Source organism: Heptranchias perlo, chromosome X, assembly GCF_035084215.1.
Source record: "Heptranchias perlo isolate sHepPer1 chromosome X, sHepPer1.hap1, whole genome shotgun sequence".
Taxonomy (NCBI): Eukaryota; Metazoa; Chordata; class Chondrichthyes; order Hexanchiformes; family Hexanchidae; genus Heptranchias; species Heptranchias perlo.
In genome coordinates, this window is record NC_090370.1 from 21,245,836 (window position 1) to 21,506,201 (window position 260,366).

The 260,366-nt window shown below is 44.2% G+C and overlaps 9 protein-coding genes, 4 long non-coding RNA genes, 2 other non-coding genes and 3 pseudogenes across 16 annotated transcripts; 10 read left to right on the forward strand and 8 right to left on the reverse strand.

Annotated features, from left to right (window-relative positions):
- Window positions 1-12,733: 12,733 nt before the first annotated feature.
- trnar-ucg (transfer RNA arginine (anticodon UCG)) lies at window positions 12,734-12,823 on the forward strand. Its single transcript is given in 2 exon segments — window positions 12,734-12,770; window positions 12,788-12,823. It is a non-coding gene; the product is annotated as a tRNA-Arg (tRNA).
- A 15,480-nt stretch (window positions 12,824-28,303) lies between these two features.
- LOC137307024 (uncharacterized) lies at window positions 28,304-34,465 on the forward strand. The gene is made up of 3 exons (XR_010958994.1): window positions 28,304-28,584; window positions 30,272-30,362; window positions 34,314-34,465. It is a non-coding gene; the product is annotated as an uncharacterized lncRNA (long non-coding RNA).
- A 771-nt stretch (window positions 34,466-35,236) lies between these two features.
- Window positions 35,237-35,611, forward strand: LOC137306915 (histone H2B 1/2-like). The gene has a single exon (XM_067976297.1). The coding sequence runs from the start codon at window positions 35,237-35,239 to the stop codon at window positions 35,609-35,611; it is 375 nt and encodes a 124-aa protein (XP_067832398.1).
- An 849-nt stretch (window positions 35,612-36,460) lies between these two features.
- Window positions 36,461-36,888, forward strand: LOC137307025 (histone H2A.J-like; annotated as a pseudogene).
- A 2,702-nt stretch (window positions 36,889-39,590) lies between these two features.
- LOC137307026 (histone H4) lies at window positions 39,591-39,958 on the reverse strand. Its single transcript, XM_067976371.1, has one exon. The coding sequence runs from the start codon at window positions 39,956-39,958 to the stop codon at window positions 39,647-39,649; it is 312 nt and encodes a 103-aa protein (XP_067832472.1). The 3' UTR covers window positions 39,591-39,646.
- Window positions 39,959-40,490: 532 nt separating this feature from the next.
- LOC137306906 (histone H1-like) lies at window positions 40,491-41,504 on the reverse strand. The gene is made up of 4 exons (XM_067976292.1): window positions 41,357-41,504; window positions 41,115-41,245; window positions 40,867-40,979; window positions 40,491-40,566 (listed from the first exon to the last, which is right to left on the reverse strand). The coding sequence occupies exons 1-4, from the start codon at window positions 41,502-41,504 to the stop codon at window positions 40,491-40,493; spliced, it is 468 nt and encodes a 155-aa protein (XP_067832393.1).
- Window positions 41,505-49,713: 8,209 nt separating this feature from the next.
- On the reverse strand, window positions 49,714-50,120 carry LOC137306861 (histone H2A.J-like). The gene has a single exon (XM_067976257.1). The coding sequence runs from the start codon at window positions 50,118-50,120 to the stop codon at window positions 49,731-49,733; it is 390 nt and encodes a 129-aa protein (XP_067832358.1). The 3' UTR covers window positions 49,714-49,730.
- Window positions 50,121-51,326: 1,206 nt separating this feature from the next.
- LOC137307255 (histone H2B 1/2-like) lies at window positions 51,327-51,701 on the reverse strand. The gene has a single exon (XM_067976686.1). The coding sequence runs from the start codon at window positions 51,699-51,701 to the stop codon at window positions 51,327-51,329; it is 375 nt and encodes a 124-aa protein (XP_067832787.1).
- A 707-nt stretch (window positions 51,702-52,408) lies between these two features.
- On the reverse strand, window positions 52,409-63,789 carry LOC137307030 (uncharacterized). Its single transcript, XR_010958997.1, has 4 exons — window positions 63,340-63,789; window positions 62,878-62,963; window positions 56,120-56,210; window positions 52,409-52,669 (listed from the first exon to the last, which is right to left on the reverse strand). It is a non-coding gene; the product is annotated as an uncharacterized lncRNA (long non-coding RNA).
- A 2,495-nt stretch (window positions 63,790-66,284) lies between these two features.
- LOC137306907 (histone H2AX-like) lies at window positions 66,285-221,775 on the reverse strand (annotated as a pseudogene).
- On the forward strand, window positions 67,250-67,321 carry trnar-ucu (transfer RNA arginine (anticodon UCU)). The gene has a single exon. It is a non-coding gene; the product is annotated as a tRNA-Arg (tRNA).
- LOC137307038 (uncharacterized) lies at window positions 79,364-200,142 on the forward strand. The gene is made up of 4 exons (XR_010959001.1): window positions 79,364-79,860; window positions 80,236-80,321; window positions 199,618-199,680; window positions 200,057-200,142. It is a non-coding gene; the product is annotated as an uncharacterized lncRNA (long non-coding RNA).
- Window positions 204,763-213,774, reverse strand: LOC137306862 (uncharacterized). 2 transcript variants are annotated; one of them, XR_010958950.1, is made up of 3 exons: window positions 213,275-213,774; window positions 212,812-212,898; window positions 204,763-204,824 (listed from the first exon to the last, which is right to left on the reverse strand). It is a non-coding gene; the product is annotated as an uncharacterized lncRNA (long non-coding RNA). The 2 variants fall into 2 exon arrangements; XR_010958949.1 differs by lacking the exon at window positions 204,763-204,824 and having other exon boundaries at window positions 209,314-212,898.
- Window positions 205,053-205,600, forward strand: LOC137307067 (histone H2B 1/2-like). The gene has a single exon (XM_067976408.1). It carries the CDS (start codon window positions 205,196-205,198, stop codon window positions 205,568-205,570), a length of 375 nt encoding a protein of 124 aa, XP_067832509.1. The 5' UTR covers window positions 205,053-205,195; the 3' UTR covers window positions 205,571-205,600.
- Window positions 206,699-207,103, forward strand: LOC137307033 (histone H2A.J-like). The gene has a single exon (XM_067976380.1). It carries the CDS (start codon window positions 206,714-206,716, stop codon window positions 207,101-207,103), a length of 390 nt encoding a protein of 129 aa, XP_067832481.1. The 5' UTR covers window positions 206,699-206,713.
- Window positions 217,768-218,135, forward strand: LOC137307034 (histone H4). The gene has a single exon (XM_067976381.1). It carries the CDS (start codon window positions 217,768-217,770, stop codon window positions 218,077-218,079), a length of 312 nt encoding a protein of 103 aa, XP_067832482.1. The 3' UTR covers window positions 218,080-218,135.
- Window positions 221,776-222,675: 900 nt separating the features above from the next.
- On the reverse strand, window positions 222,676-223,107 carry LOC137307260 (histone H2B 1/2-like). The gene has a single exon (XM_067976694.1). The coding sequence runs from the start codon at window positions 223,048-223,050 to the stop codon at window positions 222,676-222,678; it is 375 nt and encodes a 124-aa protein (XP_067832795.1). The 5' UTR covers window positions 223,051-223,107.
- Window positions 223,108-234,026: 10,919 nt separating this feature from the next.
- Window positions 234,027-235,892, forward strand: LOC137306908 (protein FAM200A-like; annotated as a pseudogene).
- Window positions 235,893-260,366: the final 24,474 nt, after the last annotated feature.

The window sequence follows — 260,366 nt, forward strand, 5'->3', positions numbered from 1 at the left end:
CATCTATACTGCTTACAATGCCACCACTCTTTGTGTCATCGGCAAACGTAGATATGAGACTTTCCATGCCTTCATTTAAGTCGTTAATAAATATTGTGAATTGTTGAAGACCGAAGACAGATCCCTGCGGGACTCCACTAGTCATATCCTGCCAATGTGAGTACCTCCCCATTATCCCTACTCTCTGTCGCCTTTCGCTCAGCCAACTGCCTAACCAAGTCCGTATTTTTCCCTCGATTCCATGGGCTTCTATCCAACCTACCAGTCTCTTATGTGGTACTTAATCAAATGCCTTCTGGAAGTCCATATAAATAACATCCATTGACACTCCCCATCTGGTACTGGGGATTTGTCACTCTTTCGTGCTATTATTATTTTCTTCATTTCTGTTATTTTACTTATATTAATTTTATTGATTCCCTGTCCCCGATTCAATATTAGTTTTCTTGGGATTTCCAGGATGCTATCCTCTTTTTCGACTGTAAATACTGACGCAAAGTAATTAATCAACACGTCCGCATTTTCCCATTGTCAATGATCTTATCCTCACTTTCAGTTTTGAAGGGGCCAACACTGCTCCTGACCACCGTCTTTTTCCGACTATAACGATAAAAGTTCTTCGTATTGGTTTTGATATCCCTTGCAAGTTTCTTTTCATACTCTCTTTTTGTAGCTCTTACTATCTGTTTTGTGACCATTTGTTGATCCATGTATCTTTCCCATTCGCCAGGATCTGTGCCATTTTTTGCTTTTTTGTGTGCCCTTTCCTTATGTCTTATACTGTCCCTTACCTCTTCAGTTGTCCATGGCTGGTTTGTTTTGGCAAGTAGAGTTGTTGCCCCTCAGGGGTATAAACTGATTCTGTATCACGTTAAATGCTGCTTCAAACATTTCCAACTGATCATCAGTCGTTTTACACATTAATAGATTTGCCCAGTTTACTGTGGACAGTCTCTGTCTCATCACATTGAAGTCGGCCTTACCCAAGTCCAGAATCTTCGCAGCTGATTCACTTTTTTTCCCTTTCAAATATTACAGTGAACTCGATCATGTTATGGTCGCTTTTGGATAGATGTTCACGCACAGTCAAGCTTTTAACTAAATCTGGTTCATTTCTCATTGCAAAATCGAGAATGGGTTGCCCCCTTGTTGCCTCTTGGACATGCTGCTTTCGAAAACTATCCCGGACGCACTCATTAAATTCACTAGCTTTCTGGTGCAGTAATTTTTCATCGGCCGCGTGGCCTAATGGATAATGCCTCTCACTTCGCTATTATTCGAGTTGTTATCAGGACATTGCAGGTTCGAGTCCTGCCGCGGTTGTTTTACTCGCTGGGTGAAAATTTGTCCGACGTGCACCGCAACTGTTTTGCACCCGACCGTTTCGAACAGTCTGATGGAACCGAAATCCCTAAATTACTTTCCTTTCAGAAATTGACTCCACATTTTCAACATTGTCGATCTGGGGACACGGGCAGGACATCGTGTAAAAGTGACATTATTTCTACTGTTTGGATTCAGAAATGGTCGGCGAATCCATTGTGCTCTGTCCGGACAGGTTCGAATCCCATCCGTGTCGTTATTGTATTGAACTTTTGTTCCGGCCCCACGTAAGTTTTGGACAATGAAAATGGGCTTGAAAGCTATTAATACCAATCCGACACCGGTGTTTTAAATCTGTATCGCTGGATTGTTCATATTTTGTTGAAATGGAGATGGAAAACTTGTCTTACCAAGTCAGGCTTTCCAAAATGTAAATGCTCTGAAGCAAAATTGCCGTTTGTGTGAGAATAGATACACCAGGTAGACTAAAGCTAATACACATTTCCTAATGTAAAACACACACACATTAAACTATTGTGCAGTATTTGTAGGAGGTCACCCACAGGAGCAGGTCAGGGCCTGGTGTATCACAGACATTACTCACCAACATTTTGTGGGAAGAGATGAGAAATGTAATAGGACAAGACCAGATAGTCTGGAGAAAGTAAGAGTGTGGGAGTACAGCAGGATAAATAGAGCCAGATATAAGATGTGCTGACAGGGGATAAGGAAGAGAAGATCATGACTGATACCCATTGTTCGCCATTCAGAGAACGATGAACAAAAGATAGATGTTTTTGCGCAGACATGTTGAGGGAGAAGGCGCAACAAAGTGGCTTGGCAAATGTATCAATACTATAACATTAGGAAACAACTCAAAACATGTGGGCGCCGTGGCTCAGTGGTTAAAACACCTGTCTTGTAAACATGACCATTCTATGGGGTCAAATCCCAACAATGTCATTCCCTAATGTCAAATTCCAGCGGTGCCTCCGGCAAAGTGCTCCTTATTAACATCTGGGTACTTGTGCCAAACCTTAGGCGGAATCCTCCGATAGATGAGTCGAACAACAGCCGACCTCAACGATCACTGGGTAGTTCCTAGCCCACGGGCAGAACAGATGAACCAGCGATGGCGATATAGTAATATACAGGTAGAAGAGAGTGGCTGTGGGAGTGCTCAACTTTGACTCTGGACCCAATGAGGGAAGGGGGACGAAATAAAGCTATGTTCGGAAATTAGAGGGCTGGGGGCGTCAGAGGAGACGGGGGAAGTCTGTGTCGGGGGGAGGATGGACCGAGAGTCTGTGTTGGAGGGGAACGTCTGTGTCTGAGGTGAGTAGTTTACTGAGGGAAAAGGATCAATATCCTTAGAAATGGAGAGAGGGGTCACAAAGAGACAGTGTGAGTAAGAAGGATTTACATCAGAGGAGATCCAGTTGGGAGGTGGATGAGCAACAGTAACACAGGGCTCTTGCGGAGAATGGTTTCGTGGGGCACTTTGGTTTCTGTGGCCGGCCGTATTGCAATAGAAGGTGTGTGTTGAGTTGTTAACAGATTTCAAAATATATGAAGGAATTGTTCCCAGCTCCATCTGAAATTCTGCTGATACGCAAAAGTCGAAATTTACGCTCATTTTCCTGTACATTAATCTTTCTATCTCTCCCTGTCTCAGTCTCTTGACTCTTTGTATTTTCCCCTGATGGACTTTTCAGGCTTCCTGGAGCGGCCAAGGCTGATCGAACCTGCAAAACCAACAGAGAAGGGTAAAGAAAAAAAGACTGAGACGGTGGGAAAAGCAAAAGTACATCCCAGATGATGAATTCGCAGCTAATGTCTCCACATTTATCTCTCTTCTCCTTCACAGTGAAAAATTAGCAATTTTATTCGACTCATGTTTCAGTGTATAACTGCGGATGCCGAGACAGATGACAATGTAGCTTTAGAGCAGTAAATTCTGCAAAGTTTTACCTGATAGTACAAGTCGTTCATTCAAAACGAATGTGGTAAAGAGAGCCTAATATTGGTGACTTGAAATAGTTCGTGCTCAACTTGACACTGCTGAACATCGGAATAGAAAACGAGATTGGATGAACGGAAGTGGCCTGAAAGGCTGGCTGGTCGGCTGTGGGTGGTTGCGAATTGTATACTGGTTGCACGGCCCTGTTCGTGGCGGCTGGTATGTGGAGGGGTACAATCCTCTCTGCGGGCGGTTTTGCTGAACATTTATGCGACGGTTCCCGGGTTCAAATCCCAATAGAGCTCTGTTCTGGCGCCACTTTTGGTGAAAATTCACTCATTTGCTTCTCACATCGTTTCAGCGATGCAGAAGGCAGGATTGATTTAATTCCAGAGCATGGTGCAGCTCGCGAGTGCAGAATAACGAGTTTTCGTCAACGCAACACACGTGGAGAAAAGAAAATGTTCAGATTGAAGCTGAATATGAATTTATCCCTATTCACGCGATGTCATGAATACCGAATGAAAATGCTCCTGCATTGGGCGGTAATCGAACCCCAGCTTCCTGTGAGGCAGGCGAAAATTCGACCAATGAAACACCAATGGCCGAATGGCAGTTTGTTGCATGTGTTCACTTGGAAACAGACTGGAAGAACAGAGAGTCTCACAGGCCGCAAATGAGGCTGTTTGTTGCGAACATGGTGACTACGCGGCTCCAGTAGCGCAATTGGTTAGCGCGTGGGACTGGTATAAACAGTATTGAGTTCGAGCACTGCTGAGGTTGTGAGTGCGAGCTTCACCTGGAGCAATTTTACTTTTTGCTTCTGAACATTTCCACCCGAGTTCAAGATTCAGCTGGTGTGTTCCATTTAGCATCTCCTTCTTCGTGTTCTCCTGTTGGCACTGAGGGTTCTCTGGCCGGATTACAATCGCAGGTGTGAGTTTATTTGTGAATGGGCGATTGGCGACAGAATGAAACGGCAAAGGAGGCGGCACGAGATCTTTAAATTTAATGAACCGAACACAATTATTCCTTTCGTGAAACAGACATTCTTCTGTTTGAAGTGTCGTTTCGGAAAATTCGGAAGGTTAATGTGTTGCCGGTGTCACTGAGTAACGGGTGGAATTATTCCGCTTTCAGTTGTTGATCCTGTGACAGGTCGGGAGACCTTTTCCTGCTCCTGTGTGGGACAAGTTCTGCCTTTCCAGCGGAATAATAACTGTGGGAGAGTCGATCCCTGCGATGTTTTGTCAACATGTTGACCATTGTTGAGCATTCTCAGAAAAGGGCTTTGTTCTTCTCTGATCACTATTTTTACCAGAAACATTTGGAGAGTAGAATATCAGTTGGAAAGACCACTGATTGCCCGTTTACACCACCCGTCCCTTGTCTGTACAGAGATTGCTTTGTGTCGAAACTGCTTCAAAGTGAGTCTCTTCCACAGTTACCTGGAAATGTTTGGATTGGTGCAGTTATCTGCAGCTTGTTAATTGGATGGTTTACACTGAGTTTAGTTGGGCTGATCTGATTTCTTAAATTCGGAACATAGGAATATAGGAACAGGAGTAGGGCCTGCTCCGCCATTTGATAAGATCATGGCTGACCTGTGATCTAACTCCATATACCTGCCTTTGGCCCATATGCCTTCATACCTTTGGTTGCCAAAAAGCTCTCTCTTTCAGATTTAAATTTATCAATTGAGCGAGCATCAATTGACTTTTGCAGAAGAGAGTTCCAAACTTCTACCACCCTTTGTGTGTAGAAATGACGTCTAATCTCATTCCTCAAAGGTCTGGCTCTAATTTTTAGACTGTGCCCCCTACTCCTAAAATCCCCAATCAGCGGAAATAGTTTCTCTCTATCCACCCTATCTGTTCCCCTTATTATCTTTTAAACTTCGATCAGATCACGCCTGAACGTTCTAAACTCGAGAGAATACAACCCCAATTTGTGTAATCTCTCCTCGTGACTTAATCCTTGAAGTCCGGGCATCATTCCAGTAAACCTACGCTGCACTCCCTCCAAGGCCAATATGTCCTTCCGAAGGTGCGCTGCCCAGAACTGCTCACAATACTCCAGGTGCGGTCCAACCACGGTTTTGTATAGCTGCAGCATAACTCCTGTCCCCTTGTACTCTAGTCCTCTAGATATAAAGGCCAGCATTCCATTAGCCTTCTTGATTATTTTCTGTACCTGTTCATGAAACTTCAATGATCTATGTACCTGAACCCCTATACCCCTTTGGACATCCACTGTTTCTAACGTTTTACCATTTAGAAAGTACCCTGTTCTTTTCTAATTTTGATCCAAAGTGGATGACCTCACATTTGCCAAAATTGAATTCTATTTGCCCCAGCTTTGTCCATTCATCTAATCTATCAATATCCCTTTGTAATGTTATGTTTTCATCTAAACTGCTTACAATGCCACCAATCTTTGTGTCATCGGCAAACTGAGATATGAGACTTTCCATGGCTTCATCTAAGTCATTAATAAATATTGTGAATAATGGAAGCCCCAAGACAGATCCCTGCGGGACTCCACAAGTCACATCCTGCCAATGTGAGTACCTCCCCATTATCCCTACTCTCTGTCGCCTTTCGCTCAGCCAACTTCCGAACCAAGTCCGTATTTTTCCCTCGATTCCATGGGCTTCTATCTAAGCTAACAGTCTCTTATGTGGGACTTTATCAAATGCCTTCTGGAAGTCCATATAAATATCATCCATTGACATTCCCCTGTCCACTACTTAAGTCACCTCTTCAAAAAATGCAATCAGCTTTGTCAGACACGACCGACATTTCACAAATCCATGCTGGCTCTCTGATTAACTGAAAATTCTCGAGGTGTTCAGTCACTCTATCCTTAAGTATAGAATCCAACATTATTCCCTGGTTTCCCTCTCTCTCCTTTCTTAAAAAGCGCAGTGACATGTGCAATTTTCCAATCGAGAGGGATAGTTCCTGAATCTCGAGAACTTTGAAAGATTATAGTTCGGGCATCTGCAATGTGCTCACCTCCTTCCTTTAAAACCCTGGGATGGAAACCATCTGGTCCTGGGGATTTGTCACTCTTTAGTGTTGTTATTTTCTTCATTACTGTTATTTTACTTATCTTAATTTCATTGAGTCCCTGTCCCCGATTCAATATTAGTTTTCTTGCGATTTCCAGGAAGCTATCCTCTTTTTCTCCTGCAAATACTGACGCAAAGTAATTATTCAACACGTCCACATTTTTCCATTGTCAATTATCATATCCCCACTTTCAGTTTTTAAGGGGCCAACACTGCTCCTGACCATCCTCTTTTACCTAATATAACTATAAAAGTTTTTCGTATTGGTTTTGTTATCCATTGCGAGTTTCTTTTCATACTCTCTTTTTGTAGCTCTTACTATCTGTTCTGTGACCGTTTGTTGATCTTTGTATCTTTCCCATTCGCCAGGATCTGTGCCATTTTTTGCCTTTTTGTATGCCCTTTCATAATGTCTTATACTGTCCCTTACCTCTTCAGTTGTCCATGGCTGGTTTGTTTTGGCAAGTAGAGTTGATGCACCTCAGGGGTATAAACTGATTCTGTATCACGTTCAATGTTTCTTTAAACATTTCCCACTGATGATCAGTTGTTTTACCCATTAACAGATTTGCTCAGTTTACTGTGGACAGTCTCTGTCTCATCACATTGAAGTCGGCCTGACCCAAGTCTAGAATCTTAGCAGCTGATTCACTTTTTTCCCTTTCAAATATTACCTTGAACTCGTTCATGTTATGAACGCTTTTGGATAGATGTTCACGCACAGTCAAGCTGTTAACTAAATCTGGTTCATTCCTCATTCGAAAATCTAGAATGGCTTGCCCCCTTGTTGCCTGTAGGACATACTGCTGCAGAAAACTATCCCGGACACACTCAATAAATTCACTACCTTTCTGACAATTGCTGGTGTGATTTTCCCAATCTATGTGATGGTTAAAATCCACCATGGAAACCACTATGCCTTTGTTAAACGCTTGTCTAATCTCTGCATTTATATAATCTAGCACTTCAGAGCTGCTGCCAGGGGTCCTATACACAACTCCCACTATAGTCTTGGATCCTTGCCTATTTCTCAATTAAACCCATAAGGTCTCTTTTGCCTGTCTACCCCTCGTTATACCCTCCTTGATCATTGAAGTGATTTCATCTCTAATCACTATGGCTTACTCCACCACCTCCTCCATTTTCCCTATCTCTCATGTAGACCTTATAACCTGGTATATTTAGTTCCCAATCCTGACCATCCTGCAGCCATGTCTCAGTAATCGCTATCTTTTCATGCCCTCCAATTTGAATTTGTGCCTGTAGTTCATTTAATTAATTCCTCATACTCCGTGGGCCCACACCCTCGCCTGACCTTCAGCTTTGATGCTTGGTTAATCGCTTTAAACCTTCTAGTTTTCACCTTATCTGTCGTATCTAAAGTACGTTTTCTTTCTGCTGCTCCACGCTTTTCCCTTCCACTTGTTCTTGAACAAGTATTTGTACTATTTTTAATGTAAATTTCCCCTGGGTCCTCCCGTCTCTTACTTCTGTCAACTTTACTCTCTTCTGACTCCCCGCTCAGGTTCCCATCCTCCTGCCACTCCAGTTTAAACCCTCGCCAACAGCAGTAGCAACTCCCGCTGCGAGGCTATTCGTCCCGGATCTGTTGAGGTGCAACCCGTCCGGCTTGTACAGTTCCCACCTTCCCCAGAATCGGTCCCAATTCCTCAGGAATCTAAATCCCTCTCTCCGGCACCAACCCTCCAAACACGCATTCACCTGATCTATTCTCCTATTCCTATACTCACTAACACGTGGCACTGGGGGTAATCCTGAGATTACTACCCTTGAGGTCCTGCTTTTTAACTCATTTCCTAACTCCTTATATTCTGCTTGCAGGACCTCATCCCTCTTTTTCACTATGTCGTTGGTACCGATATGGAGCACGACCTCTGGCTGTTCACCCTCCCCCTTCAGAATGTCCTGCAGCCGCTCAGTGACATCCATGACCCTGGCACCAGAGAGGTAACAGACCATCCTGGAATCACGTTTGCGGCCGCAGAAACGCCTGTCTGCTCCCCGAACTATAGAATCCCCGATCACTATTGGTCTCGTGACCTTTCTCCTCCCCCCACTTTACAGCTGAGCCTCCCATGATGCTTTGGACTTGGCTCTGTCTGCACTCCCCAGAGGAACCCTTTCCCTCACCATTACCCAGAACTGAATACTGGTTGGAGATTGAGATGCCCTCAGGGGAATTCTGCACTAACCCGGAGCTCGAGCTCCACCAGCTGACGACACTTCCTGCACATGTGCTTGTCCAGGACACGGGAAGAGTCCTGGAGTTCCCACATGGCACAGGTCGTGCATTCGACAGGTTTGAGCTGCCCTGCCATGCCTTAATTTATTAGATTAACGTCAACAAAGGAAAAACCTTAAATACGGCTTTTTTTGGTTATATTACTCGAGTTAAGTAGTTTAAGCTTTAATTTTAATGAGCTTCCAGTAGTTTTACATTTCAAGCTTTTAATTCAACTTTACCCAATTTCCAAACTCAGAGAAAAAAATCGAAGACTCACCGGCCAATCACCAGTGACGTCACTCCTTGTTTTTTTTCACCGATTGCCTCTGTGCCGCTCGGAGTGCGGGTCGGCCTTCGAGCCTGGGCCTTGAGCAGTCTCCGAGTCCTGCGCTCTCTCCCAGGTCCGCTCCCGCCTGCAGCTCCGCTCTTTTTCATCCCACCCACTCCTTGCAGACACTTCCAGCATCATCGACGTGGGCGGTGGAATGCAGAGACATTCAGCGCTACAAATCAATCCGTGCTGCCTCTTAACGAAACTCGTGAACAATGTGAACCATTTCAGCCTCTCAGATGGCGATGTTTCCAATTTCATCTTGTGCAGCCAGAACCCCTGGTGATTTTACAGTCACTGAAGTTCGCTTCATTTTCCCCAAAGTTTGGTCTGAGAGAGAACAACGAAAAATAAAGGAAAAGTGAGCGTTTCCTCATTGGTGGCGAAGCAAAATCGCTGCTTTCATTCCTTCCACCGCTGGTCTTCCTGCGGACGATGAACCTTCTGCACTCCGCTATTTTTATCTAAACAACCTGGGATTGGAAACCATTTGAATGTGAAAGTGTGAGCAACAAACTGGATCAAGCGGATAGGTGGGGCTGGATATTGCAAAACAAACAGCGAAGCCACGAGGAGCAGGTCAGCTGTAACATCAGAACACAAGAAATAGGAGCAGGAGTCGGCCTCACGGCCCCTCGAGCCTGCTCCGCCATTCAATAAGATCATGGCTGATCTTCGACCTCGACTCTATTTTCCCGCCCGATCCCCATATTCTTTACACGACATTTCAAACAGAAGAATGTCTGTTTCACGAAAAGAAGAATTGTGTGTTCGGTTCTTCAGATTTAAAGATCTCGTGCCGCCTCTTTTGCCATTTCATGCTGTCGCAAATCGCCTCTCTCTCCGGCCGATTGACAACTAAACTCACACCTGCTATTTCAATATGGCCGGCCAGAGGACCCAAAGTGCCCACATGAGAACAGTAAGAAGGAGAAGCTCAATGGAACAGACCAGCTGTACCTTGAACTCCGGTGGAAATGTTCAGAAGCAAAAGATCGAACTCAACACTTCGGCATTCCTCGAGCCTGATAATATTATATAATACCACGTGCTGACCGATTGCGTTGCTAAGGCCGCGTGGTATTAATACTCTCATTAAACACCCTCATTTTCGGCCTGGAAGGTTGTATGTTCTTTCAGACAGGTTTCCAAGTGGATACATGCAGCCAATTGCCGTTCGGCTATTGGTGTTTTCGTGGTCGAATTCTTGCCTGCCACACGGGAAGCGGGCATTCGATTACCACCCAATGCAGCAGCATTTTCTGCATTCATGACATCGCGTGAATTGGGATAAATTCATATTTAGCTTCAATCTGCAAAACATCTTCAGACTTTTTCTTTTCTCCAGGTGTGTTGCGTTCACTTCACCTCGGCTTCTATACGCAAAGGGTGGGAGACGTTTGAAACGCACTTCTGCAGATGGTAGTTGATGGCAGCTCACTTGTGAATGTTAAATCTGAGATTGATAGATTTCTGTGAACCAAGGGTAATAAGGGATATTGGGCTAAGCCGGGTATATGGAGTTAGGTCACAGGTCCATATCTAAATGCCACTGCCACTTGCTGCCTCCTGATATGCGCCACCTTCACCTGCAAGAAAGCGGGACGTGTGTCTGGGTGATGGGCCTGTCATTGTTGAATAGCTGCCAGCGTGTGTCACCTATGAGTTGTGGGTGGGCGGCTTGCAACAGTGGTAATGTGTAAGAGTGAGAGGAAGCCTCTGGTTACAAGAGTTGAGTACTGATGGAAAGAGTTTGTTGGTATTTGGGGGATGGGGGGTGTATTGCATGGTGCAGTTGGTCGGAGATGAAACTTGAGAATTGCCCTCACTCAGCTTGACCACTCATGTCAAAGCATTGAACTTCTTCCTGCACTGCATCCATGTTCATGATGTTGTGCGCCTGGCATTGAATTCGTCCCCCGCTGCCTCCAACTGCCTTTTGGATATCTGTCTGGAGGGCCTCTTGCCCTCACCCACCCCTGCGGATACATCATGCTCCTCCTTCTGTTCAACTCCTGCACCACCGACTCTGAGCATCAGCAGAGAACCTTGGTGCATGCACCCTCCAGGACTGGTACCAACTCAGATCGGCAGATTGGTGAGGTCTGGCGTGCAGATCGGAGGATGTGGGATTTGGTGGTGTATAACTTTTATTCAATGTTTGAACATAACTCATCAGTGTGCAAACATAGGGATGTACCTGCATCTATGTTTTACGTGTACAACGTCTAATCTCTGTTCAGACTCCGTTTAGACAGTGGACTGTTATTTTAAGCAAATAACAGGTCCCAGCTGCCTTCAAGCGATTTCGAAGAAACATCCTCCCTTTAAGAGATTGAGCTCCCCCGGGCGGTGGAAAGTGTGAATTGCAAAGATCCCACGTGCAAGGCCCGGAATGGACCACTGAATGCAGGTGAGTCATCGGGCCAGCCGGATCTTGCGTCCTGCGTGCCCAAGGGTCATTGGGCGCGGAGTAACAGCGCATCACGCGACCTGCGCCCAAAAACGGCACTGATCCAATTCCCCCCCCCCCCCCCCCAACGTTTCCTGTGTGTGCCAGTCGACAGGATTCGGATATGGTACCTGACACATGGGGCCACAGGAAGAACGAGTCCACTTAGATTGCCCTCTTCACAACTCGGACGTCCCAATGCGCTTTACAGAAAACAAACCACTCGTTGAAGTGTAGTCACTGCTGACATGTAGGAAACGAGGCAGCCAATTTGCACACAGCAAGATCCCAAACACAGCGATGTGACAATGACCAGATAATGTGTTATAGTGATGTTGCTGGAGGGATAAATATTGAACAGGGTAGCAGGGAGAACTAATTACCCTATCAGTTCGAGTTTGGACCTTTGTAATGTTTTTCTTTCCTTATTTTTATCTTCATCAGATTCCAACTGATCAGAAAACTGACAACTGAACTCTCAATGAATTTTCGATAAATCTGTCACTCAAAATAAACAATGTTAGAAATAAAGAAATAAACCGGATTGAGACGGTTCACTTCAATTCAGTGAAACGTCTAATTCCGGTTAAACCGGCGCGGCGGAGTCACAGCAGCTCATCGCTGATCTGCACCTCAACTCTATTTAGCGAAACAGAAACTGGAAAATTCATGTTTCGAGACGAGTTCACTAATTTCCTGAAAAATGAATATCACTAAACCAGCAAAATATTCCCTGCCCTGATTAAAGACACAGTCGAACATATCGCAAGAAACCCGCGAATTTATTATTACACGGATAGAATACCGTGCTCAATATTAACATTAACACTGAGCGCTTTACCCCGTGGTGCGGGACCCCGTCCGCGTTTCTATTTACCAAAAAAAAAGAAAACCAGAAAATAATAATCTCACCCGGCGGAATTGGGGATTGTTCGTATTTTACAGGAAAGGATGAGGCCACTGGGCCCCTCAGGCTTGGATAGTAAATTCTGTTCACATTCTCCGCTCGGTGTTGTTCTCCGTGCACATTTTCAGTTTCCCGATTTGACTTTGTTTTATTTCCCGTCTCTTCATTTTGCAGACTGAGTGCGAAAGCGATTGCTTTCAAGGCAAAACGTTTTGATCAAAGATTTGAACATTGTTTATTCTGATTGACGGTTTCTCGGAGACCCGGCGGGAGTTCAGTTGTCAGTTTCCGGATCAGTCGGAAACAGTGGAGCCAACTTGCTGCAAGAGAGAAAACAATAAATGAACAACGTCAACAAAGCGAAAGGAAGAGAAAGAGACAAGCAGTGTATGAACCATCTCTGCCCAGCGTTTAGGATCATTTGGTGAATCCATTCGTCATCGGCCGCGTGGCCTAATGGATAAGGCGTCTGACTTCGGTATTAACTCGAGTTGTTATCAGAAGATTGCAGGTTCGAGTCCTGCCGCGGTCGTTTTACTCGCTGGGTGAAAATTTGTCCGACGTGCGCCCGAAATGTTTTGCACCCGACCGTTTCGAACAGTCGGATGGAACAGAAATCCCTAAATTACTTTGCTTTCAGGAATTGACTCCACATTTTCAAAATTGTAGATCTGGGTGCACGGGCAGGACATAGTGTCAAAGTGACTTTATTTCTACTGTTTGGATTCAGAAATGTTCGGCGAATCCATTGTGCTCTGTCGGTATGGGTCCGAATCCCATCCGTGTCGTTATTGTATTGAACTTTTGTTATGGCCCTCCATAAGTTTTGTGCAATCAAAATGGGCTTGAAAGCTATTAATACCAATCCGACACCGGTGTTTTAAGTCTGTATCCCTGGATTGTTTATATTTTGTTGAAATGGAGAGGGACAACTTGTCTTATAAACCATGATGTGGAGATGCCGGTGATGGACTGGGGTGGACAAATGTAAGGAATCTTACAACACCAGGTTATAGTCCAACAGTTCTATTTGAAAATAAAACTGTTGGACTATAACCTGGTGTTGTAAGATTCCTTACACTTGTCTTATCAAGTAAGACTTTCTAAAATTTAAATGCTCTGAAGTTGCATTGCCGTTTGTGTGAGAATAGATGCACCAAGTAGACTAGCGCTAATACACATTTCCAAATACAAAACACACACACATTAAACTATTGTGCAGTATTTGTCGGAGGTCACCCACAGGAGTGTCTCACAGGCATTACTCACCAACATTTTGTGGGAAGAGATGAGAAATGCAATAGGATAAGACCAGATAGTCTGGAGAGTGTGTGGGAATACAACAGGATGAATAGAGCGAGATATAAGATGTACTGACAGGGGATAAGGAAGAGAAGGTCATGACTGATACCCATGGTTTCCCTTGCAGAGACCGACGAACAAAAGATAGATGTTATTGCGCAGACGTATTGAGGGAGAAGGCGCAACAAAGTGGCTTGGCAAATGTATCAATACCATAACGTTCGGAAATAATTAAATTTATGTGGGTGCCGTGGCTTCGTGGTTAAAACACCTGTCTAATCAACCGAAGTATTTCTGAGTTCAAATCACAGCTGGTGCATTTCGCTCATGTTAAATCCCAGCGGTTCCTTTCGCAAAGTCCTCCTCACCAACATCTCGGGACTTGTGCCAAAAATTGGTCAGAGTTGTCCGACAGACAAGTCAAGTAACAGCCTGACACAGCCATGTTCATCGAATCAGAGCTTTCAGCCAAAGTCCCCGACTCTTCCATCACCATCCCTGGGGAGCTCCTGTCCCTCCGGCTGCACAGACCAACCAGCGATGGCAGCACAGTCATAAATATCTCGAAGCGAGTGTCCCTGGGAGTCCTCAACATTAACTCAGGACCACATCATGGCGTCAGGTCAAACATGGGGAAGGGAGAGAAAGACAGCCAATGGGAGGCGGGGGGAGAGAGAGAGAGAGAGAGACAGACAATCTGTGTGTGTGTGAGAGGGGAGGGTCTGGGAGGCTCGGGTTGTGGGGGGGGGAGAGTGTGTGTTGGAGGTAATGAGCGGGTGGGAGAGCATGGACCGCCTGTGTCTGAGGTAACCGGCGTAACTATGGATGGGTGTGCGCAGATGGCTGACAGACTGGGCGAGAGTATTGAATGGGGGAATCAGACCTCGCCTCCTCAGGCCGCCCACCTCGCTGGGGAGGGTGAGGCTGACCAGCCTTCTGATGGGGTCTTCATGTGCAGGAACCTCAATCTGCAAACGGAACAATATTAATGAGACCCTTCTAGATTAACAGAGTTGTTTTTCAAAGAATTCCAGATGGTCAGCTTGTTAAAACATCACTCGTCGAACCACGAGACCCCTTTACCAAGGTTGTTTTTCAAGGTTGGCCAGTTTGTGTGACCGCGCTCGTCACGATCCCGGCCCACGCGCTGTCTTTGGGTTATTGTTCGGCTCCTTTGGGTCTTTGCGCCTCTTTGGTCACGTGGCTGCCTTGCCTCACACTGGGGGTGGGTGAGACGGGTCAGTCACCAATCAAAGTTCAAGAAAAAACGTCAATATTTCCCTCCTGCCAATATTCTCCCCTGGGTCCCCACTCAGAGAGCCTGGGGACAGCTCCCTCAGACGGCTGGGCTAATGCACCGTCCAGCGCTGATCCCCAGAGATTCGGAAAATCCCAGGCTCGAGCTCGGGCCTGCTGCTGAGGTTCGACTTCTTGCCTTTGACCTCGGCTGGACAGGGGCTCAGTGCCCTCGGGCTTGGTAGGGGGCGGGGGTTTGCGGGGACAACATGTGAGGAGGAGAGTGTGCCAGGCAGCTCTTTAAACTGAGGAGTGGGTGACGAGGAAATTGACTAGAATGGTGCCAGGGATGAGGGACTCCAGTTCCGGGGAAAGACTGAAGAAGCTCGGGTTGTTCCCCCGAGAGCAGTGAAGGTTAATTACATGGAATCACTTTGAGAGTACAGAACAGGGACAGGCCATTCGGCCCATCAAGGCCATGCCGGTGTTTAAGCTCCACACGAGCCTCCTCCCTCCCAACTTCATCTCACCCTATTCTTCTATTCCTTTCCCCCTCATGTCTTTATCTGCTGTTCGCCCCAACCACTCCTTGTGGGAGTGAGTTCCACATTCTCACCACTCTCTGGGTGAAGAAGTTTCTCCTGAATTCCCTTCATGTCTTAAATGTCTTCATATCTTCTTCGATCTCTCCTTCCAATGTCCTGCCCACCTTGCTGGTCTCTGTGATCAATAGAAACATCGAAAATAGGAGCAAGAGTAGGCCATTCGGCCCTTCGGGCCTGCTCCACCATTCAAAATTATCATGGCTGATCGTCCAACTCAGTACCCTGTTCCCGCTTTATCCCCATATCCCTTGATCCCTTTAGCATTGAGAAATATATCTATCTCCTTCTTGAATACATCTAATGGCTTGGCCTCAACTGCCTTCTGTGCGAGAGAAATCCACAGGTTCACCACCCACTGAGTGGAGAAATTTCTCCTCGTCTCTGTTCTAAATGGCATACCCCGTATCCGAAGACTGTGACCCTTGGTTCTGGACTCCCCAGCCATCGGGAATATCCACCCTGCATCCAGTCTGTCTGGTCCTGTTAGAATTTTATATGTTTCGATGAGATCACCTCTCATTCTTCTAAACTCTATTGAATATAGGCCGAATCGACCCAATCTCTCCTCACACGTCAGTCCTGCCATCCCATGAATCTGTCTGGTAAACCTTCGTTGCACTCCCTCCGTGGCAAGGACATCCTTCCTCAGATAAGGAGAACAAAACTGCACACAATATTCCAGATGTGGTCTCACCAAGGCACTGTATAACTGCAGTAAGACATCCCAATCTTCTCACATTCCCCTTTCCCATCCTTTCCTTTATTGTCGATGTACTCAGCGTACGCCTTTTTCTTTAGTTTTAATTTTATTCATTATTCGCGGGTGACTCACCTCCTGACTCCACAAAGCCTTTCCACCATCTACAAGGCACAAGTCAGGAGTGTGATGGAATACTCTCCACTTGCCTGGATGAGTGCAGCTCCAACAACACTCAAGAAGCTCGACACGGTGAAGGTTCCCATCTCTCTCTCTCTCTCCTCCCCTGAAGGTGCTGACTCTGACTAGGTTCAGTTCTACACTCACTGGTTCCCCTCCCTCTACTCCCCTGAAGGTGCTGACTCTGACTGGGTTCAGTTCTACACTCACTGGTTCCCCTATCTCTCCTCCCCTGACGGTGCTGACTCTGAGTGGATTCAGTTCTACACTCACTGGTTCCCCTATCTCTCCTCCCCTGACGGTGCTGACTCTGACTGGGTTTAGTTCTGCACTCATTGTTTCACTTCCCACTCTCACCTCTCCCCCTCCCCCACCACGAATGACCAGGCTCTGACTGGGTTCAGTTCTGCACTCATTGGTTCCTCTCCCTCTCTCACCCCTCTCCCCCCAAGCACGATGGTCAAGGCTCTGACTGGGTTCAGTTCCACACTCAGTGGTTCCCCTCCCTCTCCTCTCCTGAAGATGCTGACACTGGCTGGGTGTTTATGCTCTCCCCCTCATTTCGACATTCCGTCCCTCCCGATTGCTGCCGGTAAGCTGTCCATCTGTGGTATCTCCCACTTTTGGCGACGAACTCTCTCTGACCAGTCACCATTTCTCCTTCATTTAAAGACGGTCCCTAATCTGTCACTATTTCTCCTTCATTGACAGACACTCCCTGACCCGTCACCATTTCTCCTTCATTGAAAGACTCTCCCTGACCTGTCACCATTTCTCCTTCATTTAAAGGCTCTCCCTGACCAGTCACCATTTCTCCTTCATTTACAGTCACGACCTGACCCGTCAACATTTCTCCTTCATTTACAGACACACCCTAACCAGTTCTCTCCTCTCTCCGCATCTCCCACCAGATGTCCGTTCACTTGTGAACAAGGACCTTGCCATCCACAACCTTATTGCGGGTGGCTGCATCTGGAAACATAGGAACAGGAGTGAACCATTCCGCCACAGCTTGGTATCATAACCCTTAATACCCTGGCCAAACAAAAATCTATCAATCTCAATTTTCAAATTTTCAATTGACCCCCAGCCTCAACAGCATTTTGGAGTGAGGAGAGTTCCAGATTTCCACTACCCTTTGTGTGAAGAATTCCTTCTGACATCACCCCTCAACGGCCCAGCTCTAATTTTATGGTGATTCCCCCTTGTTCGAGACTCTCCCAACAGAGGAAACGGTTTCTCTGTATCGACCCTATCAAGTCCTTTAATCATCTGAAACACCTCAATTCGATCACCCCTTAATCTTGTATATTCAAGTAAAGACAAGCCTAGTCTATGCATCGATCCTCATAAATTATATAAGTGATCACTGTAAGTACAGGATAGAAATTCAGAACAGACAGTTTCAGTTTGTGTGGAACATTATTTTCTCCATAGTCCCAAGAAGATGCAAATCCCCCGTCCCACACTCTCCCTCTTTATCCCTATTAAGCTGTGAATCCCCCGTCCCACACTCTAACTCCTTGTTCCCATTCAGCTGGAAGTCCCCCGTCTCGCACTCTCCGTCCTTGTCCCCATTCAGCTGTAAATCCCCGTACCACAACAATCTACCTCCTTGTTCCTATTAATCTGTAAATCCCCAGTCCCACACTCTCCCTCCTCGTTCCGATTAAGCTGTAAATCCCGAGTCCCACACTCTCCCTCCTCGTTCCGATTAAGCTGTAAATCCCCAGTCCCACACTCTCCCTCCTCGTTCCGATTAAGCTGTAAATCCCCCGTCCCACACTCTCCCTCCTTGTTCCTATTAAGCTGTAAATCCCCCGTCCCACACTCTCCTTCCTTGTTCCCATTCAGCTGTAATTCCCCGTCTCGCACTCTCCCTCATTGTCCCCATTAAGCTGTTAATCCCCGTACCACACACTCTCCCTCCTTGTGCCTATTAAGCTGAAAATCCCCCGTCCCACACTCTCCCTCCTTGTTCCAATGAGGCAGTAAATCCCCCGTCCCACACACTCTCCTTCCTTGTTCCCATTCAGCTGTAATTCCCCGTCTCGCACTCTCCCTCATTGTCCCCATTCAGCTGTAAATCCCCGTACCACACACTCTCCCTCCTTGTGCCGATTGAGCTGAAAATCCCCCGTCCCACACTCTCCCTCCTCGTTCCGATTAAGCTGCAAATCCCCCGTCCCACACTCTCCCTCCTCGTTCCGATTAAGCTGCAAATCCCCCGTCCCACACACTCTCCCTCCTCGTTCCTATTCAGCTGTAAATCCCCCGTCCCACACACTCTCCCTCCTTGTTCCTATTAATCTGTAAATCCCCCCCACACACACTCTATCTCCTTGACACGTCCTCACTGTTTGAAATCCAAATTCATTGCAGGCTCTAATTTTCTCCCTTTCTCTCCTGAAGGTGCAGCGTGATAGTGGGGTTCGGCCCCAGTCACTGTCTGCCCTCCAGTACCCGGCCAAGTGGTAATTCTGCAGTTGAGAGCCGAAACAGCGACCTGCCGGTATTTCGACCATCGGTTGCCGCCGTCTCTGGCTGATTCTCTCCGGCAAATCTGAGGCCAACGGTGGCAGATCAACAATAACCTGCATTCACACTGAGCGGAGTCTCAGCAACACCGAGTGCTGCTCAGGCCCTGAATCAGAGCCGGGGGACCCGGCGGACTGGCGGGCGGGGGCCCCGGACATGGATTAAACCGATCACCCAGCGCCTCCCACGTCCAACCCGCCGCTTCCCGATTTCTTCTCCCGTTTCCACCGAGTCCGACTCGAGACAAGAGACAGGGCAGAGGCGCTCCCAGTATGCGGGGCGGGCCTGGGGAGCTTGCGCCGTCTGAGCGGAAATGCAGCGCCTTGGAGAGATAGAGGGGTTTCTGGGGCGCGGGGAATGTGGGGCCGGTGGCCGCCATTCGTCGCCGGGCGTCGTTCAGTGTTTTATTGCCGGCGTCGCGCACAGAACCGTTTCTCGAAATGCAGACTGAGGAGTTCAGAGCCGGTTTGCTGAACAGACACTGACCGTACAATGTAGAACAGTGTTTTTCAAACTATTTTTCTCGTGACCCAGTGAAAGAAAAACACTTCCCCCAGGGACCCAAAACAATAATATCTTCTGACTGCAGTTTTCATCAAATCCCAATAGAGGACAATCCATGCTCGCTCTTCACTTCACTTCACTTCAAGTAATAACTAAAATTAGACATCGACGTCACTTGAAAAACATTTTAAATACAGTATTAATAAAGTAAAAAAAGATCAGGTTGAGTTTCACTTTCTTAATGTGAAGGGTTGGACTGTCGCTTGTTCATGATCTCGTTCCAATCTGGATCACACGATGAAAGCTCCACACGCATATCAGGAGCGCTGTTGAGTCGGTTTCTTTCTCTTGTTTTTAACCTTGTCAAAGTCGAAAATCCAAGTTCGCACATATAGGTTGTTGTGAAGGGCAGCAAAAACAGAACACTAATCTGACTTAACAGAGGATATTCTTTGAAAATACTGATCCAAAAAGATGACAAACTGAATCACTTGTGGCGTGTTTTCAGTGTGCAATCACAGGTGAGTCGCACCAGCTCGTTTTCTTGCTCAGGCATCAAGTTTCGCTTCATTAATGATTCAGGGTTTTCGAAAACAAAATGACCTTTCACCCAACACTTTGCCTTCAAATTTTCAAACCTCTCTGCAGGGAAGTAGCGACTAAAATGATCAGACAGAGCAGCGAGATGGAACTGTATGACACATTTCATTTCATTCCCTTTTTCTTCATTGATGCTGTTCTCCTCAGTGTGTTGTAACAATGTTGGGAACATGGAATAGCTCGCGCGATTACTTTTCACTCCGGCTTGCCACAGTTCTAATGATTTTTGAAAGATTGTATCTGCTCACAATGTCGAAACAAATCATTGCCTCTTCCTTGTAATTTCAAATTCAGAACGTTTAAAATTGAGAACCTGTCAGCCAGGTATGACAACTTCATTAACCAACTGTCATCGGAAAACAAATTTGTCATGTTAGACTGTTTCTCTACCAGAAAAATGTGAATCTCTTCCTGAGTTCTTACACCCTTGTAAGCACCCTGCCCCGTGACAGCCATCGTACTTCAATGTGAAACAGTAAATGAGTGAGCACAGCTCTCTTTTCTCAGGATAACGCTTCAAAAAAGCTTTTACTTCAGTGAGCTTCCTTGAATGAAATTAACAATTTTCACTACTTCCTTCATTCCTGCCAAAAGATCAGGGGGAATACCCTTGGACGTCAAATCTTCGTGGTGAATGAAACAGTGATTCCAAACATCATGATCAGCTGCCTCAGATATTCTTCTCATGACTCCACTATTTCTACCCGTCATATTTGCTGCTCCATCACTTGGAATTCCTTTGCAATTAGCCCAGTCCAATTTGTATTTTCCATCTATACAGTCATGTTTTTTTTTATTCGTTCACGGGATGTGGGCGTCGCTGGCGAGGCCAGCATTTATTGCCCATCCCTAATTGCCCTCGAGAAGGTGGTGGTGAGCCGCCATCTTGAACCGCTGCAGTCCGTGTGGTGACGGTTCTCCCACAGTGCTGTTAGGAAGGGAGTTCCAGGATTTTGACCCAGCGACAATGAAGGAACGGCGATATATTTCCAAGTCGGGATGGTGTGTGACTTGGAAGGGAACGTGCAGGTGGTCTTGTTCCCATGTGCCTGCTGCCCTTGTCCTTCCAGGTGGTAGAGGTCGCGGGTTTGGGAGGTGCTGTCGAAGAAGCCTTGGCGAGTTGCTGCAGTGCATCCTGTGGATGGTACACACTGCAGCCACAGTGCGCCGGTGGTGAAGGGAGTGAATGTTTATGGTGGTGGATGGGGTGCCAATCAAGCGGGCTGCTTTATCTTGGATGGTGTCGAGCTTCATGAGTGTTGTTGGAGCTGCACTCATCCAAGCAAGTGGAGAGTATTCCATCACACTCCTGACTTGTGCCTTCTAGATGGTGGAAAGGCTTTGGGGAGTCAGGAGATGAGTCACTCGCCGCAGAATACCCAGCTTCTGAACTGCTCTCGTCGCCACATTATTTATATGGCTGGTCCAGTTAAGTTTCTGGTCAATGGTGACCCCCAGGATGTTGATGGTGGGGGATTCGGCGATGGTAATGCCGTTGAATGTCAAGAGGAGGTGGTTAGACTCTCTCTTGTTGGAGATGATCATTGCCTGGCACTTATCTGGCGCGAATGTTACTAGCCACTTATGAGCCCAAGCCTGGATGTTGTCCAGGTCTTGCTGCATGCGGGCTCGGACTGCTTCATTATCTGAGGGGTTGCGAATGGAACTGAACACTGTGCAGTCATCAGCGAACATCCCCATTTCTGACCTTATGATGGAGGGAAGGTCATTGATGAAGCAGCTGAAGATGGTTGGGCCTAGGACACTACCCTGAGGAACTCCTGCAGCAATGTCCTGCGGCTGAGAAGATTGGCCTCCAACAACCACTACCATCTTCCTTTGTGCTAGGTATGACTCCAGCCACTGGAGAGTTTTCCCCCTGATTCCCATTGTCTTCAATTTTACTCGGGCTCCTTGGTGCCACACTCGGTCAAATGCTGCCTTGATGTCAAGGGCAGTCACTCTCACCTCACCTCTGGAATTCAGCTCTTTTGTCCATGTTTGGACCAAGGCTTTAATGACGTCTGGAGCCGAGTGGTCCTGGCGGAACCCAAACTGAGCATCGGTGAACAGGTTATTGGTGAGTCAGTGCCGCTTGATAGCACTGTCGATGACACCTTCCATCACTTTGCTGATGATTGAGAGTAGACTGATGGGGCGGTAATTGGCCCCATTAGATTTGTCCTGCTTTTTGTGGACAGGACATACCTGGGCAATTTTCCACATTGTCAGTTAGATGCCAGTGTTGTAACTGTACTCGAACAGCTTGGCTCGAGGCGCAGCTAGTTCTGGAGCACAAGCCTTCAGCACGACAGCTGGGATGTTGTCGGGGCCCATAGCCTTTGCTGTATCCAGTGCACTCAGCCGTTTCTTGATATCACATGGAGTGAATCGAATTGGCCGAAGACTGGCTTCCGTGATGGTGGGGATATCGGGAGGAGGCTGAGATGGATCATCCACTCGGCACTTCTGCCTGAAGATAGTTGCAAACGCTTCAGCCTTGTCTTTTGCACTCACGTGCAGTGCTTCGAATATTTGTGCTCCTGTTGCATTTGTTGGTAAAGTTAGAGAACACAGCCAACCTTCTATAAAGTCATCTTGCCCGACATATCTCACAGAGAAGAACAGTGTTGCACAATTTGAAATATCAGCACTCTCGTCAAGTTGGATCGCAAAATCCCCGGCTGACTGTAACCGAGTAATAATCTTGGCTTCTGAATCCTCAGCAATAGAACATATTCGCCGAGACATTGTGCTGTCACTGAGAGGAACGCTTCTCAATTTTTCAGCAGGCTTCTCGTCGAAGATTTCCGCACCGTATCCAGAGATGCTGAAATTCTTCCAGCATCTCTGAATAAGTTTTTCGGCAACTGTAAGGGCCATTTTCTCTTTTGCCACACTGTATGCGACCAAATATGACACCAGTTGCGCCTTATCATTCAGAGCAGTTGACCGATTAAGAACTGGTGCTGATAAATTTAATCCCCGTTGCTTCCTTTAAAAATATTCAAGCGGGTGATCAAAGAGTTCCCCATGTTTTGTTTCAAAATGTCTTTTTAATTTTGACGGTTTTAAACTCTCGTTTACAAGCACCTCGCTACAAATAACACACTGGGGCTTTGGATCATGGTTTGAGTTTGCACAATTGATGAAACCACATTTCAAAAAAGCCTCACTATACTGCCTCGTCTACGATTTGGTTTTCTTCTCAGTGGACGGATCAGGCCTGGTCCACATGACAGAAGTTTGTCCGTCATTTCTCGAACTTCCTGTTGCAGACGACGTACTCACACATGTTGGTTTTATTGTCGGATGGAGATGGGTTTGAGAACTGTGTTTTTGAACTTCTTTGTTTTATTATAAAATGATCAAATTTTGGGAATTAAGGTTTGGTGATTAAGCCGCCCCTGACTCATTTCCCCGTGATACTGGGCCCAGACCAGCACCACTCACCGTGGCTTTGGCGGCGAGGAAGGGCGCGTCCTGGTTGATGCTCGGAAACACGAAACCTAACAGAATGACTATTCCACTGGAACAAGGTCATCGCTCCACAGAATGAAATGACTGTCTGTCATCTGCCCAACGGAAATTACCTGATAAAAACGTGAATGTAATCTTCAGTCCAACATTCAACCAATCAACGTCACGCAATCACAAGTTCTGATTACAAAACTGCCTGTGACATTTCATCTCTTTATGAAATAATTGTTTGCCCTTTTCTTATTTAATGTCCAGTTGTGGTACATTTGATTTTCTCGACCGTACCCATTTAATGGCAGTGAGCTGATATTGCCAATCGGGCTCAGCATTCTCTGGCAAGCAGTTACCTGCCCTATAAGCTCCGCTGATAACCTGATATCTGACGAATTTCCTTTCCATGTTCCATTACATTTATGCTTTTATTTTTAGGGTTCAAACGAGGGGGCACAAAGTTAAACACAAAGCAATTTGGCAACATGCAGGTCTCCCAATCAACGCAAGAGCACGCAGAAGGAATCCCAATGGACAAAACCCCTTCTCATTCACTGCCACTGGAAAAAAATCCGAACGGACCAACCCCTTTCCTATTCACTCCCATTGCAGAGAATCCCAAAGAGAAAAAACCCTTCACAGTCCAAGCATTAAAGAGAGTGCGGTGCCCAGAACTGAACACAGTTCTCGAAATGAGGTCTAACCAGAGCTCTGTATAACTGTGACATAACTTCCACTCCTTTTTATTCCAGTTCCCTTGAGATAAAGATCAAAATTTAATCTCCATTTCACCTTATATTTTTTGTGAATTCTGTACTTGGACCCCTAAATCTCTATCCTCCCCCACAGTCCCTTGCTTTTTGCCATTTAGAAAATACTCTGATCTATCTTTTTAAGTTTCAAAGTGGATGACCTCACACTTTCCCACGTTGAACTCCATCTGCCACTGTCTTGCCCACTCACTTAATCTATCAATGTCCCTTTGCAACTTTCTGCTCCCATCTATAATGCTTACTGTGCCACCTAACTTAGTTTCGTCAGCACACTGGGATATAAGGTTCTCTGCATAAGAACAGAACAAATAGGAGCAGGAGTAGGCCCTACGACCCGTTGAGCCTGTTCCGCCATTCAATCAGACCATGGCTGATCTTCGACCTCAACTCCACTTTCCCGCCCGATCACCATATACCTTGATTCCCCTAAAATCCAAAACTCGATCGATCTCAGACTTCAATATACTCAACGGCTGAGCGTCCAAAGTCCTCTGGGTGAGAGAATTCCGAAGATTCACAACCCTTTGAGTGAAGATTTTTTTCCTCATATTGGTCCTAAATGGCCGACCCCTTATCTTGAGACTATGACCTCTAGTTCTTGACTCTCCAGCCAGGGGAATCAGCCTCTCAGCAACTACACTGTCAAGCCGTCGAAGAATTTTATACATTGCAATGTGATCACCTCTCTTTCTTCTAAACTCCAGCGAATGTAGTCCAATTTTACACAATATCTCCGCACAGTAAAATTGCAGCAAGTCCTCCTTACTCTTATATTCCAACACCCTTGCAATGAAGACGAATATTTTATTTGCCTTCCTCACTCTCATTAGACCCTTGGTAACTCACTATTTCCAGTATGTTTTTCCTCTATTCCTTCTGTTGGGAAAATAAATCAATGTTGAAAACATTTCACTCCAATTATACCAGTTTCTGTTTGGGGAACAAAATGCAGCTGAACTGCAAACTTAGAGTTTCTGAAGAAAGCGGATTAATGTGAACGTTGAATTGCGATGGCCGGGAATCGAACCCGGATCAACTGCTGGAAGGCAAATATACTCACCACCATACCACCATCGCCGAAAAAAGTTATCAATAAAATGGTTCCCAACCATCAGATCCTGAACATCCACTGCAGGCTGTTGGATTTTTTTCTTCAGTTGAACTGGTTTCTGACGGATCCTTTCTCGCTCTGTCGCAGTTCCCGTTTCCGTCCAGTAGATGACGCCAAGCCCCAATCAATGGAAATTACACAACAGCCAGTAATTGTTCACCTGATATCGGACTGAAGAGATCGTCGATCCCTGCAATACTTGACCAGTGGAAATACACATTGCCGCAACTCACATCAGCCATTGTGTAACATTAAGTAATTTCCTTAAATCATTCTGGAGACCTGAGTACGAACTGGGCACAAATGGCAACTTAATATTCAAGTCGAAAAGATCTTTAGAAAGGATCGAGAAGTAGGGAAAGGAGGAGGAACAGCAATATTGCGAATGGAAAATATTACAGTAGTTGAAAGATAGAATATCAGTGAGCGTGAGGGGGCAATGTAAACACTCCGAGAGAGACCGATCAAAAGTGGCCCCATTGTAATCCTCCAGAAGGTATAAGAAGGGCGAGTTGGGGAGGATTTCTTCATTCTTTGTGAAAGTGTTTGTGAGATTGTGGAAATGTCTGAATGAGGAAAATCCGGTGGAAAAACTCGGGCCAAGGCCAAGTCTCGCTCATCCTGGGCAGGACTGCAGTTCCATGTGGGCTGTGTTCACAGGTCCTGTGAAAGGGGAACAATGCTGAATGTGAAGGTGCCGGAGCTCCGGTCTATCTGGCTGCTGTGCTCGAGCACCTGACGGCTGAAATCCTCGAGCTGGTTGGTGATGCGGCCCGCGACAACAAGATGACGCGCATCATCCCCAGACACCTGCAACTGGCCGTCCGCAACGACGAGGAGCTCAACAAGCTGCTGTGAGATGTGACCATCGCTCAGGATGGGGTGCTGCCGAATATCCAGGCCTGTTTCTGTGTCGTAATTTCGATGTAACTCGATGTAAAGGCTCTTTTCAGAGCCACCCACTGTATCTGTGAAAGGGCTGGTTACTGTCTGAAGGGAGACGCTGATATCATGCGACCAGTGCTGCTTTGAGCTGCTTTTTTCTCGTTGTGGACGAGATGAGGTATTAATGGGACTGGAGTCGGGGCACCGACCACATTCCGAGACTTTAAACGGTAACTTATGGACCCCAGTCCACACATCACCAGATTTGTTGTACTTATTTAAACTACTTGCCATGCTGGGCTCGTAAAGCATCACCAGAACTGCTCGACTAAACTTTCCACATCAGTGGGATTCAGCGCTTCGCTCCGTTTCTGTTCTATTTTGTTGGATTATTCAAATAACTCATCAAACTCACTGGGGAATCACTGAAATGCAACTCTGTACAGAAACAAATGACAGTGAACGGCCTGGTCCCCAGGAGATCAGAAATATTATTCGCCTTTCGCCTTGTTGACCAGTAAACCGTGTTTCGAGTCCACCTACCCGCGTTGGTTCCACATGGGAATCAAATAGAGAGGGCGGGAGGGGAGGAGACAGAGTGACGGACAGAGCAGAGAGCGGCCTCTGATCTTCCAGCTCCACCTCCAGCTTTCTCCACCCGCCAATTTCAAACCGTTTATTGATAATTGAACCGAAACACAGCGGTCCGCACAAACGCTGACAGATTCGGGCTTCATATTCAAGGATTCCCAGGAACCCGGAGCTTTTAAATAAGCCCCGTTACAATTAACAGACAGTAATATTCCTGACTAAATACAGTCCCTTCGATAACAAGTCAAACCGTCTCCTTCCATTTAAGTCCCACACCCGATTCTATCTCCCCACATATCCCCTCCCAGACGGGTTCAGCGTTTTACAAACACCTTATTCCAGCTGATTTGGAGAATCTCATATGTTGGGGTTTGAGTTGTGACGCGGAGTTTCTCCGCCAGTGTTACCGTCTCACAGAGACTCTCGCCCTGAATCTGTGAAAAGAAAATGACCATGAACTGGACTGGAGCCGAACACATCCCCAGTTACAGTGAGGCTCGGACACCCCATTCTCTCTGTTTTATATCAGACAGTATCCCACCTTCATGTCCAGCACTTGAGAGAGACACACACTTTCAGTCTTACGCTTCCGATCAGTGTGTTCATATCACCCTCAATAACTGTATCCAACCTTCAAATACAGCACCAGAGAGTGAGAGAGAAAGGGAGACAGATACGGTGAGAGAGCGAGCGGAGAGGCACAGTGCCACAGTATCAGTTCCAGACCGACCTGTAAAGTTGCGTTTTATCCAGAAAATCCCGTTGGAGAGACAGAAGATGCATTCTTATCTCTCATGGATATACCAGAGACGGACACACTGTTAATCCCACACTCAAGGACAGTACAGAGAGTGACAAAAACAATGTGGGCCGAATTTAACCCTCTCTTGCCTGTTGTACTATATTCGGTTTTGCAGATCAGGTCCGTTCGTTATTAATCTCAGTGGCCGAGAGTTTCACTCTGATTATATTAATCTGGGACTGTTGCTGTCTGATATTAAGCCTACACAGTCCCAGCAAATACACCGACTCCCGCTTTCCTCCCATGTTCCTCCAGGATTGGTTTGAGAAATCCTCCCTCCAGTTTCGGGTTCACGCGTTACTTTATCAGTAAAGGGACCAAGAATAAACAGATCCCATTGGCTCATTTCACAGCCGTCCACGTTATCTCTGATTGCCCCTTTACCATAAAAAGATACCGAGAGAAACAGCAGGGATGGAAACATCCAGTTGAATAGTGAGAGATTGTAAAGTCAGTCTGGATTCCAGCGATCGGCACTGGTGGAATCCCATCTGTTTCCCATTCTGGTGCCTGTTCCTGCACTGCCTGTGGACCCCATTCCCTCTGACCTTTCCCCCACTTCCTTTGCTCAGACTCTGAAAAATTCCAACTGGGGAAAGTTTCCATCGATTTTGGTATTGCGAATTAAACCAGATATCTGCGCATGCGCGATTCAGCCCCGCCCCCAGCGCTGCTTACTGGTGAGCAGAAGAGCGCATGCGCGCTCCCCTCCCCCCGCTCGGCCTGTGGGCGCCATTCCCTCAGTGAGCGGAAGAAGATGGTTAAAAACAGCCGGGAATGGAGAGATCACGGCCCCCGGGGGAAGGGAGCAAAGAGCAGCCTCGTTACAGCAGCTCATCGCTTCGGGACCGTGTCCGCAGATGGGCTCAGAGATCGGCATTGAGTCCGGGGGCTGTTTGCAAGAGGCGGAGTGGATCAGGAACTGGTCCCGGAACATGGAGTGAGCGGGGGAAGGAAGAGGTCATTCTCGGGCTGTGTGTGTCCAGGGTGTGTCCAGGGTGAGGGAGACAGAATGGGAAGAGCAGGTTGTTTGAAATCATTGCTGCTTTCTCTCCCCAAACCAGTGGTGAAATGTTCCTGGTTTAGTTCCAGTCTCACCCTGTTTATTGTTATTGGACAGTGAACAGTGGAAACAGAGCCGGACAGTAAGGATATGGGGAGTGATACAAAGAGCATCTATTGCAGGCACCAGGTGACAAGTGTGAACACGTTTTAAACAGCGGCTGTTGTGTTTCGGTTGAACGGTTAGTTCCATGGTGGAGGGTATTAGAAACCTGACCTGTACAAAGGTCCCCGCCCCATCGGGTAGTGCCATTCATGGATCAGTGCAGGGGTTGTGTTGTGTCTGGATGTCACCAAATTGTTGTCAAACAGCCCAACACACCTGGTGTGCAGAAGCTGAGAGCTGCAGTACTGCAGTGGAGTCAGACACTGACACTGTTTGTATGTTTGTATCGCTGGTTTTCATTTGTGGTTATTACAATGATTATTAATTGTAAACAATTTTACAACACCAAGTTATAGTCCAACAAATTTATTTTAAATTCCACAAGCTTTCGGAGGCTTCCTCCTTCGTCAGGTGAACGGTGTGGAAATGAAATTTTCGAATCCTTCGCATTTTAAAATCACAGAACAATGCCTGGTGATTACTGCCTGTTGCCAAGGCAATCACAGTGAGCAGACAGAAAGGTGTCACCTAAAAAGGCCACCGACTATACAAACCCCCCAAAAAAAAGAGAGAGAGAGAGAAGGAACACAGTCAATGACCCGTTATATTAAAAACAGATAACATTTGTTCGCTGGTCGGGTTACGTGTAGTGTGACATGAACCCAAGACCCCGGTTGAGGCCGTCCTCATGGGTGCGGAACTTGGCTATCAATTTCTGCTCAACGATTTTGCATTGTCGTGTGTCTCGAAGGCCGCCTCGGCCAACGTTGTCTACCTCATACGTTGCAGGAAAGGATGCCCCAGAGCATGGTACATTGGCGAGACCATGCAGACACTGCGACAACGGATGAACGGACACCGCGCAACAATCGCCAAACAGGAGGGTTCTCTCCCTGTCGGGGAACACTTCAGCAGTCATGGACATTCAGCCACCGACCTTCGGGTAAACATACTCCAAGGTGGCCTTCGAGACACACGACAACGCAAAATCGTTGAGCAGAAATTGACAGCCAAGTTCCGCACCCATGAGGACGGCCTCAACCGGGGTCTTGGGTTCATGTCACACTACACGTAACCCCACCAGCGAACAAATGTTATCTGTTTTTAATTTCACGGGTCATTGACTGTGTTCCTTCTCTCTCTCTCTCTTTTTTTGGGGGGGTTTGTATATTCGGTGGCCTTTTTAGGTGACACCTTTCTGTCTGCTCACTGTGATTGCCTTGGCAACGGGCAGTAATCACCAGGCATTGTTCTGTGATTTTAAAATGCGAAGGTTTCGAAAATTTCATTTCCACACCGTTCACCTGACGAAGGAGGAAGCCTCCGAAAGCTTGTGGAATTTAAAATAAATTTGTTGGACTATAACTTGGTGTTGTAAAATTGTTTACAATTGTCAACCCCAGTCCATCACCGGCATCTCCACATAATGATTATTAACGGAGAGATTCAATTGATCACTTTTGTATTTTCCACTTCACCTGTTCTTGAGTTACAAGAGATACTTTTTCTTCCTACAGTCAAATCCTTGAAGGACCCAGAATCAGTGTGATGTTTACTCAACCCGAGGCACAAGGAGCAGTCAGTGCAGCCAGCTCCTTCTCACACACAGTAAGTACATTATCACTCACAGAGCTCAGAGACACAGACAGGTCATCAGTCCCACAATCTCAGACAGCAGAAATAGTCAGTCGCACACTGACCCCAATCCAACACTCAAACAGAGCAGGAGAGACAGACGTAATTTCCATTTCACAACGACTCAGTCCTGCTGACCGGGAGATAAATAATTCCCAGTCCAAAATCACACCCAGTATCAGATTGAAAGGCACTGTGTCAATCTCACATTAGTTCAGCCTTAGCTACAAATTAAACACCAGATAGAACTGACACATGGTACTGATTGATAGGTACAGAATGAATCAGAATAGTGTGCTCCAAGATTCAAATTAAATACCAGCCCACAACTCTCACACATTATGAGTTTAAAGATGCAGTCTTCATGCCACTATTGTGCACTGAGATACAAATGAGATACCAGTTCAGATGTTACCCATTTTTGACTCACATATATGTCCAAAAACTTCAGAGTGTCAGAATGAAATGTACAGTTTCAATTCATTCACTGCAGACTGAGGTACACATTAGATACCAGTCCAAAATTCTCATACAGTGTAAGACTGAAAGAGAGAGTATCAACCCCATTATTGCAGACTGAGCAACACATCACATACCAGTCCAAAAATCTCAGTGTCAGGTTGAAATATACAGTATCAATTCCAGAAGTGCAGATTGAGTTCCACATTATATACCAGTCCAAAATTCGCATAAAGTATCGTACTGGAAGATACAGTATCAATCCCATTAGTGCAGACTGAGGTACACATCAGTTACCTGTCCAAAAATCACATTGTGTCAAATGAAAGGCACAGTGTCAATTCCTTTATTGCAGACAGAGGTTCATAATAGATAACTGTCCAAAAATCTGGTACAGTATTATAGTGAAAGATATAGTGTCGATGTGATTAGTACAGAATGACCTACACGTTACATACCAGTATAAAAATCTCACACAGTATTAGACTGGAAGATACAGTATCAATCCCATTAGTGCGGACTGAGGTACACATTAGATACCAGTCCAAAAGCCACATTCAGTGTCAAATTGAAAGATACAGTATCAATTCCATTAGTGTAGACTAAACTACACCTTACAAACCAGTCTAAATATATTACACAGTAAGAGACTGAAAGGTACAGTATGAATTCCATTAGTGCAGACTGAGCTACACATTATATATCATCCAAAAAACTCATACATTATCATACTGAAACATACAGTATGAATCCTTTTAGTGTAGACTAAGCTAAACATAACAAAGCAGTCCAAAAATCCCTCGCTGTGTCTGACTGAAAGTTCGAGTGTCAATTCCATTGGTACAGACAGAACCACACATCACATATCAGTCCAAAAATCACATACAGTATCAGACTGAAACATACAGTATCAATTCCATTAGTACAGACTGAGCGACACTGAACACACCAATCCAAAAATCTCATTCAGTGTCAGACTGAAATGTACAGTATCAATTCCATTAGTACAGACTGAGCGACACCGAACACACCAATCAAAAAATCTCATACAGTGTCAGACTGAAATGTACAGTATCAATTCCATTCGTACAGACTGAGCGACACCGAACACACCAATCAAAAAATCTCATTCAGTGTCAGACTGAAAGATACAATATCAATTCCATTAGCCCAGACTGAGCGACACAATAAATACCAGTCCAATAATTTCACAGTAAAAGGTTGAAGTGAACATTATCTTCACAGAGATTAAGATACAATCATGCAACAAAACTCACACATGTTGTTTGATTAAAACATAATCCAAAAGCGTATCCATATTTACACATTAATGCCGGACAAAAGATTTGCATACATTAGTGAATTAAAGACACAGTTTCAAGCACCATACTGCAACCTGAAATAAGAATACAGAACGAATCCAGACTTGCACTTTGCCCAGAGACTGAGTTACAGAATGAATCCCACACTGAGATAGAATACCAGAGATTGACAGATACCGAATGAATCCCACACTCACACACATTCCCAGAGATTGACAGAAACAGAATGAATCCCACACTCACAGATAGCACCAGAGATTGACAGATACAGAATGAATCCCACACTCACACACATTCCCTGAGATTGACAGATACAGAATGAATCCCACACTCACACACATTCCCTGAGATTGACAGTTACAGAATGAATCCCACACTCACACACATTCCCTGAGATTGACAGATACAGAATGAATCCCACACTCACAGATAGCACCAGAGATTGACAGAAACAGAATGAATCCCACACTCAAAGATAGCACCAGAGATTGACAGATACACAATGAATCCCACACTCACACACAGTATCAGAGACTGACAGATACAGAATGAATCCCACACTCACAGACTGTACTGGAGACTGACTGATACAGAATTAATATCACACTCACATACAGTATCAGAGACTGACAGACAGAGAATTAATCTCACACTCTCATACAATCTGACATCTACTGGCCATAAGTGAGAACTGTAACAGAGTGGAACAAATTCACATTATCTGTCGTTGTTACAGATTCAGGACAATGTGCAATGTGAGGAAATAGTTTCTCTCTGTAACTTCTACTCTCGTATTTTTTCATATTTTTTCAGTGAAAAATTGGACAATTGATTCATAATAAAGTTTTTGTTTTGCTCATTCGAAAGTTGCCCCATTGTATTTCACTCTGCATTGCGCAACATTTCTGTCTGATTTCTCAGGACACGATTTATATTAATCCAAATAAACCAAACTGAAACACAAATAAAAACTGAGCGCAAATCTGGAAGTTTGAATGGCGACCGTCAAAAGTGAAAGGGACAAAATATAGAAAAAATTAAAACCGAAAATGCTGGAAAGACTCAGCAGGTCCGGCAGCATCTGTGGAGAAGGGAAGCTCGGGTTAACGGTTCAGGACTATGACCCTTCTCTCGATCAGAAAGGTTAATCAGACATAATTTAAATACGGAACGGGAATCAGCAGACGGAAAACCTTCAGAAAATCAATTAATTTCACTGAATCCGAGCAATTGAGTCCCGTATCCACCATTCAGATCAGGGCAAGTAATAATACAAAGGAACACAGTTAAATTCAACGTTATGGGGGAAATAAATGAATTTTAGAAGTATTTTTACATTAATTAGACCCGTTTGTGTTTTGGAAACACGATCACTCTGAACATCGTCAAATTCAGTTCCAGTCTTGGTGTTTCTGAATTCAGCGTGCTGGGATTCAAATCTGTTGGAATTAACTGCTTGGAAGGCAGCTATACTCACCATAATAGTGCCTTATTTCACCAGGAGGGAGAAGTCGAGTGTTTCTGTGGAGTTTCGGACTGAATTGCTCCCTTTGGGTTTCTGGCACTTTAATCATAGACAATAAATAGTTCCCAAACATCAGCCCCTGAACAGACACAAGAAGCTGGTGGAATTTCTCATTCATAGATATTAAATAAGAGGATGGCAAAAGCGAATAGGAAGAGGTTCGGAAGAAGTCACCAAAACAATTAGGGAAGCAAACAGGAACCACGAAATCAAATTATCAAGGAATATAAAAATAAATAGTAAATTATTCCACTGATACAAAAATAACAAAAGGAAAATCAGAATATCTTGAGTGCCACGAAGGGATGCACAAGATAAACTCACAGATAACGTAAGCGAAATGGCAGAAATATTGAATTGTGACATTGTCTCAGTATTTACCCGGGAGATTAACAGGGTGAATATATTAGAGGAAGAGGTCAATAAAGATATCAAGGCATTTAAGTTAGAAAGGGTGGTTAAACTCCTGGTCCAGATAGATTGCATCTGTGCATATTAAATGAAGCAAGGGTAGAGATAGCAGAGGCACTGTTACATATATAGGAAAAAATCATCACAAAAAGGAACAGTGCCAGAGGACTGGATGACAGCTAATGTGATTCTTATATTTTAAATCAGGTGAAAGAACAAGTCCAGGGAACGATAGACCAGTTAACGAAAGGTCGGTGGTAGGAATGATCATGGAATCTTTTACTCAATGATGCAACAGAAAAACATCTCGAAACCGAAAATATAATAAAACAGTTTGACAGAAGGTTTGACAGTTTAAATTACAGTTCAACATAACTTATTTGCTTTTCAATTCTCTTCCTCTAGAAATAAACCCCAGTGCTTTGTTCGCTTTTTATGGCCTTATCAACTTGTGTTGCTACTTTTAATGATTTGTCAATCTGTACCCCTAAATCCCTTGCTTTTACCCCATTTAGACTCTTATTTTCCAAGCAGTATATGGCCTCCTTATTCCCCCTAGCCAAATGCACCACCTCACACCTTTCTATATGGAAATTCAATGGCCATTTACACCGCCTTTCGGCAAGCTTATTAATTCTTCTTGTATAGGCTATACCCCCTAAATTAATTACAAGGATTTAACACAGCATTACAACGAATGTTTGATCTAACAAAATATACTTGCAACTCGTCTCCATTCCCAGTTTTTCTAAATCCCACTCGTGCAATATAATGTGAAGAATTCGTTTCTGTTCTGTCCCTCTCTCATCTGCAAACTTCACTGTCCCGGGGTTTGGGGACATCTACTGGCCGGAAGCAGAACTGCAACAGTTCGGAACAAATTGCTGAAACCGGACAATGTGCAGTGTGAGCGTGTTTGTGATTGGTGGCAGTTATTAAATCAGATTGGATATCTGACGAAACCAATCAGAGAGTTACAGTTAATAATTATTGTGACCTCACTCCTAATGACCCAATCACAATCATTGCCTTCACCCATCCCTCATTACCATAGGGCTGTGGGGACTGCCTATTTAATCCGAGCTCGGAGGGAATTTGTGTCATTTCTCAGTCTGAAATTGAGTTTGAAAATGCCTGAGGACAAGAAAGCAGCTCCCAAGAAGGGCGCCAAGAAAACCTTGAGTAAAGCACCAGCCAAAGGCGGCAGGAAGCGTAGAAAGTCGAGGAAAGAGAGTTACTCCATCTACATCTACAAAGTGATGAAGCAGGTTCACCCCGACACCGGCATCTCCTCCAAGGCCATGAGCATCATGAACTCCTTTGTGACCGATATTTTCGAGCGCATCGCAGGTGAGGCTTCCCGCCTGGCCCATTACAACAAGCGGGCGACTATCAGTTCCCGGGAGATCCAGACCGCCGTGCGCCTGCTGCTGCCCGGGGAACTGGCCAAGCACGCCGTGTCAGAAGGGACAAAGGCGGTGACCAAATACACCAGCTCCAAGTAAAACTCCACAATGAACTGAAAAAAAAACAACGGCTCTTTTAAGAGCCACCCACAACCTCTCTGAAAGAGCTGCATTTCCTGTATATTTAATTAGGATCATTTTATTGCAGCAATATTATTATTCCAATCGAAAAGTGACTCGAACTACCCCGTTCAAATCCCTGGCCCCTAAAATGAACACGAGTTTATGATCCGCTCCTTCCCATTTGTTTTGATCTTAAAGCATCACTATTCTGGCCTCTCATCCCCTTTATGGCCCCCTCAGCAATTCCGTTCTATGAATGCAGTTTCTGAAATATTTATGGACTGACGTGAAAATCCCCAGATTAACAGTAACCCCACCCCTTGCAGTAACAGCGGAATCGGGGCAGAATGAGAGCTCTGTCCTGGTCCCTCTTTTCACAGAAGCACTCCCGGCTCTGAGAAGGTACCAATCTGTAACGTTTCACTTTTCTAAAGACTAAAGTCAAATGTGTCCTTTCACGGAATGCTGTGAATGGGGCTTTAGTCCCGTCCGGTGCAGTTTGAAAGCGATGGTCGAATGAGCCATAATTTAAAGCAGATTTTAAAACAGAGCGAGCGATTAGTGACGGGGAGCGCTGAATAAGACAAGATAAAAAGAACGGGTTTAAAATCTTGTGCTCAGGGCGACATTGATCGAAATCCGATCCTTCACTGCACTGAAATTGGCGGGCTTTTTGAAATTCATAAAATTCCTGGTCTGACCGTTGAGGCCGGTAAATCCCGCCCTCTTCTAATTTCCAGCTACCTGGTTGGTTAATGAAATAGGCAAATGAGGTGTAATAAGGTACAACCAATCAGATGATCTTTCAGTCTTTGAGAAGGGTCAATGCAGAAGTCATTCCTCATTCTTTGTGAGATTGTGAACATGTCTGGAAGAGGAAAAACCGGCGGTAAAACTCGGGCCAAGGCCAAGTCTCGATCATCCGGGCCGGACTGCAGTTCCCCGTGGGCCGTGTTCACAGGCTCCTGCGAAAGGGGAACTGCGCTGAACGTGCGGGAGCCGGAGCCCCGGTCTTTCTTGCCGCTGTGCTCGAGTATCTGACGGCTGAAATCCTCGAGCTGGCCGGCAACGCGGCCCGGGACAACAAGAAAACCCGCATCATCCCCAGACACCTGCAACTGGCCATCCGCAACGACGAGGAGCTCAACAAGCTCCTGGGACGGGTGACCATCGCTCAGGGCGGGGTGCTGCCTCATATCCAGGCCGTGCTTCTGCCGAAGAAAGCCAGCAATGTGAGCACCAAGAGCAAGTAAAGCGGCCAAGATTTAATCTGATATCCCAAAGGCTCTTTTCAGAGCCACCCACTGTATCTTTGAAATGGCTGGTTCCTGACTGAAGAGAGTCAGGAATCAATTTAATAAGGACTTGATTCCGATTCTCGAACAAACAATAACTTATTAATTACAAATGATCCAGATCGGTCTGTTGAAGTACTCGCTTCCGGACAGCAGATGTCGCCAACCTCCAATAGATTGATATTTGCAGTTTGTGTGGTGAATGAGACAAAATATCAAAATTGTCATTAAACTGGGCGGGTGGGACACAGAAATACCAGGGACATTTGATCATCGGCATCAAGAGGCATTCTGTTGTGTTCCACACAATATTATTTACAGTCTCATCCTCCGACAACACTTGCTCGGTCTGTGTTATTTTACCCAGATTTGTGCAACAGAAGCTGACTGATGTGTTGAATATTGTGTCAGCGATTGCTGAATCAAGAATGTGAGTGAAATTTGCCCGTCTTATTGGATGTGATTGAGGGATTGATTCTGTCCCTGTATCAGTTACGAGTGTTAGTGAATGTAACACTAATGTTTTACACTGCTTCTGATTCTAGCGCTGATAGAGAACAAGACACACTGCCTTTCGATCTATTAGTGCGAGTTGCATTGAAACAGCCTCTGCCACTATATCTGCAGGGGGAGAATAGACTGAAACGTTATATGATCCGAGTCTGATTCCTTACATCCAGCATGGGTTTCAGGTCCCGTCCGATTGCACCTGTCCTTCAGTGCTGGACTCAAATGTCCAGTAAAGTGTTGGAGTGAGGCTTGAACTTTGAAACCCCTGACTCCGACATTCGAGTGTTTCCAACCGAGCCAAGCTGACACGACATTGGAAATGAGAACTTGTATCTCTCGTGCTTTCCACGAGTCCCTCTCTGTACATATGTCCCAGTAAGTTTGACACTGGGGGTGTATGTACCTCATGTGAAAGAGTGGGGTCGGAATCAGAACTTTCTGCAGCTGTTTGCCAGAACTTTCTCTGTCCGAATGAGGCACTGGTGGTGATGAGAGTCAGTCTGATGGAATTCACCTCCCTCCAGTCCTGCGTGTGTGTGGAAATGAAACTGTCTCCGTTTCAAATTCCTCATGTTGGTCAGTCTGGAATTGGCACTCCTCTCTGGTGCTGAATCTTCGTCCAAAATGAACAGCAGCTGTTTCTGCCATAAAACGTAGATCGGCTCTGTTCCCATCTCTCCGCTGTTATGATGGGCCAACAGATTGTCAGGCCTTGCGTCTGACATCCGCTCACTCCCCTTTATGGATTTCCCATTTAATCAAATTTCTGTGAACTGCACGGCCCTGCGATTTCAACCCCAGAGATCACAGCTCTTTCCTTTGCTGATTTGGTGGCTCTGAAAAGAGCCTTTGTTGCACTTGGTGCTGAAGGCGGGTCGGGTTTAAGCGCGCTCCCCGCGGATGCGGCGGGCCAGCTGGATGTCTTTGGGCATGATGGTGACTCGCTTGGCGTGGATAGCGCACAGGTTGGTGTCCTCAAACAGCCCCACCAGGTAAGCCTCGCTGGCCTCCTGCAGGGCCATGACGGCCGAGCTCTGGAAGCGCAGGTCTGTCTTGAAGTCCTGAGCGATCTCTCGCACCAGGCGCTGGAAGGGCAGTTTGCGGATGAGCAGCTCGGTGGATTTCTGGTAGCGGCGGATCTCCCTCAGAGCCACAGTGCCGGGTCTGTAGCGATGAGGCTTCTTCACTCCGCCTGTGGCTGGAGCGCTCTTCCGGGCCGCTTTGGTCGCCAACTGTTTGCGAGGAGCTTTCCCGCCGGTCGATTTACGCGCTGTCTGTTTGGTCCTGGCCATTTTCTGAACAGATCTCAACACAACCTGAGACACAGAAACTGTTAATAGCGAGCCGGCTCTGGGGCTGCATTTTAAAGTGTCTGTGAGGAACCGCCCCGGGACTGTGATTGGCTGTATTCCGAACCCCAGTCAGGGAGGGACCGCCCCTGGCCTGTGATTGGCAGGTTTGAACCGAGCTCTGACAGTCAGAACGAAACGGCGGGAGGTCTTGGGCCCCAATTGGCTGAGCTGAAATTAATCATCAATTTCAAAAAGCCCGCCAATTTCAGAGCATCAAATAACAGTTTGAAGAAAATCTCATTTCCCTCCAGCAATTTAAGAATCTCTCTCTTTATAAACTCCATTATTTCCTACTCGTCAGCACAAATCTCAGGCTGATTCACATTCCGGTTCATTCTCTGACCTGTCTGTAAACGGGCGGGAATAAAGTCCCGGTCATTGCTTTCCGTGGGAAGCGGGACAAAGTCCAGCTTCGATTTCAAAAATCCCGCCAGTTCCGGCCCGGTGAACGGCTCCTCAAACAGAAACTTCACATCGAACTGATATTTGAATGAGGGCAAGAAATAAACACCGAGCAGAGAGAACAGAGCGGGAGAGAGAGTGAGGAGGGATTTTACTCTGAGTGAAGAATGTAATGTCTGTGGAAAGACTCTGCATCCCCGCCTGTTCATTTATACCGTGAAACCGGGAATTCCGCTCCTTCTCTCGGAATGGCCGAGAACCCCGGCCATTTTTCTGATCTCCCTGTAACGAGTGCTGGAGAAATCTCCCCATATTAATAGAATATCGGAAACTACTTCCCCACCCCGAGATCGTCCCACTCCCCCTTCCCAGGTCACTGCTCTCTCTGTGAGGCGGTGGGTGGCTCTTAGAAGAGCCTTTGTTTTGTGTTTGGTTGGAAAGGGTCGAGTCGTTCAGCCGCCGAATCCATAGAGGGTGCGGCCCTGCCGTTTCAGAGCGTACACCACATCCATGGCCGTGACCGTCTTGCGCTTGGCGTGTTCAGTGTAAGTGACCGCGTCCCTGATCACATTCTCCAAGAAAACCTTCAGTACCCCACGGGTTTCCTCGTAGATCAGACCCGAGATCCGCTTGACACCGCCACGGCGAGCCAGGCGGCGGATGGCTGGTTTGGTGATCCCCTGGATGTTATCACGAAGAACTTTTCGGTGCCGCTTGGCGCCACCTTTGCCCAGTCCTTTGCCTCCTTTACCTCTGCCAGACATGATAATTCTTCACTGAAATGAACAGCTAAATCGTGCTGGTTCCCTTTTTTATGCAGACTGCCCCGACCTGACTGAAACATGCACAGAGTGAAAGTGGGAGGGGAGGAGACAGAGTGAGAAATTAAACAGAGAGGGGAGGAGACAGAGTGAGATATTAAACAGGGAGGGGAGGAGAGAATCAGAGTGATGGACAGGGCGGAGAGCGGTCTCTGATCTTCCAGCTCCAACTCCAGCTTTGTCCACCCGCCAATTTCAAACCGTTCATCGATAATAGAACCGAATCACAGCGGTCCGCACAAACCCTTACAGACTCGGGCTTCATATTCAAGGATTTACAGAAACCCGGAGCTTTTAAATAAGTCCCGTTACAATTATCAGTCAGTAATATTTCTGCCTAAATACAGTCCCTTCTATAACTGGTCAACCCGCCGGCTTCCATTTCAGTCCAAGACCCGATTCTATCTCCCACACATTCCCTCCCAGACGGATTCAGCAGTTTACAAACACATTATTCCAGCTGATTTGGAGAATCTCATGTGTTGGGGTTTGAATTGTGATAGCGGCGGATCTCCGCCAGTTTTCCCCTGTCACGGACCCTGGCCCTGAATCTGTGAGAAAAAGAATGAACTGGGACTGGAGGTGAACACGCCCCCAGTTACAGTGAGGCCCGGCCCGGGTATCCCATTCTCTCTATTTTATATCAGACAGTGGGAGTGGGGCGGGGGGAGGGAATGTCAGCGAGTCACCAGGACCCTGGGTTTATTGTAAATGATTTCTATCTGAAATCTGAGCCCGGCCCCGGGACAGGAATCATCTGATTCCGGGATCAGCTCTTTTCTGAGAGACGTGGGTGGCTCTGAGAAGAGCCGTTGGGTTCAGATGGTCACAAGTTGCACTTGATTTTTTACTTCTTTTTGCCTGCTGCTTTCTTCGGTTTGGGCTTGGCGCTCGGTTTTTGTACCTTCTTCGCCTTCGCCTTTACTGGCTTGGGGGTCTTGGGCTTCTTCACAGCCGCTTTCTTCTTAATTGGTGATTTCGCCGCCTTCTTTGTGGTCGATTTCTTGACAGCTGTTTTCTTGACCGCTGGTTTCTTGGCCGTTAATTTCCTGGCCGCTGGTTTCTTGGCCGTTAATTTCCTGGCCGCTGGTTTCTTTGCCGCTGGTTTCTTTCCGGGAGATTTCTTGCTTCCTTGTTTCTTCACCTTCTTTCCCACTTTTTCCTGGGCTTCCTTCTTAGCAACTCTGAAGGAGCCCGAGGCGCCCGTGCCCTTGATCTGCACCAGGGAGCCTTTTTCCACATTTCTCTTGATACTTAATTTGATCTGGGTCCGGTGCTTCTCCACATCCAGGCCTTTGGTAGCCAGAATCTTCTTTATCGCGGCCAGGGATATCCCCTTGCGATCCTTGCAATCCGCCACAATCTTGAGGATCTGTTCGCCCAATTTGGGACCGGCTGTCTTGGGTCGGTGAACCGCCTTCTTCTTCTTCGGAGCATTGGTTTGAGCGGCGTGGGGAGGTGCCGTTTCGGCGGCTGCAGTATCTGTCATGTCCGGGACTCTGTGGAAAATCTCTCTGACAGTCAGAGCTGGGTCAGAAATGAAACGAGAGGCGGCGGCACAGAGCAACTTAAAGGCACAGAGCGGACGGGGCGGAGACAACCTGCTGTCAGCTCTCGGCACCTCCAGCCTCTCTGTGTTTCTCTCTCCTCTTAAACTACCCGATTCTAATTATAATCGGGCACTCCAGAGTCCCAGACTAGCCCCTTCCCATCTCCAACACCGGAATGTTTGCTGTCGAAAAACTTTCACCGGAATTAAAAGCACCAGTTTCGATTTAAACCCGTTTCATTGCTGCACTGATCGCGCTCTCTCACCCGATCGCTGACATGATTTCTGTTTTTCGGCTGAAATCTTGAATTGGACAAAAACCGTACCTTTAATTTTCACTTCGGGTCTCGGCAGGGGAGGAGGGCGATCCTTTGACAGGGATTTTTAAAAAAATACTCAAAAGGGACTGGGACATCTGGCGATGAGACCGGCCACACAAACACAGTGGCATTAATCTAACCCGCCCGCCCATTTCACACACTCTCTCTGACACAATGTTCACATCTGTACATTCACAGGACAAACTGTTCTCCAGATTGACAATTCCCGGGACAAGCTTTCCTCCCCACTCGGCCTGTGCTGCGGATTCTCGGGGGTTGGTTGTCGTTTCCCAGCTCAGGAACTGTTAAACACTCTGAGGCCGGCGCTCCTCACAGTCTCTGGTCTCCAGATTCAGGGACAGGAGCCAATCACAGCTCTGGCTGTGATAATCCATATCTGCTTTTACATTATTGTATTGTTCGCACACAGAAATATGTTTGGTTAAGTTGAAAATTCAAATTATCCGCTCTGGGCTCCTCCAGTCTCTCTGTGTTTCCTTCTCCTGCTAAACTGACTGACAGGCAATAGTAACTGGCGTCCGATCCATCCCATTCTCCACACACAGAGACGGCTGGTTACTGAATAAATTCAACACTCACAGACAGTCCGGAGTCAGACTGTTACAGGCTGTTTCTCGCCACCTTTACTTTTCGGCGGATAAATGCACCGTCAGACCGGCTCATATACAGTAGAAGGGAGAGTAATCGTCTCACCAACAGCACAGAGACACAGAATCAGTCTTTCACATTTCATCAGTGGGTCTATATTACGCTCAGTAACAGTGTCCCGCATTCATGTGCAGAAATTAAGCGAGAGAGAGAGAGAGAGACGGACCGGCTGATAAACGCACAGAGACACAGTCAGACAGACGCAGAATCAGTCTCACACATCCCATCAATGTGTCCGTTTCACGCTCAGTAAACATTATCGCAGCTTCATGTACAGCGCTCGAGAGAGAGAGATACAGACAGGCACAGTATCAGTCTCACACTTCCCATCAATGTGTCTGTATCATGCTCAATAACAGTATCGCACCTCCAGATAAAGTACAAGAGAGACAGAGAAACTGAGCTGTAATGAGCGGTTTTCACCCAGTACCAAATCGGGAATCATTCCATTCCAATTACTATTCCAAGGTTGAATGACAGAAGATGCAGTCTCATCTGTAACTGATCTTATTCCAGAGACAGACACGTTATTAATCCCACTCTCAGGGACAGTGTCACACGTTTAATCCTCTCTTGCAGATTGTACTCTCTGCAATCTTGCAGCAGAGGGCGGTTCAGTATTACTCTCAGTGACCGAGAGTTTCACTCCGATTGAAATAAACTGGGACTGTGGCCGTCAGATATTCATCCTGCACAGTCCCAGCAAATACACCGAGTCCCACTTTCCTCCCATGTTTCTCCAGGATTGGTTTGAGAAATCCTCCCTCCAGTTTCGGGTTCACGCGTTGCTTTATCAGTAGAGGAACCAAGAATGAACAGAACCCATTGTCTCATTCCACAGCCGCCCAAGTTATCTCTGTTAGACCCTTTACCATCAAAAGATACCGAGAGAAACAGCAGGGATGGAAACATCTCGTTTAACAGTTGGAGATTGTAAAGTCAGTCTGGATTCCAGCGTTCGGCACCGGTGGAATCCCATCTGTTTCCCATTCTGGTGCCTGTTCCTGCACTGCCTGTGGACCCCATTCCCTCTGACCTTTCCCCCACTTCCTTTGCTCAGACTCTGAAAAATTCCAATTGGGAAAAATTTCCACCTATTTTTGTATTGGGAATTAAACCAGATATCTGCGCATGCGTGATTCAGCCCCGCCCTCAGCGCTGGTGAGCAGAAGAGCGCATGCGCGCTCCCCTCCCCCAGCTCGGCCTGTGGGCGCCATTCCCTCAGTGAGCGGAAGAAGATGGTTAAAAACAGCCGGGAATGGAGAGATCACGGCCCCCGGGGGAAGGGAGCAAAGAGCAGCCTCGTTACAGCAGCTCATCGCTCCGGGACCGTGTCCGCAGATGGGCTCAGAGATCGGCATTGAGTCCGGGGGAAGGTCAGGGGGAGTCCGGGGGCTGTTTGTAAGAGGCGGAGTGGATCAGGAACTGGTCCCGGAACATGGAGTGAGCGGGGGAAGGGAGAGGTCATTCTCGGGCTGTGTGTGTCCAGGGTGTGTCCAGGGTGAGGGAGACTGAATGGGAAGAACCTGCTATTAAAAATCATTGCTGCTTTCTCTCCCCAAACCAGGAGTGAATTGTTCCTGGTTTAGTTTCAGTCTCACCCTGTTTATTGTGATTGGACAGTGAACAGTGGAAACAGAGCCGGACAGTAAGGATGTGGGGAGTGAAACAAAAAGCATCTATTGCAGGCACCAGGTGAGAAGTGTGAAGGACACGATTTAAAAAGAGGCTGTTTGGTTTCGGTTGAACGGTTAGTCCCATTGGAGAGGGGATTAGAAACCTGACCGGTGCAAAGGTCCCTGCCACATCGGGTAGTCCCATTCATGGATCAGTGCAGGGGTTGGGTTGTGTCTGGATATCACTAAATTGTTTTAAAATCGCCCAACACACCTGGTATACAGAAGCTGAGAGCTGCAGTACTGCAGTGGAGTCAGACACTGACACTCTTTGTATCACTGGTTTTCATTTGTGGATATTCAAAATGATCATTAACAGATATATTAAATTGATCACTTTTGTATTTTCTACCTCACCTGTTCCTGAGCAACAAGATATAATTTTCTTTCGACAGGCAAATCCTTGAAGGACCCAGAATAAATGTGATGTTTCCTCCACCTGAGTCAGAAGGAACAGTGCAGCCAGCTCCTTCTCACAAACAGTAGGTATATTATCATTCACAGAGCACAGAGACACAGACAGGTCATCAGGTCCACAGTCTCAGACTGCAGAAGTGGTCAGGCCCACTTAAATACTGGGAAAAATTATTTATACATTTAGGTATGAAAGATACAGTTTTGAACGCCATATTCTGAACTGAGATACAAATTAGATACAGATAAAGAATGAATCTCATACTCAGATCCAGTGCCAGAGACTGACATATGGAATGATTCTCACACTCACACAATGTACCAGTGATTGATAGATACAGAACAAATCCCACACTCAGATGCAGTAGCACAGACTGACAGATACAGAATTTATATCACTCATAGACAGTATCAGAGATTGATGGAAACGGAATGAATGTCTCAATCACATACAGCATCAGAGACTGACAGATATGGAATGAATCCCAAATTCACACACAGTGCCAGAGACTGACAGGAACAGAGAGAATCACAAGTACCACAGTCAGACAGATACAGAATGAATCTCACTTGCATACAGTACCAGGGACTGACCGAAATAGAATGAATCCCACACTCACACACAGTACCACAGGTTGACAGATACAGAATGAATCTCACAGTCACATTATTGCAGACTGAGTTACACATAACAAGCCAGTCCAAAAATCTTACAGTGTCATATCGAAAGATAATGTTTGAATTCGATTAGTGCAGACTGAGCAAAACGTTACATAGCAGTCGAACAATTTCATACCATATCAGACTCAAAGATACAACATCAATTCCATTAGCATGCACTGAGCTATATGTTACACATCAGTCCAAAAATCTCATACAGTATCAGACTGAGATACTGAATTAATTCCATTATTATAGACTGAGTTACACATTATATTCCAGTCCAATAATTTCACCGTGAACAGATTGAAAGGTACATTGTCATTCACAATAAAGTTCAGAGATTAAGAAGTAACACTACTCCAAAACTCTCACACATTGTTTGATTGAAGAAAATCCATAAGTGTCTCAATATTTACAAATTAAACACTCGACAAAAAAGCATGTACTTTAAAGTATTAAAGATATAGTTTCAAATACAATAATGTAAACTGAAATAAGAATACAGAGTGAATCCAGACTTGCACATTGCCTCAGAGACTGAATTGCAGAAATAATGCCACACTGAGATAAAGCAGCAGAGAATGGCTGATACAGAATGAATTCCACACTCACAGCCAGAACCAGAGAATGACAGATACAGAATGAATCCCATACTCACAGACAGTACCAGAGAATGTCAGTTACAGAATTAGTCCCACACTCATATATCGTATCAGAGACTGACAGATACAGAATAAAACCCACACTCATATACAGTATCAGAGAGTGACAAATACAGAATAAACCCCACACTCGCACACAGCACCGGAGACAGACAGATTCAGAATAAAGCCCACACTGGCTTACAGTACCAGAGAGTGAAAGATACAGAATAAACCCCACAAACATGTACAGTACGAGAGACTGACAGGCACAGAATGAATCCCACACTCACACACAGTACCAGAGACAGACAGATACAGAATAAACCCCACATTCATATACAGTACCAGAGACAGGGAGATACAGAATAAACCCCACACGCACACACAGTACCAGAGACAGATAGATACAGAATAAATCCCACATTCGCATAGAGTACCCGAGACTGACAGATACAGAATAAACCCCACACACATTTATAGTATCAGAGACTGACAGGCACAGAATAAACCTCACACTCGCATGCAGCACCAGAGACTGTCAGATACAGAATAAACCCCACATTCATAGACAGCACCAGAGACTGACAGATACAGAATAAATCCCACACTCATGTAAAGTACCAGAGACAGACAAATACAGAATAAACCCCACGCTCATATACTGTACAAGAGACAGGAGATACAGAATAAATCACACACAGCACCAGAGACAGACAGATACAGAATAAACCCCACACTCATATACAGTACCAGAGACAGGGAGATACAGAATAAATCCCACAATCACACACAGTACCAGAGACAGACAGATACAGTATAAACCCCACACTTATCTTCAGTACCAGAGACTGACAGGCACAGAATTAATCCCACACTCACACACAGTACCAGAGACTGACAGATACAGAATGAATCCCACACTCACACACAGTACCAGAGACTGACAGATACAGAATGAATCCCACACTCACACACAGTACTAGAGACTGAGAGAGACAGAATAAACCCCACACTCATATGCAGTACCCGAGACAGACAGATACAGAGTAAACCCCACACTCACACACAGTACCAGATGCAGACAGATGCAGAGTACACCCCACAATCATGTTAAGTGCCAGAGACAGACAGATACAGAATAAACCCCAAACTCATGTACAGTATCAGAGACAGACAGATACATTATAAAACCCACACTCACACACAGTAAATGAGACAGACAGATAAAGAATAAATCCCACACTCATGTACAGTACCAGATAACAACAAATACAGAATAAACCCCAAACTCATGTACAGTATCGGAGACAGACAGATACAGAATAAACCCCAAACTCATGTACAGTATCGGAGACAGACAGATACAGAATAAACCCCACTCTCATCTTCAGTACCAGAAACTGGCCTCCAATGGACGTAAGCGAGAACTGTATACGAGTGGAACAAATTCACTTTGTCTGTCGTGGTTGCAGAAACAGGACAATGTGCAATGTGAGGAAAGTTTCTGTCTGTAACTTCTACTCTCGTATTTTTGCACATTTTGATCGTGAAAAATGAGGACAATTTATTCATTAAAGTTTTGTTTTACTCATTCAATAGTTGTGAATTTTCCCCATTATATTTCACTGTACATTGCGCAGTATTTCTATCTGATTTCTCAGGTCGATTTACTTTGCTCCTCTACCCCGTTTAGACTCCTATTTTCCAAGCAGTATGTGGCCAACTTGTTCCCCTGGCAAAATGCACCAGCTCACACTTTCTATATTGAAATTCAATGGTCATTAACACGGCCGTTCTGCAAACTTACTTTGTTGCATTCTTCCTCAGGATTGACTATAACCGCCTAAATCAATTATAAGAATGTAACACAGCATTACAACTAATGTTTGGTCTAACAAAATGTACTTGCAGCTCGACTCCATTCCCAGTTTTTCTAAATCCCACTCGTGCAATATAATGTGAAGAATTAGTTTCTGTTCTGTCCCTCTCTCAACTGCAAACTTCACTGTCCCGGGGTTTGGGGACATCTACTGGCCGGAAGCAGAACTGCAACAGTTCGGAACAAATTGCTGAAACCGGACAATGTGCAGTGTGGGCGTGTTTGTGATTGGTGGCAGGTACTAAATCTGATTGGATATCTCAAGAAATCAATCAGAGATGTCTTTCGGGATGTCTTACTGCTGTGAGACAGGGTCTTGGTGAGACCACATCTGGAGTATTGTGTGCAGTTTTGGTCTCCTTATCTGAGGAAGGATGTCCTTGCCATGGAGGGAGTGCAACGAAGGTTTACCAGACTGATTCCTGGGATGGCAGAACTGACGTATGAGGAGAGATTGGGTCGACTCGGCCAGTATTCACTCGAGTTGAAAGAATGAGAGGTGATCTCTTCAAAACATATCAAATTCTAACAGGACTAGACAGACCAAATGCAGGGAGGATGTTCCCGATGGCTGGGGAGTCCAGAACCAGGGGTCAGAGTCTCAGGATACGGAGTATGCAATTTGGAACCGAGATGAGGAGAAAATTCTTCACTCAGAGTGTGGTGAACCTGTGGAATTCTCTACCACAGAAGGCAGTGGAGGCCAAGTCATTAGATGTGTTCAAGAATGAGATAGATATATTTCATACTGCTAAAGGGATCAAGGGAGCCAGACCTTTCAGGAGCGAGATTAGAAAACATTTCTCCACACAAAGGGTGGTAAAAGTTTGGAACTCTCTTCCGCAAACGGCAATTGATACTAGCTCAATTGCTAAATTTAAATCTGAGATGGATAGCTTTTTGGCAACCAAAGGTATTAAGGGATATGGGCCAAAGGCGAGTACATGGAGTTAGAACACAGATCAGCCATGATCTTATCAAATGGCAGAGCAGGCAGGAGGGGCTGAATGGCCTACTCCTGTTCCTATGTTTTTATATGGGGAAAAAGCGGGAACAGGGTACTGAGTTCGACGATCAGCCATGATCATTTTGAATGGCAGAGCAGACCCGAAGGCCGGAATGGCCGACTCTTACTCATATTTTCGATGTCAGGTGGCATCACTCCCATCCGTCCAATCACAATCATTGCCTTCACCCATCCCTCATTAGCATAGGGCTGTGGGGCTTCCTATTTCATCCGAGCTCGGAGCGGATTTGGGTCATTTCTGGGTCAGAAATTGAGTTTGAACATGCCTGAGGACAAGAAAACAGCTCCCAAGAAAGGCACCAAGAAATCCTTCAGTAAAGCACCAGCCAACGGCGGCAAGAAGTCGTAACTGACACAGGAACAGAATAATTCCCTCGCTCACATCCAATAACAGACAAATGTGATTCACTGATTCAGTAATCGCTGACACAATAATCAACACATCAGTCAGCTTCTGCTATACAAATCTGGGTAAAATAATAGAGCGTGCAAGTGTTGTCGGAGGATAAGACTGTAAATAATATTGGGTGGAACACAACAGAATGCCTCTTGACGCCGATGATCAAACGTCCCTGGTATTTCTGTATCCCACCCGCCCAGTTTAATGACAATTTTGATATTTTGTCTCATTCACCACACAAACTGCAAATATCAATCTATTGGAGGTTGGCGACATCTGCTGTCCGGAAGCGAGTACTTCAACAGACCGATCTGGATCATTTGTTATCAACAAGTTATTGTTAGTTCTAGGATCGGAATCAAGTCCTTATTAAATTGATTCCTGACTCTCTTCAGTCAGTAACCAGCCCTTTCAAAGATACAGTGGGTGGCTCTTAAAAGAGCCTTTGGGTTATCAGATTAAATCTTGGCCGCTTTACTTGCTCTTGGTGCTCACATTGCTGGTTTTCTTCGGCAGCAGCACGGCCTGGATATTAGGCAGCACCCCGCCCTGAGCGATGGTCACCCGTCCCAGGAGCTTGTTGAGCTCCTCGTCGTTGCGGATGGCGAGTTGCAGGTGTCTGGGGATGATGCGGGTCTTCTTGTTGTCCCGGGCCGCGTTGCCGGCCAACTCGAGGATTTCAGCCGTCAGATACTCGAGCACAGCAGCCAGATAGACCGGGGCTCCGGCACCCACACGTTCAGCGTAGTTCCCCTTTCGCAGGTGCCTGTGAACACGGCCCACAGGGAACTGCAGTCCGGCCCGGGATGAGCGAGACTTGGCCTTGGCCCGAGCTTTACCGCCGGTTTTTCCTCTTCCAGACATTTCCACAATGTCACAAACACTTTCACAAAGAATGAAGAAATCCTCCCGAACTCGCCCTTTTTGTACCTTCTGGAGGAATACAGTGGGGGCACTTGTGATTGGTCCAACTGTTCGCAATCTCATTGGGCTGTTCGTTGAACCAATCAGAGAGCTGCTTTATTCACCAATCAATAGCCGGCAATGAGAAAAGGGCGGAAAATACCGAACTGAACAGTTGATGAAATTTGAAAAGCCCGCCAATATATTTCCAACACAAGAAGCGGATTTAGTAAATAATGTCGCGTAAAGACAAAGATTTAAAAATCTCTCTCCTTTTACTGTTATTCCACATTTCCCGTCACAACTTCTAGAATCTTTTACAATCCGGTTAAAATCCGCCTTCATTCACCGTTCGCTTTCAATCGGGCGGGAATAAAGCCCCATTTTGTAACGGGACAGATTCCAGCTCAATCTTTGTAAAAGTAACAAACCACAGATTGTGGATTGATCCCTGTTCACAGGAGCTGCAGCGCGATCGAAACCGGAGCCGAGACTCCTGGTGCAAGAAGTCGAACAGTGACAGAGTCTTTCGACTGTTCTGTCCTCGGTGTGAACACCCTTTCGGGATTGCTGCTTCACAAAGGATTGCGGTTCTGAAAGTGATATTCCCGAATAATGAGCAAACAAAGGTGACAAGGAGAAAGAAATGACTGAAGTGTAATCCACCGCCTTAAAACGGCTCTGATGGGGCAGATGCGGGGGAAGGGGCGGAATATGAGCGGGAATGAGAGGATCAAGGACACGTTTTTAGTTATTGGGACTGATTAAAAAAGCGATCCACTGATTATACCGGGCAGTGATTGAGAGAATCTTACAGATTTCAAGAGAAATTTCAAAAGCACAAGAACATAGGAACAGGGAGTCGGCCATTCAGCCCCTCTTTCCTGCTCCGCCATTTGATAAGATCATGGCTGATCTGTGATCTAACTCCATACAGCTGCCATTGGCCCATATCCCTTCATACCTTTCGTTGCCAAAAAGCTATCTATCTGATTTAAATTTAGCATTTGAGCTGGTATCAATTGCCGTTAGAGAGAACGTTAGTGTCAAATTATCTACAGTAAAATGATTCCATACAGAGGTGTCGGTACAGCGTCTTCAGAGAGACTGTGGGTGGCTCTTAAAAGAGCCTTTGTGTTTAAAAATTTTTCAGTTCATTGTGGAGTTTTACTTGGAGCTGGTGTATTTGGTCACTGCCTTTGTCCCTTCTGACACGGCGTGCTTGGCCAGTTCCCCGGGCAGCAGCAGGCGCACGGCGGTCTGGATCTCCCGGGAGCTGATGGTCGCCCGCTTGTTGTAATGGGCCAGGCGGGAAGCCTCACCTGCGATGCGCTCGAAAATATCGCTCACAAAGGAGTTCATGATGCCCATGGCCTTGGAGGAGATGCCGGTGTCGGGGTGAACCTGCCTCATCACTTTGTAGATGTAGATGGAGTAACTCTCCTTCCTCGACTTTCTCCGCTTCTTGCCGCCCTTGCCCGGTGCTTTATTCAAGGTTTTCTTGGCGCCCTTCTTGGGAGCTGCTTTCTTGTCCTCAGGCATTTTCAAACTCAATTTCAGACCCAGAAATGACCCAAATCCGCTCCGAGCTCGGATTAAATCGGCAGCCCCACAGCCCGATGGTAATGAGGGATGGGTGAAGGTAATGATTGTGATTGGGTCATTGGGAGTGATGCAACGTCGTCTATTATTTTCATTCTCTGATTGGATATCTGAAGAAACCAATCAGATTTAGTACCTGCCACCAATCACAAACACGCTCACACTGCACATTGTCCGGTTTCAGCAATTTGTTCCGAACTGTTGCAGTTCTGCTTCCGGCCAGTAGATGTCCCCAAACCCCGGGACAGTGAAGTTTGCAGATGAGAGAGGGACAGAACAGAAACTAATTCTTCACATTATATTGCACGAGTGGGATTTAGAAAAACTGGGAATGGAGAACATTTTGTCAGACAAATCATTAGTTGTAATGCTGTATTAAATGCTTGTAATTAATTTCGGGGTTATAGCCGATACTGAGGAAGAATGCAACAAAATACATGAAGACTTTTATAAGCTTGCTGAAAGGCGGTCGAAATGGCCATTGAATTTCCATATAAAAAGGTGTGAGGTGGTGCATTTTGCTCGGAGAAATAAGGAGGCCACATACTGCTTGGAAATTAAGAGTCTAAATGGGGTGGAAGAACAAAGGGATTTCGGGGTACAGATTGATAAATGATTAAAAGTAGCAGCACAGGATGATAAGGCCATAAAAAAGCAAACACAGAGGTTTATTTCCAGAGGAATAGAATTGTAAAGCAGGTAAGTTCTGTCGAACTGTAATTTAAACTGTCAAACCTTTGGCCAAACTGTTAAGCTTTCCTTTTCTGAAATCTGTGCTGAGTATTCTTTGTTATATTTTCGGTTTCTCGATGTTTTTCTGTTGCTTCATTGGGTAAAGGATTCCATGATCAATCCTACCACCGACCTTTAGTTAACTGGTCTTATGTTCCCTGGACTTGTTCTACATCCTGTTTTAAAATATAAGAATCACATTAGCTGTCATCCAGTCCTCTGGCACTATTCCTTTTTTGATGATTTTTTCCGATGCATGTAACAATGCCTCTGCTATCTCTTCCCTTGCTTCATTTAATATGCACAGATGCAATCTATCTGGACCAGGAGTTTAACCACACTTTCGAACATAAATGCCTTGATATCTTTATTGACCTCTTCCTCTAATACATTCACCCTGTTAATCTCCCGGGTAAATACTGAGGCAAAGTAACAATTCAACATTTCTGCCATTTCGCTGACGTTACCTGTGAGTTTATCTTGTGCATCACTTAGTGGCACTCAAACAATTCTGATTTTCCTTTTGTTATTTTTGTGTCAGTGGAATAATTTACTATTTCTTTTTATATTCCTTGATAATTTGATTTCCTGGCTCCTGTTTGCTTCCCGAATTGTTTTGTGACTTCTTCCGAGCCTCTTCCTATTCGTTTTTGCCATCCTCTATGAATGAGAAATTCCACCAGCTTGTTGTGTCTGTTCAGGGGCTGATGTTTGGGAACTATTTATTGTCTATGATTAAAGTGCCAGAAACCCAAAGGGAGCAATTCAGTCCGAAACTCCACAGAAACACTCCACTTCTCCCTCCTGGTGAAATAAGGCGCTAGAATGGTGAGTACAGCTGCCTTCCAAGCAGTTAATTCCAACAGGTTTGAATCCCAGCACGCTGAATTCAGAAACACCAAGACTGGAACCGAATTTGATGATGTTCAGAGGGACAGTGTTTCCAAAACACAAACGGGTTTAATTTATATTAAAAATACTTTTAAAATTCATTTATTTCCCGCATAATGTTGAATTTAACTCTGTTCCTTTGTATTATTATTTGCCCTGATCTGTACGGTGGATACGAGACACAATTGCTCGGATTCAGTGAAATTAATTGATTTTCGGAAGTTTTTCCTCTGATGATTCCTTTTCCTTATTTAAATTATATCGGATTAACCTTTCTGATCCATTGAAGGGTCATCGTCCTGAACCGTTAACCCGAGCCTCCCTTCTCCACAGGTGCTGCCGGACCTGCTGAGTCTTTCCAGCATTTTCGGTTTTAATTTTTTCTGTATTTTGTCCCTTTCACTTTTGACGGTCGCCGTTGAACCTTCCAGATTTGCGCTCAGTTTTTATTTGTGCTTCAGTTCGGTTTATTTGAATTAATATAAATCGTGTCCTGAGAAATCAGACAGAAATATTGTGCAATGGAGAGTGAAATATAATGGGGCAACTTTCGAATGAGCAAAACAAAAACTTTATTATGAATCAATTGTCTAATTTTTCACTGAAAAACATGAAAAAATCTGAGAGTAGAAGTTACAGAGAGAAACTATTTCCTCACATTGCACATTGTCCTGAATCTGAAACAACGACAGATGATGTGAATTTATTCCACTTTGTTACAGTTCTCACTTATGGCCAGTAGGTGTCAGATTGTATGTGAGTGTGAGATTAATTCTCAGTCTGTCAGTTTCTGGTACTGTATGTGAGTGTGGGATTAATTCTGTATCCGTCAGTCGCCAGTTCAGTCTGTGAGTGTGGGATTCATTCTGTATCTGTCAATCTGTGGGAATGTGTGTGAGTGTGGGATTCATTCTGTATCTGTCAATCTGTGGTATTTTATCTCAGTGTAGGATTCATTCTGTACCTCAGTCTCTGGGCAAAGTACAAGTCTGGATTCGTTCTGTATTCTTATTTCAGGCTGCAGTATGGTGCTTGAAACTGTATCTTTAATTCACTAATTTATGCAAATCTTTTGTGTAGCATTAATTTGTAAATATGGATACACTTTTGGATTTTGTTTCAATCAAACAACGTGTGGGAGTTTTTTTGTCGGATTATATCTTAATCTCTGTGAAGATAATGTACACTTCAGTCTTTTACTGTGAAATTATTGGACTGGTATTTATGGTGTAGCTCAGTCAGTACTAATGGAATTGACACTCTTTCTTTCAGTCTGATACGGTATGAGATATTTGGACTCGTGTGTAAGGTGCAGCTCACTCTGTACTCATGGAATTGACACTCTTTCTTTCAGTCTGACACTGTATGAGATTTTTGGACTGGTGTGTAATGTGTGGTTCAGTCTGCACGAATGGAATTGACATTCCAACTTTCAGTCAGACACTGCAAGAGATTTTTGGTCTCGTTTGTAATGTGTAGCTTAGCCTACATTAATAGGATTCATGCTGTATGTTTCAGTTTGATAAAGTATCAGATTTTTGGACGGTATATAATGTGTAGCTCAGTCTGCACTAATGGAATTTATACTGTACCTTTCAATCTGATACAAACCAGCCTAAATATATTACACAGTAAGGTGTAGTTCAGTCTGCACTAATGGAATTGATACTGTATCTTTCAATTTGTTACTGAATGTGACTTTTGGACTGGTATCTAATGTATACCTCAGTCTGCACTAATGGGATTGATACTGTATCTTACAGTCTGATACTGTGTGAGATTTCTATACTGGTAAGTAACATGTAGGTCAGTCTGTACTAATCACATCGATACCATATCTTTCAGTCTGATATTGTACCCGATTTTTGGACAGGTATCTGATGTGAACGTCTGTATGCAGTAAAGGAATTGATACTGTACTTTCAGTTTGACACAATGTGATTTTTGAACAGGTAACTAATGTGTACCTCAGTCTGCACGAATGGGAATGATACTGTATCTTCCAGTACAATAATTCATGTGAATATTGGTCTTGTATATAATGTGTAGCTCAATCTGCACTTATGGAAGTTATACTGTATCATTCAACTTGGCACTCTGATTTTTGGACTGGTATGTGATGTGTTGCTCAGTCTGCACAATTGGGGTTGATACTGTGTCTTTCAGTCTTATACTGTATGAGAATTTTGGACTGGTATCTAATGTGTACCTCAGTCTGCAGTGAATGAATTGAAACTGTACATTTCATTCTGACACTATGAGGTTTTTGGACATATATGTGAGTCAAATATGGGTAACATCTGAACTGGTATCTAATTTGTATCTCAGTGTACAATAGTGGCATGAATACTGCATCTTTAAACTCATAATGTGTGTGAGTTGTGGGCTGGTATTTAATTTGAATCTTGGGGTGCATGATTGTGATTCATTCTGTACCTATCAATCAGTCCAATGTGTCAATTCTATCTGGTATTTAATTTGTAGCTAAGGCTGAACTAATGTGAGATTGACAGAGTGCCTTTCAATCTGATACTGGGTGTGATTTTAGACTGGAAATTATTTATCTGCCGGTCAGCTGTAATGAATCGTTGTGAAATGGAAATTACATCTGTCTCTCCTGCTCTGTTTCACTGTTGGATTGGGATCAGTGTGGGACTGACTATTTCTGCTTTCTGAGACTGTGGGACTGATGACCTGTCTGTGTCTCTGTGCTCTGTGAGTGATAATGTACTTACTGTGTGAGAGAAGGAGCTGGCTGCACTGACTGCTCCTTGTGCCTCGGGTGGAGTAAACATCACACTGATTCTGGGTCCTTCAAGGATTTGACTGTCGGAAGAAAAAGATTCTCTTGTAATTCAAGAACAGGTGAAATAGAAAATACAAAAGTGATCAATTGAATCTCTCCGTTAATAATCATTGTAATAACCACAAATGAAAACCAGCGATACAAACAGTGTCAGTGTCTGACTCCACTGCAGTACTGCAGCTCTCAGCTTCTGCACACCAGGTGTGTTGGGCAGTTTTACAACCCAACCCCTGCACTGATCCATGAATGGGACTACCCGATGGGGCGGGGACCTTTGATCATATCAGATTTCTGTTTCCCACTCCCTTGGGACAAACCATTGAACTGAAACAAAACAGACGCTGTTTAAAATGTGTCCTTCAACCTTCTCACCTGATGTCTGCCATAGATGCTCTTTGTTTCACTCCCCATATCCTTACTGTCCGGCTCTGTTTACTTTTCAGAAACAAACACTACAGGTTAATGGGCAGGTTTAAAAAATCAGATTTAGTACCTGCCACCAATCATAAACACGCTCACACTGCACATTGTCCGGTTTCAGCAATTTGTTCCGACCAGTTCTGCTTCCGGCAAACACCGGGACATTGAAGTTTGAAGATGAGAGAGGGACAGAGCAGAAACTAATTCTTAACATTATATTGCACGATTGGGATTTAGAAAAATTGGGAATGGAGGCGAGCTGCAAGTACATTTTGTTAGACCAAACATTAGTTGTAACGCAGTGTTAAATTCTTGTAATTGATTTAGGAGGTATTGTCAACACTGAGGAAGACAGCGGCAAAATAAACTTGCAGAACGGCTGTGTAAATGGCCAGTGAATTTCAATATCGAAAGGTTTGCGGTGCTGCATTTCGCTGGAGGGAATAAGGAGGCCACATACTGCTTGAAAAATTACAGTCTAAATGGGATAGAGGAACAATGTAAATCGTGTCCTGAGAAATCAGAGAGAAATACTGCGCAATGTACAGTGAAATATAATGTGGCAAATTCACAACTATTGAACGAGTGGAACAAAAACTTTATTATGAATAAATTGTCTTCATTTTTCACTGTCAAAAAGTGCAAAAATTCGAGAGTAAAAGTTACAGACAGAAACTTTCCTCACATTGCACATTGTCCTGTTTCTCTCACCACGACAGATAATGTGAATTTGATCCGCTCTTTTACAGTTCTCGCTTACGTCCATTAGAGGTCAGTCTCTGGTACTGGATGTGAGAGTGGGGTTTATTGTGTATCTGTCTGTCTCTGGTACTGTGCGTGAGTTTGGGATTCTTTCTGTATCTGTCAGTCTCTGGTGCTGAGTGTGAGCATGGGGTATATTCTGCATCTGTCACTCTCAGGTACTATATATAAGTGATGGATTTGTTCTGTATCTGTCAGTCTCAATTGCTTTATGTGAGTTTGGGAATAATTCTGGTACTGTCTGTGTGTGGGGGGGATACATTCTGTATCTGCCATTCTCTGCTACTTTATCTCAGTGAGGGATTCATTCTGTAATTCAGTCTCTGAGACAATGTGCAAGTCTGGATTCATTTTGGGTTCTTATTTCAGTTTACAGTATCGTATTTGAAACTGTATCTTTACCACTTCAAAGTAGATACAGTTCTTCGTCGAGTATTTGATTTGTTAATATAGATACACTTTTCGATTTTCTTTAATCAAGCACCATGTGTGAGTTTTGGCTCAGTGTTACATCTTAATCTCTGAACTCTATTGTGAATGATAATGTACCTTTCAATCTGTTCACGTTGAAATTACTGGACTGGTATATAATGTGTCGTTCAAACTGCAATAATGGGATTAATTCTGCATCTGAGTCTAACACTGTATGAGATATTTGGACTGGTGAGTAACATATAGCTCAGTCTGTGCTAATGGAATCGATATTGTATCTTTGAGTCTGATATTGTATGAGATTGTTGGACTGCTCTATAATGTGTGGCTCAGTCTGCACGAATAGAATCGATACGGTATCTTTCAGTCTAAAAGTGTATGAGATTGTTGGACTGTTATATAATGTTAAGCTAATAGAATTTAAACGATATCTTCCAGTCTGATCATCTATTTGATTTTTGGACTCGTATGCAATGTGTAGCTCAGTCTGTACCAATGGTATTGATGATGTTTATTTCAGTATAACACGAGTATTTACCAATATATCGAATATGTAGCTCAGTCTGCACCAATGGAATTGATACTGTATCTTTCAATCTGACCCTATGAGATTTTTGGACTGGTATGTAATGTGTAGCTCAGTCCGCAGTAATGCGAGTGTGAGATTCATTCTGTATCTGTCAGACTCTGGTACTTTGCGTGAGTGTGAGATTCATTCTACAACTGTCAGACTCTGGAACTGTGTGTGAGTGTGGGATTCATTCTGTATCTGTCAGTCTCTGATGCTGTGTGTGAGTGTGGGATTCATTCTGTATCTGTCTGTCTCTGGTGCTGTGTGTGAGTGTGAGATTCATTCTACAACTGTCAGACTCTGGTACTGTGCATGAGTGAGATTCATTCTGTTCCTGGTACGGTATGTGAGTGTAGGATTCATTCTATATCTGTCAGTCTCTGGTACTGGCTGTGAGCATGGGGTATATTCTGCATCTCTCAGTCTCAGGGGTACTATATATCAGTGATGGATTCATTCTGTATCTGTCAGTCTCTGATACTGTGTGTGAGTGTGGGATTCATTCTGTGTCTGTCAGTCTCTGGTACTTTATCTCAGTGTGGGATTCATTCTTTAATTCAGTATCTTCCAGTCTGAACATTTGAGGTTTTTGAACGAGTATGTAATGTGTAGCTCAGTCTGTATCAATGGTATTGATACTGTTTATTTCAGTATAATACTCTGAGTATTTACCAATATATCTAATATGTAGCTCAGTCTGCACTAGTGGATTTGATACTGTATCTTTCAATCTGACACAATGAGATTTTTGCTCTGGTACGTAATTTGTAACTCAGCCTGCACTAATGTAGGTGACTATGAGATTCACTTTGTATCTCTCAGTCTCTTGGTACTGCGTGTGAGTGTGGGATTCATGCTGCATCTGTCACTCCCTGGTACTCAATTTAACTGTGGGATTCATTCAGTATATACATTCTCGAGTACTGTGTGTGGGTGTTGAATTACATCCATATATGCAGTTTCTCATAATGTATGTTAGTATGGGATTCATTCAGTATCTGTCATTCTCAGGTACTGTGTGTGAGTGTGGGATTCATTCAGTATCTGTCAGTCTCTGGTGCTGTGTGTGAGCGTGGGATTCATTCTGTATCTGTCTGTCTCTGGTGCTGTGTGTGAGCGTGGGATTCATTCTGTATCTGTCAGTCTCTGGTACTGTTTGTGAGTGTGGGATTCATTCTGTATCTGTCTGTCTCTGGTGATGTGAGTGAGTGTGGGATTCATTCTGTATCTGTCAGTCTCTGGTACTGTTTGTGAGTGTGGGATTCATTCTGTATTTGTCTGTCTCTGGTGCTGTGTGTGAGTGTGGGATTCATTCTGTATTTGTCTGTCTCTGGTGCTGTGTGTGAGTGTGGGATTCATTCTGTATCTGTCAGTCTCTGATACTGTGTGTGAGTGTGGGATTCATTCTGTGTCTGTCAGTCTCTGGTACTTTATCTCAGTGTGGGATTCATTCTTTAATTCAGTATCTTCCAGTCTGAACATTTGAGGTTTTTGAACGAGTATGTAATGTGTAGCTCAGTCTGTATCAATGGTATTGATACTGTTTATTTCAGTATAATACTCTGAGTATTTACCAATATATCTAATATGTAGCTCAGTCTGCACTAGTGGATTTGATACTGTATCTTTCAATCTGACACAATGAGATTTTTGCTCTGGTACGTAATTTGTAACTCAGCCTGCACTAATGTAGGTGACTATGAGATTCACTTTGTATCTCTCAGTCTCTTGGTACTGCGTGTGAGTGTGGGATTCATGCTGCATCTGTCACTCCCTGGTACTCAATTTAACTGTGGGATTCATTCAGTATATACATTCTCTAGTACTGTGTGTGGGTGTTGAATTACATCCATATATGCAGTTTCTCATAATGTATGTTAGTATGGGATTCATTCAGTATCTGTCATTCTCAGGTACTGTGTGTGAGTGTGGGATTCATTCAGTATCTGTCAGTCTCTGGTGCTGTGTGTGAGCGTGGGATTCATTCTGTATCTGTCTGTCTCTGGTGCTGTGTGTGAGCGTGGGATTCATTCTGTATCTGTCAGTCTCTGGTACTGTTTGTGAGTGTGGGATTCATTCTGTATCTGTCTGTCTCTGGTGATGTGAGTGAGTGTGGGATTCATTCTGTATCTGTCAGTCTCTGGTACTGTTTGTGAGTGTGGGATTCATTCTGTATTTGTCTGTCTCTGGTGCTGTGTGTGAGTGTGGGATTCATTCTGTATTTGTCTGTCTCTGGTGCTGTGTGTGAGTGTGGGATTCATTCTGTATCTGTCAGTCTCTGGTACAGTGTGTGAGTGTGGGATTCATACTTTACCTCTCAGTCCCTAGTGCTTTATGAGATTGTGGGATGAACTCAGTACCTGTCAGTCCTTGGTGCTGTATGCCTGTGTGGGATTCATTCTGTATCTATCATGTCTGGTACCATATTTGAGTGTGGTACTTACTCTGTGTCTGTCTGTCTCTCGTACTGTATGTGAGTGTGGGATTCATTCTGTGTCTGTGTGTCTCTGTACTGTATCTGTGTGAGAGATTCATTCTGCATCTGTACATAGTTATTCTCTCAGATTACATTATCATGTTCAATATTGTAGGATTAGTACCTTAATGCTTAAATAGTTTTTCTCATTATTTAATTGGTAAATATGGACACACTTTAGAATTTGATGCTGGAGCTTTTAATCTGATAATTTGTGTGCTTTTTGAACTACTATTAAACCTGTATCTCTGTGAGTAATATTGTGAATGATAATGTATCTTTCAAAATGATATGGTGACATTTTGGAATTGGTCTATAATGTGTAGATCTGTCTGCACGAAAGGAATTGATACTGCATCTCTAAATTTTATTTGAGAATATTTTTGGACTCATGTGTAATGTGTATCTCAGTCTGTGCTAATAGAATTGATACTGTATCTTTAAATCTCATACTATGAGTATATTATAAACTGGTATCTAATTTGTTTCTCAGGTTACACTGTCACAGCATTTCTCAATCTGATACTGTACATGAGTTTTGACTTGCAATTTGTATCTCTTGATACGCTATTCAAATGGATACTGCATTAATTAAACTCACGTGTTTGTGAGAGTTCTGGGCTGGTATTCAATTTGGTCGGTTGTTATATAAAGTTAAATTTCACGGGATCCAAGGTGAGGTAGCCAATTGGATAAAAAAATTGGCTTGGCGACAGAAGACAGAGGGTGGTTGTGGAGGGTTGTTTTTCAAACTGGAGGCCTGTGACCAGCGGTGTGCCTCAGGGATCGGTGCTGCGTCCGCTGTTATTTGTTATGTATATTAATGATTTGGATGAGAATTTAGGAGGCATGGTTAGTAAGTTTGCAGATGACACCAAGATTGGTGGACAACGGGATCTTGATAAATTGGGCCAGTGGGCCGATGAAAGGCAGATAGAGTTTAATTTAGATAAATGTGAGGTGATGCATTTTGGTAGATCGAATTGGGCCAGGACCTACTCCGTTAACGGTAGGGCGTTGGGGAGAGTTATAGAACAAAGAGATCTAGGAGTACAGGTTCATAGCTCCTTGAAAGTGGAGTCACAGGTGGATGGGGTGGTGAAGAAGGCATTCAGCATGCTTGGTTTCATTGGTCAGAACATTGAATACAGGAGTTGGGATGTCTTGTTGAAGTTGTACAAGACATTAGTAAGGCCACACTTGGAATACTGTGTACAGTTCTGGTCACCCTATTATAGAAAGGATATTATTAAACTAGAAAGAGTGCAGAAAAGATTTACTGGGATGCTACCGGGACTTGATGGTTTGACTTATCGGGAGAGGTTGGATAGACTGAGACTTTTTTCCCTGGAGAGTCGGAGTTCTAGGGGTGATCTTATAGAAGTCCATAAAATAATGAGGGGCATAGATAAGGTAGATCGTCAAAATCTTTTGCCAAAGGTAGGGGAGTCCATAACGAGGGGACATAGATTTAAGGTGAGAGGGGAGAGATACAAAAGGGTCCAGAGGGGCAATTTTTTCACTCAAAGGGTGGTGATTGTCTGGAACGAGCTGCCAGAGGCAGTAGTAGAGGCGGGTACAATTTTGTCTTTTAAAAAGCATTTGGACAGTTACATGGGTAAGATGGGTATAGAGGGATATGGGCCAAGTGCAGGCAATTGGGTCTAGCTTAGTGGTATAAACTGGGCGACATGGACATGTTGGGCCGAAGGGCCTGTTTCCATGTTGTAACTTCTATGATAATCTCGGGGTATCTGGTATTTAATCCATGGCTAATGTTGCCCTTTATGAAATTGACAACCTGAAAGCGTGACTTTGTACTGGGATTTTTGTATCTTCCTGTCAGCGGGACTGAGTTCGGGGGAAATGGAAACAGCGTCTGCCTCACCTGCTCTGTTTGACTGTTGGATTGAAAATGTGTCTCTGGAACCTGGGATCAGTGTGGGACTGACCGCTTCTGCTGTCTGAGACTGTGGACCTGATTACTGTCTGTGTCTCTGTGCTCTGTGAGTGACAATATACCTACTGTGTGTGAGAAGGAGCTGGCTGCACTGTTCCTTTGCCTCGGGTGGAGGAAACTTCACATTCATTCTGGATCCTTCAAATATTTGCCTGTAGAAAGAAACGTATCTCTTGTAACTCAAGAACAAGTAAGGTAGAAAATGCAAAAGTGATCAGTTTAATATCTCTGTTAATAATTATTTTTAATGTTCACAAATGATTTCCAGTGATACAAAGAGTGTCAGTGTCTAACTCCACTGCAGTACTGCAGCTCTCAGCTTCTGTACACCAGGTGTGTTGGGCGGTTTTAAAATAATTTAGTAACATCCAGACACAACCCAACCCCTGCACTGATGCATGAATGGGATTACCCGATGGGGCAGGGACCTTTGTGCAGGTCAGGTTTCTAATCCCCTCTCCCATGGGACTAACCGTTCAACTGAAAGCAAACAGCCGCTGTTCAAAATGTGTCCTTCACACTTCTCACCTGTTGCCTGCAATTGATGCTCTTTGTTTCACTCCCCACATCTGTTTCCACTCTTCACTGTCCAATAACAATAAACAGAGTGAGACTGGAACTAAACCAGCACCATTCACTCCTGGTTTGGGGAGAGAAAGCAGCAATGATTTTAATAGCAGGTTCTTCCCATTCTCTCTCCCACACCCTGTGCACACACAGCCCGAGAATGCCCTCTCCCTTCCCCCTCTCACTCCATGTTCCGGGACCAGTTCCTGATCCACTCCGCCTCTTACAAACAGCCCCCGGACTCAATGCCGATCTCTGAGCCCATCTGCGGACACGGTCCCGAAGCGATGAGCTGCTGTAACGAGGCTGCTCTTTGCTCCCTTCCCCCGGGGGCCGTGATCTCTCCATTCCCGGCTGTTTTAAACCATCTTCTTCCGCTCACTGAGGGAATGGCGCCCACAGGCCGAGCTGGGGGAGGGGAGCGCGCATGCGCTCTTCTGCTCACCAGCAAGCAGCGCTGGGGGCGGGGCTGAATCACGCATGCGCAGATATCTGGTTTAATTCCCAACACAAAAATCGATGGAAACTTTCCTCAATTGGAATTTTTCAGAGTCTGAGCAAAGGAAGTGGGGGAAAGGTCAGAGGGAATGGGGTCCACAGGCAGTGCAGGGACAGGCACCAGAATGGGAAACAGATGGGATTCCACCAGTGCCGAACGCTGGAATCCAGACTGACTTTACAATCTCCAACTGTTAAACGAGATGTTTCCATCCCTGCTGTTTCTCTCGGTATATTTTGATGGTAAAGGGGCTTTCACAGATAAAGTGGGACGTTTTGAAATGAGCCAATGGGTTCTGTTCATTCTTGGCCCCTTTACTAATTAAGTAACGTGTGACTCCGAAACTGAAGGCAGGATTTCTCAAACCAATCCTGGAGAAACATGGGAGAAAAATGGGAGTCGGTGTTTTTGCTGGGACCGTGTGGGATTAACATCAGACGGCAACAGTCCCAGATTAATGTAATCAGAGTGAAACTCACGGACACTGAGAGTAATAGCGAACGGAACTGGTCTGCAAAACCGAATATAGTACAACAGGCAAGAGAGGGTTAAATTCGGCCCACATTGTTTTTGTCACTCTCTGCACTGTCCCTGAGTGTGGGATTAATAGTGTGTCCGTCTCTGGTATATCAGTGAGAGATAAGAATGCATCTTCTGTCTCTCCAACGGGATTTTCTGGATAAAGCGCAACCTCACAGGTCAGCCTGGAACTGATACTGTGGCACTGTGCCTCTCCGCTCGCTCTGTCACCGTATCTGTCTTCCTTTCTCTCTCACTCTCTGATGCTCGATATGAAGGTTGGATACAGATATTGAGCGTGATATGAACACACTGATAGGAAGTGTAAGACTGACAGGCTCTGTCTCTCTCTCCAGTGCTGGACATGATCCCCATATGGAACCAACGCGGGTTGGTGGACTCGAAACACGGTTTACCAGTCAACAAGGCGAAAGGCGAGTAATATTTCTGATCTCCTGGGCACCAGGCCGTTTACTGTTATTTGTTTCTGTTAGGAGTTACATTTCAGTGATTCCCCAGTGAGTTTGATGCGTTATGTAAATAATCCAACAAAATAGAACAGAAACGGAGTGAAGCGCTGAATCCCGCAGATGTAGAAAGGTTAGTCGAGCAGTTCTGGTGATGCTTTACGAGACCAGCATGGGGTCCAGAAGTTACCGTTTAAAGTACCGGACTGTGGTCGGTGCCCCGAATCCAGTCCCATTAATACCTCATCTCGTCCACACCGAGACAAAAGCAGCTCAAAGCAGCACTGGTAGCATGATATCAGCGTCTCCCTTCAGACAGTAACCAGTCCTTTCACAGATACAGTGGGTGGCTCTGAAAAGAGCCTTTACATCGAGTTACATCGAAATTACGTCACAGAAACAGGCCATTCGGCCCAATTGGTCTGATGCCGGCGTTTCTGCTGCTCACGCGCCTCCTCCTTCCTTACTTCATCTTACCCTATCGGCATATCCTTCTATTCCTTTCTCTCTCATGTGCTGATCTATCTTCCCCTTAAATGCATCTATGCTATTGGCCTCAGCTATCCTAAGAAACCCTATCATTAATGAAAATCAGTCTTGTCTTTTCTACTGAAACGAGACCCAGTCTGCTCAGCCTTTCCTGATAAGAATATCCTCTCATTTCTGGTATCATCCTTGTGAATCTTTTTTTGCATCTTCTCCAATGCCCCTATGTCTGTAATATGGTGACCAGAAATGTTCGCATTATTCCAAATGTGGTCTCACCAAGATCCCATACTAGTTGAACATAACTTCTTAGCTTTTCAATTCTATCCCTCCAGAAATTAATCCCAGTGTTTGATTTGCCTTTTTATCACCAGCGTCGCTACTTTCAGTAATTTGTTCATCTGCACCACGAGATCCCTTTGCTCCTCTATCCCGTTTAGACTCTTATTATCCAAACAGTATGTGATCTCCTTATTCTTCATTCTGCAAGTTTATTAATGTCCTCTTGAATTTTGACACATTCTTCCTTTGTATTAAATACACCCCCCAATTTGATGTCATCAGCAAATTTTGAAATTGTACATCCGATTCCGGAATCCAAATCATTATTGTAAATTGTAAAAAACAGTGGTCCCAGCACCGATCCCTGTGGAACTCCACTTCCCAACTTTTGCCAGTCTGAGTACCGACCCTGGACCTCTTTTCTCGGTTTTCTGTTTTGTCGCCAGCTTCCGATCCATTCTAAAACCTGTCCACTGACTCCACGTGCTCTGAACTCAGCCATGAGTCTACAATGTGGTACATTATCGAAGGCCTTCGGAAAATCCAAATCTATCACATCTACTACATGAACCTTGTCTTTCTGTTCCTTCCTCAAATGATTTAATAAGTTTGTTCGTGTCCTTGCCCTGTTATTAGATTAAATCTTGGCCGCTTCACTTGTTCTTGATGCTCCCAGCGCTTTTCTTCGGGAGCAGCACGGCCTGGATATTAGGCAGCACCCCGCCCTGAGCGATGGTCACCCCTCCCAGCAGTTTGTTGAGCTCCTCGTCGTTGCGGACGGCGAGTTGCAGGTGTCTGGGAATGATGCGGGTCTTCTTGTTGTCGCGGGCCGCATTACCGACCAGTTCGAGGATTTCAGCCGTCAGATACTTGAGCACAGCAGCCTGACAGACCGGAGCTCCGGAACCCACACATTCAGCAGAGTTCCCCTTTCTCAGGACCTGTGAACACGGCCCACAGGTAACTGCAGTCCGGTCCGGGATGAGCGAGACTTGGCCTTGGCCCGAGTTTTACCACCGGATTTTCCTCTTCCAGACATTTCCACAATCTCACAAACACTGTCACAAAGAATGAAGAAATCCTCCAGAGCTCGCCCTTCTACCTTCTGGAGGATTGCAGTGAGGGCCACTTTTGATGGGTCTCTCTCAAAGTGTTTACACTGCCCCCCCACCCTCACTGATATTCTATCTTTCAACTGCTGTAATATTGTCCTTTAGCAATTTTGCTACTCCTCCTCCTTTCCCTGCTTCTCTGTCCTTTCTAAAGATCTTATAGACTTGAATATTAAGCTGACATTTGTGCCCAGTTGGTAGTCAGGTCTCAGTAATGATTTCATGAAATTATTTAACTTTACTCGATGGCTGATATGTGTTGCGGCAAAGTGTATTTCCACTGGTCAAGTATTGCAGGGATCGAGGATCTCTTCAGTCCGATATCAGGTGAACAATTACTGGCTGTTGTGTAATTTCCATTGATTGGGGCTTGGCGTCATCGACTGGGCGGAAACGGGAACTGCAACAGAGCGAGAAAGGATCCGTCAGAAACCAGTTTAAAGTGAGAACAAAATGTGTGTTCAGGATCTAATGGGTAAAAACTATTTTATTGATGATTATTTCCAGCGATGGTGGTATAGTGGTGAGTATAGCTGCCTTCTAAGCAGTTGACCCGGGTTTGATCCCCGGCCATCGCAATTCAATGTTTACATTCATCTGCTTTCTTCAGAAACTCTAAGTTTGCAGCCGAATTTGTTGCAGTTCAGCTCTGTCAGCCCGAAGATTGGGAAAACTTTAAAAACCAGCATAGAATGACTAAAAGAATAATAAAGAGAGACACAATAAATTATGAGAGTAAACTAGCAAGAAATATAAAAACTGACAGTAAAAGCTTCCACAAGTATATAAAAAGGAAGAGGGCAGCTAAAGGAAACATTGTTCAAACAGCGGCCAAAGGCGGAGGAGCAGAGGGAAGGGCTGTGGAGCAGGAGGAGATTACAGAGATAGGGAGGGTAAGGACGACGATAAGCCATGATCTTATTGAATACGGGAGCAGCTCGAGGGGCTTCATGGCCTCTTCCTGCTCCTATTACTTGTGTTCTTATACAAGAAAGAAAAATTAAACTGCAGGCTCAGGAGACAGGAAGCCATTGCAGGTCAATGAGGACTTGGGTGATTGGTGAGGGACTTAGTGCGGGATAGGATACGGACAGCAGAGTTTTGGATGAGCTGAAGTTTGTGGAGAGGCCGGAGAGGAGAACAAAGGCCAGAGACGTTTCAAACCCATGGCTGAGGGTTTTAGTTGCAGATGGGCTCGGCAGGTGGGACGTTACGGATGTAGAAGTAGGCGGTCTTTGGTATGGAGCGGGTATGGGGTCAGAAGCTTCGCAGTTATCAACAGTCAGGATCAGCCTCAGACGAAAGCCAGGCATGGGGTTGGAATCAGTGGCAATGATGTGGAAGTTGTGGGACCAAAGACTCTCCAATTGTAACCAGAGGAAATTGTGGCTCATCTGAAAAACGATGTCGGTCTGATAAAACAAAGACCTGGAAGGATCAAGGGAGGCGGTGGTTTTGTCAGCGTACATCTGAAAGCTGGTCCGTGTCTGCGATGATGTGCCCCATTGTCCAGTGTGCATTACTCCTAAGTGCTTCACATTGTTCAGATGTGACCCAGTATCCAGTGTGCATTATTAAATGTTACACGATGTGATGCAGTGTCCGGTGTGCATTAAGATTCGATGTTTCACATTGACCATAGTTGGCCCAGTGTTTAATGTGCATTATTACTAAATGCTTCATATTGACATTGCAGTGTCCAATGTGTATCATTATTAATAAATGTATCTCATTGACCAGATGTGGTCCAGGGTCCAGTGTGCATTATTATTAAATGTTACACGTTGACGAGATGTGGCAGTGTCCAATCTGCATTATTAATGAATGTTTCACATTGACCAGATGTGGGCTAGTGTACATTGTACATTGTTGTTAAATGATTGACAGTGACCAGATGTGACCGAGCGGCCAGTGTGCATTATTATTACATGTTTCTCATTGACCAGATGTGGTTGAGAGTCCCGTGTGCACTGTTATTAAATGTTTCAAATTGGCCAGATGTGACCCAATTTCCAGTGTACATTAGAATTACATGTTTCACATTGACCCGTTGTACCCCAGTGTCTAGTGTGCATTATTATTAAGTGTATTACAATGGCGATATATGCCCCAGTCTCCAGAGTGCATCAGATTGTCCATATGTAGCCCAGAGTCAAGTGCAGATTATTAATAAACGTTTCTCATTGACCAGATATGGCCCATTGTCCACTGTGCATTATTATTAAATGTTTCACATTGACAAGATGTGACCCAGTGTCCAGTGTACAATATTACTAAATGTTACAGGTCAACCAGATGTAACCCAGTGCCCAGTGTGCATTATTATTAAATGTTATAGGTTTTCCATATCAGACCCAGTGTTCAATGTGCATTATTATTAAATGTTTCCGTTGACCAGATATGCCCCAGTGACCAGTGTCCATTATTACTAAATGTTTCACTGAGGCCAGTTATGCGCAAGTCTCCAATGTGAATTATTAGTAAATGTTTCAGATGGACCAAATGTGGCCCAATGTCAATTGTTCATTATTATTAAATGTTTCTCATTGACCAGATGAGGTCCAGTGTGCATTAATATTGCATGTTACAGGTTGGCCGGATGTGAAACAGTGCCCAATCTTCGGGCTTACCAGTAATCTTTGCCATGTTGTATGCTTTTTCTTTTAACCTGATACCATCCTTGACTTCCTTCGTTAGCCATGGTTGGTTCACCCTTTTTGTGGGGTCTTTCCTCCTCACAGGGATACATTTTTGGTGCGAGTCATAAAATATATTTTGAAATGTTTGCCACTACTGATCCATCATCATACCATCTAATCTGTTTACCAATCCACTTTAGCCAATTCCGCCCTCATTCCTTTATAATTGCCCTTATTTAACTTTTATACAGTAGTTTCAATCCCAAGATTCTCGTTGTCAAACTGGATGTGAAATTCTATCATGTTATGATCACAGCTTCCCAAGGGATCCTTCACTTTGAGATCATTAATTAATCCTGTTTCGTTCCCCATTACCAAATCCAAGATGGCCTGTTCCCTGGTTGGTTCCCCGACGTATTGGTCGAAGAAATATTCCCTAATACACTCTATGAACTCCTCTTCAAGGTTATTTTTGCCAATTTGATTTGTCCAATCTATATGAAAGTTAAAATCGCCCATGATTATTGCATTACCTTTTTTTAAAAAAAGGTATGAAACATTTCATTTCATTTCCTTTTTCTTCTTTGATGCTGTTCTCCTCAATGTGTTGTAACAGTGTTGGGAACATGGAATAGCTCGGGTGATTAATTTTCAGTCGGGCTTGCCACAGTTCTAATGACTTTTTGAATGCTTGTATCTGTTCACAAGGTCGAAACAAATCATTGCCTCTTCCTTGTAACTTCAAATTTAGTTCGTTTAAAATTGAGAACATGTCAGCCAGGTATGACAACTTCATTAACCAGCTGCCATCGTAAAACAAATTTGTCATATTAGACTGTTTCTCTACCAGGAAAAAATGTGAATCTCTTCCTGAGGTCGTACACAGATCTAAGCACTCTGCCCCGTGACAGCCATCATACTTCAATGTGAAACAGTAAATGAGTAAGCTCAGCTCCTGATTTCTGAGCATAACACTTCAAAAAGCCTGCAGTTCAGTGTGCTTAATTTTTAAAAAATTACAATTTTCACTACTTCCTTCAGTATTGCCATAAGATCAGGGAGAATACACTTGGACGGCAAAGCTTCGTGGTGAATGAAACAGTGATTCCAAACATCATGATCAGCTGCCTCAGATATTCTTCTCATGACTCCACTATTTCTACCTGTCATATTTGCTGCTCCATCACTTGGAATTCCTTTGAAATTAGCCCAGTCCAATTTGTATTTTCCATCTACACAGTCATGCAGTGATTCGAATATTGTGCTCCTGTATTTGTTGGTAAAGTTAGACAATACAGCCAACCTTCCGACCTATCTCACATAAACTCACAGTGTTGCACAATTTGAAATATCAGCACGATCGTGAAGTTGGATAGTAAAATCCCCGGCTGACTGTAACCGAGTAATAAGCTTGGATTCTAAATGCTCAGCAATAGAACATATTCGCCGAGACATATAACTGCGAGAAATGCTTCTCAATTTTTCAGTCGGCTTCTCGTCGAAGATTGTACGCACAATATCCAGAGATGCTGGAAAAATAAGTTTTTCGGCAACTGTAAGGGCCATTTTCTCTTTTGCCACACGGTTTGCGACCAAATATGACACCAGTTGTGCCTTATCATTCAGAGCAGTTGACCGATTAAGAACTGGTGCTGATAACTTTAATCCCCGTTGCTTCCTTTGAAAATATTCAAGCGGGTGATCAACGAGATCCCCATGTTTTGTTTCTAAATGTCTATTTGATTTTGACGGTTTTAAACTCTCGTTTACAAGCACCTCGCTACAAATAACACACTGGGGCTTTGGATCATGGTTTGCATTTGCACAATTGATGAAACCACATTTCAAAAAAGCCTCACTATACTGCCTCGTCTCCGATTTGGTTTTCTTCTTAGTGGACGGTTCAGGCCTGGTCCACATGACAGAAGTTTGTCCCTCATTACTCGAACTTCCTGTTGCAGACGACGTGCTCACACATGTTGGTTTTATTGTCGGATGTGGATGGGCTTGAGAACTGTGTTTTCGAACTTCTTTGTTTTATTACAAAATTATCAATTTTGGGAATTAAGGTTTGGTCATTAAGCCGCCCCTGACTCCTTTCCCCGTGATACTGGGCCCAGACCAGCACCACTCACCGTGGCTTTGGCGGCGAGGAAGAGCGTGTCCTGGGTGATGCTGAGAAACACTAAACGGAACAGAATGACCATTCCACTGGAACAAGTCATCGCTCCACAGAATGAAATGACTGCCTGTCATCCGCCCAACGGGAATTACCGAATAAAAATGTGAATGTAAACTTCAGTCCAACATTCAACCAATCAATGTCACGCAATCACGACTTCTGACCACAAAACTGCCCGTGACATTTTATCTCTTTATGAAATAAATATTTGCCATTTTCTTATTTAATGTCCAGTTATGGTTCATTTGATTTTCTTGGGTTTGTATTGTGACCGTACCCATCTAATGGCAGTGAGCTGATATTGCCAATCCGGCTCGGCATTCTCTGGCGAGCAGTTACCTGCCCTATAAGAACATAAGAACAGAAGAAATAGGAGCAGAAGTAGGCCAATCGGACCCTCGAGCCTGCTCCGCCATTCAATAAGATCATGGCTGATCTGATCCGAACCTCAAATCTAAATTCATGTCCAATTTCCTGCCCACTCCCCGTAACCCCTAATTCCCTTTACTTCAAGGAAACTGTCTATTTCTGTTTTAAATTTATTTAATGATGTAGCTTCCACAGCTTCCTGGGGCAGCAAATTCCACAGACCTACTATCCTCTGAGTGAAGAAGTTTCTCCTCATCTCAGTTTTGAAAGAGCAGCCCCTTATTCTAAGATTATGCCCCCTAGTTCTCGTATCACCCATCCTTACTCGTTACACATAAGCTCCGCTAATAACCTGATATCTGACGAATTTCCTCTCCATGTTCCATTACATTTATGCTTTTCTTTTTAGGGTTCAAACGAGGGGGCACAAAGTTAAACACAAAGCAATTTGGCAACATGCAGGTCTCCGTATCAATGCAAGAGCACGCAGAAGGAATCCCAATGGACCAAACCCCTTCTCATTCACTGCCACTGGAAAAAAATCCAAACAGACCAAACCCTTTCCTATTCCCTCCCATCACAGAGAATCACAAAGAGAAAAACCCCTTCTCATTCCAAGCCATTATCGAGAGTGCGGTGCCCAGAACTGAACACAGTTCTCGAAATGAGGTCTAACCAGAGCTCTGTATAACTGTGACATAACTTCCACTCCTTTTTATTCCAGTTCCCTTGAGATAAAGATCAAAATTTAATCTCCATTTCACCTTATATTTTTAGTGAATTCTGTACTTGGACCCCTAAATCTCTCTCCTCCCCCACAGTTCCTATCTTCTTGCCATTTAGAAAATACTCGGATCTATCTTTTTAAGGTCCCAAGTGGATGACCTCACACTTTCCCACGTTGAAATCCATCTGCCACTGTTTTGCCCACTCACTTATTCTATCAATGTCCCTTTGCAACTTTCTGCTCCCATCTATAATGCTTACTGTGCCACCTAACTTAGTTTCGTCAGCACACTGGGATAGAAGGTTCTCTACATAAGAATAGAACAGATAGAAGCAGGAGTCGGCCCGACGGCCCCTCGAGCCTGTTCCGCCATTCAATCAGACCATGGCTGATCTTCGACCTCAACTCCACTTTCCCGCCATCCCCATATCCCTTGATTCCCCTAAAATCCAAAACTCGATCGATCTCAGACTTGAATATACTCAACGACTGAGCGTCCAAAGTCCTGTGGGTGAGAGATGTCCGAAGATTCACAACCCTTTGAGTGAAGAATTTTTTCCTCATGTCGGTCCTAAATGGCCGACCCCTTATCTTGAGAATATGACCTCTAGTTCTTGACATTCCAGCCAGGGGAATCAGCCTCTCAGCATCTACACTGTCAAGCCGGCTAAGAATTTTATACATTGCAATGTGATCACCTCTCTTTCTTCTAAACTCCAGCGAATGTCGGCCAATTTTACACACGATCTCCTCACAGTAAAATTGCAGCAAGTCCTCCTTATTCTTATATTCCAACACCCTTGCAATAAAGACTAACATTTCATTTGCCTTCCTCACTCTCATTAGACCCTTGGCAACTCACGATTTCCAGTATGTTTTTCCTCCATTCATTCTATAGGGAAAATAAATCATCGTTGAAAACATTTCTCTCTAATTATACCCGTTTGTGATTGGGGAACAAAATCCAGCTGAACGGCAACAAATTTGGAGGTTCTGAAGAAAGTAGATTAATTGCAATCGCCGGGGATCGAACCCGGGGCAGCTATACTCACCACTATACCACCATCGCTAAAAATAGCCATCAACAAAATAGTTCCCAACCATCAGATCCTGAACAGGCACTGCAGGCTGTTGCATTTTGTACTTCATTTCAACTGGTTTCTGACGGATCCTTTCTCGCTCTGTTGCAGTTCCCGTTTCCGCCCAGTCGATGACGCCAAGCCCCAATCAATGGAAATTACACAACAGCCAGTAATTGTTCACCTGATATCGGACTGAAGAGATAGTCGATCCCTGCAATACTTGACCAGTGGAAATACACATTGCCGCAATTCACATCAGCCATCAAGTAAAGTTAAATAATTTCATTAAATTATTACGGAGACCTGACTGCCAACTGGGCACAAATGGCAGCTTAATATTCAAGTTTATAAGATCTTTAGAAAGGACAGAGAAGTAGGGAAAGGAGGAGGAGTAGCAATATTGCTAAAGGACAATATTACAGCAGTTGAAAGATAGAGTACCAGGGAGGGTGAGGGGGCAGTGTAAACACTCTGAGAGAGACCCATCAAAAGTGGCCCCACTGTATTCCTCCAGAAGGTATAAGAAGGCGAGTTAGGGAAGATTTCTTCATTCTTTGTGAAAGTGTTTGTGAGATTGTGGAAATGCCTGGAAGAGGAAAATCCGGCGGTAAAGATCGGGCCAAGACCAAGTTTCGCTCATCCTGGGCAGGACTGCAGTTCCATGTGCGCCGTGTTCACAGGTCCTGCGAAAGGGGAACTATGCTGAACTCTGAAGTCCTGTCACATCCAGTCGTGAATGGTGGTGGATAATTAAACACATAACGGGAGGTGGAGGCTCTGTAAACATCCCCATCCTCAACGATGGCGGAGTCCAGCACGTGAGTGCAAAAGACAAGGCTGAAGCGTTTGCAACCATCTTCAGCCAGAAGTGCTGAATGGATGATCCATCTCGGCCTCCTCCCGATATCCCCACCATCAGAAAAGCGAGTCTTCAGCTAATTCGATTCACTCCACGTGATATCAAGAAACGGCTGAGTGCACTGAATACAGCAAAGGCTATGGGCCACGACAACAACCCGGCTGTAGTGCTGATGAATTGTGCTCCAGAACTAGTTGCGCCTCCAGCCAAGCTGTTCCAGTCCAGCGACAACACTGGCATCTACCCGACAATGTGGAAAATTGCCCAGGTATGTCCTGTTCACAAAAAGCAGGACAAATCCAATCCGGCCAATTACCGCCCCATCAGTCTACTCTCAATCATCAGCAAAGTGATGGAAGGTGTCTTCGACAGTGCTATCAAGTGGCACTTACTCACCAATAACCTGCTCACCGATGCTCAGTTTGGGTTCCGCCAGGATCACTCGGCTCCAGACCTCATTACAGCCTTGGTCCAAACATGGACAAAAGAGCTGAATTCCAGAGGTGAGGTGAGAGTGACTGCCCTTGACATCAAGGCAGCATTTGACCGAGTGCGGCAGCAAGGAGTCCTCGTAAAATTGATGTCAATGGGAATCAGGGGGAAAACTCTCCAGTGGCTGGAGTCATACCTAGCAAAAAGGAAGATCGAAGTGGTTGTTGGTGGCCAATCATCTCAGCCCCAGGACATTGCTGCAGGAATTCCTCAAGGCAGTGTCCGAGGCCCAACCATCTTCAGCTGCTCCATCAATTACCTTCCCTCCATCATACGGTCAGAAATGGGGATGTTCGCTGATGACTGCACAGTGTTCAGTTCCATTCGCAGTCTGAGCACGCATGCAGCAAGACCTGAACAACATCCAGGCTTGGGCTCATAAGTGGCAAGTAAAATTCGCGCCAGACAAATGCCAGGCAATGACCATCTCCAAAAAGAGAGAGTCTAACCACCTCCCCTTGACATTCAACGGCATTACCATCGCCACCATCAGCATCCTGGGGGTCACCATTGACCAGAAACTTAACTGGACCAGCCATATAAATACTGTGGCTACAAGAGCAGGTCAGAGGCTGGGTATTCTGCGGCGAGTGACTCACCTCTTGACTCCCCAAAGCCTTTCCACCATCTGCAAGGCACAAGTCAGGAGTGTGATGGAATAATCTCCACTTGCCTGGATGAGTGCAGCTCCAACAACACTCAAGAAGCTCGACAACATCCAGGACAAAGCAGCCCGCTTGATTGGCACCCCATCCACCACCCTAAACCTTCACTCCCTTCACCACCGGCACACTGTGGCTGCAGTGTGTACCATCCACAGGATGCACTGCAGCAACTCGCCAAGGCTTCTTCGACATCACCTCCCAAACCCGCGACCTCTACCACCTAGAAGGACAAGAGCAGCAGGTACATGGGAACAACACCACCTGCACGTTCTGCTCCAAGTCAAACACCATCTCGACTTGTAAATATATCGCCGTTCCTTCATCGTCGCTGGGTTAAAATCCTGGAACTCCCTTCCTAACAGCACTGTGGGAGAACCTTCACCACACAGACTGCAGCGGTTCAAGAAGGCGGCTCACCACCACCTTCTCAAGGGCAATTAGGGATGGGGATGAAATGCCGGCCTCACCAGCGACGCCCACATCCCATGAACACATAAAACAAAGATTTAATCTAATAACAGGACCAAACTTATTAAATCATTTGAAGAAGGAACAGATAGACTAGGTTCATGTTGTAGATGTGATATATTTGGATTTTCCGAAGGCCTTCGATAATGTACCGCATTGTAGACTCATGGCTAAGTTCAGAGCACGTGGACAGGTTTTAGAATGGATCGGAAGCTGGCTACAAAACAGAAAACCGAGAATAGAGGTCCAGGGTCGGTACTCAGACTGGCAAAAGTTGGGAAGTGGAGTTCCACAGGAATCGGTGCTGGGAACACTGTTCTTCACAATTTACAATAATGATTTGGATTCCGGAATCGGATGTACAATTTCAAAATTTGCCGATGACATCAAATTGGGGGATGTCTTTAATACAAAGGAAGAATGTGTCAAAATTCAAGAGGACATTAATAAACTTGCAGAATGAAGAATAAGGAGATCACATACTGTTTGGATAATAAGAGTCTAAACGGGATAGAGGAGCAAAGAGATCTCATGGTGCAGATGAACAAATTACTGAAAGTAGCGACGCTGGTGATAAAAAGGCAAATCAAACACTAGGATTCATTTCTAGAGGGATAGTATTGAAAAGCTAAGAAGTTATGTTAAACGAGTATGGAATCTTGGTTCGACCACATTTGGAATAGTGCGAACAGTTCTGGTCTCCATATTATAGACATAGGGGCATTGGAGAAGATGCAAATAAGATTCACAAGGATGATACCAGAAATGAAAGGATATTCTTATCAGGAAAGGCTGAGCAGACTGGGTCTCGTTTCAGTAGAAAAGTGAAGGCTGAGGGTTGACCTGATAAAATTTTTAAAGATAATGATAGGGTTTCTCAGGATAGCTGAGGCCAATAGTATTGATGCATTTAAGGGGAAGATAGATCAGCACATGAGAGAGAAAGGAATAGAAGGATATGCCGATAGGGTTAGATGAAGTCAGGAAGGAGGAGGCGCGTGAGCAGCAGAAACGCCGGCATCAGAGCAATTGGGCCGAATGGCCTGTTTCTGTGCCGTAGTTTCGATGTAACTCGATGTAAAGGCTCTTTTCAGAGCCACCCACTGTATCTGTGAAAGGACTGGTTACTGTCTGAAGGGAGACGCTGATATCATGCTACCAGTGTTGCTTTGAGCTGCTTTTTTCTCGTTTTGGACGAGATGAGGTATTAATGGGACTGGAGTCGGTGCACCGACCACATTCCGGTACTTTAAACGGTAACTTATGGACCCCAGTCCACACATCACCAGATTTCTTGTATTTATTTCAACTACTTGCCATGCTGGGCTCGTAAAGCATCACCAGAACTGCTCGACTAACCTTTCAACATCTGTGGGATTCAGCGCTTCGCTCCGTTTCTGTTCTATTTTGTTGGATTATTTACATAACGCATCAAACTCACTGGGGAATCACTGAAATGTAACTCTGTACAGAAACAAATAACAGTGAACGGCCTGGTCCCCAGGAGAACAGAAATATGATTCGCCTTTCGCCTTATTGACAAATACACCGTGTTTCGAGTCCACCTCCCCGCGTTGGTTCCACATGGGGATCAAATAGAGAGGGCGGGAGGGGAGGAGACAGAGTGATGGACAGGGCGGAGAGCGGCCTCTGATCTTCCAGCTCCACCTCCAGCTTTCTCCACCGGCAATTTCGAACCGTTTATTGATAATAGAACCGAAAGACAGCGGTCCGCACAAACCCTTGCAGACTCGGGCTTCATATTCAAGGATTCCCAGGAACCCGGAGCTTTTAAATAAGCCCCGTTACAATTAACAGTCAGTAATATTCCTGCCGAAATACAGTCCCTTCTATAACGAGTCAACCCGCCTGCTTCCATTTCAGTCCCACTCCCGATTCTATCTCCCCACACATCCCCTCCCAGACGGGTTCAGCATTTCACAAACACCTTATTCCAGCTGATTTGGAGAATCTCATGTGTTGGGGTTGAGTTGTGACGCGGAGTTTCTCCGCCAGTGTTACCGTCTCACAGAGACTCTCGCCCTGAATCTGTGAAAAGAAAATGACCATGAACTGGGAGTGGAGCCGAACCCATCCCCAGTTACAGTGAGGCCCGGACACCCCATTCTCTCTGTTTATATTAGACAGTATCCCACCTTCATGTCCAGCACCAGAGAGAGAGACACACACACATACACACTTTCAATCTTACACTTCATTGTGTTCATATCAACCCCAACAGCTGCATCCAACCTTCATATGCAGCATCAGAGCGGGAGAGAAAGAGAGACTGATACGATCACAGAGCGAGCGGAGAGGCACAGCGCCACAGTATCAGTTCCAGTCTGACCTGTAAAGTTGCGTTTTATGCAGAAAATCCCGTTGGAGAGACAGAAGATGCATTCTTATCTCTCACTGATATACCAAAGACGGACACACTATTAATCCAACAGTCAGCGACAGTGCAGAGAGTGAGAAAATCAATGTGGGCCGAATTTAACACTGTCTTGCCTGTTGTACCATATTCGGTTTTGCAAATCAGATCCGTTCGCGATGACTCTCAGTGACCGAGAGTCTCACTCTGATTATATTAACCTGGGACTGTTGCTGTCAGGTATTAATCCTGCACAGTACCAGCAAATACACCGACTCCAACGTTTCTCCTATGTTTCTCCAGGATTGGTTTGAGAAATCCTGCCTTCAGTTTCGGAGTCACACGTTACTTAATCGGTAAAGGGGCCAAGAATGAACAGAACCCATTGGCTCATTTCAAAACGTCCCACTTTATCTCTGAAAGTCTATTTACCATCAAAAGATACCGAGAGAAACAGCAGGGATGGAAACATCTCGTTTAACAGTTGGAGATTGTAAAGTCAGTCTGGATTCCAGCGTTCGGCACTGGTGGAATCCCATCTGTTTCCCATTCTGGTGCCTGTTCCTGCACTGCCTGTGGACCCCATTCCCTCTGACCTTTCCCCCACTTCCTTTGCTCAGACTCTGAAAAATTCCAATTGGGGAAAGTTTCCATCGATTTTTGTATTGGGAATTAAACCAGATATCTGCGCATGCGTGACTCAGCCCCGCCCCCAGCGCTGTTTGCTGGTGAGCAGAAGAGCGCATGCGCGCTCCCCTCCCCAGCTCGGCCTGTGGGCGCCATTCCCTCAGTGAGCGGAAGAAGATGGTTTAAAACAGCCGGGAATGGAGAGATCACGGCCCCCGGGGGAAGGGAGCAAAGAGCAGCCTCGTTACAGCAGCTCATCGCTTCGGGACCGTGTCCGCAGATGGGCTCAGAGATCGGCATTGAGTCCGGGGGAAGGTCAGGGGGAGTCCGGGGGCTGTTTGTAAGAGGCGGAGTGGATCAGGATCTCGTCCCGGAACATGGAGTGAGCGGGGGAAGGGAGAGGTCATTCTCGGGCTGTGTGTGTGCAGGGTGTGTCCAGGGTGAGGGAGAGAGAATGGGAAGAACCTGCTATTAAAATCATTGCTGCTTTCTCTCCCCAAACCAGGAGTGAATTGTTCCTGGTTTATTTCCAGTTTCACCCTGTTTATTGTGATTGGACAGTGAACAGTGGAAACAGAGCCGGACAGTCAGGACGTGGGGAGTGAAACAAAGAGCATCTGTTGCAGGCACCAGGTGAGAAGTGTGAAGGACACATTTTAAACAGCAGCTCTTTGCTTTCAGTTGAACGGTTCATCCCATGGGAGAGGGGATTAGAAACCTGACCGGTACAAAGGCCCCTCCCCATCGGGTAGTCCCATTCATGGATCAGTGCAGGGGTTGGGTTGTGTCTGGATATCACTAAATTGTTTTAAAATCGCCCAACACACCTGGTATACAGAAGCTGAGTGCTGCAGTACTGCAGTGGAGTCAGACACTGACACTCTTTGTATCACTGGTTTTCATTTGTGGATATTCAAAATAATTATTAACAGAGATATTAAACTGATCACTTTTGTATTTTCTCCCTCACCTGTTCTTGAGTTACAAGAGATACGTTTCTTTCCACAGGCAAACCATTGAAGGATCCAGAATGAATGTGAAGTTTCCTCCACCCAAGGCAAAGGAACAGTGCAGCCAGCTCCTTCTCACACACAGTAGGTATATTATCATTCACAGAGCACAGAGACACAGACAGGCCATCAGGTCCACAGTCTCAGACAGCAGAAGTGGTCAGTCCCACACTGATCCCAGGTTCCAGAGACACATTTTCAATCCAACAGTCAAACAGAGCAGGTGAGGCAGACGCAGTTTCCATTTCCCCCGAACTCAGTCCCGCTGACAGGAAGATACAAAAATCCCAGTCCAAAGTCACGCTTTCAGTTTGTCCATTTCACAAAAGGGCAACATTAGCCATGAATTAAATACCAGATACCCCGAGATTCAAATTGAATACTCGCCCAGAACTCTCACACACACTTGAGTTTAATTCATGCAGTATCCATTCGAATAGCTTATGAAGAGATACAAATTGCAAGTCCAAAACTCATGTACAGTATCAGTTTGAGAAATGCTGTGACAGTGTAACCTGAGAAACAAATTAGATACCAGTTTATAATACACTCATAGTATGAGATTTAAAGATACAGCATCAATTCTATTTGCACAGACTGAGATACACATGACACATGAGTCGAAAAATCTTATAAAATAAATTTAAAGATGCAGTATCAATTAATTTAGTACAGACTCATCCACACATTATATACCAATTCAAAAATATCAGTTTTAAAGATACATTATCATTCACAATAATACTCACAGAGATACAGATTTAATAGGAGTCCAAAAAGCACACAAATTATCTGATTAAAACCTCCAGCATCAAATCCTAAAGTGTATCCATATTTACCAACGACAAAATGAGAAAAAAATATTTCAACATGAAGGTATTAAAGTTACAGTATTGAACACCATAACGTAATCTGAGCGAATAATTATATACAGATACAGAATGAATCTCACACACAGATACAGTACAGAGACACACAGACACAGAATGAATCCCACACTCAAACACCATACCAGAGACTGACAGAAGCAGAAGGAATCCCAAACTCACATCCAGCATGAGAGGTTGCCAGACATAGAGTGAATCCCACACACAAGTATGGTACCAGAGATGACAGATAGAGAATGAATCCCACACAGGCATACAGCACCAAGGACTGACTGATACCGAGTTCATCCCACACTCTCATAAAGCACGAGAGACTGAGAGGTAAAGTAAGAATCGCATGCTCACACATAGTACCAGCGACTGACAGATACAGAATGAATCCCGCACTCACACAGAGTACCAGAGACTGACAGATACAGAATGAATCCCAAGCTCAAACACAGTAGCTCAGATTGACAGCTTCAGAATTAATCCAACACTCACACACAGGACCAGTGACTGACAGACACAGAATGAATCCCACATTCACACACAGTACCAGAGATTGACAGATGCAGAATGAATCCCACATTCACACACAATACCAGAGACAGAGAGATAGAGAATGAATCCCACACTCAAACATCGTACCAGAGACTGCCAGATACAGAATGAATCCCACACTCACACACAGTAGCAGAGACTGACCGACACACAATTAATCCCACATTCACAAACAGGACCAGTGACTGACAGACACAGAATGAATCCCAGAATAACACACAGTGACAGAGACTGACTGATACAGAATGAATCCCACACTCACACACAGTACCAGAGATTGACAGATGCAGAATGAATCCCACATTCACATACAGTACCAGAGACAGAGAGATAGAGAATGAATCCCACACTCAAACATCGTACCAGAGACTGCCAGATACAGAATGAATCCCACACTCACACACAGTAGCAGAGACTGACCGATACACAATTAATCCCACATTCACAAACAGTACCAGTGACTGACAGATACAGAATGAATCCCAGAATAACACACAGCGACAGAGACTGACTGATACAGAATGAATCCCGCACTCACACACAGTACCAGAGTCTGTCAGATGCAGAATGAATCCCACACTCACGTACAGTACCAGAGACTGATAGAAACAGAATGAATCCCACACTCACACACAGCACCAGAGACTGACAGATACAGAATGAATCCCAAACTCACACAAAGAACCAGAGACTGACAGGCACAAAATGAATCACACACTCACACACAGTACAAGAGACTGACAGATGCAAAATGAATCCCACATTCACACACAGTACCAGAGACTGACAGATACAGAATGAATCCCACACTCACACATCGTACCAGAGACTGACAGGTGCAGAATGAATCCCACACTCCAAAACTGCAGCTGAGATTGAAAGCAACAGAATGAATCCCACACTCACACGCAGTACCAGAGACTGACCGATACACAATGAATCCCACATTCACAAACAGCACCAGTGACTGATAGATACAGAATGAATGACACACTCAAACACAGTACCAGAGACTGACAGATGCAGAATGAATCCCACACTCACACATGGGACCAGAGTCTGACAGATACAGAATGAATCCGAAACGCAAACACAGTATCAGAGAGTGACAGGTACAGAATGAATCCCACACTCACACACAGTACCAGAGACTGACAGGTGCAGAATGAATCCCACATTCACACATAGTACCAGAGACAGAGAGATACAGAATGAATCCCACACTCACATTCAGTACCAGACGCTGACAGATACAGAATGAATCCCACACTGACCAACCACACCAGAGACTGACAGATACAGAATGAATCCCACACTCACACACAGTAACAGCGACTGACAGATAGAGAATGAATCCCACACTGACCGACCACACCAGAGACTGACAGATACAGAATGAATCCCACACTGACCGACCACACCAGAGACTGACAGATACAGAATGAATCCCACACTCACACACAGCACCAGAGACTGGCACATACAGAATGAATCCCACACTCACACACAGTACCAGAGAATGACAGATAAAGAATGAATCCCACACGAACACACAGTACCAGAGACTGACAGATACAGAATGAATCCCACACTCATACACCTTACCAGAGACTGACAGATACAGAATGAATCCCACACTCACACACAGTACCAGAGACTGACAGATACAGAATGTATCCCACATTCACAAACAGTACCAGAGACTGACAGATACAGAATGAATCCCACACTCACACACAGTACCAGAGACTGACAGACACAGAATGTATCCCACAATCACAAACAGTACCAGAGTCTGACAGATACAGAATGAATCCCACACTCACACATAGTACCTGAGACTGACAGATACAAAATGAATCCTGCACTCACACACAGTACCAGTGACTGACAGTTGCAGAATGAATCCCACAGACTCACACACAGTCCCAGGAACTGACAGATACAGAATGAATCCCACACTCACACACACTACCAGAGACAGAGAGATACAGAATGAATCCCATACTCACATACTGTACCAGAGACAGAGAGATACAGAATGAATCCCACATTCCCACACAGTACCAGAGACAGAGAGATACAGAATGAATCCCACACTCACACATGGAACAGAGACTGACCGACACAGAATGAATCCCACACTCACATACAGTACCGAAGACTGACAGATGCAGAATGAATCCCACACTCACACACAGGATCAGAGAGTGACAGACACAGAATGAATCCCACACTCACACACAGTGTCAGAGACTGACAGATACAGAATGAATCCCACACTCACACACAGTACCACAGACTGACAGATACAGAATGAATCCCACACTCACACACAGTACCAGCGAGTGACAGATACAGAATGAATCCCACACTCACACACAGTATCAGAGACTGACAGATGCAGAATGAATCCCACACTCACACACAGGATCAGAGAGTGACAGATACAGAATGAATCCCACACTCACACACAGGACCAGAGACTGACCGATACAGAATGAATCCCACACTCACACACAGTCCGAGAGACTGCCAGATACAGAATGAATCCCACATTCACACACAGCACCAGAGAGTGACAGATACAGAATGAATCCCACACTCACACACAGCACCAAAGACTGACAGATGCAGAATGAATCCCACACTCACACACAGTACCAGAGATTGACAGATACAGAATGAATCCCACACTAACACACAGTACCAGAGATTGACAGATACAGAATGAATCCCACACTCACACACAGTGCCAGTGACTGACATATACAGAATGAATCCCACTCACACACAGCACCAAAGACTGACAGATACAGAATGAATCCCACACATTCACACACAGCACCAAAGACTGACAGATACAGAATGAATCCCACACACTCACACACAGCACCAAAGACTGACAGATACAGAATGAATCCCACACTCACACACAGCACCAAAGACTGACAGATACAGAATGAATCCCACTCACACACAGTACCAAAGACTGACAGATACAGAATGAATCCCACACTCACACACAGTACCAGAGACTGACAGATACAGAATGAATCCCACACTCACACACAGTACCAGAGACTGACAGACACAGAATGAATCCCACACACTCACACACAGCACCAAAGACTGACAGATACAGAATGAATCCCACTCACACACAGCACCAAAGACTGACAGATACAGAATGAATCCCACACACTCACACACAGCACCAAAGACTGACAGATACAGAATGAATCCCACACTCACACACAGCACCAAAGACTGACAGATACAGAATGAATCCCACACTCACACACAGTACCAGAGACTGACAGATACAGAATGAATCCCACTCACACACAGCACCAAAGACTGACAGAAACAGAATGAATCCCACACACTCACACACAGCACCAAAGACTGACAGATACAGAATGAATCCCACACTCACACACAGCACCAAAGACTGACAGATACAGAATGAATCACACACAGCACCAAAGACTGACAGATACAGAATGAATCCCACACACTCACACACAGCACCAAAGACTGACAGATACAGAATGAATCCCACACTCACACACAGCACCAAAGCTGACAGATACAGAATGAATCCCACACTCACACATCGTACCACTGACTGACAGACACAGAATGAATCCCACACTCACACACAGTATGAGAGACTTACAGATACAGAATGAATCCCACACTCACACACAGGACCAGAGATTGACAGATACAGAATGAATCCCACACTCACACACAGTACCAGAGATTGACAGATGCAGAATGAATCCCACACTAACACAAAGTACCAGAGACTGACAGACAAAGAATGAATCCCACACTCACACATTGTACCAGAGACTGACAGATACAGAATGAATCCGACACTCACACACAGTACCAGAGACTGACAGATACAGAATGAATCCCACACTGACAGACAGTACCAGAGACTGACAGATACAAAATGAATCCCACACTCACACACAGCACCTGAGAATGACAGATACAGAATGAATCCCACACGAACACACAGTACCAGAGACTGACAGATACAGAATGAATCCCACACGAACACACAGTACCAGAGACTGACAGATACAGAATGAATCCCACACTCATACACCTTACCAGAGACTGACAGATACAGAATGAATCCCACACTCACACACAGTACCAGAGACTGACAGATACAGAATGTATCCCACATTCACAAACCGTACCAGAGACTGACAGACACAGAATGAATCCCACACTCACACTGTGCCAGAGACTGACAGATACAGAATGAATCCAACACTCACACACAGTCCCAGAGACTGACAGCTGCAGAATGAATCCCACACTCACACACAGTACCAGACACTGACAGAAACAGAATGAATCCCATACTCACACACAGTACCAGGAACTGACAGATGCAGAATGAATCCCACACTGACCAACCACACCAGAGACTGACATACAGAATGAATCCCACTCTCACACACAGTACCAGAGGCTGACAGATGCAGAATGAATCCCACACTCACACATCGTACCAGAGACTGAGAGATACAGAATGAATCCCACACTAACACATCGTACCAGAGACTGACAGATACAGAATGAATCCCACACTCATACACCTGACCAGAGACTGACAGATACAGAATGAATCCCACTCTCACACACAGTACCAGAGACTGACAGATACAGAATGAATCCCACACTCACATACATTTTCAGAGACTGACAGATACAGAATGAAGTGCACACTCACACAGAGTATCAGAGACTGACAGATACAGAATGAATCCCACACTCAAACACATTATCTGAGACTGACAGATACAGAAGGAATCCCACACTAACACACAGTACCAGAGACTGACAGATACGGAATGAATCCCACACTCACATACAGTACCAGAGACTGACAGATACAGAATGAATCCCACACTCACACACTGTATCAGAGACTGACAGATGCAGAATGAATCCCACACTCACACACAGTATCAGAGACTGACAGATGCAGAATGAATCCCACACTCACACACAGTACCAGAGACTGACAGATACAGAATGAATCCCACACTCACACACAGAACCAGAGACTGACAGATGCAGAATGAATCCCACACTCAAACACATTATCTGAGACTGACAGATACAGAATGAATCCCACACTCGAACACATTATCAGAGACTGACAGATACAGAAGGAATCCCACACTAACACACAGTACCAGAGACTGACAGATACAGAATGAATCCCACACTCACATACAGTACCAGAGACTGACAGATACAGAATGAATCCCACACTCACACACTGTATCAGAGACTGACAGATGCAGAATGAATCCCACACTCACACACAGTATCAGAGACTGACAGATGCAGAATGAATCCCACACTCACACACAGTACCAGAGACTGACAGATACAGAATGAATCCCACACTCACACACAGTATCAGAGACTGACAGATGCAGAATGAATCCCACACTCACACACAGTATCAGAGACTGACAGATGCAGAATGAATCCCACACTCACACACAGTACCAGAGACTGACAGATCCAGAATTAATCTCACACTCACGTACAGTATCAGATACTGACAGATACAGAATGAATCCCACACTCACACACAGTACCAGAGACTGACAGATACAGAATGAATCCCACACTCACATACAGTATCAGAGACTGACAGATACAGAATGAATCCCACACTCACACACAGTATCAGAGACTGACAGATACAGTAAGAATCCCACACTCACACACAGTATCAGAGACTGACAGATAAAGAAAGAATCCCACACTCACGCACCAGAGACGAACAGATACTGAATGAATCCCACACTCACACACAGAACCAGAGACTGACAGATGCAGAATGAATCCCACACTCAAACACATTACCTGAGACTGACAGATACAGAATGAATCCCACTCTCACATGCAGTACCAGAGACTGACAGATACAGAATGAATCCCACACTCACATACAGTACCAGAGACTGACAGATACAGAATGAATCCCACACTCACACACTGTATCAGAGACTGACAGATGCAGAATGAATCCCACACTCACACACAGTACCAGAGACTGACAGATGCAGAATGAATCCCACACTCACATACAGTACCAGAGACTGACAGATGCAGAATGAATCCCACACTCACACACTGTATCAGAGACTGACAGATGCAGAATTAATCCCACACTCACACACAGTACCAGAGACTGACAGATACAGAATGAATCCCACACTCACACACAGTATCAGAGACTGACAGATACAGAATGAATTGCACGCTCACACACAGTATCAGAGACTGACAGAAACAGAATGAATCCCACAGTCACACAAAGTACCAGAGACTGACAGATACAGAATGAATCCCACACGCACATACAGTACCAGAGACTGACAGATACAGAAATAATCCCACACTCACACACTGTATCAGAGACTGACAGATCCAGAATTAATCTCACACTCACATACAGTACCAGAGACTGACAGATACAGAATAAATCCCACACTCACACACAGTACCAGAGACTGACAGATACAGAATGAAAACCACACTCACACACAGTACCAGAGACTGACAGATACAGAATGAATACCACACTCACGCACAGTACCAGAGACTGACAGATCTTGAATGAATCCCAAACTCTCACACTGTGCCAGAGACTGACAGACACAGAATGAATTGCACACTCACGCACAGGATCAGAGACTGACAGGTACAGAATGAATCACGCACTCACCTGCAGTATCAGAGATTGACACATACAGAATGAATCCCACATTCACACACAGTACCAGAGACTGACAGATGCAGAATGAATCCCACACTCACACACAGTACCAGAGACTGACAGATACAGAATGAATCCCACACTCACACACAGTATCAGAGACTGACAGATACAGAATGAATTGCACGCTCACACACAGTATCAGAGACTGACAGAAACAGAATGAATCCCACAGTCACACAAAGTACCAGAGACTGACAGATACAGAATGAATCCCACACGCACATACAGTACCAGAGACTGACAGATACAGAAATAATCCCACACTCACACACTGTATCAGAGACTGACAGATGCAGAATGAATCCCACTCTCACACACAGTACCAGAGACTGACAGATACAGAATGAATCCCACACTCACACACAGTGACAGAGACTGTCAGATGCAGAATGAATCCCACAGCCAACAGAGTATCAGAGACTGACAGACACAGAATGAATCCCACACTCACACACAGTACCAGAGACTGACAGATCCAGAATTAATCTCACACTCACATACAGTACCAGAGACTGACAGATACAGAATAAATCCCACACTCACACACAGTACCAGAGACTGACAGATACAGAATGAATACCACACTCACACACAGCATCAGAGACTGACAGATGCAGAATGAATCCCACACTCACACACAGTACCAGAGACTGACAGATCCAGAATTAATCTCACACTCACATACAGTATCAGATACTGACAGATACAGAATGAATACCACACTCACACACAGTACCAGAGACTGACAGATACAGAATGAATACCACACTCACGCACAGTACCAGAGACTGACAGAACTTGAATGAATCCCAAACTCTCACACTGTGCCAGAGACTGACAGACACAGAATGAATTGCACACTCACGCACAGGATCAGAGACTGACAGGTACAGAATGAATCACACACTCACCTGCAGTATCAGAGATTGACACAGACAGAATGAATCCCACATTCACACACAGTACCAGAGATTGACAGATACAGAATGAGTCCCACACTCACATACAGTATCTGAGATTGACAGATACAGAATGAGTCCCACACTCACAGACAGTATCAGAGACTGACAGATACAGAATGAATCCCACACTCACACACAGTACCAGAGACTGACAGATACAGAATGAATCCCACACTCACATACAGTATCAGAGACTGACAGATACAGAATGAATCCCACACTCACACATAGTATCAGAGACTGACAGATACAGTAAGAATCCCACACTCACACACAGTATCAGAGACTGACAGATACTGAATGAATCCCACACTCACACACAGTACCAGAGACTGACAGATACAGAATGAATCCCACACTCACACACAGTACCAGAGACTGACAGATACAGAATGAATCCCACACTCACACACAGTAACAGAGACTGTCAGATGCAGAATGAATCCCACACTCACACACAGTATCAGAGACTGACAGATACAGTAAGAATCCCACACTCACACACAGTACCAGAGACTGACAGATACAGAATGAATCCCACACTCACTTACAGTACCAGAGACTGACAGATACAGAATGAATCCCACACTCACATACATTTTCAGAGACTGACAGATACAGAATGAATTGCACACTCATACACTGTATCAGAGACTGACAGATGCAGAATGAATCCCTCACTCACACACAGTACCAGAGACTGACAGATACAGAATGAGTCCCACACTCACATACAGTATCAGAGACTGACAGATACAGAATAAATCCCACACTCACACACAGTACCAGAGACTGACAGATACAGAATGAATCCCACACTCACATACAGTATCAGAGACTGACAGATACAGAATGAATCCCACACTCACACACAGTATCAGAGACTGACAGATACAGTAAGAATCCCACACTCACACACAGTATCAGAGACTGACAGAAAAAGAAAGAATCCCACACTCACGCACAATACCAGAGACTAACAGATACTGAATGAATCCCACACTCACACACAGTACCAGAGACTGACAGATATAGAATGAATCCCACACTCACATGCAGTATCAGAGACTGACAGATGCAGAATGAATCCCACACTCACACACATTATCAGAGACTGACAGATACAGATTGAATCCCACACTCACACACAGTATCAGAGACTGACAGACACAGAATGAATCCCACACTCACATACAGTTACAGAGACTGACAGATACAGAATGAATCCCACACTCACAGACAGTATCAGATACTGACAGATACAGAATGAATCCCACACTCACACACAGTACCAGAGACTGACAGATACAGAATGAATCCCACACTCACACACAGTACCAGAGACTGACAGATACAGAATGAATCCCACACTCACATACAGTACCAGAGACTGACAGATACAGAATGAATCCCACACTCACATACATTTTCAGAGACTGACAGATACAGAATGAATTGCACACTCACACAGAGTATCAGAGACTGACAGATGCAGAATGAATCCCACAATCACATACAGTAGCAGAGACTGACAGATACAGAATGAATCCCACACTCACAAACAGTATCAGACACTGACAGATACAGAATTAACCCCACACTCACACACAGTACCAGAGACTGTCAGATACAGAATGAATCCCACACTCCCACAGAGTATCAGAGACTGACAGACACAGAATGAATCCCACACTCACATACAGTATCAGAGACTGACAGATACAGAATGAATCCCACACTCACATACAGTACCAGAGGCTGACAGATACAGAATGAATCCCACACTCACACACAGTATCAGAGACTGTCAGATGCAGAATGAATCCCACACTCACACACTGTACCTGAGACTGACAGATACAGAATGAATCCCTCACTCACATACATTGTCAGAGACTGACAGATACAGAATGAATCCCACACTCATACACAGAACCAGAGACTGACAGATGCAGAATGAATCCCACACTCAAACACATTATCTGAGACTGACAGATACAGAATGAATCCCACACTCACACACTGTATCAGAGACTGACAGATGCAGAATGAATCCCTCACTCACACACAGTACCAGAGACTGACAGATACAGAATAAATCCCACACTCACACACAGTACCAGAGACTGACAGATACAGAATGAATACCACACTCACACACAGCATCAGAGACTGACAGATGCAGAATGAATCCCACACTCACACACAGTACCAGAGACTGACAGATACAGAATTAATCTCACACTCACATACAGTATCAGATACTGACAGATACAGAATGAATACCACACTCACACACAGTACCAGAGACTGACAGATACAGAATGAATACCACACTCACGCACAGCACCAGAGACTGACAGATCTTGAATGAATCCCAAACTCACACACTGTGCCAGAGACTGACAGACACAGAATGAATTGCACACTCACGCACAGGATCAGAGACTGACAGGTACAGAATGAATCCCACACTCACCTGCAGTATCAGAGATTGACACATACAGAATGAATCCCACATTCACACACAGTACCAGAGACTGACAGATACAGAATGAATCGCACACTCACACACAGTATCTGAGATTGACAGATACAGAATGAGTCCCACACTCACATACAGTATCTGAGATTGACAGATACAGAATGAGTCCCACACTCACATACAGTATCAGAGACTGACAGATACAGAATGAATCCCACACTCACACACAGTACCAGAGACTGACAGATACAGAATGAATCCCACACTCACATACAGTATCAGAGACTGACAGATACAGAATGAATCCCACACTCACACACAGTATCAGAGACTGACAGATACAGTAAGAATCCCACACTCACACACAGTATCAGAGATTGACAGATAAAGAAAGAATCCCACACTCACGCACCAGAGACTAACAGATACTGAATGAATCCCACACTCACACACAGAACCAGAGACTGACAGATGCAGAATGAATCCCACACTCAAACACATTATCTGAGACTGACAGATACAGAATGAATCCCACTCTCACATGCAGTATCAGAGACTGACAGATACAGATGGAATCCCACACTCACACACAGTATCAGAGACTGACAGATACTGAATGAATCCCACACTAACACACAGTACCAGAGACTGACAGATACAGAATGAACCCCACAATCACATACAGTACCAGAGACTGACAGATACAGAATGAATCCCACACTCACACACTGTATCAGAGACTGACAGATGCAGAATGAATCCCACACTCACACACAGTACCAGAGACTGACAGATACAGAATGAATCCCACACTCACACACAGTATCAGAGACTGACAGATACAGAATGAATTGCACGCTCACACACAGTATCAGAGACTGACAGAAACAGAATGAATCCCACAGTCACACAAAGTACCAGAGACTGACAGATACAGAATGAATCCCACACGCACATACAGTACCAGAGACTGACAGATACAGAAATAATCCCACACTCACACACTGTATCAGAGACTGACAGATGCAGAATGAATCCCACACTCACACACAGTACCAGAGTCTGACAGATACAGAATGAATCCCACACTCACACACAGTGACAGAGACTGTCAGATGCAGAATGAATCCCACAGCCAACAGAGTATCAGAGACTGACAGATGCAGAATGAATCCCACAATCACATACAGTAGCAGAGACTGACAGATACAGAATGAATCCCACACTCACAAACAGTATCAGACACTGACAGATACAGAATTAACCCCACACTCACACACAGTACCAGAGACTGTCAGATACAGAATGAATCCCACACTCCCACAGAGTATCAGAGACTGACAGACACAGAATGAATCCCACACTCACATACAGTATCAGAGACTGACAGGTACAGAATGAATCCCACACTCACATACAGTACCAGAGGCTGACAGATACAGAATGAATCCCACACTCACACACAGTATCAGAGACTGTCAGATGCAGAATGAATCCCACACTCACACACTGTACCTGAGACTGACAGATACAGAATGAATCCCTCACTCACATACATTGTCAGAGACTGACAGATACAGAATGAATCCCACACTCATACACAGAACCAGAGACTGACAGATGCAGAATGAATCCCACACTCAAACACATTATCTGAGACTGACAGATACAGAATGAATCCCACACTCACACACTGTATCAGAGACTGACAGATGCAGAATGAATCCCTCACTCACACACAGTACCAGAGACTGACAGATACAGAATGAATACCACACTCACACACAGCATCAGAGACTGACAGATGCAGAATGAATCCCACACTCACACACAGTACCAGAGACTGACAGATCCAGAATTAATCTCACACTCACATACAGTATCAGATACTGACAGATACAGAATGAATACCACACTCACACACAGTACCAGAGACTGACAGATACAGAATGAATACCACACTCACGCACAGCACCAGAGACTGACAGATCTTGAATGAATCCCAAACTCACACACTGTGCCAGAGACTGACAGACACAGAATGAATTGCACACTCACGCACAGGATCAGAGACTGACAGGGACAGAATGAATCCCACACTCACCTGCAGTATCAGAGATTGACAAATACAGAATGAATCCCACATTCACACACAGTACCAGAGACTGACAGATACAGAATGAATCGCACACTCACACACAGTATCTGAGATTGACAGATACAGAATGAGTCCCACACTCACATACAGTATCTGAGATTGACAGATACAGAATGAGTCCCACACTCACATACAGTATCAGAGACTGACAGATACAGAATGAATCCCACACTCACACACAGTACCAGAGACTGACAGATACAGAATGAATCCCACACTCACATACAGTATCAGAGACTGACAGATACAGAATGAATCCCACACTCACACACAGTATCAGAGACTGACAGATACAGTAAGAATCCCACACTCACACACAGTATCAGAGATTGACAGATAAAGAAAGAATCCCACACTCACGCACCAGAGACTAACAGATACTGAATGAATCCCACACTCACACACAGAACCAGAGACTGACAGATGCAGAATGAATCCCACACTCAAACACATTATCAGAGACTGACAGATACAGAATGAATCCCACTCTCACATGCAGTATCAGAGACTGACAGATACAGAATGAATCCCACACTCAAACACATTATCAGAGACTGACAGATACAGAAGGAATCCCACACTCACACACAGTATCAGAGACTGACAGATACTGAATGAATCCCACACTAACACACAGTACCAGAGACTGACAGATACAGAATGAACCCCACAATCACATACAGTACCAGAGACTGACAGATACAGAATGAATCCCACACTCACACACTGTATCAGAGACTGACAGATGCAGAATGAATCCCACACTCACACACAGTATCAGAGACTGACAGATAAAGAAAGAATCCCACACTCACGCACCAGAGACTAACAGATACTGAATGAATCCCACACTCACACACAGAACCAGAGACTGACAGATGCAGAATGAATCCCACACTCAAACACATTATCTGAGACTGACAGATACAGAATGAATCCCACTCTCACATGCAGTATCAGAGACTGACAGATACAGATGGAATCCCACACTCACACACAGTATCAGAGACTGACAGATACTGAATGAATCCCACACTAACACACAGTACCAGAGACTGACAGATACAGAATGAACCCCACAATCACATACAGTACCAGAGACTGACAGATACAGAATGAATCCCACACTCACACACTGTATCAGAGACTGACAGATGCAGAATGAATCCCACACTCACACACAGTACCAGAGACTGACAGATACAGAATGAATCCCACACTCACACACAGTATCAGAGACTGACAGATACAGAATGAATTGCACGCTCACACACAGTATCAGAGACTGACAGAAACAGAATGAATCCCACAGTCACACAAAGTACCAGAGACTGACAGATACAGAATGAATCCCACACGCACATACAGTACCAGAGACTGACAGATACAGAAATAATCCCACACTCACACACTGTATCAGAGACTGACAGATGCAGAATGAATCCCACACTCACACACAGTACCAGAGTCTGACAGATACAGAATGAATCCCACACTCACACACAGTGACAGAGACTGTCAGATGCAGAATGAATCCCACAGCCAACAGAGTATCAGAGACTGACAGATGCAGAATGAATCCCACAATCACATACAGTAGCAGAGACTGACAGATACAGAATGAATCCCACACTCACAAACAGTATCAGACACTGACAGATACAGAATTAACCCCACACTCACACACAGTACCAGAGACTGTCAGATACAGAATGAATCCCACACTCCCACAGAGTATCAGAGACTGACAGACACAGAATGAATCCCACACTCACATACAGTATCAGAGACTGACAGGTACAGAATGAATCCCACACTCACATACAGTACCAGAGGCTGACAGATACAGAATGAATCCCACACTCACACACAGTATCAGAGACTGTCAGATGCAGAATGAATCCCACACTCACACACTGTACCTGAGACTGACAGATACAGAATGAATCCCTCACTCACATACATTGTCAGAGACTGACAGATACAGAATGAATCCCACACTCATACACAGAACCAGAGACTGACAGATGCAGAATGAATCCCACACTCAAACACATTATCTGAGACTGACAGATACAGAATGAATCCCACACTCACACACTGTATCAGAGACTGACAGATGCAGAATGAATCCCTCACTCACACACAGTACCAGAGACTGACAGATACAGAATGAATACCACACTCACACACAGCATCAGAGACTGACAGATGCAGAATGAATCCCACACTCACACACAGTACCAGAGACTGACAGATCCAGAATTAATCTCACACTCACATACAGTATCAGATACTGACAGATACAGAATGAATACCACACTCACACACAGTACCAGAGACTGACAGATACAGAATGAATACCACACTCACGCACAGCACCAGAGACTGACAGATCTTGAATGAATCCCAAACTCACACACTGTGCCAGAGACTGACAGACACAGAATGAATTGCACACTCACGCACAGGATCAGAGACTGACAGGGACAGAATGAATCCCACACTCACCTGCAGTATCAGAGATTGACAAATACAGAATGAATCCCACATTCACACACAGTACCAGAGACTGACAGATACAGAATGAATCGCACACTCACACACAGTATCTGAGATTGACAGATACAGAATGAGTCCCACACTCACATACAGTATCTGAGATTGACAGATACAGAATGAGTCCCACACTCACATACAGTATCAGAGACTGACAGATACAGAATGAATCCCACACTCACACACAGTACCAGAGACTGACAGATACAGAATGAATCCCACACTCACATACAGTATCAGAGACTGACAGATACAGAATGAATCCCACACTCACACACAGTATCAGAGACTGACAGATACAGTAAGAATCCCACACTCACACACAGTATCAGAGATTGACAGATAAAGAAAGAATCCCACACTCACGCACCAGAGACTAACAGATACTGAATGAATCCCACACTCACACACAGAACCAGAGACTGACAGATGCAGAATGAATCCCACACTCAAACACATTATCAGAGACTGACAGATACAGAATGAATCCCACTCTCACATGCAGTATCAGAGACTGACAGATACAGAATGAATCCCACACTCAAACACATTATCAGAGACTGACAGATACAGAAGGAATCCCACACTCACACACAGTATCAGAGACTGACAGATACTGAATGAATCCCACACTAACACACAGTACCAGAGACTGACAGATACAGAATGAACCCCACAATCACATACAGTACCAGAGACTGACAGATACAGAATGAATCCCACACTCACACACTGTATCAGAGACTGACAGATGCAGAATGAATCCCACACTCACACACAGTACCAGAGACTGACAGATACAGAATGAATCCCACACTCACACACAGTACCAGACACTGACAGATACAGAATGAATCCCACACGCACATACAGTACCAGAGACTGACAGATACAGAAATAATCCCACACTCACACACTGTATCAGAGACTGACAGATGCAGAATGAATCCCACACTCACACACAGTACCAGAGACTGACAGATACAGAATGAATCCCACACTCACACACAGTGACAGAGACTGTCAGATGCAGAATGAATCCCACAGCCAACAGAGTATCAGAGACTGACAGACACAGAATGAATCCCACACTCACACACAGTACCAGAGACTGACAGATCCAGAATTAATCTCACACTCACATACAGTACCAGAGACTGACAGATACAGAATAAATCCCACACTCACACACAGTACCAGAGACTGACAGATACAGAATGAATACCACACTCACACACAGCATCAGAGACTGACAGATGCAGAATGAATCCCACACTCACACACAGTACCAGAGACTGACAGATCCAGAATTAATCTCACACTCACATACAGTATCAGATACTGACAGATACAGAATGAATACCACACTCACACACAGTACCAGAGACTGACAGATACAGAATGAATACCACACTCACGCACAGTACCAGAGACTGACAGATCTTGAATGAATCCCAAACACTCACACTGTGCCAGAGACTGACAGACACAGAATGAATTGCACACTCACGCACAGGATCAGAGACTGACAGGTACAGAATGAATCACACACTCACCTGCAGTATCAGAGATTGACACATACAGAATGAATCCCACATTCACACACAGTACCAGAGACTGACAGATACAGAATGAATCGCACACTCACATACAGTATCTGAGATTGACAGATACAGAATGAGTCCCACACTCACATACAGTATCTGAGATTGACAGATACAGAATGAGTCCCACACTCACATGCAGTATCAGAGACTGACAGATACTGAATGAATCCCACACTCACACACAGTACCAGAGACTGACAGACACAGAATGAATCCCACACTCACATGCAGTTACAGAGACTGACAGATACAGAATGAATCCCACACTCATACACAGTATCAGATACTGACAGATACAGAATGAATCCCGCACTCACATACAGTACCAGAGACTGACAGATACAGTAAGAATCCCACACTCACACACAGTATCAGAGATTGACAGATAAAGAAAGAATCCCACACTCACGCACCAGAGACTAACAGATACTGAATGAATCCCACACTCACACACAGAACCAGAGACTGACAGATGCAGAATGAATCCCACACTCAAACACATTATCTGAGACTGACAGATACAGAATGAATCCCACTCTCACATGCAGTATCAGAGACTGACAGATACAGATGGAATCCCACACTCACACACAGTATCAGAGACTGACAGATACTGAATGAATCCCACACTAACACACAGTACCAGAGACTGACAGATACAGAATGAACCCCACAATCACATACAGTACCAGAGACTGACAGATACAGAATGAATCCCACACTCACACACTGTATCAGAGACTGACAGATGCAGAATGAATCCCACACTCACACACAGTACCAGAGACTGACAGATACAGAATGAATCCCACACTCACACACAGTATCAGAGACTGACAGATACAGAATGAATTGCACGCTCACACACAGTATCAGAGACTGACAGAAACAGAATGAATCCCACAGTCACACAAAGTACCAGAGACTGACAGATACAGAATGAATCCCACACGCACATACAGTACCAGAGACTGACAGATACAGAAATAATCCCACACTCACACACTGTATCAGAGACTGACAGATGCAGAATGAATCCCACACTCACACACAGTACCAGAGTCTGACAGATACAGAATGAATCCCACACTCACACACAGTGACAGAGACTGTCAGATGCAGAATGAATCCCACAGCCAACAGAGTATCAGAGACTGACAGATGCAGAATGAATCCCACAATCACATACAGTAGCAGAGACTGACAGATACAGAATGAATCCCACACTCACAAACAGTATCAGACACTGACAGATACAGAATTAACCCCACACTCACACACAGTACCAGAGACTGTCAGATACAGAATGAATCCCACACTCCCACAGAGTATCAGAGACTGACAGACACAGAATGAATCCCACACTCACATACAGTATCAGAGACTGACAGGTACAGAATGAATCCCACACTCACATACAGTACCAGAGGCTGACAGATACAGAATGAATCCCACACTCACACACAGTATCAGAGACTGTCAGATGCAGAATGAATCCCACACTCACACACTGTACCTGAGACTGACAGATACAGAATGAATCCCTCACTCACATACATTGTCAGAGACTGACAGATACAGAATGAATCCCACACTCATACACAGAACCAGAGACTGACAGATGCAGAATGAATCCCACACTCAAACACATTATCTGAGACTGACAGATACAGAATGAATCCCACACTCACACACTGTATCAGAGACTGACAGATACAGAATGAATCCCACACTCATACACAGAACCAGAGACTGACAGATGCAGAATGAATCCCACACTCACACACAGTATCAGAGATTGACAGATAAAGAAAGAATCCCACACTCACGCACCAGAGACTAACAGATACTGAATGAATCCCACACTCACACACAGAACCAGAGACTGACAGATGCAGAATGAATCCCACACTCAAACACATTATCAGAGACTGACAGATACAGAATGAATCCCACTCTCACATGCAGTATCAGAGACTGACAGATACAGAATGAATCCCACACTCAAACACATTATCAGAGACTGACAGATACAGAAGGAATCCCACACTCACACACAGTATCAGAGACTGACAGATACTGAATGAATCCCACACTAACACACAGTACCAGAGACTGACAGATACAGAATGAACCCCACAATCACATACAGTACCAGAGACTGACAGATACAGAATGAATCCCACACTCACACACTGTATCAGAGACTGACAGATGCAGAATGAATCCCACACTCACACACAGTACCAGAGACTGACAGATACAGAATGAATCCCACACTCACACACAGTACCAGAGACTGACAGATACAGAATGAATCCCACACGCACATACAGTACCAGAGACTGACAGATACAGAAATAATCCCACACTCACACACTGTATCAGAGACTGACAGATGCAGAATGAATCCCACACTCACACACAGTACCAGAGACTGACAGATACAGAATGAATCCCACACTCACACACAGTGACAGAGACTGTCAGATGCAGAATGAATCCCACAGCCAACAGAGTATCAGAGACTGACAGACACAGAATGAATCCCACACTCACACACAGTACCAGAGACTGACAGATCCAGAATTAATCTCACACTCACATACAGTACCAGAGACTGACAGATACAGAATAAATCCCACACTCACACACAGCACCAGAGACTGACAGATACAGAATGAATACCACACTCACACACAGCATCAGAGACTGACAGATGCAGAATGAATCCCACACTCACACACAGTACCAGAGACTGACAGATCCAGAATTAATCTCACACTCACATACAGTATCAGATACTGACAGATACAGAATGAATACCACACTCACACACAGTACCAGAGACTGACAGATACAGAATGAATACCACACTCACGCACAGTACCAGAGACTGACAGATCTTGAATGAATCCCAAACACTCACACTGTGCCAGAGACTGACAGATACAGAATGAATCCCTCACTCACATACATTGTCAGAGACTGACAGATACAGAATGAATCCCACACTCATACACAGAACCAGAGACTGACAGATGCAGAATGAATCCCACACTCAAACACATTATCTGAGACTGACAGATACAGAATGAATCCCACACTCACACACTGTATCAGAGACTGACAGATGCAGAATGAATCCCTCACTCACACACAGTACCAGAGACTGACAGATACAGAATGAATACCACACTCACGCACAGTACCAGAGACTGACAGATCTTGAATGAATCCCAAACACTCACACTGTGCCAGAGACTGACAGACACAGAATGAATTGCACACTCACGCACAGGATCAGAGACTGACAGATACAGAATGAATCCCACACTCACCTGCAGTATCAGAGATTGACACATACAGAATGAATCCCACATTCACACACAGTACCAGAGACTGACAGATACAGAATGAATCGCACACTCACATACAGTATCTGAGATTGACAGATACAGAATGAGTCCCAGAATCACATACAGTATCTGAGATTGACAGATACAGAATGAGTCCCACACTCACATGCAGTATCAGAGACTGACAGATACTGAATGAATCCCACACTCACACACAGTACCAGAGACTGACAGACACAGAATGAATCCCACACTCACATGCAGTTACAGAGACTGACAGATACAGAATGAATCCCACACTCATACACAGTATCAGATACTGACAGATACAGAATGAATCCCGCACTCACATACAGTACCAGAGACTGACAGATACAGTAAGAATCCCACACTCACACACAGTATCAGAGATTGACAGATAAAGAAAGAATCCCACACTCACGCACCAGAGACTAACAGATACTGAATGAATCCCACACTCACACACAGAACCAGAGACTGACAGATGCAGAATGAATCCCACACTCAAACACATTATCTGAGACTGACAGATACAGAATGAATCCCACTCTCACATGCAGTATCAGAGACTGACAGATACAGAATGAATCCCACACTAACACACAGTACCAGAGACTGACAGATACAGAATGAACCCCACAATCACATACAGTACCAGAGACTGACAGATACAGAATGAATCCCACACTCACACACTGTATCAGAGACTGACAGATGCAGAATGAATCCCACACTCACACACAGTACCAGAGACTGACAGATACAGAATGAATCCCACACTCACACACAGTATCAGAGACTGACAGATACAGAATGAATTGCACGCTCACACACAGTATCAGAGACTGACAGAAACAGAATGAATCCCACAGTCACACAAAGTACCAGAGACTGACAGATACAGAATGAATCCCACACGCACATACAGTACCAGAGACTGACAGATACAGAAATAATCCCACACTCTCACACTGTATCAGAGACTGACAGATGCAGAATGAATCCCACACTCACACACAGTACCAGAGTCTGACAGATACAGAATGAATCCCACACTCACACACAGTGACAGAGACTGTCAGATGCAGAATGAATCCCACAGCCAACAGAGTATCAGAGACTGACAGATGCAGAATGAATCCCACAATCACATAAAGTAGCAGAGACTGACAGATACAGAATGAATCCCACACTCACAAACAGTATCAGACACTGACAGATACAGAATTAACCCCACACTCACACACAGTACCAGAGACTGTCAGATACAGAATGAATCCCACACTCCCACAGAGTATCAGAGACTGACAGACACAGAATGAATCCCACACTCACATACAGTATCAGAGACTGACAGGTACAGAATGAATCCCACACTCACATACAGTACCAGAGGCTGACAGATACAGAATGAATCCCACACTCACACACAGTATCAGAGACTGTCAGATGCAGAATGAATCCCACACTCACACACTGTACCTGAGACTGACAGATACAGAATGAATCCCTCACTCACATACATTGTCAGAGACTGACAGATACAGAATGAATCCCACACTCATACACAGAACCAGAGACTGACAGATGCAGAATGAATCCCACACTCAAACACATTATCTGAGACTGACAGATACAGAATGAATCCCACACTCACACACTGTATCAGAGACTGACAGATGCAGAATGAATCCCTCACTCACACACAGTACCAGAGACTGACAGATACAGAATGAATACCACACTCACACACAGCATCAGAGACTGACAGATGCAGAATGAATCCCACACTCACACACAGTACCAGAGACTGACAGATCCAGAATTAATCTCACACTCACATACAGTATCAGATACTGACAGATACAGAATGAATACCACACTCACACACAGTACCAGAGACTGACAGATACAGAATGAATACCACACTCACGCACAGCACCAGAGACTGACAGATCTTGAATGAATCCCAAACTCACACACTGTGCCAGAGACTGACAGACACAGAATGAATTGCACACTCACGCACAGGATCAGAGACTGACAGGTACAGAATGAATCCCACACTCACCTGCAGTATCAGAGATTGACACATACAGAATGAATCCCACATTCACACACAGTACCAGAGACTGACAGATACAGAATGAATCGCACACTCACACACAGTATCTGAGATTGACAGATACAGAATGAGTCCCACACTCACATACAGTATCTGAGATTGACAGATACAGAATGAGTCCCACACTCACATACAGTATCAGAGACTGACAGATACAGAATGAATCCCACACTCACACACAGTACCAGAGACTGACAGATACAGAATGAATCCCACACTCACATACAGTATCAGAGACTGACAGATACAGAATGAATCCCACACTCACACACAGTATCAGAGACTGACAGATACAGTAAGAATCCCACACTCACACACAGTATCAGAGATTGACAGATAAAGAAAGAATCCCACACTCACGCACCAGAGACTAACAGATACTGAATGAATCCCACACTCACACACAGAACCAGAGACTGACAGATGCAGAATGAATCCCACACTCAAACACATTATCTGAGACTGACAGATACAGAATGAATCCCACTCTCACATGCAGTATCAGAGACTGACAGATACAGAATGAATCCCACTCTCACATGCAGTATCAGAGACTGACAGATACAGAATGAATCCCACACTCAAACACATTATCAGAGACTGACAGATACAGAAGGAATCCCACACTCACACACAGTATCAGAGACTGACAGATACTGAATGAATCCCACACTAACACACAGTACCAGAGACTGACAGATACAGAATGAACCCCACACTCACACACAGTACCAGAGACTGACAGATACAGAATGAATCCCACACGCACATACAGTACCAGAGACTGACAGATACAGAAATAATCCCACACTCACACACTGTATCAGAGACTGACAGATGCAGAATGAATCCCACACTCACACACAGTACCAGAGACTGACAGATACAGAATGAATCCCACACTCACACACAGTGACAGAGACTGTCAGATGCAGAATGAATCCCACAGCCAACAGAGTATCAGAGACTGACAGACACAGAATGAATCCCACACTCACACACAGTACCAGAGACTGACAGATCCAGAATTAATCTCACACTCACATGCAGTACCAGAGACTGACAGATACAGAATAAATCCCACACTCACACACAGTACCAGAGACTGACAGATACAGAATGAATACCACACTCACACACAGCATCAGAGACTGACAGATGCAGAATGAATCCCACACTCACACACAGTACCAGAGACTGACAGATCCAGAATTAATCTCACACTCACATACAGTATCAGATACTGACAGATACAGAATGAATACCACACTCACACACAGTACCAGAGACTGACAGATACAGAATGAATACCACACTCACGCACAGTACCAGAGACTGACAGATCTTGAATGAATCCCAAACACTCACACTGTGCCAGAGACTGACAGACACAGAATGAATTGCACACTCACGCACAGGATCAGAGACTGACAGGTACAGAATGAATCACACACTCACCTGCAGTATCAGAGATTGACACATACAGAATGAATCCCACATTCACACACAGTACCAGAGACTGACAGATACAGAATGAATCGCACACTCACATACAGTATCTGAGATTGACAGATACAGAATGAGTCCCACACTCACATACAGTATCTGAGATTGACAGATACAGAATGAGTCCCACACTCACATGCAGTATCAGAGACTGACAGATACTGAATGAATCCCACACTCACACACAGTACCAGAGACTGACAGACACAGAATGAATCCCACACTCACATGCAGTTACAGAGACTGACAGATACAGAATGAATCCCACACTCATACACAGTATCAGATACTGACAGATACAGAATGAATCCCGCACTCACACACAGTACCAGAGACTGACAGATACAGAATGAATCCCACACTCACACACAGTCCCAGAGACTGACAGATACAGAATGAATCCCACACTCACATACAGTACCAGAGACTGACAGATACAGAATGAATCCCACACTCACACACAGTCCCAGAGACTGACAGATACAGAATGAATCCCACACTCACATACAGTACCAGAGACTGACAGATACAGAATGAATCCCACACTCACATACAGTAGCAGAGACTGACAGATACAGAATGAATCCCACACTCACAAACAGTATCAGACACTGACAGATACAGAATTAACCCCACACTCACACACAGTACCAAAGACTGTCAGATAAAGAATGAATCCCACACTCCCACAGAGTATCAGAGACTGACAGACACAGAATGAATCCCACACTCACATACAGTATCAGAGACTGACAGATACAGAATGAATCCCACACTCACATACAGTACCAGAGACTGACAGATACAGAATGAATCCCACACTCACACACAGTGACAGAGACTGTCAGATGCAGAATGAATCCCACAGCCAACAGAGTATCAGAGACTGACAGACACAGAATGAATCCCACACTCACACACAGTACCAGAGACTGACAGATCCAGAATTAATCTCACACTCACATACAGTACCAGAGACTGACAGATACAGAATAAATCCCACACTCACACACAGTACCAGAGACTGACAGATACAGAATGAATACCACACTCACACACAGCATCAGAGACTGACAGATGCAGAATGAATACCACACTCACACACAGTATCAGATACTGACAGATACAGAAATAATCCCACACTCACACACTGTATCAGAGACTGACAGATGCAGAATGAATCCCACACTCACACACAGTACCAGAGACTGACAGATACAGAATGAATCCCACACTCACACACAGTGACAGAGACTGTCAGATGCAGAATGAATCCCACAGCCAACAGAGTATCAGAGACTGACAGACACAGAATGAATCCCACACTCACACACAGTACCAGAGACTGACAGATCCAGAATTAATCTCACACTCACATACAGTACCAGAGACTGACAGATACAGAATAAATCCCACACTCACACACAGTACCAGAGACTGACAGATACAGAATGAATACCACACTCACACACAGCATCAGAGACTGACAGATGCAGAATGAATCCCACACTCACACACAGTACCAGAGACTGACAGATCCAGAATTAATCTCACACTCACATACAGTATCAGATACTGACAGATACAGAATGAATACCACACTCACACACAGTACCAGAGACTGACAGATACAGAATGAATACCACACTCACGCACAGTACCAGAGACTGACAGATCTTGAATGAATCCCAAACACTCACACTGTGCCAGAGACTGACAGACACAGAATGAATTGCACACTCACGCACAGGATCAGAGACTGACAGGTACAGAATGAATCACACACTCACCTGCAGTATCAGAGATTGACACATGCAGAATGAATCCCACATTCACACACAGTACCAGAGACTGACAGATACAGAATGAATCGCACACTCACATACAGTATCTGAGATTGACAGATACAGAATGAGTCCCACACTCACATACAGTATCTGAGATTGACAGATACAGAATGAGTCCCACACTCACATGCAGTATCAGAGACTGACAGATACTGAATGAATCCCACACTCACACACAGTACCAGAGACTGACAGACACAGAATGAATCCCACACTCACATGCAGTTACAGAGACTGACAGATACAGAATGAATCCCACACTCATACACAGTATCAGATACTGACAGATACAGAATGAATCCCGCACTCACACACAGTACCAGAGACTGAAAGATACAGAATGAATCCCACACTCACACACAGTACCAGAGACTGACAGATACAGAATGAATCCCACACTCACATACAGTACCAGAGACTGACAGATACAGAATGAATCCCACACTCACACACAGTACCAGAGACTGACAGATGCAGAATGAATCCCACACTCACACACAGTACCAGAGACTGTCAGATACAGAATGAATCCCACACTCCCACAGAGTATCAGAGACTGACAGATACAGAATGAATCCCACACTCACAGACAGTACCAGAGGCTGACAGATACAGAATGAATCCCACACTCACACACAGTATCAGAGACTGTCAGATGCAGAATGAATCCCACACTCACACACTGTACCTGAGACTGACAGATACAGAATGAATCCCTCACTCACATACATTGTCAGAGACTGACAGATGCAGAATGAATCCCACACTCGTACACAGAACCAGAGACTGACAGATGCAGAATGAATCCCACACTCAAACACATTATCTGAGACTGACAGATACAGAATGAATCCCACACTCACACACTGTATCAGAGACTGACAGATGCAGAATGAATCCCTCACTCACACACAGTACCAGATACTGACAGATACAGAATGAATCCCACACTCACACACAGTATCAGAGACTGACAGATACAGAATGAATTGCACTCTCACACACAGTATCAGAGACTGACAGAAACAGAATGAATCCCACAGTCACACACAGTACCAGAGACTGACAGATACAGAATGAATCCCAAACTCACATACAGTACCAGAGACTGACAGATACAGAAATAATCCCACACTCACAAACTGTATCAGAGACTGACAGATACAGAATGAATCCCACACTCACACACAGTATCAGAGACTGACAGATACAGTAAGAATCCCACACTCACACACATTATCTGAGACTGACAGATACAGAATGAATCCCACACTCACACACTGTATCAGAGACTGACAGATACAGAATGAGTCCCACACTCACATGCAGTATCAGAGACTGACAGATACAGAATAAATCCCACACTCACACACAGTACCAGAGACTGACAGATACAGAATGAATCCCACACTCACATACAGTATCAGAGACTGACAGATACAGAATGAATCCCACACTCACACACAGTATCAGAGACTGACAGATACAGTAAGAATCCCACACTCACACACAGTATCAGAGACTGACAGAAAATGAAAGAATCCCACACTCACGCACAATACCAGAGACTAACAGATACAGAATAAATCCCACACTCACACACAGTACCAGAGACTGACAGATACAGAATGAATCCCACACTCACATACAGTATCAGAGACTGACAGATACAGAATGAATCCCACACTCACACACAGTATCAGAGACTGACAGATACAGTAAGAATCCCACACTCACACACAGTATCAGAGACTGACAGAAAAAGAAAGAATCCCACACTCACGCACAATACCAGAGACTAACAGATACTGAATGAATCCCACACTCACACACAGTACCAGAGACTGACAGATAGAGAATGAATCCCACACTCACATGCAGTATCAGAGACTGACAGATGCAGAATGAATCCCACACTCACACACATTATCAGAGACTGACAGATACAGATTGAATCCCGCACTCACACACAGTATCAGAGACTGACAGACACAGAATGAATCCCACACTCACATACAGTTACAGAGGCTGACAGGTACAGAATGAATCCCACACTCACACACAGTATCAGACACTGACAGATACAGAATGAATCCCACACTCACACACAGTACCAGAGACTGACAGATACAGAATGAATCCCACACTCACACACAGTACCAGAGACTGACAGATACAGAATGAATCCCACACTCACAAACAGTACCAGAGACTGACAGATACAGAATGAATCCCACACTCACATACATTTTCAGAGACTGACAGATACAGAATGAATTGCACACTCACACAGAGTATCAGAGACTGACAGATGCAGAATGAATCCCACAATCACATACAGTAGCAGAGACTGACAGATACAGAATGAATCCCACACTCACAAACAGTATCAGACACTGACAGATACAGAATTAACCCCACACTCACACACAGTTCCAGAGACTGTCAGATACAGAATGAATCCCACACTCCCACAGAGTATCAGAGACTGACAGACACAGAATGAATCCCACACTCACATACAGTATCAGAGTCTGACAGATACAGAATGAATCCCACACTCACATACAGTACCAGAGGCTGACAGATACAGAATGAATCCCACACTCACACACAGTATCAGAGACTGTCAGATGCAGAATGAATCCCACACTCACACACTGTACCTGAGACTGACAGATACAGAATGAATCCCTCACTCACATACATTGTCAGAGACTGACAGATACAGAATGAATCCCACACTCATACACAGAACCAGAGACTGACAGATGCAGAATGAATCCCACACTCAAACACATTATCTGAGACTGACAGATACAGAATGAATCCCACACTCACACACTGTATCAGAGACTGACAGATGCAGAATGAATCCCTCACTCACACACAGTACCAGAGACTGACAGATACAGAATGAATCCCACACTCACACACAGTATCAGAGACTGACAGATACAGAATGAATTGCACTCTCACACACAGTATCAGAGACTGACAGAAACAGAATGAATCCCACAGTCACACACAGTACCAGAGACTGACAGATACAGAATGAATCCCACACTCACATACAGTACCAGAGACTGACAGAAACAGAAATAATCCCACACTCACACACTGCATCAGAGACTGACAGATGCAGAATGAATCCCACACTCACACACAGTACCAGAGACTGACAGATACAGAATGAATCCCACACTCACACACAGTAACAGAGACTGTCAGATGCAGAATGAATCCCACACTCACACACAGTATCAGAGACTGACAGATAAAGAAAGAATCCCACACTCACGTACAATACCAGAGACTAACAGATACTGAATGAATCCCACACTCACACACAGTACCAGAGACTGACAGATATAGAATGAATCCCACACTCACATGCAGTATCAGAGACTGACAGATGCAGAATGAATCCCACACTCACACACATTATCAGAGACTGACAGATACAGATTGAATCCCACACTCACACACAGTTACAGAGACTGACAGATGCAGAATGAATCCCACACTCACACACATTATCAGAGACTGACAGACACAGAATGAATCCCACAGTCACTCACAGTATCAGAGACTGACAGATGCAGAATGAATCCCACACTCACATACAGTTACAGAGACTGACAGATGCAGAATGAATCCCACACTCACACACAGTATCAGATACTGACAGATACAGAATGAATCCCACACTCACACACAGTACCAGAGACTGACAGATACAGAATGAATCCCACACTCACACACAGTACCAGAGACTGACAGATACAGAATGAATCCCACACTCACATACAGTACCAGAGACTGACAGATACAGAATGAATCCCACACTCACATACATTTTCAGAGACTGACAGATACAGAATGAATTGCACACTCACACACTGTATCAGAGACTGACAGATGCAGAATGAATCCCTCACTCACACACAGTCCCAGAGACTGACAGATACAGAATGAATCCCACACTCACATACAGTATCAGAGACTGACAGATACAGAATGAATCCCACACTCACACACAGTATCAGAGACTGACAGATACAGTAAGAATCCCACACTCACACACAGTACCAGAGACTGACAGATATAGAATGAATCCCACACTCACACGCAGTATCAGAGACTGACAGATGCAGAATGAATCCCACACTCACACACATTATCAGAGACTGACAGATACAGATTGAATCCCACACTCAGACACAGTATCAGAGACTGACAGACACAGAATGAATCCCACACTCACATACAGTTACAGAGACTGACAGATACAGAATGAATCCCACACTCACACACAGTATCAGACACTGACAGATACAGAATGAATCCCACACTCACACACAGTACCAGAGACTGACAGATACAGAATGAATCCCACACTCACACACAGTACCAGAGACTGACAGATACAGAATGAATCCCACACTCACATACAGTACCAGAGACTGACAGATACAGAATGAATCCCACACTCACATACATTTTCAGAGACTGACAGATACAGAATGAATTGCACACTCACACAGAGTATCAGAGACTGACAGATGCAGAATGAATCCCACAATCACATACAGTTGCAGAGACTGACAGATACAGAATGAATCCCACACTCACAAACAGTATCAGACACTGACGATACAGAATTAACCCCACACTCACACACAGTACCAGAGACTGTCAGATACAGAATGAATCCCACACTCCCACAGAGTATCAGAGACTGACAGACACAGAATGAATCCCACACTCACATACAGTATCAGAGACTGACAGATACAGAATGAATCCCACACTCACATACAGTACCAGAGGCTGACAGATACAGAATGAATCCCACACTCACACACAGTATCAGAGACTGTCAGATGCAGAATGAATCCCACACTCACACACTGTACCTGGGACTGACAGATACAGAATGAATCCCTCACTCACATACATTGTCAGAGACTGACAGATACAGAATGAATCCCACACTCAAACACATTATCTGAGACTGACAGATACAGAATGAATCCCACACTCACACACTGTATCAGAGACTGACAGATGCAGAATGAATCCCTCACTCACACACAGTACCAGAGACTGACAGATACAGAATGAATCCCACACTCACACACAGTATCAGAGACTGACAGATACAGAATGAATTGCACTCTCACACACAGTATCAGAGACTGACAGAAACAGAATGAATCCCACAGTCACACACAGTACCAGAGACTGACAGATACAGAATGAATCCCACACTCACATACAGTACCAGAGACTGACAGATACAGAAATAATCCCACACTCACACACTGTATCAGAGACTGACAGGTACAGAATGAATCCCACACTCACACACAGTAACAGAGACTGTCAGATGCAGAATGAATCCCACACTCACACACAGTATCAGAGACTGACAGATACAGTAAGAATCCCACACTCACACACAGTATCAGAGACTGACAGATAAAGAAAGAATCCCACACTCACGCACAATACCAGAGACTAACAGATACTGAATGAATCCCACACTCACACACAGTACCAGAGACTGACAGAAAGAGAATGAATCCCACACTCACATGCAGTATCAGAGACTGACAGATGCAGAATGAATCCCACACTCACACACAGTATCAGATACTGACAGATACAGAATGAATCCCACACTCACACACAGTATCAGATACTGACAGATACAGAATGAATCCCACACTCACACACAGTACCAGAGACTGACAGATACAGATTGAATCCCACACTCACACACAGTATCAGATACTGACAGATACAGAATGAATCCCACACTCACACACAGTACCAGAGACTGACAGATACAGAATGAATCCCACACTCACACACAGTACCAGAGACTGACAGATACAGAATGAATCCCACACTCACACACAGTATCAGAGACTGACAGATACAGAATGAATCCCACATTCACACACAGTACCAGAGAATGACAGATACAGAATGAATCCCACACTCACATACAGTAGCAGAGACTGACAGATACAGAATGAATCCCACACTCACAAACAGTATCAGACACTGACAGATACAGAATGAACCCCACACTCACACACAGTACCAGAGACTGTCAGATACAGAATGAATCCCTCACTCACATACATTGTCAGAGACTGACAGATACAGAATGAATCCCACACTCATACACCGAACCAGAGACTGACAGATGCAGAATGAATCCGACACTCAAACACTTTATCTGAGACTGACAGATACAGAATTAATCCCACACTCACACACTGTATCAGAGACTGACAGATGCAGAATGAATCCCTCACTCACACACAGTACCAGAGACTGACAGATACAGAATGAATCCCACACTCACACACAGTATCAGAGACTGACAGATACAGAATGAATTGCACTCTCACACACAGTATCAGAGACTGACAGAAACAGAATGAATCCCACAGTCACACACAGTACCAGAGACTGACAGATACAGAATGAATCCCACACTCACAAACAGTACCAGAAACTGACAGATACAGAAGTAATCCCACACTCACACACTGTATCAGAGACTGACAGATGCAGAATGAATCCCACACTCACACACAGTACCAGAGACTGACAGATACAGAATGAATCCCACACTCACGCACAATACCAGAGACTAACAGATACTGAATGAATCCCACAATCACACACAGTACCAGAGACTGACAGAAAGAGAATGAATCCCACACTCACACACATTATCAGAGACTGACAGATACAGATTGAATCCCACACTCACACACAGTATCAGATACTGACAGATACAGAATGAATCCCACACTCACATACAGTACCAGAGACTGACAGATACAGAATGAATCCCACACTCACATACAGTAGCAGAGACTGACAGATACAGAATGAATCCCACACTCACAAACAGTATCAGACACTGACAGATACAGAATGAACCCCACACTCACACACAGTACCAGAGACTGTCAGATACAGAATGAATCCCACACTCCCACAGAGTATCAGAGACTGACAGACACAGAATGAATCCCACACTCACATACAGTATCAGAGACTGACAGATACAGAATGAATCCCACACTCACATACAGTACCAGAGGATGACAGATGCAGAATGAATCCCACACTCACACACAGTATCAGAGACTGTCAGATGCAGAATGAATCCCACAGTCACACACAGTACCAGAGACTGACAGATACAGAATGAATCCCACACTCACAAACAGTACCAGAAACTGACAGATACAGAAATAATCCCACACTCACACACTGTATCAGAGACTGACAGATGCAGAATGAATCCCTCACTCACACACAGTACCAGAGACTGACAGAAACAGAATGAATCCCACAGTCACACACAGTACCAGAGACTGACAGATACAGAATGAATCCCACACTCACAAACAGTACCAGAAACTGACAGATACAGAAATAATCCCACACTCACACACTGTATCAGAGACTGAGAGATGCAGAATGAATCCCACACTCACACACAGTACCAGAGACTGACAGATACAGAATGAATCCCACACTCACACACAGTAACAGAGACTGTCAGATGCAGAATGAATCCCACACTCACACACTGTACCTGAGACTGACAGATGCAGAATGAATCCCACACTCACATACATGGTCAGAGACTGACAGATACAGAATGAATCCCACACTCACACACAGTACCAGAGACTGACAGATATTGAATGAATACCACACTCACATACAGTTTCAGAGACTGACAGATACAGAATGAATCCCACACTCACACACAGTACCAGAGACTGACAGATATTGAATGAATCCCACACTCACATGCAGTATCAGAGACTGACAGATGCAGAATGAATCCCAAACTCACACACAGTACCAGAGACTGACAGATACAGAATGAATCCCACACTCACATACAGTACCAGAGACTGACAGAATCAAAATGAATCCCACACTCACATACAGTACCAGAGACTGACAGATACATAATGAATCCCACACTCACATACAGAACCAGAGACTGACAGATACAGAAATAATCCCACACTCACACACTGTATCAGAGACTGACAGATGCAGAATGAATCCCACACTCACACACAGTACCAGAGACTGACAGATACAGAATGAATCCCACACTCACACACAGTAACAGAGACTGTCAGATGCAGAATGAATCCCACAGTCACACACATTGTCAGAGACTGACAGATACAGAATGAATCCCACACTCACATACATTGTCAGAGACTGACAGATACAGAATGAATCCCACACTCACACACAGTATCAGAGACTGTCAGATACAGAATGAATCCCACACTCCCACAGAGTATCAGAGACTGACAGATACAGAATGAATCCCACACTCACAAACAGTATCAGAGACTGACAGATACAGAATGAATCCCACACTCACATACAGTACCAGAGTCTGACAGATACAGAATGAATCCCACACTCACATACAGTATCAGATACTGACAGATACAGAATGAATACCACACTCACACACAGTACCAGAGACTGACAGATACAGAATGAATCCCTCACTCACATACATTGTCAGAGACTGACAGATACAGAATGAATCCCACACTCACACACAGAACCAGAGACTGACAGATGCAGAATGAATCCCACACTCAAACACATTATCTGAGACTGACAGATACAGAATGAATCCCACTCTCACATGCAGCATCAGAGACTGACAGATACAGAATGAATCCCAAACTCACACACATTATCAGAGACTGACAGATACAGAAGGAATCCCACACTCACACACAGTATCAGAGACTGACAGATACAGAATGAATCCCACACTCACACACTGTATCAGAGACTGACAGATGCAGAATGAATCCCACACTCACACACAGTATCAGAGACTGACAGACGCAGAATGAATCCCACACTCACATGCAGTATCTGAGATTGACAGATACAGAATGAATCCCACACTCACGTACAATATCAGAGACTGACAGATACAGAATGAATCCCACACTCACGTACAATATCAGAGACTGACAGATACAGAATGAATCCCACACTCACACACAGTACCAGAGACTGACAGATGCAGAATGAATCCCACACTCACATACAGTATCTGAGACTGACAGATGCAGAATGAATCCCACACTCACACACAGTATCAGAGACTGACAGATACAGAATGAATCCCACACTCACACACAGTATCTGAGACTGACAGATGCAGAATGAATCCCACACTCACACACAGTATCAGAGACTGACAGATACAGAATGAATCCCACACTCACACACAGTACCAGAGACTGACAGATACAGAATGAATCCCACACTCACACACAGTATCGGAGACTGACAGATACAGAATGAATCCCACACTCACACACAATACCAGAGACTGACATATACAGAATGAATCCCACACTCACACACAGTATCAGAGACTGACAGATGCAGAATGAATCCCACACTCACACACAGTACCAGAGACTGACAGATACAGAATGAATCCCACACTCACACTCAGTATCAGAGACTGACAGATACAGAATTAATCCCACACTCACACACAGGACCAGAGACTGACAGACACAGATGGAATCCCACACTCACATACATTATCAGAGACTGACAGATACAGAATGAATCCCACACTCACACACAGTAGCAGAGACTGACAGATACAGAATGAATCCCACACTCACACATAGTATCAGAGACTGACAGATACAGAATGAATCCCACACTCACACACAGTACCAGAGACTGTCAGATACAGAATGAATCCCACACTCCCACAGAGTATCAGAGACTGACAGACACAGAATGAATCCCACACTCACATACAGTATCAGAGACTGACAGATACAGAATGAATCCCACACTCACACATAGTATCAGAGACTGTCAGATGCAGAATGAATCCCACACTCACACACTGTACCTGAGACTGACAGATACAGAATGAATCCCTCACTCACATACATTGTCAGAGACTGACAGATGCAGAATGAATCCCATACTCGTACACAGAACCAGAGACTGACAGATACAGAATGAATCCCACACTCACACACTGTATCAGAGACTGACAGATGCAGAATGAATCCCTCACTCACACACAGTACCAGAGACTGACAGATACAGAATGAATCCCACACTCACACACAGTATCAGAGACTGACAGATACAGAATGAATTGCACTCTCACACACAGTATCAGAGACTGACAGAAACAGAATGAATCCCACAGTCACACACAGTACCAGAGACTGACAGATACAGAATGAATCCGACACTCACAAACAGTACCAGAAACTGACAGATACAGAAATAATCCCACACTCACACACTGTATCAGAGACTGACAGATGCAGAATGAATCCCACACTCACACACAGTACCAGAGACTGACAGATACAGAACGAATCCCACACTCACGCACAATACCAGAGACTAACAGATCCTGAATGAATCCCACACTCACACACAGTACCAGAGACTGACAGAAAGAGAATGAATCCCACACTCACATGCAGTATCAGAGACTGACAGATGCAGAATGAATCCCACACTCACACACATTATCAGAGACTGACAGATACAGATTCAATCCCAAACTCACACACAGTATCAGATACTGACAGATACAGAATGAATCCCACACTCACATACAGTACCAGAGACTGACAGATACAGAATGAATCCCACACTCACATACAGTAGCAGAGACTGACAGATACAGAATGAATCCCACTCTCACAAACAGTATCAGACACTGACAGATACAGAATGAACCCCACACTCACACACAGTACCAGAGACTGTCAGATACAGAATGAATCCCACACTCCCACAGAGTATCAGAGACTGACAGACACAGAATGAATCCCACACTCACATACAGTATCAGAGACTGACAGATACAGAATGAATCCCACACTCACATACAGTACCAGAGGATGACAGATGCAGAATGAATCCCACACTCACACACAGTATCAGAGACTGTCAGATGCAGAATGAATCCCACACTCACACACTGTACCTGAGACTGACAGATACAGAATGAATCCCTCACTCCCATATATTGTCAGAGACTGACAGATACAGAATGAATCCCACACTCATACACAGAACCAGAGACTGACAGATGCAGAATGAATCCGACACTCACACACTGTACCAGAGACTGACAGATACAGAATTAATCCCACACTCACACACTGTATCAGAGACTGACAGATGCAGAATGAATCCCTCACTCACACACAGTACCAGAGACTGACAGATACAGAATGAATCCCACACTCACACACAGTATCAGAGACTGACAGATACAGAATGAATTGCACTCTCACACACAGTATCAGAGACTGACAGAAACAGAATGAATCCCACAGTCACACACAGTACCAGAGACTGACAGACACAGAATGAATCCCACACTCACAAACAGTACCAGAAACTGACAGATACAGAAATAATCCCACACTCACACACTGTATCAGAGACTGACAGATGCAGAATGAATCCCACACTCACACACAGTACCAGAGACTGACAGATACAGAATGAATCCCACACTCACACACTGTAACAGAGACTGTCAGATGCAGAATGAATCCCACACTCACACACTGTACCTGAGACTGACAGATGCAGAATGAATCCCACACTTACATACATTGTCAGAGACTGACAGATACAGAATGAATCCCACACTCACACACAGTACCAGAGACTGACAGATATTGAATGAATCCCACACTCACATACAGTTTCAGAGACTGACAGATACAGAATGAATCCCACACTCACACACAGTACCAGAGACTGACAGATATTGAATGAATCCCACACTCACATGCAGTATCAGAGACTGACAGATGCAGAATGAATCCCAAACTCACACACAGTACCAGAGACTGACAGATACAGAATGAATCCCACACTCACACACAGTACCAGAGACTGACAGATACAGAATGAATCCCACACTCACATACAGAACCAGAGACTGACAGATACAGAAATAATCCCGCACTCACACACTGTATCAGAGACTGACAGATGCAGAATGAATCCCACACTCACAAACAGTATCAGAGACTGACAGATACAGAATGAATCCCACACTCACATACAGTACCAGAGTCTGACAGATGCAGAATGAATCCCACACTCACATACAGTATCAGATACTGACAGATACAGAATGAATACCACACTCACACACAGTACCAGAGACTGACAGATACAGAATGAATCCCTCACTCACACACAGCACCAGAGAGTGACAGATACAGAATGAATCCCACACTCACACACAGTACCAGAGACTGACAGATACAGAATGAATCCCACACTCACACACAGTACCAGAGACTGACAGATACAGAATGAATCCCACACTCACGTACAATATCAGAGACTGACAGATACAGAATGAATCCCACACTCACGTACAATATCAGAGACTGACAGATACAGAATGAATCCCACACTCACACACAGTACCAGAGACTGACAGATGCAGAATGAATCCCACACTCACATACAGTATCTGAGACTGACAGATGCAGAATGAATCCCACACTCACACACAGTATCAGAGACTGACAGATACAGAATGAATCCCACACTCACACACAGTATCTGAGACTGACAGATGCAGAATGAATCCCACACTCACACACAGTATCAGAGACTGACAGATACAGAATGAATCCCACACTCACACACAGAACCAGAGACTGACAGATGCAGAATGAATCCCACACTCACACACAGTATCTGAGACTGACAGATACAGCATGAATCCCACTCTCACATGCAGCATCAGAGACTGACAGATACAGAATGAATCCCAAACTCACACACATTATCAGAGACTGACAGATACAGAAGGAATCCCACACTCACACACAGTATCAGAGACTGACAGATACAGAATGAATCCCACACTGACACACAGTACCAGAGACTGACAGATACAGAATGAATCCCACACTCACATACAGTACCAGAGACTGACAGACACAGAATGAATCCCACACTCACACACTGTATCAGAGACTGACAGATGCAGAATGAATCCCACACTCACACACAGTATCAGAGACTGACAGATACAGAATGAATCCCACACTCACATACAGTACCAGAGACTGACAGATACAGAATGAATCCCACACTCACACACAGTACCAGAGACTGACAGATACAGAATGAATCCCACACTCACGTACAATATCAGAGACTGACAGATACAGAATGAATCCCACACTCACGTACAATATCAGAGACTGACAGATACAGAATGAATCCCACACTCACACACAGTACCAGAGACTGACAGATGCAGAATGAATCCCACACTCACATACAGTATCTGAGACTGACAGATGCAGAATGAATCCCACACTCACACACAGTATCAGAGACTGACAGATACAGAATGAATCCCACACTCACACACAGTATCTGAGACTGACAGATGCAGAATGAATCCCACACTCACACACAGTATCAGAGACTGACAGATACAGAATGAATCCCACACTCACACACAGTACCAGAGACTGACAGATACAGAATGAATCCCACACTCACACACAGTATCGGAGACTGACAGATACAGAATGAATCCCACACTCACACACAATACCAGAGACTGACATGTACAGAATGAATCCCACACTCACACACAGTATCAGAGACTGACAGATGCAGAATGAATCCCACACTCACACACAGTGCCAGAGACTGACAGATACAGAATGAATCCCACACTCACATACATCATCAGAGACTGACAGATGCAGGATGAATCCCACACTCACACACAGTATCAGAGACTGACAGATACAGAATGAATCCCACACTCACACACAGTAACAGAGACTGTCAGATGCAGAATGAATCCCACACTCACACACTGTACCTGAGACTGACAGATGCAGAATGAATCCCACACTCACATACATTGTCAGAGACTGACAGATACAGAATGAATCCCACACTCACACACAGTATCAGAGACTGTCAGATACAGAATGAATCCCACACTCCCACAGAGTATCAGAGACTGACAGATACAGAATGAATCCCACACTCACACACAGTACCAGAGACTGACAGATAAAGAATGAATCCCACACTCACACAGTATCAGAGACTGACAGATACAGAATGAATCCCACACTCACACACAGTATCAGAGACTGACAGATACAGAATGAATCCCACACTCACACACAGTACCAGAGACTGACAGATAAAGAATGAATCCCACACTCACACAGTATCAGAGACTGACAGATACAGAATGAATCCCTCACTCACAAACAGTATCAGAGACTGACAGATACAGAATGAATCCCACACTCACATACAGTACCAGAGTCTGACAGATACAGAATGAATCCCACACTCACATACAGTATCAGATACTGACAGATACAGAATGAATACCACACTCACACACAGTACCAGAGACTGACAGATACAGAATGAATCCCTCACTCACATACATTGTCAGAGACTGACAGATACAGAATGAATCCCACACTCACACACAGAACCAGAGACTGACAGATGCAGAATGAATCCCACACTCAAACACATTATCTGAGACTGACAGATACAGCATGAATCCCACTCTCACATGCAGCATCAGAGACTGACAGATACAGAATGAATCCCAAACTCACACACATTATCAGAGACTGACAGATACAGAAGGAATCCCACACTCACACACAGTATCAGAGACTGACAGATACAGAATGAATCCCACACTGACACACAGTACCAGAGACTGACAGATACAGAATGAATCCCACACTCACATACAGTACCAGAGACTGACAGACACAGAATGAATCCCACACTCACACACTGTATCAGAGACTGACAGATGCAGAATGAATCCCACACTCACACACAGTATCAGAGACTGACAGATACAGAATGAATCCCACACTCACATACAGTACCAGAGACTGACAGATACAGAATGAATCCCACACTCACACACAGTACCAGAGACTGACAGATACAGAATGAATCCCACACTCACGTACAATATCAGAGACTGACAGATACAGAATGAATCCCACACTCACGTACAATATCAGAGACTGACAGATACAGAATGAATCCCACACTCACACACAGTACCAGAGACTGACAGATGCAGAATGAATCCCACACTCACATACAGTATCTGAGACTGACAGATGCAGAATGAATCCCACACTCACACACAGTATCAGAGACTGACAGATACAGAATGAATCCCACACTCACACACAGTATCTGAGACTGACAGATGCAGAATGAATCCCACACTCACACACAGTATCAGAGACTGACAGATACAGAATGAATCCCACACTCACACACAGTACCAGAGACTGACAGATACAGAATGAATCCCACACTCACACACAGTATCGGAGACTGACAGATACAGAATGAATCCCACACTCACACACAATACCAGAGACTGACATGTACAGAATGAATCCCACACTCACACACAGTATCAGAAACTGACAGATGCAGAATGAATCCCACACTCACACACAGTGCCAGAGACTGACAGATACAGAATGAATCCCACACTCACATACATCATCAGAGACTGACAGATACAGGATGAATCCCACACTCACACACAGTATCAGAGACTGACAGATACAGAATGAATCCCACACTCACACACAGTATCAGAGACTGACAGATACAGAATGAATCCCACACTCACACACAGTAGCAGAGACTGACAGATACAGAATGAATCCCACACTCACACACAGTACCAGAGACTGTCAGATACAGAATGAATCCCACACTCCCACAGAGTATCAGAGACTGACAGACACAGAATGAATCACACACTCACACACAGCACCAGAGACTGACAGATAGAGAATGAATCCCACACTCACACACAGTACCAGAGACTGACAGATACAGATTGAATCCCACACTCACATACAGTATCAGAGACTGACAGATACAGAATGAATCCCACACTCACATACAGTACCAGAGGCTGACAGATACAGAATGAATCCCACACTCACACACAGTATCAGAGACTGTCAGATGCAGAATGAATCCCACACTCACACACTGTACCTGAGACTGACAGATACAGAATGAATCCCTCACTCACATACATTGTCAGAGACTGACAGATGCAGAATGAATCCCATACTCGTACACAGAACCAGAGACTGATAGATGCAGAATGAATCCCACACTCAAACACATTATCTGAGACTGACAGATACAGAATGAATCCCACACTCACACACTGTATCAGAGACTGACAGATGCAGAATGAATCCCTCACTCACACACAGTACCAGAGACTGACAGATACAGAATGAATCCCACACTCACACACAGTATCAGAGACTGACAGATACAGAATGAATTGCACTCTCACACACAGTATCAGAGACTGACAGAAACAGAATGAATCCCACAGTCACACACAGTACCAGAGACTGACAGATACAGAATGAATCCCACACTCACATACAGTACCAGAGACTGACAGATACAGAAATAATCCCACACTCACAAACTGTATCAGAGACTGACAGATACAGAATGAATCCCACACTCACACACAGTATCAGAGACTGACAGATACAGTAAGAATCCCACACTCACACACAGTATCAGAGACTGACAGATACAGAATGAATCCCACACTCACACACTGTATCAGAGACTGACAGATGCAGAATGAATCCCTCACTCACACACAGTACCAGAGACTGACAGATACAGAATGAGTCCCACACTCACATACAGTATCAGAGACTGACAGATACAGAATAAATCCCACACTCACACACAGTACCAGAGACTGACAGATACAGAATGAATCCCACACTCACATACAGTATCAGAGACTGACAGATACAGAATGAATCCCACACTCACACACAGTATCAGAGACTGACAGATACAGTAAGAATCCCACACTCACACACAGTATCAGAGACTGACAGAAAAAGAAAGAATCCCACACTCACGCACAATACCAGAGACTAACAGATACTGAATGAATCCCACACTCACACACAGTACCAGAGACTGACAGATATAGAATGAATCCCACACTCACATGCAGTAACAGAGACTGACAGATGCAGAATGAATCCCACACTCACACACATTATCAGAGACTGACAGATACAGATTGAATCCCACACTCACACACAGTACCAGAGACTGACAGATACAGAATGAATCCCACACTCACACACAGTATCAGAGACTGACAGACACAGAATGAATCCCACACTCACATCCAGTTACAGAGACTGACAGATACAGAATGAATCCCACACTCACACACAGTATCAGACACTGACAGATGCAGAATGAATCCCACACTCACACACAGTACCAGAGACTGACAGATACAGAATGAATCCCACACTCACACACAGTACCAGAGACTGACAGATACAGAATGAATCCCACACTCACAAACAGTACCAGAGACTGACAGATGCAGAATGAATCCCACAATCACATACAGTAGCAGAGACTGACAGATACAGAATGAATCCCACACTCACAAACAGTATCAGACACTGACAGATACAGAATTAACCCCACACTCACACACAGTACCAGAGACTGTCAGATACAGAATGAATCCCACACTCCCACAGAGTATCAGAGACTGACAGACACAGAATGAATCCCACACTCACATACAGTATCAGAGACTGACAGATACAGAATGAATCCCACACTCACATACAGTACCAGAGGCTGACAGATACAGAACGAATCCCACACTCACACACAGTATCAGAGACTGTCAGATGCAGAATGAATCCCACACTCACACACTGTACCTGAGACTGACAGATACAGAATGAATCCCTCACTCACATACATTGTCAGAGACTGACAGATACAGAATGAATCCCACACTCATACACAGAACCAGAGACTGACAGATGCAGAATGAATCCCACACTCAAACACATTATCTGAGACTGACAGATACAGAATGAATCCCACACTCACACACTGTATCAGAGACTGACAGATGCAGAATGAATCCCTCACTCACACACAGTACCAGAGACTGACAGATACAGAATGAATCCCACACTCACACACAGTATCAGAGACTGACAGATACAGAATGAATTGCACTCTCACACACAGTATCAGAGACTGACAGAAACAGAATGAATCCCACAGTCACACACAGTACCAGAGACTGACAGATACAGAATGAATCCCACACTCACATACAGTACCAGAGACTGACAGATACAGAAATAATCCCACACTCACACACTGTATCAGAGACTGACAGATGCAGAATGAATCCCACACTCACACACAGTACCAGAGACTGACAGATACAGAATGAATCCCACACTCACACACAGTAACAGAGACTGTCAGATGCAGAATGAATCCCACACTCACACACAGTATCAGAGACTGACAGATACAGTAAGAATCCCACACTCACACACAGTATCAGAGACTGACAGATAAAGAAAGAATCCCACACTCACGCACAATACCAGAGACTAACAGATACAGAATGAATCCCACACTCACACACAGTACCAGAGACTGACAGATATAGAATGAATCCCACACTCACATGCAGTATCAGAGACTGACAGATGCAGAATGAATCCCACACTCACACACATTATCAGAGACTGACAGATACAGAATAAATCCCACACTCACACACAGTATCAGAGACTGACAGATACAGTAAGAATCCCACACTCACACACAGTATCAGACACTGACAGATACAGAATGAATCCCACACTCACACACAGTACCAGAGACTGACAGATACAGAATGAATCCCACACTCACACACAGTACCAGAGACTGACAGATACAGAATGAATCCCACACTCACATACAGTACCAGAGACTGACAGATACAGAATGAATCCCACACTCACATACATTTTCAGAGACTGACAGATACAGAATGAATTGCACACTCACACAGAGTATCAGAGACTGACAGATACAGAATGAATCCCACACTCACACACAGTACCAGAGACTGACAGATACAGAATGAATCCCACACTCACATACAGTACCAGAGACTGACAGATACAGAATGAATCCCACTCTCACATGCAGCATCAGAGACTGACAGATACAGAATGAATCCCAAACTCACACACATTATCAGAGACTGACAGATACAGAAGGAATCCCACACTCACACACAGTATCAGAGACTGACAGATACAGAATGAATCCCACACTAACACACAGTACCAGAGACTGACAGATACAGAATGAATCCCACACTCACATACAGTACCAGAGACTGACAGACACAGAATGAATCCCACACTCACACACTGTATCAGAGACTGACAGATGCAGAATGAATCCCACACTCACACACAGTATCAGAGACTGACAGATACAGAATGAATCCCACACTCACATACAGTACCAGAGACTGACAGATACAGAATGAATCCCACACTCACACACAGTACCAGAGACTGACAGATACAGAATGAATCCCACACTCACGTACAATATCAGAGACTGACAGATACAGAATGAATCCCACACTCACGTACAATATCAGAGACTGACAGATACAGAATGAATCCCACACTCACACACAGTACCAGAGACTGACAGATGCAGAATGAATCCCACACTCACACACAGTATCTGAGACTGACAGATGCAGAATGAATCCCACACTCACACACAGTATCTGAGACTGACAGATGCAGAATGAATCCCACACTCACACACAGTATCTGAGACTGACAGATGCAGAATGAATCCCACACTCACACACAGTACCAGAGACTGACAGATACAGAATGAATCCCACACTCACACACAGTATCGGAGACTGACAGATACAGAATGAATCCCACACTCACACACAATACCAGAGACTGACATATACAGAATGAATCCCACACTCACACACAGTATCAGAGACTGACAGATGCAGAATGAATCCCACACTCACACACAGTACCAGAGACTGACAGATACAGAATGAATCCCACACTCACATACATCATCAGAGACTGACAGATACAGGATGAATCCCACACTCACACACAGTATCAGAGACTGACAGATGCAGAATGAATCCCACACTCACACACAGTATCAGAGACTGACAGATACAGAATGAATCCCACACTCACACACAGTAGCAGAGACTGACAGATACAGAATGAATCCCACACTCACACATAGTATCAGAGACTGACAGATACAGAATGAATCCCACACTCACACACAATACCAGAGACTGTCAGATACAGAATGAATCCCACACTCCCACAGAGTATCAGAGACTGACAGACACAGAATGAATCCCACACTCACACACATTATCAGAGACTGACAGACACAGAATGAATCCCACACTCACATACAGTATCAGAGACTGACAGATACAGAATGAATCCCACACTCACATACAGTACCAGAGGCTGACAGATACAGAATGAATCCCACACTCACACACAGTATCAGAGACTGTCAGATGCAGAATGAATCCCACACTCACACACTGTACCTGAGACTGACAGATACAGAATGAATCCCTCACTCACATACATTGTCAGAGACTGACAGATGCAGAATGAATCCCATACTCGTACACAGAACCAGAGACTGACAGATGCAGAATGAATCCCACACTCAAACACATTATCTGAGACTGACAGATACAGAATGAATCCCACACTCACACACTGTATCAGAGACTGACAGATGCAGAATGAATCCCTCACTCACACACAGTACCAGAGACTGACAGATACAGAATGAATCCCACACTCACACACAGTATCAGAGACTGACAGATACAGAATGAATTGCACTCTCACACACAGTATCAGAGACTGACAGAAACAGAATGAATCCCACAGTCACACACAGTACCAGAGACTGACAGATACAGAATGAATTGCACTCTCACACACAGTATCAGAGACTGACAGAAACAGAATGAATCCCACAGTCACACACAGTACCAGAGACTGACAGATGCAGAATGAATCCCTCACTCACACACAGTACCAGAGACTGACAGATACAGAATGAGTCCCACACTCACATACAGTATCAGAGACTGACAGATACAGAATAAATCCCACACTCACACACAGTACCAGAGACTGACAGATACAGAATGAATCCCACACTCACATACAGTATCAGAGACTGACAGATACAGAATGAATCCCACACTCACACACAGTATCAGAGACTGACAGATACAGTAAGAATCCCACACTCACACACAGTATCAGAGACTGACAGATACTGAATGAATCCCACACTCACACACAGTACCAGAGACTGACAGATATAGAATGAATCCCACACTCACATGCAGTAACAGAGACTGACAGATGCAGAATGAATCCCACACTCACACACATTATCAGAGACTGACAGATACAGATTGAATCCCACACTCACACACAGTGTCAGAGACTGACAGACACAGAATGAATCCCTCACTCACATACAGTTACAGAGACTGACAGATACAGAATGAATCCCACACTCACACACAGTATCAGACACTGACAGATACAGAATGAATCCCACACTCACACACAGTACCAGAGACTGACAGATACAGAATGAATCCCACACTCACAAACAGTACCAGAGACTGACAGATGCAGAATGAATCCCACACTCACATACAGTACCAGAGGCTGACAGATACAGAATGAATCCCACACTCACACACAGTATCAGAGACTGTCAGATGCAGAATGAATCCCACACTCACACACTGTACCTGAGACTGACAGATACAGAATGAATCCCTCACTCACATACATTGTCAGAGACTGACAGATACAGAATGAATCCCACACTCATACACAGAACCAGAGACTGACAGATGCAGAATGAATCCCACACTCAAACACATTATCTGAGACTGACAGATACAGAATGAATCCCACACTCACACACTGTATCAGAGACTGACAGATGCAGAATGAATCCCTCACTCACACACAGTACCAGAGACTGACAGATACAGAATGAATCCCACACTCACACAGAGTATCAGAGACTGACAGATACAGAATGAATTGCACTCTCACACACAGTATCAGAGACTGACAGAAACAGAATGAATCCCACAGTCACACACAGTACCAGAGACAGACAGATACAGAATGAATCCCACACTCACATACAGTACCAGAGACTGACAGATACAGAAATAATCCCACACTCACACACTGTATCAGAGACTGACAGATGCAGAATGAATCCCACACTCACACACAGTACCAGAGACTGACAGATACAGAATGAATCCCACACTCACACACAGTAACAGAGACTGTCAGATGCAGAATGAATCCCACACTCACACACAGTATCAGAGACTGACAGATACAGTAAGAATCCCACACTCACACACAGTATCAGAGACTGACAGATACTGAATGAATCCCACACTCACACACAGTACCAGAGACTGACAGATATAGAATGAATCCCACACTCACATGCAGTATCAGAGACTGACAGATGCAGAATGAATCCCACACTCACACACATTATCAGAGACTGACAGATACAGATTGAATCCCACACTCACATACAGTATCAGAGACTGACAGATACAGAATAAATCCCACACTCACACACAGTACCAGAGACTGACAGATACAGAATGAATCCCACACTCACATACAGTATCAGAGACTGACAGATACAGAATGAATCCCACACTCACACACAGTATCAGAGACTGACAGATACAGTAAGAATCCCACACTCACACAGAGTATCAGAGACTGACAGACACAGAATGAATCCCACACTCACATACAGTATCAGAGACTGACAGATACAGAATGAATCCCACACTCACATACAGTACCAGAGGCTGACAGATACAGAATGAATCCCACACTCACACACAGTATCAGAGACTGTCAGATGCAGAATGAATCCCACACTCACACACTGTACCTGAGACTGACAGATACAGAATGAATCCCTCACTCACATACATTGTCAGAGACTGACAGATGCAGAATGAATCCCTCACTCACACACAGTACCAGAGACTGACAGATACAGAATGAATCCCACACTCACACACAGTATCAGAGACTGACAGATACAGAATGAATTGCACTCTCACACACAGTATCAGAGACTGACAGAAACAGAATGAATCCCACAGTCACACACAGTACCAGAGACTGACAGATACAGAATGAATCCCACACTCACATACAGTACCAGAGACTGACAGATACAGAAATAATCCCACACTCACACACTGTATCAGAGACTGACAGATGCAGAATGAATCCCTCACTCACACACAGTACCAGAGACTGACAGATACAGAATGAGTCCCACACTCACATACAGTATCAGAGACTGACAGATACAGAATAAATCCCACACTCACACACAGTACCAGAGACTGACAGATACAGAATGAATCCCACACTCACATACAGTATCAGAGACTGACAGATACAGAATGAATCCCACACTCACACACAGTATCAGAGACTGACAGATACAGTAAGAATCCCACACTCACACACAGTATCAGAGACTGACAGATACTGAATGAATCCCACACTCACACACAGTACCAGAGACTGACAGATATAGAATGAATCCCACACTCACATGCAGTAACAGAGACTGACAGATGCAGAATGAATCCCACACTCACACACATTATCAGAGACTGACAGATACAGATTGAATCCCACACTCACACACAGTGTCAGAGACTGACAGACACAGAATGAATCCCACACTCACATACAGTTACAGAGACTGACAGATACAGAATGAATCCCACACTCACACACAGTATCAGAGACTGACAGATACAGAATGAATCCCACACTCACACACAGTACCAGAGACTGACAGATACAGAATGAATCCCACACTCACAAACAGTACCAGAGACTGACAGATGCAGAATGAATCCCACAATCACATACAGTAGCAGAGACTGACAGATACAGAATGAATCCCACACTCACAAACAGTATCAGACACTGACAGATACAGAATTAACCCCACACTCACACACAGTACCAGAGACTGTCAGATACAGAATGAATCCCACACTCCCACAGAGTATCAGAGACTGACAGACACAGAATGAATCCCACACTCACATACAGTATCAGAGACTGACAGATACAGAATGAATCCCACACTCACATACAGTACCAGAGGCTGACAGATACAGAATGAATCCCACACTCACACACAGTATCAGAGACTGTCAGATGCAGAATGAATCCCACACTCACACACTGTACCTGAGACTGACAGATACAGAATGAATCCCTCACTCACATACATTGTCAGAGACTGACAGATACAGAATGAATCCCACACTCATACACAGAACCAGAGACTGACAGATGCAGAATGAATCCCACACTCAAACACATTATCTGAGACTGACAGATACAGAATGAATCCCACACTCACACACTGTATCAGAGACTGACAGATGCAGAATGAATCCCTCACTCACACACAGTACCAGAGACTGACAGATACAGAATGAATCCCACACTCACACAGAGTATCAGAGACTGACAGATACAGAATGAATTGCACTCTCACACACAGTATCAGAGACTGACAGAAACAGAATGAATCCCACAGTCACACACAGTACCAGAGACAGACAGATACAGAATGAATCCCACACTCACATACAGTACCAGAGACTGACAGATACAGAAATAATCCCACACTCACACACTGTATCAGAGACTGACAGATGCAGAATGAATCCCACACTCACACACAGTACCAGAGACTGACAGATACAGAATGAATCCCACACTCACACACAGTAACAGAGACTGTCAGATGCAGAATGAATCCCACACTCACACACAGTATCAGAGACTGACAGATACAGTAAGAATCCCACACTCACACACAGTATCAGAGACTGACAGATACTGAATGAATCCCACACTCACACACAGTACCAGAGACTGACAGATATAGAATGAATCCCACACTCACATGCAGTATCAGAGACTGACAGATGCAGAATGAATCCCACACTCACACACATTATCAGAGACTGACAGATACAGATTGAATCCCACACTCACATACAGTATCAGAGACTGACAGATACAGAATAAATCCCACACTCACACACAGTACCAGAGACTGACAGATACAGAATGAATCCCACACTCACATACAGTATCAGAGACTGACAGATACAGAATGAATCCCACACTCACACACAGTATCAGAGACTGACAGATACAGTAAGAATCCCACACTCACACACAGTATCAGAGACTGACAGACACAGAATGAATCCCACACTCACATACAGTTACAGAGACTGACAGATACAGAATGAATCCCACACTCACACACTGTATCAGAGACTGACAGATACAGAATGAATCCCACACTCACACACAGTACCAGAGACTGACAGATACAGAATGAATCCCACACTCACACACAGTACCAGAGACTGACAGATACAGAATGAATCCCACACTCACATACAGTACCAGAGACTGACAGATACAGAATGAATCCCACACTCACATACATTTTCAGAGACTGACAGATACAGAATGAATTGCACACTCACACAGAGTATCAGAGACTGACAGATGCAGAATGAATCCCACAATCACATACAGTAGCAGAGACTGACAGATACAGAATGAATCCCACACTCACAAACAGTATCAGACACTGACAGATACAGAATTAACCCCACACTCACACACAGTACCAGAGACTGTCAGATACAGAATGAATCCCACACTCCCACAGAGTATCAGAGACTGACAGACACAGAATGAATCCCACACTCACATACAGTATCAGAGACTGACAGATACAGAATGAATCCCACACTCACATACAGTACCAGAGGCTGACAGATACAGAATGAATCCCACACTCACACACAGTATCAGAGACTGTCAGATGCAGAATGAATCCCACACTCACACACTGTACCTGAGACTGACAGATACAGAATGAATCCCTCACTCACATACATTGTCAGAGACTGACAGATACAGAATGAATCCCAAACTCATACACAGAACCAGAGACTGACAGATGCAGAATGAATCCCACACTCAAACACATTATCTGAGACTGACAGATACAGAATGAATCCCACACTCACATACATTGTCAGAGACTGACAGATACAGAATGAATCCCACACTCATACACAGAACCAGAGACTGACAGATGCAGAATGAATCCCACACTCAAACACATTATCTGAGACTGACAGATACAGAATGAATCCCACACTCACACACTGTATCAGAGACTGACAGATGCAGAATCAATCCCTCACTCACACACAGTACCAGAGACTGACAGATACAGAATAAATCCCACACTCACACACAGTACCAGAGACTGACAGATACAGAATGAATACCACACTCACACACAGCATCAGAGACTGACAGATGCAGAATGAATCCCACACTCACACACAGTACCGGAGACTGACAGATCCAGAATTAATCTCACACTCACATACAGTATCAGATACTGACAGATACAGAATGAATACCACACTCACACACAGTACCAGAGACTGACAGATCTTGAATGAATCCCAAACTCACACACTGTGCCAGAGACTGACAGATACAGAATGAATCCCACACTCACGCACAGGATCAGAGACTGACAGGTACAGAATGAATCCCACACTCACCTGCAGTATCAGAGATTGACACATACAGAATGAATCCCACATTCACACACAGTACCAGAGACTGACAGATAAAGAATGAATCGCACACTCACACACAGTATCTGAGATTGACAGATACAGAATGAGTCCCACACTCACATACAGTATCTGAGATTGACAGATACAGAATGAGTCCCACACTCACATACAGTATCAGAGACTGACAGATACAAAATGAATCCCACACTCACACACAGTACCAGAGACTGACAGATACAGAATGAATCCCACACTCACATACAGTATCAGAGACTGACAGATACAGAATGAATCCCACACTCACACACAGTATCAGAGACTGACAGATACAGTAAGAATCCCACACTCACACACAGTATCAGAGACTGACAGATAAAGAAAGAATCCCACACTCACGCACCAGAGACTAACAGATACTGAATGAATCCCACACTCACACACAGAACCAGAGACTGACAGATGCAGAATGAATCCCACACTCAAACACATTATCTGAGACTGACAGATACAGAATGAATCCCACTCTCACATGCAGTATCAGAGACTGACAGATACAGAATGAATCCCACACTCAAACACATTATCAGAGACTGACAGATACAGAAGGAATCCCACACTCACACACAGTATCAGAGACTGACAGATACAGAATGAATCCCACACTAACACACAGTACCAGAGACTGACAGATACAGAATGAATCCCACACTCACATACAGTACCAGAGACTGACAGATACAGAATGAATCCCACACTCACACACTGTATCAGAGACTGACAGATGCAGAATGAATCCCACACTCACACACAGTACCAGGGACTGACAGATACAGAATGAATCCCACACTCACACACAGTATCAGAGACTGTCAGATGCAGAATGAATCCCACAGCCAACAGAGTATCAGAGACTGACAGACACAGAATGAATCCCACACTCACACACAGTACCAGAGACTGACAGATCCAGAATTAATCTCACACTCACATACAGTATCAGATACTGACAGATACAGAATGAATACCACACTCACACACAGTACCAGAGACTGACAGATACAGAATGAATACCACACTCACGCACAGTACCAGAGACTGACAGATCTTGAATGAATCCCAAACTCTCACACTGTGCCAGAGACTGACAGACACAGAATGAATCGCACATACAGTATCTGAGATTGACAGATACAGAATGAGTCCCACACTCACATACAGTATCAGAGACTGACAGATACTGAATGAATCCCACACTCACACACAGTACCAGAGACTGACAGACACAGAATGAATCCCACACTCACACACAGTACCAGAGACTGACAGATACAGAATGAATCCCACACTCACACACAGTACCAGAGACTGACAGATACAGAATGAATCCCACACTCACATACAGTACCAGAGACTGACAGATACAGAATGAATCCCACACTCACATACATTTTCAGAGACTGACAGATACAGAATGAATTGCACACTCACACAGAGTATCAGAGACTGACAGATGCAGAATGAATCCCACACACATACAGTAGCAGAGACTGACAGATACAGAATGAATCCCACACTCACAAACAGTATCAGACACTGACAGATACAGAATTAACCCCACACTCACACACAGTACCAGAGACTGTCAGATACAGAATGAATCCCACACTCCCACAGAGTATCAGAGACTGACAGACACAGAATGAATCCCACACTCACATACAGTATCAGAGACTGACAGATACAGAATGAATCCCACACTCACATACAGTACCAGAGGCTGACAGATACAGAATGAATCCCACACTCACATACAGTATCAGATACTGACAGATACAGAATGAATACCACACTCACACACAGTACCAGAGACTGACAGATCTTGAATGAATCCCAAACTCACACACTGTGCCAGAGACTGACAGACACAGAATGAATTGCACACTCATGCACAGGATCAGAGACTGACAGGTACAGAATGAATCCCACACTCACCTGCAGTATCAGAGATTGACACATACAGAATGAATCCCACATTCACACACAGTACCAGAGACTGACAGATAAAGAATGAATCGCACACTCACACACAGTATCTGAGATTGACAGATACAGAATGAGTCCCACACTCACATACAGTATCTGAGATTGACAGATACAGAATGAGTCCCACACTCACACACAGTATCAGAGACTGACAGAAACAGAATGAATCCCACAGTCACACAAAGTACCAGAGACTGACAGATACAGAATGAATCCCACACTCACACAGAGTACCAGAGACTGACAGATACAGAAATAATCCCACACTCACACACTGTATCAGAGACTGACAGATACAGAATGAATACCACACTCACACACAGTACCAGAGACTGACAGATACAGAATGAATCCCACACTCACATACAGTACCAGAGACTGACAGATACAGAAATAATCCCACACTCACAAACTGTATCAGAGACTGACAGATACAGAATGAATCCCACACTCACACACAGTAACAGAGACTGTCAGATGCAGAGTGAATCCCACACTCACACACATTATCAGAGACTGACAGATACAGTAAGAATCCCACACTCACACACATTATCTGAGACCAACAGATACAGAATGAATCCCACACTCACACACAGTATCAGATACTGACAGATACAGAATGAATCCCACACTCACACACAGTACCAGAGATTGACACATACAGAATGAATCCCACATTCACACACAGTACCAGAGACTGACAGATACAGAATGAATCGCACACTCACACACAGTATCTGAGATTGACAGATACAGAATGAGTCCCACACTCACATACAGTATCTGAGATTGACAGATACAGAATGAGTCCCACACTCACATACAGTATCAGAGACTGACAGATACAGAATGAATCCCACACTCACACACAGTACCAGAGACTGACAGATACAGAATGAATCCCACACTCACATACAGTATCAGAGACTGACAGATACAGAATGAATCCCACACTCACACACAGTATCAGAGACTGACAGATACATTAAGAATCCCACACTCACACAAAGTATCAGAGACTGACAGATAAAGAAAGAATCCCACACTCACGCACCAGAGACTAACAGATACTGAATGAATCCCACACTCACACACAGTACCAGAGACTGACAGATACAGAATGAATCCCACACTCACACACAGTATCAGAGACTGACAGATACAGAATGAATCGCACACTCACACACAGTATCTGAGATTGACAGATACAGAATGAGTCCCACACTCACATACAGTATCTGAGATTGACAGATACAGAATGAGTCCCACACTCACACACAGTATCAGAGACTGACAGAAACAGAATGAATCCCACAGTCACACAAAGTACCAGAGACTGACAGATACAGAATGAATCCCACACTCACACACAGTACCAGAGACTGACAGATACAGAAATAATCCCACACTCACACACTGTATCAGAGACTGACAGATACAGAATGAATACCACACTCACACACAGTACCAGAGACTGACAGATACAGAATGAATCCCACACTCACATACAGTACCAGAGACTGACAGATACAGAAATAATCCCACACTCACAAACTGTATCAGAGACTGACAGATACAGAATGAATCCCACACTCACACACAGTAACAGAGACTGTCAGATGCAGAGTGAATCCCACACTCACATACAGTATCTGAGACTGACAGATACAGAATGAATCCCACACTCACACACAGTATCAGATACTGACAGATACAGAATGAATCCCACACTCACACACAGTACCAGAGATTGACACATACAGAATGAATCCCACATTCACACACAGTACCAGAGACTGACAGATACAGAATGAATCGCACACTCACACACAGTATCTGAGATTGACAGATACAGAATGAGTCCCACACTCACATACAGTATCTGAGATTGACAGATACAGAATGAGTCCCACACTCACATACAGTATCAGAGACTGACAGATACAGAATGAATCCCACACTCACACACAGTACCAGAGACTGACAGATACAGAATGAATCCCACACTCACATACAGTATCAGAGACTGACAGATCCAGAATGAATCCCACACTCACACACAGTATCAGAGACTGACAGATACATTAAGAATCCCACACTCACACAAAGTATCAGAGACTGACAGATAAAGAAAGAATCCCACACTCACGCACCAGAGACTAACAGATACTGAATGAATCCCACACTCACACACAGAACGAGAGACTGACAGATGCAGAATGAATCCCACTCTCACATGCAGTATCAGAGACTGACAGATACAGAAGGAATCCCACACTCACACACAGTATCAGAGACTGACAGATACAGAATGAATCCCACACTCACACACTGTATCAGAGACTGACAGATGCAGAATGAATCCCACACTCACACACAGTACCAGAGACTGACAGATACAGAATGAATCCCACACTCACACACAGTATCAGAGACTGACAGATACAGAATGAATTGCACGCTCACACACAGTATCAGAGACTGACAGAAACAGAATGAATCCCACAGTCACACAAAGTACCAGAGACTGACAGATACAGAATGAATCCCACACTCACACACAGTACCAGAGACTGACAGATACAGAAATAATCCCACACTCACACACTGTATCAGAGACTGACAGATACAGAATGAATACCACACTCACACACAGTACCAGAGACTAACAGATACAGAATGAATACCACACTCACGCACAGTACCAGAGACTGACAGATCTTGAATGAATCCCAAACTCTCACACTGTGCCAGAGACTGACAGACACAGAATGAATTGCACACTCACGCACAGGATCAGAGACTGACAGGTACAGAATGAATCACACACTCACCTGCAGTATCAGAGATTGACACATACAGAATGAATCCCACATTCACACACAGTACCAGAGACTGACAGATACAGAATGAATCGCACACTCACATACAGTATCTGAGATTGACAGATACAGAATGAGTCCCACACTCACATACAGTATCTGAGATTGACAGATACAGAATGAGTCCCACACTCACTTACAGTATCAGAGACTGACAGATACTGAATGAATCCCACACTCACACACAGTACCAGAGACTGACAGACACAGAATGAATCCCACACTCACATGCAGTTACAGAGACTGACAGATACAGAATGAATCCCACACTCACACACAGTATCAGATACTGACAGATACAGAATGAATCCCACACTCACACACAGTACCAGAGACTGACAGATACAGAATGAATCCCACACTCACACACAGTACCAGAGACTGACAGATACAGAATGAATCCCACACTCACATACAGTACCAGAGACTGACAGATACAGAATGAATCCCACACTCACACAGAGTATCAGAGACTGACAGATGCAGAATGAATCCCACACTCACATACAGTAGCAGAGACTGACAGATACAGAATGAATCCCACACTCACAAACAGTATCAGACACTGACAGATACAGAATTAACCCCACACTCACACACAGTACCAGAGACTGTCAGATACAGAATGAATCCCACAATCCCACAGAGTATCAGAGACTGACAGATACAGAATGAATCCCACACTCACATACAGTACCAGAGACTGTCAGATGCAGAATGAATCCCACACTCACACACTGTACCTGAGACTGACAGATACAGAATGAATCCCTCACTCACATACATTGTCAGAGATTGACAGATGCAGAATGAATCCCATACTCGTACACAGAACCAGAGACTGACAGATGCAGAATGAATCCCACACTCAAACACATTATCTGAGACTGACAGATGCAGAATGAATCCCACACTCACACACTGTATCAGAGACTGACAGATGCAGAATGAATCCCTCACTCACACACAGTACCAGAGACTGACAGATACAGAATGAATCCCACACTCACACACAGTATCAGAGACTGACAGATACAGAATGAATTGCACTCTCACACACAGTATCAGAGACTGACAGAAACAGAATGAATCCCACAGTCACACACAGTACCAGAGACTGACAGATACAGAATGAATCCCACACTCACATACAGTACCAGAGACTGACAGATACAGAAATAATCCCACACTCACAAACTGTATCAGAGACTGACAGATACAGAATGAATCCCACACTCACACACAGTAACAGAGACTGTCAGATGCAGAATGAATCCCACACTCACACACAGTATCAGAGACTGACAGATACAGTAAGAATCCCACACTCACACACATTATCTGAGACTGACAGATACAGAATGAATCCCACACTCACACACTGTATCAGAGACTGACAGATACAGAATGAATCCCACACTCACACACTGCATCAGAGACTGACAGATGCAGAATGAATCCCTCACTCACACACAGTACCAGAGACTGACAGATACAGAATGAGTCCCACACTCACATACAGTATCAGAGACTGACAGATACAGAATAAATCCCACACTCACACACAGTACCAGAGACTGACAGATACAGAATGAATCCCACACTCACATACAGTACCAGAGACTGTCAGATGCAGAATGAATCTCACACTCACACACAGTATCAGAGACTGACAGATACAGTAAGAATCCCACACTCACACACATTATCTGAGACTGACAGATACAGAATGAATCCCACACTCCCACAGAGTATCAGAGACTGACAGATACAGAATGAATCCCACACTCACAAACAGTATCAGAGACTGACAGATACAGAATGAATACCACACTCACGCACAGTACCAGAGACTGACAGATCTTGAATGAATCCCAAACTCTCACACTGTGCCAGAGACTGACAGACACAGAATGAATCGCACATACAGTATCTGAGATTGACAGATACAGAATGAGTCCCACACTCACATACATTATCTGAGATTGACAGATACAGAATGAGTCCCACACTCACATACAGTATCAGAGACTGACAGATACTGAATGAATCCCACACTCACACACAGTACCAGAGACTGACAGACACAGAATGAATCCCACACTCACATGCAGTTACAGAGACTGACAGATACAGAATGAATCCCACACTCACACACATTATCAGATACTGACAGATACAGAATGAATCCCACACTCACACACAGTACCAGAGACTGACAGATACAGAATGAATCCCACACTCACACACAGTACCAGAGACTGACAGATACAGAATGAATCCCACACTCACATACAGTACCAGAGACTGACAGATACAGAATGAATCCCACACTCACATACATTTTCAGAGACTGACAGATACAGAATGAATTGCACACTCACACAGAGTATCAGAGACTGACAGATGCAGAATGAATCCCACACTCACATACAGTAGCAGAGACTGACAGATACAGAATGAATCCCACACTCACAAACAGTATCAGACACTGACAGATACAGAATTAACCCCACACTCACACACAGTACCAGAGACTGTCAGATACAGAATGAATCCCACACTCCCACAGAGTATCAGAGACTGACAGACACAGAATGAATCCCACACTCACATACAGTATCAGAGACTGACAGATACAGAATGAATCCCACACTCACATACAGTACCAGAGGCTGACAGATACAGAATGAATCCCACACTCACACACAGTATCAGAGACTGTCAGATGCAGAATGAATCCCACACTCACACACTGTACCTGAGACTGACAGATACAGAATGAATCCCTCACTCACATACATTGTCAGAGACTGACAGATGCAGAATGAATCCCACACTCGTACACAGAACCAGAGACTGACAGATGCAGAATGAATCCCACACTCAAATACATTATCTGAGACTGACAGATACAGAATGAATCCCACACTCACACACTGTATCAGAGACTGACAGATGCAGAATGAATCCCTCACTCACACACAGTACCAGAGACTGACAGATACAGAATGAATCCCACACTCACACACAGTATCAGAGACTGACAGATACAGAATGAATTGCACTCTCACACACAGTATCAGAGACTGACAGAAACAGAATGAATCCCACAGTCACACACAGTACCAGAGACTGACAGATACAGAATGAATCCCACACTCACATACAGTACCAGAGACTGACAGATACAGAAATAATCCCACACTCACAAACTGTATCAGAGACTGACAGATACAGAATGAATCCCACACTCACACACAGTAACAGAGACTGTCAGATGCAGAGTGAATCCCACACTCACACACAGTATCAGATACTGACAGATACAGAATGAATCCCACACTCACACACAGTACCAGAGATTGACACATACAGAATGAATCCCACATTCACACACAGTACCAGAGACTGACAGATACAGAATGAATCGCACACTCACACACAGTATCTGAGATTGACAGATACAGAATGAGTCCCACACTCACATACAGTATCTGAGATTGACAGATACAGAATGAGTCCCACACTCACATACAGTATCAGAGACTGACAGATACAGAATGAGTCCCACACTCACATACAGTATCTGAGATTGACAGATACAGAATGAGTCCCACACTCACATACAGTATCAGAGACTGTCAGATGCAGAATGAATCCCACACTCACACACAGTACCAGAGACTGACAGATACAGAATGAATCCCACACTCACATACAGTATCAGAGACTGACAGATACAGAATGAATCCCACACTCACACACAGTATCAGAGACTGACAGATACAGTAAGAATCCCACACTCACACAAAGTATCAGAGACTGACAGATAAAGAAAGAATCCCACACTCACGCACCAGAGACTAACAGATACTGAATGAATCCCACACTCACACACAGAACCAGAGACTGACAGATGCAGAATGAATCCCACACTCAAACACATTATCTGAGACTGACAGATACAGAATGAATCCCACTCTCACATGCAGTATCAGAGACTGACAGATACAGAAGGAATCCCACACTCACACACAGTATCAGAGACTGACAGATACAGAATGAATCCCACACTAACACACAGTACCAGAGACTGACAGATACAGAATGAATCCCACACTCACATACAGTACCAGAGACTGACAGATACAGAATGAATCCCACACTCACACACTGTATCAGAGACTGACAGATGCAGAATGAATCCCACACTCACACACAGTACCAGAGACTGACAGATACAGAATGAATCCCACACTCACACACAGTATCAGAGACTGACAGATACAGAATGAATTGCACGCTCACACACAGTATCAGAGACTGACAGAAACAGAATGAATCCCACAGTCACACAAAGTACCAGAGACTGACAGATACAGAATGAATCCCACACGCACATACAGTACCAGAGACTGACAGATACAGAAATAATCCCACACTCACACACTGTATCAGAGACTGACAGATGCAGAATGAATCCCACACTCACACACAGTACCAGAGACTAACAGATACAGAATGAATCCCACACTCACACACAGTGACAGAGACTGTCAGATGCAGAATGAATCCCACAGCCAACAGAGTATCAGAGACTGACAGACACAGAATGAATCCCACACTCACACACAGTACCAGAGACTGACAGATCCAGAATTAATCTCACACTCACATACAGTATCAGATACTGACAGATACAGAATGAATACCACACTCACACACAGTACCAGAGACTGACAGATACAGAATGAATACCACACTCACGCACAGTACCAGAGACTGACAGATCTTGAATGAATCCCAAACTCTCACACTGTGCCAGAGACTGACAGACACAGAATGAATTGCACACTCACGCACAGGATCAGAGACTGACAGGTACAGAATGAATCACACACTCACCTGCAGTATCAGAGATTGACACATACAGAATGAATCCCACATTCACACACAGTACCAGAGACTGACAGATACAGAATGAATCGCACACTCACATACAGTATCTGAGATTGACAGATACAGAATGAGTCCCACACTCACATACAGTATCTGAGATTGACAGATACAGAATGAGTCCCACACTCACATACAGTATCAGAGACTGACAGATACTGAATGAATCCCACACTCACACACAGTGCCAGAGACTGACAGACACAGAATGAATCCCACACTCACATGCAGTTACAGAGACTGACAGATACAGAATGAATCCCACACTCACACACAGTATCAGATACTGACAGATACAGAATGAATCCCACACTCACACACAGTACCAGAGACTGACAGATACAGAATGAATCCCACACTCACATACAGTACCAGAGACTGACAGATACAGAATGAATCCCACACTCACATACATTTTCAGAGACTGACAGATACAGAATGAATTGCACACTCACACAGAGTATCAGAGACTGTCAGATGCAGAATGAATCCCACACTCACACATTGTACCTGAGACTGACAGATACAGAATGAATCCCTCACTCACATACATTGTCAGAGACTGACAGATGCAGAATGAATCCCACACTCGGACACAGAACCAGAGACTGACAGATGCAGAATGAATCCCACACTCACACACTGTATCAGAGACTGACAGATGCAGAATGAATCCCTGACTCACACACAGTACCAGAGACTGACAGATACAGAATGAATCCCACACTCACACACAGTATCAGAGACTGACAGATACAGAATGAATTGCACTCTCACACACAGTATCAGAGACTGACAGAAACAGAATGAATCCCACACTCACATACAGTACCAGAGACTGACAGATACAGAAATAATCCCACACTCACAAACTGTATCAGAGACTGACAGATACAGAATGAATCCCACACTCACACACAGTAACAGAGACTGTCAGATGCAGAATGAATCCCACACTCACACACAGTAACAGAGACTGACAGATACAGAATGAATCCCACACTCACACACTGTATCAGAGACTGACAGATACAGAATGAATCCCACACTCACACACTGCATCAGAGACTGACAGATACAGAATAAATCCCACACTCACACACAGTACCAGAGACTGACAGATACAGAATGAATCCCACACTCACATACAGTGTCAGAGACTGACAGATACAGAATGAATCCCACACTCACACACAGTATCAGAGACTGACAGAAAAAGAAAGAATCCCACACTCACGCACAATACCAGAGACTAACAGATACTGAATGAATCCCACACTCACACACAGTACCAGAGACTGACAGATAGAGAATGAATCCCACACTCACATGCAGTATCAGAGACTGACAGATGCAGAATGAATCCCACACTCACACACATTATCAGAGACTGACAGATACAGATTGAATCCCACACTCACACACAGTATCAGAGACTGACAGACACAGAATGAATCCCACACTCACATACAGTTGCAGAGACTGACAGATACAGAATGAATCCCACACTCACACACTGTATCAGAGACTGACAGATACAGAATGAATCCCACACTCACACACTGCATCAGAGACTGACAGATACAGAATAAATCCCACACTCACACACAGTACCAGAGACTGACAGATACAGAATGAATCCCACACTCACATACAGTATCAGAGACTGACAGATACAGAATGAATCCCACACTCACACACAGTATCAGAGACTGACAGATACAGTAAGAATCCCACACTCACACACAGTATCAGAGACTGACAGAAAAAGAAAGAATCCCACACTCACGCACAATACCAGAGACTAACAGATACTGAATGAATCCCACACTCACACACAGTACCAGAGACTGACAGATAGAGAATGAATCCCACACTCACATGCAGTATCAGAGACTGACAGATGCAGAATGAATCCCACACTCACACACAGTATCAGAGACTGACAGACACAGAATGAATCCCACACTCACATACAGTTGCAGAGACTGACAGATACAGAATGAATCCCACACTCACACACAGTATCAGACACTGACAGATACAGAATGAATCCCACACTCACACACAGTACCAGAGACTGACAGATACAGAATGAATCCCACACTCACACACAGTACCAGAGACTGACAGATACAGAATGAATCCCACACTCACGAACAGTACCAGAGACTGACAGATACAGAATGAATCCCACACTCACATCCATTTTCAGAGACTGACAGAAACAGAATGAATTGCACACTCACACAGAGTATCAGAGACTGACAGATGCAGAATGAATCCCACAATCACATACAGTAGCAGAGACTGACAGATACAGAATGAATCCCACACTCACAAACAGTATCAGACACTGACAGATACAGAATTAACCCCACACTCACACACAGTTCCAGAGACTGTCAGATACAGAATGAATCCCACACTCCCACAGAGTATCAGAGACTGACAGACACAGAATGAATCCCACACTCACATACAGTATCAGAGACTGACAGATACAGAATGAATCCCACACTCACATACAGTACCAGAGGCTGACAGATACAGAATGAATCCCACACTCACACACAGTATCAGAGACTGTCAGATGCAGAATGAATCCCACACTCACACACTGTACCTGAGACTGACAGATACAGAATGAATCCCTCACTCACATACATTGTCAGAGACTGACAGATACAGAATGAATCCCACACTCATACACAGAACCAGAGACTGACAGATGCAGAATGAATCCCACACTCAAACACATTATCTGAGACTGACAGATACAGAATGAATCCCACACTCACACACTGTATCAGAGACTGACAGATGCAGAATGAATCCCTCACTCACACACAGTACCAGAGACTGACAGATACAGAATGAATCCCACACTCACACACAGTATCAGAGACTGACAGATACAGAAATAATCCCACACTCACACACTGTATCAGAGACTGACAGATGCAGAATGAATCCCACAGTCACACAAAGTACCAGAGACTGACAGATACAGAATGAATCCCACACGCACATACAGTACCAGAGACTGACAGATACAGAAATAATCCCACACTCACACACTGTATCAGAGACTGACAGATGCAGAATGAATCCCACACTCACACACAGTACCAGAGACTAACAGATACAGAATGAATCCCACACTCACACACAGTGACAGAGACTGTCAGATGCAGAATGAATCCCACAGCCAACAGAGTATCAGAGACTGACAGACACAGAATGAATCCCACACTCACACACAGTACCAGAGACTGACAGATCCAGAATTAATCTCACACTCACATACAGTATCAGATACTGACAGATACAGAATGAATACCACACTCACACACAGTACCAGAGACTGACAGATACAGAATGAATACCACACTCACGCACAGTACCAGAGACTGACAGATCTTGAATGAATCCCAAACTCTCACACTGTGCCAGAGACTGACAGACACAGAATGAATTGCACACTCACGCACAGGATCAGAGACTGACAGGTACAGAATGAATCACACACTCACCTGCAGTATCAGAGATTGACACATACAGAATGAATCCCACATTCACACACAGTACCAGAGACTGACAGATACAGAATGAATCGCACACTCACATACAGTATCTGAGATTGACAGATACAGAATGAGTCCCACACTCACATACAGTATCTGAGATTGACAGATACAGAATGAGTCCCACACTCACATACAGTATCAGAGACTGACAGATACTGAATGAATCCCACACTCACACACAGTACCAGAGACTGACAGACACAGAATGAATCCCACACTCACATGCAGTTACAGAGACTGACAGATACAGAATGAATCCCACACTCACACACAGTATCAGATACTGACAGATACAGAATGAATCCCACACTCACACACAGTACCAGAGACTGACAGATACAGAATGAATCCCACACTCACATACAGTACCAGAGACTGACAGATACAGAATGAATCCCACACTCACATACATTTTCAGAGACTGACAGATACAGAATGAATTGCACACTCACACAGAGTATCAGAGACTGTCAGATGCAGAATGAATCCCACACTCACACACTGTACCTGAGACTGACAGATACAGAATGAATCCCTCACTCACATACATTGTCAGAGACTGACAGATGCAGAATGAATCCCACACTCGGACACAGAACCAGAGACTGACAGATGCAGAATGAATCCCACACTCACACACAGTACCAGAGACTGACAGATACAGAATGAATCCCACACTCACATACAGTACCAGAGACTGACAGATACAGAAATAATCCCACACTCACAAACTGTATCAGAGACTGACAGATACAGAATGAATCCCACACTCACACACAGTAACAGAGACTGTCAGATGCAGAATGAATCCCACACTCACACACAGTATCAGAGACTGACAGATACAGTAAGAATCCCACACTCACACACAGTACCAGAGACTGTCAGATGCAGAATGAATCCCACACTCACACACAGTACCAGAGACTGTCAGATACAGAATGAATCCCACACTCACACACTGCATCAGAGACTGACAGATGCAGAATGAATCCCTCACTCACACACAGTACCAGAGACTGACAGATACAGAATGAGTCCCACACTCACATACAGTATCAGAGACTGACAGATACAGAATAAATCCCACACTCACACACAGTACCAGAGACTGACAGATACAGAATGAATCCCACACTCACATACAGTATCAGAGACTGACAGATACAGAATGAATCCCACACTCACACACAGTATCAGAGACTGACAGATACAGTAAGAATCCCACACTCACACACAGTATCAGAGACTGACAGAAAAAGAAAGAATCCCACACTCACGCACAATACCAGAGACTAACAGATACTGAATGAATCCCACACTCACACACAGTACCAGAGACTGACAGATAGAGAATGAATCCCACACTCACATACAGTATCAGAGACTGACAGATACAGATTGAATCCCACACTCACACACAGTATCAGAGACTGACAGACACAGAATGAATCCCACACTCACATACAGTTGCAGAGACTGACAGATACAGAATGAATCCCACACTCACACACAGTATCAGACACTGACAGATACAGAATGAATCCCACACTCACACACAGCACCAGAGACTGACAGATACAGAATGAATCCCACACTCACACACAGTACCGGAGACTGACAGATACAGAATGAATCCCACACTCACGAACAGTACCAGAGACTGACAGATACAGAATGAATCCCACACTCACATCCATTTTCAGAGACTGACAGAAACAGAATGAATTGCACACTCACACAGAGTATCAGAGACTGACAGATGCAGAATGAATCCCACAATCACATACAGTAGCAGAGACTGACAGATACAGAATGAATCCCACACTCACATACAGTACCAGAGGCTGACAGATACAGAATGAATCCCACACTCACACACAGTATCAGAGACTGTCAGATGCAGAATGAATCCCACACTCACACACTGTACCTGAGACTGACAGATACAGAATGAATCCCTCACTCACATACATTGTCAGAGACTGACAGATACAGAATGAATCCCACACTCACACACAGTACCAGAGACTGACAGATACAGAATGAATCCCACACTCACACACAGTAACAGAGACTGTCAGATGCAGAATGAATCCCACACTCACACACAGTATCAGAGACTGACAGACACAGAATGAATCCCACACTCACATACAGTATCAGAGACTGACAGATACAGAATGAATCCCACACTCACATACAGTACCAGAGGCTGACAGATACAGAATGAATCCCACACTCACACACAGTATCAGAGACTGTCAGATGCAGAATGAATCCCACACTCACACACTGTACCTGAGACTGACAGATACAGAATGAATCCCTCACTCACATACATTGTCAGAGACTGACAGATACAGAATGAATCCCACACTCATACACAGAACCAGAGACTGACAGATGCAGAATGAATCCCACACTCAAACACATTATCTGAGACTGACAGATACAGAATGAATCCCACACTCACACACTGTATCAGAGACTGACAGATGCAGAATGAATCCCTCACTCACACACAGTACCAGAGACTGACAGATACAGAATGAATCCCACACGCACATACAGTACCAGAGACTGACAGATACAGAAATAATCCCACACTCACACACTGTATCAGAGACTGACAGATGCAGAATGAATCCCACACTCACACACAGTACCAGAGACTAACAGATACAGAATGAATCCCACACTCACACACAGTGACAGAGACTGTCAGATGCAGAATGAATCCCACAGCCAACAGAGTATCAGAGACTGACAGACACAGAATGAATCCCACACTCACACACAGTACCAGAGACTGACAGATCCAGAATTAATCTCACACTCACATACATTATCAGATACTGACAGATACAGAATGAATACCACACTCACACACAGTACCAGAGACTGACAGATACAGAATGAATACCACACTCACGCACAGTACCAGAGACTGACAGATCTTGAATGAATCCCAAACTCTCACACTGTGCCAGAGACTGACAGACACAGAATGAATTGCACACTCACGCACAGGATCAGAGACTGACAGGTACAGAATGAATCACACACTCACCTGCAGTATCAGAGATTGACACATACAGAATGAATCCCACATTCACACACAGTACCAGAGACTGACAGATACAGAATGAATCGCACACTCACATACAGTATCTGAGATTGACAGATACAGAATGAGTCCCACACTCACATACAGTATCTGAGATTGACAGATACAGAATGAGTCCCACACTCACATACAGTATCAGAGACTGACAGATACTGAATGAATCCCACACTCACACACAGTACCAGAGACTGACAGACACAGAATGAATCCCACACTCACATGCAGTTACAGAGACTGACAGATACAGAATGAATCCCACACTCACACACAGTATCAGATACTGACAGATACAGAATGAATCCCACACTCACACACAGTACCAGAGACTGACAGATACAGAATGAATCCCACACTCACATACAGTACCAGAGACTGACAGATACAGAATGAATCCCACACTCACATACATTTTCAGAGACTGACAGATACAGAATGAATTGCACACTCACACAGAGTATCAGAGACTGTCAGATGCAGAATGAATCCCACTCTCACACACTGTACCTGAGACTGACAGATACAGAATGAATCCCTCACTCACATACATTGTCAGAGACTGACAGATGCAGAATGAATCCCACACTCGGACACAGAACCAGAGACTGACAGATGCAGAATGAATCCCACACTCACACACTGTATCAGAGACTGACAGATGCAGAATGAATCCCTCACTCACACACAGTACCAGAGACTGACAGATACAGAATGAATCCCACACTCACACACAGTATCAGAGACTGACAGATACAGAATGAATTGCACTCTCACACACAGTATCAGAGACTGACAGAAACAGAATGAATCCCACAGTCACACACAGTACCAGAGACTGACAGATACAGAATGAATCCCACACTCACATACAGTACCAGAGACTGACAGATACAGAAATAATCCCACACTCACAAACTGTATCAGAGACTGACAGATACAGAATGAATCCCACACTCACACACAGTAACAGAGACTGTCAGATGCAGAATGAATCCCACACTCACACACAGTATCAGAGACTGACAGATACAGTAAGAATCCCACACTCACACACAGTACCAGAGACTGTCAGATGCAGAATGAATCCCACACTCACACACTGTATCAGAGACTGACAGATACAGAATGAATCCCACACTCACACACTGCATCAGAGACTGACAGATGCAGAATGAATCCCTCACTCACACACAGTACCAGAGACTGACAGATACAGAATGAGTCCCACACTCACATACAGTATCAGAGACTGACAGATACAGAATAAATCCCACACTCACACACAGTACCAGAGACTGACAGATACAGAATGAATCCCACACTCACATACAGTATCAGAGACTGACAGATACAGAATGAATCCCAAACTCACACACAGTATCAGAGACTGACAGATACAGTAAGAATCCCACACTCACACACAGTATCAGAGACTGACAGAAAAAGAAAGAATCCCACACTCACGCACAATACCAGAGACTAACAGATACTGAATGAATCCCACACTCACACACAGTACCAGAGACTGACAGATAGAGAATGAATCCCACACTCACATACAGTATCAGAGACTGACAGACACAGAATGAATCCCACACTCACATACAGTTGCAGAGACTGACAGATACAGAATGAATCCCACACTCACACACAGTATCAGACACTGACAGATACAGAATGAATCCCACACTCACACACAGTACCAGAGACTGACAGATACAGAATGAATCCCACACTCACACACAGTACCGGAGACTGACAGATACAGAATGAATCCCACACTCACGAACAGTACCAGAGACTGACAGATACAGAATGAATCCCACACTCACATCCATTTTCAGAGACTGACAGAAACAGAATGAATTGCACACTCACACAGAGTATCAGAGACTGACAGATGCAGAATGAATCCCACAATCACATACAGTAGCAGAGACTGACAGATACAGAATGAATCCCACACTCACAAACAGTATCAGACACTGACAGATACAGAATTAACCCCACACTCACACACAGTTCCAGAGACTGTCAGATACAGAATGAATCCCACACTCCCACAGAGTATCAGAGACTGACAGACACAGAATGAATCCCACACTCACATACAGTATCAGAGACTGACAGATACAGAATGAATCCCACACTCACATACAGTACCAGAGGCTGACAGATACAGAATGAATCCCACACTCACACACAGTATCAGAGACTGTCAGATGCAGAATGAATCCCACACTCACACACTGTACCTGAGACTGACAGATACAGAATGAATCCCTCACTCACATACATTGTCAGAGACTGACAGATACAGAATGAATCCCACACTCACACACAGTACCAGAGACTGACAGATACAGAATGAATCCCACACTCACACACAGTAACAGAGACTGTCAGATGCAGAATGAATCCCACACTCACACACAGTATCAGAGACTGACAGATACAGTAAGAATCCCACACTCACACACAGTATCAGAGACTGACAGATAAAGAAAGAATCCCACACTCACGCACAATACCAGAGACTAACAGATACTGAATGAATCCCACACTCACACACAGTACCAGAGACTGACAGACACAGAATGAATCCCACACTCACATGCAGTTACAGAGACTGACAGATACAGAATGAATCCCACACTCACACACAGTATCAGATACTGACAGATACAGAATGAATCCCACACTCACACACAGTATCAGAGACTGACAGATACAGAATGAATCCCACACTCACATACAGTACCAGAGACTGACAGATACAGAATGAATCCCACACTCACATACATTTTCAGAGACTGACAGATACAGAATGAATTGCACACTCACACAGAGTATCAGAGACTGTCAGATGCAGAATGAATCCCACTCTCACACACTGTACCTGAGACTGACAGATACAGAATGAATCCCTCACTCACATACATTGTCAGAGACTGACAGATGCAGAATGAATCCCACACTCGGACACAGAACCAGAGACTGACAGATGCAGAATGAATCCCACACTCACACACTGTATCAGAGACTGACAGATGCAGAATGAATCCCTCACTCACACACAGTACCAGAGACTGACAGATACAGAATGAATCCCACACTCACACACAGTATCAGAGACTGACAGATACAGAATGAATTGCACTCTCACACACAGTATCAGAGACTGACAGAAACAGAATGAATCCCACAGTCACACACAGTACCAGAGACTGACAGATACAGAATGAATCCCACACTCACATACAGTACCAGAGACTGACAGATACAGAAATAATCCCACACTCACAAACTGTATCAGAGACTGACAGATACAGAATGAATCCCACACTCACACACAGTAACAGAGACTGTCAGATGCAGAATGAATCCCACACTCACACACAGTATCAGAGACTGACAGATACAGTAAGAATCCCACACTCACACACAGTACCAGAGACTGTCAGATGCAGAATGAATCCCACACTCACACACTGTATCAGAGACTGACAGATACAGAATGAATCCCACACTCACACACTGCATCAGAGACTGACAGATGCAGAATGAATCCCTCACTCACACACAGTACCAGAGACTGACAGATACAGAATGAGTCCCACACTCACATACAGTATCAGAGACTGACAGATACAGAATAAATCCCACACTCACACACAGTACCAGAGACTGACAGATACAGAATGAATCCCACACTCACATACAGTATCAGAGACTGACAGATACAGAATGAATCCCAAACTCACACACAGTATCAGAGACTGACAGATACAGTAAGAATCCCACACTCACACACAGTATCAGAGACTGACAGAAAAAGAAAGAATCCCACACTCACGCACAATACCAGAGACTAACAGATACTGAATGAATCCCACACTCACACACAGTACCAGAGACTGACAGATAGAGAATGAATCCCACACTCACATACAGTATCAGAGACTGACAGATACAGATTGAATCCCACACTCACACACAGTATCAGAGACTGACAGACACAGAATGAATCCCACACTCACATACAGTTGCAGAGACTGACAGATACAGAATGAATCCCACACTCACACACAGTATCAGACACTGACAGATACAGAATGAATCCCACACTCACACACAGTACCAGAGACTGACAGATACAGAATGAATCCCACACTCACACACAGTAACAGAGACTGTCAGATGCAGAATGAATCCCACACTCACACACAGTATCAGAGACTGACAGATACAGTAAGAATCCCACACTCACACACAGTACCAGAGACTGTCAGATGCAGAATGAATCCCACACTCACACACTGTATCAGAGACTGACAGATACAGAATGAATCCCACACTCACACACTGCATCAGAGACTGACAGATGCAGAATGAATCCCTCACTCACACACAGTACCAGAGACTGACAGATACAGAATGAGTCCCACACTCACATACAGTATCAGAGACTGACAGATACAGAATAAATCCCACACTCACACACAGTACCAGAGACTGACAGATACAGAATGAATCCCACACTCACATACAGTATCAGAGACTGACAGATACAGAATGAATCCCAAACTCACACACAGTATCAGAGACTGACAGATACAGTAAGAATCCCACACTCACACACAGTATCAGAGACTGACAGAAAAAGAAAGAATCCCACACTCACGCACAATACCAGAGACTAACAGATACTGAATGAATCCCACACTCACACACAGTACCAGAGACTGACAGATATAGAATGAATCCCACACTCACATGCAGTATCAGAGACTGACAGATGCAGAATGAATCCCACACTCACACACATTATCAGAGACTGACAGATACAGATTGAATCCCACACTCACACACAGTATCAGAGACTGACAGACACAGAATGAATCCCACACTCACATACAGTTACAGAGACTGACAGATACAGAATGAATCCCACACTCACACACAGTATCAGATACTGACAGATACAGAATGAATCCCACACTCACACACAGTACCAGAGACTGACAGATACAGAATGAATCCCACACTCACACACAGTACCAGAGACTGACAGATACAGAATGAATCCCACACTCACACACAGTATCAGAGACTGACAGATACAGTAAGAATCCCACACTCACACACAGTATCAGAGACTGACAGATAAAGAAAGAATCCCACACTCACGCACAATACCAGAGACTAACAGATACTGAATGAATCCCACACTCACACACAGTACCAGAGACTGACAGATGCAGAATGAATCCCACACTCACACACATTATCAGAGACTGACAGATACAGATTGAATCCCACACTCACACACAGTATCAGAGACTGACAGACACAGAATGAATCCCACACTCACATACAGTTACAGAGACTGACAGATACAGAATGAATCCCACACTCACACACAGTATCAGATACTGACAGATACAGAATGAATCCCACACTCACACACAGTACCAGAGACTGACAGATACAGAATGAATCCCACACTCACACACAGTACCAGAGACTGACAGATACAGAATGAATCCCACACTCACATACAGTACCAGAGACTGACAGATACAGCATGAATCCCACACTCACACACAGTACCAGAGACTGACAGATACAGAATGAGTCCCACACTCACATACAGTATCAGAGACTGACAGATACAGAATAAATCCCACACTCACACACAGTACCAGAGACTGACAGATACAGAATGAATCCCACACTCACATACAGTATCAGAGACTGACAGATACAGAATGAATCCCACACTCACACACAGTATCAGAGACTGACAGATACAGTAAGAATCCCACACTCACACACAGTATCAGAGACTGACAGAAAAAGAAAGAATCCCACACTCACGCACAATACCAGAGACTAACAGATACTGAATGAATCCCACACTCACACACAGTACCAGAGACTCACAGATATAGAATGAATCCCACACTCACATGCAGTATCAGAGACTGACAGATGCAGAATGAATCCCACACTCACACACATTATGAGAGACTGACAGATACAGAATGAATTGCACACTCACACAGAGTATCAGAGACTGACAGATGCAGAATGAATCCCACAATCACACACTGTATCAGAGACTGACAGATACAGAATGAATCCCACACTCACAAACAGTATCAGACACTGACAGATACAGAATTAACCCCACACTCACACACAGTACCGGAGACTGTCAGATACAGAATGAATCCCACACTCCCACAGAGTATCAGAGACTGACAGATACAGAATGAATCCCACACTCACATACAGTACCAGAGGCTGACAGATGCAGAATAAATCCCACACTCACACACAGTAACAGAGACTTTCAGATGCAGATTGAATCCCACACTCACACACAGTATCAGAGACTGACAGACACAGAATGAATCCCACACTCACATACAGTTGCAGAGACTGACAGATGCAGAAATAATCCCACACTCACACACTGTATCAGAGACTGACAGATGCAGAATGAATCCCAAACTCACACACAGTACCAGAGACTGACAGATACAGAATGAATCCCACACTCACATGCAGTACCAGAGACTGACAGATACAAAATGAATCCCACACTCACATACAGTACCAGAGACTGACAGATACAGAAATAATCCCACACTCACACACTGTATCAGAGACTGACAGATGCAGAATGAATCCCACACTCACACACAGTACCAGAGACTGACAGATGCAGAATGAATCCCACACTCACACACAGTAACAGAGACTGTCAGATGCAGAATGAATCCCACACTCACACACTGTACCTGAGACTGACAGATGCAGAATGAATCCCACACTCACATACATTGTCAGAGACTGACAGATACAGAATGAATCCCACACTCACACACAGTACCAGAGACTGACAGATATTGAATGAATCCCACACTCACATACAGTTTCAGAGACTTACAGATACAGAATGAATCCCACACTCACACACAGTACCAGAGACTGACAGATACAGAAATAATCCCACACTCACACACTGTATCAGAGACTGACAGATGCAGAATGAATCCCACACTCACACACAGTACCAGAGACTGACAGATACAGAATGAATCCCACACTCACACACAGTAACAGAGACTGTCAGATGCAGAATGAATCCCACACTCACACACAGTATCAGAGACTGACAGATACAGTAAGAATCCCACACTCACACACAGTATCAGAGACTGACAGATAAAGAAAGAATCCCACACTCACGCACAATACCAGAGACTAACAGATACTGAATGAATCCCACACTCACACACAGTATCAGAGACTGACAGATGCAGAATGAATCCCACACTCACACACATTATCAGAGACTGACAGATACAGATTGAATCCCACACTCACACACAGTATCAGAGACTGACAGACACAGAATGAATCCCACACTCACATACAGTTACAGAGACTGACAGATACAGAATGAATCCCACACTCACACACAGTATCAGATACTGACAGATACAGAATGAATCCCACACTCACACACAGTACCAGAGACTGACAGATACAGAATGAATCCCACACTCACACACAGTACCAGAGACTGACAGATACAGAATGAATCCCACACTCACATACATTTTCAGAGACTGACAGATACAGAATGAATTGCACACTCACACAGAGTATCAGAGACTGACAGATGCAGAATGAATCCCACACTCACATACAGTAGCAGAGACTGACAGATACAGAATGAACCCCACACTCACACACAGTACCAGAGACTGTCAGATACAGAATGAATCCCACACTCCCACAGAGTATCAGAGACTGACAGACACAGAATGAATCCCACACTCACATACAGTATCAGAGACTGACAGATACAGAATGAATCCCACACTCACATACAGTACCAGAGGATGACAGATGCAGAATGAATCCCACACTCACACACAGTATCAGAGACTGTCAGATTCAGAATGAATCCCACACTCACACACTGTACCTGAGACTGACAGATACAGAATGAATCCCTCACTCACATACATGTCAGAGACTGACAGATACAGAATGAATCCCACACTCATACACAGAACCAGAGACTGACAGATGCAGAATGAATCCGACACTCAAACACTTTATCTGAGACTGACAGATACAGAATGAATCCCTCACTCACACACAGTACCAGAGACTGACAGATACAGAATGAATCCCACACTCACACACTGTATCAGAGACTGACAGATGCAGAATGAATCCCACAGTCACACACAGTACCAGAGACTGTCAGATGCAGAATGAATCCCACACTCACACACTGTACCTGAGACTGACAGATGCAGAATAAATCCCACACTCACACACAGTACCAGAGACTGTCAGATATTGAATGAATCCCACACTCACATACAGTTTCAGAGACTGACAGATACAGAATGAATCCCACACTCACACACAGTACCAGAGACTGACAGATATTGAATGAATCCCACACTCACATACAGTTTCAGAGACTGACAGATACAGAATGAATCCCACACTCACACACAGTACCAGAGACTGACAGATATTGAATGAATCCCACACTCACACACTGTATCAGAGACTGACAGATGCAGAATGAATCCCAAACTCACACACAGTACCAGAGACTGACAGATACAGAATGAATCCCACACTCACATGCAGTACCAGAGACTGACAGATACAAAATGAATCCCACACTCACATACAGTACCAGAGACTGACAGATACAGAAATAATCCCACACTCACACACTGTATCCGAGACTGACAGATGCAGAATGAATCCCACACTCACACACAGTACCAGAGACTGACAGATGCAGAATGAATCCCACACTCACACACAGTAACAGAGACTGTCAGATGCAGAATGAATCCCACACTCACACACTGTACCTGAGACTGACAGATGCAGAATGAATCCCACACTCACATACATTGTCAGAGACTGACAGATACAGAATGAATCACACACTCACACACAGTACCAGAGACTGACAGATATTGAATGAATCCCACACTCACATACAGTTTCAGAGACTTACAGATACAGAATGAATCCCACACTCACACACAGTACCAGAGACTGACAGATACAGAAATAATCCCACACTCACACACTGTATCAGAGACTGACAGATGCAGAATGAATCCCACACTCACACACAGTACCAGAGACTGACAGATACAGAATGAATCCCACACTCACACACAGTAACAGAGACTGTCAGATGCAGAATGAATCCCACACTCACACACAGTATCAGAGACTGACAGATACAGTAAGAATCCCACACTCACACACAGTATCAGAGACTGACAGATACAGAATGAATCCCACACTCACGCACAATACCAGAGACTAACAGATACTGAATGAATCCCACACTCACACACAGTACCAGAGACTGACAGAAAGAGAATGAATCCCACACTCACACACAGTATCAGAGACTGACAGATGCAGAATGAATCCCACACTCACACACATTATCAGAGACTGACAGATACAGATTGAATCCCACACTCACACACAGTATCAGAGACTGACAGACACAGAATGAATCCCACACTCACATACAGTATCAGAGACTGACAGATACAGAATGAATCCCACACTCACACACAGTATCAGATACTGACAGATACAGAATGAATTGCACACTCACACAGAGTATCAGAGACTGACAGATGCAGAATGAATCCCACACTCACATACAGTAGCAGAGACTGACAGATACAGAATGAATCCCACACTCACAAACAGTATCAGACACTGACAGATACAGAATGAACCCCACACTCACACACAGTACCAGAGACTGTCAGATACAGAATGAATCCCACACTCCCACAGAGTATCAGAGACTAACAGACACAGAATGAATCCCACACTCACATACAGTATCAGAGACTGACAGATACAGAATGAATCCCACACTCACATACAGTACCAGAGGATGACAGATGCAGAATGAATCCCACACTCATACACAGTACCAGAGACTGACAGATGCAGAATGAATCCCTCACTCACATACATGTCAGAGACTGACAGATACAGAATGAATCCCACACTCATACACAGAACCAGAGACTGACAGATGCAGAATGAATCCGACACTCAAACACTTTATCTGAGACTGACAGATACAGAATGAATCCCTCACTCACACACAGTACCAGAGACTGACAGATACAGAATGAATCCCACACTCACACACTGTATCAGAGACTGACAGATGCAGAATGAATCCCACAGTCACACACAGTACCAGAGACTGTCAGATGCAGAATGAATCCCACACTCACACACTGTACCTGAGACTGACAGATGCAGAATAAATCCCACACTCACACACAGTACCAGAGACTGTCAGATATTGAATGAATCCCACACTCACATACAGTTTCAGAGACTGACAGATACAGAATGAATCCCACACTCACACACAGTACCAGAGACTGACAGATATTGAATGAATCCCACACTCACATGCAGTATCAGAGACTGGCAGATGCAGAATGAATCCCAAACTCACACACAGTACCAGAGACTGACAGATACAGAATGAATCCCACACTCACATACAGTACCAGAGACTGACAGATACAAAATGAATCCCACACTCACATACAGTACCAGAGACTGACAGATACAGAAATAATCCCACACTCACACACTGTATCAGAGACTGACAGATGCAGAATGAATCCCACACTCACACACAGTACCAGAGACTGACAGATACAGAATGAATCCCACACTCACACACAGTAACAGAGACTGTCAGATGCAGAATGAATCCCACACTCACACACTGTACCTGAGACTGACAGATGCAGAATGAATCCCACACTCACATACATTGTCAGAGACTGACAGATACAGAATGAATCCCACACTCACACACAGTATCAGAGACTGTCAGATACAGAATGAATCCCACACTCCCACAGAGTATCAGAGACTGACAGATACAGAATGAATCCCACACTCACAAACAGTATCAGAGACTGACAGATACAGAATGAATCCCACACTCACATACAGTACCAGAGTCTGACAGATACAGAATGAATCCCACACTCACACACAGTATCAGAGACTGTCAGATGCAGAATGAATCCCACACTCACACACTGTACCTGAGACTGACAGATACAGAATGAATCCCTCACTCACATACATTGTCAGAGACTGACAGATACAGAATGAATCCCACACTCACACACAGAACCAGAGACTGACAGATGCAGAATGAATCCCACACTCAAACACATTATCTGAGACTGACAGATACAGAATGAATCCCACTCTCACATGCAGCATCAGAGACTGACAGATACAGAATGAATCCCAAACTCACACACATTATCAGAGACTGACAGATACAGAAGGAATCCCACACTCACACACAGTATCAGAGACTGACAGATACAGAATGAATCCCACACTAACACACAGGACCAGAGACTGACAGATACAGAATGAATCCCACACTCACATACAGTACCAGAGACTGACAGACACAGAATGAATCCCACACTCACACACTGTATCAGAGACTGACAGATGCAGAATGAATCCCACACTCACACACAGTATCAGAGACTGACAGATACAGAATGAATCCCACACTCACATACAGTACCAGAGACTGACAGATACAGAATGAATCCCACACTCACACACAGTACCAGAGACTGACAGATACAGAAGGAATCCCAAACTCACACACAGTATCAGAGACTGACAGATACAGATTGAATCCCACACTCACACACAGAATCAGAGACTGACAGATACAGAATGAATCCCACACACACACAGTACCAGAGACTGACAGACGCAGAATGAATCCCACACTCACATGCAGTATCTGAGATTGACAGATACAGAATGAATCCCACACTCACGTACAATATCAGAGACTGACAGATACAGAATGAATCCCACACTCACGTACAATATCAGAGACTGACAGATACAGAATGAATCCCACACTCACACACAGTACCAGAGACTGACAGATGCAGAACGAATCCCACACTCACATACAGTATCTGAGACTGACAGATACAGAATGAATCCCACACTCACACACAGTATCTGAGACTGACAGATGCAGAATGAATCCCACACTCACACACAGTATCAGAGACTGACAGATACAGAATGAATCCCACACTCACACACAGTACCAGAGACTGACATATACAGAATGAATCCCACACTCACACACAGTATCAGAGACTGACAGATGCAGAATGAATCCCACACTCACACACAGTACCAGAGACTGACAGATACAGGATGAATCCCACACTCACACACAGTATCAGAGACTGACAGATACAGAATTAATCCCACACTCACACACAGGACCAGAGACTGACAGACACAGATGGAATCCCACACTCACATACATTATCAGAGACTGACAGATACAGAATGAATCCCACACTCACACACAGTAGCAGAGACTGACAGATACAGAATGAATCCCACACTCACACATAGTATCAGAGACTGACAGATACAGAATGAATCCCACACTCACACACAGTACCAGAGACTGACAGATGCAGAATGAATCCCAGACTCACACACAGTATCAGAGACTGACAGATACAGAATGAATTCCAAACTCACACACAATACCAGAGACTGACAGATACAGAATGAATCCCACACTCACACACAATACCAGAGACTGACAGATGCAGAATGAATCCCACACTCACACACAGAACCAGAGACTGACAGATACAGAATGAATCCCACACTCACATACAGAATCAGAGACTGACAGATACAGAATTAATGCCACACTCACACACAGGACCAGAGACTGACAGACACAGATGGAATCCCACACTCACATACATTATCAGAGACTGACAGATACAGAATGAATCCCACACTCACACACAGTAGCAGAGACTGACAGATACAGAATGAATCCCACACTCACACATAGTATCAGAGACTGACAGATACAGAATGAATCCCACACTCACACACAGTACCAGAGACTGACAGATGCAGAATGAATCCCAGACTCACACACAGTATCAGAGACTGACAGATACAGAATGAATTCCAAACTCACACACAATACCAGAGACTGACAGACACAGAATGAATCCCACACTCACACACAATACCAGAGACTGACAGATGCAGAATGAATCCCACACTCACACACAGAACCAGAGACTGACAGATACAGAATGAATCCCACACTCACATACAGAATCAGAGACTGACAGATACAGAATTAATCCCACACTCACACACAGAACCAGAGACTGACAGATACAGAATGAATCCCACACTCACATACAGAATCAGAGACTGACAGATACAGAATTAATCCCACACTCACACACAGTATCAGAGACTGACAGATACAGAATGAATCCCACACTCACACACAGGACCAGAGACTGACAGACACAGATGGAATCCCACACTCACACACATTATCAGAGACTGACAGATACAGAATGAATCCCACACTCACACACAGTAGCAGAGACTGACAGATACAGAATGAATCCCACACTCACACATAGTATCAGAGACTGACAGATACAGAATGAATCCCACACTCACACACAGTACCAGAGACTGACAGATGCAGAATGAATCCCACACTCACATACAGTTTCAGAGACTGACAGATACAGAATGAATCCCACACTCACACACAGTACCAGAGACTGACAGATACAGAATGAATCCCAAACTCACACACAGTACCAGAGACTGACAGATACAGAATGAATCCCACACTCACACACAGTACCAGAGACTGACAGATACAAAATGAATCCCACACTCACATACAGTACCAGAGACTGACAGATACAGAAATAATCCCACACTCACACACTGTATCAGAGACTGACAGATGCAGAATGAATCCCACACTCACACACAGTACCAGAGACTGACAGATACAGAATGAATCCCACACTCACACACAGTAACAGAGACTGTCAGATGCAGAATGAATCCCACACTCACACACTGTACCTGAGACTGACAGATGCAGAATGAATCCCACACTCACATGCATTGTCAGAGACTGACAGATACAGAATGAATCCCACACTCACACACAGTATCAGAGACTGTCAGATACAGAATGAATCCCACACTCCCACAGAGTATCAGAGACTGACAGATACAGAATGAATCCCACACTCACAAACAGTATCAGAGACTGACAGATACAGAATGAATCCCACACTCACATACAGTACCAGAGTCTGACAGATACAGAATGAATCCCACACTCACACACAGTATCAGAGACTGTCAGATGCAGAATGAATCCCACACTCACACACTGTACCTGAGACTGACAGATACAGAATGAATCCCTCACTCACATACATTGTCAGAGACTGACAGATACAGAATGAATCCCACACTCACACACAGAACCAGAGACTGACAGATGCAGAATGAATCCCACACTCAAACACATTATCTGAGACTGACAGATACAGAATGAATCCCACTCTCACATGCAGCATCAGAGACTGACAGATACAGAATGAATCCCAAACTCACACACATTATCAGAGACTGACAGATACAGAAGGAATCCCACACTCACACACAGTATCAGAGACTGACAGATACAGAATGAATCCCACACTAACACACAGGACCAGAGACTGACAGATACAGAATGAATCCCACACTCACATACAGTACCAGAGACTGACAGACACAGAATGAATCCCACACTCACACACTGTATCAGAGACTGACAGATGCAGAATGAATCCCACACTCACACACAGTATCAGAGACTGACAGATACAGAATGAATCCCACACTCACATACAGTACCAGAGACTGACAGATACAGAATGAATCCCACACTCACACACAGTACCAGAGATTGACAGATACAGAAGGAATCCCAAACTCACACACAGTATCAGAGACTGACAGATACAGATTGAATCCCACACTCACACACAGAATCAGAGACTGACAGATACAGAATGAATCCCACACACACACAGCACCAGAGACTGACAGACGCAGAATGAATCCCACACTCACATGCAGTACCAGAGACTGACAGATACAGAATGAATCCCACACTCACGTACAATATCAGAGACTGACAGATACAGAATGAATCCCACACTCACACACAGTACCAGAGACTGACAGATGCAGAATGAATCCCACACTCACATACAGTATCTGAGACTGACAGATGCAGAATGAATCCCACACTCACACACAGTATCAGAGACTGACAGATACAGAATGAATCCCACACTCACACACAGTATCTGAGACTGACAGATGCAGAATGAATCCCACACTCACACACAGTCTCAGAGACTGACAGATACAGAATGAATCCCACACTCACACACAGTACCAGAGACTGACAGATACAGAATGAATCCCACACTCACACACAGTATCGGAGACTGACAGATACAGAATGAATCCCACACTCACACACAATACCAGAGACTGACATATACAGAATGAATCCCACACTCACACACAGTATCAGAGACTGACAGATGCAGAATGAATCCCACACTCACACACAGTACCAGAGACTGACAGATACAGAATGAATCCCACACTCACATACATCATCAGAGACTGACAGATACAGGATGAATCCCACACTCACACACAGTATCAGAGACTGACAGATACAGAATTAATCCCACACTCACACACAGGACCAGAGACTGACAGACACAGATGGAATCCCACACTCACATACATTATCAGCGACTGACAGATACAGAATGAATCCCACACTCACACACAGTAGCAGAGACTGACAGATACAGAATGAATCCCACACTCACACATCGTATCAGAGACTGACAGATACAGAATGAATCCCACACTCACACACAGTACCAGAGACTGACAGATGCAGAATGAATCCCAGACTCACACACAGTATCAGAGACTGACAGATACAGAATGAATTCCAAACTCACACACAATACCAGAGACTGACAGATACAGAATGAATCCCACACTCACACACAATACCAGAGACTGACAGATGCAGAATGAATCCCACACTCACACACAGAACCAGAGACTGACAGATACAGAATGAATCCCACACTCACATACAGAATCAGAGACTGACAGATACAGAATGAATCCCACACTCACACACAGTATCAGAGACTGACAGATACAGAATTAATCCCACACTCACACACAGTCCCGGAGACTGACAGATGCAGAATGAATCCCACACTCACACACAATACCAGAGACTGACAGATACAGAATGAATCCCACACTCACATGCAGGATCAGAGACTGACAGACACAGAATGAGTCCCACACTCACACACAGTACCGGAGACTGACAGATACAGAATGAATCCCACACTCACAGACAGTACCAGAGACTGACAGACACAGAATGAATCCCACACTCACAGACAATGTCAGAGACTGACAGAAACAGAATGAATCCCACACTCACATACATTATCAGAAACTGACAGATACATAATGAATCCCACACTCACACACAGTATCAGAGACTGACAGATGCAGAATGAATCCCACACTCACATACATTATCAGAAACTGACAGATACAGAATGAATCCCACACACACACAGTACCAGAGACTGACAGACGCAGAATGAACCCCACACTCACATCCAGTATCTGAGATTGACAGATGCAGAATGAATCCCACACTCACGTACAATATCAGAGACTGACAGACACAGAATGAATTGCACACTCACACACAGTATCAGAGATTGACACATACAGAATGAATCCCACATGCACACAGTATCAGAGACTGACAGATGCAGAATGAATCCCAAACTTTCACACTGCGCCAGAGACTGACAGATGCAGAATGAATTGCACACTCACACACAGTATCAGAGATTGACACAAAAAAATGAATCCCACATGCACACAGTACCAGAGACTGACAGATACAGAATGAATCCCACACTCACACACAGTATCAGAGATTGACACAAAAAAATGAATCCCACATGCACACAGTATCAGAGACTGACAGATACAGAATGAATCCCACACTCACACACAGTGTCAGAGACTGACAGATACAGAATGAATCCCACACTCACACACAGTGTCAGAGACTGACAGATACAGAATGAATCCCACACTCACATACCGTATCAGAGACTGACAGATACAGAATGAATCCCACACTCACATGCAGTATCAGAGACTGACAGATACAGAATGAATCCCACACTCACATACCGTATCAGAGACTGACAGATACAGAATGAATCCCACACTCACACACATGATCAGAGACTGACAGATACAGAATGAATCCCACACTCACACACATGATCAGAGACTGACAGATACAGAATGAATCCCACACTCACATACCGTATCAGAGACTGACAGATACAGAATGAATCCCACACTCACATGCAGTATCAGAGACTGACAGATACAGAATGAATCCCACACTCACATACCGTATCAGAGACTGACAGATACAGAATGAATCCCACACTCACACACAGTATCAGAGACTGACAGATACAGAATGAATCCCACACTCACATACAGTTGCAGAGACTGACAGATACAGAATGAATCCCACACTCACACACTGTCCCTGATACTGACAGATACAGAATGAATCCCTCACTCACATACATTGTCAGAGACTGACAGATACAGAATGAATCCCACACTCACACACTGGACCTGAGACTGACAGATGCAGAATGAATCCCACACTCACATACATTGTCAGATACTGACAGATACAGAATGAATCCCACACTCACACACAGTACCAGAGACTGACAGATATTGAATGAATCCCACACTCACATACAGTTTCAGAGACTTACAGATACAGAATGAATCCCACACTCACACACAGTACCAGAGACTGACAGATATTGAATGAATCCCACACTCACGTCCAGTACCAGAGACTGATAGATACAGAATGAATCCCACACTCACACACAGTATCAGAGACTGACAGATACAGAAAGAATCCCACACTCACACACAGTGCCAGAGACTTAAAGATGCAGAAAGAACCCCACACTCACACACAGTACCAGAGACTGTCAGATACAGAATGAATCCCACACTCCCTCAGAGTATCAGAGACTGACAGATACAGAATGAATCCCACACTCACATACAGTATCAGAGACTGACAGATACAGAATGAATCCCACACTCACACACAGTACCAGAGACTGACAGATGCAGAATGAATCCCACACTCACACAAAGTACTGGAGACTGACAGATACAGAATGAATCCCACACTCACACACATTATCAGAGACTGACAGATACAGATTGAATCCCACACTCACACACAGTATCAGAGACTGACAGATGCAGAATGAATCCCACACTCACATTCAGTTGCAGAGACTGACAGATGCAGAATGAATCCCACACTCACATACAGGAGCAGAGGCTGACAGATGCAGAATGAATCCCACACTCACATACAGGAGCAGAGACTGACAGATACAGAATGAATCCCACTCTGACATGCAGTATCAGAGACTGACAGATACAGAATGAATACCAAACTCACACACAGTATCAGAGACTGACAGATACAGAATGAATCCCACACTAACACACAGTACCAGAGACTGACAGATACATAATGAATCCCACACTCACATACGGTACCAGAGACTGACAGATACAGAATGAATCCCACACTCACACACTGTATCAGAGACTGACAGATGCAGAATGAATCCCACACTCACAGACAGTAACAGAGACTGACAGATACAGAATGAATCCCACACTCACACACAGTATCAGAGACTGACAGATACAGAATGAATTGCACGCTCACACACAGTATCAGAGACTGACAGAAACAGAATGAATCCCACAGACACGCACAGTACCAGAGACTGTTAGATACAGAATGAATCCCACACTCTCATACAGTACCAGAGACTGACAGATACAGAAAGAATCCCACACTCACACACTGTATCAGAGACTGACAGATGCAGAATGAATCCCACACTCACACACAGTACCAGAGACTGACAGATACAGAATGAATCCCACACTCACACGCAGTATCAGAGACTGTCAGATGCAGAATGAATCCCACACTCACACACTGTACCTGAGACTGACAGATACAGAATGAATCCCAAACTCACACACAGTACCAGAGACTGACAGATGCAGAATGAATCCCACACTCACACACAGTATCAGAGACTGACAGGTACAGAATGAATCCCACACTCACACACAGTATCAGAGACTGACAGATACAGAATGAATCCCACACTCACACACAGTACCAGAGACTGACAGATATTGAATGAATCCCACACTCACATACAGTATCAGAGACTGACAGATGCAGAATGAATCCCAAACTCACACACAGTTCCAGAGACTGACAGATGCAGAATGAATGCCACACTCACACACTGTATCAGAGACTGACAGATGCAGAATGAATCCCACACTCACACACAGTACCAGAGACTGACAGATACATAATGAATCCCACACTCACACACAGTACCAGAGACTGACAGATACGGAATGAATCCCACACTCACATGCAGTACCAGAGACTGACAGATGCAGAATGAATCCCACACTCACATACGTTTTCAGAGACTGACAGATACAGAATGAATTGCACACTCACACACAGTGCCAGAGACTGAAAGATACAGAAAGAACCCCGCACTCACACACAGTACCAGAGACTGACAGATACAGAATGAATCCCACACTCACATACATTTTCAGAGACTGACAGATACAGAATGAATCCCACACTCACATACATTTTCAGAGACTGACAGATACAGAATGAATCCCACACTCACACACAGTACCAGAGACTGACAGATGCAGAATGAATCCCACACTCACATACAGTGCCAGAGACTGAAAGATACAGAAAGAACCCCACACTCACACACAGTACCAGAGACTGTCAGACACAGAATGAATCCCACACTCACACACAGTATCAGAGACTGACAGATGGTGAATGAATCCCACACTCACACACAGTATCAGAGACTGACAGATACAGAATGAATCCCACACTCACACACAGTATCAGAGACTGACAGACACAGAAAGAATCCCACACTCACACACAGTGCCAGAGACTGAAAGATACAGAAAGAACCCCACACACTCACACACAGCACCAAAGACTGACAGATACAGAATGAATCCCACACTCACATACAGTATCAGAGACTGACAGATACAGAATGAATCCCACACTCACACACAGTACCAGAGACTGACAGATACAGAATGAATCCCACACTCACATACAGTATCAGAGACTGACAGATGCAGAATGAATCCCACACTCACACCAAGTACTAGAGACTGACAGATACAGAATGAATCCCACACTCACACACATTATCAGAGACTGACAGATACAGATTGAATCCCACACTCACACACAGTATCAGAGACTGACAGATACAGAATGAATCCCACACTCACATTCAGTTGCAGAGACTGACAGATGCAGAAAGAATCCCACACTCACATCCTGTACCTGAGACTGACAGATACAGAATAAATCCCTCACTCACATACATTGTCAGAGACTGACAGATACAGAATGAATCCCACACTCACATACATTATCAGAGACTGACAGATACAGAATGAATCCCACACTCACACACAGTACCAGAGAGTGACAGATACAGAATGAATCCCACACTCACACAATGTATCAGAGACTGACAGATGCAGAATGAATCCCACACTCACACACAGTACCAGAGACTGACAGACACAGAATGAATCCCACACTCGCACACAGTTTCAGAGACTGACAGATACAGAATGAATTGCAAGCTCACACACAGTATCAGAGACTGACAGGAACAGAATGAATCCCACACTCACACACAGTACCAGAGACTGACAGATACAGAATGAATCCCACACTCACATACAGTACCAGAGACTGACAGATACAGAATGAATCCCACACTCACATGCATTTTCAGAGACTGACAGATACAGAATGAATCCCACACTCACATACATTTTCAGAGACTGACAGATACAGAATGAATCCCACACTCACATGCAGTATCAGAGACTGACAGATGCAGAATAAATCCCACACTCACACAAAGTGCTGGAGACTGACAGATACAGAATGAATCCCACACTCACATACAGTTGCAGAGACTGACAGATACAGAATGAATCCCACACTCACATACAGTACCAGAGGCTGACAGATGCAGAATGAATCCCACACTCACACACTGTACCTGATACTGACAGATACAGAATGAATCCCACACTCACATACATTGTCAGAGACTGACAGATACAGAATGAATCCCACACTCACACACAGTACCAGAGACTGACAGATATTGAATGAATCGCACACTCACATACAGTTTCAGAGACTTACAGATACAGAATGAATCCCACACTCACACACAGTACCAGAGACTGACAGATATTGAATGAATCCCACACTCACATACAGTACCAGAGACTGATAGATACAGAATGAATCCCACACTCACACACAGTATCAGAGACTGACAGATACAGAATGAATCCCACACTCAAACACAGTGCCAGAGACTGAAAGATACAGAATGAATCCCACTCTGACATGCAGTATCAGAGACTGACAGATACAGAATGAATCCCACACTAACACACAGTACCAGAGACTGACAGATACATAATGAATCCCACACTCACATACGGTACCAGAGACTGACAGATACAGAATGAATCCCACACTCACACACTGTATCAGAGACTGACAGATGCAGAATGAATCCCACACTCACAGACAGTAACAGAGACTGACAGATACAGAATGAATCCCACACTCACACACAGTATCAGAGACTGACAGATACAGAATGAATTGCACGCTCACACACAGTATCAGAGACTGACAGAAACAGAATGAATCCCACAGACACGCACAGTACCAGAGACTGACAGATACAGAATGAATCCCACACTCACATACAGTACCAGAGACTGACAGATACAGAAAGAATCCCACACTCACACACTGTATCAGAGACTGACAGATGCAGAATGAATCCCACACTCACACACAGTACCAGAGACTGACAGATACAGAATGAATCCCACACTCACACGCAGTATCAGAGACTGTCAGATGCAGAATGAATCCCACACTCACACACTGTACCTGAGACTGACAGATACAGAATGAATCCCAAACTCACACACAGTACCAGAGACTGACAGATGCAGAATGAATCCCACACTCACACGCAGTATCAGAGACTGACAGGTACAGAATGAATCCCACACTCACACACAGTATCAGAGACTGACAGATATTGAATGAATCCCACACTCACATACAGTATCAGAGACTGACAGATGCAGAATGAATCCCAAACTCACACACAGTTCCAGAGACTGACAGATACAGGATGAATCCCACACTCAAACACATTATCAGAGACTGACAGATACAGAATGAATCCCACACTCACATACAGTACCAGAGACTGACAGATGCAGAATGAATGCCACACTCACACACTGTATCAGAGACTGACAGATGCAGAATGAATCCCACACTCACACACAGTACCAGAGACTGACAGATACATAATGAATCCCACACTCACACACAGTACCAGAGACTGACAGATACAGAATGAATCCCACACTCACATGCAGGACCAGAGACTGACAGATACAGAATGAATCCCACACTCACATACGTTTTCAGAGACTGACAGATACAGAATGAATTGCACACTCACACACAGTGCCAGAGACTGAAAGATACAGAAAGAACCCCACACTCACACACAGTACCAGAGACTGACAGATACAGAATGAATCCCACACTCACATACATTTTCAGAGACTGACAGATACAGAATGAATCCCACACTCACATACATTTTCAGAGACTGACAGATACAGAATGAATCCCACACTCACACACAGTACCAGAGACTGACAGATGCAGAATGAATCCCACACTCACATACAGTGCCAGAGACTGAAAGAGACAGAAAGAACCCCACACTCACACACAGTACCAGAGACTGTCAGACACAGAATGAATCCCACACTCACACACAGTATCAGAGACTGACAGATGGAGAATGAATCCCACACTCACACACAGTATCAGAGACTGACAGATACAGAATGAATCCCACACTCACACACAGTATCAGAGACTGACAGATACAGAAAGAATCCCACACTCACACACAGTGCCAGAGACTGAAAGATACAGAAAGAACCCCACAAACTCACACACAGCACCAAAGACTGACAGATACAGAATGAATCCCACACTCACATACAGTATCAGAGACTGACAGATACAGAATGAATCCCACACTCACACACAGTACCAGAGACTGACAGATACAGAATGAATCCCACACTCACATACAGTATCAGAGACTGACAGATGCAGAATGAATCCCACACTCACATACAGTTACAGAGACTGACAGATACAGAATGAATCCCACACTCACATACATTTTCAGAGACTGACAGATACAGAATGAATCCCACACTCCCACAGAGTATCAGAGACTGACAGACACAGAATGAATCCCACACTCACATACAGTATCAGAGACTGACAGATACAGAATGAATCCCACACTCACATACAGTACCAGAGGCTGACAGATACAGAATGAATCCCACACTCACACACAGTATCAGAGACTGTCAGATGCAGAATGAATCCCACACTCACACACTGTACCTGAGACTGACAGATACAGAATGAATCCCTCACTCACATACATTGTCAGAGACTGACAGATACAGAATGAATCCCACACTCATACACAGAACCAGAGACTGACAGATGCAGAATGAATCCCACACTCAAACACATTATCTGAGACTGACAGATACAGAAATAATCCCACACTCACACACTGTATCAGAGACTGACAGATGCAGAATGAATCCCACACTCACACACAGTACCAGAGACTGACAGATACAGAATGAATCCCACACTCACACACAGTGACAGAGATTGTCAGATGCAGAATGAATCCCACAGCCAACAGAGTATCAGAGACTGACAGACACAGAATGAATCCCACACTCACACACAGTACCAGAGACTGACAGATCCAGAATTAATCTCACACTCACATACAGTACCAGAGACTGACAGATACAGAATAAATCCCACACTCACACACAGTACCAGAGACTGACAGATACAGAATGAATACCACACTCACACACAGCATCAGAGACTGACAGATGCAGAATGAATCCCACACTCACACACAGTACCAGAGACTGACAGATCCAGAATTAATCTCACACTCACATACAGTATCAGATACTGACAGATACAGAATGAATACCACACTCACACACAGTACCAGAGACTGACAGATACAGAATGAATACCACACTCACGCACAGTACCAGAGACTGACAGATCTTGAATGAATCCCAAACTCTCACACTGTGCCAGAGACTGACAGACACAGAATGAATTGCACACTCACGCACAGGATCAGGGACTGACAGGTACAGAATGAATCACACACTCACCTGCAGTATCAGAGATTGACACATACAGAATGAATCCCACATTCACACACAGCACCAGAGACTGACAGATACAGAATGAATCGCACACTCACATACAGTATCTGAGATTGACAGATACAGAATGAGTCCCACACTCACATACAGTATCTGAGATTGACAGATACAGAATGAGTCCCACACTCACATACAGTATCAGAGACTGACAGATACAGAATGAATCCCACACTCACACACAGTACCAGAGACTGACAGATACAGAATGAATCCCACACTCACATACAGTATCAGAGACTGACAGATACAGAATGAATCCCACACTCACACACAGTATCAGAGACTGACAGATACAGTAAGAATCCCACACTCACACACAGTATCAGAGACTGACAGATACTGAATGAATCCCACACTCACACACAGTACCAGAGAATGACAGACACAGAATGAATCCCACACTCACATACAGTTACAGAGACTGACAGATACAGAATGAATCCCACACTCACACACAGTATCAGATACTGACAGATACAGAATGAATCCAACACTCACACACAGTACCAGAGACTGACAGATACAGAATGAATCCCACACTCACACACAGTACCAGAGACTGACAGATACAGAATGAATCCCACACTCACATACAGTACCAGAGACTGACAGATACAGAATGAATCCCACACTCACATACATTTTCAGAGACTGACAGATACAGAATGAATTGCACACTCACACAGAGTATCAGAGACTGACAGATGCAGAATGAATCCCACACTCACATACAGTAGCAGAGACTGACAGATACAGAATGAATCCCACACTCACAAACAGTATCAGACACTGACAGATACAGAATTAACCCCACACTCACACACAGTACCAGAGACTGTCAGATACAGAATGAATCCCACACTCCCACAGAGTATCAGAGACTGACAGACACAGAATGAATCCCACACTCACATACAGTATCAGAGACTGACAGATACAGAATGAATCCCACACTCACATACAGTACCAGAGGCTGACAGATACAGAATGAATCCCACACTCACACACAGTATCAGAGACTTTCAGATGCAGAATGAATCCCACACTCAGACACTGTACCTGAGACTGACAGATACAGAATGAATCCCTCACTCACATACATTGTCAGAGACTGACAGATGCAGAATGAATCCCACACTCGTACACAGAACCAGAGACTGACAGATGCAGAATGAATCCCACACTCACACACTGTATCAGAGACTGACAGATGCAGAATGAATCCCTCACTCACACACAGTACCAGAGACTGACAGATACAGAATGAATCCCACACTCACACACAGTATCAGAGACTGACAGATACAGAATGAATTGCACTCTCACACACAGTATCAGAGACTGACAGAAACAGAATGAATCCCACAGTCACACACAGTACCAGAGACTGACAGATACAGAATGAATCCCACACTCACATACAGTACCAGAGACTGACAGATACAGAAATAATCCCACACTCACAAACTGTATCAGAGACTGACAGATACAGAATGAATCCCACACTCACACACAGTAACAGAGACTGTCAGATGCAGAATGAATCCCACACTCACACACAGTATCAGAGACTGACAGATACAGTAAGAATCCCACACTCACACACAGTATCAGAGACTGACAGATAAAGAAAGAATCCCACACTCAAACACATTATCTGAGACTGACAGATACAGAATGAACCCCACACTCACACACTGTATCAGAGACTGACAGATACAGAATGAATCCCACACTCACACACTGTATCAGAGACTGACAGATGCAGAATGAATCCCTCACTCACACACAGTACCAGAGACTGACAGATACAGAATGAGTCCCACACTCACATACAGTATCAGGGACTGACAGATACAGAATAAATCCCACACTCACACACAGTACCAGAGACTGACAGATACAGAATGAATCCCACACTCACATACAGTATCAGAGACTGACAGATACAGAATGAATCCCACACTCACACACAGTATCAGAGACTGACAGATGCAGAATGAATCCCACACTCACACACATTATCAGAGACTGACAGATGCAGATTGAATCCCACACTCACACACAGTATCAGAGACTGACAGACACAGAATGAATCCCACACTCACATACAGTTACAGAGACTGACAGATACAGAATGAATCCCACACTCACACACAGTACCAGAGACTGACAGATACAGAATGAATCCCACACTCACAAACAGTACCAGAGACTGACAGATGCAGAATGAATCCCACCATCACATACAGTAGCAGAGACTGACAGATACAGAATGAATCCCACACTCACAAACAGTATCAGACACTGACAGATACAGAATTAACCCCACACTCACACACAGTACCAGAGACTGTCAGATACAGAATGAATCCCACACTCCCACAGAGTATCAGAGACTGACAGACACAGAATGAATCCCACACTCACATACAGTATCAGAGACTGACAGATACAGAATGAATCCCACACTCACATACAGTACCAGAGGCTGACAGATACAGAATGAATCCCACACTCACACACAGTATCAGAGACTGTCAGATGCAGAATGAATCCCACACTCACACACTGTACCTGAGACTGACAGATACAGAATGAATCCCTCACTCACATACATTGTCAGAGACTGACAGATACAGAATGAATCCCACACTCATACACAGAACCAGAGACTGACAGATGCAGAATGAATCCCACACTCAAACACATTATCTGAGACTGACAGATACAGAAATAATCCCACACTCACACACTGTATCAGAGACTGACAGATGCAGAATGAATCCCACACTCACACACAGTACCAGAGACTGACAGATACAGAATGAATCCCACACTCACACACAGTACCAGAGACTGACAGATACAGAATAAATCCCACACTCACACACAGTACCAGAGACTGACAGATACAGAATGAATACCACACTCACACACAGCATCAGAGACTGACAGATGCAGAATGAATCCCACACTCACACACAGTACCAGAGACTGACAGATCCAGAATTAATCTCACACTCACATACAGTATCAGATACTGACAGATACAGAATGAATACCACACTCACACACAGTACCAGAGACTGACAGATACAGAATGAATACCACACTCACGCACAGTACCAGAGACTGACAGATCTTGAATGAATCCCAAACTCTCACACTGTGCCAGAGACTGACAGACACAGAATGAATTGCACACTCACGCACAGGATCAGAGACTGACAGGTACAGAATGAATCACACACTCACCTGCAGTATCAGAGATTGACACAAACAGAATGAATCCCACATTCACACACAGTACCAGAGACTGACAGATACAGAATGAATCGCACACTCACATACAGTATCTGAGATTGACAGATACAGAATGAGTCCCACACTCACATACAGTATCTGAGATTGACAGATACAGAATGAGTCCCACACTCACATACAGTATCAGAGACTGACAGATACAGAATGAATCCCACACTCACACACAGTACCAGAGACTGACAGATACAGAATGAATCCCACACTCACATACAGTATCAGAGACTGACAGATACAGAATGAATCCCACACTCACACACAGTATCAGAGACTGACAGATACAGTAAGAATCCCACACTCACACACAGTATCAGAGACTGACAGATACTGAATGAATCCCACACTCACACACAGTACCAGAGACTGACAGACACAGAATGAATCCCACACTCACATACAGTTACAGAGACTGACAGATACAGAATGAATCCCACACTCACACACAGTATCAGATACTGACAGATACAGAATGAATCCAACACTCACACACAGTACCAGAGACTGACAGATACAGAATGAATCCCACACTCACACACAGTACCAGAGACTGACAGATACAGAATGAATCCCACACTCACATACAGTACCAGAGACTGACAGATACAGAATGAATCCCACACTCACATACATTTTCAGAGACTGACAGATACAGAATGAATTGCACACTCACACAGAGTATCAGAGACTGACAGATGCAGAATGAATCCCACACTCACATACAGTAGCAGAGACTGACAGATACAGAATGAATCCCACACTCACAAACAGTATCAGACACTGACAGATACAGAATTAACCCCACACTCACACACAGTACCAGAGACTGTCAGATACAGAATGAATCCCACACTCCCACAGAGTATCAGAGACTGACAGACACAGAATGAATCCCACACTCACATCCAGTATCAGAGACTGACAGATACAGAATGAATCCCACACTCACATACAGTACCAGAGGCTGACAGATACAGAATGAATCCCACACTCACACACAGTATCAGAGACTGTCAGATGCAGAATGAATCCCACACTCACACACTGCACCTGAGAATGACAGATACAGAATGAATCCCTCACTCACATACATTGTCAGAGACTGACAGATGCAGAATGAATCCCACACTCGTACACAGAACCAGAGACTGACAGATGCAGAATGAATCCCACACTCAAACACATTATCTGAGACTGACAGATACAGAATGAATCCCACACTCACACACTGTATCAGAGACTGACAGATGCAGAATGAATCCCTCACTCACACACAGTACCAGAGACTGACAGATACAGAATGAATCCCACACTCACACACAGTATCAGAGACTGACAGATACAGAATGAATTGCACTCTCACACACAGCATCAGAGACTGACAGAAACAGAATGAATCCCACACTCACAAACTGTATCAGAGACTGACAGATACAGAATGAATCCCACACTCACACACAGTAACAGAGACTGTCAGATGCAGAATGAATCCCACACTCACACACAGTATCAGAGACTGACAGATACAGTAAGAATCCCACACTCACACACAGTATCAGAGACTGACAGATAAAGAAAGAATCCCACACTCAAACACATTATCTGAGACTGACAGATACAGAATGAACCCCACACTCACACACTGTATCAGAGACTGACAGATACAGAATGAATCCCACACTCACACACTGTATCAGAGACTGACAGATGCAGAATGAATCCCTCACTCACACACAGTACCAGAGACTGACAGATACAGAATGAGTCCCACACTCACATCCAGTATCAGAGACTGACAGATACAGAATAAATCCCACACTCACACACAGTACCAGAGACTGACAGATACAGAATGAATCCCACACTCACATACAGTATCAGAGACTGACAGATACAGAATGAATCCCACACTCACACACAGTATCAGAGACTGACAGATACAGTAAGAATCCCACACTCACACACAGTATCAGAGACTGACAGAAAAAGAAAGAATCCCACACTCACGCACAATACCAGAGACTAACAGATACTGAATGAATCCCACACTCACACACAGTACCAGAGACTGACAGATATAGAATGAATCCCACACTCACATGCAGTATCAGAGACTGACAGATGCAGAATGAATCACACACTCACATACAGTTACAGAGACTGACAGATACAGAATGAATCCCACACTCACACACAGTACCAGAGACTGACAGACACAGAATGAATCCCACACTCACACACAGTATCAGAGACTGACAGACACAGAATGAATCCCACACTCACATACAGTTACAGAGACTGACAGATACAGAATGAATCCCACACTCACACACAGTACCAGAGACTGACAGATACAGAATGAATCCCACACTCACAAACAGTACCAGAGACTGACAGATGCAGAATGAATCCCACCATCACATACAGTAGCAGAGACTGACAGATACAGAATGAATCCCACACTCACAAACAGTATCAGACACTGACAGATACAGAATGAATCCCACACTCACACACAGTACCAGAGACTGACAGACACAGAATGAATCCCACACTCACATACAGTTACAGAGACTGACAGATACAGAATGAATCCCACACTCACACACAGTACCAGAGACTGACAGATACAGAATGAATCCCACACTCACACACAGTACCAGAGACTGTCAGATACAGAATGAATCCCACACTCCCACAGAGTATCAGAGACTGACAGACACAGAATGAATCCCACACTCACATACAGTATCAGAGACTGACAGGTACAGAATGAATCCCACACTCACATACAGTACCAGAGGCTGACAGATACAGAATGAATCCCACACTCACACACAGTATCAGAGACTGTCAGATGCAGAATGAATCCCACACTCACACACTGGACCTGAGACTGACAGATACAGAATGAATCCCTCACTCACATACATTGTCAGAGACTGACAGATACAGAATGAATCCCACACTCATGCACAGAACCAGAGACTGACAGATGCAGAATGAATCCCACACTCAAACACATTATCTGAGACTGACAGATACAGAATGAATCCCACACTCACACACTGTATCAGAGACTGACAGATGCAGAATGAATCCCTCACTCACACACAGTACCAGAGACTGACAGATACAGAATGAATCCCACACTCACACACAGTATCAGAGACTGACAGATACAGAATGAATTGCACTCTCACACACAGTATCAGAGACTGACAGAAACAGAATGAATCCCACAGTCACACACAGTACCAGAGACTGACAGATACAGAATGAATCCCACACTCACATACAGTACCAGAGACTGACAGATACAGAAATAATCCCACACTCACACACTGTATCAGAGACTGACAGATGCAGAATGAATCCCACACTCACACACAGTAACAGAGACTGACAGATACAGAATGAATCCCACACTCACACACAGTAACAGAGACTGTCAGATGCAGAATGAATCCCACACTCACACACAGTATCAGAGACTGACAGATACAGTAAGAATCCCACACTCACACACAGTATCAGAGACTGACAGATAAAGAAAGAATCCCACACTCACGCACAATACCAGAGACGAACAGATACTGAATGAATCCCACACTCACACACAGTACCAGAGACTGACAGATATAGAATGAATCCCACACTCACATGCAGTATCAGAGACTGACAGATGCAGAATGAATCCCACACTCACACACATTATCAGAGACTGACAGATACAGATTGAATCCCACACTCACACACAGTATCAGAGACTGACAGACACAGAATGAATCCCACACTCACATACAGTTGCAGAGACTGTCAGATACTGAATGAATCCCACACTCACACACAGTACCAGAGACTGACAGATACAGAATGAATCCCACACTCACACACAGTACCAGAGACTGACAGATACAGAATGAATCTCACACTCACACACAGTACCAGAGACTGACAGATACAGAATGAATCCCACACTCACATACATTTTCAGAGACTGACAGATACAGAATGAATTGCACACTCACACACAGTATCAGAGACTGACAGATGCAGAATGAATCCCTCACTCACACACAGCACCAGAGACTGACAGATACAGAATGAGTCCCACACTCACATACAGTATCAGAGACTGACAGATACAGAATAAATCCCACACTCACACACAGTACCAGAGACTGACAGATCCAGAATGAATCCCATACTCACATACAGTATCAGAGACTGACAGATACAGAATGAATCCCACACTCACACTCAGTATCAGAGACTGACAGATACAGTAAGAATCCCACACTCACACACAGTATCAGAGACTGACAGAAAAATAAAGAATCCCACACTCACGCACAATACCAGAGACTAACAGATACTGAATGAATCCCACACTCACACACAGTACCAGAGACTGACAGATATAGAATGAATCCCACACTCACATGCAGTATCAGAGACTGACAGATGCAGAATGAATCCCACACTCACACACATTATCAGAGACTGACAGATACAGATTGAATCCCACACTCACACACAGTATCAGAGACTGACAGACACAGAATGAATCCCACACTCACATACAGTTACAGAGACTGACAGATACAGAATGAATCCCACACTCACACACAGTATCAGACACTGACAGATACAGAATGAATCCCACACTCACACACAGTACCAGAGACTGACAGATACAGAATGAATCCCACACTCACACACAGTACCAGAGACTGACAGATACAGAATGAATCCCACACTCACATACAGTACCAGAGACTGACAGATACAGAATGAATCCCACACTCACATACATTTTCAGAGACTGACAGATACAGAATGAATTGCACACTCACACAGAGTATCAGAGACTGACAGATGCAGAATGAATCCCACAATCACATACAGTAGCAGAGACTGACAGATACAGAATTAACCCCACACTCACACACAGTACCAGAGACTGTCAGATACAGAATGAATCCCACACTCCCACAGAGTATCAGAGACTGACAGACACAGAATGAATCCCACACTCACATACAGTATCAGAGACTGACAGATACAGAATGAATCCCACACTCACACACAGTATCAGAGACTGTCAGATGCAGAATGAATCCCACACTCACACACTGTACCTGAGACTGACAGATACAGAATGAATCCCACACTCACATACATTGTCAGAGACTGACAGATACAGAATGAATCCCACACTCATACGCAGAACCAGAGACTGACAGATGCAGAATGAATCCCACACTCAAACACATTATCTGAGACTGACAGATACAGAATGAATCCCACACTCACACACTGTATCAGAGACTGACAGATGCAGAATGAATCCCTCACTCACACACAGTACCAGAGACTGACAGATACAGAATTAATCCCACACTCACACACAGTACCAGAGACTGACAGATACAGAATGAATACCACACTCACACACAGCATCAGAGACTGACAGATGCAGAATGAATCCCACACTCACACACAGTACCAGAGACTGACAGATCCAGAATTAATCTCACACTCACGTACAGTATCAGATACTGACAGATACAGAATGAATACCACACTCACACACAGTACCAGAGACTGACAGATACAGAATGAATACCACACTCACGCACAGCACCAGAGACTGACAGATCTTGAATGATTCCCAAACTCACACACTGTGCCAGAGACTGACAGACACAGAATGAATTGCACACTCACGCACAGGATCAGAGACTGACAGGTACAGAATGAATCCCACACTCACCTGCAGTATCAGAGATTGACACATACAGAATGAATCCCACATTCACACACAGTACCAGAGACTGACAGATACAGAATGAATCGCACACTCACACACAGTATCTGAGATTGACAGATACAGAATGAGTCCCACACTCACATACAGTATCTGAGATTGACAGATACAGAATGAGTCCCACACTCACATACAGTATCAGAGACTGACAGATACAGAATGAATCCCACACTCACACACAGTATCAGAGACTGACAGATTCAGAATGAATCCCACACTCACATACAGTATCAGAGACTGACAGATTCAGAATGAATCCCACACTCACACACAGTACCAGAGACTGACAGATACAGAATGAATCCCACACTCACATACAGTATCAGAGACTGACAGATTCAGAATGAATCCCACACTCACACACAGTATCAGAGACTGACAGATACAGTAAGAATCCCACACTCACACACAGTATCAGAGACTGACAGATAAAGAAAGAATCCCACACTCACGCACCAGAGACTAACAGATACTGAATGAATCCCACACTCACACACAGAACCAGAGACTGACAGATGCAGAATGAATCCCACACTCAAACACATTATCTGAGACTGACAGATACAGAATGAATCCCACTCTCACATGCAGTATCAGAGACTGACAGATACAGAATGAATCCCACACTCAAACACATTATCAGAGACTGACAGATACAGAAGGAATCCCACACTCACACACAGTATCAGAGACTGACAGATACAGAATGAATCCCACACTAACACACAGTACCAGAGACTGACAGATACAGAATGAATCCCACACTCACATACAGTACCAGAGACTGACAGATACAGAATGAATCCCACACTCACACACTGTATCAGAGACTGACAGATGCAGAATGAATCCCACACTCACACACAGTACCAGAGACTGACAGATACAGAATGAATCCCACACTCACACACAGTATCAGAGACTGACAGATACAGAATGAATTGCACGCTCACACACAGTATCAGAGACTGACAGAAACAGAATGAATCCCACAGTCACACACAGTACCAGAGACTGACAGATACAGAATGAATCCCACACGCACATACAGTACCAGAGACTGACAGATACAGAAATAATCCCACACTCACACACTGTATCAGAGACTGACAGATGCAGAATGAATCCCACACTCACACACAGTACCAGAGACTGACAGATACAGAATGAATCCCACACTCACACACAGTGACAGAGACTGTCAGATGCAGAATGAATCCCACAGCCAACAGAGTATCAGAGACTGACAGACACAGAATGAATCCCACACTCACACACAGTACCAGAGACTGACAGATCCAGAATTAATCTCACACTCACATACAGTACCAGAGACTGACAGATACAGAATAAATCCCACACTCACACACAGTACCAGAGACTGACAGATACAGAATGAATACCACACTCACACACAGCATCAGAGACTGACAGATGCAGAATGAATCCCACACTCACACACAGTACCAGAGACTGACAGATCCAGAATTAATCTCACACTCACATACAGTATCAGATACTGACAGATACAGAATGAATACCACACTCACACACAGTACCAGAGACTGACAGATACAGAATGAATACCACACTCACACACAGTAACAGAGACTGACAGATACAGAATGAATCGCACACTCACATACAGTATCTGAGATTGACAGATACAGAATGAATCCCACACTCACATACAGTATCAGAGACTGACAGATACAGAATGAATCCCACACTCACACACAGTATCAGAGACTGACAGATACAGTAAGAATCCCACACTCACACACAGTATCAGAGACTGACAGATACTGAATGAATCCCACACTCACACACAGTACCAGAGACTGACAGACACAGAATGAATCCCACACTCACATACAGTTACAGAGACTGACAGATACAGAATGAATCCCACACTCACACACAGTATCAGATACCGACAGATACAGAATGAATCCCACACTCACACACAGTACCAGAGACTGACAGATACAGAATGAATCCCACACTCACACACAGTACCAGAGACTGACAGATACAGAATGAATCCCACACTCACATACAGTACCAGAGACTGACAGATACAGAATGAATCCCACACTCACATACATTTTCAGAGACTGACAGATACAGAATGAATTGCACACTCACACAGAGTATCAGAGACTGACAGATGCAGAATGAATCCCACACTCACATACAGTAGCAGAGACTGACAGATACAGAATGAATCCCACACTCACAAACAGTATCAGACACTGACAGATACAGAATTAACCCCACACTCACAAACAGTACCAGAGACTGTCAGATACAGAATGAATCCCACACTCCCACAGAGTATCAGAGACTGACAGACACAGAATGAATCCCACACTCACATACAGTATCAGAGACTGACAGATACAGAATGAATCCTACACTCACATACAGTACCAGAGGCTGACAGATACAGAATAAATCCCACACTCACACACAGTATCAGAGACTGTCAGATGCAGAATGAATCCCACACTCACACACAGTACCAGAGACTGACAGATCCAGAATTAATCTCACACTCACATACAGTACCAGAGACTGACAGATACAGAATAAATCCCACACTCACACACAGTACCAGAGACTGACAGATACAGAATGAATCTCACACTCACACACAGTACCAGAGACTGACAGATACAGAATGAATCCCACACTCACATACATTTTCAGAGACTGACAGATACAGAATGAATTGCACACTCATACACTGTATCAGAGACTGACAGATGCAGAATGAATCCCTCACTCACACACAGCACCAGAGACTGACAGATACAGAATGAGTCCCACACTCACATACAGTATCAGAGACTGACAGATACAGAATAAATCCCACACTCACACACAGTACCAGAGACTGACAGATCCAGAATGAATCCCATACTCACATACAGTATCAGAGACTGACAGATACAGAATGAATCCCACACTCACACTCAGTATCAGAGACTGACAGATACAGTAAGAATCCCACACTCACACACAGTATCAGAGACTGACAGAAAAATAAAGAATCCCACACTCACGCACAATACCAGAGACTAACAGATACTGAATGAATCCCACACTCACACACAGTACCAGAGACTGACAGATATCGAATGAATCCCACACTCACATGCAGTATCAGAGACTGACAGATGCAGAATGAATCCCACACTCACACACATTATCAGAGACTGACAGATACAGATTGAATCCCACACTCACACACAGTATCAGAGACTGACAGACACAGAATGAATCCCACACTCACATACAGTTACAGAGACTGACAGATACAGAATGAATCCCACACTCACACACAGTATCAGACACTGACAGATACAGAATGAATCCCACACTCACACACAGTACCAGAGACTGACAGATACAGAATGAATCCCACACTCACATACAGTACCAGAGACTGACAGATACAGAATGAATCCCACACTCACATACATTTTCAGAGACTGACAGATACAGAATGAATTGCACACTCACACAGAGTATCAGAGACTGACAGATGCAGAATGAATCCCACAATCACATACAGTAGCAGAGACTGACAGATACAGAATTAACCCCACACTCACACACAGTACCAGAGACTGTCAGATACAGAATGAATCCCACACTCCCACAGAATATCAGAGACTGACAGACACAGAATGAATCCCACACTCACATACAGTATCAGAGACTGACAGATACAGAATGAATCCCACACTCACACACAGTATCAGAGACTGTCAGATGCAGAATGAATCCCACACTCACACACTGTACCTGAGACTGACAGATACAGAATGAATCCCACACTCACATACATTGTCAGAGACTGACAGATACAGAATGAATCCCACACTCATACGCAGAACCAGAGACTGACAGATGCAGAATGAATCCCACACTCAAACACATTATCTGAGACTGACAGATACAGAATGAATCCCACACTCACACACTGTATCAGAGACTGACAGATGCAGAATGAATCCCTCACTCACACACAGTACCAGAGACTGACAGATACAGAATTAATCCCACACTCACACACAGTACCAGAGACTGACAGATACAGAATGAATACCACACTCACACACAGCATCAGAGACTGACAGATGCAGAATGAATCCCACACTCACACACAGTACCAGAGACTGACAGATCCAGAATTAATCTCACACTCACATACAGTATCAGATACTGACAGATACAGAATGAATACCACACTCACACACAGTACCAGAGACTGACAGATACAGAATGAATACCACACTCACGCACAGCACCAGAGACTGACAGATCTTGAATGATTCCCAAACTCACACACTGTGCCAGAGACTGACAGACACAGAATGAATTGCACACTCACACACAGTATCAGAGACTGACAGATAAAGAAAGAATCCCACACTCACGCACCAGACACTAACAGATACTGAATGAATCCCACACTCACACACAGAACCAGAGACTGACAGATGCAGAATGAATCCCACACTCAAACACATTATCTGAGACTGACAGATACAGAATGAATCCCACTCTCACATGCAGTATCAGAGACTGACAGATACAGAATGAATCCCACACTCAAACACATTATCAGAGACTGACAGATACAGAAGGAATCCCACACTCACACACAGTATCAGAGACTGACAGATACAGAATGAATCCCACACTAACACACAGTACCAGAGACTGACAGATACAGAATGAATCCCACACTCACATACAGTACCAGAGACTGACAGATACAGAATGAATCCCACACTCACACACTGTATCAGAGACTGACAGATGCAGAATGAATCCCACACTCACACACAGTACCAGAGACTGACAGATACAGAATGAATCCCACACTCACACACAGTATCAGAGACTGACAGATACAGAATGAATTGCACGCTCACACACAGTATCAGAGACTGACAGAAACAGAATGAATCCCACAGTCACACACAGTACCAGAGACTGACAGATACAGAATGAATCCCACACTCACACACAGTGACAGAGACTGTCAGATGCAGAATGAATCCCACAGCCAACAGAGTATCAGAGACTGACAGACACAGAAAGAATCCCACACTCACACACAGTACCAGAGACTGACAGATCCAGAATTAATCTCACACTCACATACAGTACCAGAGACTGACAGATACAGAATAAATCCCACACTCACACACAGTACCAGAGACTGACAGATACAGAATGAATACCACACTCACACACAGCATCAGAGACTGACAGATGCAGAATGAATCCCACACTCACACACAGTACCAGAGACTGACAGATCCAGAATTAATCTCACACTCACATACAGTATCAGATACTGACAGATACAGAATGAATACCACACTCACACACAGTACCAGAGACTGACAGATACAGAATGAATACCACACTCACCTGCAGTATCAGAGATTGACACATACAGAATGAATCCCACATTCACACACAGTACCAGAGACTGACAGATACAGAATGAATCGCACACTCACATACAGTATCTGAGATTGACAGATACAGAATGAGTCCCACACTCACATACAGTATCTGAGATTGACAGATACAGAATGAGTCCCACACTCACATACAGTATCAGAGACTGACAGATACAGAATGAATCCCACACTCACATACAGTATCAGAGACTGACAGATACAGAATGAATCCCACACTCACACACAGTATCAGAGACTGACAGATACAGTAAGAATCCCACACTCACACACAGTATCAGAGACTGACAGATACTGAATGAATCCCACACTCACACACAGTACCAGAGACTGACAGACACAGATTGAATCCCACACTCACACACAGTACCAGAGACTGACAGACACAGAATGAATCCCACACTCACATACAGTTACAGAGACTGACAGATACAGAATGAATCCCACACTCACACACAGTATCAGATACTGACAGATACAGAATGAATCCCACACTCACACACAGTACCTGAGACTGACAGATACAGAATGAATCCCACACTCACACACAGTACCAGAGACTGACAGATACAGAATGAATCCCACACTCACATACAGTACCAGAGACTGACAGATACAGAATGAATCCCACACTCACATACATTTTCAGAGACTGACAGATACAGAATGAATTGCACACTCACACAGAGTATCAGAGACTGACAGATGCAGAATGAATCCCACACTCACATACAGTAGCAGAGACTGACAGATACAGAATGAATCCCACACTCACAAACAGTATCAGACACTGACAGATACAGAATTAACCCCACACTCACAAACAGTACCAGAGACTGTCAGATACAGAATGAATCCCACACTCCCACAGAGTATCAGAGACTGACAGACACAGAATGAATCCCACACTCACATACAGTATCAGAGACTGACAGATACAGAATGAATCCCACACTCACATACAGTACCAGAGGCTGACAGATACAGAATAAATCCCACACTCACACACAGTATCAGAGACTGTCAGATGCAGAATGAATCCCACACTCACACACTGTACCTGAGACTGACAGATACAGAATGAATCCCTCACTCACATACATTGTCAGAGACTGACAGATGCAGAATGAATCCCACACTCGTACACAGAACCAGAGACTGACAGATGCAGAATGAATCCCACACTCAAACACATTATCTGAGACTGACAGATACAGAATGAATCCCACACTCACACACTGTATCAGAGACTGACAGATGCAGAATGAATCCCTCACTCACACACAGTACCAGAGACTGACAGATACAGAATGAATCCCACACTCACACACAGTATCAGAGACTGACAGATACAGAATGAATTGCACTCTCACACACAGTATCAGAGACTGACAGAAACAGAATGAATCCCACAGTCACACACAGTACCAGAGACTGACAGATACAGAATGAATCCCACACTCACATACAGTACCAGAGACTGACAGATACAGAAATAATCCCACACTCACAAACTGTATCAGAGACTGACAGATACAGAATGAATCCCACACTCACACACAGTAACAGAGACTGTCAGATGCAGAATGAATCCCACACTCACACACAGTATCAGAGACTGACAGATGCAGTAAGAATCCCACACTCACACACAGCATCAGAGACTGACAGATAAAGAAAGAATCCCACACTCAAACACATTATCTGAGACTGACAGATACAGAATGAATCCCACACTCACACACTGTATCAGAGACTGACAGATACAGAATGAATCCCACACTCACACACTGTATCAGAGACTGACAGATGCAGAATGAATCCCTCACTCACACACAGTACCAGAGACTGACAGATACAGAATGAGTCCCACACTCACATACAGTATCAGAGACTGACAGATACAGAATAAATCCCACACTCACACACAGTACCAGAGACTGACAGATTCAGAATGAATCCCACACTCACAGACAGTATCAGAGACTGACAGATACAGAATGAATCCCACACTCACACACAGTACCAGAGACTGACAGATCCAGAATTAATCTCACACTCACATACAGTATCAGATACTGACAGATACAGAATGAATACCACACTCACACACAGTACCAGAGACTGACAGATACAGAATGAATACCACACTCACCTGCAGTATCAGAGATTGACACATACAGAATGAATCCCACATTCACACACAGTACCAGAGACTGACAGATACAGAATGAATCGCACACTCACATACAGTATCTGAGATTGACAGATACAGAATGAGTCCCACACTCACATACAGTATCTGAGATTGACAGATACAGAATGAGTCCCACACTCACATACAGTATCAGAGACTGACAGATACAGAATGAATCCCACACTCACATACAGTATCAGAGACTGACAGATACAGAATGAATCCCACACTCACACACAGTATCAGAGACTGACAGATACAGTAAGAATCCCACACTCACACACAGTATCAGAGACTGACAGATACTGAATGAATCCCACACTCACACACAGTACCAGAGACTGACAGACACAGATTGAATCCCACACTCACACACAGTACCAGAGACTGACAGACACAGAATGAATCCCACACTCACATACAGTTACAGAGACTGACAGATACAGAATGAATCCCACACTCACACACAGTATCAGATACTGACAGATACAGAATGAATCCCACACTCACACACAGTACCTGAGACTGACAGATACAGAATGAATCCCACACTCACACACAGTACCAGAGACTGACAGATACAGAATGAATCCCACACTCACATACAGTACCAGAGACTGACAGATACAGAATGAATCCCACACTCACATACATTTTCAGAGACTGACAGATACAGAATGAATTGCACACTCACACAGAGTATCAGAGACTGACAGATGCAGAATGAATCCCACACTCACATACAGTAGCAGAGACTGACAGATACAGAATGAATCCCACACTCACAAACAGTATCAGACACTGACAGATACAGAATTAACCCCACACTCACAAACAGTACCAGAGACTGTCAGATACAGAATGAATCCCACACTCCCACAGAGTATCAGAGACTGACAGACACAGAATGAATCCCACACTCACATACAGTATCAGAGACTGACAGATACAGAATGAATCCCACACTCACATACAGTACCAGAGGCTGACAGATACAGAATAAATCCCACACTCACACACAGTATCAGAGACTGTCAGATGCAGAATGAATCCCACACTCACACACTGTACCTGAGACTGACAGATACAGAATGAATCCCTCACTCACATACATTGTCAGAGACTGACAGATGCAGAATGAATCCCACACTCGTACACAGAACCAGAGACTGACAGATGCAGAATGAATCCCACACTCAAACACATTATCTGAGACTGACAGATACAGAATGAATCCCACACTCACACACTGTATCAGAGACTGACAGATGCAGAATGAATCCCTCACTCACACACAGTACCAGAGACTGACAGATACAGAATGAATCCCACACTCACACACAGTATCAGAGACTGACAGATACAGAATGAATTGCACTCTCACACACAGTATCAGAGACTGACAGAAACAGAATGAATCCCACAGTCACACACAGTACCAGAGACTGACAGATACAGAATGAATCCCACACTCACATACAGTACCAGAGACTGACAGATACAGAAATAATCCCACACTCACAAACTGTATCAGAGACTGACAGATACAGAATGAATCCCACACTCACACACAGTAACAGAGACTGTCAGATGCAGAATGAATCCCACACTCACACACAGTATCAGAGACTGACAGATGCAGTAAGAATCCCACACTCACACACAGCATCAGAGACTGACAGATAAAGAAAGAATCCCACACTCAAACACATTATCTGAGACTGACAGATACAGAATGAATCCCACACTCACACACTGTATCAGAGACTGACAGATACAGAATGAATCCCACACTCACACACTGTATCAGAGACTGACAGATGCAGAATGAATCCCTCACTCACACACAGTACCAGAGACTGACAGATACAGAATGAGTCCCACACTCACATACAGTATCAGAGACTGACAGATACAGAATAAATCCCACACTCACACACAGTACCAGAGACTGACAGATTCAGAATGAATCCCACACTCACAGACAGTATCAGAGACTGACAGATACAGAATGAATCCCACACTCACACACAGTATCAGAGACTGACAGAAAAAGAAAGAATCCCACACTCACGCACAATACCAGAGATTAACAGATACTGAATGAATCCCACACTCACACACAGTACCAGAGACTGACAGATAGAGAATGAATCCCACACTCACATGCAGTATCAGAGACTGACAGATGCAGAATGAATCCCACACTCACACACATTATCAGAGACTGACAGATACAGAATGAATCCCACACTCACATACAGTACCAGAGGCTGACAGATACAGAATGAATCCCACAGTCACATCCTGTACCTGAGACTGACAGATACAGAATAAATCCCTCACTCACATACATTGTCAGAGACTGACAGATACAGAATGAATCCCACACTCACATACATTATCAGAGACTGACAGATACAGAATGAATCCCACACTCACACACAGTACCAGAGAGTGACAGATACAGAATGAATCCCACACTCACACACTGTATCAGAGACTGACAGATGCAGAATGAATCCCACACTCACACACAGTACCAGAGACTGACAGATACAGAATGAATCCCACACTCACATACAGTACCAGAGACTGACAGATACAGAATGAATCCCACACTCACATACATTTTCAGAGACTGACAGATACAGAATGAATCCCACACTCACATACATTTTCAGAGACTGACAGATACAGAATGAATCCCACACTCACATGCAGTATCAGAGACTGACAGATGCAGAATAAATCCCACACTCACACAAAGTACTGGAGACTGACAGATACAGAATGAATCCCACACTCACACACAGTATCAGAGACTGACAGATACAGAATGAATCCCACACTCACATACAGTTGCAGAGACTGACAGATACAGAATGAATCCCACACTCACATACAGTACCAGAGGCTGACAGATGCAGAATGAATCCCACACTCACACACTGTACCTGATACTGACAGATGCAGAATGAATCCCACACTCACATACATTGTCAGAGACTGACAGATACAGAATGAATCCCACACTCACACACAGTACCAGAGACTGACAGATATTGAATGAATCCCACACTCACATACAGTTTCATAGACTTACAGATACAGAATGAATCCCACACTCACACACAGTACCAGAGACTGACAGATATTGAATGAATCCCACACTCACATACAGTACCAGAGACTGATAGATACAGAATGAATCCCACACTCACACACAGTATCAGAGACTGACAGATACAGAAAGAATCCCACACTCACACACAGTGCCAGAGACTGAAAGATGCAGAAAGAATCCCACACTCACACACAGTACCAGAGACTGTCAGATACAGAATGAATCACACACTCCCACAGAGTATCAGAGACTGACAGATACAGAATGAATCCCACACTCACATACAGTATCAGAGACTGACAGATACAGAATGAATCCCACACTCACACACAGTAGCAGAGACTGACAGATGCAGAATGAATCCCACACTCACACTAAGTACTGGAGACTGACAGATACAGAATGAATCCCACACTCACACACATTATCAGAGACTGACAGATACAGAATGAATCCCACACTCACATTCAGTTGCAGAGACTGACAGATGCAGAATGAATCCCACACTCACATACAGGACCAGAGGCTGACAGATGTAGAATGAATCCCACACTCACACACAGTGTCAGAGACTGACAGATACAGAATGAATCCCAAACTTACATCCTGTACCAGAGACTGACAGATACAGAATGAATCCCTCACTCACATACATTGTCAGAGACTGACAGATGCAGAATGAATCCCACACTCACATACATTATCAGAGACTGACAGATGCAGAATGAATCCCACACTCACACACAGTCCCAGAGACTGACAGATACAGAATGAATCCCACACTCACACACAGTACCAGAGAGTGACAGATACAGAATGAATCCCACACTCACACACTGTATCAGAGACTGACAGATGCAGAATGAATCCCACACTCACACACAGTACCAGAGACTGACAGATACAGAATGAATCCCACACTCACATACAGTACCAGAGACTGACAGATACAGAATGAATCCCACACTCACATACATTTTCAGAGACTGACAGATACAGAATGAATTGCACACACACACAGAGTATCAGAGACTGACAGATGCAGAATGAATCCCACACTCACATACAGTATCAGAGACTGACAGGTACAGAATGAATCCCACACTCACATACATTATCAGAGACTGACAGATGCAGAATGAATCCCACACTCACACACAGCACCAGAGACTGACAGATACAGAATGAATCCCACACTCACACACAGTTACAGAGACTGACAGATACAGAATGAATCCCACACTCACATGCATTATCAGAGACTGACAGATGCAGCATGAATCCCACACTCACACACAGTACCAGAGACTGAGAGATACAAAGTGAATCTCATCGTCACCTGCATTTGTGCAGGCTGAGTTCCAAATTACATAGCAAAGCAAAAATCTCACAGTTGTTGATTGAAAGTTACCATCTCAATTCCATCAATGCAGGCTTAGTTGCACATTTGGTACCAGTCCAAAAATCTCTTACAGTATCAGACTGATAGATACAGTGTCAATTTCTTTAGTGCAGGATAAGCTACATATTACATACCAGTCCAAACATCTCATACAGTGTCAGACGCAGATAGAGAATTAATCCAATTATTGCAGACTGAACTGCACATTGCATACCAGTCCAGTAATTTCACTGTGAACATATTGAAAGATACATTATCATTCACAATAGATTTCAGAGATTAAGATGTAACACTACTCCAAAACTCACACACATTGTTTGATTAACGAAAATCGAAAAGTAATCCCTATTTACAAATTAAATACTCGAAAAAGAACTGTATATATTTTAAAGTATTAAAGATACAGTTTCAAATAAGGTACTGTAAACTGAAATAAGAATATGGAATGAATTCAGACTTGCACATTGTCTCAGAGACTGAATTACAGAATGAATCCCTGACTGAGATAAAGTAGCAGAGAATGGCAGATACAGAATGACTGACAGATGCAGAATATACCCCATGCTCACAGTCAGTACCAGAGACTGACAGATGCAGAATGAATCCCACACTCACATACATTATCAGAGACTGACAGATGCAGAATGAATCCCACACTCACACACAGTCCCAGAGACTGACAGATACAGAATGAATCCCACACTCACACACAGTACCAGAGAGTGACAGATACAGAATGAATCCCACACTTACACACTGTATCAGAGACTGACAGATGCAGAATATACCCCATGCTCACAGTCAGTACCAGAGACTGACAGATATAGAATGAATCCTACACTCACATACAGTACCAGGAAAAGAATGAATCTCACTCATGCACAGTACCAGGGACTGACAGATACAGAATGAATCTCACACTCACAAACAGTACCAGAGACTGACAGATTCAGAATGAATCACACACTCACATACAGTGTCAGAGACTGACAGATACAGAATGAATCTCACATTCACATTACTGCAGACTGAGCTGCACATTACATACCAGTCCAAAAATCTCATCGGGTCAGATTGAAAGATATCGTATCAATTCCTTTGGTGCAGACTGAGCTACATATTTGATATATTGGTAAGTGCTCGTGTTATACTGAAATAAACATTATCAATGCCATTGGTACAGACTGAGCTATTTCTTACATACGAGTCCAAAAATCAAATAAATGATCAGACTGAAAGATATACTCTAAATTCTATGAGCACCATCTGAGCTAAATATTATATAACAGTCCAACAATCTCATACAATATTGGACTGAATGATACAGTATCGATTCCATCAGTGCAGACTGAGCCACACATTATACAACAGTCCAAGAATGTCATCGGCCTATCAGACTCAAAGATACAATATCAATTCCATTAGCACAGACTGAGCTATATGTTACTCACCAGTCCAAAAATCTTATACAGTGTTTGACTCAGATACAGAATTAATCCCATTGTTGCAGACTGAACTACACATTACATACCAGTCCATAATTTCAACGTGAACAGATTGAAAGGTACATTATCATTCACAATAGAGTTCAGAGATTAAATGAAATACTAATCCAAAACTCACACACATTGTTTGATTAAAGAAAATCGAAAAGTGTATCCATATTAACAAATTAAATACTCGACAAAGAACTGCATATACTTTGAAGTGGTAAAGATATAGTTTCAAATACAATATTCTAAACTGAAATAAGAATCTAGAATGAATCCAGACTTGCACATTGTCTCAGAGACTGAATTACAGAATGAAACCCTCACTCAGATAAAGTAGCAGAGAATGGCAGATACAGAATGTATCCCCCACACACACAGACAGTACCAGACACTGACAGGCACAGAATTATGCCCACACTCACATAAAGCACCAGGGACTGACAGATACAGAACGAATCCATCACTTATATATGGTAGCTGAGACTGACTGATGCAGAATATACCCCATGCTCACACTCAGTTCCAGAGACTGACAGATACAGAATGAATCCCAAACTCACACACAGTACCAGAGACTGACAGATACACAATAAACCCCACTCTCACATCCAGTACCAGAGACTGGCCTCTACTGGACGTAAGCGAGAACTGTAAAAGAGCGGAACAAATTCACATTATCTGTCGTGGTTGGAGAAGCAGGACAATGTGCAATGTGAGGAAAGTTTCTGTCTGTAACTTTTACTCTCGTATTTTTGCACTTTTTGATCGTGAAAAATGAAGACAATTTATTCATAATAACGTTTTTGTTTCACTCATTCAATCGTTTTGAATTTACCCCATTATATTTCACTGTACATTGCGCAGTATTTCTCTCTGATTTCTCAGGTCACGATTTACATTTTTCCTCCACCCCATTTAGACTGTAATTTTCCAAGCAGTATGTGGCCTCCTTATTCCCTCTCGCGAAATGAAGCATCGCAAACCTTTCCATATTGCAATTCAATGGCCATTTACACTGCCGTTCAGCAAGTTTATTTTGCCGCAGACTTCCTCTGTTTAACTATACCTCCTAAATCAACTACAAGAATTTAACACAGCATTACAACGAATATTTGGTCTAACAAAATGTACTTGCAGCTCGTCTCCATTCCCAGTTTTTCTAAATCCCACTCGTGCAATATAATGTGAAGAATTAGTTTCTGTTCTGTCCCTCTCTCATCTGCAAACTTCACTGTCCCGGGGTTTGGGGACATCTACTGGCCGGAAGCAGAACTGCAACAGTTCGGAACAAATTGCTGAAACCGGACAATGTGCAGTGTGAGCGTGTTTGTGATTGGTGGCAGGTACTAAATCTGATTTTTTAAACCTGCCCATTAACCTTTAGTGTTTGTTATTGAACAGTAAACAGAGCCGGACAGTGAGGATACGGGGAGTTATACAAAGAGCATTTATGGCAGGCATCAGGTGAGATGTTTGAAGGACACATTTTAAGCAGCGTCTGTTTTGTTTCGGTTCAATGGTTCGTCCCAAGGGAATGGGAAACAGAAATCTGATATGTTCAAAGGTCCCCGCCCCATCGGGTAGTCCCATTCATGGATCAGTGCAGGGGTTGGGTTGTGTCTGGTTGTCACTAAATTGTTGTAAAACAGCCCAACACACCTGGTGTGCAGAAGCTGAGAGCTGCAGTACTGCAGTGGAGTCAGACACTGACACTGTTTGTATCGCTGGTTTTCATTTGTGGTTATTACAATGATTATTAACAGAGAGATTCAATTGATCACTTTTGTATTTTCTACTTCACCTGTTCTTGAGTTACAAGAGATACTTTTTCTTCCTACAGTCAAATCCTTGAAGGACCCAGAATCAGTGTGATGTTTACTCCACCCGAGGCACAAGGAGCAGTCAGTGCAGCCAGCTCCTTCTCACACACAGTAAGTACATTATCACTCACAGAGCACAGAGACACAGACAGGTCATCAGTCCCACAATCTCAGACAGCAGAAATAGTCAGTCCCACACTGATCCCAATCCAACAGTGAAACAGAGCAGGAGAGACAGATGTAATTTCCATTTCACAACGATTCATTACAGCTGACCGGCAGATAAATAATTCCCAGTCTAAAATCACACCCAGTATCAGATTGAAAGGCACTCTGTCAATCTCACATTAGTTCAGCCTTAGCTACAAATTAAATACCAGATAGAACTGACACATGGTACTGATTGATAGGTACAGAATGAATCACAATAGTGTACTCCAAGATTCAAATTAAATACCAGCCCACAACTCACACACATTATGAGTTTAAAGATGCAATATTCATGCCACTATTGTACACTGAGATACAAATTAGACACCAGTTCAGATGTTACCCATTTTTGACTCACATATATGTCCAAAAACTTCATAGTATCAGAATGAAATGGACAGTTTCAATTCATTCACTGCAGACTGAGGTACACATTAGATACCAGTCCAAAATTCTCATACAGTAATGACTGAAAGACACAGTATCAATCCCATTAGTGCAGACTGAGCTACACGTCACATACCAGTCCAAAAATCTCAGTGTCAGGTTGAAAGATACATTATAAATTCCATTAGTGCAGACTGAGATACACATTAGTTACCTGTCCAAAAATCACATTGTGTCAACCTGAGAGGCACAGTATCAATTCCATTACTGCAGATAGAGGTTTACATTAGATACCTGTCCAAAAATCGGGTACAATATCAGACTGAAAGATATAGTATCGATTTGATTAGTACAGACTGACCTACACGTTACATACCAGTATATAATCTCACACAGTATCAGACTGGAAGATACAGTATCAATCCCATTAGTGCAGACTGAACTACACCTTATAAACCAGTCTAATCATATTACACCATATCAGACTGAAAGGTACATCATGAATTCCATTAGTGCAGACTGAGCGACACATTATATACCTTCCAAAAATCTCATACTTTATCATAATGAAACATACAGTATGAATCCTATTAGTGCAGACTAAGCTAAACATTAGAAACCAGTCCAAAAATCTCTCACAGTGTCTGACTAATAGATACAATATCAGTTCCTTTAGTGCTGACTGAAACACACATTACACACCAGTCCAAAAATCTAATACAGTGTCAGGCTGAAAGATACAATATCAATTCCATTAGCCCAGACTGAGCTACACAATAAATACCAGTCCAATAATTTCACAGTAAAGTTTGAAGTGAACATTATCTTCACAGAGATGAAGATACAATCCTACAATAAAACTCACACAAGTTGTTTGATTAAAAAAAATCCAAAAGTGCATCCGTATTTACAAATTAATGCGAGACAAAAGATTTGCATACATTAATGAATTAAAGATACAGTTTCAAGCACCATACTGTAAACTGAAATAAGAATACAGAACGAATCCAGACTTGCACTTTGCCCAGTGACTGAGTTACATAATGAATCCCACACTGAGATAAAATACCTGAGATTGACAGATACAGAATGAATCCAACACTCACACACAGTACCAGAGACAGACAGATACAGAATGAAGCCCACACTCACACACAGTACCAGAGACTGACAGATACAGAATGAATCCCACACTCACACACAGTACCAGAGACTGACAGATACAGAATGAATCCCACACTCACACACAGCACCAGAGACTGACAGATACAGAATGAATCCCACACACACACAGTACCAGAGACTGACAGATACAGAATTAATCCCACACTCACACACAGTACCAGAGACTGACGGATACAGAATGAATCTCACACTCACACACAGTACCACAAACTGACAGACTGAGAATTAATCTCACACTCACATACAATCTGACACCTACTGGCCATAAGTGAGAACTGTAACAGAGTGGAATAAATTCACATCATCTGTCGTTGTTACAGATTCAGGACAATGTGCAATGTGAGGAAATAGTTTCTCTCTGTAACTTCTACTCTCATATTTTTTCATATTTTGTCAGTGAAAAATGAGACAATTGATTCATAATAAAGTTTTTGTTTTGCTCATTCGAAAGTTGCCCCATTATATTTCACTCTACATTGCGCAATATTTCTGTCTGATTTCTCAGGACACGATTTATATTAATTCAAATAAACCAAACTGAAACACAAATAAAAACTGAGCGCAAAGTTTCAACGGCGACCGTCAAAAGTGAAAGGGATAAAATATAGAAAAAATTAAAACCAAAAATGTTGGAAAGACTCAGCAGGTCCGGCAGCATCTGTGGAGAAGAGAAGCTCGGGTTAACGGTTCAGGACAATGACCCTTCTCTCGATCAGAAAGGTTAATCAGACATAATTTAAAAAAGGAACGGGAATCAGCAGAGGGAAAAACTTCAGAAAAACAATTAATTTCACTGAATCCGAGCAATTGTGTCCCGTATCCACCGTACAGATCAGGACAAATAATAATACAAAGAACAGAGTTAAATTCAACACTATGGTGGAAATAAATGAATTTTAATAGTATTTTTTATATAAATTAGACACGTTTGTGTTTTGGAAACACTGTCCCTCTGAACATCATCAAATTCAGTTCCAGTCTTGGTGTTCCTGAATTCAGCGTGCTGGGATTCAAACCTGTTGGAATTAACTGCTTGCAAGGCAGCTATACTCACCATTATAGCGCCTTATTTCACCAGGAGGGAGAAGTCGAGTGTTTCTGTGGAGTTTCGGACTGAATTGCTCCCTTTGGGTTTCTGGCACTTTAATCATAGACAATAAATAGTTCCCAAACATCAGTCCCTGAACAGACACAAGAAGCTGGTGGAATTTCTCATTCATAGATATTAAATAAGAGGATGGCAAAAGCGAATAGGAAGAGGTTCGGAAGAAGTCACCAAAACAATTAGGGAAGCAAACAGGAACCAGGAAATCAAATTATCAAGGAATATAAAAATAAATAGTAAATTATTCCACAGATACAAAAATAACAAAAGGAAAATCAGAATTGCTTGAGTGATGCACAAGATAAACTCACAGATAACGTCAGCGAAATGACAGCAATATTGAATTATTACTTTGCCTCAGTATTTACCTGAGAGATTAACAGGGTGAATATGATATTGGAGGAAGAGATCAATAAAGATATAAAGACATTTTAGTTCGAAAGGGTGGTTAAACTCCCGGTCCAGATGGATTGCACCCGCACATATTAAATGAAGCAAAGGAAGAGATCGCAGAGGCAATGTTACATGTGTAGGAAAAATCATCACAAGAAGGAATAGTGCCAGAGGACTGGATGACAGCTAATGTGATTCTTATATTTTAATACAGGAGATAGAACAAGTCCAGGGAACTATAGACCAGTTAACTAAAGGTCGGTGGTAGGATTGATCATGGAATCTTTTACTCAATGATGCAATAGAAAAACATCTAGAAACCGAAAATATAATAAAGAATAGTCAGCACGGATTTCAGAAAGGGAAGGTTTAACAGTTTGGCCAAAGGTTTGACAGTTTAAATTACAGTTCAACATAACTTATTTGCTTTTCAATTCTATTCCTCTGGAAATAAACCACAGTGCTGTGTTTGCTTTTTTATGTCCATATCATCCTGTGCTGCTACTTTTAATGATTTGTCAATCTGTACCCCGAAATCCCTTTGCTCTTTTACCCCATTTAGACTCTTATTTTCCAAGCAGTATGTGGCCTCCTTATTCCCCCAAGCAAAATGCACCACCTCACACCTTTCTACATGGAAATTCAATGGCCATTTACACCGCCTTTCAGCAAGCTGATTAAAGTCGTCTTGTATTTTGTTGCAATCTTCCTCGGTATCGACAATACCCCCTAAATTAATTGTAAGAATTTAACACACCATTACAACGAAGGTTTCGTCTAACAAAATGTACTTGCAGCTCGTCTTCATTCCCAGTTTTTCTAAATCCCACTCGTGCAATATAATGTGAAGAATTAGTTTCTGTTCTCTCCCTCTCTCATCTTCAAACTTCAATGTCCCGGGGTTCGGGCTGCTCCTGCACACTCTCCAATTCCTCGCCCTCGTCTCTCGCCCGGACACGCCCTGGCGTACCATCCTGCCGTCCGGCGGAGGCGGGAGTCCCCAGTGGAGGGCTCTCTACTCAGGGATCCTCCCGTGTTACATCGGGGATCTGGGGTGGAGGGTGTTGCATGGAGCAGTCACGTCCAATAGGCGTTTACGCCATTTCACGGACGCCCAGGCCGCCTGCAATTTCTGCGGCCTGGAGGAGTCCGTGTTTCACTTGTTCACCGGGTGTGGGAGACTGCAGCCCCTGTTTGATTATTTGGAGGGGCTGCTCCTGAAGTTCTGGCTGCACTTCAGTCCCACGCTCCTGATCTTTGGCCGCCCGGTGAGGAGGGGGGCGGGCAGGTCGGTGGACGTCCTCGTGGGCCTGCTCCTGGGCCTGTCCAAGGTGGCCATCCACAGGTCCAGGTTGCTCGGGGCCCGTGGGGGCGGTCGCTCGGCCTGTCTGCCTCTCTTCCGCGGAATGCTCCGTGCCCGGGTGGCCCTGGAGATGGAGCATGCGGTGTCTGCCGGTACGCTTGAGGCTTTCCGCCACCGGTGGGCACCGCAGGAGCTGGAGTGTATCCTGGACGAGGGAAATAAAATTTTAATTTGACACTTGGTTTTTGGTTTAAAAAATAATTTAAAAATGTCCCGGGGTTTGGGGACATCTACTGGCCGGAAACAGAACTGCAACAGTTCGGAACAAATTGCTGAAACCGGACAATGTGCAGTGTGAGCGTGTTTGTGATTGGTGGCAGGTACTAAATCTGATTGGTTTCTTCAGATATCCAATCAGAGAGTGAAAAGAAAAGGTGACGTAGCATCACTCCGAATGACCCAATCACAATCATTGCCTTCACCCATCCCTCATTACCATCGGGCTGTGGGGCTGCCGATTTAATCCGAGCTCGGAGCGGATTTGGGTCATTTCTCAGTCTGAAATTGAGTTTGAAAATGCCTGAGGACAAGAAAGCAGCTCCCAAGAAGGGCGCCAAGAAAACCTTGAATAAAGCACCGGGCAAGGGCGGCAAGAAGCGGAGAAAGTCGAGGAAGGAGAGTTACTCCATCTACATCTACAAAGTGATGAAGCAGGTTCACCCCGACACCGGCATCTCGTCCAAGGCCATGAGCATCATGAACTCCTTTGTGACCGACATTTTCGAGCGCATCGCAGGTGAGGCTTCCCGCCTGGCCCATTACAACAAGCGGGCGACCATCAGCTCCCGGGAGATCCAGACCGCCGTGCGCCTGCTGTTGCCCGGGGAACTGGCCAAGCACGCCGTGTCAGAAGGGACAAAGGCGGTGACCAAATACACCAGCTCCAAGTAAAAAACTCCACAATGAACTGAAAAAAATAAACACAAAGGCCCTTTTAAGAGCCACCCACAGTCTCTCTGAAGACGCTGTACCGACACCTCTATATTTCAATTGCTAAATTTAAATCTGAGAGAGATAGCTTTTTGGCAACCAAAGGTATTAAGGGATATGGGCCAAAGGCGGGTATATGGAGTGAGATCACAGATCAGCCATGATCTTATCAAATGGCGGAGCAGGAAAGAGGGGCTGAATGGCCTACTCCCTGTTCCTATGTTCTTTTTCTTTTGTAATTTCTCTTGAAATCTGGAAGTTTCTCGTATTCACTGCGCGGTATAATCTATGTGTCGCTTTTTTATTTAATCCCAATAACCAAAAACGTCCTTGATCCTCTTATTCCCGCTAATATTCCGCCCTTTCCCCCGCATCTGCCCCGTCAGAGCCGTTTCAAGGCGGTGGATTACACTTCAGTCATTTCTTTCTCCTTTTCACCTTTGTTCATTATTCGGGAATATCACTTTCAGAACCGCAATCCTTTGTAAAGCAGCAATCCCGAAAGGGTGTTCACACCGAGTGCAGAACAGTCTAAAGACTCTGTCACTGCTCGACTTCTGACACCAGGAGTCTCGGCTCCGGTTTCGATCGCGCTGCAGCTCCTGTGAACAGGGATCAATCCACAATCTGTGGTTTGTTACTTTTACAAAGATTGAGCTGGAATCTGTCCCGTTAAAAAATGGGGCTTTATTCCCGCCCGATTGAAAGCGAACGGTGGATGAAGCCGGATTTTAACCGGATTGTAAAAGATTCTGGAAGTTGTGACGGGAAATGAGGAATAACAGAGTAAAAGGAGAGAGATTTTTAAATCTTTGTCTTTACGCGACATTATTTACTAAATCCGCTTCTTGTGTTGGAAATATATTGGCGGGCTTTTCAAATTTCATCAACTGTTCAGTTCGGTATTTTCCGCCCTTTTCTCATTGCCGGCTATTGATTGGTGAATAAAGCAGCTCTCTGATTGGTTCAACGAACAGCCCAATGAGATTGCGAACAGCCGGACCAATCACAAGTGCCCCCACTGTATTCCTCCAGAAGATATAAAAAGGGCGAGTTCGGGAGGATTTCTTCATTCTTTGTGAAAGTGTTTGTGAGATTGTGGAAATGTCTGGAAGAGGAAAAACCGGCGGTAAAGCTCGGGCCAAGGCCAAGTCTCGCTCATCCCGGGCCGGACTGCAGTTCCCTGTGGGCCGTGTTCACAGGCACCTGCGAAAGGGGAACTACGCTGAACGTGTGGGTGCCGGAGCCCCGGTCTATCTGGCCGCTGTGCTCGAGTATCTGACGGCTGAAATCCTCGAGCTGGCCGGCAACGCGGCCCGGGACAACAAGAAGACCCGCATCATCCCCAGACACCTGCAACTCGCCATCCGCAACGACGAGGAGCTCAACAAGCTCCTGGGACGGGTGACCATCGCTCAGGGCGGGGTGCTGCCTAATATCCAGGCCGTGCTGCTGCCGAAGAAAACCAGCCATGTGAGCACCAAGAGCAAGTAAAGCGGCCAAGATTTAATCTGATAACCCAAAGGCTCTTTTAAGAGCCACCCACTGTATCTATGAAAGGGCTGGTTACTGACTGAAGAGAGTCAGGGATCAATTTAATAAGGACTTGATTCCGATTCGAGAACTAACAATAACTTGTTGATTACAAATGATCCAGATCGGTCTGTTGAAGTACTCGCTTCCGGACAGCAGATGTCGCCAACCTCCAATAGATTGATATTTGCAGTTTGTGTGGTGAATGAGACAAAATATCAAAATTGTCATTAAACTGGGCGGGTGGGATACAGAAATACCAGGGACGTTTGATCATCGGCGTCAAGAGGCATTCTGTTGTGTTCCACCCAATATTATTTACAGTCTCATCCTCCGACAACACTTGTTCGCTCTTTATTATTTTACCCAGATTTGTAAAGCAGAAGCTGACTGATGTGTTGATTATTGTGTCAGCGATTACTGAATCAGTGAATGACATTTGTCTGTTATTGGATGTGAGCGAGGGAATTATTCTGTTCCTGTGTCAGTTGCGACTTCGTGCGGCCGTTGGCTGGTGCTTTACTGAAGGATTTCTTGGTGCCTTTCTTGGGAGCTGTTTTCTTGTCCTCAGGCATTTTCAAATTGAATTTCTGAACCAGAAATGAGACAAATCCGCTCCGAGCTCGGATGAAATAGGCAGCCCCACAGCCCTATGGTAATGAGGGATGGGTGAAGGCAATGATTGTGATTGGACGGATGGGAGTGATGCCACCTGACATAGAAAATATGAGTAAGAGTCGGCCATTCCGGCCTTCGGGTCTGCTCCGCCATTCGAAATGATCATAGCTGATCGTCGAACTCAGTACCCTGTTCCTGCTTTTTCCCCATATAGAAACATAGGAACAGGAGCAGGCCATTCAGCCCCTCCTGCCTGCTCTGCCATTTGATAAGATCATGGCTGATCTGTGATCGAACGCCATGTATTCGCCTTTGGCCCATATCCCTTAATACCTTTGGTTGCCAAAAAGCTATCCATCTCAGATTTAAATTTAGCAATTGAACTAGTATCAATTGCCGTTTGCGGAAGAGAGTTCCAAACTTTTACCACCCTTTGTGTGGAGAAATGTTTTTTAATCTCGCTCCTGAAAGGTCTGACTCTAATATCCCTTGATCCCTTTAACAGTAAGAAATATATCTATCTCATTCTTGAATACATCTAATGACTTGGCCTCAACTGCCTTCTGTGGTAGAGAATTCCACAGGTTCACCACCCTCTGAGTGAAGAATTTTCTCCTCATCTCGGTTCCAAATTGCATACCCCGTATCCTGAGACTGTGACCCCTGGTTCTGGACTCGCCAGCCATCGGGAACATCCTCCCTGCATCTGGTCTGTCTCGTCCTGTTAGAATTTTATATGTTTTGAAGAGATCACCTCTCATTCTTTTAACTCTAGTGAATACTGGCCGAGTCGACCCAATCTCTCCTCATACGTCAGTTCTGCCATCCCAGGAATCAGTCTGGTAAACCTTCGTTGCACTCCCTCCATGGCAAGGACATCCTTCCTCAGATAAGGAGACCAAAACTGCACACAATACTCCAGATGTGGTCTCACCAAGACCCTGTATAACAGCAGTAAGACATCCCCAAAGACATCCCTGTTTCTTTCACTCTCTGATTGGATATCTGAAGGAATCAATCAGATTTAGTACCTGCCACCAATCACAAACACGCTCACACTGCACATTGTCCGGTTTCAGCAATTTGTTCCGAACTGTTGCAGTTCTGCTTCCGGCCAGTAGATGTCCCCAAACCCCGGGACAGTGAAGTTTGCAGATGAGAGAGGGACAGAACAGAAACTAATTCTTCACATTATATTGCACGAGTGGGATTTAGAAAAACTGGGAATGGAGACGAGCTGCAAGTACATTTTGTTAGACCAAACATTAGTTGTAATGCTGTGTTACATTCTTATAATTGATTTAGGGGGTTATAGTCAATACTGAGGAAGACTGCAACAAAGTAAGTCTGCAGAACGGCCGTGTTAATGACCACTGAATTTCAATATAGAAAGGTGTGAGCTGGTGCATTTTGCCTGGGGAACAAGTTGGCCGCATACTGCTTGGAAAATAAGAGTCTAAACGGGGTAGAGGAGCAATGTAAATCGAGCTGAGAAATCAGAGAGGAATACTGCGCAATGTACAGTGAAATATAATGGGGAAAATTCACAACTATTGAATGAGTAAAACAAAACTTTATTATGAATATATTGTCCTCATTTTTTACGATCAAAATGTGGAAAAATACGAGAGTAGAAGTTGGAGACAGAAACTTTCCTCACATTGCACATTGTCCTGTTTCTGTAACCACGACAGAAAATGTGAATTTGTTCCACTCTTTTGCAGTTCTCGCTTACGTCCAGTAGATGCCACTCTCTGGTACTGTATATGAGAGTGGGGTTAATTCTGTATTTGTTGGTATCTGGTACTGTACACGAGTGTGGGATTTATTCTGTATCTGTCTGTCTCTTTTACTGTGTGTGAGTGTGGGATTTGTTCTGTATCTGTCAGTTTCTGGTACTTTACATGAGTGTGGGATTTATTCTGTATCTGTCAGTCTCTGGTACTGTCTGTGCGTGTGGGATTCATTCTGTGCCTGTCAGTCTCTGGTACTGTACATGTTTTTGGGGTTTATTCTGTATCTTTCACTCTCTGGTACTGTAAGCCAGTGTGGGCTTTATTCTGAATCTGTCTGTCTCCGGTGCTGTGTGCGAGTGTGGGTTTTATTCTGTATTTGTCACTCTCTGATACTGTATATGAGTGTGGGGTTTTATTCTGTATTTGTCACTCTCTGATACTATATATGAGTGTGGGACTAATTCTGTAACTGACATTCTCTGGTTCTTGCTGTGAGTGTGGGATTCATTCTGTATCTGTCATTCTCTGGTTGTTGCTGTGAGTGTGGAATTCATTCTGTATCAGCCATTCTCTGCTACTTTATCTCAGTGTGGGATTCATTCTGCAATTCAGTCTCTGAGCCAATGTGCAAGTCTGGATTCACTCTGTTTTCTTATTTCAGTTTACATTATTTTATTTGAAACTATATATTTAATACTTTAAAGTACATGCTTTTTTGTCGAGTGTTTAATTTGTAAATATTGATACACTTTTGGATTTTCTTTAATCAAACAATGTGTGTGAGTTTTGGAGCAGTGTTATATCTTAATCTCTGAACTCTATTGTGAATGACAATGTACCTTTCAATCTGTTCACGGTGAAATTATTGGACTGGTATATAATGTGTAACTCAGTCTATAATAATAGAATTAATTCTGTATCTCAGTCTGATACTGTATGAAATTTTTGGACTGGTGCGTAACATGTAGCTCAGTGCATGCTAATGGAATTGATGTTGTATCTTTGAGTCTGATATGGTATGAAATTGTTCGACTGCAATGTAATGTTTTGCTCAGTCTGCACTAATCGAATTCAAACATTATCTTTCAATATGAATATATAAGATTTTTGGACTGGCTTGTTATGTGTAACTCCGTCTGCAATAATGTGACTGTGAGATTCATTCTGTATCTGTCTGACTGTGGTACTTTGTGATTCTCTCTGTTCCTGTCAGTCTCCGGCACGTGTTAATTTGGGATTCATTCCATATCTGTCAGTCTCTGATGCTGTATGTGAGTGAGACATTCATTCCATTTCCATCAATCTCTGATACTGTATATGAGTGATATAAATTCTGTATCTGTCAGTCTGTGCTACTGTATGTGAGTGTAGGATTTGTTCTGTATCTATCAATCACTGGAACATTGTGTGAGTGTGAGAATCATTCTATTTGTCAGTCACTGTCACTGGATCTGAGTATGAGATTCATTCTTTATCTGTATCTAATTTGTATCTGTGTTTAGAATATGGCGTTCAAAACTGTATCTTTCATACCTAAATGTATAAATAATTTTTCCCAGTATTTAAGTGGTAGATAATCATATACTTTAAAATGTGATGCTGCAGGTTATAATCAGAGAATGAGTGCACTTTTTGGGCTACTCTTAAATCTGCATCGATGTGAACACAACTGTGATTTAGTGCATCTTCCAAACTGATATGGTGGCACTTTTGAACTTGTATATAATGTGTAGGTCAGTCTGCATGAATGGAATACTGTATATTTCAGTCTGAATCTGCATCAGATATTTTTTGTAGTGGTTTATAATATGTAGCTCAATCTGCACTAATGGAATTGATACTGTATCTTTCAATCTGACACTGAGATTTTTGGACTGGTACGTAATTTGTAACTCAGCCTGCACAAATGGAGGTGACTGCGAGATTGACTTTGTATCTCTCACTCCGTGATACTGTGTGGGATTCATTCTGTTTCTGTCAGTTTCCAGTATTGTATGTGGGTGTTGAATTCATTTTAAATATGCAATTTCTCAAACTGTCTGCCTGTGTGGGATTGAATCAATAACCTGGTACTCTATGTTTGAGAGATTCATTCTGTATATACAATCGCTGGTACTGTGTGTGAGTGTGGGATTCATTCTGTATCTAAGTCTCTGGTACTGTGTGTGAGTGTGGGTTTCAGTCTTTTTATACAGTCTCTAATATTGTGTGTGTTGAATTCATTACATATATGCAGTTTCTCAAACTCTAAGTTTGTGATTCAGTCTGAATCTCTCAGTCTCTGGTACTGTGAGTGTGGGATTCATACTTTATCTGCCAGTATCTGGTACATTATGAGAGTGTGGGACTCATTCTGTATCTGTCAATTCTGGTACCATACATGAGTGCGGGATTCATTCTGTATCTGTCTATAATTATTCTCTCAGATTATATTATGGCATTCAATACTGTAGCTTTAATATCTTCATGTTTAGTTTTTCTCACTATTTAATTGGTAAATATGGATAAACTTTAGGATTTGTTGCTGGAGGTTTTTAATCAGATAATTTGTGTGCTTTTTGGACCACTATTAAATCTATATTTCTGTGTAATATTGTGAATGATAATATATATTTCAAACTGATAGTGATTTTTGAATTGGTACATAATGTGCAGCTCAGTCTGTACTATTGTAATCGATACTGTGTCTTTCAATCTAATATTGTATGAGAATTTTGGACTGGTATGTAATGTATATCTCAGTCTGCACTAATAGAATTGATACAGGATCTTTACATCTCATACAATGAGTGTATTATAAACTGGTTTCTAATTTGTTTCTCAGGTTACACTGTCACAGCATTTCTCAATCTGATAATGTACATGAGTTTAAGACTTGCCTGCAATTTGTCTCTCATGATAACACTATTTGAATCGATACTGCATGTATTAAACTCACATGTGAGAGTTCAGGGCGAGTATTCAATTGGAATCTCGAGGTACATTATTGGGGTTCATTCTGTACCTTTGAATCGGGTACCATGTGTGATTTCTATCTGGTATTTAATTCGGAGCTAATGTTGCCCTATTGTGAGATTGACACAGTGCCTTTCAATCTGAAAGCGTGATTTTGAACTGGGATTTTTGCATCCACCTGTCAGCGGGACTGAGTTCGGGGGAAATGGTGAACAGCGTCTGCCTCACCTGCTCTGTTTGATGGTTGGATTGAAAATGTGTCTCTGGAACTTGGGATCAGTGTGGGACTGACCACTTCTGCTGTCTGAGACTGTGGAACTGATGACCTGTCTGTGTCTCTGTGTGTGATAATGTACCGACTGTTTGTGAGAAGGAGCTGGCCGCACTGTTCCTTCTGCCTCGGGTGGAGGAAACATCACATTTATTCTGGGTCCTTCAAGGATTTGCCTGTAGAAAGAAAATTATATCTTGTTACTCAGGAACAGGTGAAGTAGAAAATACAAAAGTGATCAATTTAATATCTCTGTTAATGATCATTTCGAATATCCACAAGTGAAAACCAGTGATACAAAGAGTGTCAGTGTCTGACTCCACTGCAGTACTGCAGCTCTCAGCTTCTGTATACCAGGTGTGTTGGGCGATTTTAAAACAATTTAGTGACATCCAGACAGAACCCAACCCCTGCACTGATCAATGAATGGGACTACCCGATGGGGCAGTGACCTTTGTACAGGTTAGGTTTCGAATCTCCTCTCCCATGGGACTAACCGTTCAACTGAAAGCAAAGAGCCGCTGTTTAAAATGTGTCCTTCACACTTCTCACCTGGTGCCGGCAGTAGATGCTTTTTGTTTCACTCCCCACATCCTTACTGTCCGGCTCTGTTTCCACTGTTCACTGTCCAATCACAATAAACAGGGTGAGACTGGAACTAAACCAGGAACAATTCACTCCTGGTTTGGGGAGTCAAAGCAGCAATGATTTTAACAGCAGGTTCTTCCCATTCTCTCTCCCTCACCCTGGACACACCCTGTACACACACAGCCCGAGAATGACCTCTCCCTTCCCCCTCTCACTCCATGTTCCGGGACCAGTTCCTGATCCACTCCGCCTCTTACAAACAGCCCCCGGACTCCCCCTGACCTTCCCCCGGACTCAATGCCGATCTCTGAGCCCATCTGCGGACACGGTCCCGAAGCGATGAGCTGCTGTAACGAGGCTGCTCTTTGCTCCCTTCCCCCGGGGGCCGTGATCTCTCCATTCCCGGCTGTTTTTAACCATCTTCTTCCGCTCACTGAGGGAATGGCGCCCACAGGCCGAGCTGGGGGAGGGGAGCGCGCATGCGCTCTTCTGCTCACCAGCAAGCAGCGCTGGGGCCGGGGCTGAGTTACGCATGCGCAGATATCTGGTTTAATTCCCGATACAAAAATCGATGGAAACTTTCCCCAATTGGAATTTTTCAGAGTCTGAGCAAAGGAAGTGGGGGAAAGGTCAGAGGGAATGGGGTCCACAGGCAGTGCAGGAACAGGCACCAGAATGGGAAACAGATGGGATTCCACCAGTGCCTAACGCTGGAATCCAGACTGACTTTACAATCTCCAACTATTAAACTAGATGTTTCCATCCCTGCTGTTCCTCTCGGTATCTTTTGATGGTAAAGGGTCTAACAGAGATAACGTGGGCGGCTGTGGAATGAGCCAATGGGTTCTGTTCATTCTTGGTTCCTCGACTGATAAAGTAACGCGTGAACCCGAAACTGGAGGGAGGATTTCTCAAACCAATCATGGAGAAACATGGGAGGAAAGTGGGACTCGGTGTATTTGCTGGGACTGTGCAGGATGAATATCTGACGGCAACAGTCCCAGTTTATTTCAATCAGAGTGAAACTCTCGGTCACTGAGAGTAATACTGAACGGCCCTCTGCTGCAAGATTACAAAGGGTACAATATGCAAGAGAGGATTAAATGTGTGACACTGTCCCTGAGAGTGGGATTAATAACGTGTCTGTCTCTGGAATAAGATCAGTTAGAGATGAGACTGCATCTTCTGTCATTCAACCTTGGAATAGCAATTGGAATGGAATGATTCCCTATTTGTTACTGGGTGAAAACCGCTCATTACAGCTCAGTTTCTCTGTCTCTCTTGTACTTTATATGGAGGTGCGATACTGTTATTGAGCATGATACAGACACACTGATGGGAAGTGTGAGACTGATACTGTGCCTGTCTGTATCTCTCTCTCGAGCGCTGTCCATGAAGCTGGGATAATGTTTGCTGAGCGTGAAACGGACACATTGATGGGAAGTGTGAGACTGATTCTGCGTCTGTCTGACTGTGTCTATGTCTGTGCGTTTATCAGCCGGTCCGTCTCTCTCTCTCTCTCTCTTTAGTTCTGCACATGAATGCGGGGCACTGTTACTGAGCGTAATATAGACCCACTGATGGAATGTGAAAGACTGATTCTGTGTCTGTGTGCTGTTGGTGAGACGATTACTCTCCCTTCTACTGTATATGAGCCGGTCTGACGGTGCATTTATCCGCCGAAAAGTAAAGGTGGCGAGAAACAGCCTGTAACAGTCTGACTCCGGACTGTCTGTGAGTGTTGAATTTATTCAGTAACCAGCTTTCTCTGGGTGTTGAGAATGGGATGGATCGGACGCCAGTTACTATTGCCTGTCAGTCAGTTTAGCAGGAGAAGGAAACACAGAGAGACTGGAGGAGCCCAGAGCGGATAATTTGAATTTTCAACTTAACCAAACATATTTCTGTGTGCGAACAATACAATAATGTAAAAGCAGATATGGATTATCACAGCCAGAGCTGTGATTGGCTCCTGTCCCTGAATCTGGAGACCAGAGACTGTGAGGAGCGCCGGCCTCAGAGTGTTTAACAGTTACTGAGCTGGGAAACTACAACCAACCCCGAGAATCCGCAGCACAGGCCGAGCGGGGAGGAAAGTCTGTCCCGGGAATTGTCAATGTGGAGAACAGTTTGTCCTGTGAATGTACAGATGTGAACATTGTGTCAGAGAGAGTGTGTGAAATGGGCGGGCGGTTTACATTAATGCCACTGTGTTTGTGTGGCCGGTCTCATCGCCGGATGTCCGAGTCCCTTTTGAGTAAAATTTAAAAAAAATCCCTGTCAAAGGATCGCCCTCCTCCCCTGCCGAGACCCGAAGTGAAAATATAAGGTCCGGTTTTAGTTCAATTCAAGATTTCAGCTGAAAAACAGAAATCATGTCAGCGATCGGGTGAGAGAGCGCGATCAGTGCAGCAATGAAACGGGTTTAAATCGAAACTGGTGCTTTTAATTCCGGTGAAAGTTTTTCGACAGCAAACATTCCGGTGTTGGAGATGGGAAGGGGCTAGTCTGGGACTCTGGAGTGCCCGATTATAATTAGAATCGGGTAGTTTAAGAGGAGAGAGAAACACAGAGTGGCTGGAGGTGCCGAGAGCTGACAGCAGGGTGTCTCCGCCCCGTCCGCTCTGGGCCTTTAAGTTGCTCTGTGCCGCCGCCTCTCGTTTCATTTCTGACCCAGCTCTGACTGACAGAGAGATTTTCTTCAGAGTCCCGGACATGACAGATACTGCAGCCGCCGAAACCGCACCTCCCGCTGCCGCTCAAACCAATGCTCCGAAGAAGAAGAAGGCGGTTCACCGACCCAAGACAGCCGGTCCCAAATTGGGCGAACAGATCCTCAAGATTGTGGCGGATTGCAAGGATCGCAAGGGGATATCCCTGGCCGCGATAAAGAAGGTTCTGGCTACCAAAGGCCTGGATGTGGAGAAGCACCGGACCCAGATCAAATTAAGTATCAAGAGAAATGTGGAAAAAGGCTCCCTGGTGCAGATCAAGGGCACGGGCGCCTCGGGCTCCTTCAGAGTCGCTAAGAAGGAAGCCCAGGAAAAAGTGGGAAAGAAGGTGAAGAAACAAGGAACCAAGAAATCTCCCGGAAAGAAACCAGCGGCCAAGAAACCAGCGGGCAGGAAATTAACGGCCAAGAAACCAGCGGTCAAGAAAACAGCTGTCAAGAAATCGACCACAAAGAAGGCGGCGAAATCACCAATTAAGAAGAAAGCGGCTGTGAAGAAGCCCAAGACCCCCAAGCCAGTAAAGGCGAAGGCGAAGAAGGTACAAAAACCGAGCGCCAAGCCCAAACCGAAGAAAGCAGCAGGCAAAAAGAAGTAAAAAATCAAGTGCAACTTGTGACCATCTGAACCCAACGGCTCTTCTCAGAGCCACCCACGTCTCTCAGAAAAGAGCTGATCCCGGAATCAGATGATTCCTGTCCCGGGGCCGGGCTCAGATTTCAGATTGAACTCATTTACAATAAACACAGGGTCCTGGTGACTCGCTGACATTCCCTACCCCCGCCCCACTCCCACTGTCTGATATAAAATAGAGAGAATGGGATACCCGGGCCGGGCCTCACTGTAACTGGGTGCGTGTTCACCTCCAGTCCCAGTTCATTCTTTTTCTCACAGATTCAGGGCCAGGGTCCGTGACAGGGGAAAACTGGCGGAGATCCGCCGCGATCACAATTCAAACCCCAACACATGAGATTCTCCAAATCAGCTGGAATAATGTGTTTGTAAACTGCTGAATCCGTCTGGGAGGGAATGTGTGGGAGATAGAATCGGGTCTGGGACTGAAATGGAAGCCGGCGGGTTGACTAGTGACAGAAGGGACTGTATTTAGGCAGAAATATTACTGACTGATAATTGTAACGGGGCTTATTTAAAAGCTCCGGGTTTCTGTAAATCCTTGAATATGAAGCCCGAGTCTGTAAGGGTTTGTGCGGAGCGCTGTGATTCGGTTCAATTATCGATGAACGGTTTAAAATTGGCGGGTGGAGAAAGCTGGAGTTGGAGCTGGAAGATCAGATACCGCTCTCCGCCCTGTCCATCACTCTGACTCTCTCGCCCCTCCCTGTTTAATCTCACTCTGTCTCCTCCCCTCCCTGTTTAATCTCACTCTGTCTCCTCCCCTCCCTGTTTAATTTCTCACTCTGTCTCCTCCCCTCCCTGTTTAATTTCGCACTCTGTCTCCTCCCCTCTCTGTTTAATTTCTCACTCTGTCTCCTCCCCTCTCTGTTTAATTTCTCACTCTGTCTCCTCCCCTCCCTGTTTAATTTCTCACTCTGTCTCCTCCCCTCCCTGTTTAATTTCTCACTCTGTCTCCTCCCCTCCCTGTTTAATTTCTCACTCTGTCTCCTCCCCTCCCACTTTCACTCTGTGCATGTTTCAGTCAGGTCGGGGCAGTCTGCATAAAAAAGGGAACCAGCACGAGTTCGCTGTTCATTTCAGTGAAGAATTATCATGTCTGGAAGAGGTAAAGGAGGCAAAGGACTGGGCAAAGGTGGCGCCAAGCGGCACCGAAAAGTTCTTCGTGATAACATCCAGGGTATCACCAAACCAGCCATCCGCCGCCTGGCTCGCCGTGGCGGTGTCAAGCGGATCTCGGGTCTGATCTACGAGGAAACCCGTGGGGTACTGAAGGTTTTCTTGGAGAATGTGATCAGGGACGCGGTCACTTACACTGAACACGCCAAGCGCAAGACGGTCACGGCCATGGATGTGGTGTACGCTCTGAAACGGCAGGGCCGCACCCTCTATGGATTCGGCGGCTGAACGACTCGACCCTTTCCAACCAAACACAAAACAAAGGCTCTTCTAAGAGCCACCCACCGCCTCACAGAGAGAGCAGTGACCTGGGAAGGGGGAGTGGGACGATCTCGGGGTGGGGAAGTAGTTTCCGATATTCTATTAATATGGGGAGATTTCTCCAGCACTCGTTACAGGGAGATCAGAAAAATGGCCGGGGTTCTCGGCCATCCCGAGAGAAGGAGCGGAATTCCCGGTTTCACGGTATAAATGAACAGGCGGGGATGCAGAGTCTTTCCACAGACATTACATTCTTCCCTCAGAGTAAAATCCCTCCTCACTCCCTCTCCCGCTCTGTCCTCTCTGCTCGGTGTTTATTTCTTGCCCTCATTCAAATATCAGTTCGATGTGAAGTTTCTGTTTGAGGAGCCGTTCACCGGGCCGGAACTGGCGGGATTTTTGAAATCGAAGCTGGACTTTGTCCCGCTTCCGACGGAAAGCAATGACCGGGACTTTATTCCCGCCCGTTTACAGACAGGTCAGAGAATGAACCGGAATGTGAATCAGCCTGAGATTTGTGCTGACGAGTAGGAAATAATGGAGATTATAAAGAGAGAGATTCTTAAATTGCTGGAGCGAAATGAGATTTTCTTCAAACTGTATTTGATGCTCTGAAATTGGCGGGCTTTTTGAAATTGATGATTAATTTCAGCTCAGCCAATTGGGGCCCAAGACCTCCCGCCGTTTCGTTCTGACTGTCAGAGCTCGGTTCAAACCTGCCAATCACAGGCCAGGGGCGGTCCCTCCCTGACTGGAGGTCGGAATACAGCCAATCACAGTCCCGGGGCGGTTCCTCACAGACACTTTAAAATGCAGCCCCAGAGCCGGCTCGCTATTAACAGTTTCTGTGTCTCAGGTTGTGTTGAGATCTGTTCAGAAAATGGCCAGGACCAAACAGACAGCGCGTAAATCGACCGGCGGGAAAGCTCCTCGCAAACAGTTGGCGACCAAAGCGGCCCGGAAGAGCGCTCCAGCCACAGGCGGAGTGAAGAAGCCTCATCGCTACAGACCCGGCACTGTGGCTCTGAGGGAGATCCGCCGCTACCAGAAATCCACCGAGCTGCTCATCCGCAAACTGCCCTTCCAGCGCCTGGTGCGAGAGATCGCTCAGGACTTCAAGACAGACCTGCGCTTCCAGAGCTCGGCCGTCATGGCCCTGCAGGAGGCCAGCGAGGCTTACATGGTGGGGCTGTTTGAGGACACCAACCTGTGCGCTATCCACGCCAAGCGAGTCACCATCATGCCCAAAGACATCCAGCTGGCCCGCCGCATCCGCGGGGAGCGCGCTTAAACCCGACCCGCCTTCAGCACCAAGTGCAACAAAGGCTCTTTTCAGAGCCACCAAATCAGCAAAGGAAAGAGCTGTGATCTCTGGGGTTGAAATCGCAGGGCCGTGTAGTTCACAGAAATTTGATTCAATGGGAAATCCATAAAGGGGAGGGAGCGGATGTCAGACGCAAGGCCTGACAATCTGTTGGCCCATCATAACAGCAGAGAGATGGGAACAGAGCCGATCTACGTTTTATGGCAGAAACAGCTGCTGTTCATTTTGGACGAAGATTCAGCACCAGAGAGGAGTGCCAATTCCAGACTGACCAACATGAGGAATTTGAAACGGAGACAGTTTCATTTTCACACACACGCAGGACTGGAGGGAGGTGAATTCCACCAGACTGACTCTCATCACCCCCAGTGCCTCATTCGGACAGAGAAAGTTCTGGCAAACAGCTGCAGAAAGTTCTGATTCCGACCCCACTGTTTCACATGAGGTACATACACCCCCAGTGTCAAACTTACTGGGACATATATGCAGAGAGGGACTCGTGGAAAGCACGAGAGATTCAAGTTCTCATTTCCAATGTCGTGTCAGCTTGGCTCGGTTGGAAACACTCGAATGTCGGAGTCAGGGGTTTCAAAGTTCAAGCCTCACTCCAACACTTTACTGGACATTTGAGTCCAGCACTGAAGGACAGGTGCAATCGGACGGGACCTGAAACCCATGCTGGATGTAAGGAATCAGACTCGGATCATATAACGTTTCAGTCTATTCTCCCCCTGCAGATATAGTGGCAGAGGCTGTTTCAATGCAACTCGCACCAATAGATCGAAAGGCAGTGTGTCTTGCTCTCTATCAGCGCAAGAATCAGAAGCAGTGTAAAACATTAGTGTTACATTCACTAACACTCGTAACTGATACAGGGTCAGAATCAATCCCTCAATCACATCCAACAACACGGGCAAATTTAACTCACATTCTTGATTCAGCAATCGCTGACACAATATTCAACACATCAGTCAGCTTCTGTTGCACAAATCTGGGTAAAATAACACAGACCGAGCAAGTGTTGTCGGAGGATGAGACTGTAAATAATATTGGGTGGAACACAACAGAATGCCTCTTGATGCCGATGATCAAACGTCCCTGGTATTTCTGTATCCCACCCGCCCAGTTTAATGACAATTTTGATATTTTGTCTCATTCACCACACAAACTGCAAATATCAATCTATTGGAGGTTGGCGACATCTGCTGTCCGGAAGCGAGTACTTCAACAGACCGATCTGGATCATTTGTAATCAACAAGTTATTGTTAGTTCTTGAATCGGAATAATAATTCATAGAGTTCATAGAGTTATACAGCACGGATACAGGCCCTTCGGCCCATCGTGTCCGCGCCGGCCATCAAGCCCTGTCTACTCTAATCCCATATTCCAGCATTTGGTCCGTAGCCTTGTATGCTATGGCATTTCAAGTGCTCATCCAAATGCTTCTTGAATGTTGTGAGGGTTCCTGCCTCCACAACCCTTTCAGGCAGTGAGTTCCAGACTCCAACCACCCTCTGGGTGAAAAAGTTCTTTCTCAAATCCCCTCTAAACCTCCCGCCTTTTACCTTGAATCTATGTCCCCTTGTTATAGAACCCTCAACGAAGGGAAAAAGCTCCTTCGTATCCATCCTATCTGTGCCCCTCATAATTTTGTACACCTCAATCATGTCCCCCCTCAGCCTCCTCTGCTCCAAGGAAAACAAACCCAATCTTCCCAGTCTCTCTTCATAGCTGAAGCGCTCCAGCCCTGGTAACATCCTGGTGAATCTCCTCTGCACCCTCTCCAAAGCGATCACATCCTTCCTGTAGTGTGGCGACCAGAACTTATTAAATTGAGTCCTTATTAAATTGATTCCTGACTCTCTTCAGTCAGTAACAAGCCCTTTCAGAGATACAGTGGGTGGCTCTGAAAAGAGCCTTTGGGATATCAGATTAAATCTTGGCCGCTTTACTTGCTCTTGGTGCTCACATTGCTGGTTTTCTTCGGCAGCAGCACGGCCTGGATATTAGGCAGCACCCCGCCCTGAGCGATGGTCACCCGTCCCAGGAGCTTGTCGAGCTCCTCGTCGTTGCGGATGGCCAGTTGCAGGTGTCTGAGGATGATGCGGGTCTTCTTGTTGTCCCGGGCCGCGTTGCCGGCCAGCTCGAGAATTTCAGCCGTCAGATACTCGAGCACAGCGGCCAGATCGACCGGGGCTCCGGCACCCACACGTTCAGCGTAGTTCCCCTTTCGCAGGTGCCTGTGAACACGGCCCACAGGGAACTGCAGTCCGGCCCGGGATGAGCGAGACTTGGCTTTGGACCGAGCTTTACCGCCGGTTTTTCCTCTTACAGACATTTCCACAATCTCACAAACACTTTCACAAAGAATTAAGAATGACTTCTGTATTTTCCCTTCTGAGAGACTGAAAGATCATCTGATTGGTTGTTCCTTATTACACCTCATTTGCCTATTTCATTAACCAATCAGATAGCTGGAAATTCGAAGAGGGCGGGATTTACCGGCCTCAACGGTCAGACCAGGAATTTTATGAATTTCAAAAAGCCCGCCAATTTCAGTGCAGTGAAGGATCGGATTTCGATCAATGTCGCCCTGAGCACAAGATTTTAAACCCGTTCTTTTTATCTTGTCTTATTCAGCGCTCCCCGTCACTAATCGCTCGCTCTGTTTTAAAATCTGCTTTAAATTATGGCTCATTCGACCATCGCTTTCAAACGCCACCGGACCGGACTAAAGCCCCATTCACAGCATTCCGTGAAAGGACACGTTTGAATTTAGTGTTTAGAAAAGTGAAACGTTATAGATTGGTCCCTTCTCAGAGCCGGGAGTGCTTCTGTGAAAAGAGGGACCCGGACAGAGCTCTCATTCTGCCCCGATTCCGCTGTTACTACAAGGGGTGGGGTTACTGTTAATCTGGGGATTTTCACATCAGTCCATAAACATTTCAGAAACTGCATTCATAGAACGGAATTGCTGAGGGGGTCATAAAGGGGATGAGAGGCCAGAATAGTAATGCTTTAAGAACAAAACAAATAGGAAGGAGCGGATGATAAACTCGTGTTCATTTTTGGGGCCAGGGATTTGAACGGGGTAGTTCGAGTCACTTTTCGATTGGAATAATAATATTGCTGCAATAAAATGATCCTTCGTAAATATACAGGAAATGCAGCTCTTTCAGAGAGGTTGTGGGTGGCTCTTAAAAGAGCCGTTGTTTTTTTTTCACTTCATTGTGGAGTTTTACTTGGAGCTGGTGTATTTGGTCACCGCCTTTGTCCCTTCTGACACGGCGTGCTTGGCCAGTTCCCCAGGCAGCAGCAGGCGCACGGCGGTCTGGATCTCCCGGGAGCTGATAGTCGCCCGCTTGTTGTAATGGGCCAGGCGGGAAGCCTCACCTGCGATGCGCTCGAAAATATCGGTCACAAAGGAGTTCATGATGCTCATGGCCTTGGAGGAGATGCCGGTGTCGGGGTGAACCTGCTTCATCACTTTGTAGATGTAGATGGAGTAACTCTCTTTCCTCGACTTTCTCCGCTTCTTGCCGCCTTTGGCTGGTGCTTTACTCAAGGTTTTCTTGGCGCCCTTCTTGGGAGCTGCTTTCTTGTCCTCAGGCATTTTCAAACTCAATTTCAGACCCAGAAATGACCCAAATCCGCTCCGAGCTCGGATTAAATCGGCAGCCCCACAGCCCTATGGTAATGAAGGATGGGGGAAGCTAATAATTGTGATTGGGTCATTGGGAGTGAGGTCACAATAATTATTAACTGTAACTCTCTGATTGGTTTCTACAAATATCCAATCAGATTTAATAACTGCCACCAATCACAAACACGCTCACACTGCACATTGTCCGGTTTCAGCAATTTGTTCCGAACTGTTGCAGTTCTGCTTCCGGCCAGTAGATGTCCCCAAACCCCGGGACAGTGAAGTTTGCAGATGAGAGAGGGACAGAACAGAAACTAATTCTTCACATTATATTGCACGAGTGGGATTTAGAAAAACTGGGAATGGAGACGAGCTGCAAGTACATTCTGTTGGACCAAACATTAGTTGTAATGCTGTGTTAAATTCTTGTAATTAATTTAGGGGATGCAGCCTACACTGAGGAAGAATGCGACAAAATACAAGAAGAATTAATAAGCTTGCCGAAAGGCGGTGTAAATGGCCATTGAATTTCCATATAGAAAGGTGTGAGGTGGTGCATTTTGCTTGGGGGAATAAGGAGGCCACATACTGCTTGGAAAATAAGAGTCTAAATGGGGTAAAAGAGCAAAGGGATTTCGGGGTACAGATTGACAAATCATTAAAAGTAGCAGCACAGGATGATAATGCCATAAAAAGCGAACAAAGCACTGGGGTTTATTTCTAGCGGAATAGAATTGAAAAGCAAATAAGTTATGTTGAACTGTAATTTAAACTGTCAAACCTTCTGTCAAACTGTTTTATTATATTTTCGGTTTCTGGATGTTTTTCTGTTGCATCATTGAGTAAAAGATTCCATGATCAATCCAACCACCGACCTTTAGTTAACTGGTCTATAGTTCCCTGGACTTGTTTTATCACCTGATTTAAAATGTAAGAATCAGATTCGCTGTCATCCAGTCCTCTGGCACTATTCCTTTTTGTGATGATTTTTTCCTATATATGTAACAATGCCTCTGCTATCTCTATCCTTGCTTCATTTAATATGCACAGATGCAATCTCTCTGGACCAGGAGTTGAACCATGCTTTCTAACTTAAATGCCTTGATATCTTTATTGACCTCTTCCTCTAACGTATTCACCCTGTTAATCTCCCGGGTAAATACTGAGACAAAGTAACAATTCAATATTTCTGCCATTTCGCTGACGTTATCTGTGAGTTTATCTCGTGCATCACTTTGTGGCACTCAAGATATTCTGATTTTCCTTTTGATATTTTTGTGTCAGTGGAATAATTTACTATTTCTTTTTATATTCCTTGATAATTTGATTTCGTGGTTCCTGTTTGCTTCCCTAATTGTTTTGGTGACTTCTTCCGAACACTACAGGAAGGATGTGATCGCTTTGGAGAGGGTGCAGAGGAGATTCACCAGGATGTTACCAGGGCTGGAGCGCTTCAGCTATGAAGAGAGACTGGGAAGATTGGGTTTGTTTTCCTTGGAGCAGAGGAGGCTGAGGGGGGACAAGATTGAGGTGTACAAAATTATGAGGGGCACAGATAGGATGGATACTAAGGAGCTTTTTCCCTTCGTTGAGGGTTCTATAACAAGGGGACATAGATTCAAGTTAAAAGGCGGGAGGTTTAGAGGGGATTTGAGAAAGAACTTTTTCACCCAGAGGGTGGTTGGAGTCTGGAACTCACTGCCTGAAAGGGTTGTGGAGGCAGGAACCCTCACAACATTCAAGAAGCATTTGGATGAGCACTTGAAATGCCATAGCATACAAGGCTATGGACCAAATGCTGGAATATGGGATTAGAGTAGACAGAGCTGATGGCCGGCGCGGACACGATGGGCCGAAGGGCCTCTATCCGTGCTGTATAACTCTATGACTATGACTCTTCCTATTCGCTTTTGCCATCCTCTTATTTAATATCTATAAATGAGAAATTCCACCAGCTTGTTGTGTCTGTTCAGGGACTGATGTTTGGGAACTATTTATTGTCTATGATTAAAGTGCCAGAAACCCAAAGGGAGCAATTCAGTCCGAAACTCCACAGAAACACTCGACTTCTCCCTCCTGGTGAAATAAGGCGCTATAATGGTGAGTATAGCTGCCTTCCAAGCAGTTAATTCCAACAGGTTTGAATCCCAGCACGCTGAATTCAGAAACACCAAGACTGGAACTGAATTTGATGATGTTCAGAGGGACAGTGTTTCCAAAACACAAACGGGTCTAATTCATGTAAAAATAATTTTAAAATTCATTTATTTCCCCCATATCGTTGAATTTAACTCTGTTCCTTTGTATTATTATTTGCCCTGATCTGAATGGTGGATACGAGACACAATTGCTCGGATTCAGTGAAATTCATTGATTTTCTGAAGGTTTTCCGTCTGCTGATTCCCGTTCCTTATTTAAATTATATCGGATTAACCTTTCTGATCTCTGGAAGGGTCATAGCCCTGAACCTTCAACCCGAGCTTCCCTTCTCCACAGATGCTGCTGGACCTGCTGAGTCTTTCCAGCATTTTCGGTTTTAAGTTTTTCTATAATTTGTCCCTTTCACTTTTGACGGTCGCCGTTCAAACTTCCAGATTTGCGCTCGGTTTTTATTTGTGTTTCAGTTCGGTTTATTTGGATTGATATAAACCGTGTCCTGAGAAATCAGACAGAAATATTGCGCAATGTAGAGTAAAATATAATGGAGCAACTTTCGAATGAGCAAAACAAAAACTTTATTATGAATCAATTGTCCAATTTTTCACTGACAAAATATGAAAAAATACGAGAGTAGAAGTTACAGAGAGAAACTATTTCCTCACATTGCACATTGTCCTGAATCTGTGACAACGACAGATGATGTGAATTTGTTCCACTCTGTTACAGTTCTCACTTATGGCCAGTAGATGTCAGATTGTATCAGAGTGCGAGATTAATTCTCTGTCTGTCAGTCTCTGATACTGTACGTGAGAGTGGGATTCATTCTGTTTCTGTCAATCTCTGGTACTGTGTGTGAGTGTGGGATTCATTTGGTATCTGTCAATCTCTGGGTGCTGTCTGTGAGTGTGGGATTCATTCGGTATCTCTCAATCTCTGGTATTTTATCTCAGTATGGGATTCATTCTGTAACTCAGTCTCTGGGAAAAGTGCAAGTCTGGATTTGTTCTGTATTCTTATTTCAGGTTACAGTATGGTGCTTGAAACTGTGTCTTTAATTCACAAATGTATGCAAATCTTTTGTCCGGCATTAATGTGCAAATATGGATACGCTTTTGGATTTTGTTTTAATCAAACAACGTGTGTGAGTTTTGCTGTGTGATTGTATCTTAATCTCTGTGAAGATAATGTTCACTTCAACCTTTTACTGTGGAATTATTGGACTGGTATTTATTGTGTAGCTCAGTCTGGGCTAGTGGAATTGATATTGTATGTTTCAGTCTGACACTGAATGAGATTTTTGGATTGGTGTGTTCGGTGTCGCTCAGTCTGTACTAATGGAATTGATACTGTACGTTTCAGTCTGACACTGAATGAGATTTTTGGACTGGTGTGTGATGTGTGGTTCTCCCTGTACCAATGGAATTGACACTCTAACATTCAGTCAGACACAGCGAGGGATTTTTGGACTGCTTTGTTATGTGTAGCTTAGACTACACTAAAAGGATTCATACTGTATGTTTCAGTATGATAATGTATGAGATTTTTGGACGATATATAATGTGCAGCTCAGTCTGCACTAATGGAATTCATACTGTACCTTTCAGTCAGATACTGTGTAATATATTTAGACTGGTTTGTAAGGTGTAGTTCAGTCTACACTAATGGAGTTGATACTGTGTATTTCAATTTGACACTGAATGTGACTTTTGGACTGGTATCTAATGTATACCTCAGTCTGCACTAATGGGATTGATACTGTATCTTCCAGTCGAATACTGTGTGAGATTTTTATACTGATATGCAACGTGTAGGTCATTCTGTATTAATCACATCGACACTATATATTTCACAATAATACTGTACCAGATTTTTGGACAGGTATCTGTTGTGAACCTCTGTCTGCAATAAAGGAATTGACACTGTGCCTTTCATTTGACACAATGTGATTTTTGGACAGGTAACTAATGTGTACCTCAGTCTGCACTAATGGGATTGATACTGTATCTTCCAGTACGATACATTATGCGAATTTTGGACTGGTATATAATGTGGAGCTCAATCTGCACTTATGGAATTGATACTGTATCTTTCAACCTGACACTGAGATTTTTGGACTGGTATGTGATGTGTTGCTCAGTCTGCACTCATGGGTTTGATACTCTCTCTTTCAATCTTATACTGTATGAGAATTTTGGACTGGTATCTAATGTGTACCTCAGTCTGCAGTGAATAAATTGAAACTGTACATTTCATTCTGACACTATGAAGTTTTTGGACATATATGTGAGTCAAAAATGGGTAACATCTGAACTGGTATCTAATTTGTATCTCAGTGTACAATAGTGGCATGAATACTGCATCTTTAAACTCATAATGTGTGTGAGTTGTGGGCTGGTATTTAATTTGAATCTTGGAGCACACTATTGTGATTCATTCTGTACCTATCAATCAGTGCCATGTGTCAGTTCTATCTGGTATTTAATTTGTAGCTAAGGCTGAACTAAAGAGAGATTGACACAGTGCCTTTCAATCTGATACTGGGTGTGATTTTGGACTGGGAATTATTTATCTGCTGGTCAGCAGTACTGAGTCGTTGTGAAATGGAAATTACGTCTGTCTCTCCTGCTCTGTTTGAGTGTTGGATTGGGGTCAGTGTGCGACTGACTATTTCCACTGTGGGACTGATGACCTGTCTGTGTCTCTGTGCTCTGTGAGTGATAATGTACTTACTGTGTGTGAGAAGGAGCTGGCTGCACTGACTGCTCCTTGTGGCTCGGGTGGAATAAACATCACACTGATTCTGGGTCCTTCAAGGATTTGACTGCAGGAAGAAAAAGTATCTCTTGTAACTCAAGAACAGGTGAAGTGGAAAATACAAAAGTGATCAATTGAATCTCTCCGTTAATAATCATTGTAATATCCACAAATGAAAACCAGCGATACAAACAGTGTCAGTGTCTGACTCCACTGCAGTACTGCAGCTCTCAGCTTCTGCACACCAGGTGTGTTGGGCTGTTTGACAATAATTTGGTGACATCCAGACACAACACAACCCCTGCACTGATCCATGAATGGCACGACCCGATGGGGCAGGGACCTTTGTGCAGGTCAGGTTTCTAATACCCTCTACCATGGAACTAACCGTTCAACCGAAACATAACAGCCGCTGTTTAAAATGTGTTCACACTTGTCACCTGGTGCCTGCAATAGATGCTCTTTGGAAAACTCCCGATATCCTGACTGTCCGGCTCTGTTTCCACTGTTCACTGTCCAATCACAATAAACAGGGTGAGACTGGAACTAAACCAGGAACAATTCACCACTGGTTTTGGAGAGAAAGCAGCAATGATTTCAAACAACCTGCTCTTCCCATTCTGTCTCCCTCACCCTGGACACACCCTGTGCACACACAGCCGGAGAATGCCCTCTCCCTTCCCCCGCTCACTCCATGTTCCGGGACCAGTTCCTGATCCACTCCGCCTCTTACAAACAGCCCCCGGACTCAATGCCGATCTCTGAGCCCATCTGCGGACACGGTCCCGAAGCGATGAGCTGCTGTAACGAGGCTGCTCTTTGCTCCCTTCCCCCGGGGGCCGTGATCTCTCCATTCCCGGCTGTTTTAAACCATCTTCTTCCGCTCACTGAGGAAATGGCGCCCACAGGCCGAACTGGGGGAGGGGAGCGCGCATGCGCTCTTCTGCTCACCAGCAAGCAGCGTTGGGGGCGGGGCTGAATCACGCATGCGCAGATATCTGGTGTAATTCGCAATACCAAAATCGGTGGAAACTTTCCCCAATTGGAATTTTTCAGAGTCTGAGCAAAGGAAGTGGGGGAAAGGTCAGAGGGAATGGGGTCCACAGGCAGTGCAGGAACAGGCACCAGAATGGAAAACAGATGGGATTCCACCAGTGCCGAACGCTGGAATCCAGACTGACTTTACAATCTCTCACTATTCAACTGGATGTTTCCATCCCTGCTGTTTCTCTCGGTATCTTTTTATGGTAAAGGGGCAATCAGAGATAACGTGGACGGCTGTGAAATGAGCCAATGGGTTCTGTTTATTCTTGGTCCCTTTACTGATAAAGTAACGCGTGAACCCGAAACTGAAGGCAGGATTTCTCAAACCAATCCTGGAGGAACATGGGAGGAAAGCGGGAGTCGGTGTATTTGCTGGGACCGTGTAGGATTAATATCAGACAGCAACAGTCCCAGATTAATATAATCAGAGTGAAACTCTCGGCCACTGAGATTAATAACGAACGGACCTGATCTGCAAAACCGAATATAGTACAACAGGCAAGAGAGGGTTACATTCGGCCCACATTGTTTTGTCACTCTCTGTACTGTCCCTGAGTGTGGGATTAATAGTGTGTCCGTCTCTGGTATATCCGTGAGAGATAAGAATGCATCTTCTGTCTCTCCAACGGGATTTTCTGGATAAAACGCAACTTTACAGGTCAGTCTGGAACTGATACTGTGGCACTGTGCCTCTCCGCTCGCTCTGTCACCGTATCTGTCTCCCTTTCTCTCTCACTCTCTGGTGCTGTATATGAAGGTTGGATACAGTTATTGAGGGTGATATGAACACACTGATAGGAAGTGTAAGACTGACAGTCTCTCTCTCAAGTGCTGGACATGAAGGTGGGATACTGTCTGATATAAAACAGAGAGAATGGGGTGTCCGAGCCTCACTGTAACTGGGGATGTGTTCGGCTCCACTCCCAGTTCATGGTCATTTTCTTTTCACAGATTCAGGGCGAGAGTCTCTGTGAGACGGTAACACTGGCGGAGAAACTCCGCGTCATAACTCAAACCCCAACATATGAGATTCTCCAAATGAGCTAGAATAAGGTGTTTGTAAAACGCTGAACCCGTCTGGGAGGGGATATGTGGGGAGATAGAATCGGGTGTGGGACTGAAATGGAAGGAGACGGTTTGACTTGTTATCGAAGGGACTGTATTTCGGCAGGAATATTACTGCCTGTTAATTGTAACGGGGTTTATTTAAAAGCTCCGGGTTCCTGGGAATCCTTGAACATGAAGCCCGAGTCTGTAAGGGTTTGTGCGGACCGCTGTGTTTCGGTTCTATTATCAATAAACGGTTTGAAATTGGCGGGTGGAGAAAGCTGGAGGTGGAGCTGGAAGATCAGAGGCCGCTCTCTGCTCTGTCCATCACTCTGACTCCTCCCCTCCCGCCCTCTCTATTTGATCCCCACATGGAACCAACGCGGGTTGGTGGACTCGAAACACGGTTTACTCGTCAAGAAGGCGAAAGGCGAATAATATTTCTGATCTCCTGGGCACCAGGCCGTTCACTGTTATTTGTTTCTGTACAGAGTTACATTTCAGTGATTCCCCAGTGATTTTGATGAGTTATTTGAATAATCCAACAAAATAGAACAGAAACGGAGCGAAGCGCTGAATCCCGCAGATAAAGAAAGATTTGTCGAGCAGTTCTGGTGATGCTTTACGAGCCCAGCATGGCAAGTAGTTTAAATAAATACAACAAATCTGGTGATGTGTGGACTGGGGTCCATAAGTTACGGTTTAAAGTATCGGAATGTGGTCGGTGCCCCGACTCCAGTCCCATTAATACCTCATCTCGTCCACAACGAGAAAAAAGCAGCTCAAAGCAACACTGGTAGCATGATATCAGCGTCTCCCTTCAGACAGTAACCAGACCTTTCACAGATACAGTGGGTGGCTCTGAAAAGAGCCTTTACATCGAATTACATCGAAATTACGGCACAGAAACAGGCCTGGATATTAGGCAGCACCCCATCCTGAGCGATGGTCACATTTCACAGCAGCTTGTTGAGCTCCTCGTCGTTGCGGACGGCCAGTTGCAGGTGTCTGGGGATGATGCGCGTCATCTTGTTGTCGCGGGCCGCATTCCCAACCAGCCCGAGGATTTCAGCCGTCAGGTGCTCGAGCACAGCAGCCAGATGGACCGGAGCTCCGGCACCTTCACATTCAGCATTGTTCCCCTTTCACAGGACCTGTGAACACGGCCCACATGGAACTGCAGTCCTGCCCAGGATGAGCGAGACTTGGCCTTGGCCCGAGTTTTTCCACCGGATTTTCCTCTTTCAGACATTTCCACAATCTCACAAACACTTTCACAAAGAATGAAGAAATCCTCCCGAACTCGCCCTTCTTATACCTTCTGGAGGATTACAATGGGGCCACTTTTGATCAGTCTCTCTCAGAGTGTTTACACTGCCCCCTCATCCTCACTGATATTCTATCTTTCAACTGATGTAATATTGTCCTTTAGCAATATTGCTACTCCTCCTCCTTTCCCTACTTCTCTGTCCTTTCTAACGATCTTATAGACTTGAATATTAAGCTGCCATTTGTGCCCAGTTGGTAGTCAGGTCACCAGAATGATTTAATGAAATTACTTAATATTAAACAATGGCTGATGTGAGTTGCGGCAAAGTGTATTTCCACTGGTCAAGTATTGCAGGGATCGACTGTCTCTTCAGTCCGATATCAGGTGAAGAATTACTGGCTGTTGTGTAATTTCCATTGATTGGGGCTTGGCGTCATCTACTGGGCGGAAACGGGAACTGCAACAGAGCGAGAAAGGATCCGTCAGAAACCAGTGCAAATGAAGAAAAAAATGTAACAGCCTGCAGTGGATGTTCAGGATCTGATGGTTGGGAACCATTTTATTGATAACTTTTTTCGGCGATGGTGGTATAGTGGTGAGTACAGCTGCCTTCCAGCAGTTGATCCGGGTTCGATTCCCGGCCATCGCAATTCAACGTTCATCCGCTTTTTTCAGGAAACTCTAAGTTTGCAGTTCAGCTGGATTTTGTTCCCCAAACACAAACTGGTATAATTGGAGTGAAATGTTTTCAACAATGATTTATTTTCCCAGCAGAAGGAATGGAGGAAAAACATAATAGAAATAGTGAGTTACCAAGGGTCCAATGAGAGTGAGGAAGGCAAATAAAATATTCGTCTTCATTGCAAGGGTGTTGGAATATAAGAGTAAGGAGGACTTGCTGCAGTTTTACTGTGAGGAGATAGTGTGTAAAATTGGCCTACATTCGCTGGAGTTTAGAAGAAAGAGAGGTGATCACATTGCAATGTATACAATTCTTCGACGGCTTGACAGTGTCGATGCTGAGAGGCTGATTCCCCTGGCTGGAGAGTCAAGAACTAGAGGTCATAGTCTCAAGATAAGGGGTCGGCCATTTAGGACCGACATGAGGAAAAAAATCTTCACTCAAAGGGTTGTGAATCTTCGGAATTCTCTCACCCACAGGACTTTGGACGCTCAGTCGTTGAGTATATTGAAGTCTGAGATCGATCGAGTTTTGGATTTTAGGGGAATCAAGGTATATGGTGATCGGGCGGGAAAGTGGAGTTGAGGTTGAAGATCAGCCATGGTCTGATTGAATGGTGGAACAGGCTCAAGGGGCCGTTGGGCCGACTCCTGCTCCTATTTGTTCTGTTCTTGTGCAGAGAACCTTATAACCCAGTGTGCTGACGAAACTAAGTTTGGTGGCACAGTAAGCATTATAGATGGGAGCAGAAAGTTGCAAAGGGACATTGATAGTATAAGTGAGTGGGCAAGACAGTGGCAGATGGAGTTCAACGTGGCAAAGTGTGAGGTCATCCACTTTGAACTTTAAAAAGATAGATCAGAGTATTTTCTAAATGGCAAGAAGCAAGGAACTGTGGGGGAGGAGAGAGATTTAGGGGTCCAAGTACAGTAATCACTAAAAATATAAGGTAAAATGGAGATCAAATTTTGATCTTTATCTCAAGGGAACTGGAATAAAAAGGAGTGGAAGTTATGTCACAGTTATACAGAGCTCTGGTTAGACCTCATTTCGAGAACTGTGTTCAGTTCTGGGCACCGCACTCTCTTTAATGGCTTGCACTGTGAAAGGGTTTTTCTCTTTGGGATTCTATGCAATGGGAGGGAATAGGAAAGGGTTTGGTCTGTTTGGATTTTTTTCCAGTGGCAGTGAATGAGAAGGGGTTTGGTCCATTGGGATTTCTTCTGCGTGCTCTTGCATTGATACGGAGACCTGCATGTTGCCAAATTGTTTTGTGTTTAACTTTGTGCCCCCTCGTTTGAACCCAAAAAAGAAAAGCATAAATGTAATGGAACATGGAAAGGAAATTCGTCAGACATCAGGTTATCAGCGGAGCTCATAGGGCAGGTTACTGCTTGCCAGAGAATGCTGAGCCGGTTTGGCAAGATTAGCTCACTCCCATTAAATGGGTACGGTCACAAAACAAACCCAGGAAAATCAAATGAACCATAACTGGACATTAAGTAAGAAAAGGGCAAATATTTATTTCATAACGAGATGAAATGTCACGGGCAGTTTTGTGGTCAGAACTTGTGATTGCGTGACGTTGATTGGTTGAATGTTGGACTGAAGTTTACATTCACGTTTTTATTCGGTAATTTCCGTTGGGCAGATGACAGGCAGTCATTTCATTCTGTGGAGCGATGACCTTGTTCCAGTGGAATAGTCATTCTGTTAGGTTTAGTGTTTCCGAGCATCAACCAGGACGCGCCCTTCCTCGCCGCCAAAGCCACGGTGAGTGGTGCTGGTCTGGGCCCAGTATCACGGGGAAAGGAGTCAGGGGCGGCTTAATTACCAATCCTTAATTCCGCAAAATTGATCATTTTATAAGAAAACAAAGAAGTTCAAAAACACAGTTCTAAAACCCATCCACATCCGACAATAAAACCAACATGTGTGAGTACGTCGTCTGCAACAGGAAGTTCGAGAAATGAGGGACATAATTCTGTCATGTCGACCAGGCCTGAACCGTCCACTAAGAAGAAAACCAAATCGTGGACGAGGCAGTATAGTGAGGCTTTTTTGAAATGTGGTTTCATCAATTGTGCAAACGCAAACCATGATCCAAAGCCCCAGTGTGTTATTTGTAGCGAGGTGCTCGTAAACGAGAGATTAAAACCGTCAAAATTAAAAAGAAATTTTGAAACAAAACATGGGGAACTCTTTGATCACCCGCTTGAATATTTTCAAAGGAAGCAACGGGGATTAAAGTTATCAGCACCAGTTCTTAATCGGTCAACTGCTCTGAATGATGAGGCACAACTGGTGTCATATTTGGTCGCATACAGTGTGGCAAAAGAGAAAATGGCCCTTACAGTTGCCGAAAAACTTATTCAGAGATGCTGGAAGAATTTCAGCATCTCTGGATATGGGGCGGAAATCTTCGACGAGAAGCCTGCTGAAAAATTGAGAAGCATTCCTCTCAGTGATAGCACAATGTCTCGGCGAATATGTTCCATTGCTGAGGATTCAGAAGCCAAGCTTATTACTCGGTTACAGTCAGCCGGGGATTTTGCGATCCAACTTGACGAGAGTGCTGATATTTCAAATTGTGCAACACTGTTAGTTTCTGTGAGATATGTCGGGCAAGATGACTTTATGGAAGTTTGGCTGTGTTGTCTAACTTTACCAATAAATGCAACAGGAGCACAAATATTCGAAGCACTACATGACTGTGTAGATGGAAAATACAAATTGGACTGGGCTAATTGCAAAGGAATTCCAAGTGATGGAGCAGCAAATATGACAGGTAGAAATAGTGGAGTCATGAGAAGAATATCTGAGGCAGCTGATCATGATGTTTGGAATCACTGTTTCATTCACCACGAAGCCTTGACGTCCAAGTGTATTCTCCCTGATCTTATGGCAATTATGAAGGAAATCATGAAAATTGTTAATTTCATTAAAGGAAGCTCACTGAAGTAAAAGCTTTTTTGAAGCGTGATGCTGAGAAATGGGAGCTGAGTTCATTCATTTCCTGTTTCACACTGAAGTACGATGGCTGTCACGGGGCAGGGTGCTTACAAGGGTGTCCGACCTTAGGAAAGAGATTCACATTTTTCTGGCAGAGAAACAGTCTAACATGACAAATTTGTTTTACGATGACAGTTGGTTAATGAAGTTGTCATCCCTCGCTGACATGTTCTCAATTTTAAACGTTCTGAATTTGAAATTACAAGGAAGAGGCAATGACTTGTTTCGACATTGTGAACAAATACAAACTTTCAAAAATCATTTGAACAGTGGCAAACCGGAGTGAAAAGTAATCGCCCGAGCTATTCCCTGTTCCCAACATTGTTACAACACACTGAGGAGAACAGCATCAATGAAGAAAAAGGGAATGAAATGAAATGTGTCATACAGTTCCATCTCGCTGCTCTGTCTGATCATTTTAGTCGCTACTTCCCTGCAGAGAGGTTTGAAAATTTGAAGGCAAAGTGTTGGGTGAAAGGTCATTTTGTTTTCGAAAACCCTGAATCAATAATGAAGCGAAACTTGATGCCTGAGCAAGAAAACGAGCTGGTGCGACTCACCTGTGATAGCACACTGAAAACACGCCACAAGTCATTCAGTTTGTCATCTTTTTGGATCAGTATTTTCAAAGAACATCCTCTGTTAAGTCAGATTAGTGTTCTGTTTTTGCTGCCCTTAACAACAACCTACATGTGCGAACTTGGATTTTCGACTTTGACAAGGCTAAAAACAAGAGAAAGAAACCGACTCAACAGCGCACCTGATATGCGTGTGGAGCTTTCATCGTGTGATCCAGATTGGAACGAGATCATGAACAAGCGACAGTCCAACCCTTCACATTAAGAAAGTGAAACTCAACCTGATCTTTTTTTACTTTATTAATACTGTATTTAAAATATTTTTCAAGTAACGTCGATGTCTAATTTTAGTTATTACTTGAAGTGAAGTGAAGTGAAGAGCGAGCATGGATTGTCCTCCATTGGGATTTGATGAAAACTCCAGTCAGAAGATATTATTGTTTTGGGTCCCTGGGGGAAGTGTTTTTCTTTCACTGGGTCACGAGAAAAATAGTTTGAAAAACACTGTTCCACATTGTACGGTCAGTGTCTGTTCAGCAAACCGGCTCTGAACTCCTCAGTCTGCATTTCGAGAAACGGTTCTGTGCGCGACGCGGGCAATAAAACACTGAACGACGCCCGGCGACTAATGGCGGCCGCCGGCCCCACAATCCGCCGCGCCCCAGAAACCCCTCTATCTCTCCAAGGCGCTGCATTTCCGCTCAGACGGCGCAAGCTCCCCAGGCCCGCCCCGCATACTGGGAGCGCCTCTGCCCTGTCTCTTGTCTCGAGTCGGACTCGGTGGAAACGGGAGATGAAATCGGGAAGCGGCGGGTTGGACTTGTGAGGCGCTGGGTGATCGGTTTAATGGTGCCCGGGCCCCCCGGCACGCCCGTCCGCCGGGTCCCCCTGCTCTGATTCGGGGCCTGAGCCGCACTCGGTGTTGCTGAGACTCCGCTCAGTGTGAATGCAGGTTATTGTTGATCTGCCACCGTTGGCTTCAGCTTTGCCGGAGAGAATCAGCCAGAGACGGCGGCTACCGATGGTCGAAATACCGGCAGTTCACTGCATAGGCTCACAAGTGCAGAATTACCACTTGGCCTAATACTGAAGGGCAGACAGTGACTGGGGCCGAACCCCACCATCACGCTGCACCTTCAGGAGAGAAAGGCAGAAAATTAGAGCCTGCGATGAATCTGGATTTCAAACAGTGAGGACGTGTCAAGGAGGTAGAGTGTGTGTGGGGGATTTACAGCTTAATAGGAGCAAGGAGGGAGAGTGTGGGACGGGGGATTTACAGCTTAATAGGAGCAAGGAGGGAGAGTGTGGGACGGGGGATTTACAGATTAATAGGAGCAAGGAGGGAGAGTGTGGGACGGGGCATTTACAGATTAATAGGAGCAAGGAGGGAGAGTGTGGGACGGGGGATTTACAGCTTAATAGGAGCAAGGAGGGAGAGTGTGGGACGGGGGATTTACAGATTAATAGGAGCAAGGAGGGAGAGTGTGGGACGGGGGATTTACAGATTAACAGGAGGAAGGAGGGAGAGTGTGGGACGGGGGATTTGCATCTTCTTGGGACTATGGAGAAAATAATGTTCCACACAAACTAAAACTGTCTGTTCTGAATTTCTATCCTGCACTTACAGTGACCACTTATGTAAATTATGAGAATCGATGCATAGACTCGGCTTGTCTTCACTTGAATATACAAGATTAATGGGTGATCGAATTGTGGTGTTTCAGATGATTAAAGGATTTGATAGGGTAGATACAGAGAAACTATTTTCTGTGTTGGGAGAGTCTGGAACAAGGGGGAATCACCATAAAATTAGAGCTGGGCCGTTGAGGGGTGATGTCAGAAGGAATTCTTCACACAAAGGGTCGTGGAAATCTGGAACTCTCCTCACTCCAAAATGCTGTTAAGGCTGGGGGTCAATTAAAAATTTGAAAATTGAGATTGATAGATTTTTGTTTGGCCAGGGTATTATGATTTATGATACCAAGCCAGGCAGATAGAGTTAAGATACAGATCAGCCATGGTCTAATTGAATGACGGAACAGTCTCGTGGAGCGGAGTGGCCTGCTCCTGTTCCTATGTTTCCAGATGCAGCCACCCGCAATAAGGTTGTGGATGACAAGGGCCTTGTTCACAAGTGAACGGACATCTGGAGGGAGATGCGGAGAGAGGAGGGAACTGGTTAGGGAGTGTCTGTAAATGAAGGAAATATGTTGGCGTGTCAGGTTGCGACTGCAAATGAAGGAGAAATGGTGACGGGTCAGACAGTGTCTTTAAATGAAGGAGAAATGGTGACGGGTCAGGGAGAGTCCTTAAATGAAGGAGAAATGGTGACGGGTCAGGGAGAGTCCTTAAATGAAGGAGAAATGGTGACGGGTCAGGTAATGTTTGTAACTGAATGAGAAATAGTGACTTATCAGGGAGTGTCTGTAAATGAAGGAGGTCAGGGTGAATCTTCAAATGAAGGATAAATAGTGACTGGTCAGGGAGTATCTGGAATTGAAGGAAAATGGTGACGGGTTTGGGAGAATCTGCAAATGAAGTAGAATAGTGACAGATTAGGGACCGTCTTTAAATGAACGAGAAAAGGTGACTGGTCAGAGAGAGTCCGTCGCCAAAAGTGGGAGATACCACAGATGGACAGCTTACCGGCAGCAATAGGGTGGGACGTAATGTCGAAATGAGGGGGAGAGCATATATCCCCAGCCAGTCTCAGCATCTTCAGGAGAGGAGAGGGAGGGGAACCACTGAGTGTGGAACTGAACCCGGTCAGAGCCAGCACCTTCAGGGGAGGAGAGAGAGGGAGAGGGGAACCAGTGAGTGTCGAACTGAACCCAATCAGAGTAAGCACCTTCAGGGGAGGAGAGAGAGGGGAACCAGTAAGTGCAGAACTGAACCCAGTCAGAGTCAGCACCTTCAGGGGAGGAGAGAGAGAGAGAGATGGGAACCTTCACCGTGTCGAGCTTCTTGAATGTTGTTGGAGCTGCACTCATCCAGGCAAGTGGAGAGTATTCCATCACACTCCTGACTTGTGCCTTGTCGATGGTGGAAAGGCTTTGGGGAGTCAGGAGGTGAGTCACCCGCGAATAATGAATAAAATTAAAACTAAAGAAAAAGGCGTACGCTGAGTACATCGACAATACCGGAGAGGATGAGAAAAGGGAACGTGAGAAGATTGGGAACAAAGTAAAAAAAACAATTCGGAAAGCAAAGAGGAACGACGAGGTTGAATTAAATTATCAAGCAGTATAAAAATAGTTAATGATTCGACAGACACATAAATAACAGAAGAAAAATCAGGATAGGGATAGGGCCACTGAGGGATACATAGGATAAACTCACAGGTAATGACAGGGAAATGGCGGGAATATTCAATAATTACTTTGCCGCAGTATTTGTGAGGTTATCCACTTTGGTTGTAAAAACAGAAAAGCAGATTATTATCTGAATGGTGATGGATTGGGAAAAGGGGAGGTGCAACGTGATCTGGGTGTCCTTGTACACCAGTCGCTGAAAGCGAGCATTCAGGAGCAGCAAGCCGTTCGGAAGGCGAACGGTATGTTAGCCTTCATTGCAAGAGGATTTGAGTACAGGAGCAGGGATGTCTTACTGCAGTTGTACAGGGCCTTGGTGAGACCACATCTGGAGTATTGTGTGCAGTTTTGGTCTCCTTATCTGAGGAAGGATGTCCTTGCCATGGAAGGAGTGCAACGAAGGTTTACCAGACTGATTCCTGGGATGGCAGGACTGACGTGTGAGGAGAGATTGGGTCGAGTCGGCCTATATTCACTAGAGTTTAGAAGAATGAGAGGTGATCTCATCGAAACATATAAAATTCTAACAGGACCAGACAGACTGGATGCAGGGAGGATGTTCCCGATGGCTGGGGAGTCCAGAACCAGGGGTCACAGTCTCAGGATACGGGGTATGCCATTTAGAACCGAGACGAGGAGAAATTTCTTCACTCAGAGGGTGGTGAACCTGTGGATTTCTCTCGCACAGAAGGCAGTTAGGCCAAGCCATTAGATGTATTCAAGAAGGAGATAGATATATTTCTCAATGCTAAAGGGATCAAGGGATGTGGGGAAAAAGCAGGAACAGGTTACTGAGTTAGACGATCAGCCATGATCATTTTGAATGGTGGAGCAGACCCGAAGGGCCGAATGGCCTACTATTGCTCCTATTTTCGATGTTTCTATTTACCACAGAGACCAGCAAGGTGGGCAGGACATTGGAAGGAGAGATCGAAGAAGATACAAAGACATTTAAGACAGGAAGGGAATTCAGGAGAAACTTCTTCACCCAGAGAGTAGTGAGAATGTGGAATTCACTCCCACAAGGAGTGGTTGGGGCGAACAGCAGATAAAGACATGAGGGAGAAAGGAATAGAAGAATAGGGTGAGATGAAGTTGGGAGGGAGGAGGCTCGTGTGGAGCTTAAACACCGGCATGGCCTTGATGGGCCGTCCCTGTTCTGTGCTCTCAAAGTGATTCAATGTAATTCACCTTCACTGCTCTCGGGGGAACAACCCCAGCTTCTTCAGTCTTTCCCCAGAACTGGAGTCCCTCATCCCTGGCACCATTCTAATCAATTTCCTCGTCACCCACTCCTCAGTTTGAAGTGCTGCCTGGCACACTCTCTTCCTCACATGTTGTCCCCACAAACCCCCAACCCCCAACCAAGCCCGAGGGCACTGAGCCCAAGTCCAGCCGAGGTCGAACCTCAGCTGCAGGCCCGAGCTCGAGCCTGGGCCTTTTGTAATCTCTGGGGCTCAGCGCTGGACGGTGCATTCGCCCAGCCGTCTGAGGGAGCTGTCCCTGGCTCTCTGAGTGGGGACCCAGGGGAAAATATTGACGTCTTTTTTTTAACCTGTGATTGGTGTCTGACTCGTCTCACCCAAAGAGTCGGGGATATTGGCTTAACGCTATGATTCCGTCAGCATGGCTATGTTAGGCTGTTATTTGACTAGTTTGTGGTACAACTCGGCCCAATTCTTTACACAAACCCCCAGATGTTATTGTGGAGAATTTTGTGAAATGTATTGCTGGTATTTGAACCCAAGATATTCGGTTTATAGAACAGGTGTTCGAACCACTGAGCCACGGCGCCCACATGTTTTGAATTATTTCCTACCGTTATGGTATTGATACATTTGCCAAGCCACTTTGTTGCGCCTTCTCCCTCAATACGTCTGCGCAATAACATCAATCTTTTGTTCATCAGTCTCTGCATGGGAAACCATGGGTATCAGTCATGATCTTCTCTTCCTTATCCCATGTCAGTACATCTTATATCGAGCTCTATTCATCCTGTTGTATTTCCACACTCTCTCCAGACTGTCTGGTCTTATCCAATTACATTTCTCATCTCTTCCCTGACCTCCTCCTGTGGGTGACCTCCTACAAATATTGCACAATAGTCTAATGTGTGTGTGTTTTATATTCGGAAATGTGTATTAGTGCTAGTCTACCTGGTGTATATATTCTCACACAAACGGCAATATAGCTGTAGAGCATTTAAATTTTAGAAAGTCTTAATTGATAAGACAAATATAAGGAATCTTACAACACCAGGTTATAGTCCAACAGTTTTATTTGAAAATAAAACTGTTGGACTATAACCTGGTGTTGTAAGATTCCTTACATTTGTCCACCCCAGTCCATCACCGGCATCTCCACATCATGGTTGATAAGACAAGTTGTCCCTCTCCATTTCAACAAAATATAAACAATCCAGGGATACAGACTTAAAACACCGGTGTCGGATTGGTATTAATAGCTTTCAAGCCCATTTTGATTGCACAAAACTTACGCAGGGCCGTAACAAAAGTTCAATACAATAACGACACGGATGGGATTCGGACCCATACCGACAGAGCACAATGGATTTGCCGACCATTTCTGAATCCAAACAGTAGAAATAAAGTCACTTTGACACTATGTCCTGCCCGTGCACCCAGATCGACAATATTGAAAATGTGGAGTCAATTTCTGAAAGCAAAGTAATTTAGGGATTTCTGTTCCATCCGACTGTTCGAAACGGTCGGGTGCAAAACAGTTCGGGCGCACGTTGGACAACTTTTCACCCAGCGAATAAAACGACCGCGGAAGGACTCGAACCTGCAATCTTCTGATAACAACTTAACTAAATATCGAAATCAGAAGCCAAATCCATTAGGCCACGCGGCCGATGACAAATTGTTTCACCAAATGATCCTAAACGCTGGGCAGGGATGGTTAAGATTCTGCTTGTATCTTTCTCTTCCTTTCGCTTTGTTGATGTTGTTCATTTATTGTTTTCTCTCTTGCAGCAAGTTGGCTCCACTGTTTCCGACTGATCCGGAAACTGACAACTGAACTCCCGCCGGGTCTCCGAGAAACCGACAATCAGAATAAACAATGTTCAAATCTTTGATCAAAATGTTTCGCCTCCAATGCGAATCGCTTTCACACTCAGTCTGCAAAATAGAGTCAGGGGAAATGAAACAAAAGACAAATCGGTAAATTAAAAATGTACACGGAGAACAACACCGAGCGGAGAATGTGAACAGAATTTACTATCCAAGCCCGACGGGCCGAGTGGCCTCATCCTGTCCTGTAAAATACGAACAATCCCCAATTCTGCTGGGTGAGATTATTATTTTCTGATTTTTTTTTTCTAAATATAAACGCGGACGGGGTCCCGCACCACGGGGAAAAGCGCTCAGTGTTCATGTTAATATTGAGCACGGTATTCTATCCGTGTAATAATAAAATCGCCGATTTCTTGCTATATATTCGACACAGTCCCTTGCTGTGTGTTTAATCAGGGCAGGGAATATTTTGCTGGTTTCGTGATATTCATTTTTCAGGAAATTAGTGAACTCGTCTCGAAACATGAGTTTTCCAGTTTCTGTTTCGCTAAATGGAGTTGAGGTGCAGATCAGCGATGAGCTGCTGTGACTCCGCCGCGCCGGTTTAACCGGAATTAGACGTTTCAGTGAAGTGAACCGTCTCAATCCGGTTTATTTCTTTATTTCTAACATTGTTTATTTTGCGTGGTAGATTTATCGAATTTTCATTCAGAGTTCAGTTGTCAGTTTTCTAATCAGTTGGAATCTGAAGAAGATAAAAATAAGGAAATAAAAACATTACAAAGGTCCAAACTCGAACTGATACAATCACCTTGTCTTCACCTTGAAGAGTAATTCGTTCTCCCTGCTACCCTGATCAATATTTATCCCTCCAGTAACATAACTAGCACACATTATCTGGTCATTGTCACATCGCTGTGTTTGGGATCTTGCTGTGTGCAAATTGGCTGCCTCGTTTCCTACATGTCAGCAGTGACTACACTCCAAAGAGTGGTTCGTTGTCTGTAAAGCGCTTTGGGACGTCCGAGGTGGTGAAGAGCGCAATCGAAATGCAATCTTTCTTCCTGTGGCCCCATGTGCCAGGTACCATATCCGAATCCTGTCGACTGGCGCAAACAGGAAACGTTGGGGGAAAAATTGGATAAGGGCCGTTTTGGGCTTATGTCGCGTGATGCGCTGTTACTCCGCGCCCAGGTCGGTGAATGGCTGGCGAGTCTTCTGTTTTTTCCTCTGATTTGGGGAATTGGGTAAAATTGAATTAAAAGCTTGAAGTATCAAACTCCTGGAAGCTCATTAAAATTAAAGCTTAAACTACTTAACTAGAGTAAAATAAACAAAAATAACCGTAATTTGTTTTTGCTTTGTTTAAGTTAATCGAATATATTAAGGCATGGCAGGGTAGCTCAAACCTGTCGAATGCACGACCTGTGCCATGTGGGAACTCCGGGACTCATCCCGTGTCCTGGACAAGACTGTAGTGGGAGTTGTGCATGGGCCCCCTTGTCGAAGCTGTGAAGTTGCAGAATGTATAAATGCGGAGATGAGACAAGCATGCAGCAAAGGCAGAGTGGTTTTAATGGGGAATAGATTTAAACTTTCATGTAGATTGGGATAAACAGACGAGCTCATGTCAGAAAGGTAATGAATTTTTTGCGTGTGTTCAGGAAAGCTTTCTGCAACAATGAGTCCGAGGGCGAACAAGGGGGCAGGCCATATTAGATTTAACAATGGGTAATGAGCCAGATTTAGTTCATATCCTAACGGTGTATGAACATTGATCTAAATTGGAAAATTGCACATGTCACTCCACTATTTAAGAAAGGTGACAGAAGGAAAATCGGGAATTATAGACCAATTAGCCAAACATCTGGTTTCGAGAAATTACCAGAGTCTATAATTAAGGATAGTGACTGAACACCTTGAACATTTTCAGCTGATCAGGAAGAGCCAGCATGGATTTGTTTTGAGGAGGTGAATAAAATGGTGGAGCGGGGATTGTCTATGGGTGTTGTTTGTATGGACTTCCGAAAGGCATTCGATAAAGTCCCTCAGAAGAGGCTGTTAGCTAAAGTTGAAGCTCTTGGAACTAAGGGGTATTTATTGATCTGGTTTACAAGTTGCAGAGCGGCAGAAGACATTGGGCCAGAAATCGCTGCGAGCGGCGAGGCAACGCTCACCACAGCTCCTGCGAATTAAATTCACAAAAATACTTACTGTAAGCTCTGTGGCGATGAATTGCTTGAATTTGAACTTTACAAAAATTGGGCACAATCAACCCAGCCTCTGAGCAGCGTGATTTGCTGCGCAGCTGGAAAGGTGTGTGAGAAAATGACACGACCACAAAATCGGTAAGGACGAGAGTCCCGCCCACAGAATCAGGCTGCATTGCTCAAACAAGCAAGCAGACTTCATTCCTTTAAAGTTCGCATTCTGTATGTCATTGCAAATAAAAACAATAATAATAAAAAGCCAAAGAAATCATTGAATTACATTAAAGAGACAGAAGGGAAAAGTTTTAAAAAATAATATTGTAATTTTAATTCTTTTTCAACAACCAAAAACTAATATAATAAGGAATAATATGAGAGACCCCATTTTTAAAAGTTAATCTTTACTTGTATGGCAGTCATTAAAAAATACCGAGCTGTTAAAATTCAGTTTGGACCTTTTATTTAGTAGAATGATACCTGGACTTCAAGGGTTAAATTATGACGAGAGATTACACAAACTAGGGTTGTATTCTCTGGAATTTAGAAGACGAAGGGGTGATTTCATCGAAGTTTTCAAAATATTAACGGGAACTGATAGGGGAGATGGAGAGAAACTATGTCCACTGGTTGGGGAATCTCGGACTCGGGGTCAGAGCCGAACAAATCGAGCCAGAAGTTTCAGGAGTGAAGTTAGGAAACACTTCCACACGCAAAAAGTGGTCGATGTTCGGAATTCACTTCCGCAAACAGCAGTTGATGCGAGATCAATTGTTAATTTTAAATCTGAGGTTGATATATTTTTGTTAACCCTGTGTTCAGGGATTATGGGATTAAGGTGGGTATGTGAAATTAGGTCAGAGATCCGCCATGATCCCATTGAATGGCGGAACAGGCTCGAGAGGCTGAATGGCCTCCTCCTGTTCCTGTGTTCCTGGTCAATGTCATCACCTACCACAACCACCAGCAGGGGCCGCTGCTGACCAGCAGTGACAGAGCAGAGAGACAGAGAAAGAGGCAAGAGAAAGAGACGCATCCAAAAAAAGATTGAGAAATGGGCAGGGGGAGGGAGAGAGAAAAATAAAGACAGATTCATATAGTTGGGGAATGAGAACGAGACAGACAGACAGGGGACAAAGAGAGAGACAAACAGAGAAGAGAGAGCAAGAGATAGAGATAAATAGGGGAGGCAGAAAGAGAGACAGAGAGAGAGGGGGATAGAGGCAGAGATAATTGAGGGAATGAGAGAGAGAGACGGAGAGAGTTACGGAGAGGAGGACGGAGAGAGAGACGGAGATGGGGGGGGGGTGGAGAGAAAGAGATGGAGAGGGGGTCAGAGAGACAGTGATAGAGAGGCAGATAATCAGTAGGGAGAGAGAGACAGAGAGAGAGGCAGAGACACACAGATGGTAAGGGAGAAAGAATGAAAGACACAAACAGAGGGAGAAACAGACAGGCAGACAGAGAGGGCGGTGGGAGGAAGCGAGAGAGAGAGAGAGAGACGGGAATCGGTCAGAGAAGGAGAGTGGAGACGGAGACTGAAGAAGGAGAGTATACAAGGAGAGTGGAAAAGGAGAGACAAATTAGAGGGAGTGAGACAGGGAGAGAGATACATAGAGAGGGAGAATGAGTACATGGAGAGCGACAGAGAGACAGACAGACTGTAAGCGTCAGAATAATTGAGAGAGAGAAAAAGTGGGCGTGAGGGAGAAAGAAATAGACAGACAGAGGGAGAAACAGACTGATAAAGAGAGAGAAACAGGGGAGACAGAGCAACAAGGAAGATTGAGAGGGAGAGAGGGGAATGGATCTAAGAGTGTAGAGGGAAGGAGATAGAGAGACAGAGCGAGTAGAGACATGGCGAGAAGTGTAGAGGCAGAGAGACGGGGAAAGGAAGAGAGAGAGAAAGAGAGTAGAGGGTGAATGACCGGGAATTAAAGATAATCAGAGGATGTCAATGGGAGAGGGTCAGAGGCAGACAAAGTGACAGATTTAGAGAGTATCGGGAGAGTCATAAGGGAATAAAGTTGAGAGCAGCAAGAGAGGGGAAGACCCAGGGGAAATCTACAATACAAATAGTACAAACAGTTGTTCAAGAACAAATGAAAGAGAAAAGCGTAGAGCAGCGGAAAGAAAGTGTACTTTAGGCACGACAGATAAAATAAAAACTAGAAGGCGTAAGGCGATTAACCCAGCATCAAAGCTGTGGCAGGGGGTTGGGAACCTGAGCATGGAGACAGAGGAAAGCGTGTCAGGAAGGGACAGAACGTATGGAGTAAAAGGTAAAGTGTTAAAAAAGGAAAAAGCAGGAACTAAGTGTCACAAAACATAATTGAAAGTTCTTTATCTGAATGCACGTAGCATTCGTAACAAAATGGACGAGTTAACGGCATAAATTACTACGTATGGGTATGATCTTGTGGCCATTACAGAAACATGGCTGCAGGGTGACAACGACTGGGAATTCAATATGCCAGGGTATTTAACAATCAGGAAGGACAGGCAGGAAGGAAGGGGAGGTGGGGTTGCTATTTTAGTAAAGGAAGGAATCACTGTAATACAGAGAAATGATATTGGGACAAAGGATCAGGATAATGAAACAGTGTGGGTAGAGATAAAGAATAATAAGGAGAAAAAAGCACTAGTGGGCGTAGTATATATGCCTCCTAATAGTTGCAACTCTGCTGGAAGAAGTATTAATAAGGAAATAGTCGGGGCATGTATAAAGGGAACAGCAGTAATTATGGGGGATTTTAACTATCATATTAACTGGAAAAATCAAATTGGGCAGGGCAGCCTTGAGGAAGAGTTTATTGAGTGTATTAGGGATGGATTTCTTGAGCAGTCTGTAACTGATCCTACAAGGGGGCAAGCAACTCATGTCCTAGTTAAGGATCTCCTTGGAATGAGTGACCATAACATGGTTACATTCCATAACCAATTAGAGGGTGAGAAGGTTGGTTCTCAAACAAGCGCACTGAGCTTGAATAAAGGAGATTATGATGGTATGAGAGCGGAATTGATTAACGTGGACTGGGAAAATTGGGTCACACGGTACATGAGCAGTGGTGTTCATTCAAGGAGTTATTTTACAACTTTCAAAAAATATATATTCCACTGAGGAAAAAAGGGTGTAAAAGAAATGATAGCCATCCATGGCTAAGTAAAGAAATTAAGGATAGTATCCGACTAAAAACAAGGACATATAAGGTAGCCAAACTTAGTGGGAGGATAGAAGATTGGGAAGTCTTCAAAAGACAGCAAAAAGTAACGAAAGGATTGATTAAGAAAGGGAAGATAGATTATGAAAATAAATTCGCAAAAAATATAAAAACAGATAGCAAGAGTTTCTTTTGTTATATGAAAATAAAGGGTGACTAAGGCAAACTTAGTTCCCTTGGAGAATGAGACCGGGAAATTAATGGTGGGAAACATGGAGATGGCAAAAATGCTGAACAAATATTTTGTTTCAGTCTTTATGGTAGAGGACACTAAGAATATCGCAACACTGGACAAACAGGGGGCTCTGGGGGGGGGGGGGGGAGGAGCTAAACACGATTAAAATCACTAAGGAATTGGTACTCAGTAAATTAATGGGACTCGCGGCGGATAAATCACCTGGACCTGATGGCTTACATCCTCGTGTCTTGAGGGAAGTGGCAGTAGGGATTTTGGATGCTTTGGTAATAATTTTCCAAAATTCTCTGGACTCGGCAAAGGTCCCGGCAGATTGGAAAACTGCTAATGTAACACCCTTATTTAAAAAGGGTAGTAGGCAGAAGGCTGGAAATTATAGACCAGTTAGCCTAACATCTGTGGTGGGTAAAATTTTGGAGTCTATTATTAAGGAGACAGTAGCGGAACATTTGGATAAACATAATTTAATAGGACAAAGTCAGCATGGCTTTATGAAGGGGAAGTCATGTCTCACAAATTTGCTTGAGTTCTTTGAGGATAGAACGTACAGGGTGGATAAAGGAGAACCAGTGGACGGAGTGTATTTCGACTTCCAGAAGGCATTCGACAAGGTACCACATAAAAGATTATTGCTCAAGATAAAGAATCACTGGATTGGGGGTAATATTCTGGCATGGGTGGAGGATTGGTTATCTGACAGGAAGCAGAGAGTTGGGATAAATGGTTCATTCTTGGACTGGTAACCAGTCGCCAGTGGTGTTCCTATATTAACGATTTGGAGGAGGGGACCGAGTGTAACATATCAAAGTTTGCAGATGATACAAAGATGGGAGGGAAAGTAGAGAGTGAGGAGGACATAAAAAACAACAAGCGGATATAGACAGGCTGGGTGAGTGGGCGGAGATTTGGCAGATGCAATACAATATTGGAAAATGTGAGGTTATGCACTTTGGCAGGAAAAATCAGAGAGCAAGTTATTATTTTAATGGGGAGAAACTGGAAAGTACTGCAGTACAAAGGGATCTGGGGGTCCTCGTGCAAGAAAATCAAAAAATTTGTATGCAGGTGCAGCAGGTGATCAAGAAGGCCAACGGAATGTTTGCTTTTATTGCTAGGGGGATAGAATATAAAAACAGGGAGGTATTGCTGCAGTTATATAAGGTATTGGTGAGACCGCACCTGGAATACTGCATACAGTTTTGGTGTCCATACTTGAGAAAAGACATACTTGCTCTCGAGGCAGTACAAAGAAGGTTCACTCGGTTAATCCCGGGGATGAGGGGGTGGACATATGAGGAGAGGTTGAGTAGATTGGGACTCTACTCATTGGAGTTCAGAAGAATGAGAGGCAATCTTATTGAAATATATAAGATTTTGAAGGGGCTTGATCGGGTGGATGCGGTAAGGATGTTCCCAAGGATGAATGAGACTAGAACGAGGGGGCATAATCTTAGAATAAGGGGCTGCTCTTTCAAAACTGAGATGAGGAGAAACTTCTTCTCTCAGAGGGTAGTAGGTCTGTGGAATTTGCTGCCCCAGGAAGCTGTGGAAGCTACATCATTAAATACATTTAAAACAGAAATGGACAGTTTCCTAAAAGTAACGGGAATTCGGGGTTACGGGGAGCGGGCAGGAAATTGGACATGAATTTAGATTTGAGGTTAGGATCAGATCAGCCATGATCTTATTGAATGGCGGAGCAGGCTCGAGGGTCCGATTGGCCTACTCCTGCTCCTATTTCTTATGTTCTTATGAGAGAGTGAGACGGGGATGGGTCAGAGGGCGAGAGACAGAGACAGAGAAAGAGGGACAGAGAGATGGGCATGGGTCAGAGAATGTAATGGCAGAGATTGTAGTGGCAGAGAGTGTAGTGGCACAGAGTGTAGTGGCACAGAGTGTAGTGGCACAGAGTGTAGTGGCAAGGGCCAAGAGAATGAGTAAAGGGGAAGAGTGAAAGTGAAGGTGAGATATAGAGAAAGGGAGAGAGTCAGTGAATGAGAGAGGTGGAGAGTAGAGGTGGAGGTGGGGAAAGATGGAGAATAGAGGGAGAGAGTGAGAGGGAGAGTGAAGAACGAAAGAGGGAGATACAGTGTCGAGGGAGAGAGACACGGAGAGGGTGAATGAGGAGGGGGAGGGTGACAGAGAGACAGACAGACAGACTGTGAGAGTCTGAATATTACAGACAGAGAAATAGTGGGTGTGAGAGAGAAAGAACGGATGCTCCAACCTGTTGGTAATTTCTGTAATTACCTTTTATATAATTACAGAAATTTTATATAATTTGGAGAGGCAGGGACAGATTAGGAACAGTCAGCATGGTTTTGTGAGTGGAAAATCATGTCTCACGAATTTGATTGAGTTTTTTGAAGGGGTAACCAAGAAGATAGTTGAGGGCTGTGCAGTAGATGTGGTCTACATGGACTTCAGCAAAGCATTTGACAAGGTACCGCATGGTAGGTTGTTACATAAGGTTAAATCTCACGGGATCCAAGGTGAGGTAGCCAATTGGATTGACGACAGAAGACAGAGGGTGGTTGTAGAGGGTTGTTTTTCAAACTGGAGGCCTGTGACCAGCGGTGTGCCTCAGGGATCGGTGCTGTGTCCGCTGTTATTTGTTATTTATATTCATGATTTGGATGAGAATTTCGGAGGCATAGTTCGTAAGTTTGCAGATGACACCAAGATTGGTGGCATTGTGGACAGTAAAGAAGGTTATCTAGGATTGCAACGGCATCTTGATAAATTGGGCCAGTGGGCCGATGAATGGCAGGTGGAGTTTCATCCATAAAAATGTGAGGTGATGCATTTTGGTGGATCGAATCGGGCCAGGACCTACTCCGTTAATGGTAGGGCGTTGGGGAGAGTTATAGAACAAAGAGATCGAGGAGTACAGGTTCATAGCTCCTTGAAAGTGGAGTCACAGGTGGATAGGGTGGTGACGAAGGCATTCAGCATGCTTGGTTTCATTGGTCAGAACATTGAATACTGGAGTTGTGATGTCTTGTTGAAGTTGTACAAGACATTAGTAAGGCCACACTTGGAATACTGTGTACAGTTCTGGTCAACCTATTATAGAAAGGATATTATTAAACTAGAAAGAGTGCAGAGAAGATTTACGAGGATGCTACCGGGACATGATGGTTTGACTTTTCGGGAGAGGTTGGATAGACTGAGACTTTTTTCCCTGGAGAGTAGGAGGTTTGGAGGTGATCTTACAGAAGTCTACAAAATAATGAGGGGCATAGATAAGGTCGATCGTCAAAATCTTATCCCAAAGGTAGGGGAGCCTATAACGAGGGGGCATAGATTTAAGGTGAGAGGGGAGAGATACAAAAGGGTCCAGAGGGGCAATCTTTTCACTCAAAGGGTGGTGATTGCCTGGAACGAGCTGCCAGAGGCAGTAGTAGAGGCGGGTACAATTTTGTCTTTTAAAAAGCATTTGGACAGTTACATGGGTAAGATGGGTATAGAGGGATATGGGCCAAGTGCAGGCAATTGGGACGAGCTTAGTGGTATAAACTGGGCGACATGGACATGTTGGGCCGAAGGTCCTGTTTCCATGTTGTAAACTTCTATGATTCTTCTATGATTAGTGATGGACCCTCCTACCTCTTGGTAATTTCAGTGGTTACTTTTTATATAAAGATTAATGATGAACCCTCCTCGCTGTTTGCAATTCAGTAGTTACTTTTTATATAAAAATTATTGATGGACCCTCCAATCTGTTGGTAATTTGAATGGTTACTTTTTATATAAAGATTAGAGATGGACCCATTTGCCTATTTGTAATTTCAGTAGTTACTTTTCATACAAAGATTAGTGATGGAACTTCCTTCCTGTTGGTAATTTGTGTTGTTACTTTTTATATAAAGATTAGTGTGGACTCTTCTACCGGTTCGAAATTTGTGTCGTTACTTTTTATATAAAGATTAGTGATGGACTCTCCTACCTGGTGGTAATTTGAGTTGTTACTTTTATATAAAGATTAGTGATGGACCCTCCTGCCTGTTGGTAATTTGAGTTGTTACTTTTATGTAAAGATTAGTGATGGACCCTCCTGCCTGTTGGTAATTTGAGTTGTTACTTTTATATAAAGATTAGTGATGGACTCTCCTACCTTTTTGAAGTCAGTAGTTACTTTTTACATAAATATTAGTGATTTGCCCTTTTACCTTTTGGTAATTTCAGTCATTACTTTTTCGATAAATATTAGTGATGGACCGTCCTACTTGTTGGTAATTTCAGTCGCTGCTCTTTATATTAAGATTAGTGATGGATTCCACTACCTGTTGGTAATTTCAGTAATTACTTTTTTATAAAAATTAGTGATGGACCCTCCTACCTGTTGGTAATTTCAGTGTTAACTTTTTATATTAAAAATAGTAATAGACCCTCCTTGCTGTTTGTAATTCAGTCGTTATTTTTTATTTAAATTTAGTGATGGGACCCTCCTACCTGTTCGTAATTCCGTATTTACTTTTTATTTAAAGTTTAGTGATGGACACTCCTCCCTGTTTGTAATTTCAGTAGTCACTTTTTATATAAAGATTGTTGATGGACCCTCCTCCCTGTTGGTAATTTCAGTAGTCACTTTTTATATAAAGATTGTTGATGGACCCTCCTCCCTGTTGGTAATTTCAGTAGTTACTTTTTATATAAAGATTGTTGATGGACCCTCCTCCCTGTTGGTAATTATAATATGATGTGGAGATGCAGGTGATGGACTGGGGTGGACAAATGTAAGGAGTCTTACAACACCAGGATATGGTCCAACAGCTTTATTTGAAATCACAAGCTTTCGGAGGCTTCCTCCTTCGCCAGGTGAGTTGTTGGCTGATTTGCCAGGTGCCCGGCGGAGAGCAATAATCGGCCATTGCGAATGTGTTAAGCCTTCACTGAGCTGAACTGTGTGTTCGATCAGTCTTTGATCAGTTCAATAAAAGTGCACCGGGCACAAAACGGTTCAGTGAGTAAAAAGAGCCAGTATCAAAGTTATAAATAAATGCATATCCAGTGAGAAAGGCCAGTTTCCCACCCCTGTTTACTGAATATCAAATTCTAACATGGGGAGGAGGCACCGCTGGACTAAGATCGTGTAAATCTCTGGAGTTCGTGTGACTGCTTTCTGTCCCGGAACCGCTTTAAAATGTGTCTGTGGGAAGATTGGTGGGGTCTCTGAAGGGATAAGCCCTGAAATTCGCGGTGTAAAATAGCCGGCCTTCAGTCAGTGTCTGAGCGAAAAATTAGTGAATTGTTCCATCCACGAGCAACAGAGAGCTCCCTACGCCGGGGAACATATCTGACCGCGGGAAATCGGCTTCACAAAAGAGGAAGAGGCAGAAAAAGTTAATTAAAAACAATTTGACACCACATTAACCTCACATTGATCCCGCAACGATTGTCCGTCTCTCAATGCCCGTGTAGATTTTACAAATTATTTCCTTGTTATTTCATTGCAGCCAATCGAGTAAAAGTTCCTTGCATTATTTTAGCAGTTCATCACTTGGGAATTTGATCTGATCCTTGTTATGTGAGATTCAGAGCTCCGCCTCCTGTGAAAGCTGCTGCCCGACATCAGGATGGATTTCAACGCAAACATTCCTCATTTGTTTCAGAACAGGGAGCGGCCTTTCTGGTGGAATCTAATCGAACCGGGTTGACAATTCGCTGCCACGAAAACTGTGAACAAAGTCGGTTATAAATTTTACGTTTTCTCTTCTTGTTCCAGGGAAGTTCAGTAAAACAGATACTTGGTTAGAAATAAATTGTTACATTTGCATCAGGAACATTGTTTGCTAAAAGTCCCATCGATTTCCTCATATTTGCGCTTTCAACCCTGAGGCCAAGAGCCAGTGTTTCGTCAGTGAGCTGCAGAGAGGCTGTTTCTGTAAGTGAGGACATTAACCATTTAACCACCGAATTAAACGACCGCTGAGCATCAATCACCTCAATCACTGGGGGAATGAGTACTGACTATCCACAGTTACATTTATCATAATAAATATTCAGCAGATACACCAGTTACATTGTTAAATCCGGAAAGGACCATTTCTGTGCTGTGATCGGTATAAAGTTTGGATTTCCCTCATTTTGAGCGGGTTCATAGACTGCAATAAATAGCCCCTCCCCGGGATGGAAGTGTCCGAAGAGAGGAAGTGTTTGAGGGCAGATTGTGGTGATAATTCCGAGGGACGGATTGTTGTGATCAATCCCAGGGACAGATTGTGGTGATAATTCCGAGGGACGGATTGTTGTGATCAATCCCAGGGACAGATTGTGGTGATAATTCCGAGGGACGGATTGTTGTGATCAATCCCAGGGACAGATTGTGGTGATAATTCCGAGGGACGGATTGCTGTGATCAATCCCAACTAAAATATAATACCTCACACTCATTAGATACAGAGAAGGAATTTCCTGTCAAGGACGAGTCCAGAACAAGGGGCAAAATATTAAGATTGGCCCTAGGCCGTTCAGGAGTGAAATGTGGACGGACTTTGTTGCACAAAGTTTACTGTAAATGTGGAATTCCCTCCTCCAATAGGTTGTGAGTTCTGGTTCAACTGAAATTTTGAAGACTGATAGCTGCAGCTTTTTTTACGTAAGCGTATCACGCGAAATGGATCAAGGGCAGGTAAATAGAATTCAGGTACAGAGCAGCCATGATCTAATTAAATGGGAGGACAGATTCGAGGGGCTTAATGGCCTACTCCTGTTCCGATGTTCCTCTATTTAAACATGTGCTGGACTATGAATTCCGGAATTTGGTGAATGTGAAGGTGAACCAGAGTTTCTGTCCAATGACTTCAGCACTGGAGGGTTTGTACGTTCCCCTGAAATGGATGCATCGTAGTATCATCGTAGGTACAGCACAGGAGTCCATTCGGCCCATGATACCTGTGCTGGCTCTTTGAAAGAGCTATCAACTTAGTCCCTTTCCCGTGTTCTTTCCCCATATCCCTGTAAATCTTTCCTTCAAAATTTTAATCCAATTCCCCTTTGAAAGTTACTCTTGAATCTCTCTTTTTGCCCGTCTAATTCCCTCCTTTTTTAAAGATCTCCTCTGTTCTTTCTGTATTCAGCCTGGTTCTCTACTGTATTATGAACCTTACATTCGTCATAAGCCTCAATTTTCTGTTTCATTTTAATCTCTATCTCTTTACTCATCCAGGGAGCTCCAGCTTTGGGTGCCCTTCCTTTCCCCCTCGTCGGGATGTGTCCACACTGTACTCGAACCAAGTGGGCTCTGACTGGCTGTTTTTATGTAAGGCTGAGCTCCATCGGTTCTGTACTTCGCAGAATTCCAGGGGAGTAAAGATCAGATAATCGGTGCAAGAGAATCGAAGGTAAACCTTGTTAAATATAGTTTAGTAAACACACCCATTGTTCCACCCTGTGTCCAGTCAGAATTAAAAAGTGAAACCCTGAAACCAACCTGCGATTTTATTTCGGGGACGGTTAAAAGTTCAGCACAAGAGATTCTGCATCTGCAGATTTTAAATACTAAGGTCCTGAAATTAATGCTTTTTGTATCTGCCGAGATGCTAACCTGATGTGTCCAGGATTCTGGATCGCAATTCACCCCCCAAACAAACCCACGCTATCATAAGAATCTTATTGTTCAGTCGATAACCAGTGACACAGGTCAGAACATCGCAATCTCTGGCGCCGTTTCGGAGTCTCCGCCTCTGCCGGGCGAGTCCCAGCAGTTCTCCCGCACCGACCTGGCAGGACAAGGCAACGCTTGAACAGAAGGTTTTTTTTAATCTGTGAGTTTGACAGTGCAGTCGTTCTAACTGTTCTGCTTGAACCGCAGCAATGCACAAACACAGCCTGCCGGCTCCGGGCATTTTATTGGTGATGTTTTAAGTACCCCTTGTTCCCTGCTCTTGATTGTGCCGAGATTGCCTGCATTAATCCGGTCCTAGGGGGGAATATTATGGCCTGGTTGTTCCTTCCTGGCATTACTTTCCTTTCATTCCTGGCGTCACTTGTTCAATGCATTATTTCCCAACAATATCAGGAAAGATTTAACAGGCTGTGTCTCTTTTCTCTATTCAGTTGAAGACGGAGAGGTGAACTGATAGAGGTCTTTTAGATTCGGAAGGGGTTCCATAGGCTAGAACTGGAGAGGATATTTCCCCTTGAGAGCAGTCCAAAAATAAAGGCCATGAAGATAAGAAAGTTTCCAATGAAACCAAGATGGATTTCAGGAGAGACTTGTTGCTCAGAGAGTGACGAGAAAGTGCAATTCGCTACCACGTGGAATGGTTGAGGCCAAAAGTGCAGATGCATTTAAGGGGAACGCAGATAATTACATGAGGGTGCTAGAAATAGAAAGATAAGTTAATAGGGTGCGATGAAATGGTGTGGGAGAACGCTCGTGTGGAGCACAAATCCAGGCAAAGACCTGTTGGGCCAAATGGGCTGTTCCTGAGCTGTAAAATTCCATGTCATTCAATGAATATTTTGATTACACCAGCTCTTTCATCATCACACAGTGTCAGAATTATCAGCCCTATATTTAGCAGGGATACTGTCAGAATTATCAGCCATATATTGAACAGGGATACAGTCAGTAAAGCAGAGCTCTATTGAGCACAGACACTGTCAGTAATATCAGCGCTATATTGAACCGAGATAAAGTCAGTAACAGCGCCATAATAGCACAGATACTGTCAGTAATATCAGCTCTATAATCAACACAGACATTGTCATTTAACAAGCCTATGAGCATCACAAATACTGTCACTATTCAGCTCTATAAAATCAGCACAGATACTTTCAGTAATATCAGCTCGACAATCAATGGAAGTATTGTCAGTAATATCAGTTCATTGATAAATACAGGTACGTTCAGTAATATCAGCTCGATAATAAATACAAATACTGTCAGTAATATCAGCTCTATAATCAGTGCAGGTGCGTTCAGTAATATCACCTGTATGATCAGCAGAGATACTGCCAGTAATACCAGCTCTATAATCATTGCAGATACTGTTCATAATATCAGCTCTACAATTAATGCAGATACTCTCAGTAACATCAGCTCTTTGATCAAGACAGGTACTCTCAGAAGCATAAGCTCTATAATCAAAACTTATACTGTCAGAAGTATCAGCTCGACAATCAGTAAAGGTACTGTCAGTCCATTTAACAGTGTATTTAATGAGGTACAAACTCACAATTTACCCATATTGTCCATTTAACAGTGGATTTAATGAGATATAAACGCGCCATTTACCCACAATGTCGATTTGATAGTGTATTTAATGATGTATCAACGGAACATTTCCAAACACTGTTCATTGAACAATGTATTTAATGATATATAAACCACCATTGACCCACACTGTCCATTTAACAGTGGAATTAAAATTTCTATAAACCCACCATTTACTCACACTATCCAATTAACAGTGTATTTAATGATATATAAACCACCATTTACCCACACTGTCCATTTAACAGTGTATTTAATGATATATAAACCCACCATTTACTCACACTGTCCATTTAACAGTGTATTTAATGATATATAAACCACCATTTACCCACACTGTCCATTTAACAGTGGAATTAAAATTTATATAAACCCACCATTTCCCCACACTGTCCATTGAACAGTGTATTTAATGATATATAAACCCACCATTTACCCACACTGTCCATTGAACAGTGTATTTAATGATATATAAACCCACCATTTACCCACACTGTCCATTTAATAGTGTATTTAATGATCTATAAACCCACCATTTACTCACACTGTCCATTTAACAGTGTATTTAATGACATATAAACCCACCATTTACCCACACTGTCCATTTAACAGTGTATTTAATGATATATAAACCCACCATTTACCCACACTGTCCATTGAACAGTGTATTTAATGATATATAAACCCACCATTTACCCACACTGTCCATTTAACAGTGGAATTAAAATTTATATCAACCCACCATTTTGTCACACTGTCCATTTAACAGTGTATTTAATGATATTTAAACCCACCATTTACCCACACTGTCCATTTAACAGTGTATTTAATTATATATAAACCCACCATTTACCCACACTGTCCATTGAACAGTTTATTTAATGATATTTAAACCTACCATTGACCCACACTGTCCATTTAACAGTGTATTTAATGATATATAAACCCACCATTTACCCACACTGTCTATTTAACAGTGTATTTAATGATATATAAACCCACCATTAACCCACACTGTCCATTTAACAGTGTATTTAATGATATATAAACCCACCATTTACCAACACTGTCCATTTAACAGTTTATTTAATGATATATAAACCCAACATTTACTCACACCGTCCATTTAACAGTGGATTTAATGATATATAAACCCACTATTTACCTACACTGTCCATTGAACATGTATTTAATGATATGTAATCCACCATTTACCAGTCCTGCCTATTGAAAAGTGTATTTAATGATATATTAACTGACCATTTACCAATACTGTCAATTTAACAGTGTATTTTATGCTATATGAATTGACCATTTACCCAAACTGTCCATTTAACAGAGTATTTAATTATCACCATAATCCGTCCCTGGGATTGATCACAACAATCCGTCCCTCGGAATTATCACCACAATCTGTTCCTGGGATTGATCACAACAATCCGTCCCTCGGAATTATCACCACAATCTGTTGCTGGGATTGATCACAACAATCCGTCCCTCGGAATTATCACCACAATCTGTTCCTGGGATTGATCACAACAATCCGTCCCTCGGAATTATCACCACAATCTGTTCCTGGGATTGATCACAACAATCCGTCCCTCGGAATTATCACCACAATCTGTTGCTGGGATTGATCACAACAATCCGTCCCTCGGAATCTGTCGTCAAAAACTTTCTCTCTTCGGACACTTCCATCCCGGGGAGGGGCTATTTATTTCTGTCTGTGAACCCCCTGAAAATAAAGGAAATCCAATCCTTATACCAATCACAGCACAGGAATGGCCCTTTCCGGATTTAACGATGTAACTGGTTTATCTGCTGAATATTTACTATGATAAATGTAACTGTGGAAAGTCAGTACTCATTCCCCCAGTGATCGAGGTGATTGATGCTCAGCGATCGTTTAATTCGGCCGTTAAATGGTTAATGTCCTCACTTGGAGAAACAGCCTCTCCTCAGTTCACTGACGAAATACTGGATTTTGGCTCCAGGGTTGAAAGCGCAAACATCAGAAAATCGATGGGACTTTGAGCAAACAACGACGCTGATGCAAATGCAACAATATATTTCGAACCATTTAACAGTTTATTTAATGATATATAAAGCCACCATTTACTCACACTGTCCATTGAACAGTGGATTTAATGATATATAAGCCCACTATTTACCAGTACTGTCAATTGAAAAGTGTATTTAATGATATATTAACTGACCATTTCCCAATACTGTCCATTTAACAGTGTATTTTATGATATATTAATTGACCATTTACCCAAACTGTCCATTTAATAGTTTATTTAATGATATATAAACCCACCATTTACCCACACTGTCCATTTAACAGTGTATTTAATGATATATGAACCCACCATTTACCCACACTGTACAATTAACAGTTTATTTAATGATATATAAACCCACCATTTAAACACTGTCTATTTAACAGTGTATTTAATGATATATAAACCCACCATTTACCCACACTGTCTATTTAACAGTGTATTTAATGATATATAAACCCACCATTTACCCACACTGTCCATTTAACAGTTTATTTAATGATATATAAACCCACCATTTACTCACACTGTCCATTTTCCAGTTTATTTAATGATATATAAACCCACCATTTACCCACGCTGTCCATTTAACAGTGTATTTAATGATATATAAACCACCATTTACCCACACTGTCCATTTAACAGTGGAATTAAAATTTATATAAACCCATCATTTACCCACACTGTCCATTTCACAGTGCATTTAGTGATATATAAACCCACCATTTACCAACACTGTCCATTTAACAGTGTATTTAATGATATATAAACCCAACATTTACTCACACTGTCCATTTAACAGTGTATTTAATGATATATAAACCCACCATTTACCCACACTGTCCATTGAACAGTTTATTTAATGATATATAAACCCACCATTTACCCACACTGTCCATTTAACAGTGGATTTAATGATATACAAACCCACTATTTACCTACACTGTCCATTGAACAGTGTATTTAATGATATGTAATCCAACATTTACCAGTACTGTCTATTGAAAAGTGTATTTAATGATATATTAACTGACCATTTACCAATACTGTCCATTTAACAGTGTATTTTATGCTATATTAATTGACCATTTACCCAAACTGTCCATTTAACAGAGTATTTAATTATCACCATAATCCGTCCCTGGGATTGATCACAACAATCCGTCCCTCGGAAATTTCATTACAATCTGTGCCTGGGATGGATCACAACAATCCGTCCCTCGGAATTATCATTACAATCTGTCCCTGGGATGGATCACAACAATCCCTCCCACGGGATTATCACCACAATCTGTTCCTCGGATTGATCACAACAATCCGTCCCTCGGAATTATCATCACAATCTGTCCCTGGGATTGATCACAACAATTCGTCCCTCGGAATCTGTCGTCAAAAACTTTCTCTCTTCAGACACTTCCATCCCGGGGAGGGGCTATTTATTTCTGTCTGTGAACCCCCTGAAAATAAAGGAAATCCAATC

What these genes read in the sequence shown, in the direction of transcription:
- LOC137307033 (XM_067976380.1), top strand. Translation starts at nt 206,714, where the DNA reads ATGTCTGGAAGAGGAAAAACCGGCGGTAAAGCTCGGGCCAAGGCCAAG.
- LOC137307260 (XM_067976694.1), bottom strand. Translation starts at nt 223,050, where the DNA reads ATGCCTGAGGACAAGAAAGCAGCTCCCAAGAAGGGCGCCAAGAAAACC.
- LOC137307067 (XM_067976408.1), top strand. Translation starts at nt 205,196, where the DNA reads ATGCCTGAGGACAAGAAAGCAGCTCCCAAGAAGGGCGCCAAGAAAACC.
- LOC137307026 (XM_067976371.1), bottom strand. Translation starts at nt 39,958, where the DNA reads ATGTCTGGCAGAGGTAAAGGAGGCAAAGGACTGGGCAAAGGTGGCGCC.
- LOC137306861 (XM_067976257.1), bottom strand. Translation starts at nt 50,120, where the DNA reads ATGTCTGGAAGAGGAAAAACCGGCGGTAAAGCTCGGGCCAAGGCCAAG.
- LOC137307255 (XM_067976686.1), bottom strand. Translation starts at nt 51,701, where the DNA reads ATGCCTGAGGACAAGAAAGCAGCTCCCAAGAAGGGCGCCAAGAAAACC.
- LOC137307034 (XM_067976381.1), top strand. Translation starts at nt 217,768, where the DNA reads ATGTCTGGAAGAGGTAAAGGAGGCAAAGGACTGGGCAAAGGTGGCGCC.
- LOC137306915 (XM_067976297.1), top strand. Translation starts at nt 35,237, where the DNA reads ATGCCTGAGGACAAGAAAGCAGCTCCCAAGAAGGGCGCCAAGAAAACC.
- LOC137306906 (XM_067976292.1), bottom strand. Translation starts at nt 41,504, where the DNA reads ATGACAGATACTGCAGCCGCCGAAACGGCACCTCCCCACGCCGCTCAA. An exon ending in TGTGGCGGATTGCAAGGATC is followed by an intron (nt 41,246 to 41,356) that starts GCAAGGGGATAT and finishes ATGTGGAAAAAG; the next exon opens with GCTCCCTGGTGCAGATCAAG. An exon ending in CTCCCGGAAAGAAACCAGCG is followed by an intron (nt 40,980 to 41,114) that starts GCAAAGAAACCA and finishes TCACCAATTAAG; the next exon opens with AAGAAAGCGGCTGTGAAGAA.